Here is a 288,358-nt window from a genome sequence, read left to right on the forward strand (position 1 = left end):
AGATGGCTGAGAAAAACAAAGACTACATTAATAGTACATGAAAAAAATTTTAAATAGAGTACTTACTTGTATTTACAAATGGATACTCCTTGATGGTTACTTTTTAGTAGTCAATTTTATGTAATATATTTTCTAATGTTATTTGCTTTGGGTGCATTTATGTCAATGTGCATATGTTGCTTTTCATAATTTCTTATAATTTGCTTCTTGATTAACAAACAAGATTCACTTTAACTTCTTTTTCCAAAGAGAAACAAAAACATCATGGTAATTTAGAAGCCAGCAGTAAGTGTGAAAGTTGAAGAAATTAGAAATAATTTGAAGTTAATTACACTAAAGTTATCATAAGAACCATAGACTAGGCAAACGTTGATAATCCCATATCATCTTAGTTCAATTAATTCATAGTTGACTTGGACCATAACACTACATAGTATTGTGTGGTTTATTTAGTCAGCTGAAAGTGAGATCATATTGTGGGAAAATGATCACTTCAAAATATTTTAATTTCTTTATCTTAAAATGATTGGTTGGTGATATTGCAAAAAAAAAAAATTAGGCTCTTCAATTAAATATTGTGAGAAGTCAAAGTCCCTTGATACATATAACTAAAGAAATAGCTTCTCTCCAGAGGAAATACCTTGAATATACAAAAATGAAGTGTATTAAAGAATCTAAGTTTAGAAACCTATTACATATTCTGTATTTTAAATATTCCAAATATTCCCAGTGCCAATATGTTGTGAATTATTAATAAATGCAAACACTACTGCTTTTTCTCTTATGGCTTAAAAAGAATGTTGGTGCCAGAGAAATGTGTTGGTTGTTCACTTTAGAAATGGCCTATTTGATATCTTCATTATCATTATTAAAAATGCTCAGTTGGGTGGAAAGAATTTGACAACAGTGATGAGTTCTATTGAATGAAGGAAAAGTTTAGAATTGTTTGTAACACATCTGAATCACTGCTGAATATGCAAAGTTTGCAAGCATCTTCTTTTAACACCCAGAGAGGTATTATGATTTATTTTCACTTTAAAGCAATGTTTTAAAATTGTGATCTTTAGAGCAAATATCAGAATCATCTAATTTACTGGCAAAACATGCAACATACAAGCCCAGTTATAGCAAATATCAATGCATATATATGAGGGATATATGAGCCCAGTTACATTACTAAATATGAATTCTTGGAGGTAAGATATGAGTATTGTTTTTAACCAGCTCATCCAAATAATTTTAAAAAGTAAATTCTAACATTTTCTAAAGTATGTTTGTTTAGTTATGTTAGAAACCATGATAGTCAAATATGCATATTAATAGTCAAATATGACACCCACACTCACATCACATGTTTTCCTTGAGAATCTAAAAATTAATCTCTGCAGTGGAAACCTGGACCTTCTGAAGAAGCTGAAAGAGACGCCAGGTAGGTCAGATCCCATAATATGACACTCATCTGGTGCTGATACGATCCTTATTCTTCACATTCAATAACAACTGTAAGACTTTCTCTCTGGAAATATATCTTGTGCTTTCTACATGAAGGTCATAACAGAAGATGATTATGATGTTTGTTATGAAGACATAAAGAAATTCCTTAAAATATATAATCAGAGAGAAGATAAAGGGTGGTGATAAGAAAGAAATTAATATAATGAAATTCAAACAGAATTAGCAAAGTAAAATATTGATTCTCTTAAATTACTTAATTTTTTTCAAACCTGTGGTGAAAAACAGGGCAAAATGTAAGTATAACTATATGATTGCCTTGGCTGGTAAGCAATCAGTGAGAATTTATGGGCCAATCATCTGAACATATGGAAGAGGAAGTAGTGAGGGGTATCTGTTGTTTCAGCTGTTTTTCCCTTTTAAAGTGCTTACTGATTTCCCAAGTTTAATTGGCATTTGAGGTGATAAAGAAGACAGAACTTTTGGCAGGCTTATGGGGGTGGAGTTCAGGACCTGCCAAAGATGAGAGGCCCTGATGAACCTCTCAGGATTCCACTTGGGGACCCAAAGGACTATTCAAAGGACTAATCTGAGCAACCCACAGAGGAATCATATCAGTCCCTCACTGGATTATTAGGGTGATTCCCCCCCAACTACCTGCCCACTATTAACAAAAATAAGTCATTTCTGAAATAGGATAGCAAATAGAAAATTATATACCAGGACATCAAAAAATAAACTGGCTAGGAATTACTTCAGCAAAACACTTTATAGAGAAAATAATAAAACATTACTATTAGAAATATTTAAATGGCTAAAGAAATAGAATGATATAAGATGTTTATTAATTGTAAATATCCATATTTTAAATATTTGAATTGTTTTCTTATTGATCTAAAATTCACTGTAATTGCAATCAAAATGCCTAACAGGTTGTACTGTGGAAATTCACAAGCTGCTTTTAAAAGTTATATAGAATTACAAAGGGACAAGAACAACGAAGACAATCATGATAAAGGATGACTGGGAGGACTTTCATTAATATAAAATCAACACTCATTATGTAGCTACAGTAAATAAAACAGTGTGATATTTTCATTAAAATAGATATTAGACCAATCAAACACCGCAAAGGATCCAGAAACTTTTTAATTGGGTGGAGAGAGTTTTGACAGCAATGACTTCAGTTCAAGGAGTTTACAAGAAGATCAGAAGCATCTGTAATTTATACTCCACACCTGAAGCACCTGTAAAAATCCAAAGCACATGTCTCTTAGCTCCCAGGTGTGCATTGTGATTCACTTTCTTCAAAGGATACAAAAGGCATTAACTATAATGGGAAAGAGTGACAAATTGGCTCACATTCAAACATAGATCTTTTTTACTTAAGGGTTCATCATTAATAAAGTCTAAATTAAGCCACTGTGTGGGATTTTGGGATAAGGTAACATCCTTCAGAATTGTTCCTTCTCTCTTATTGTGATTTGACTTTTTCATGATCAAATCAGTTATGAGTCATTTCACCTAAGATACTGTGGGATCATCAACATTATTTAGCATTTCTAGGTACCTAATAATTTTTCTGGCTGCTGACTTCTAAGCTATGGCTTATTGTGTTTGATGTCAAAATGTTAAGATGAATCTTGACTATTAATTTAGGAGCAAATTGTAAACAATTATGAAAAACCACATATGCACATTGAAATAAATGCACAACAAAGCAAAGAACTTTAGAAGGTATGTCACTGAAAGTTGACTGGTAGAATGGTACCATAGGGAAATATCTATTTGTAAATACACATTAACATCCACCCTCCCTTTTAATTCACATACTATTAATATAGGCTCTGTGCAGTCATTCCTTTTCACAAAATCTATCCAAAGAAACAAACAAAAACCTTTGGTGAACAGACAGTTTTAACTAAGCAATATTGTTCACAACATTAATATAAAATAGTAAATTATTTTTATATAACACAAACTAGTTTTAAGAAAATTATATGAGAATTTTAATTAATTTTATAATTTGAGAAAATTGTGTTATTTGAGGTTCCTTTTTGTAATTTTCTAATGGAAAATTTTTCCATAGTACATGGAAACAATCTAAATTGCTTTTGGGAAAAAGAGACATCAAAATTTAATCATTTTCTAAAAATAGAATGAGCACCAGAGTTGAAACTAAAGGTTCACTCTGGCCACAAAATATTAGTTATTGTAGCTTTTAGTTTTCTCAGTTGTTATTGGTGAAATGTATGAGTTGTATCTGTTACTTTCAAATGTGAGAAGTAATAACAAAATTTGGAATGCAGATATGTCATGTGTGTTCTTCAAAAAATGGAAGTGCTGATAAAAATAAAGTACAAGAAATCCATCAGAATTTAACTGTGATTAACTGAATGATAAGACTATGGATTTTTTTCTTCTTTTTTGTTTATAATTTCCAAATTTTCCACAACAAGTAGAATAAAAAATATATAATAATACATGCTGTTAAATATTAAAATTAATTCTACTCATCACAAAGCTTCTTTTGTTAAATTTTTAATCCCATATTTAGTTCATGTTGTAATTTAGCATTATCAAGTATTCAAAAATTATTTATTAAGAGCTAATAATATAGATATGGTTATAGTCACTTGGAAATAATTATGAATGAAATATTACTCTTTTCTCAACTTGCTTACTATGTCGTGAAGAAAAGAATTGAATACAAATCTCAAGTTTGATTCTGGGCATGAAAAATGTTATAATGCAGTTAATATGAAGTGAAAGTCATGATTTCTAATGGTGGGATAAAAATAATGTGGGTTCCCAGAGAATGGGGCAATAACCCAGACCTTGAAAAATGAGCATGGGTAAAAATGTATCTAGACTGAGATGTGTATTTATTTTTATATTAATACATATATTTTAAAAGGATTCATTTAATACATACTAGGTCCAGCCCAATTACATGGTCTCTGTGGTGGAATAAAATTGATGGGAAAATTTTGGCCACGCTTCCCATTGTTAGGTAAAATCTGATGCCATCGTCCTTGAGTCTGGGTTGACCCTGGCCCTATTTTCACCAATGAGATGCAGCTGATGCTGATGCAGAGCCTCTAAGAGATCCCAGCTCCTTTTACCACTATTTGCAATGCAGTCTTTTGCAACTTAGCTGTCCAGTGAGAATCTAAGCCACATCAAAAGTCACGTGCAGAATACAACCAAATGTATACTGTATGAGTCCTTTCATACAAATTTCAAGTACCAATAAAACTAATCAGTAATTTTAGAAATCCAAGGGAATTGTTGTGTCTGGGAGGAAGAAAGGTGGTAGTAGTGGACAAAGGTACCTTGGGACTTCTGCTGTGCTGGTAACATTTTATTACTTAACCTGGGTATTGCTTACATGGGTGAGCTTCCTTTGGCTAAATCACTGAGCTGTACAATTACAGTTGTAAACTTTTCTGTACATGTTTTATATTCAATACATGTTTGCAAAGAATTAGATATGTTTTCAACCCCTGCATAAAATTTTTGAAGAGTGAATCTCTTCTAAATGAATACATTTGTTATATGGTTATCTTCAGATATGTAGTTATCAATACCAGGCTGAGTGAAAATTGGACTGGGGAAAAAAGTAATTGATCATTGAATTTATCTTGGGTAAAGAGAGAAAGGAATTAACATTGAAAGCCTGTGGTATATCAGGCATTTTACTTGAAACAGTAAATATGGCATTTTGTTTATTTTTCATAATGATTTTAGAAGTTCCTTTAAGCTGAAAAGTCAACTTATTGTGACATATTGTAAGATTGTGTACAAAGAACAGTATTTTGTACTTTAGTGATGGAATTGCTGTGGTTTATACCAATGTCAAGGGTGAGCCCCAAGAAGTGTGATGCTGAATTAAAGTGGGAGTGAATGTCACCGGGTGGAGGAGGTGAAGGAAATGTGAGGTCAGTGCAGACTGGGTTGTGCTTGTGTGTGGTGAGGTCACAGCACAGTTGTGTGGAGTTGACCTGTAGATAAAACTGAACCAATGCCAAAATTCACAGCGAGAGTAAAAGAATGATTTGATGGTTGAATAAGAAGATGCTACTTTATTTTTTAAATAACATGGTTTTCTGCCTTTTCTCACTTCTGGGGACCCTGTCTTCTCTTATCATGTCTCCCATTTATAACCACTCACTCTTGGTCTCCTTCATGGTTACCGGAAACCCTGCCTATCTGTGGCTCAGAGCTTTTTCCTAGCACACTGAGTTCCCTTTTCACCCTGCACCTTTGCGTGTAGGATGCACCTTGATCCACTCCCCACAAATCAAATGTTACCTCAATGTAGTAATCATGCTACTAACAAGTAGATAAAGCAACAGTGAATTACTTCTATAGAGAGAATAAAAGTTTAACATTTTCTAAACTTGTTTACCGTTCAAGATAGCAGATTGCTTACTTTCCACATAGAGTTTAGAAAGCAGGAAAAATAGTTTTCATGATCATTATACAAATATTGGAAGGTAAGAATGGATGCAACCACCAAACTAAGCATTTTGGGGTATTTTAATAAGAAAGGAAGATATTATCTAATTGATAGGAAAACCAGAAAAGAGCAAATCCAAACCTGAACACTGAATATGAGTGGGCTGCTGTACAGTGTTGATCTCCTCCATGAGACTCAGAGAAATTACAAATTCCCAGTCTACAGACACAGGGACTGGCCTTGGAAGATCATCATGAAATTAATGAAATGATTATCTTTAAAGCATCTGAGCCTATATGCCCCACATCTCCACTTGTTTATAAAGATTTATTGCCTATGGTTATTCGGCCTCAGGAAAAAGCTGAGCACACTGATTTCAAAATAAATTAAGCCATTATTTGCAGCAAGCTTCTAATATGAGTTTGGAGTCTTTAGAAAAAAATAGAGCCTGGGGCAAATCCAGAGGTTACAAAGATCAAGAACAAGACAAAAAAAAAAAAAGACATAGCTGAGCTATTTTTAGAATTATTGTCCATGAAAAAAGATATACTGATGAATGGGTGAAGCCTTTCTGCATCTTTCCAATAGCATATATGCAAAGATGCTTAGGGCATCTGTGGGGTCTACAGTTCCAGATGTCCCACCTGGGATGGAGGCTTGGCTCCATCACTATATTAAGTAGGTTCAGATTAATGAAAGTACTGGACACAAGAGTTCTCTCACTTAAAGGAGACCAAATAAAGTCACTGAAAATGATATATAAGAAGGATAAAAGGCAACCTATGCAGGTCAGATGGAGGTACAAACTTCCAACCTCAAAATTCTCTTTAGAGGATGATCATTTATGGATGATATTTTGAATGAGGTTCATGTTTGACCTTCAGGATATTCCACTGTCTCCTTCTAGACTGGACCCGTTTTGTAAATATGCTGGTCTTAAGATATGCTGAAGGTTATTACATATGGTTCAGGTCAGGTCTGAACCTGGACCATTGGAGACAGTAGCTGTAATGATTTCAGGTACATTAAATTACCCAGAGAAGTCAACAGAACATTTACTAACCCTATCCTCACTAGATAAATATAGTTCATTCTGTTATGCTTTCTGTTCTCAGTACTGAAAGGCAGAGTGTGACTAGTGACCTTGACAGATCTAGGGATCATGCTAAACAGGCCTTGGACTAGTGAGAGGACTGATCCTGTAGCCTGCAACAGCCAAGGAAAAGATGCAGAACTGACCACACTGTGGATTCAATCACTGATTTGGAAGGTAGGATTAGTAGATAGCAAGAAAATTTGGAGCATGAAAGAGTCAATACAAATGAATGAACAGAAAAACTAACCTCAGAAGAAATAGATACTTCAGGAAACAAACAATTGAAATAATTTTCTACTCAGTACTCTCAGATGGATTCTGAAATATTATGTCTCCTTAGCAAAAGAATATGATATAATGAAATTGGAATAGAAAACTTGAAAAACATTCTTGTAAATTAAAAATATTGATGCCAGTATATTTTTAAAGAAATTAAATGGGTCAAATAGGAGGACTGATTTAAACAATGCTACTGTCAGGAAGGAAGAAATTTTTCTCTACCCTTCCAGGTTCTTCTGGCTGGTCTAAGAATTAAATTGACATGAGATAGATTAACAGGAGATAATCAAACAAAAGTTTAATAACATATATACATGGGAGAGACCCAGAAAAACTTAGTAATTTGCCACAATGGCTGAAGCCTTCACCTTAAATATCACATTCAGGTAAAAATTAAAAAAAAGATGTTAGGGGGTAGTGGTAGTAGGACTTCAAGGGGGAGAAAGGCGATTCACGTGGTGATCTATGATGACAGCTCCCTTCTTGGACTAGGTCTTCTATCATCATTCTTTAGGCAGTTAAAGGGAAGGTCAAAGGTTCTTCCTGAGTCTTTTGGGGCTTGATTGTTTTCTGCTTGAAATAATCCACAGGCCAAAGAGATATTTTGGGGTGGCAAATTTTTCCCCCCCCCACAATAGGAAACACAGAAAAACAATCAGGAGATGGGCATATGGACACACATATTGAGCATAAAAGCTAGAAAATAAAGTATTTGTCCATAAGCAGTCTAGAGAAGGAGGAAAAAAAGAATGATGGAAATAATAATAATAATGATCTCATGACACCGTAGAGAGAGGCACACTGAGCTTTCAGTGTGAAAGGCCAAGGCAAGCAGAGAATAAAGAATGAAAAATGGTCCACAGCTACTGGCAAAATTTCAAATTTATAAGACTAAAGAAAAGGAAATTATAATTTTGCTCAGAGACAGGGGAAGAAGAGTTTAAATAAATGAGAATCAAGTAAAAAGCCCAGAAAGCCCCTCCTATTGTGTATGGTATTGATTCACATCAGAGGAGACACTGCAGAGAGAGGGAACGTATGGAATTTAAAATACATTATATCCGTGTAGAAACAGACGCACTGGAGCCTTGTGGAAAATTCTCTCCATCGTTAGGGTTCCCCAAAGCCTCCACGTGTTAAGTTTCAAACCTCTGGCTTTTCTGGAGGCATGTTTATTATTATATTTGATTATTTGATCTTGCACTTATAAAATCTGCCTTAATTGGAAGACAGAGCATAAAGAATGCATTGATTGAATATCTGAAAGAAAATGAAAAATTATTAGATAAAGTTGTTAAGAAATGAGATTTTTTAAAAAAAGAAGAGAAAGAGAAGTCCAAAAACAGAAAAAGTAAGAAAAAATTACAGAGATACGAAGAATGATTGTATTTTCGGTTACAAAGCAAGTACATTAAGCAAAACTGAGATGGAACAAGTCATCTAATGACAGAGTATGAAATGAATAGAAATGTCTGGAATAGCAAAAGATGACTATCTCTTTTCCCTAATGATTAATGTTCTTCTTGAGGTGCTTGGAATTCTTGGAACATTAAACTGTGAGCTAACAACCATTGCAAGTGAATGTTTCCCCAAAGATGGTGCTGATGCTGCTTTTTCCTAACAGTTTTACCTGTCCTCTTAGGTGTGCTGGGAAGTGAATGTGTCAGGTATAACAGTTGAAGTCACTGATACATGGGAGTGACTTGGTGCCCAATCTATTCTGCTCTTAACAGGCTCACATTTAAACATGTACTATTAGCTGCTAGCTGCACTGCATTCAACAACCGATGCTTGTCATTTCTGAATGTGTCTGAACTGGCATTCCTGGTAACAATTACCCTGGGGAAGCAAATTTTCCAATGTACTAATCAATTTGTTTTGTTGGATAAACAGTTATTCCAGCAGATTTAACTAAGGCAGAAATGCATCCTGTCCAGCGGGTAGTATGTATTTATTTTAGCAGTGTCTCCGATCACGAGTTCTTGTATCATGGTTACATGAAAACTGTTCTAACTCCACAGACTTTTCATTCACTGAATCAGTCCGTTTATTTCAGTGGAGAAGCATGACTGTGCTGTCTGGTGAGAATGATCAGCATCAGGTTACAAAGGCAAAGCCTCTGCATTGAGATTAGGGGGCCTTGATTTCTAGTTTGGGTTCTTCTCCTAATTAGCTTCTCATAATTCCTTTAAATTCTGTTCAAATTTCAGCATCTATTAATTCCCTATAACTATGGATTTTTAATAAATTTAAATACTGCTATTACACGTTGCTAAATATCTTATAACTGTAGATCTTACATAAATTTGAATAATAAGTATCGAAAGTTAAATTTTCTCTATGCTGAATTAAAAAAATCAAATTTTTAAAATATTTTATATATTAAGCTTTTATATACGTAGAAAGTCCTTTCTTCTTGATTGGACAATGTCTTCACAATCAGATTCACTCTAAGGAAAACTGAGAAATAAGCACTGAAAACAATCAACACCTGCCTCCCTTCCACACCCATCTATATACATTACTTTCATACTTTTCATACATAGTTTCATGATGGTGTCAAGTGATCTCATGATGTTCTATTATCTCTGAATCAGTTTGAAGGTAGGAAGAGGGAATTTATGTCAGTCACATGCACCTTAACATGAATTACTTTGCTAATGCCTTACTGCTCCAGGACTTATCCATTTAATTTTCATGACGGGATGAGAAGTTTTAACCTGTTAAAAGAATTTTTAGGCAGCTATAATAAAGCCAGAAGTTTTGATGGGGAGAAAGGTGATACTCTGGATCTCTATACTGAACTCATGAATTTATACCGTTAGGAAATGTCGACTCTTTTTCTTCATTCAGTCCTGAATATATGACATTTTATTCCATACAGGGAGTACAAAATTAATTCACATAAAGGGGTAGTTGCTAAACTGAGTAGAGTCTTGATCTTAAACCAGTAAAGCAAATGTTCTGTTGTTGTGGAAGCAACCAGATATTGAGGTAACTCTTTACCTTAGGGGTCACGCATTCCCAGTTGACTTGAGAAAATCACATCATGTCATGCAGAATCCCTTTCTCTGACTCAGCAAAACACTGAAGTGCCTGGTTGGAGAATAATGATTTTTTTAGTGCACAGAGGATATTCAGAATGCAATCAATTTCTATATACACTAATTTAAAAGAGCTTCCACAGTATAGGTTTAGAATTATGGAAATAAAAGCCTGGTTATAGATTATCTAGTCTGTTGAAGATTTTTAAATTTATTACTGGAGGTATTTTTCATATCTTTCTCTTCATAAACCCATGTTCTGAAATGTAATAAATCTGTGTAAGTGAAAATACTTATATTTATAGTTTATTAAGAAAAGATATTTTGAATTTGAACTGATCTTTGTAAGACAACTGATATTGCAACATGAGTTGAAAATACTTTCAGTGCAAAGTAAAATATTCATTTTCCACGAATGTATTTGCAGACTACTGGTGGCCTAGAGCCTGAATTTGATAAGCCTTGTGGGAGTGGAGGCATGGAGGACAGAGAGAACTTACAATAGGAGGTTCAATCCTTAAGTGTCAGAACGGAAACTGTCCCCATTTCAACATAAAACAACTACAGTGGAAATCAAACTCTCTTTTCCAAATTTACAGGCAATTTATATATAATTTCTTATATGTATGTTATATTCCTTAATGAAGAAAAATGGTAAAGAATCCTATTTATATTATACTATAATATTACTGATATTTACATTGTGTTATTTATAGTTATTATATTATTTTAACAACCAATTCCTATTAAACCACTTGAGAATTTTTATATTGCCTTGAATTATTTAAGTAGTATCTGAGAGTTTAGAGAACCAAAGCAGGAACACACGGATTGATCCAAAAAGATGCCAGAATAAAAGTTGCATTCATGGTCATGAGAAGTACAGTGTAGAACTAGAGCATGTGTCCTTATCTGCCAGATCAGATTTTTTCTTTATACATGATCTTCCATAAAGACCTGGTGGAGGTAGTGGAATCCTCTTGTCCATATAAATCTTATACATCCTTCAGTCTCCTATCTCCTGAGTTTTCTTTCCATTATAATACTCAGAAGTAGGTAATGGTTGGAAACTAGAAAGATGGAGAGTTGAACTGTTTGTGTTAACCTTTTCTTAATATACTTTTTAATAAGTTTCTTGATCTGTCCAGATTTTCTGATGGTGTAGATGTGATAGCCACCTTGAATAAGTAGAATGCTTGGCAACAGACAGTCTGAACAATGTGTCTCAATTTCTGGTAGGTCTACCTGCCAGCATGTGGAATCCTTGGAGCCCGTGGGAAGCTGCAGCTCCTTGGGCTCAGGGGAAGAAGTCTACAGGAGGCTCTGCTCAAGCATGTCCCCTTCCAGTGGGGACAAAGGTGGTCCCATTTCTAGCTGCCAGACAAACAAACTAGGACCAGTCTTTGATGGACTCATGGGATAATTCTGGTTGCTTCTTTTCACATGTGAAACTTTGTTCTTTTCTCTGATGCTCATCATACTTCTCTTCCTGAATCTTGGTGGGAAATAAGTCCTTTGTCTCCCAGCCTCCCCTGCAGCTGGTTACTCAGTCACCAGGGCCACATACAGGGTCTTCGCATTAGGACTAGTGACACTTGGGTGTGCACAGCTCAGAACCCTCTTCCTCATGGTGTTTGGGGTGGGATTTCAGGGAGAGTGAGCCTCCTGAAACAGCAGTGGAAGCTGAGCTGGAGACAGCAGCAGGGTGAGCCCCACAGTGTGGTGTCCTATCCTTGTCAGCCTTGTCAGTGGTGTTCACCACGTACCACCTTAGTGACCTAAGTTGAGGCACTGTTTCTGCTTGTGTAGCAGCCAACATGGTTGTCATGGTGACTCTTTACAACAGTTGATACAGTTGTGAAGTGACGAAAGTGACTCCACATGGAACCGATGATGAAAAAATGATGTTTCTGAGCTCATATATTTATGGCAAAGAAGGATGAAAACTCTGGTATACAGACTCCTAATCACTTAGATTTCATTTACACCTGCCAACTCTATTTTAATAATAGCAACATTTTTTCCCCGCTTCTTTTTTGTTGTTTTATTTTTTTTTTTATTTTATTTTTTTTTCTGTACGCGGGCCTCTCACTGTTGTGGCCTCTCCCGTTGCAGAGCACAGGCTCCAGACGCGCAGGCTCAGCGGCCATGGCTCACGGGCCCAGCCGCTCCGTGGCATGTGGGATCTTCCCGGACCAGGGCATGAACCCATGTCCCCTGCATCGGCAGGCGGACTGTCAACCACTGCGCCACCAGGGAAGCCCTTTCCCCGCTTCTTGTCATCATTTTATCCATCAGTGTTTGGTTTTCTTTCAGCATGAGTCAGAAGGAGCTCCTGAAGCACTTCAACCCCATGGGAATAATATAATTTTCATTAAAGAAATAGAACATTTTGTGCCAAATATATACTAAAATGGCTATGTGGCTATATTTTGTCCTTGATAAATAAAGTAATAAATGAAATGATGATAAATAACATGGGACATATATATATGTATGCATAAAATATATAATATATGAAACTATTAAAATGTCTCATAATTCATCACTAGCAAAACAGAATGCCAACTTTTGAAATTAACTTAAAAATAAGCATTTCTTTTACATATTTTTATTAAAGCAAAAATAGTACAGTCAAAAATAAACTTATTTTAGGAAAAAAATGTGTTGCACAAATCTTAGATTAAAACTAAAGTTGATGTGATGAAATCAGATCATTTTACCCAAGACTAGGGAAAAGCTTAAGTGTTTAAATTAACTCAAAGTCACAAAAAGAGCAAATGTCCTTTAAAAAAATTATCAGAGAAGTTCCACTAACAGAGAGAAGGGAGGATGACATAATTAGAGGTGGCCCGCAAAGCTGTCTATTGACGTGGGTGCTGTATTCTGGGTGTTTTGGAGTGCCCCTGACCCTGGGCTTTCTTCTTAGCCCTTAGGGAGCAGAGAGCACAGGTAGGGGAAGGGCATCACTGCAGACACAGAGGAGGTGACAAGGGAGGAGCATCCACAAGGAAGGACACTTGCCCAGTAGCTGGAACAGGATGGAACAGCCTGACTCCCTACTGTGTATTGTTATGGCTCAGTCGGCGTGAGGGAGACCACAGCTCTAGTTTAGGGGATGGAACCAGCTACAGCAACATCTGCTGAATCCACCAATGGACAAGAATCATGTGTATAAACCGGGTTCTCCTCTACAAGGAGCTCTACCCACAGCGTCAGCGGACAGTGAACAGAGCTGTGGGAAATGCACATATTCTGAGGAAATCCGGTGTCTGGATATCTATTCCTGGTAAGTATAACCAGATAAAAAATAATATTGAGATTCATGAAACAAAATACTGAAGAATAAACAAAGACAGTGATTTCTCATTATTGAAGAAAAGACTACCTGTGAAAATAATTTAATCCCAGGCATCATAAAATAATTTCAGCAAGCTATTTACTCCCTTAATGGACTAGAAGAAGGCATAGTCCCTTGGAATTAGACTAAAAATCCAAGGAAGAATAATTTCACGTATAAAAAAATGTATAGTCCCACAAATGCAAATCAGAGGGTAGGAAAGATTGAAAGCTTTCTAGTGAGTGAAGATGTCTACATGGAAGCAGAAACATCAGAACAAGATGAAAATCCTCACTGGGGACCTCATAGAGGTATTTGATGTGGAAAAGACTTAAACCCTGAAAATTCCTCTAAGAAGGCAGAGGAAAATTGAAACAACTTAAAATGATGTACAAAAAGGTGGCATACAACTATTGAGACTAGAGAACATGACTTAAATTAAGAATGTATTTACGAAGACAAAACCTGTACAATTGCAATGAAAACAATTAAAAATGAAATTAAATGTAGCTCATGGAATAGGAGAACAAAGACCTGAGTAAGGTTCTAAAATACTCGAAATTGTACTTTTGATTTTCTGTTTTTACTTACAGAAGCTTTGAAGGTGTTTTAGCATTTTATTTTATTTTATTTTTTCCCATTTTTTTTGGCATCAGTGAGAACTCAGCTAGGAAAATTCTTCTTACAAACCTAATATTTAAAAAATTTATAAAATTTTCCTTTTATCTAACAAGAAATAGATGGTGAAGTGGTGGTTTGTGTTGGTCTCTGCTAGCTAGTTCTCTGCTCAGTCCCAGGGGACCTGCTGATTCAGGGGGGCTTTCGCTGACCCTGACTAGTGAAATGGGAGACGGATCCTGCAAAAGCTCACATTGCGTCATCTCAGCGGTCCTGTCTCAGAAATCACGGAAATGAGCATCTGTGAGGGCCAGAGGCCTGCTGCCCACTTGTCCTGCCAGGGGAACGGAAGACAGAATAAGCTATCTTCGCGTTCAGCCACTTAGATTCATGGCTGTTTTTTGCCACAGCATAACGTAGGCTGACTAATATGCGTGCTTTGTGCAAAACACATGAAAAAGACCAGAAAGCCCCCAAGGAAAACCTCTAATTCCACCTCCCAACAGTGAGATTTATAAATATCATGGTGCATTCCTTTGCTTATCTTCATTTGCACACACACATATATTTAGCTGTGAATGAAATCTGGTAGCTGTCGTTTTATTTGTCAACACGTACTCTCCACCCCATGCTTTTAATATCTGTAGCATCCCATCCCATAGATATCAATGACTTTGGTTAAACAAAGAGTTTTTCTTGGTTGTTTCAGTTTTTTCAGCATTTTTCCAGGTGATGGATTCTATTGCCATGTGACATACTCCAAGGGTGGGCGGCGCTTTCCTTCCCAGAGGTGGACAGTGCCTCTCGTCTTGCTGCCTTGCCAGGGGGCTGGCAGCTGCCCAGATTCCAGTGATGACTTCCTTCTAGATTTGGCTCTGATGACTTGTGGTCCAGGTCACTTTGGCCCTACCACTAATCCCCACCCTGGCTATCTCCCAAGCCAAGTGTTCAGCCCCCTTTTGTGCAAAAATGAAGAACTTTTGGTTCTTTCCCTCTCACACAACAAATAGAAGCGCAGCTCAAGATTACTGCTCAGAGCCTCTGCTTGATGTTGTCCCTTCAACTTACTGCAGGGATATGTGACAAAGTGCCTCCCTTTCTCCTACAGCCTCAAGTGCAATGCCATCTAAATGCCCTCTGGTTTTACATTTCTCTTCAGGACAATCCAGCCCTGCGAAGGTCTTTGATACTGCCTTGCTTGCTTGCTCTTCCTTCACAAACCTTCCTCTCCTCGCCCCCTTATTCTGTACTCTCCAGTGTGCTGACCCAAACTGCCCTTTTTCCTTATGGCTGTTTTGGCAAATGGTTGAGGGGAGAGATCAAGTTTCTTACTAATGACACGAGTCAGGAGAATCAATGTCTTATTCATTGCACATGAAATAATTATTCAAATAAATGGTCAAAATTTTGTAAATATTTTTAAATTTTCCTATGCTTTTCTTTAATTCTCTCTGCATTGAGTTCCAGGTGTCCAGACTAGTTTCTTCATCTGTATGTCTGATTATTGTTATCCCAATTCTGATGAAGTGTCATTCAGATTCCTCTGTCTCCTCTTGATTGGTTCTAGGAAAAACAGACCCACCCCCTCCTCCCACACGAAATTAAGTATCTTATAGCCCATCCCTTTAGAGAGAGGATTTGAGTGGATAAACCAGTCAAAAACATGGTGAGAGACTTACTATGTGATCTTCCTTGTTTTGGGTTTGTTTCTATCTTTTCTGAATTCTCTGATAAGAGCTAGAAGGTACTGCTTATCTTAAGAGAGACGTTTCTCAACATCTTTCCCTTTTGACTTCAATTTTAGATCTCATCAAGGTCTGAAGATAGAATCAAATGTGAAAAAATGGGTGAATAGGGTCTTCTTCCGCCTAAAAGATGACTAGTGAAGACACACTAAGTGATCCTGGCTGGAAACCTTATACTGGATCACTCAGCTTTGGAAATTTTTCTTGCAATACTTCTCACTTAATTTAAAATAAAGTTAGGTCATTCTGTTTGCCTCCAACTCATAGGAATTGAGTGACAAAATTATTTAAGTGACAAAATTATTTAAGTTCATGGCACAATTTAAGCTTAAAAATACTAATGAGAATATACTAATACTAATGGCATATACCAATACTAATACTGATGGGCCATACACCTTCACATTACTGCTGTCGTTGAATTATAAACATCCCCTGCATCATCCCCAGAGGAATGAACACATTCATTCTTGCTCTAGGCTTGTTGGACTCTTGTCCTCTTCCCTGTGGTCTTGACCAAATGAAGTACTTCAAGTTTGATTTCTCACAAAAATTTTAAATATAAAGTTGCCTCAATTTTCAGCTTACTAGTTTCTGAATTTTTACCTAGGATATCTGTGAGGCGCACTTATTTATATAATTTTTTTCTCTGTAAACATTGGTTAATAAACCTCAGGGATTTGGCAGGGGGGTAGTCTGAATGATGATGTTTAGTTTTTATTTATTTATTTTTACTATGTATATTTGGACTATTTCCAAATGTGCTTTAAAAACCCTGAATTATAGCCAAAGACTTGAAAAAAATCCTATTCCTCAGCATTTTGTTCTTGCTGAGGTTGATGAAGTGAGGTAGATGGAGAGAGAACAACATTGTCAAGAGACCTAAGAATGCCTAAAAATGGATATATATATATATATATATATATATATATATATACACACACATATATATATACACTCTATAATTAAATGGGGTTTTGTTTCCAAACTCTGGGGCAGACCCTTGTAAACTGTACTTACCACAAGGAAATTCATTTTTGGAAGTGATCCTGGTTTTGGAGAAGGTAGACAAATGCCTGTTTTGACTCTTTCCTCCACAATCAAACTGAACTTCAGGGCTTACCACCCAAATGTGCCAGCATACCACCAAGGCAAACTGCAGAATTTCTCACCCAGATCTGGTGTAAAATGGTCCAAGTGACTCCCACAGACATTTCGGAAAAGAAGTCACCTTTTCAAGAGGACCAGGGGTTGCCAAGTACCCCCTGGAGAGCATGGCCCCATAAAAGGGAAAGAGCAGATGGGGGAGGATGCCCACCTTTCCCCTGGAAGCCCATAGTCCTGGGGAGAACGTCCTATGTCTATTTTGGAGTAAGGCATGTGGTACACTTCAGACATCTTCCCGCAATGCCATGTATTGGTGATGCAGGACGTGACTGTTAAAACTCCTGCTTCCTTTCATAAATGACTCCAAAAAAGTTGGGCACAGACACTCAATATGGATTTAGTTAAACTGACCTTGTCCTTTGAGTCTTGTCCCTACCTACTTATAATAAACCAAGATTGTGTCCTCCGAGGGTGTTTGGTGCTGGGTCTGGCTAATGGAGATTTGAAAAGTACCCATTGTTTCCAAATGTACCACTGACCTGCCATAGCGTGGATAGAGTGGGAACTCCACTTGTCAACCCTTTATTTGAAAGCTGGTTAAAATCTGTCATGTTGTTATTTCTGGTGGATAAAAACTTGATTTACTTATTAAAGTTTCTTTTTAAAAAATGAAAATGAAGTTGAAAAGTGACAAAAGAGGCAACATTTGATTAAAAGGAGCAGATCAAGAAAACCTTAGGTCAAGCGTGTAGGTGGGATGTCCAGCCTCTTTTCCCAGAGGGAGGCTGTCCAGAATGAAGGGACTGTATGCAAATGATTACAGAAAAATGATGGAATCATGAGGTTGAATATTATGTATTTCAGCACTTCTGCTGAAATACGGCTAGTGGAATCATGAAATTGATCCTTTCTGTGTTACCTTTGCTATCTCAATAGAGAGAAGCAATTAAACAACCTCATGACACTAGGTAATTCTCTGCATAACTTGGCAAAGCTCCCCCTTTTCCTAAAACTATCATCTCCATTTTTGAAATGTTAAAGAGCGTTCAGGTCATTCCTTCTGTTCTGTTTCCTGGGGTCCTAAGGTGCAGGACTCAGGTTGTGTGGCATTTGGGCGCAGGACTGGACCTCCAGCTGGACCCCACTTTGGCAACCCAGGGCTTTCCCTACTGCCTGGGTCTCAAAAACTCTGACCATGCTTGCTTTTTATCCTGTAAGACCTGTATGGTTTAATTGTAGATATTTTGGGGAAAAATAAAATCTTAATTTAGACATTATGAAAATCAGTCTAACAAATTATAGGATGACAAGACAAGATGATATATTCCACATTACATACCTACTGAATGATTTCCAAAAACTATTTATATAAATAATTAATTTTAAAATTTGATTAATTCCTAAATTTCAACATGAGTAACATTTCTACATCTTTAAAAGCAATAACTAGCATCAGGTACACTTATGAATTTTTTCACTCCATAAAAAGAAAGAAAGAAGGAAAAATAACATAATTAACAGGACAAATGAAGCAGAAGCCATGTAAGGACAGAGGGAGTTGAGTCAGTGTGCTGTGTTGTTCTAATCAGAATCTGGTGTTTCTAAAAACATCTTTTTCAGTGTGAGTCAATTCCATTAAGAAGAATGATTCCAAGTCTAAAACTGCAGCAAGCCATACTCCTTCCAAAACAGGGCTTTATTCATGGAATTCTGGCATCAGTGGTTGTAAATGTACTCTGTGTCGTCACAGATGACCTCTTTGCATCTCTTGAGAACAGTCCCAGGTGCTGGGAGGAAGATGAGAACAGTGTCCTGCTGTGTGCCTGTCCTAGTTCTCATGTCTGCAGACCCAGGTGAGAGCACCTGGGTTCTCACTGGTTCAAAGACTTGAGACGCCTGTAAACTAAAAGGCAGAGCATAGTGACATTCAAAGTGAGAGTCCCCTTGGGGTAGTCATAGTGCTTGCTGGTTTGTCACAGGCATGTTTAAGTCCCCATAATGTCAGGCCAAATGCCATGATGTGATGCAGGGGCTGCCTTACAGAGGTGCCTTTTCAGTTGTGAAAAAACTAAAGAACCTGAGTATTTTCAGTGAAATGTCCATATTCACCTTATTTTTCTATTCAGCACATGGAAGAAACAAGCATTTCCGTGGCAGTGGTGGCCTGAGAATAAAAGACCACAAAGGAAGGGGCTATGAACACGCTGAAAACATCTGGTGGTGTCATTACAGTGACAGCTCCAAAAGAAACCTCAGGGTCTGATGTGGAAATTTGACACTTTTTTCTGTACAAATGTTAAAGAAAAAGAGAATCAAGTTAAAACTAGGTAAAAACTCTTTAAGGCACAACTTCTCTTCAAAGCAAAGTTACTCAAACTGACTCAAAGGCAAAACGATTTTCTGAAATTTTGTTGTTTAAATATGCACATATGCAGAACTGTGTGGACGAACATATGGAAAAATAATTGAACATCTATGACAGACAGTTGATTACCGTATATATTGCATCTGGGTGTGTTACAGATCAAGTGAGGAAAAGATGAACACTACCGTAAAAACAATCAACGGACACAAATGCAAATTCACCCCCAAATTACCCATCCTACGAAAAATACCCAATTTTATTAGCAAATTTTACTAAATTCACTAAAACAATAAGATTTTAAGTTAATTATCAAATATAAAGTTAATAATATCTCAGCTTATTTAAAAATACTCATCATTAATTCATGTGAAGAATGGCACATAGTAGGATATTATTTTTAGTGTAAATTGCTATAGCGTTTGCAGAGGTTATTTGACAAATCAACTTAAAATTCTCTGACTTATTCATATATTTAATAGGGCAATTACACTTAAGGAATTAATTGCAACTATCAAAGATTATCTTCAAGTAGATTCATGGAAATATTTCTTATTTTTAATGGCAACAAAGTATTAAAAAGCAAAATGACCAGTAATTATTACTTACTTATGTATAAAATAGATAACTAATGAGAACATGCTGTACAGCACCAGGAACTCTACTTAATGCACTGTGGTGACCTAAATGGGAAATAAATCCAACAAAAAAGAGAGGATATATGTATATGTATAGCTGATTCATTCTGCTGTAAGTAGAAACTAACACGGCATTGTAAAGCAACTATAGTCCAATAAAAATTAATTAAAAAATTACTACTTACCTCAACTTACTTAAATCTTGCTATCCCAAAATATGTTGTCGCAAAATATCCTGTAATTCTTATCATGTGATGATTTAAGGTAATTTTAGTTGATTTCAAATAATGATATCCTACGTTGTGAACAAAATGGATTTAAATAATATATAAATCCCATTAACTGAGGGTTTTTTTTTTATACATCTTCAATTGCTGGTTTTATAAACTGTCAGAAATATGTCTATATAGTTTAGTTAAGGGAAGTAAAAAATAGTGCACTGTTTTTGGTTTATTTTTGGCTTTCTAAACCAGATCAGCTGAGGAGAAGAAGGACTGAACAGGAGCCACTGAAATGTAACATATAAAATTTGATCATCTTATACAACACCTCAGAGTAGAAGCTGGACGATATAGCCTTAAATATTCAGACTCAGAGGGTGTGGGTTAAGGCCCAACCATTACATAAACTTCTTAAGTGATTGATTCTGTAGTCATAACGAGGTTAAAGAAAAGAAACATGAGTGAAAACACACCGTGCTCCGTGATTTGAGGATAGAAGCTATCACAGTCTGTGTATCTTTTCAGGGTCTTTATGTACGCATTTCAGAAAGCTTCCTTAAGTAACTGCAACACTCCATAGAGGTGTGAAATGCTGCCGGTCAACATGAGACAAGCATCAGATAGGAGTCCATAAAACTGGGGAATGTGTACCCCATCTCTCAGGGCTCTGTGGTTTGGAAAGAGGGGACATCTAAGGAGATTACTTCTGTCACAAAAGTTTCCTGGTGAGGACTGCACTGCTACTCTACCCCTCCTGTGCCCTGAAGTGCTCCTAGCTCGATGCATCTGTTGGTCCAGTTTTCGAAAACATAAATGTAAGACTGTGATGTATCCACTGAATGGGAATTTGAAGCATCAACTATAAACCCTACATTCTTAGTCTTATTTGTGCTATTCTCAGCCCACAGCATGGTTTACGATGAAAACTTGACCGAATAGCATATTTCAGTGTTAGAGTGTTTCATGTTTTCATGATATAATTCTTCAGTTATTCTAAAATCAAGGAAGTAACTTTAACAAAGGAATTCTAAGTTTTTGCCCATTTTGGTGGAAAAACTTTGCTGGGGAGTAAATTCTTCCCATGAGCTTACCACCTTTATCGACTCTTTATAAAATCTTCTCTGATCCCTGGAGGTAAATACTATCTTTCCTCCTTTTAGTTCCCATCATGTATTTTTTATTTCTCACTTGTGAAATTCATTCCCATTCGATTCTGTGTAGTCTCGTGGGTATTCTTCCTTAGCTTCTTACCACCACCATGTATTACAACCACTAAAACCCCTTTGAAGGCAGGGACCCTGTCTAATGGGAATCTGTGTGCCCTGCTCTGGCAGTGGAAAGACTAATATAATAGTCAATGAATGTTTGTTAATGTTGGATGACAAATACTTTGGTTTTAAAGGTGTGTTTGCTCAACTTCAGATAAGTGTGAATAAGTTAGAAACTCATTCAGTCTACCACCTACACCTCAGACTGAAGTACTTTAAACTATACAATAAATCCCTAGAAAGGGTTATAAATACATTCGAAATTTTATGGAATTTCATTTTCAGAGACCAGAGAATAGTTTTTCTTTATTAGAGAGTCTGGATTTTATATTGCTGCTCCTGGTGTTATAGAAAAGAATCTAACTACTGGCATTATCGTCAAGAATCTTATCAAGAAAATTATATAGGTTTTTCTCCAACAAGTGAGATTCCAGATACATTAAGTGAAATAGTTCATGTTCATATAAGATAGAAATTTCATCCTAGTGTAAGCCTGAGATAGCATTTGCATACAGTCTGATCTCAATATTATATATATATATATATATATATATATATGTATATATATATATTTTTGTGATACATGGGCCTCTCACTGTTGTGGCCTCTCCCGTTGTGGAACACAGGCTCCGGATGTGCAGGCCCAGCGGCCATGGCTCATGGGCCCAGCCGCTCCACGGCATGCGGGATCCTCTCGGACCGGGGCATGAACCCGCGTCCCCTGCATCAGCAGGCGGACTCTCAACCACTGCGCCACCAGGAAAGCCCTATAATTAATATATTTTTAATTTAACATTTTACTAATAGGAAAATCTTAAAAACAAACAATTCCATATATTTAGAGTGTGTTTAAATTAATTTTAAAGTAAACACACAATATAATACTATGAAGACATTAATTATATTTTTAAATGGTTAACAAAGTAGTTAATGAAGTAATTATTAATTGGATAATAAATATGTTCTTAAACTGATAAGTAAAAATACATACTACAAAACCTCTCTAATTTTGTGAGTGACTGTATGTGTGTGTGTGTGTGTGTGTGTGTGTGTGTGTATGCATGTATAGAAACAGAATGCACTAAGATGTTTGCAATGATAATTTTGAGTGTAGGAATTATCAGAAGTATATTTCTTATTTATATTTTTCTTTATTTTTTAAAATTACCTTTTTTGATCAGAAAGTACTATTTAAAAACATTTTAAAGTAGTTGTACATATAAATATTTAATTTGCTATACCACTTACAGCAAGTAAAAGCTACCGAAAGTTCTCATCTGTGACAAATAACATGGTTTTCTGAAAAATGATTGAATTGCATACATAAAGGGGGACACCCTCAGCTAGTAACTCTTGATACAATAAATACACAAGGAGTCATGTGCTACTGTGAATAGATTCAGCTTCAGCCACCATAACAAATAAATCAACAACAAAAACCAAACAAAAAACACACCTTTCTGTTTTGACATATGAATACCTGTAGCTACTTAATTATGATGTGTTGTGAAAGTATACTTTCTACAAATTACATAAATTATATTTGCAATGCTTCCCCAAAACAGATGGTTTAGAGAAAACACTGTCAGAATTATGTGACTCTAACTCCAGTCACGCAATAACATTTTTAAGTATCAATCTGTCAATATATAATTGAATAAGCAGGGACTCATTTAAGTACCATTTTAAAATTTGGAAACAAAGTAGCTTGTAGAAAAATATCTTTCAGTATAGAATTCTTTTTCCAGATCATTCTGTAGCCTAATACATACATAATCTTAGAAATACTTCAAGTTGGATCTTAAGGATTGGTTTTGTTTTTAATTTGGTAGTATAATTTATTATTATTATTATATTTGAAGACAAAGGAATTCAGTTTTGTAGAAATAATAAAATTGGGTGAGACAATTATAATATATTCAAGAGCAGGCTCTCTGATTATACTTTCTAATTTCAAATCTTAACTCTGCCACTTGTTAGCCAGGTTTCCTCTTTTTAAAAATGAAATTAATAACAATAGCTATTTAATATCATTTTCTTGTTGATCGAATGATGTATATATGTAAAGCATTTATCAGAGTGTTTGGCCTATAATAAAATTTGATAACTGTTAGCTCCTAAAAATATTCACCAATAGAACAACTTTGAATGTGATCTAAGGAACAGGTCTTGTTTGAGAATCCAAAAAGTCTTTGTGTAGTTACTAAAACTTCTGATATCATCAAAAATGTTTGAGCACTATTACCCTTAAGAATCTCTGATGATGCCATTGACTATATGAAGGAAAGCCAGGTCCTTGAGGGCCGGGTGGTTCTTCATGCCATCCATTCCATTCTTAATTTAAAATACGTCTATTGAGCACATACAGCATGCTAGATATTCTGCCACATTACAACTATTAAAATATCTAAAGTAGGTCTCCACCTCCTGCCATTAAGGAGCTCTCAAGCAATTTCATGATTGGCATGCAAATTCTCAGCTGCAGAGAGAGCATGAGATCCATTGGATGTTCGGTATTCTTAATCTGGAGGCTCTGAGCTTCAATCCCCTAATTAGTGTACAAATCTTTGTATATAAGTGTTTAGGTGGAATTCAGAGTCTATAACCTTTATTAGATCCTTAGACATATGTATGGCTTCACAATAGTATAATAACTCATGCTAGATTTATGTAGAAGATGCAGTTATGGCATCAATGAGAAAAAGGGGATGAACTCTGTTTGAATCAAGCAGAGGAGTCTTTCCAATGGAGGCAACCACCGAACTGAGCATTGAAAAGGAACTAAGATTTTCCTTGAGAGACAATAGAAGATAATTTCTGACAAAAGGAGCAACATGTTCCCAGCTGTGTGGGTATAAATCAGCATGGCATCTTAGAGTAACTGCAAGAAAGCAAGAATGGCTGGAACGAGGAGTGGGTGCAGGAAAGCAGAGACACTGTGAAGGTGAATGAAGTACGTGTGACATCATAGAGGGCCTTTATGCCATAAATAAGTTGAAGTTATCCTAAGGTAAATGGCAACATGGAACAACTTCCGTAGGGACATAGCCTGGTTTGTTTTTCTCTTAGAAATACAATTCTGAAAAGAATATTGAAAATGGTTTAAAGCAAGATAGCATCCCCAATAAGATTTATTTACAGAAGTCCATTTGACACAGAAGGTGGGTCTGAACCAAGATGGTAGCATTAGCATGGGAAAGAGGTTTATGGACATTTTCACTTATAGAATAAGAGGAAAAGAAACTATGTATCTAGGATACCACCCAAGATTCAGGCACGGTGACCAAGAGGATGGTGAGGCCATTTACTAAGAAAGAGATCAATTCTGGCTGCAGTGGACTCCAGTTGGGGCATGTAGCTCGAGGGTAAGAGAATGTACTCTGAGACAGAGCCTGGATTGAGATCCATCTTGGATCTTTACTTCTGTATGACCTTAGCCTCTTGGAGTCTGATTTCATAATAGGCAATGAAATAAATGGATTCAGAAATCATGGGGGAAATATATTGTGTAAAGAGAGTTTTTCTCAACTTAGAATTTCTGAAGAAAATAGTAACCAATAAATAAGGTGTTTCTTTCTGGGTCATCCCATATTGCTGTGTTGGGGGACATTTCACCCCAGGTATCTCAATTTATACTGTCTTTACTTTGGACTCTTTTCATGATGTTTGTAGAGTTGATAGGTAGAGATAGTGTCATCTCTAGAAGAAAGGTCAGTCAGGTTTATCAAAAACTTGAGTTCCCTAAGTTCGTGGTTCCACTCATGCGATGCAGTGAATGTCCAGTACAGATGTCATCTGGCTCCTCTGCTGTCACCCTGTGGGAACTGGAGATCTGATCGCTACATGTGAAATGCTGATATCCTGTACTGTCATGAGTAACAATGTCCTGTGTCTAAAACCAAGGGGTCTCGTGTCTTCTGCCAGAATCCATGAAACTGAGGCTTGCTAACTTTATAGCTTGCAAATTGAATAAAATCTCAGGCTTACAATTCTTGACACACTTTGTTTTTAGTAATCAAGAGAGTTTACTAAAGAAACTAAGAAACGATCCACACTCAGATTTCTCCTTTCCATGATACCAATCTTAAAAAAATATTCTCAAAACTGGCACCCTTACAGGACTGTCTTTTCACATCAGATCCTTTATCTAACCCTGATTCTCCATTGGATTTCAATGATCACTGCATGAGATTTAGTCTGCCATAAATCAAAAAATAATTTTACTAGATTAGAAGCATTTCAATCTGAATAATTTAATAAAACATAGTGTTCTCATTTAAACCCTTTTCCCAGCAACACTGAAATTTCATCATGCAGAAAATGTTTTCATCTTTGAAATCAAAGGGCAATTTTATTTGAAATGATGGAAAACCACAAAGGAAACAAAACATGGAAGATATGTTAGGGTAATGCATCTTTGAAATATTAGCTTAGATACAGGTAGAAAAAATATTTAGCCCAGAATTTGAATAAACAATTTTCAAAAATATGCTCCTTGAAATAATTACCTATTTTCCATGACCATGACTTGAAATGGTCAATAACACCTTCAGGCTCTTGTAACAAACAACAGAATCGTTGTAGTTTAGCACCTTAGAGATTCCCAACATACTGGGCAAACAAAACTGCAATGGGTAGTTAAGACCATAGAGTTTCATAGAGTTGAGTTAGTGGAGACACAGAAATCAGAACATTAGTTATGATTAGTATTTTATGTCTGAAAAACTCTTAGGTCTCTCTCTCAGACCCTTTATTTATATTTTTATGTATTTTAGATATATCTTTAACTGGATGTTGAATATATTTTTACAGTGAACTCTTACTGTCATCTAAATTTTAAAACTGCCATCTTGCTTTCCAAAACCTTTCTACTTCTTAACCTTCTAATATTTGAGAAATAGCATATGTGTTATCCAGGCTCAAAGACTTTGTCAATTTTTCATCATATATTCCCCTCATCTGACAAATAGTTGTAGAAAAAGAGAACATGTTTTAGAATTTGATGAGTCCAATGTCCTTGGTTTATACCCAGTGTGACCCAGACCCAAATATGTCAGTTAGTTGCCCATAAATTGCTCCTAAGTATCTGTTAGTGTCTGAGCCTGAACTCTAGTCTTCTTACTGGCTGTCAAGCTCTTTTGTGGGGAACGGTTACTGAGAGCGCTTGGCTGGCTCTGTCTTTGGCTAAGTTTTCTGATCTCAAATCTTGCCTACCGTCTCTTTGAGGCCGTAATAAAAATATAAATTTCTGGAAACCTCTGTAGTACCAACTTCATGTTGAATAAATTAAAGGTTTAGTTCTTGAAAATATAAAACTGTTAAAAGACTATACTTATGTGGATTATATTGATTGTATCTTGAACAATTTATTGGTGATAATGGGAACACGGGGTGCCTCAATCAGAAAAAGGGTCATGAAAAAGAAACTTTTTTTTTTACTTTTGATTTTGATATAAATTCAGACTTACTGAACATTTGCAAGACTAGTACAAAGACTTCCCAAATACCCTTCACCTGAATTCTCCAAACTTCAACATCTTATTTGCTTGATCCCTTTGTCCATGTTATATACTGGTATTTTGTTTTTCAGGCATTGCAGACATGTGCTCATTTACTGCTAAATACTGCTAAAAAAAAATTTTCATAAATACCAATGGTTTAAGGATCAAAATCAAGAAGGTAATGCTTAGTCAGCACTATTTTGTAATCTGAATGTTTAATTTATATTTTACCAATTTCCTATTATGTTCTTTATGGCAGGGATTCCCAACCCCCTGGCTGCAGACCAGTACCGGCCTAACAGGCCCCCTTTGGGCCTGTTAGGAAATGGGTCCCAGAGCAGGCGGTGAGTGGCAGGTGGCTGAACGAAGCTTCATCTCCCTCTCCCCATTGCTCCCCATCGTGTTGGCATTACCACCTGAACCTTGCCCCCCCAAAAAAAACTGGTCCCTGATGTAAAAAATGTTGGGGAGAGTTGCTTTATGGCAAAAGAAATCCTGGGTTATGTGTTACTTTTAGTTGTTGCTTTATGGCAAAAGAAATCCTGGGTTATGTGTTACTTTTAGTTGTTGCCTCTCCTTTGATTAGGAACAGTTCCTCGGTCTAGTTTGTCTTTGGTGACATGGGCAGTTTTGAAGAGGACAGTTTATTCATAGAGTCTCTCTCCGTTTGAGTTTGTCCAGTGTTTTCTCCCATTTAAACCCTGGTTATGCATTTTTGACAGAACGTGTTTTTCTCTGCGCATCGTATCGGGAGTCAGGTAATATTGATTCATCCAATTCCTGGTAATGTTAACTTGGATTACTTGATTAAGGTGGTGCCTTCCCAGTGTCTCAACTGTAAAGATACCACTGCTTTTCCTTCTGTAATTACTAAGTATCTTTTGGGGAAAATACTTTGAGGCTATAAATTCCCTCTTACTCCTCAAATTTTCACTTACTGATTTTTGCATCCATTGATGATTCTTGATTGATTCAGTATTATTATTAAAATATTTTATTACTAGATCTTAAGACGATATAAAATTACAAAAGTACATTAAGGTTGTATTGATGTAGGCATAGGGAAATAGACCAAGGAGACAGAATAGAGGGTCTAGACATAGACCCACACATATGTGGTCACCTAATCTATGATTAGAATGACACTGTGTGTTCTTTCATTAAATAATCCTGGATCAACTGGATATCCACACGGGAGAAAATGAATATATCTTATCTCATACTATATTCAAATATCAATTCCATGGATGTAGATTTAAATGGGAAAGTAAAACAATAAAGCATTAATAAGAAAACACAGGAAGTTGTTTTCCTTATATTGAGTTATAAATGCATTTCTTTTAAAAAGACCTAAACAAACAAACAAACAAACAAACATAAGGGGGAAAATAGGCCAATCAGGCTCCATGAATTAAGACCTTCTGTTCACTATCATTACGACAAAGCATAGAGTTCCTAAATATTGAAGTATAAGTTCAAATAAGGACAGTTCACTTTTATATGATAACTTCTACAAGTCAGAGACTGACAGACAATCTGATAAACCAAAGGGCAAAACAATTTGAGCACTCCCTTGACAAAAGAGGGTGAGCAAATAACCCAAATCGTTTGAGAGGTGCTCAGCTCATTAGACATCAGGAAGATGCTAATTAAAACCACAAAGTGATATCACTACACACCCATTTGAATGGCTAAATGAGGCACACTGGCCTTACCATGGCTGGTGAAGCAATTGGAACTCTTGCATACTGCTGGTAGGAGTGTAAATACGCACAGATGTTTTGGAAAAATACTTGACAGTTTCTACTAAAGCTGAAAATATGTATCCTAGCTACATACCTAACAGAACAGCTACAAAAATGTGTCTGTACAAAAACGTTTGTAGTAGCTCTATTCATATTGGCTGAAAACTGGGAATAAAAATTCAAATGTGCCATGACAGCAGAATGGATAAACTGTAGAATATGCATACAGTTTAATATTCTGTATCAACAAGGAAATCCAATCTACTGCTCTATGAGACAATATGAATAAATCTCACAAACATCATGATAAGCAAAAGAATTCAGTCACACAGCCAGAGTCCCTATACTGTGTTTTTCCATTTATATATAGAACCAAAATAGGCAAATCTGATTCATGAAAACAAGGCAGGATCATGGACCTGAGGAAATGGAAGGAAGCAGGTACCAGGAGGCTTTCTGGGGTACTGCTAATTTCTATTCCTTTATCTGGTCTCATGGGTGCATTTACTTTGTGAAAATTCAGAGAAAAACATTTACTATCTGTGCACTTTTTGGTATTTGTTTTATACTTTGGTGGAATAATACTTTAACATTGTAAACAATTGCTCGAAATTTTGTCCTGACCTCCCAAAAAGAATAGTGACCCCTCCTAGGGAGAGCATACTCTTTAAAGGTTATTTACCAATCTTCAGGACTAGGCATTTTTTTTACCTCTCCTGACTTTTACTTTTCTTAGTCTCTCCTCTCAAATATTCCCTTGGATTCTACATAGTGTCTTAGTAAAGGATTATTATAGTTTTCTTTTATACCACTTACCTAAATCCCATCTCTTCCACCCACACTCAGAGTCAGGAACTAGGTCGAATTTTCCTCACCCTTTCCCAACTGAGAGATTATTCTAAACAATTCTGTTTTCCCTTCCCTCTCTTCCAAACCCAGAGTCATTGTACTCCATATTCTCTTTTCAATGATAATCTTTGTGTTTTGTTTTGCCTAGCTTTACAAAAGTCCCACTCCAAAGTAGGCTATGCTGACTCTTCATATCGGCCCTTTGATCCTGATGGACTTCGCTGCCATATTTGAAATATGAAGCTTTATGGTACACAGAGCACTATTGTGTGAAAAGATCCTCATTAAGGACGATGAATTACTTTACATTATTTTTAATTATTTTGGCATACTAAACTTTTTGGAATTTATTCTAAAATTACTAAAAGCCTTACTCAGGGACGTAACATGGTGGAGCCCTAGCCATGAGAACACTTATTGTATTGATTTTCTAGGGTCTTTGAGGTTATTAAGGTTTATGATATGTGGAATTTTAGAACATTTATCTCCTCTCATAATTATGATTTTATATTTCTTTATCCATATTCATACTTTTAGGACTTTTATCTATCTGGCCATCAGAAGGGAGAAAAAAGCTTTGGAAGGAATAAAGGAAATGAATGATATAAAGCTGTATGGTTCACACAGCAATTTTCTTTTTAGCCAATTTTTATACTAGCTCCTTGGCAAGCCATATATGATTTTTCTACACACTTTCATTCCCCTGCTGATTTGTATGGGAATGTTTGAATACACTGTTTCATTTTTCTGATCTTCTAAGGTTTATTCTGCACACCCCACTGAAGATCTGATTGTTACTGAGGACCTCAATGCCACAACTGGTGTTGAGCAAAGGGAGCACGGCATTCAATACTTTAGAACATGAGGGAAATAGGTTTGCTCTACAAAACGTAGAAACTACAGGTATGAACAAAAGATAAAATAAAGATATGTATTTCTGCCACTCCTGATAACTTTTTGATATACATTTTTCATATTTTTACAAGAGATGTGAATGTCCATGTTACAAATCAGATTTTATTTTATAAATTTTATTTTATAGATATTTCATTAAAAAAGATTTTATAAATGTTATAAAAATTAGATTACAAAACAGTATTTTCATTAACATTGAACTGAAAAGTTTTATGTCCATAAATATATTTTTATCATGTAATTTCAATGCTTGGGTCACTATTCCTCAGACCATTTCTGGATATTAAAGGAAAGGTAAATAATTATATATTGAGCCTTTGTTCAGAATTATTTATGGTCTTTAGCATGAGCCACTTTTATACCAGAACGTATCCCTGATCCTGGTGCTATCTTTCACTGGACACAGGGTTGAGTGAATAAAAACAGGTTTTTGGTGCCTTTTCTTGCTAACTGCATTCATTGACTTTTTGTTGGTAGTATTTTTATTTTAGTATTTTTTTATGCCTTATACAAAGAATGCTGAATTCATTGCAATAAGCATATGGCTGGAGAAGAGTTAACTAAAGTAATCCAGATCTATCCTTTTATTGCCAAAAATTCATTCGGGTTTTTCCGTAACATCTTATGGAAAAACCCGAACGAACTTTTTTGGCCAAGGCAATACCATTCCATGACCGTTGTCCTGTAAATTATACATAGTAAATTCAAATCCAAAGTATTGTTTAGGTTATAGTAGAAACTACCTTTGAACACCAGGCAAAATTAAAGTGCTAAATTGATAAAAGGAACTGGGAACTGTTCCGATCTTTAGCCCTAACTCTGAGAATAAAGGCCCTGATTTTAAATTAAAGAAAAAAGATACGGTATGACTTAAGGGGAATAAAACATATTATATATTACATTGATTGGCTTTTTGGGCATATAATATTGTAAGCTGGCCATTGTGGAAAATATTGTTTGGAAATTATTTTTTATTTTCCAGTCTCAAATTTGTGGTAAGTTGGTCTGCTCCCTCCAAATATAACCCTTCTATTATTTTATAGATACTCTCAAGCCTATAAATCATTATAATCTAATCACAATAATCCAAGACTCACAGGAATCTTCTTTGTTCTAACTCCAGTTTACATTTCCCTGCATTTCTCATTGTGCATGGAAGGTCAGAGCAATAGAGATACAAATCATTAACTCTTAAATCATTATGTCCTATTCAATTGGTAGTTGTCTTAGCCTAGGTCCCATAGAAAACAGAGACCAAGGTAAGGATTAAAAACTATGGCTTTGGGCCTCCCTGGTGGCGCAGTGGTTGAGAGTCTGCCTGCCGATGCAGCGGACACCGGTTCGTGCCCCGGTCCGCGAAGATCCCACAGGCCGCGGAGCGGCTGGGCCCATGAGCCATGGCCGCTGAGCCTGCGCGCCCGGAGCCTGTGCTCTGCAACAGGAGAGGCCACAACAGTGAGAGGCCCACATACCGCAAAAAAAAAACAAAAAAACAAAAAAAAACTATGGCTTTACTAACACACCATTATAAAGCAATTATACTCCAATAAAGACGTCAAAAAACAAAACAAATAAAAAACTATGGATTTATCTAGAGGTGATCCCAGTGCGTGAAACAGAGGGAAAGGCAATGCAAGGTTACATATTAGCAGGGTGGCCACTGCTCAACAATAGGACACAGAGCTCACCGTTCCTCTAGGACACGCCCTCAACCATGCAGGTTGACTGTGCACAGGAACCACGCCTGAGAAAAGTCCTTCAAGAGGAGGAAGGAGAAGAGATTAATCCACCTGACATGCTCTCTCCCATATTTGCACTGGTCAATATTGGCCCCACTGGAATTAACTTTTCTGCCTTTACAGAATGGAACGTTTGACCTTGACCTGCTTGGCAGTTTCTCAAGAAGCCATACCCTCCTCCTCGACTCCCCACCTGGTGATGGGGTGTTTCACCTAAATATAGAAGTGGTGGGACAGGCGGACCCTGAACGTGTGCAGCGGTTTCCTCCCACCCCGCAGGGTGACGTAGACTCTTTCAGGTGAGGGACAGAGCAGAGGAGAAGGGCTAAGGCGGGCAGGCAGCTGAGAGGTGGCGGCACTAAGAGAATCTAAGGATCACATTTGGCATTTCCACTAAAGTAGGTATAACTGAAGTGTGTGGTGTATGTAAATCTAGTATTTCATGAAATTTACGTACTTCTAATTATTCTTTGTGAAGTTAGTAGAGCTGAAAGTGGTGGTAAGCTGGACCTCTTTCTAACCTGGTGACCACTCTGTTGATCGAAAGACATATTTGACTTTTGCAAATGCAAGTTAATAAAATTCTCATCACGAACACTGTTTACATGCAAATTGTTCCCTTCTGCAGTAGACCTTCCAGGACACACACATTTCTCAAGACTGAAATGATACTGTCAATCTCTTCCTTTTTTTCATCATTTTATGAGATCAGGTCAAAGGCTGTCAAAGTGGCTAACTCACATGACTTTTCAATTCAATGTGTCTTTAACTTTCTCTTAGCCTATAATATCTGTCAAATGTAATCAACTAGGAAATTATCTTGTCAGAAAGCTTCAGGCCTAACATCTTCCCTGGGAGTTTATAGATTTCTGTATTTGTTGTTGTTATTTTGTGCCAATTAAGAAAGTTTTGTTGATAAGATAAACTTAATAAGCTTTAACAGCATCAAAATTCACAATAGTGCATTTTCTTTTGAATGCAGAAGAAACACATGCTCTCCTAGCTGCCTTTCCCTCCTGTCTCCAGCCCACCTTCCAGCACATCACTGCTGCTTTTCCTCCCCTCACCCCCTCTTCCCTCTGTTGACCTTTTACCCTTCCTGTTCCACTTCTTCTCCCTCATTCTCTTTTACATGGGAGGGCTATTCCTTTTCATAATTGCTATAAAAAGCAGTGTCCTTTCAAAGGCAATTTTATCTGGAAATGATATCCTTTTCCTTTAAAGAAGAAAAATGAAAACAATAGGGTTTACAAATAATACATCTCAAACACATTTACCAAAGTCAAAGTACAAAATATATCCACCCAAAAGTCAAATACAGCTACAGAAAAAAAGCTTTCTGAGAAAATGTCATTCTTACCAAGTTGACCTGGTTGGAAAATACATTAGGGGTTCATACTGAACTCATGTGCCCTTGGAATAATGAAAAAATAGACTAAAGATATGTGAAAAAATTCTCGAGCAAACCACTACACATCACATTATAGTAAAATTGGATATAAAAGGAAATCTAGGCAACATCCTACCGTCTAGGATGTTTTCCTGATCTTTCTCAAACATTGTTTGAGAAAAAGGAATCACAAAAATGTAAATTGCTCAGTACATAGACAATTATAAACCTCTTCCTCTTATACAGGGGTACTACATAATATTTATATTCTAATATATAAGGCACAGATAATTCAGTTCTCAGATGAAAAAGCCAAATTAATAAGCAAGAAAGAGCAAAATAAATAAATAAATTTAATAGTCCAATTCAGACAGAACAACAAGGGAAACAAAAGTAAGCAATAAAGAAAACAGAGAAATAAATAGGAAAATGGGAAAAAAGTATAGCTAATAGACTTATTTCAAGAGCAATTTATTTGAGGAAAATAACTAAATAGTTATTTTGTCAGCTAACTGAATAAAGAAAAAGGGAGAGGAGAATAGTGAACATACAAAATAAGAAATTAAATGTGGAAACAGCCAAATGTTCCAGGGGTGTTACAGACTACTTTGCTCTATTCTAGGCTAATAAACTTGAAATGGATACAATGAATGATTTGCCACATTGTATATTATAGTTTGACCTTACAGAGACTGAAAATCTAAGCAATCGAATTGTCATAGAACACATAAAATAATTTATTAAAAATCATTCCATAAATAACAATATGCTCAGATAATTTCAAAAAGTAATTTTCAAAGATTAGAAAGAACAGATTCTAACACTATAAAAATTCCTCAGAATGTAGAAAAAGGAGTTTCTAAAATGTTTCTGTGCTACTATAAACTTGATACCAAGTTCAAAGATATTACAAAAACAAAAACTACATAATAATCTCCTTTATGAATATTTATGTACAAAGTCTCAATAAAACAGTAAATAAAATTAAACAGCATATTAAAATAACAATACTCCATGACATTTATTCCCATTTTATTGTTTTATTTTTAATACATTATTATTTTTGATGTTTTAAAAACATGTTTTTCATCTATAGGTGTAATTACATAATGTCCTTTAGGTATATTAATATATCATCCTTAATATATTTATGTGGAAATTTAATTGGTAGAGGAAACTATACTTTTCACAATGATAAAAATATAAATAAAGGTGCCAGTTAAAGTTGGGTTTAAATCTCATTCCTGATACTACTTAGTTGGGTAACTGGATAAACTGACACTTTCTCACAGGGTAGAAGTGGGGTAAATGATAAAACATTTATTAGCCGATGGCATCAATAGGTCCTTTAACATGTTTAACTACAATTACAGCTATCATTGATGAAGGTATTTAATAATGGCAAATCACTTCATTATAATTTCATATTGCATATGTTTACTTTTATCATCTGAAAAAATTGAAGAACTTATAAAATTCAAAAGACAGCTAATCTCTAGGGAACAGCATAACAAACAGAAGGATGGACCACCATGAAAATGCCATGTGCATACTCCACGCTTGAGTTTGTTCAACCAGCTATTCGGAAACCTGTGTGTGGAACTGAGCTATTGGATGAGGGCTTTGACAATATGGCCTCAACATTCTCTTCTAGTCCTAGAACCCGAGTAAGGAGGGAGATACACAGGGGAGCAAAAACGGGAGAAAACCTGCAGGCTTCACTCTGCATTTAATTATTGATTTGAAAAGAATAACCACACATTTTATCGAGTGATTTCCCCCTAATTTGTAGCATAGACAAATTCAATTGAGCAAATATTTAGTGATTTATCTTGTATGAAACACTGTTTAAGCTTATTCTCCCTTGAAGAGACTAATGAGCAGTCTGTTTCATGGGTTAAAATTTCCCCTGCAGAATTGTTATTGTCATATTTTATTTGATGATTTACTTTTATTGAACTATTCCCCAAATGGCATACATTTTCCCTCTGCGAATCCTTACTTTAATGAGTAAATGACAAATATCCAACAGGTTTAAACTTATTCTACCATTCACCCATCTGGAGTTTTCACATGATGAAACCAGCTCTAAGTTACAGGGTATTGAAGAAACTTGATAAAAATGAAAATATAATTCCATTTTTTCTCCAGTTTTTGAAATGAATATTAAACAGCAGATTCAGACGTACAGAAAATTAAAAGATATTTTTATAAAGCACACTCTCCCAATGACACCTTTGCCCTCTGTAGTCAACACCACCTGGATTCCAGCAGTAACAACCTGTGTATTGTTCATCTGAACGAGGCTGACTTCACTCCACCGTTCTCGGTAGAGCCCATGACCTATGGGCTGTTGGCAGTGCAAACGACTCTGTGCTTCTCTCCATGCTCTGCCTGGGTTCACCTTTTGCCTGCATCAAGCACACTGTGATGTTTAGCAGAATTTGGGAGTTCAGTCTATAGGCAGTAGTGAAGTAAACCAGCACATCCAAAGTTCAAAATGTTAAACTAGCCCTACATTGCATAATTCTCCTAGTTCCCTGAGTGAAGCAACTATGTAAATGTATTTAAAAATATAGTAATATAGAAAAAATATAGAAATACAGAAAATGGAATATTGCAATATTGAGATACAAATTAAAATAAATGGAAAATATTTTTAAATGCTTTTAAAGTTTGAAAACGCTGAATTTATTCTGATTTAAGCATTTTAGAGATTGTAGGAACATAAAAACAAATTGTGTTGCTCAAATCAACAAAAAAGAAAGGCTTTTGTATGTGCCATTCCGAGGTTGCCTAGGAAGTCATTCAATAGTTAAACTATATACAACATAGATTATGTTGCTTTATTCTTAATCCTGGCACCCCTATCAGACAGAGTGCCCAACCCTCACGTGCTCCACTGAGGTTACTGAATGAAACTTCCACCTATATACTTAATTAAAAAGTCCATGTGTAGAAAATTAAGGGTCTACTTTGAAAAATCATCTTTCAGGTTTGCAAAAATCGCTTCCAGGTTAGTGATCTGGTGACTTATGAGTTAGAATTCTATTGGTTTCAAGTGACAGAAAGCCCCAAATAACAGTGGCCTAATTAAAATGACCTTTTACTTAACACAGGCATAACATAAATCCTCTCTTTGCCGGAATTCAGAGCAGGGAAGGATAAGCATTTTAAAGCAGGAAAGGGTCTTATTCAGGGGTTTGGCTTATTACTGTGTCGCTGGAAGGGCAGAAGGCACTGTTACCAGGCCAGGTGCAACTCGGAGGTGGCCCAGCAGGGGCGGCCCTGCCTCTGATGCCCCCAGAAGCCCCCCTGATGCACAACAGCCTCAGAGCACATGGGGCTGGAGACTGGCCACCCAAAGCTATGACCCAAGGTTTGGGAAGTCGAGCAAGAAATCAGCCATGCCCGCAATTGCTTCTGGTCTTCCAGAAACTGGAGAAAGAGTCCTAGGACCTGCTGCAGGAATGCAGGGCCCTGCTGTTTCCTTGTGGCCTGCAGACCTGTGTCTGTCTCCAAATAGCACACAAGTGCCATCAGGGTCGGGACTGAAGTGATGCCCAAACTCTGTCTATGAGGGATTCTGCAAAAGATAGTGTTTAGCTTTTCGAATTCTCTATGCAGAAGACAGGGTGTAATGGAGGTTGGGAGGGTCAATCCAGAAACGTTCTGGGAGTCTGCAGGCATGAAATCGCCCTGATGAGGTCCTTAAGTTCGCCAGGCTCTCAGGCTCCTTGCATTGCTCTGCCCTGTTACCCTAATGACCCTGGCCCTTCTTCTCCACATCTACATTCCTGGCAGCCTCAAAGGCCGGGGCAGGAGGAAAGGGGCACAGGGTGTGTGCCAGCTCCGTGGTCAGGTGGTTTGGGGGAAGCTGCTACTAATTCTCGTCTACATCTCATTGGCTACCACCGTAGCACACAGCCACACTCATCTGACAGGGAAGAACACAAAATATGGTCTGTGTTCTAGGCCACCATGTGCCCCATCGAGAGCTGGGCTTCTCTTCCAAACAAAGAAGGAATAAATCATCTTCTACACAGTAATGGATTTGAGAGGGGACCTATTTACCCTCCGTGGAAGAGCAGGTACTATGCTTGACACTGCATTTATTACTTGATTTAATTTTCATAATTACATCAAGTCGGTCTTTTAACACCTCTTGATGAATGGTGAAATTTGGGTAGGGCAGGTTAAAGTTTCAGATTGTTCAAAAAACCATGCTTCAGTACTAATGCATATATACATTTTAAAATTAATAAGCCATCAGACTTGGATACAGTACAGAAAATTGCAAGGATACAGTCTTTTATAAAAGACGAACAACAAAGATTTGCTGTTCTTAATCTCTATCCTTTACCTACCTGAGGTGTACCCACAGTTCCAGGTACATCTGGGCCTGTTAACATTAGGTGCAGTCAGTGAAGCCAGTGGGTGGAGGACAAGCTTTAGCTTGTGGTGGATTTCCTTAGATCAACTCTGCAGGCTTTGCCACCAACACCCTTTCTTTAAAATGGAAAATTGAGTATTTTTCAAGTTTATGTAAATTGCTTTAAAATTACAGCTTCAAGAAAAATACTTCAGTTCTATCTTCTAAGTTGATTGTTGAATCAATCTTATTTTAGGAATTGTGAAGCTATGGCTTATTTCAACATGTTTAAGCATAGTTTTATTGGATACAGAAGAGAGTACACATGGAATAATACAGAAGGTGCTTTTTGTCATCTAGTTTCTTTTTCCCAAGTTTATGTTTGTGAGTTTTAACATGTTGGTGGGCATATCAAATATTGCTGAATTAAAGGAGTCCCATTGTTAAATCTATCACAATTTACTTATTTATTTTAATATTGATATATATTGCATACTTTCAAATGTAAAGTTATAAATGTGTTATCATGTTTATCTCTATAGCTATTTTTGTTTTTAAACACATTTATGCATTTATTTGTGGTCATACAGTATATTTATATCCATGTCAGTAGATATTGCCAAACATACTTCCATTCTGGTTACTACATTTTATACTCCCATCAGCAGTGCTTTGAGGATTCCAATCTCTTCCCACCCTCACCAGTATTGGTATTATCTGTATTTCTCATTTGAGCCATGTTTCCTATTCATCATTATTTTCATTATGTAGTTCTTGCCGAGGTAAATGGTCTCCATTTCACATAAAAATGACTAGCCAGTCAGAACTGTAAAATGAGAGACACAAACAAGCTAGTTAACACTCTAATCAGAATGAGGGCCCTGACAGACTGATGAGGGCGTGTGTCCTTTAGGTGTAGTCTTAACAGAAGGGGCTCCCTTGCATGTTGCATCCATTGTTAAACAAGAGCATTTCAAGCATCAAAGAAGATTTCAAGCAGGGCTAGTTGGATCAAAGGAAATGTCAAGTGATCTGTGATAACGATAACGATATTATTCTTCAACTGACTCATTTTATTTTGATGAAATTAATTTCAGATATTGTGGTAAAGTTTTAAGAATGCTTTAACTAGTGCTGTTTAGAGTTAGCCCACTTCTTTGGGGCTAACCTCTGTTTATTCATATGTCAATGAACATTTAGATTGTTTCCACATTTTGCCTGTTATGAATAGTGCTTCCGTGAACATGAGAGTGCTAATAAATGGTACAGCCACTATGGAAAACAGCATTGAGGTTCCTCATAAAATTAAAAACACAACTACCACATGATCCAGCAATACCACTTCTAGATATTTATCTGGAAGAATTGGAAGCAAGCACATCACTTTCATATGTATGTCTCGGGCAAATACTTTATCTAAAGACTTTACAACTCTGGATTTAAGAAATGTCACATGAGTTTATTTTTCTAAATCAAATTATATCTGTCCCTGGTAAACACTTGGCAAGGTACTGAGGGGCACTTACCCCTGGGATGCACATTATTTATTGGAAAAAGGGAAGCTCAGCTAATTTTGAGCCAAGTTCATGTATAAGTGTCTTTGATGAATTTGAGAGAAGTGTCCTCATAAATGAGCCTCTCTGGGAGCACAGGGAAGCATTTCCCCTGAAAGTCCTGTCTACCCCTTGGGGGTCCTCCAGTAGTGCCTGCCTCTCCCTGGATGACCCCCATAACTGGTTATCAAGAGAGATCTGGTTACGTAAGTGATGATGTGCTCATACATTGACACACAGTGCGGCAGTAAAATGGAGAAAACAGTTCAGGGATTGAGTTGGCATGATTAATGGAGGGAATTAGATTGTTTGTATCATTGTATTTTTGTACTTTTGTTTATTTGTATCTATTTCTTTAAAAAATTTGAGTGTGTATTTATATCTATAAGTGCCTTTGTAAATGTCTTCCTAGAATATATCTAAAAGGATCCACAAGGAACCAAGAACCTTGTTTTTTTCTGAAGAAGGAAGTCAGTGGATCATCCAACAGACTTTGAAGGGACGTTTTCACTGTGTACACCATGAACTTTGCCAACTGACGTTGTATTTCATTTTGAAAACATTTTAGTCTTAGCTTTTTGGTTGCTAAAGTGTTCCTTTTTGTGTGAGTGGCTTTGTATCAACAAAGACACAATTGAAAACTTAACTTGTGGTTCTAAGTATATTATAAAATATTAAGGTCATTATGGATAGAAATAAATATGACTTCAAAAAATGAAAACACAAGTGTTGGTAATGGTAAAGAAGATTTGAATACCGTAAACATTTCAGTTATTTTCTAATCACCATAGAGGAAGATAAAGAGGATGTCCCCTAAAACTTAAAGAGAATATTAGTTTATTCTTGATAAAATGGCTTTCAGAAATGCATCTGAAAAAAATAAAATAAGAACCAACATTATTTTGAAAGTAAATCAGGAACTTAGTTTTCAGTGGGAAGCAGCCGCATAGCACAGGGAAATCAGCTCGGTGCTTTGTGACCACCCAGAGGGGTGGGATAGGGAGGGTGGGAGGGAGATGCAAGAGGGAGGAGATATGAGGATATATGTATATGTATAGCTGATTCTCTTTGTTATAAAGCAGAAACTAACACACCATTGTAAAGCAATTACACTCCAATAAAGATGTTAAAAAAAATACAGTTATCAGAAAAAAAAATTTAATGTTTAAACATTGATATTAAATTGTAAAAATTTGGAAAGAGGTAAAGAAGTGAAAGGTACTGCCTTTTATGCTATCTAATGTTAGAATTTTAAAATTATGGGTGAGGGAGTGGATATTGCAAATCACTCCATATTGTAAAAATGTCTTAGCACCATTACACAGATATTAAATCATAATCCTAGCTATATAACAAAGATCATACAAATAAACATAAAAGGCAAAATGAAATAAATTCTGAATAAATTAGAGTCATTTGTATAAATATTAAACATTAGAAATACCAAGAAAATTAAGCAAATTTTGAAAAAAATATAGAGAATTTTAAAGTTAGAATTGACTGAGAAAATGATGATGCAAAATATGATCTGTTTTATCAACTTAAACGTTTTAAAATTATATATATACATAAATTTATGTTGTTTATAAATGCCTACATATTCATATCTTCCTAATTAGATCACATAATACCAAGAATATGTTCTCATCTAGCCCTTAATTAAAAATATAAAATAAGCTAATATATTTTCCTATCATAATTCCAAAATGTCACTGAAGTTATGATAAAAATGTACAAACATTAATAAGTCCAAAGCATCACTGAAAAAAAGAGAGTGCCATATTCAAATCAGAGACATTGAGGATTTCCTAGAAATGAAAAGCTGAAGAAATCTGAGGGACAGGTTATGAAATGTATAGACCATATACGACATAGAACTCTGACCAACACATTGCAACTACCACCTGGAAAGTCAATCTACAATCTCTAGTGATTGACAAGGAACTGGTCAGAACTTGGTCAGTGACTGACAGCTGCCCCATATTTTCTCCCTGCTTCCACCTCAGGATCAACCAGATAAAGCCAAATGTATTCCCAGACTAATCACAAAGGTGTCCTGTTTCTTGTTAGCTCACTTCCAGCTTCCTCATATCAGCAATGAATTTTGCCAGATTCTGTTCTAAGATTGAAATTACACTAACAATTAATGAAAATGCTTTTCCCCACCACTCTTTCAAAACCGGACGTTTCCAATCTTTTAAATTTTATCAATCTGAGGAGTGAAAATTGTGTCCTTTTTAAGGCTGCAACTTCCTGACTCTTGGTGAAGTTAAATGATTTTTCTATGATCTTATTACTGAGTTTTAATTCATAGCTTTTTTACAATTTTTTCTCAGATATCTATTGGCATGTTTTCTCATTTCTCATTCATTTAGAGATGCTCTCTCTGTATTTGTCCTTCTCATAAATACACTTTTTCCATCTGCCAATTATTTTTACTTTAGTCATAGTATTTTTAGTAACACAGAGGTTATTGATTTTATGTGTTCATATAAGCCAGCTTCTTTTTTCCTGCTAAAGAATATATTTCTATTGTTGGCACACACACACACACACACACACACACATATATATAATTATTTATTTATTTATGGCTGTGTTGGGTCTTCGTTTCTGTGTGAGGGTTTTCTCTAGTTGCGGCAAGCGGGGGCCACTCTTCATTGCGGTGCACGGGCCTCTCACTATTGCGGCCTCTCTTGTTGCAGAGCGCAGGCTCCAGACGCGTAGGCTCAGTAATTGTGGCTCACAGGCCCGGTTGCTCCGCGGCATGTGGGATCTTCCCAGACCCGTGTCCCCTGCATTGGCAGGCATATTCTCAACCACTGCACCACCAGGGAAGCCCGGCACACTATATTTTTAATCAGGTATTATCAAAAGCTTTTATTAAACATCAAGTAAGATAATCATATGGTTTTCCTCCTTTAACGAGTTATAGTAAGGATATACAGAAGCAGATTTCCTCATTTTGGATACACTTGCATTCTTGGAATAAGTATTTTATTTGGTCAGTAAGATTTGATTGCTAATATTATATTTAGTAATCAACATTTTATTCATCATTATAATTGGTTAACAGCTAGTTTTCTTTTTTGATGTTATCCTTGTTTGATTGATTATATTTTCAGGTTATGTCAGTCTCCAAAAATAAATTGGAAAGCTTTCCATATTTCTATATGGAAGAGTTTATATACCACAGAGATTACTTGATCTTTGAAAGTATGGTGAAATATGTCTATTAAAAAGTATTTGTTCTTAATGTTTGTTCCTTATTTTTTTTCAGGTATGGATATTTTATTGCTTCTAAAAATTCTTCTATGATAATTTTTCTATCCTGGTTTTCTATTTCTTGCATTAACTTTATAGATTTAAATTTTCTGAAAAAATAACCTATTTCATTTAGGTTTTCTGAGTTATTTATCAAATTTCATGGAGATTTTCTTGTAAGTCATTTCTTATTTATAGTCATTTTTTTTTCAGTTTTACTGAGATATAACAACTTCTGATGAGTATAAAAAACATACCTGGAGGCTTCCCCCATCCCTTTTTTTAAACTATAAATCTTCCCACTCTCTACCTGACTTTAAGTACCTGTCAAATGCCGATGGTGGCTGACCCCCCTCACTATAAAAATCTCTAAATAAATATCCTCTGTTTGTTCATATTTGAGTAATATCCATTTTTCCACAGGTTGTATTTGTACATAATAAAGAGCACAGATATTTTCAGCCCATCAGTAATTTCTGGAAGTGGTAAGGAGGAATTTCTTTTTCATTTTGGAGGCCTTGGTCATTCCCAGGTGGCCAGTCTTTAGGTATGGAAACTAACGTGGATGGATAATAATCGTGTGATTAATTGGGAGGAAGCCTCTTTAACAACTGGTCTATTTGGCTCTCCCCCTCGCCCTTGCTGCCTCTTGGCAGAACTACTTCTCTCTTTCTCTCAAGGAAACAAATAAAAATAAGAAATAAAAAGAACACTTTGAGAGAAGGGCTAGCAATTGGTTGGCAATTGAGGGAGAAGCAGAACGATTGTGCATATTGTGCATACTGAGATCACTAAACATTTCCAAATTAAGTAAAATTTTAAAAATAATAAAAGAAAAGAAAAAAAATGCAGGCTGTGACACAGATCATTCTTTCTTGGATTCTCTTCATTCCAAGAAAAGAAAAGAACTCACCACGTTGGCTTTAGTGAGGTGTGGGGAAGCCTACATCTCTCCCCCTGCTTGTCTTTAAGGGAAGATGGATGGTTGTGGGAAGAGTACCCACTGGCATCCTTACTCTTCAGAGCTTAGTTTTATGGGAAAAAACATACCATATCCAGGGGAAACTCATGCCACCCACCTTTATTCAAAATAGTTTCTATTTTTCTATGTGAATGGACAATCAAAAATTAACAGATATTTGAGGAAAACTAAAATGAAAATGAAGAAAAAACTGATTCAGGAAAAATGAATATGTCAGAGAAGAAAACATTAAAAGTTCTTGTGTCCTCAGGACATGTCACAATGATATTGTCTGTGAAATATGGTAGTAGCTTGGTATGAAGAAGAAACAAAGAAAACAATAAATAAAAATTTAAAATATGGTTACCTTAAAAAGTCACTCAAGTAAAAAAGAGAAAGTCTAACTGTTTTGTTTTTTTCAAAATATAGAACACAAAGTTATAATTTAAAAGCTGGGGAAAAAGAAACAGAAATGGAGGATGCTGCTTTAGTAGAAGATGTATTTTTGCAATAAAACAACACACACATTACCAGGGGGCTCACATCAAGATACACAAAACACACACACACACACACACACACACACACACACACACATCTAAAGATAACGTGGTAAAACCTCACAAAACCAAGAACAAAATAGAAATCTGAAAAGCTTCCAGGGAATAGCATGTAAAAATATCAAGTAATTGCAAGGAAAATTGCTGTCAGATTAATCAGCATCAACACCACAGTAATGAAACAATGGAACAATATACTTTGCATCTTGAGAGAAATGATTCTGAACATAGATTTGTTTATTCAATCAAATTTGAAATCAAGTGAAGAAACCAATACATTTTCAAGCAATACATTTCATACAAAGACAGAAACTAAAATTCCTGTATATACTTTCTGAAAATATGAAGAATTTATTCCAGCAAAAGCAGAAATAAACCTATGAAAGGAGTAAACATAGAATTTAAGGAACAGTGAAAACATTCCAGGAGAAAAGAAAGAAAGAAAGCACAAGGTGATATCAATGCTTAGAGCCAGGAAACAATCTATTTAATTAGGAATGGGAATCTAGAAGATTCTCAGATTATTTTCCAGAAAATAGTGGTTCACACATATCAAACTTGTGGACCTTTAGAGACACATTTAAAACAAAATAATGCTAGGTTTTAAAGATAACAGATTTCAAAAAGTGATATCAGGCAGACAATAAACTTATTTTTGGGGAAAATTAGTCAAAATTAGCATGAAATAAAGAAGAATCCAAGATCCCAGTGAAAGGTACAAGCTATCAATTGAAATTCATTGAAAATCACATTTCAGGAGCAAGAACAAACTAGAGATGAATGGAGGTTTGCCAAAATTGCTCTAAGTATAAAGTCCGCACAGTTACCCATTAGATTAAGGTGATGTGGCCCTGTTCTATCTACTCTAGCAAAGGAAAAGGGTAAACATTCTGTGCTTGGAGAAAGCACATCCAGTGTTTCTGCAAGTTACTTTCAGAACTCAGTGAGGAATTAGTAAGTGTACCAAGAGGTATCATCAAGCCACAGAAAATTCAATAAGTAAAGCAAATAAGAGCAATAGATCTAAAGGTAACTTAGATGATGTGTTATCAGGTACAGACTTTTACATGACTGTGACTAATATGTTCAAAAAATAGAAGATAGAGAAAAATTAGAAATAGGGAATTTCAGTTATAATTTTGAATCTATAAAATCAAATTGAAATACAAGAATAATAAATGCATAATTAATACTGAAAACTTATCAGGTGGGTCTAAAAGTAAATCAGACATAGTATGCAATCAGGTTAGTAAATTAGAAGATAATTAATGAGACATACAAATGGTCAACAAGTACATGAAGAGGTACTCAACTTCACACATCATCAGGGAAATGCAAATTGACATTATAATGATATAATTCACACCTGTTAGGATGGTTACTATCAAACACACAAGAGATAAGTGTTGATGAGGGTGTGGAGAAAAGGGAGCCCTTGTACATTGTGGGTGGGAATATAAATTGATACAGCCATATGGAAAGCAGTGAGGAGGGTCTTCAAAAAATTAAAAATAGAACTACCTTATTATCCAGCAATTCATCGTTTGGTTATATATCCAGAAGAATATATAAGGATATCCTTTGAGGATATCAAAGCATGTTCATTTCAGTTTGAGGATATCAAAGCATGTTCATTTCATTATCAAAATAGCCAACAATCTAAATGTACATCAGTGGATGAATGGATAAATAATATGTATAAATCTTCTTTTTCAAATCTGCATTTTATATATGTATTTTTTATATTTTATATACATATATAAACTGCAAATTTGAAAAAGAAGATTTTACCGTTTGCAACAACATAGATGAGTCATGTTCAGAGGACCATTGTAATAAGTGAAATAAGCCAGATATAGGAAGACAAATACTGCATGACTTCACATATATGTGGGATCTAAAAAAATCAAACTCATAGAAGCAGAGACTACAACAGTGATTTCCAGGGCCTGAGGTGTAGAGGAAATGGGTAGATATTGGTCAAGGGGTACAAAATTTCAGTTGTGTAAGATAAATAAGTTCTGGAGATTTAATGTACAACAGTATGATTATAGTTAATATTATTCTGTGTAGCTAAAATTTGCTGAGAAGATAGATCTTAAGTGTTCTCACTACAAAAAAAGAAAGAAGAAAAAACAAAGAGAGAGCAAAAGAAAGAAGAAAGAAAAAAAGAAACCATGTGCCATGTTGGATACATTGAATACCTTGATCATAGTGAATATCTAACAATACACACATATATCAAATCATCAGCTTGTACACATTAAATATATACAATTAAAAATTTTCAACTATACCTCAATGAATCCAGAAAAATATATCTTAACTGAAACACAAAGTGGAAAAGTAATGGAAGAAAACAAATGCAAGAGACAAAGGGAACACAGTGAAAAATTCTGTCATAAGTGGAGCTGGAGTCTCAAGAGGAGAGGAAAGACAGAATATTTGTAGAAACAACAGCCTAGATTTTGACTTTAAGAAGTTCTGTAAGCCCCAAGCTAACCCTAAGACTGAAGGTGGGAATAATAGAGTTGAAATGTTTGATTAATACTAGATAGAGACACTGTCTCTTACAATGTGGAGACCACTCCAAATAAGTCTTTACTGGTGAGGGAAAATCACCTACAGTTGGAAATAGTAAATCCCTACTGTCCCAATCTAAACATATAAAAACATATATAAAATTAATTAAAACTATGTGGCAATGCAAAACCCAAGAATAGCCAAGGTAAAATTGAAAAAGAACAATATTTTCACAAATACTGAGAAACACAAAAATGGAAGAGTTAAATGGGTCTATAAGACTGAGTTCAAGCCAATGGAACAGGAGCAGAGATAACAGTTGCCATTTGCAGGCTTGGCCTCTAAATTCTCTTACAAGATTCTGCACATAATTTCTCATCTCTCATTGGCCATCTGGCTTCAAAATAACAAAGTAATTTAAGGCCAAGAGGGTGGTCGCGTCACTGGTACAAGGACTCAGGGTCCGTAGATCATTATGTGAAGAAGACTCTTGTAGGCATCAACATTCATCCCACTGTGACATAAAAAAGAATGGAATCTTTGTTGTTTTCTGGCACTGTAATTTAGGAATTATTTATTCTAGTAGCTAACGCACCCTGACCAATAAATTCTCTCAGATTTATTCAAAGGTAGGGCTGCTGCCTCATGTCCCTCTCTTTCATTCAGGGGGTCCCTTTCCACAGCTCCATGCATTAGATGCTGTAATTCCTTGTTCCTCAATAGAACTGCATCTTACTGACTTCTATCCCCTGACTCTAGTCCCATAATTGCTGTTATGTTGCTCTGTTGTCTATGAGGTATATACGTATGTGTTTATCTTGTTTTTGAGTCTGTTACATTTGTTGAAATATATATTTTATACAAATGTATGTAAAATTGATATATATGGTGACTTTTGGAGGATCTCACTATTATCTTGAACATTTACAGTTTTATAAGTAATCTCCAAAGTTCTTTTGTAACATGGTGCCCAATGTAAATTTATTCCTATTTAGAATATATTCTTAGTTGCTAGTAATAGGATGGGTTCAGGTTAAACAGATAAGGGATTTAAATAGAGTTAAACAGATAATGGATATGAGGTAAATTATAGGATTATAGAGAAGGTGAATTAAAAGGACTGAGTTTAAACTTTCAGACACAATGTCCCAACCCAAGTGATACACACATACATATGCGGCAGGGTATAAAATGCCAGAAAATATATCTGTTGCAATTGTTCTCATGCCACGTATAGTACCGGTTCTCCATTGGGAGCCTGGCCTTGGAAACAGGGAAAACCCCAGGGTATAAGTTGCCAGGACCAAAAGCCAGTTCCACACAGAGCATATTCATCATGTGGTTCACATTCCAATAAACATTGTGCCCGCAGGTAACAGTTTAGTGGAATGTAGGTCACATCTGTGTACTCACAGTGAGGGGGCCTGGGAAATGTAATTGAGCAACTGATTTTCCAAGGGAAAAAGGGCTGGGTGCTTAAATTATTGCCCTCTCCTTTAATTTACCTAAAATATATCTAAAAACGTTTTGTTTTTTTTTTTAGTTTGAACAAGTTAAGCCTCAGAAAGTCTTATTTTGCTTGTTGCATTTGCATCTTCTGTGCTGTCATCACCACCATCATCATTATTAATTCAGGTGTCCATGTGTCTCCAGAGTAGGAGACAAACTAGGTTTGTGTTCTGATTGTTGACATGAATTCTCTTCATTCTGGCTTCTGAAGAGCCTCAAATGATCATTTTTGTTATTATAATTTTTACTATTATCTGGCTTCCCTGAGATCACAACTGACGAGTTGGAATATCCTTAATGGTGTGAATCCCCAAGTCAGTGAAAGATAAAAATCACACCTATGGCCCCGTAAACTTGTCCTCTCCCAGCATAATAGGTAGGGAAAGTTTTCTGGCACATTTACTTTCTTTCTGAAGGGAGAATGGGCCAACTCAGGCAGGATCAACCTTGACCTTGGCTGCTCAGGATTATGCTTAGCATGACTGGAAAACTCCCTCTGGGAACAGTCAGGCTGTGGGCCCCATGACCTTATATTCTGCTGATTGCCCCCAAGGAGTCATGGGAAGCAGACCCACTCACCTTCACAGGCTCCTGAAGCTGGAACTCTGGGCACCTGATTTAGACAAAAGTGCCTGGGGATGGTGTACGGAGCTAGTGGTCCCCATTCCAAAAGTCTCTTCTAGCCCTGTTACTGGTGACTTACAAGGGCTGTATGTATTTTTATGAGATAAACTTTACAATGTATATCAAAAATACAAAAATTCACTTCTAAAATTGTATTTTGAGAAAAAATATTACAGTAGTATGTAGAATGTAAGTTTGAATGTAAGTTTATTTATTGAAGTTTTCTTAATTAAAGGTATTGGAAATAATCGGTAAGAAATAATCTATTATTTAAAGAAAGTCTGATATAACCCAGCTGATTCCATTTAAAATTATGTTCAAGGAAGATATTTTGCATTTTTGGAGAAATGTTATGCTATAGCTTTAACTGTAAAATCAAAGTGAAAACCAGTAGGTACACTGTCTTTGAAAAGAAGCAGCCATATGTTTTTCCTACTTGAAATGCTTCTTCCTTGTCTTCTGTGATACCGCGTCTCCTGATTTCCCTCCCAATCTTGGGTTTACTAGTCCTCTTTCCTTGCTGAGCCCTCCCTCCTGTCCCTGATCTTGAAGTGCTGTCTGTGGAGCTCAGCACTTACTACACTTCCTCCCCACAGAAGAAACATAATATTAAAACACCTTCTTTTAGAGAAGGAGAAACTTCGAATAAACACATGCATCTCCCTTTAAAAAGTTAAGTAATTAACAGGGAACTCCGAACTGTATCTGGTGGCCCCTGCAGCAGTCAGGGGACACTCAGGGAAGCTACCACCATGAGTGACATGTCACGAAAGTTTTGTTACAGGGTTTAGCCATTACAATTATGCAGTGGGGAGCAGGCAAAGAAGGCTGTGAAAAGCTGCTGTTTCTGTCTGTGGTGACAGGTCTAGAATCACAGGGGCCAGCAGTCAGGAAGAAAAGGTAGGTGCAGAGACAGAGTGTGAGCACAGCCTGGAAACTTGAGGACAAACCAGCTCATACCAGCCACCATCAATGCCAGTCTCAGCCACGTGCACGGCCTGCAGGAGTAGCTGTTCAGGGTCACAGAAAAGCCAAAACAGGGGACACAGGCCATGCTGTGGGTCTGCAAAGAGAACCAATGTTGTCAAATCCAAGTTCTTGTGCCTGACGCACAGTGAGGCCAAACAAACCAAAACGTCGGACTTTGGAGCAGAGAAAGGTTTATTGCAGGGCCAAGCAAGGAGAAAGGGCAGCTCATGCTCAAAAACCCTGAACTCCCCAACAGTTTTGGGGGAAAAGATTTTATAGCAAAATTTGGGGTGAGGGCTGCAGGGTGTGTGGCTTTCTTCTGCTTGGTTAGTGGTGAGGTAACAAGGTGGAGCGTCAGGAATCTTGTGTTCAGCCTGAAGTTACCATCCTCCTCCTGGGTGGGGGCGTTAGTTCCTATAGAAGAGCTCAAAGATATTGTTATGCATATCCCTTGAGGAGGGACCAGGATCCTGCCCCAAAGCTGCACTATTGTTTCTTGACTGCTCTTCTTTTGTTTCTGCATCCCCTCCCTTCCCTAATTAGTAACTGCTTAAGTGTGCTCTTTGGAACTCAGGGAAGGTCTAGGAGACTGAAGCCTTTATCCTACAAACAAGAAACAGGGGACATGGAAAGGATTTGTACCCAGGAGGGCTCTGCAGGATCCTTCTCAGTTTCACCAGCAGATCTGAAACAATCTGCCTGAGCACAGTGGGTCTGGTGCTCTGTAAACTTGAACCTTAGAAACAGGAGGGGAAGGAGTTTCGGGCAGTTCCAGTTCAGTCCACATAGGATAAACCACCACAGTGTTCTAACATTGTGTAAGACTGGGATATAAATCATATTCTGTATAAATAAGAAAGGGTAAAGAAATGGAGTGTTTTCAAACTAGGAAGCTAAACAATGAATTCATTTACTGACTGAGCAGAAGATAAAATAAAATTAAAAATGACTAGGCTGGCTCTTTGTTGTCAGGGACGGTTTTCTCTGTTGTGTTCCCTGATGCTGTGTACAAGGAGATAAGGAGTCTGGGCTTGTCAGACTGTGAGACTGTCTCTCTCTTTCTAAAATGAAACCCGGATTTCTTTGAAAGAATGTCTAAGTTGTGAATATGTTTTAGATAATTGTAGCAAGTCTTAAAACTTGACTGTGTAGGGTGACCGTTCATAAGTTGTACATAGGGCATCACTCTAGTCTACGTGGGCTCCCAGGGGACTCACCATTATTTCTCTTCCTCCTTTCCCATATTGCCTGGTGCTGAGGATCTTAGACTCCCCGGTCAGACTGCCTGGGTTTGAACCCTGTCTTCATCACATTCTTAGCCATGTGACCTTGACCAATTTCCTAATATGGAAAATCATAATAAGAATTGCATTTAATATAATAAGAATCACTTTTCTGTGAGGATGGAATGGAATAAAGATGTAAATCAGCAGAAGAATGAGATCCTGGTACACAGGAAGTTCTCACTGAGTAGTAGATTTTACTTTAACTCTCCAGCTTGAACCGAACCCTCTCTGCCCCACATATTAGAGCTCAGCAGAGTCTCTGGTGCCTGGCACAACTGTTAAACTCACAGTCTCTGTTTTCTGGTACACTTTTAGGAAGACTGTATTAAAAGTGCTTTGCTAGATCCAAAGGGGTTGTGCTATTTTAAATTCCTATTCCCATGTAATTTGGCCACTCTACTCCAGGGTATTCACCCAAGAGAAAAAAGAAAGTATATGTGCCTACAATGACTTGTACATGAATATTCATAGCAGTTTTATTTGTAATAGTCCCCAAACTAGTAAAACCCAAATGTCCATCAGCAGGTGAAGGGGTCATTTTGAAATATATACAAACATCAAACCATCATATCAGACATTTTAAACTTACTCAATGTTATATATCAATTATATCTCAGTGATGTCAGGAAAAAAAATAGAAAAAAAGACCACAGGTGAATGGATAAACAATTTAAAATATAGCCATACAATGGAATACTACTCAGCAATAAAAAGGGACTATTGATATATGCAACAACATGAATGAATCTCAAAATAATTGTGCTCATTGGAAGAAGATGAAAAGTTATCTACTATATGATTCCATTGATATAAGACTAAAAATGTCAACTAATCTATTGTGAGAAAAAGCAGGTCTGTAGTTGCTGGGTAGGTTCACATCTTGATTGTGATGACCATTTCATGGGCGTTATGTATGTTAAAACATATATGATTGAACACTTTAAATATGTACAGTCAATTATATCTCAGCAAAACTGTTAAAATAAATAAGTTTTTCGGGCAGCTCTGAACCAATTTGTAGTTGTGTGTATCTTTGATATTAGGCAGCCTCCTCCAATCTTATGATTTAATTACTATAAACATTCTGAAAATTTCCTAATGTGCATTTCCATTTTGAGCTCTGGACTTAAAATGTTCCCAAATGTCTTCCTCTGAAAGTCTCACCAGCAACTTGAATCCAGTATTTCCAGAATAAAAGTCACAATTAGCATCACCACATGCAATATTTCTTCCAGTTTCTACTTAGCTGCTTATGGGAGAAGCCTGGATAATGCTCTAACATGCTTTGATGCATCCCTTATGTTCTCTGCCTTCTTCCTAGAGCACTACTCTCCACTGCATTTTCAATAGCCCATCTCTATTGGATCCTTAATATTACCAATAAATATTCTCAGTTTTTCCCCATCCTAAACAAAATTTCCTCTAAATCTTCTTCCAATGATTCCACATCTGTCTACTCCTTGGCAATCTGAGTTTTGGTAATTCTATTCTACATACAAAGTTTCATGCTCCTCACATACTTTTATAATTAATCAAAATTAAGTTTTTATATTGTTTCCTCTGAACTACTAAAATAGTTCTTTCCAGGGTCAACAACTTACTTGTATTTAATTTCAAGGCATAATTTTCAGCCCTTTCTTCACTGATGTCTTACCAACAGGTGAGGCTCCTGACTGCACCCTCCTTCTTGGAAAGCACCCTTTTCATGTCTTTTGTGACTCTACTCTCTCATTTTCTTCCCTATCTCTCTGGATTCTTTTTTTTTATTTTTTTCAGCCTGCATTTCAGGCTCCTATTCATTCAACTTAAAGGTGAATATTTCTCAGGTTCTCTCCTTGGTCCTTTTCTCAATTTGTCAAAACCCACTTTGTCTCTCATTCATTTCTGTGTATGTGCATTCATTCATGAATATGTTGATGAATAATGAATTTATATCCAAGACAAAATCCCCTGAGTTTAGACCTATAGTCCAATTGCATCCTGGGCATCTCTCCTGAGATACCTCATTCTGAACCAAACTTAGGTCCTCTTACCTACACACAGTAAACCAATCTACTGACACCACGTTGTGGTGAAGGAAAAGTGCAGCATTTATTGCAGGTGCCCAGCAAGGAGTCCAGGGCAGCCAGTGCTCAAAAGATCTGAATTCCCTAGTAGGTTTCAGGGAAGCATTGTTAAAGGCCAGGTGAGGGAGGGGGATGAAGGTTGTGATAAGCTTGTGCACATGTCTCTGATTGGTTGATGGTGAGGCAACAGGGCAGTGTCACATTATCAACCCTCAGGCTCCAATAGGCCTGGGGCCTAAGTGCTCATGGTCATCAGTTAGTTAACTTCTTTCATTTGGTGGTGGTTTTTGCATCTGCAAAACAACTCAAGAATGTGCATCAGATACTATTATCTAGGTGCTTCAGAGAGGAGCTAAAGCAGAGGATATGGGGGAGGCCCCATAGGGTCATGCTCAGTTATAATTCATGCTTCAAATTCAGTAAGTCCATTAACCTACTCATCCCTCCTTGCCTTCAGGTACTTCCTTTACAATGGACGCCCCACTGTTTGCCTCCTTCTCTCCTCTTCCACAGCTCAACAATCACCAAGTTCTGCCATTTTACCAATTCAGTATTTCTCAAACCTGATTTTTTTTCTCTCTTTATATCTCTATCTACAACTCAAGTCTGGCCTACCAAAATCTTCCTCTTATTTATTGCAGAACCTTCATCACCAGAGTTTAAACTCTGGTCTTTCTCCTTACCATAGATAATCTATAAGGTAGTCAAAGTGATTCTTTTAAATGCAACCCCTCTTAACATTGTAACCCCTTTCCTCAAAACTTTCAGTTTCTCTCTGCTTATCTTCAGGTTAAAAAAAAAAAGTCATACTCACTGCAAGTTTCTTATGGAGGAATCCTCTACTCACTTAATATAACCTGGCAATGTACTATCCCCACCTAATGTTCTGTTCTACCCTGAGTTCTTCCAGTTGTGGGAGCTCAACATACCATTGCCTCTCTTGGGAAGACAATTCCTGTGTCCTGTCTGGCTTATGGCTGGTCTGGCTTTCCACCTGCTACCCTCAGTTGTCATGGAGGGTCTTCCTTATCTCTCTAGGAATAGATTCTGTCTCTGTATTAACTCTTACACTGAACCTTGAACTTTCCCTTACATGGTACAAAGGAAGCTTTAATATTAGTCCTGTTTAACTATTGACATTTGCCAAGAGATTCTAAGAGCAAGGAAGGGGTAAATCACATATCTGTTTTTCTTTACTGAATCTCCACTGCTGAGCCCAGAACTCACATTTAGTAGTGGCTTAACTATTGTTAAACAAATTAACAAATCACTGCTTTATTTTCTTCTGTATGATAGTCATTTTTTTTTGGCTTCTCATTTTATTGGCTAAAGAATAAATTAAGAATATTATATAATAGTCTTATCAAAACATTTCTGGTTTTTTATTTTAGTGGAACAACTGTGGAATCCCTCAATAAACTGTGATTTTAATTATTGTTAGGAGTTATATAATATTTATTATACTAATAAGCCATTGCTTACTTGTAGCATATGAAGAGGTTTTAATTTCTTGATCATGAATCAATTTTGAATTTTATCAAACAGCTTTTTTTTTTAAAGTAATAAAGCACAGTGGTTAAAACCACCTGCATATTTACTAGTTGTAAAACTTTGGATAAGTTTCTTAATTGCTTTGTGAATCAGTTTCCTTGCCTGTAAAACGGACATAATTATAGTAATTAAAGTAAGTGAATATTAGAAATATTTGAATATTAGAAAGTAATTAGATATTAGAAAATATTAGATATTTAATTGGCTATTAGAAAATAATTGGAGTCAGTCAGAACAGGGAATGTTGGCATTTAGAATGTCAAGCAGAGGTAGTCCCAGTGATAACAACATTCTGAAGCTTAGTAGGTCTAAGAAAATGACATGTCATTGGTAAAGGTGATGAGAATACAGGATGCTCTCTCTCACTGTTGGGGGTGAGAGTAAATTGTCACAGTGTTTTAATGGGTAGTTTGACATTATATGTGAATTTCTAAAATGGGCTTAGCCTTAAATTCACTTCTTAGAAGTAAATATTTTCATATATTTCAAAGATATAACTTAAAGGATATTGCTCTTAACAGTATTTGAAACTTTGAAAAAGGTAAAAATATGGATTTATTAAAAGCATGCTACATTGATACAATGAATAATGTGATGCCTTGAAGAGTGTAGAACAATATGCTCTCATAAGGAAAAGTATCTACAATATTTTATTAAGTACAAAAGCAATTTTCAGTACATGGTATTTTGCTATGATAGTGATTTGCAAATAGATGATACCTAATAATGAAACTTGTCACCATGTCTTTCATCCCCACTCTTACCAGGAGATGCTCAAAGTGTAAAAATATCTGATCTTGTCATGCACCCAATTACAATGCTGCAATGCCTTCTCCTTTTTCAGATAATGAAGATAATACTTGTCATAATCTGCCCTTCCCTGTGTGATCTGGCTCCCACCCAGCCTTCTAGATTCATCTCAAAATAGAGCTCCTCTTTCTGTCTGCACTTCCACAACCCGATCCCTCTGTTCTACCTGCCATGTCTCCCCCACTATGCTCCTAACGTTAGGTCCAGAATCTACCCATTCACCCTTCAGGGCACAGGCAAGTTTCCATCTTCAACATGTGAGTAAGTAAATAAAGAAATGCCTTATTCCTCAGATTACATCACAGCTCCAACCTATCATTTTCATAGAGGACTAGTTTCATGCTATAGCTCTTGTCACAATATTTTGTAATAACCTATAAGGGAAAAGAATCTGAAAAAGAACATACATATATATATATGAATCACTGTGCTGTACATGTGAAACTAACATGACATTGTAAATCAACTATACTTCAATTCAAAGAAAACTGAAACAAAACAAAACAAAACAAACAAAAAAACAGCCAACCAAACAAACAAAAAACGGTGTGTGATTACATGATAGCATCCAGCAGCTTCACTGGATTATAAACATTTTGAGGGGAAGATCTCATACCTGCCATTGTCCATCATTTTATCATTAAAACCGGAGCACAGGGTCTGGCACATGCATAGTAAGGACAAAATTAATATTTGGTTGATGAGCAAGAGTTGTATTTATCTGATGATTTATTTACCAATCATATGAATGTTTTTCTTCGGAGGATCAGTTTGTGGAGATTCTTACTTTTTTCCTCTATATTGTAGTGCACATTTTGACTTTTTACAATGAACATGCATTTACTCTTACTATTAGGAAAATAAAAATATGACAAAGATTTGTTTTTTTGTAGAAATTGCCTGCCAGACTTCAGGCTCCATGGTTATAAGGATTATTTATCCTTCTATTAGGAAGGGAGTGTCTCTCAGAGAGGTGCAGCTGGAATAAATGAACTAGACTCATTATGTCTTTCCTGTATGTCCTGCAATATATTATTTCAGCCAGAAGATAAGAGATGTTTTTTCTTTTTTTTTTAAATTTTAGAATTTTATTTACTTTTTATACAGCAGGTTCTTATTAGTTATCCATCTAATATATATTAGTGTATATATATCAATCCCAATCTCCCAATTCATCACACCCACCCCCCACCCCCACCATTTCCCCCTTTGGTATCCATATGTTTGTTCTCTACATCTGTGTCTCTATTTCTGCCCTGCAAACTGATTCATCTGTACCATTTTTCTAGGTTCCACATATATGCATTAATATACAATATTTGTTTTTCTCTTTCTGACTTACTTCATTCTGTATAACAGTCTCTAGGTCCATCCACATCTCTACAAATGACCTAATTTTGTTCCTTTTTATGGCTGAGTAATATTCCACTGTATATATGTACCACTCTTCTTTATCCATTCGTCTGTCAATGGGCATTTAGGTTGCTTCCATGACCTGGCTATTGTAAGTAGTGCTGCAATGAACATTGGGGTGCATGTGTCTTTGTGAATTATGGTTTTCTCTGGGTATATGCCCAGTAGTGGGATTGCTGGGTCATATGGTAATTCTATTTTTAGTTCTTTAAGGAATCTCCATATTGTACTTCATAGTGGCTGTATCAATTTACATTCCCACCAACAGTGCAAGAGGGTTCCCTTTTCTCTACACCCTCTCCAGCGTTTGTTGTTTGTAGATTTTCTGAAGATGCCCATTCTAAATGGTGTGAGGTAATACCTCATTATAGTTTTGATTTGCATTTCTCTAATAATTAGTGATGTTGAACAGCTTTTCATGTGCTTCTTGGCCGTCTGTGTGTCTTCTTTGGAGAAAGGTCTATTTAGGTCTTCTGCCCATTTTTGGATTGGGTTGTTTGTTTTTTTAATATTGAGCTGGATGGGCTGTTTATATGTTTTGGAGATTAATCCTTTGTCCAATGATTCATTTGCAAATATTTTCTCCCGTTCTGAGGGTTGTCTTTTCATCTTATTTATGGTTTCCTTTGCTGTGCAAAAACTTTTAAGTTTCATTAGGTCCTATATGTTTATTTTTGTTTTTATTTCCATTACTCTATGAGGTGTATCAAAAAATATCTTGCTGTGATTTATGTCAAAGAGTGTTCTTCCTATGTTTTCCTTTATGAGTTTTATAGCGCCCGGTCTTACATTTAGGTCTCTAATCAATTTTGAGTTTATTTTTGTGTATGGTGTTAGGGAGTGTTCTAATTTCATTCTTTTACATGTAGCTGCCCAGTTGTCCCAGCACCACTTATTGAGGAGACTGTCTTTTCTCCATTGTAAACCTTGCCTCCTTTGTCATAGATTAGTTGACCATAGGTACTTGGATTTATCTCTGGGCTTTCTATCCTGTTCCATTGATCTATATTTCTCATTTTGTTCCAGTACCGTATTGTCTTGATTAATGTAGCTTTGTAGTATAGTCTGAAGCCAGGGAGTCTGATTCCTCCAGATCCGTTTTGTTACCTCAAGACTGCTTTGGCTATTCGGGGTCTTTTGTGTCTCCCTACAAATTTTAAGATTTTTTGTTCTAGTTCTGTGAAAAACGCCGTTGGTAATTTGATAGGGATTTCATTGAATCTGTAGATTCCTTTGGGTAGTATAGTCGTTTTCACAATATTGATTCTTCCAATCCAAGAACATGGTATACCTCTCCATCTGTTTGTATCATCTTTAATTTCTTTCAACAGTGTGTTATGTTTTCTACACACAAGTGTTTTGTCTCCCTAGGTAGGTTTATTCCTAGGTATTTTATTATTTTTGTTGCAGTGGTAAATGGGAGTGTTTCCTTAATTTGTCTTTCAGATTTTTCATCATTAGTGTATAAGAGTGCGAGAGATGTCTGTGCATTAATTTTGTATCCTTCATCTTTACCAGATTCATTGATTAGCTCTTGTAGTTTTCTGGTGGCATCTCTAGGGTTCTCTATGCATAGTATCATGTCATCTGCAAACAGTGACAGTTTTACTTCTTCTGTTCCAATTTGTATTCCTTTTATTTCTTTTTCTTCTCTGATTGCTGTGGCTAGGACTTCCAAAACTATGTTGAATAATAGTGGTGAGAGTGGACATCCTTGTCTTGTTCCTCATCTTACAGGAAATGCTTTCAGTTTTTCATGATTAAGAATGATGTTTGCTGTGGGTTTGTCATATATGGCCTTTATTATGTTGAGGTAGTTTCCCTCTATGCCCACTTTCTGAAGAGCTTTTATCATAAATGGGTGTTGAATTTTGTCAAAAGCTTTTTCTGAATCTAATGAGATGATCATATGGTTTTTTTTCTTCAGTTTGTCAATATGGTGTATCACATTGATTGATTTGCATATATTGAAGAATCCTTGCATCCCTGAGATAAATCCCACATGATCATGGTGTATGATCCTTTTAATGTGTTGTTGGATTCTGTTTGCTAGCATTTTATTGAGGATTTTTACATCCATATTCATCAGTGATAATGGTCTGTAATTTTCTTTTTTTGCAGTGTCTTTTCCTGGTTTTGATATCAGGGTGATAGTGACTTCATAGAATGAGTTTGGGAGTACACCTTCCTCTGCAAATTTTGGAAAAATTTGAGAAGGATGGGTGTTTGCTGTTCTCTAAATGTTTGATAGGATTCACCTGTGAAGACATTTGGTCCTGATCTTTTGTTTGTTGGAAGATTTTTAATCCCAGTTTCAATTTCATTACTTGTGATTGGTCTGCTCATATTTTCTATTTCTTCCTGGTTAAGTCTTGGAAGGTTATACCTCTCTAAGAATTTGTCCATTTCTTCCAGGTTGTCCATTTTATTGGCATAGAGTTGCTTGTAGTAGTCTCTTCGGATGCTTTGTATTTCTGAGGTGTCTGTTGTAACTTCTCCTTTTTCATTTCAAATTTTATTGATTTGGGTCCTCTCCCTCTTTTTCTTGATAAGTCTGGCTAATGGTTTATCAGTTTTGTTTATCTTCTCAAAGAACCAGCCTTTAGTTTTTCTGTTCTTTGTTATTATTTTATTTGTTTCTGTTTCATCTATTTCTTCTCTGACCTTTATGATTTCTTTCCTTCTACTAACTTTAGGTTTTGTTTGTTCTTTTATCTCTAGTTCTCTTAGGTGTAAGATTAGGTTGTTTATTTGAGATTTTTTTCTTGTTTCTTGAGGTAGGCTTGTATAGCTATAAACTTCCCTCTTAGAACTGCTTTTGCTGCATCCCATAGGTTTTGGATCATTGTGTTTTCATTGTAATTTGTCTCTAGGTACTTTTTGACTTCTTTGATTTCTTCAGTGATCTCTTGGTTATTTAGTAACGTATTGTTTAAGCTCCATGTGTTTGTGGGGTTTTTTCCCCTGTAATTGATTTCTAATCTCACAGTGTTGTGGTCAGAAAAGATGCTTGATATGATTTCAATTTTCTTAAACTTACTGAGGTTTTATTTGTGACCCAAGATGTGATCTATCCTGTAGAATAGTCCATGTGCACTTGAGAAGAATGTGCAATCTGCTGTTTTTGGATGAAATGTCTTATAAATATCATTTAAATCTACCTGGTTTATTGACTCATTTAAAGCTTGTGCTTCCTTATTAACTTTCTATTTAGATGATCTGTCTGTTGGTGTAAATGAGGTGTTAAAGTCCCCCACTATTAATGTGTTACTGTTGATTTCCTCTTTTATAGCTGTTAGCAGTTGTCCTAGGTATTGACGTGCTCCTATGTTGGGTGCATACATATTTATAATTGTTATATCTTCTTCTTGGATTGATCCCTTGATCATTATGTAGTGTCCTTCCTTGTCTCTTGTAACATTCTTTATTTTAAAGTCCATTTTATCTAATATGACTATTGCTACTCCAGCTTTCTTTTGATTTCCATTTGCATGGAATATCATTTTCCAGCCCCTCACTTTCAGTCTGTATGTGTCCCTAGGTCTGAAGTGGGTCTCTTGTAGACAACATATATATGGGTCTTGTTTTTGTATCCATTCAGTGAGCCTGTGTCTTTTGGTTGGAGCATTTTATCCATTTACATTTAAGGTAATTATCAATATGATTGTTTCTATTACTATTTTCTTGTTATGGATTTTTTTTTAACATCTTTATTATCGTATAATTGCTTTACAATGGTGTGTCAGTTTCTGCTTTATAGCAAAGTGAATCAGTTATACATATACATATGTCCTCATAGGGGTTTGTTTTTGTTGGTTCTTTTCTTCTCTTGTGTTTCCCACTTAGAGAAGTTCCTTTAGCATTTGTTTTAGAGCTGGTTTGGTGGAGCTGAATTCTCTTAGCTTTTGCTTGCCTGTAAAGATTTTTATTTCTCTGCCAAATCTGAATGAGATCGTTGCCAGGTAGAGTAATTTTGGTTGTAGTTTCCAGAAGATAAGAGATGTTTGACTCACGTTTTTTCAGCAAATGTAGCACAAACTGTAGCAGCTTCACTGCCAATATGTATAATTACTGCATTGCTCATGGTAAAATGAAAATGATAAAATTAAAATATAAGCTCAGTTCATCTCTCTCTCTCTCTCTCTCTCTCTCTCCCTCTTTTTTTTTTTTTTTTTTTTTTTTGGCCGTGCTGCTCAACATGCAGGATCTTAGTTCCCTGACCAAGGATGGAACCTGCCCCCTGCATTGGAAGCATGAAATCTTAACCACTTTACCGTCAGGTAAGTCCTAAGCTCAGTTCATCTCTTGATATAATATTTCTCTATTTAATTCATTGATTTACTCTTGTCATTTTTATATGTGTATATAATATTAAGTTTTCTGTTTCTCATTGAAAATAACTAAAATGCATTTTCTATTTTTCTGAATATGGATTATAAAGTTGTATCTCAGAAGGATATAATAAAGCAATTGTTTGCAACTATGGCTTAGGGCAATTTAAAGTTATTGGCATGCAACTGACTTGAAGATCAGTCTTTGTAAGTGTTCATCCAGAATCTCAGTGGCTCAAAGCAGTTCTCCTTAAATTGCCTATTTGCAGCAGATAAACATTGGAAATTGAAATAGAGGCACACTTACATTTTGTAGATACACCCCTGGGATGTTTGCAGTCTTGTAGTAATGATTGAGCAAAAGACAGAAGGTGTCAGAACATAGAGTTTACAATTGCTGAACACTGAAGCTATTTTCAAAGCATTTATGTTTGCAAGACAGTCATTATTGCAGTCATTTTAAAGCATCTACCCTTGAATAAGTTTAAATTACTAAAATCTCATTTACCACTAAGGAAAAGCAAAAAGGTGGTTAAGCTCTGGTGAAATTATGTTTCAGTTGCTTAAACATTCCCAACTCTTATTGTTTCCAGACTTATACCAATACCATTAATCTGGGGTGTGTGTGTGTGTGAGTGTGTGTGTGTAAAATACTGATGTACAGTTTATAGAATGAACTGTTGTAAAAGGTCTGTAGCATCTAAAGAGCATTACTAAATATGAGAGAAAGAAATGCGGGCTGTCATTCAGGGGAAGATGCATGAGTTTAAGGTTGAAGGGAAGGAAACAGATTTTAGCTAATAAGGAAGACAGAACAAAGATGGAAAGTTCTGAGTGATCTGGACAGACTCCAGTGGAAGTGGGCAGGGTGCTGTGGTACCTCCAGGTGGACACCAGACAAACCATTTCAGGAGACTTGCAGCAGAAAAGTTCTAGGACCAAATTAAAGGGCTCTAAACACAGGTTTACTGAATCAGGATAAAACATAAACAAGAGAGTAACTATAATTTTAGAGATGCCTTCTGTAACCTGATAACATTTTGTGTGTGTATAATCATCGATGGTGTATATCCTGTTTTCATCTCTGCTGTATCAGCCTTCCCCATGGACAGTGGGGTCCAACAAACAGACCCAATATATCCTTGCTCTGTTAAAGGGGTACAGAAGCAAGAAAGTATTGCCATAGCTGTCACTCATCAAAACCTGGTGAGCAGCTGTGGCCTTCACATGCAAGTTTTTGTGTAGAGAGAGCACTGGGGACCATTCTGAGCATCACTGTGGGTGGCCAATTTATGGAGGCAATGATTACCATAAGTAGTTGGTGCCTCAGGAATATGTGTTTCTTAATTGGTCCCCTCATCCACCTTCCTGTGTATTTTTAGCACACACATGCACTCCTCAATTTGCCTTTAACATGTTTCACAAGCTAGTTGCTCACTTACTCTCAACAGGTTCCATATTTAGTGGGTCTTATCCATCCCATTTGATTTACTTGTTCTTTATAGTTGAAGTGAATAGTCTAAATGACATAGTAAACACATATCACGGGTAACTTTGTGAATTAAGAAGAAAGAATGGGAGTAGAGAATGAACTAGGGAGGCGGAGGATATTCTGGACACCCATGTCCATGTGCTCACAGCTGTTTCTGAACAAAGTGCCTGCAGTGCAACCCACAGTTACAGCCAGAATTAAACAGACCATGGGGCAACTCTTGAACTAGCACAAGCACAAGCATCCATGGGCTGGTCAGTATCCATGAAGTGAGACATGAGACTGACATGAGAACCCTGGTCAGCTGGTATGCTCAACCTCTGGGTCAAATAAGTTTTAAGTGAGTTTAAATGTGAGACTTATAGAGACCCAGAAAACAGCTGAGAGATGGTTTAGAGATCAACATGTCACTCCAAAAATGCATGAGATGGACATAACCATGAATATACCAAGAATAAAAATAAATTCCGTCTTCAGTGAGGACAGAAGGGAGTAAAAGAAGTAGAAAGAACAGATAAATAAAGTCCTTAAGAGTAAAGAGTGCAGTCACGAGGATAATGCACACTAGAAAGAAGAAAGAAATCGACAACAAAAGCAAGGTGTACCTCCTCAGCTGGATGGATGTTGAATTCTGAGCAGGGTTCTAGTCCTCTCTTAGTGGTTTCTTGCTGTTGTCTTTATTAGTTTTCTGTGGTCTGTTTATTTTTTATTATTTTGATATAAATAATTTTCTAGTTCAGACAAAGGGACAATATGGAGAAGATTCTCTTTCATAAAAGAATTCCTCGAAGAGCTGCCCTTTCTCCAGCAAAAATTAAGACAAAGATAGTTCTATTGTCCCAGTCTAAAGTGTAGTAAGACTCTATTTTATGTAGCAGGATTAGCAAAGCTGCTTCTGCCCTTGGAAAGCAGAGTGTGGAGAGCTGAGCACTAGGAACCCAGAGATTTGTGAACTTAGAACTACTTCAAACAAGTGTTTACCAAGACAGCAAGGCTAGCAGACTTGTGTTCAACATATGGCGGGGGGGGGGGGGGGGGGTCTGGATTTATATAGATGCTGAAGCTCCTCCAGATCCAACAGTGATGGAGAGATACTTATATTGGAGAAGAATTTAGGAGAACAGAGACTGTCAAAGAACATCTGTGTAGAGAGATGAGGGAATGGCAGAGGCCATAGGGTCCAATGTTGGGCAGCAGTGCTGGTTGGGCAGGTGCCAGGACAAGAAAGAGTACCCAGTGGTACTAAATTATAATTCACAAAGGAACGATCTTTAAGAAGCATCTACAAGCAGCAATAGTTTTAGAATCATCAAAACACAGTCCTACCTTTTGGGTTTTGATGACCTTCATCAGCCTTCAGAATGAATCAATTCTTAGGATCATTGGGTAATTCATAGGACCTGTGTCAAGACTAAAGTATTGGGCTTCCTGCTAATACATCCTATATGAAGGCTACAGCAATTAAGTGAAGACATAAAATAAATGCAATCAAATTTCCACGTTAAATTCATGAAGCAAGTCATAATGCTTTCACTACTAATAAGGCTAATTATATGTGATAATCCGAGCTTGTCTAAAAGTAATGCCTTGAGGCCTGAAGATGCCCACACAGAACATACAGACACAGAGACTATGGACAGCAGAAATCTCAAAGAATGAAAGTGGGGTGAGACAGGAAAGTAAGGTCAAGGGCTACCTCTGAGAGAAGGGGTAATGGGAAAATGATGGAGGGAACACCAACTAAAATGCCCATTTCCCTTTTCAATGTTTAGTGGTACCCAACACTAGGGTCCTTGTAAACTCTAAGGAAAACATACCTGTAGGCAATCCTTCCACTAAAGGAAACATTTCAGTGCCTTTCACCCACCCCCTAATGTCTGGGACTGGGGCCTCCTTTCCCTGACTCCCGGTTTTTCAGGAGGAACATTCATTAGAGTGACAGCCCTTTACTTTCTCCCCCTTCTCCACCCCGCCACACCAAATTTCACTCTGGGAGGAGGAATTTACCTCTTCCCCTTTGCCTCTTCTGCTTTGGAGGAAGAAAGGCAGTTTTGTTTTCAAGGTTTGTCAATTTCTATTTCTTAACAAGCCAGGGTGGTTTTAAGGTCTGGGGCATGGGGATGAACATTTAGAAGAAGAATCTGACTGTTATCAATTTAACATTTCAACATATACCCTGCCACCATGGACAGAACTCTTTAAGCATCTCTCCTTTACGATGAGCATAATGTTACTTGTGGGAGCAAAGGGCACCCTGCTGTTCAAGGTTGGGGGTTGGGGAGAGGCCAGCAGGCCCAGAATGTGCGGCCCGTCAGCAACCTTACAACCTCGACCTAGCCTGGCGATAACCTTCCTGCAGCCTCGCTACAAGGAAACTGGGGTCCTGAAGACCTCCGGCTGCATTGCTGCATCCTAGCTGCAGCTTCCTGTTCAGCCTGCATCTCTAGGCCCACATCAGCACTTGCTGGTGACCTGAGAGCAGGTGCTACACTCTGAGGGCTGCATTTCCACTGCTCAGTGACTTGCAGATGAGATCCAGCCTGGGTGAATCTGTACACTTCCTGCTCCCAGGGGCTCAACCCACCTTCCCCAATAAGGTTTGGTGGGTGTCATCTCTCCCAGATTTGTCCAACCTGTCTACTCTCCTTCAGCCCTAGAGGCACATGGTTCCCTTATATCCTATCATCACTTTTGTATTATTACTCAGCATTTAGCAATTCTTTCTATTAAACTTGTTTTACCCAGTTTGTATTGTTAGACCAATACAAAGCCTGAGTAGAATTTAAGGGAAGCAGTTGCTGATTGCTGCTTTTGGCTGGGTGAGACCCCAAGGACATTTGCTCTTGGCTGTGCACAGTGGTCTGTGTGGGGGCCCCTGACTCGCTTTTACCCTTTCACTGTGGATTTAAGTCACTGCAGCTCATCAGGACTTTGAAACTTTAGGGCTCATGTGCTTTTGGCTTCAGCAGGTCCTGCAGTTTATAGCTGCTTTGTCCAAATGTGAGTGGCAGGTGTGTGGGGATGAGGGTCCCTCAGCCACAAGGCAGTGGCCCTCAGGCACAAAAAGCTGCAGTCTGATCTTGAACAATGGACGTGCAGCCTGGCTTCACACGGTAGGCAGGACTGAGGCAGGATCTTGCCTACAGATTTTCAGACATCAATGGGTAAAACAACATTTTATGCCTTTAAAAATGCAACACCACTGGGCTCTACATCCACTGTACATCATCCTTAGGGTTTACCTTTAACCTATTACAGCATAGTCAGGTAAGTATCCCCAGACTAGCTTTGTTCAGGGTTAAGGGGGAGAGGAAGAGGGCTCACCTGCATCCCTTTAGATGCTATTTTATTAATTAATTAATTTTTTGAAAACTGAAGAAAACTTTTTATTTCGAATGCTTATTCTAGTATGAACAGGGTATCAAAAATGCTTGTATGTATCATATAAATTCCAAATAATTGTTTTAAATAAAATTTCACATGACGATTGGAGTCAAGCCTCAACTATGACTGTGGCCCTCCTGCTCTCACCAGCTCTCCTTCAGCTTCTCCCAGTTCAGAAGAAAGAGGGTGTATGTTATTGTGCTCAGTTGTTGAGAGAGAAAGAAAGCAACAATAATGGCAGACTGATGCTGCAGCCATGTGGCTGACAGGGTCTTGGTGCTCTGGCTGGGTGTCAGGCCTGGACCTCTGAGGTGGGAGAGCTGAGTTCAGGACATTGGACCACCAGAGACCTCCTGGCTCCACATAATATCAATCAGTAAGAGCTCTACCTGAGATCTCCATCTCAAAGCTAAGACCCATCTCCACTCAATGACCAGCAAGTTCCAGTGCTGGACACCCCATTCCAAACAACTAGCAAAACAGGAACACAGCCCCACCCATTAGCAGAGAGGCTGCCAAAAATCATAATAAGTTCACAGACACCCCGAAACATACCACCAGATGCAGTCCTGCCCACCAGAAAGAAAAGATCCAGCCTCATCCACCAGAACAAAGGCACTAGCACCCTCCATAGGAAGCCTACAAAACCCACAGAAGCAACCTTACCCACTGGGGGCAGACAACAAAAACAATGGGAACTACAAACCTGAAGCCTGTGAAAAGGAGACCCCAGATACAGTAAGTTAAGCAAAATGAGAGGACAGAGAAAAATGCAGCGGGTGAAGGAGCAGGTAAAAACCCACCAGACCAAACAAATGAAGAGGAAATAGGCAGTCTATCTGAAAAATAATTCAGAGTAATGATAGTAAAGATGATCCAAAATATTGGAAATAGAATGGAAAAAATACAAGAAACGTTTAACAAGGACCTATAAGAACTAAAGAGCAAACAAACAATGATGAACAACACAGTAAATGCAATTAAAAATTCTCTAAAAGGAAACAATAGCAGAATAACTGAGGCAGAAGAACGGATAAGTGACCTGGAAGATAAAATAGTGGAAATAACTACCACAGAGCAGAATAAAGAAAAAAGAATGAAAAGAATTGAGGACAGTCTCAGAGACCTCTGGGACAACATTAAACACACAAACATTTGAATTATAGGGGTCCCAGAAGAAGAAGAGAAAAAGAAAGGGACCAAGAAAATATTTGAAGAGCTTATAGTTGAAAACTTCCCTCATATGGGAAAGGAAATAGTCAATCAAGTCCAGGAAGAGCAGAGAGTTCCATACAGGATAAATCCAAGGAGAAACATGCCAAGACACATATTAATCAAGATAGCAAAAATTAAATCCAAAAAATATATTAAAAGCAGAAAGGTAAAAGAACAAATAAAATACAAGGGGATCCCCAAAGGTTAACAGTTGATCTTTCAGCAAAATATCTGCAAGCCAGAGGGAGTGACAGGGCACATTTAAAATGAAGAAAGGGAAAAAAACACAACCAAGATTACTCTACACAGAAAGGATCTCATTCAGATTTGAAGGAGAAATTAAAACCATTACAGACAAGCAAAAGCTAAGAGAATTCAGCATCACAAAATCAACTTTCCAACAAATGCTGATGGAACTTCTCTAGGCAGGAAACACAAGAGAAGGAAAAGACCTACAATAACAAACACAAACCATTAAGAAAATGGTAATAGGAACATACATATTGATAATTACCTTAAATGTAAATGGATTAAATGCTCCAACCAAAAGACACAGACTAGCTGAATGGATACAAAAACAAGACCCATATATATGCTATCTACAAGAGACCCACTTCAGACCTAGGGACACATAGAGTCTGAAAGTGAGGGGATGGAAAAAGATATTCCATGCAAATGGATATCAAAAGAAAACTGGATTAACAATTCTCATATCAGAAAAATAGACTTTAAAATAAAGAATGTTGCAAGAGGCAAGAAAGGACACTACATAATGATCAAGGGATCAATCCAAGAAGAATATATAACAATTGTAAATATTTATGCACCCAACATAGGAACACATCAATACATAAGTCAAATGCTAACAGCCATAAAAGGGGAAATCAACAGTAACATAATCATAGTAGGGGAGTTTAACACCTGACTTTCACCAATGGACAGATCATCCAAAATGAAAACAAATAAGGAAACACAAGCTTTAAATGACACATTAAACAAGATGATTTAATTGCTATTCATAGGACATTTCATCCAAAAACAACAGAATACACTTTCTTCTCAAGTACTCATGGAACAATCTCCAGCATAGATCATAAGTTGGGTCACAAATGAAGCCTTGGTAAATTTAAGAAAATTGAAATTGTATCAAGTATCTTTTCTGACCACAAAACTATGAGACTAGATATCAATTACAGGAAAAAAAAATCTCTAAAAAATACAAACACATGGAAGCTAAACAATACACTACTAAATAATCAAGAGATCACTGAAGAAATAAAAGAGGAAATCAAAAAAATACCTAGAAACAAATGACAATGAAAACATGACGACCCAAAAACTATGGGAGGCAGCAAAAGTGGTTTTAAGAGGAAAGTTTATAGCAATACAATCCTACCTCAAGAAACAAGAAACATCTTAAATAAACAACCTAACCTTATACCTAAAACAATTAGAGAAAGAAAAACAAAAACACCCCACAGTTAGCAGAAGGAAATCAATCATAAAGATCAGATCAGAAATAGATGAAAAGAAATGAAGGAAATGATAGCAAAGATCAACAAAACTAAAAGCTGGTTCTTTGAGAAGATAAACAAAATTGATAAACCATTAGACAGACTCATCAAGAAAACAGGGAGAAGACTCAAGTCAACAGAATTAGAACTGAAAAAGGAGAAGTAACAACTGGCACTGAAGAAATACAAAGGATCATGAAAGATTACTACAAGCAACTATATGCTAATAAAATGGACAACCTGGAAGAAATGGACAAATTCTTAGAAAAGCACAACCTTCTGAGGCTGAGCCAGGAAGAAATAGAAAATATAAACAGACCAATCACAAGCACTGAAATTGAATCTGTGATTAAAAATCTTCCAACAAACAAAAGCCCAGGACCAGATGGATTCAACAGCGAATTCTATCAAACATTTAGAGAAGAGCTAAGACCTATCTTTCTCAAACTCTTCCAAAATAAATCAGAGGGAGGAACACTCCCAAACTCATTCTGTGAGGCAACCATCACCCTGATACCAAAATCAGACAAATATGTCACCAAAAAAGGAAACTATAGGCCAATATCACTGATGAACATAGATGCAAAAATCCTCGACAAAATACTAGCAAACAGAATCCAGCAGCACATTATAAGGATCATCCACCATGATCAAGTGGGGTTTATCCCAGGAATGCAAGGATTCTTCAATATATACAAATCAATCAATGTGATACATCATATTAACAAACTGAAGGAGAAAAACCATATGATCACCTCAATAGAGGCAGAAAAATCTTGTGATAAAATTCAACACCCATTTATGATAAAAACTCTCCAGAAAATAGGCATAGAGGGAACCTACCTCAACATAATAAAGGCCATATTTGACAAACCCACAGCCACCATCATTCTCTATGGTGAAAAACTGAAATCATTTTCACTAAGATCAGGAGCAAACAACGGTACCCACTCTACCACTATTATTCAACATAGTTTTGGAAGTTTTAGCTGCTGTAATCAGAGAAGGAAAAGAAATAAAAGGAATCCAAATCGGAAAAGAAGAAGTAAAACTGTCACTGTTTGCAGATGGCATGATACTATACATAGAGAATCCTAAAGATTCTACCAGAAAACTAGTAGAGTTAATCAATGAATTTGGTAAAGTTGCAGGATACAATATTAATGCACAGAAATCTCTTGCATTCTTATGCACTACTGATCAAAAATCTGAAAGAGAAATTAAGGAAACACTCCCATTTCCCATTGCAACAAAAAGAATAATAAACATAGGAATAAATTTACCTAAGGAAACAAAAGACCTGTATGCAGAAAACTACAAGATACTGATGAAAGAAATTAAAGATGATACAAACAGATGGGGAGTTACACCATGTTCTTGGATTGGAAGAATCAACATTGTGAAAATGACTATACTACCCAAAACAATCTACAAATTGAATACAATCCCTATCAAACTACCAGTGGCATTTTTCACAGAACTAGAACAAAAAATTTCAAAGTTTGTGTGGAAACACCAAAGACCCCGACTAGCCAAAGCAACACTGAGAAAGTAAAACTGCCTGAAGGAATCAGGCTCCCTGACTTCAGACTATACTAGAAAGCTACAGTAATCAAGACAGTATGGTACTGGCACAAAAACAGAAATATAGATCAATGGAACAGGATAGAAAGCCTAGAGATAAACCCACGCACATATGGTCACCTTATCTTTGATAAAGGAGACATGAGTATACAATGGAGAAAAGACAGCCTCTTCAATAAGTGTTGCTCAGAAAATTGGACAGCAATATGTAAAAGAATGAAATTAGAACACTCCCTAACATCATACACAAAAATAAACTCAAACTGGATTAGAGACCTAAATGTAAGGCCAGACACTATAAAACTCTTAGGGGAAAACAGAGGCAGAACACTCTATGACATTATTGACATCAAGATCCTTTTTGATGCACCTCCTAGAGAAATGGAAATAAAAACAAAAATGAATGAGACCTAATGAAACTTAAAAGCTTTTGCATAGCAAAGAAAACCTAAAATAGACAAAAAGACAACCCTCAGTATGTGAGAATATATTTGCAAATGAAGCAACTGACAAAGCATTAATCTCCAAAATATACAAGCAGTTCATGGAGCTCAATATCAATAAAACAATCCAATCCAAATATGGGCAGAAGAACTAAATAGACATTTCTCCAAAGAAGATTGCCAACAAACACATGAAAGGATGCTCAACATCACTAATCATTAGAGAAATGTAAATCAAAACTACAGTGAGGTATCATCTCACACCAGTCAGAATGGCCATCATCAAAAAATTTATAAAAAATAAATGCTGGAGAGGGTGTGGAGAAACGGGAACCCTTCTATATTTTTAGTGGGAATGTAAATTGATACAGCCACTATGGAAGACAGTATGGAGGTTCCTTAAAAAATAAAAATAGACCTATCTTATGATCCAGCAATCCCAATATACTGGGCATATACCCTAAGAAAACCGTAATTCAAAGAGAGTCATGTACCATAATGTTCATTGCAGTACTATTTACAATAGCTATGACATGGAAGAAACCTAAGTGTCCATTGACAGATGAATGGATAAAGAAGATGTGACACATATATACAATGGAATCTTACTCAGCCATAAAAAGAAACAGAACTGAGTTATTTGTAGTCAGGTAGATGGACCTAGAGTCTGTCATACAGAGTGAAGTAAGTCAGAAAGAGAAAAACAAATACTGTATGCTAACAAATATATATGGAATGTAAAAAATATGGTTCTGAAGAACCTAGGGGCAGAGTAGGAATAAAGACTCAGATGTAGAGAATGGACTTGAGGACATGGGGTGGGGGAAGGGTAAGCTGAGATGAAGTGATAGAGTGACATGGACATATATACACTACCAAATGTAAAATAGATAGCTAGTGGGAAGCAGCTGCATAGCACAGGGAGATCAGCTCCGTGCTTTGTGACCACCTAGAGGGATAGGATAGGGAAGGTGGGAGGGAGATGCAAGAGGGAGGGGATATGGGGATATATGTATACATATAGCTGATTCACTTTGTTATATAGCAGAAACTAACAAATCAATGTAAAGCAATTATACTCCAATAAAGACAGTAAAAAGAAATTTCACATGACATATGAAATTATTACCAAAATAAATTTTTAATGAAGCAATCACTTGAAATTCCCTAATATCATTTACTGAGGATCAAGAATGTCAGACCTTTAAGAATGCTGAAATTTTACCTAATCCAAAACATTCGTTTGACACATGAAGAAACTGAGACTCCGATGAGAAAAACATTGGAAACAAGATATTAAGACTCATTTTTCCCTCCAGGTGTCCAAGTTTCAATGAACCATAGTAAATATATATATATATTTAAAATTATGTTTAAGTATAGTTGATTTATAATGCTGTGTTTAATTTCCGCTGTACATCAAGTTGCTCAGATGCTATTTAGATATAATAGTGGTTTGTGGCAGCCCCGGGGATGGTGTTCAGGGGACAGAACCTGCCCTGGGCCTCCTGCTTTGGGGAACAGGCACTGATGCATTTCTCAGTGTCGCTGATGTGAGGCCAACGTTGTGATCACTTTTTGTTTTTAAATACCTTTATTGGAGTGTAATTGCTTTACAATGGTGTGTTAGTTTCTGCTGCATAACAAAGTGAATCAGCTATACATATACATACATTCCCATATCTCCTCCCTCTTGGATTTCCTCCCTCCCACCCTCCCTATCCCGCCCCTCTAGGTGGTCACAAAGCACTGAGATGATCTCCCTGTGCTATGCAGTTTTAACTCTAGAATCTAAGATGTGAATCTCATTAAGAGATGTGGTGTTAGATCTACTTTTTCCTTTCTTAGGAGGACTTATTTTTTATTTCTAAATTTGAACTCGAGGGTTTGTAACCCAAGGAATGAAGTTCAAGCTAGTTTTACACACAGGTCTGAAAGCAAGGATGTCAAAGATCTCCCTTTTTCTGAAAAAAGCTCTGATATTAAATTTAACTAGAGATTTTATTTGGATTTTGCCAGTTTCTCCACTAACTTTTTCCTGTTTAGAACCTCATCCATGCTGCTGCAGTGCATTTAATGACCCTGTCTCCTTTCTCTATGCCAATGGTGGCAGTCTGTGGGCTTTCCATGACTCTCACACATTTGAGAAGTCTGCTTAAGTATTTTGTAGAATGTCCCTCAATAGGAATCTGCATGATGTTTTCTCAAGATTAGACTAACCCTATGTTTTCTGGGGGAAGAATAATACTGAAGTGAGCCTCCTTCTCACTCCATCTTGTCTGGGGTACAGGATGTCAACTTTTATCCCTTGGTTAAGGTGGAGTTGGCTAGATTTCTCCACTGTAGACTCACTATTTATTCTCATCCTGCATTCTGTCCAACCCAAGTCACTAAGCCCTGTGCTCAAGGAATTTGTGGCAGTATAACAAAACCACCCTAGTAATTAATACATATTTTAGTGATATGCTTTTAGGCTATGCAAATATTCTGTTTCTCTTTAAAATGTTGCTCATTATTTTGGAATTCACTCATGGATTAGGCCTGCAGCAATTATTGCTATGCGATTATAATGATGATTTTCCTATTCCTCTTATCCTTATATATTTATTACTTGGAATTTTTCTGTAAGAATTTTGTCCTTACTTTCCATTTACTCATATATCTAATCATGTATTTACATTAACATGGGCTCAAGGATACTCACTTTATTCTTTGGTACATAACACAACACTATCGTTATTTCTTTTTGGGGACAGTTGTTCCGGCTTGGGTCACTTGGAGCTCTTTCAGATGGGCTCCTGTGTCCTTTTGACAAGCCCCTATCTTCTATTTATTTATTTTTAAAGCACTTCATTATTTTCTGACACTTCAAGATGATCTACCTCATCTTGTGTTGTCTCTGCCCTAGCAGGGAATCATTTGAAGCCCTGAAATCAATCTTTTATGAAGGGAGCTCTGGTTTCTTTTGTTGGAGAACGAGATTAAAAAATCAATATGAGCACTGGCTGTGCTTGTTGCTGCTGGAGTGGTACTGTTTCTAGGCCCTCTCAGTGGAAGACCTAGCAATACTCCTGTATGCTAAACCATGCACACACAGGATTTTAATTATCTTGTCTAGCTATCCACCTACCTACCTACCTTCCTATCCCTTGTCTATCTGTCCATCTACATATAACCTCTCCATCTCTCTATTAAAATGAACAAGAGTTTATACTGACACCTCCTATTATAATCCAGCATCACAGGGCTTACTCTACCCTCTCTCCCTTGCTTATTTACAACCTCCTTCTCTGACAGTGAGAAACCCTGTTTCCCGTTATCCACAGTTTGTTTACTTATTTGTTCAATCCTTGAATATGTATTGAGTAGGTTCAGAATGGCTAACCAGTGCCTCTGGGAGAAACATACTTGCCAGTTAGAGTATGGTGTTCCTGTCTTCCACCTTCAAGTGTTCAGCTGAAACACTGCTTTCCAGAGACACTTAGGTCAACTCTTTTTCTCCCACTACCTTCAGTGAAGTTATGTCCTACATTTGTGGTACACTTAGCTCATCTGTCACAGTCTGCATTCCGTCCTGGAACTCCCCATCCTTCTGGTGGTTGTTTAAAGTGTGCCTACAGTCAAGTTCACTCTTTGTCAAACACATAAATCCTATGGGTATGACAAATGCATGGAATCACCCATGCATGAATCAACCCAGGACCGCATGGAAGAGTTGCTTCAACCTAAATATCCTTAACAATGTACTTCGGAGACATTATACAACCAGCCTTGTGAGAAACAACCCAGGCCACAGCTTTGGAAGGAACCCTACCTCCAACCAAGCATCGATGACTTGTTTGGCTGAGGATGAGATTAAGGAATTGAGGATGACTTACTCTCTTTATAATCCATAAAGACAGATCATGTGGTATTGATTTTAATTCTCTTGTAATTTTATATTTTGGACTTCAACCTAACTTAAAAGATACTTAATTTTTAATCTTTATGTTTTCCTTAAAATTGATAAAAAAGCATGTATTTAAATTTGCGCTATCTCCGTGTTATTAGCATTTTTTGATTGGGGTATATTTATATTATCATGCAATCTCATTGCTGAATTGCTGATGTCAGACGATATAGCTGAACATAATTTGGGATGGGAAATAGAGCAGAGAACATTCATGCTTGGAGGTTAATTCAGGCACTGCACTGCTCATGTGAAATGATCCCCAACAGAACAGTATTTGGATTTCATGTTTTGATATTCTTGAGATTTCACTTTTTGAGATCCAGTAGAGTTACATTTTCTAATCTTTTTTCTCCCTTGTGATGGTTAAGTTTAGGTGTCAACTTAACCAGCCATGGAGTGTCCAGTTTAAACATTATTTCTGGGTGTGTCTATGAAGATGTTTTGGGATGAGATTAGCATTAGAGGGGGTAGATTGCCCTCCCTAGGGTGGGTGGGCACCATCCCATCCTCTAGGGCTTGAATAGAAGGAAAGGCAGAGGAAGCTGAATCTTCCCCTTTTTCTCCTGCCTCACTGCTCACGCTGGAGCATCTCATCTCACCTTTTCTGTCCTCAGATTGGGGTTTACACTATCAGCTCCCCTGCTTCTCAGGCCTTCAGACTCAGACTAAATTGTAACACCAGCATCCCTGGGTCTCCAATTTGCAAACCAACAGCACCTTGCACCATCTCAGCCTCCATAATCACATGAACTAACTCTCTCTCCCTCTCTCTCTTTCTGGTTCTGTTTCTCTGGACAACGCTGACTTACATCTCCCTTGTTCTTTCAGTCTTTTCCCCTTGGGAGGCATAAAGTTTTTGTGGAGGAAGAAGAACCGGGCAGACATACTTTTGTCCCTCTCTTTCCCCTGCATTAGTTTACACTTGGATTCACTAAACTGGGGCCCCTGAATTGAAATCCTTCCACTTTTCAATGCTGTCAATAGTAAGGTGGGTTAGTTCCTATTTTGGAAACGATTTGTGGCTACAGACCTAAACCGCGTTTACAGCACCTTTAACAGTAATAGAGCTCACATTTAACCTCCATCTTCTGGACTCATTTTTCCTTTTTATTTGGTTTTTATCTCTGGCAGGAAAACAAGTGTGTCTAACACATAGCACAAGGAAGGATGTGGGTAAGGATGAAGGGAAGTGGTATTTGTTAAAATCGTATTCTGTATCAAGCTCTGTGCTGCACAGTTTATATATGCTCTGTTTATTTGATCCTCATGAATAATATGTTTACTCTCTGGCACTTTATTAGTTTTTATTTCCCCTCTTCCCTGTTCAGGTCCTGAGAAACAATTTAAGTGTAATACTTGATTCAGCAGGGGACCCAGGTAGTACTCTGAAGACACGGGGAAGAAAGACTGGAAATTGGAGAACCAGCCATTCATGTAGGGCTGAGAATGTCACCGCCAGCGGCACCTGGGGCTGAGTGCCACTGGGGATGTCCCGCTGAGAGGCCCTGTGGAATGGTTCAGAGCTGTGAACGGCGAGCACTGAGCTACTTACCCACAAGTTATCATCTCAGGTTCGGAGATTTGCTCCTGGACCACTAACTCCTTAGTGCTCTTAGCTTGCCCTGCCCGAGATGGGGTGGCTCAGCAGCCCATGATAGCCTCTGATGGAGAAACCCAGGAAGCCAGAGGCATATATGTAGATGGAGATGACATTGGGCAGGATATTGACAGGGTCTATTATAAGTACTATTTGCATTTCACTCTTTACATTTCACTATTGAGGAATCTCAGCCCCAAATATTTAAGTAACTTGTCTGAAATCACATGGCTAATAAGAGGCTAAGTTTTTAAACCTAGGTCTTAGTGAGATTCACCCGTACTCCTTTCTGCTGTACGTGAAACCTTGCCTGACATCTGTCTTACCTCTCACTGCAGGGCACTGCAAGTAAAAGATGTGGCATGGTCTCTTGGTGAGGGCAAACAGTCAAGAAATACTATACAATGAGATGGAAATCTAGAGTCATGGGAAACTGGATGCAGCCTGGAGACTGTCATGCAAAACCCAGCTCTGCCTGCACCAGGTGAGCACCTAGGAAAGCTTAACTGAGCTCTCACGTGTCTCCTAACTCAGTTTAACACAGACGGGTATTAGCGGAGACAACTCTGAAATCAATGGCCTGGAAGCTTTAGATGTTTTTGTGGATTCTGAGCTCACTCCCGTGTAGTCTTCAACCTTTCAGTGACCAACTGCTAGATGCATAAGGTGAGGAGTAGACTCCAGCCACAGCTGCTTTAGAAAACCAGAGTAGTGAGGAAAACGTGCATTTCAGCTGGGCTGTCATGCTGGACTTGAAATGTGAGAAGGATGCATGAAGTGCCAGTGAGAAGAGCTTCTCTGTTAAGAAGCTGAGCCCTGAAAAACTCTGATCTCACTGTTTGACTTTCAAGGGTTGCTTCTAAATGATGGGTGGCATGAGGTCAGCTTGAAAAATTGCCATCATGCGTATATTTGCTGTATTGTATCTTGTAAACAATATTCCTTCTCACGATCAATACCCAGAGATCCATGTGTGTCCAGTGATCGGCTTTCCTTTGGCAAAGCCACCTGAAGACCGTGGGATGGAAACGGCGCTGTCTAGATGAATGGGCAGCTGAACCCCCTCAGGCTGAAGAGGACTTGAGTTAAACTCATTAACAAAGGTCATAAGGAGATATTACTTTGAAGAAGTCAGTGAATCTCATTGGGGATTGAAAGATTATTTTTTGTTTAACCAAATAGTAAATTGTTTATATTGAGAAATACAAAGAAAAAGAAAGAAAAGAAAAATCAAGTTAATGTGGTCACCTAGTATTAAAATCTGTGTGTGTGTATGTGTATACACACACACATATATATTATATTAATATAATATAGAAATATATAATTAATACTGCATTTCTAAAATCACACATATGGCCTATGTTCTTATATATTTTTATATATATATGTATATAGCTATACATATACATATTATATATATATATATCTTCTACATTAGGAAATATATATGTAATTTTTTATAATCCTGAGATCAGAATGTATATGTTTTATAATACTTTTTATCATCGAATTATGTATGTTTCCTTCCTTAATTTTGTATTAGATACACTTAGATACTCTTATATTATTTGTAGACAAGAATTGAGACTATGCCCTTTACTAGGTGAGGTTCTGTTTCCTGATATTAGCAAAGTTTATATATTCTGATACCAATATATTTCTTTTAATTTTTCTGAGTTTCACCTGTTTTCTTCTTGTATCTCTTTTTGATGGTTGGATACAGAACAAGCCTTAACCGATTATATCCTGAAGGTCGGACTCACTAACTTGAAGCTTCATGACGAGGCGTCTTCCTTTCAGAGGGCCGGTCAGCTAGGGACCTCTTGGGAAGGTTCAGAACCGGCCTTAACTTGCAGGGGTGCACATCCCATCCTTGACTTTCTCAGCCATCTGATTTATGCCATCTTGAATGCAAATATTACAGGTCTATTATCTATTTTTGTTTATTATTTATTATTGTAAATTTTGTATGGTCCAAGCTTATACAATAACTTCTGAAGTAGCAGGCTAATCTCCGCACATCATATACTTACAGTGGTGTCAGCCCCCAGACAGGTCCTGAAGGGTGCATAGTTCAGGCCCCCTCTTCCTGTGAATGTCCAAAAATATAAAATCTATGTTTTAATTGTTATTAATAAAATATTACTTTGATTAATATTTGGTTCTTTTGACTTTTACCTCTTTGTGAAAGTATGTTAAATATTTGCTTAGATTTAACCTCCTTCTGTATCTGATGTATTTCATGACTGAGCACATCTTAATGTGAGTTCCTATCTGATCCATCTGTCAGCTAGAGTTCAAGTGCAGTTATGTAAACATATGGGTTTGTGAGAAGGATTTTTCTAAAAGCATTAGATATATGGTTTTCTCTCTTATTTTTCTACTGATGTTAGCAACTTACTTTGATGTAGAAATGTTTGGTAACAACCTAATCTCCACAAGGCTCTGTGTATACTTCATTATATTTATAATTTGGTGCTTTAAAGTATATACAAACCTGAAACTCTTCTGATTTTAAAATGTATTTGTTGATTTATGCCTGAGTACGTACTGAACGTTTTTTTCCAGTAAGGTTGCAACTTAATAGTTTTGGGTTTTATTCACTAATTGTGGAGTTATTAGGTGAGTTAATTTTCATGTCTAGAGTGCTGGACCTTCAGAGAGAGAAGCCTTATTTATATCACTAGTTGTATTCTTTCTATCAATCTGTTCTTTACTCAGATAATTCCCATGAAGAAGAGCTTCACTCTTTATCTTCTAAGATTTGTATTTATTCTCCATAGCTTTAATTTTATTTATTACAGAGATAACATCTTTTATTTCACTGATTTGATTTTGACAGAAATTTATCTGCTTTTCTTTGCCTTATTTCTACATTTTACATTGGGCATGGTGCTTTTGATCCCATGGGGGGTATTTTACTCTTAGAATATTACCTTCTTACGAATTCACAGGGACCTTTATCTTTGTTTTGTTTATATTTTTTGCTTGCTTATTTCTAGGCAGAACTTAGACTATTACCCTGATTTTGTGCTTGGTAGGTTTACCTTTATTCTTGACAAGCTCAAATTTTGCTCTTTTTTTTTTTTTTCTTAAGGCATGACATCTATGCCATCATCTCTCAGCTCTCTGAGGAAAGGGGACAGATCTCTCTCTGTGACTTTTGTATCCCCAGTCTCTATAACAATGCATGACAAAGAATATTATTCTCAGTAAATGTTGGTTTATGAAAAGCACCGTGAAATCATTGCCCAGTGTGATATATAGCACACGCTTGTGGGGATAGACTAAAAGTTCACATCAAGTGAACACATGGATGCACATAAGGCAATAGCTCAGGTTTAGAAAACATATATAGGATGTCTCCAATAGCAAGCAAAGTGTCCTGACCAGTGAAAAAAATCAAGTTGAGACCATTTCTTCTGAAAAATAACAACAAAATCATTCACTCTGCTAGTCACCATTTTTCTCTTTTGGTTTTGGTGCTGTGCTACAGACAAAACTGTAGCTTTAAGTTTCAATGTATAAAAGGCACAAGCAAATTCCAGAAAATACCAAATCTTAATAGTTGAAATGGATTTTCAGAGGTATATTAGATATTAATGAAGTCAGGTAGAAAAATGAAATTTTACAACTCAGAACTGTTGATTAAAAAAAAAAAAATTAGGATGAATGAGACAATACAAGTTTATTCAAAATAAGTTATCTATTAATGATATGGTAAAAACTAAGGGGTTATTTCCAGGTTTTTATGAGACTTATAAATCAGATTTATGAAAATGTTATTACTTCCAGTACATCTTTAATCTTAATATATTTTTCTCTCTGAATAGTCTGATAAGAACTGCAAAAGTAATATAAGTTCTTGAAAGAGCAAATATTTGAGGGAATTATTAATATTAAATAAAACACATTTCCCAAGTATGTCATCAAGATGTAATCTACATAATAACATTAGATTTAATATCCCTTCCCTGGCTCTGCAGGTGTTATTGATCAAATCCATATCTCTATGTGGGATTTCGGATTAGTGAACTTGAATGGAAGATGGGCTACATTTTTCATGTTTCATCTGATATTGCAGTGATTTTATTAGAAGCTGATGAAATATATGCTATATTTAATTCTATTGATTAGTGCATTTTACTCATGAAGTTACATTTGGGTTCAATTCCTTTGGGACATTTTTTTACTCCATTGTCTGTGATGGCCTGATAATGGCAATTGCTGAAATTTAGAGACAGAGTGATTTAGGTGAGTTACCATCCAACTTGTCTTGTCATTCCAGTGAATTCATGATTTATAATGTTGAAATTCCATTAAATAAAACAATATAAACTTTGATGGTAATTTATTAGTTTTTCAATTAAGTTGAAAAGATAAGCAGATAACCATCTCTATAGAGACCTGGCCGATACAATCCCTCCTTGTAGCTGTAATACACAGAAAGACAATCAGTGATGAGTTTGACTGATGACTATGGACTCTAAGCAAAAAAAGTTATGATTTAAAGATTCATAACATCACATTATGAAAATCTGATGTAACTCTGTCCTCAGTGTGGTTACTGAAGCAAAGGGAATATTGTGTCTAATTTTCAAGAGCAACATCTTCCCAAGAGGATGCTTTTTTGGGTTTTCTCTAGGACAGTTGTTTTGTTTTTTCCAAGCTGACAATATTCTTTCTTCTAACTGGCATATTTCTCTTCTGCATTTGTCAGTTAGATTATGTGCTAGTCTTGCTCTGACTTCTAAACTACTCTGTCTTCATAAACTAAGTGTATATATTTATGATCCAATTATTTGCATATTCTGTTGTCCAATTATCAGAAGGACATCTTATTTTTTGATTCCAAGTTGTTGGGGGTATATGTGTGTATGAATCCATGTAAACTGGCGTGAAGAAGTAGAATGTCATCTCTTTAGTATACATCCTTTGATACAATGGCAGAAGCTAATATTTTACAACACTCAGATTGTTCAGCAAATTTATCATCATATAATGCTAAGTCCTATGTGAGTTTTCGCATACTTATAGTAGGAATAGATTTTTTTTTTTTTAGTAATTGTCATACTGAGTGAAGTAAGTCAGACGAAAGACAAATATCATATGATATCACTTACATGTGGAATCTAAAAAAGAGGGTACAAATGAACTTACTTACAAAATGGGTGTAGAAAACAAACTTATGGTTACCAGGGGATTTGGGGGGTTAAATTGGGAGATTGGGATTGACATATACACACTACTATATATAAAATAGATAAGTAATAAGAGCCTGCTGTATAGCACAGGGAACTCTACTCAATACTCTGTAATGACCTATATAGGAAAAGACTCTAAAAAAAAAAGAGCAGATATATGTATAACTGATTCACCTTGCTGTACACCTGAAACTAACACAACAGTATAAATCAACTACACTCCAATAAGAATTTTAAAAAAATAGTGTTTTCATTTACTCAGTTGTTACATATTTTTTGTACCTCAAAAATTGTATGGGATAAATATTGAAAAGTAAGAATGAATCAAATCACTTTAAACGTCTTTTTTGTCTTATGGCTATTATTTGAAATCAACATTAATAAATAGTTTTATTCTCTGAAAATTTCAGTAAAGGTTAAATGTGAACACAAACAAAAACAAGGAGGAACGCCCAACCCCTGACCATTTGACAATTCCCTCATCCCTAAATTCAAACATAATTTTCCACAATAAATTCTGTTTGAACATTTTCCATTGTCCTCTGATTTATGGACTTGACATGAAGGATAATTGACAATATTCAGCTGTCATAGCAGTAACCTTCTGAAGGTTTACACTTTATGAACAACCTCTTTCTGAATTAAAACTTCACTTGTTTGCTGGATTTACATCAAAGTTCTTATATCTGGGTAGTCTGCCACTGTTAAAACCTGTTTCTTTATTTTACTGTATTAGGGATCATTCTGATTTCTCTTTCCCCAGGGAAACCTCGCCTCTCAGAGGGTGCCATGTCCACTCTGGACAAATGGACCAGGGCTCCTCTGACCTCTAAATATTTATGATGTGGCGTCACAGGCCCTGAGGGCTCCTGAACCGTCCTTTACCCATTGTATGTCCTATAAGCCTCTCCAATATTGTGGTTCAGCACAAACCCCTCAGTGTCACTTTAGTTTTCCCTGTGGTGTCCTCGCCGTCCCAGCTCACCTGCCACACACACACTGCATGGCCCCGGGGCCTGTTCCCGGGAGTAGAAGGGATGGTCCTCTGCTCTATTGCTTGCATCTTAGATTATTCTTTTGTATTACTTGGAGCTACCTGGCACTCACCACATGTAAAATATTTTCAAATAGAAAAATCATATACAATAGCAGCAACATAGCAACACTGTTTTTACAATCTCTCATCTATCTACCTATCATGTATCTATCCTTCTATTTGTGTGTGTGTGGGTGAGGGAGAGTGGGCGATTCTATTTTTACTTCTCAAATATTAATTCAATTGAATTGATCTGAACAATTTATACATTGTTATATTGATACATTTTCAGGATAGTTATACATTTGTAGGATACTTTGGAAATCCAGAAAGCTATGTCAAGCATAGAAACAAGCATATTAGATCCAGCTCTACATAGAGGTTGGAACGTAAATAGCTTATGCTGTCAAGTAGGAGAGCCCTCTAACAAATGTGTGTTCCTTGAGAAGTGGTTCTAGCCACTCGGGAAACTGGTGAGAAGTATGGAGGGCCTTAGAGTTGAAAGAATTGATATAGGGGGCTTGTTATTAAGCAGGGATCCGTTCTTCAGAAATATGAATGTGGGTCACTGAAATACAATGTGATGCTTTGCCCTAAAAACAAGAGAGCAATGGGAAATGAGAACAACTGAGGATAAGCTGCAGGTGGGCATGAGGGATGTGCAGTCTGTAGGCTGAGTCCTGAGCTCTAAGCTTTCAGCCATTAGCTAACGGAGCAGGTAGGAGCACAGCCTGTGGATTTCCCCCAACTTGGCCTTCAGAAAGTCAACTAACTAGTCATGTCATGGTTTGAGTTCTTAATTTTTAAAATTAATAGAATTGCATTTATGACCATTATGGAGAACAGTATGGAGCTTCCTTAAAAATCTACAAATAGAACTACCATATGACCCAGCAATCCCACTACTGGACATATACCCTGAGAAAACCATAATTCAAAAAGAGTCATGTACCACAATGTTCATTGCAGCACTATTTACAATAGCCGGGACATGGAAGCAACCTAAGTGTCCATAAACAGATGAATGGATAAAGAAGTTGTGGCACATATATACAATGGAATATTACTCAGTCATGAGAAGGAAAGAAATTGAGTTATTTGCAGTGAGGTAGATAGACCTAGAGTCTGTCATACAGAGTGAAGTAAGTCAGAAAGAGAAAAACAAATACTGTATGCTAACACATATATACGGAATCTTAAAAAAAAAAAAGGTACTAATGAACCTAGTGAATGGACTTGAGGACATGGGAGGGGAGGGGGAAGCTGAGGCGAAGTGAGAGTAACATCGACATATACACACTACCAAATGTAAAATAGCTAGTGGGAAGCAGCCGCATAGCACAGGGAGATCAGCTCCGTGCTTTGTGACTGCCTAGAGGGGTGGGATAGGGAAGGTGGGAGGGAGGCTCAAGAGGGAGGGGATATGGGGACATGTGTTTGAATATGGCTGATTCACTTTGTTGTACAACAGAAACTAACACAGTATTGTGAAGAAATTATACTCCAATAAAGATTTATTAAAATTTAATGAATGAATGAATTAATTAATAATTTTAGAGCAGGTTTAGTTTTACAGTAAAATTGAGCAGAAATTTCCTGTATAACCACACTTTACCCAACAAAGTTTCCCTTACTGTTAATAGTTTATATTAGTGTGGTGCATTTGTTACAATTGATGAACTGATATTTGCACATTACTTTTTAACTGCAGACCATAGTTTACATTAGGATTCACTCTTTGTGTTGTATAGCTCTGTAGGTTTTGACAAATGCATAATGCCATGTATCCACCATTCCGGTACCATACAGATTCATTTCACTGCCCTGAAAATCCCCCATTTCATCTATTCATGCCCAATTCCTTGATATCTGCTGTTCTTTTTACCATCTTCATAGTTTTGCTTTTTCCAAAATGTCATATAATTAGAATCATATAATATGCAACCTTTTCAGAATAGCTTTTTATACACAGCGATATGCATTTAAGGTTCCCTCATGTCTTTGCATGGCTTGACACCTCATTTCTCTTTATCACTGGGTAATACTCCATTGCATGAATGTATCCCAGTTTGTTGATCCATTCACCTACTGAAGGGCATCTTGGCTGCTTCCAGTTTTTGGCAATAATGAATAAAACAGCTATTAATAGTCAGATGCCTGTTTTTGTGTTGACATACATGTTTCACTTATTTGGGTAAATACCTAGGAACAACGGGCAGGGTTATGTGGTTAAGGCGAGGTTTAGATTTGTAATAAATTGCCGAACTGTCTTCTAAAATGGCTGTACCATTAGTAGTCCACCAGCAATGAGTCAGAGTGCCTTGTTGCTCCATGTCCTTGCTCGAATTTGGTGTTGTCAGTATTTTGGCTTCTAGCTAACCTAATAGGCATGTAGTGATAGCTCATTGTTATTTTAGTTTGCAATTCCCTAATGACATATGATGTTGAGCATCCTTTCATATGCTTATTTTCCATCCATTTATCTTCCTTGGTGAGTAGTATATTAAGATATTTTGCCCACTTTTTCATAGGCTTGTTTTCCTACTGCTGTGTCCTTTGATTATTTTGGTTACAGTTCTTTAGATGTGCGATTTGCAAATATTTTCTCCCAGGCTGTGGTTTGTCTCTTAAATTCTCTTAACAATGTCTTTTACAGAGCAGAAGTTTTTAACTGTAATGAAGTTCACTGTATAAATGTTTTTCATGAATCATGCTTTTGTTTTTGTATTAAAAACTCATTTTCCTGCCCAAGCTCACCTGGATTTTCTTCAATGTTATCTTCTAGAAGTGTTATAGTTTTACATTTTACATTTAGGTCTGCCAACTAAAAATTGGCACTTGACGTCTGCCTCTGCAAGGATTAGATCACTAACTGTGGCAGTCGCCGAACTTCAACACATCTTGAAAGGAGTCCAGGGTGGAGATCAGGAATGAGGTCCTCTTTGCGCTAGGAAAAACTGGAAGAATAGTCATTCAGATAATTAGATATTTTCAGAAGAAGATTTTATGAGCCCAAATTCTTGTATCTTATCATATCTAGAAAAGCACTAAAATCATTAATGGAATATATGCTCCTATTTCTAGCAGTAAACTTCATGAGACCAGCAGCAAACCCCTGCCAAAATGTGTGCTTGATTGCATGTATCGCCCTTCACCAAAATTACTTATATACTGACCACCCCTCCACCTCTTCAGAGCAGTTCCTCAGAGTTATCTGAGATGCTGTCTCCAAGGCTATAGTCCTCATTTTGCCCCAATAAAACTTAACTCACAATTCTCATAGTGCGGGGTTTTTTCCAGTCAACAGGCTGTGATTCATTTTGAGTTAATTTTTCTGAAAGGTGTAAGGTTAATGTCTATATATATATATATATATATATAATTTTGCATATAGATATTTAATTGTTCCAGCACCGCTTCTTGAAAGCACTGTCCTTTCTCCATTCAACTGCCTTTGCTCCTTTATTAAATTTCAGTTTACATTTAAATTACAGGGCTACATTTTTATGGTTCTATTTTTGGCTTCCTATTCTGTTCTATTGATTTATTTCTATATTCTTTCACCAATACCACACTACTGTTATAGCTGTTGCTTTAGAATATATCTTGAAGTTGGGTATTTTTTTTCATTTTCTGACTTTGTTCTTCTTCAATATTGTGTTGGCAATCTGTATCTTTTGTTTTTTCATGTAAACTATAGAATGAATTTGTTGACATCCACAAAATAGCTCGCTCGTATTTTGATTTAGATTGCATTACATCTGTAGATCAAACTGGTAAGGACTGACAACCTAACATTATTGAGTGTCTTTCTTATGAACATGGAATATCTGTGCCTTTAGTTAGACTTCCTTTGATTTCTTCCATCGGAGTTTTGTAGTTTTTCTTGTATAGATCTTATATATATATTTTGTTAGATATATACTTCAACATTTATTTTTCCTTTCTTTTGGTGTTAATGTAAATGGTGTTGTGTTTTTAACTACAAATTCTGACTACTAATTGCAGATATGTAAAAAAGCAATTGACTTCTGTATATTAATCTTTTATATCACAACCTTGATATAATCACTTATTAGTTCCAAAAGTTTTTTCTTTATTCTTTGGTATTTTATATATATATATATATATATATATATATATATACATACACACAAATATGTCATATATGAACAAATTTTCATTTCTTCCTGATATATACCTTTTATTTGCTTTTCTTTTCTTATTGCATTATCTAGGACTTCCAGTATAATGCTGAAAAGGTATGAGAGAGGGCATTCTTGCTGAGTTCCTGATCCTATGGGAAAAGCATGTAGTTTCTCAGCAGTAAGTATGATGTTAGATGTAGGTTGTGTGTAGTTGTTCTTTATCAAGTTGAAGAAGTTCCTCTCTGTTTCTAGGTTGCTGAGAGTTTTTATTATGAATTATTACTAGATTTTGTCAAATGTTTATTCTCCATCTATTGATGTGCTCATATGATTTTTAACTTTTTTATTGCTATGACAGATTACATTAATTGATTTTAAAATATTGAAACAGGCTTGAATATCTGGGATAAATCCCTCTTGGTTGTAGTCTATAATTCTTTTTATATATTGTTGGATTCAATTGCTAATATCTTGCTGAGGAATTTTGAATCTATGTTCATAAGAAATACTGGTGTACAGTTTTCTTATCTTGTAGTATCTTTGTATTGTTTTGATATTAGGGTACTGTTTTTGTCTAGTAAAATGAGTTAAGAAATGTTCCCTCTGCTTCTATTTTCTAGAACAGATTGTAGAGAATTGGTTTTGCTGAGTTTCTCATTTTTTAATTGAGAATATTTATACATAACCAATAGAATAATTCTGAAGATTATAAAAGCTGATGTGTTTAGAATGTTTATTACATTTTTGGGCACTCAATAACAGTCAAGAAACTGCAGGCTTTGTAATGAAAACATTATTATAACACTGGCTGCTGATATGGCTTGCACTGGTACTACATTTTGTTTTTTTAAATTAAATATAATTTTTTAAAGAGTTTATTTATTTATTTTTGGCTGCATTGGGTCTTTGTTGCTGCATGCAGGGCTTTCTCTAGTTGAGGTGAGTGAGCGTACTCTTCATTGTAGTACACAGGGTTCTCATCTCAGTGGCTTCTTTTGTTGTGGAGCATGGGCTCTAGGTGCACGGACTTCAGTAGTTGTGGCATGCAGGCTCAGTAGTTGTGGCACACAGGCCTAGTTGCTCTGCAGCATATGGGATCTTCCTGGACCAGGGCTTGAACCCATGTCCCCTGCATTGGCAGGCAGATTCTTAAGCACTGCGCCATCAGGGAAGCCCTGGTACTACATTTTTAAAATTGTCATTTTCTTCAGCTTGGCATAAGAATTCAGAGTGTTTACTTTGGAGGCAGACAGACAAATGTCCTCTTGAATTCAACATTTATTAGTTACTAGTTGTATAACCTGATCAATGTACTTAGTCTCTCTAAACTTGTTTCTCATTAAAAGTGGAAATGACAATAGTCTCTAAGGGCTACCATGGAGTTAGAGTTATGTGTGATAACCCCTGTGATAGACTCAGCACACCAGAGGCTCATAGGAGGTGCTCATGACACAGAAAATATAATCATTTTCTGGGCTCTAGGATGAGCAATACTGAAGAGAACTTTTCTGAGCTTATCTCTCACCTTTGAGAAATTTGTCACTTCTCCTTTGACTAAGAACAGATCTCAGAACTTAGAACTTCTGGGTTTATGTTTTATGGAGTACAGGGGCTCCTGGGAGTAGGTAGAGGAGGAAGATAGTGTGAAGACTTCCTTACAGATTATTCAACGGGCAGGTGTGAAATACTGATGGTTTTGTTTCTATTTTATCTAATTCAGAAAAGAAAGGCCTAAGGGTGTTGGTCATATGTTTTTAATGCTCTCTAATTTCACACTTCTAACCAATCATACTTTCTTTAAATAGAGTGCACCCTGTAGACTCCACACAGATGTAAAAAGATTATGATGATGATAATGATGATGATGGATATCATCATACTCTTGTTTCAAGGGGAGAAGAAAACGAATTTGTGCTTATTAAGAATACAAAGTAGGATTGTTTTCCTTTGAGAAAAATGGTAAAATTACTGCTATATATTTGCATATTGTTAAAAGAGACAGCTGAAATACTGAACAGCCCTAAATGTTAATGTCCCTGTTTTTCTGCCCATCACTCTGTATACAGTGTCTCTAATCACTCTGTCATATTTTAGTCCTTCTTAGTTATATTGACTCATTGTTATATTTTATAGAACATCTTTATTGCAAACAATGCTAAATAATATGAATTTGAAAATAAAACATTTTTGGACTTGTATCTAACACGCATAAAATGTGAGGTCTAGCAAATATAACTTTTCATAATTTTTGATTGCCAAAATCTAAATATGTAGACAAGTAAAAGGCTCTTTTCTTTTTTGAGGGGGTGAGAGAGGGAAATCAGGAACATAGAGCTGAGGTGATTTTACTCCTTAACTCATGGTATCATTTTATCATCACTTTATACAGTGTCCCTTCTTTTATTAGACTATCAATTATTAGATTATCGGTTATTCTCCTTTGTTACCCAACACGATTGCATTGCCCTTTCTTCACTGTCATCATTTTTTGTGTTTTCAATGTGTGTAATTCCAATTCATCTCCCACACATTTGCTTTTATAATATGTTTATTCATTTAGAATGTCTATCACTGTTTTGTGTTTTAAATTTACATTAGTTGTCCTACTTTTGAGTTATCATATTTTCACTCTATGTTTTCAAGATTATTTCTCATTAGTTCACTCCACTGAATGATATTTATATTTATATTCTGCATTTTACTGGTTCATACAGTTAAATAAAACCACCAAGTTTATAAAATTTTTTCCCCTGAAAATAACACTATGGCAAACATCCTTCTACATCTGTGAACAAAAGTTTACCTAGAGTTTACACCCAGGAGTATTGTGTGTATGTGTTTATATAAAGGCAATAAATATATGAAATTTTTCCATATGGAAGAATACACTAAATTCAGGATACTTTTGCCTCTGATGAGAGATGGAGGGACATTTAACTGAGAGAGTAAACAAAGGAGATAACAATTTGTCTAAAAATGTTAACTTTAATAAAAATATCTGAAACAAAGTGATAAGTAGGAAAATTAGTAAATTCTTAAAAGTGTGTACATAAACTTTTAGTGTGTGATTCTGGGCATCTTTATGTATTTTTTAAAGTTAAAAAATTTATTCATGCTTTTGAGAAATTCACAATTCATTAGGACACACAGCAAAACATTACAATAACACAAAACAAAATGATAAGTCCTTTAGTAGGAATACACTCAACCTATATTGTTTATGTGTACGTGAAATATAGAGGAAGGTGTCCAAAAAATACACAAGTGAAAATATGTTTCCAAATATATTATACTTATGTGAATTCTGGACAATTGAGTACTAGTGTGCTAAGCATATAGAGAAAAAAGTCAAGGTAGAGGTAACGAGTCATGAAAAGTGAAGAGTTTTGGAAGTTTTAGTAAATATTGATGGAAAATATTTTATGTGTTTGGAACAAGGTTACACGACATGACAGAGGCAAGGAAAACTAAAATTTCAGCAGGGAAATTCTGTCAGGATATGTCAGCCAATAGCAAATCTTGAAGACATATTCTTACTCTGTGGGCCAATTAAAGGAGAAGTGAACTTTAGAAAGATTCTCGTGTCAGGAGACTTGGAAATTCCTGCCATTCTGATCAAGATACTTGGCAATAACCTTTTAACAAAGTTTATGTCAACTGGAAAAGTTTGTACTTGTTCAATTCTCATTAATCTGGTATAGTATACCTACAAGTGCTGGGCCATTCCAGTGCCAAAAGGAGCAGTAACAGACAGGGAGGGAAGCAAGAGTTCTGCTAAGTGAGATATTTTGGGCTTTGCCCTGAGAAATTATGTTTTTTTGGTACTTTCATGTCTGAAAATAAAGGAACTTGACACAGTGCTCCAAAGGAGGAAGAAAATGTTGTAAGTGGTGTTATCTTATTCATCCACCATGGCTGTAAGTGAAGAATAACCAGGCCATACACTTGGACTTAAACACGACTGAAAACCTCTCTTATCATCTTTCTTCAGGCATCTGCCTTGTTGAGAAATTTGAGTTCAAATAAAAAGAAAGCCCATCCTCAAAGATGAGAGGACACTCTCTGTAATACCTCCTTATTGTTTTTATCTTTAGTAAAATACGCAGAGCTTTCTTGAAATAAAATAAATATTGATAATGTTTATGTTTTATAATCTGACTCCTTTGCTCAAAGTCATGTTAATTAAATAATTAAGTTAGTATTTGATAAGGAAAAAGGGTCTCATTTTTGTTTTAGTTTCCATATACATGTATTAGCATATGATATTTGTTTTTCTCTTTCTGACTTACTTCACTCTGTATGTCAGACTCTAGGTCCATCCACCTCACTACCAATAACTGAATTTCATTTCTTTTTATGGCTGAGTAATATTCCATTGTATATATGTGCCATATCTTCTTTATCCATTCATCTGTCAATTGACATTTAAGTTGCTTCCATGTCCTGGTTATTGTAAGTAGTGCTGCAATGAACATTGTGGTATATGTCTCTTTTTGAATTATGGTTTTCTTATGGTTCTGATGAACATATTGGCAGGGCAGGAATAAAGATGCAGACATAAAAAATGGACTTGAGGACACAGGGCAGGGGAAGGGGAAGCTGGGGTAAAGTGAGAGTAGCATTGACATATATACAGTACCAAATGTAAAATAGGTAGCTAGTGGGAGGCAGCTGCATAGCACAGGGAGATCAGCTCAGTGCTTTGTGACCACCTAGAGGGGTGGGATAGGGAGGGTGGCAGGGAGACGCAAGAGGGAAGGGATATGGGGATACATGTATGCATATGGCTGATTCACTTTGTTGTACAACAGAAACTAGCACAGCATTGTGAAACAATTATACTCCAATAAAGATGTATTGAAAAAAAGAAAAGAAAAGAAGTCTCCCCCATATTTGGCAAAGCATCCCCCAAGATAGCAGTATCAATATGGTAAACTATAGGACACATTCTCTTTTTCTTTCAGGGTCACATAGAGTTCTTTGGAAAGCAAAGTATCAGCCATTTACAATTAGAGATACTTGAGAAGAGTAGTACACCTCAAAACTGAGTTTAATACTAGTGATATTTCACATTCTGATATGACAGAATCCTAAAGTGGGAGATTAAATGAAGGATCAGCTGAGGTTCTCCATTAGGAGAATACAGAACATTCAAAACTTGGGTAACTGTCCCCTGACCTTGTTTCTTTCTCTCTCTCTCTCTCTCTCTCTCTTTTTTTTTTTAGTATTTATTTAATCATTTTTTAATTTATTTGACTGCTCCGGGTCTTAGTTGCAGCACACGGGATCCTCGTTGCCTCGTGTGGGATCTTCATTGCGGTATGTGGGATCCTTCGTTGCGAGATCTTTAGCTGCGGCATGCAGGCCTACGTAGCAAACTACTCCAGAACTTAAACAACAATTTTTTAATAATTTGTGGATTAAGATTCCAAGCAAACCTTACCTGGGCAATCCCAGTTCACATGGTGTTGACTGGACTCACTTGATGTGAGTACTTGGGCTTGACCATAGAGCTAAGATTGTTGGGACAGCTGGAGAGCTGGGCTCAGCTGGGTTCTACTCTTTTGCCATGTGGCTTTGCTAGAATACTTGGGTTCATTTCAAGGCAGCTCAGGCACCCAAGAAACCAAGACAAAACCCGCCAGTCTACATAAAGCCCTAGTTTCAACTCATATAGTATTCACTCTACACCCCTAACCCAAGCAGTCCAGCCCTGATTCAAGAAGAGGAGAATCAGAGCCTACCTCACAATGGAAAAAGTGTCACAATGTTTGGCCATCTTGAAGAGGCCCCAGTCCTGTAGGTCAGAAGCAGAGATGCCTTTTCCTTTGTCTGTCAACCAACTTTGCACTTGAGATGCAGAACAGTTCCCAGGTGGTTAGCAATGCTTGGAAAGGAAAATAAGTACATAAGGCTGGAAGATTCCAAGCTCTATGGATCTGAATCAAAATCAGGCTTATCCTATCCCCAACTCCTACTGAGCAGAGTAGAGAGCAAAGTCCCAGGAGCCACTTCTATTTCCCTCTCCAAGGTATGGAGGGCTGCAGGCTTAAGGAGGGTGAGGAGCTTCAGGAGAATTTGAACTGCAGATACACTCACATTTAGGATTATCTACACCAGAAAGCATATGCAGCAATTCAACAAATACAGTACAATGTCTTATCCTTTATAAACAACTTTAATGTAACAACCACAGAAAGTTTCCAGAAATGTGAATCCACCCTAAGACATAGGGAGGTCATTTCATCTATATGCCTATAGTAGGATACTAAGGTCAAGAATAGGGAGGAAGGGACTTCCCTGGTGGTGCAGTAGTTAAGAATCTGCCTACCAATGCAGGGGACTCGAGTTCGAGCCCTCGTCCGGGAAGATCCCACATACCATGGAGCAACTAAGCCCATGCGCCACAACTACTAAGCCTGTGCTCTAGAGCCCACGAGCCATAACTAGTGAGCTTGTGTGCCACAACTACTGAAACCTGCGTGCCTAGAACCTGTGCTCCACAATGAGAGAAGCCACCACAATGAGAAGCCTGAGCACTGCAACGAAGAGTAACCCCTGCTCACTGCAACTAGAGAAAGCCCACACACAGCAACGAAGACCCAACACAGTCAAAAATAACAAAAAGAATAATAATAATAAAAAAAAAGAATAGGGAGTAGGGAAAGGAAATACAGATGAATGTAATTTAAAAAATTAAAATATTTATTGAAAAACTGAACAGATTTTCTGAATAGGAGTCTGGACACTGCACAACAGCAAATTATTAAGCTCAAAAATGAAACTGAATAATTGCCTCAGAATGCAGCACAAAAGTTGAAAGTTGGAAAATATGGAAGAAAAATTCATAAAAGTAGAAGGGAATTCCTGAAGGGAAGAACAGAGTGAATAATGGGGAAGGATAAGAAATAATATCTAATAATTTATCAGAATGACTTGAAAGGAGATTAACAGTTGCTGTGCAGAATAAATTAAAAGAAACTCATACATACACAAACTGTAAATAAACTTCAAACTGACAATTATAAAGAAATATTCTAAGCTCCAACAGTGATGGAATAAATATGTGCCTAAGGACCAGGAATCACATTGACATGGTGAAGCTGCAGAGCCCAGTGATGCAGAGTGTGGGTGCTGAGCTGGCTTGGCTCACCACCTGTGCACCACTGAGTGATTTACTCAACTTTCTGGGCTCCAGATTTCTTATGTGTAAAATGAAGACAATAATTACTTGCCTTATTAGACAGAATATTAATTTAGGTGATATTTATAAAGTGATTAGAACAGTGTCTGGTACACAGTGCTAGTTTGTTGTGATTGTTATTTTCATCAATTTCTAGTGACACTACCTGTAATAGGACTATGAAGCAATATTCGAGTATTTAAGAAAATCAATATTTGACCCAGAAGAGTGGAACAATCGTTTGACTCTGAAGGTGAAATAAAGATGTTTCAGATATTTAAGGACTCAAGGAGTTTGTCACCTACAGATTCTCTTTGAAAGAACTACTAAAGATGTACTTCAACAGAGAAATATAATAAATCTACATAGAATAAGGGAAATGCACATGTCACCGATGATCTAAGAAATGAGTAAAATATGGTGTTGCCTAAATAAGGTAGTGTTGTCAAGATAAATGACTTACAACAATGAAAAACGGAAATACCTTGTGTTAGCATTAACAAAGGTAAAGGAGGGCAGTGAGGATAGGATATAAAATATCTTATGTGAGGATATAAAATAATACCAAGTTTAAAAAATCTTATTCTTGAATAAAATAACTGGGTTTTGACTTAAAAGAGATATTTTTTAGTACCTTAAAAATGACCAAAATTTCCTGGTTAGGGTAAAAATCCCAAATAGCCCAAGTACCATTAAAGAATGTCTACCATCAAAAACGAGTACCAGGCAAATTTTATGAGACGTTGACCATCTGCACTTTAAAAGAACAGATAAATTCCCATTGAAATTGCTTCCAAGACACAGAAAATGACGTCCCAATGTTATATTAAGAGTCTAGAGTAACTCAGCTATCAAATTCAGAACAGGACAACTTTTGAAAAGAAAACTACAGGATAATATCTCCCAAATATATATATATGTCAAACATTATAATACTGAATATTAAAATATTATGTTTCTCTGTATATTAAAAATAATAGACTAATAAATTTTACATCAGTAAATAGTTATGCTTCATCATTATAAAATGGGTCAATATAATTCATTACATTAACAAATGAAATAAGAAGGAAAAATAACATTGCATAAAAATATTTAAATTTAAATGTATTAAAACAAACAAAGAACTCTTGGAACTGAAAGAATAAAAGTGAATATTCTTGAATTATTAGGAGCATTGACCAGGAAATGCAGAAAATATCACAGTTAATTATGAAATATTATGTAATCCCATTGTTGTTAGAAAAGAAAACAGTCACAGATTGACATTATAAAGATGACTTTAGTGGTGTTTGGTGGTCTTTATTAATGTAATTGGCAAAGACGAAGAGGCTAATATGTAACAGAGATAATACTTGTGGCATGTCTCCTCTTGGAAGTTAAGTGTGGCCAAGTTGTTTGCTTGTTGACCACTAGAATGTTAGAAACGATTTGCCTCACTTCCATGACAAAAAATTAACAGCCAGTGTGCAATCTGTTATGTTTTCTTGTCTTGCCACACAAAATGTGAACTCAAGTGGTATGATAACCCAAGATGAAGAAACCTGGATTTAGGAATCACACATGGAAGACACCCACCCTGGATGGCCATCCAGAGTCTTGGAGAAAATTGGATTAATGAAAAATCAACTTTCCTTGTTAACTGCAGAGAGCTAGAGGTCAGTTTTACTACAGGAAAATCTCATTTAACCCAACATAAAATGCATAAAATTTGAAAGGAACTAGCCAAGTTGAACAATTTGGAGGAATTATGGTTATTTACCTAAGGAAAAAAAAAATGAACATACTTGTTTTTTAATTTATGAGAGTTTAGCAAGATAGAGAGAGCTATGATCAGAGTCTAACACTATACATGCAAACCTGAGTGATTTTCTATGTAGGAGTAAAAAGAATTCACAAAATATATTAGAATAAAAGATCCCATTCATAGCAGAAAAAACAACTACAACAGAAACAAAACTATGATAGACGCATGCATGTGGGCATGGAGTAAACCCTGCAAAAAAATAAGCACACCTTCATGTAGATAATATGCTTTACTAAAGAACTCAAAAGAAATCTGACTAAATAAAGAGAATATTCAACATTATAAAGAAGTTGATTTCTCTAAATTAATCTCTAAATTCAGTGCATTTTTAAACAAAATCTCCTATAGACCTTTGCAATAAAATCACACAGTAATTTATGAAAATCACCATGGATGCAGAAAATTTCTAATGAAACATAAGCATGCCAATTCTGCCAAAGCAAATTTGAAAAAATAATCACAAAGACATGCTCTAGCATGTATTAATATATAGTTTTAATATCTTGTTTTGTAAATATTTTCTTAAGTTAGAAATGAAAAACAAAACTGTAAAGAAAAATAAATACATTTTATTATAACACACTTCGAACTACCATAAAATGAAACAGACCCTATACAAAGTTGAAAGACAATAGAGTAAGAACAAATGTTTGCAATATACAAAGGCAAATCTAAAAAATATCCTTAATAAGAAAATGACCAAAAGTGTAATAAAAAAATATTATCATATCAGTAAAAAGTACAGATTGAAAATAGACTCATTACATTAGGAAAGTATTAAAAGGTTCATAATACTGTATTATTGAATTCGTGAGAAAATGTGTTCATTTATATCCACACAGTGGCAATATGAATTGCAAAATCCTTTTGGAATATGTTTTTATAGCAACACATAATATATTTATTTGCTATGATACAATGTGGTATTTTAAAAAGAGTGAAAAAATACAAAGTTATATGTATAAAATTCATTTTTAGTCTGAAGAAATAGATGCCAAACTTGTTACCTTTGGGATAACAAATTTGGGAAAGGAATAGACTCCTTTTCAAATAGGAGGTTTGCTCAATCTATAAAGTGGTAATTATTTAATAGAAAATAGATGAATAGTTTATGTATTCAATTAAAATTTAACTTAACAAAATATATACATATGGTGAAAGATCATTATTGCACCACTGTACAGATGTTTGGTTGTCACAGATGCAAAGTAACAAGCTACTGTGGAAGTTTAAGTAAGGTACCGTGTGATTTGATAATAAAACTGTGATGTTGAGAACAGAGAAAACTGGTTCTATGTTAGAGAAAGTTAGAAGAGAGAATGAGCAGTGCAAAGATAGATATGGGGTGAAGGACAAAGATAATGGCAGAGTGCCTCTAACTTCCATGGTAATGTTACATATTTTGATGTGCCATTTTCCAGTAATATTTTTAAGAGACATTTTTGTGGTGTAAGCTGATTAGGTTAGCTTTGAGTTAAATATGTCTATGGGGGAAAAGATATCTTCAAAAGTATTTCATCAGATTTATTTCTGGCTGTCAAGAGAGTGATATTAATGAGTGATATGACCTGAATAAATTATGGACTGCAGTTAATATGTCAATATTGGGTCATTGTGACAACGGTACCATAGGAATATAACAGGGGAAACTGTGTATGTGGCTATGTGGTTGGGGGGAGGTTTATTAAAACTCTTTCTACTATCTTCTTCTTTTCTTCGTAAAACTAATGCAATACTAACAAATTAAATCTATCATTGTTTTCAAAAATAGCTAGTGGTCAAATGCCCAATAAGGCTTACAGTGTGAAAATTATAAATAACTAGGATTTATTCTAAATTGTGTCATTAGGAGATCACCAGGAGTGTTCGTGAGCACATTTTAGTGAGATGCTGGGGTGGAGGTTGAAACAGGAAATTATCAGTGAGGTGGAAGCAGGCTTGTGGACCAAGCAGGCTTGAAGACACTTTCAAGGATGACATGCTCTCACTTACAGTTTCCTGCTTTCAAGTTTATTTACTCCAGTAGACTGTAAACCTACTGGAAGCAAATATTAATTGTAATTCTTTGTTGAAGGACCTAGCAGAGTGATTTGCCCATATCAAACATCCAATATAGATTGGTCAACATCTGAAAATAATGAAATAGATAATCATTACTTGCCATGGAGTGTGAAGGAACAAAGATGGTTGACTGCTAGGGGAGATGTTTTGGGCTGTCCTTAAAGTTATTTTTCTTAAAGTAATCTCATACATCTATCTGTTTTATATTTCAAATTTTGGTAAGTCTGTCAGTGAAATTGTTTCACTATTGCTGAAACAGCCACTTTGCATATTTCTTTTTTAGGTAGAATCCTTTAGAGATACTGTGTAGATTCATCTCTTTAGCTATAAATGTTCAATTATATTTTGCTTAAAAAATAAGTTGTCTCAATTTTTTCTTCTGTGTTAAACTGTAAAAAGCAAAATGATACAAATAAACAAAAATCTCTTGAAGGAAATCCTTTGTGGGGCACATATGCACATTCAGTAGAGGATTGAAGTATCTCAGAAGAGTGCTTTACTGACAGTGTATAACATATGTCTATAATATATTCTGTAATATACTGTACATAACATTGCATGCATGTGTATATATATGTATACGTGTATGTGTACAAATATGTACTAATATATCACACAAAATGATAATCAATGTCATCATTACTAGCACTATCAGCAGTAAATAAGTTCATTCAAAGTGGTTATGATTAGAGAAAGCCTAGGTGAGTGTACAAATCAATGGTTCCTGGGTCATATAAATGAGTATTTAAGACCTGGTGTGACATTGACTTGTTGTGTGGATTTCTGGTCAAAAATAATTTATGTAGACTCAGCAACCATGTCTTTCAAATGGGAACAATTATTTTACCTACTTCTATGCCATTCAAGTATGAAATTGACTGAGTAGGAAGGGCTGAACACATGGCCTTACATGACATCAGCAACAAAGGATCTTCTTGTTGCCACATTGTGTATCTTCTTTGTTTCCTCTATATGCTCAGAATAGAGGGATGCAGTTGATTAGATAAAATTCTAAGGGGCACAGACTAGAAGACTAAAACTTCTAAAAATCAGTATAAAGGTAACTCCTCAGAGATAATCTTGATATAATAAATTTCCTCTCTTTCCCCAAGTATGAAGAATAGAAAAAAGCAAACCCCCAATACCATGAAAACACGATGTTTAATGTCAGTTCTTGCCAAACTAGTTATATTAGGGGAGAAACAGCCACAAAGGAGCATAAGAAAAATCTATAACAGGATATTCTGCTCTAACGCAGGGCAACATTTATCACTGTTGAATCAATGATCTTGCTTAGTTCTTCATCAAAGAATAATTAAAAGCATTCAAATTTAGAAGCATACATGTTCCATAACTTCAGTTATTTGATTTTTTTCCCTCGCCTTTATGTAGCACCTTAAGGCTAAATTTAATAATGGTGAAAGTCCGCTGACAAAAACTATGCTTTTTAAATCGTAAAGTTACTTCAGTGTCAATCAGGAAACCAGCTTACGGATTAGTTTATACTACATATTCATAATAATGGTGCAACCCCAGAGAGAGACATTTTACTTTGGCAGACACATCTATGTCATATAACGTTACTATAATGAAAAAGTGGGGCAGATATTTTTAGATGAATTTGATCCTGCTAAGTCAACACAGGATAGTTGTTTGATAAGGGCATACTATCCATGCTGATTACCCAGCTGTTTTAGAGCACTTTAATATTCTGGTAAATTCAATGATAGGAAAAGAGAGAATGACATCCCTTACCTTGGATTTCTGAATTTATATGAAACTTTAAAAAAATTGTTTGATATTATAATCGGGTTCAAATGGAAATATCCGACACATTATTGAAATTTCTTCATTCATAATCTTTTAAAATAATCTATCTAAAGCTGACAGTGTTTAATATTTTATGTAAGAAGTTATCTGATTTTATCATCCATTAAAAACATATTTAGATAAATAACTCCATGCTAAGGAGAGCTATCAATAGAGAAGGGGCATCGATATCTATCAATAGAATTTTGGATGTGAAAAAACAGATAGACAAGGGGTAACTTCAGTACAGGAACAGTTGAGACCGGAGTTTCTGTGGGGAACCAAAACAAATGTGGTTCAGTATCCACAGAGGCTGAGAGCTGGGAGGCACCAGGTGCTTCACAGGAAGGACTGTGGGATGAGGAAAAGAAGCTTTCAAGGATCCACTGAAAACACCAAAATTCCACACCTCACCACATCCCCACCCTGCAGTCCTTGCAGCCAGGGACTGCCATTAGCTTTCTGGCATAAAACTGGAGGTTTACATTCTGAACAGGTTTTACCTTTCACTTTTAATTTTTTAATCGTGTTGAAGTAAAAACGAACAGGAAGCAAGAGATAGGAATTCAATTTTAATTTTCCAGATTTTCTCAATACTGTTCACTAATATACCTGTCCCCTCTTGAAATACAGTATTATCCTCAAAGTATATTATTTTCATGTACACCTGGACTTGCAACTCTGCTATCTCTTATCACTAATATACCTGTCCCCTCTTGAAATACAGTATTATCCTCAAAGTATATTATTTTCATGTACACCTGGACTTGCAACTCTGCTATCTCTTATTTTGATTTTCTTTGAAATACCTGTTTTCTTCCATGTATCTTTTTGTTCCAATGATAAATGCATTTTTAATACTATAAATTGAAATGTATTTTAGATCTGATAAGTTATGTACTCTCCTTTTCACTAATCTCTTCCAGGTCACGTAGGTATTTGGGGACCTACTGTATATGTATATGCTGTTAATACTACATATACACTGTATACACACAAACATATATATAAAGCTTATTGAGATACTCAAAATATTCAGCCTATATTTAATTGGATTGTATTTATAAATTACTTTCCTGAGAATTTACATTTCAAAAAGATTAGTGGAATAGTTCATCTATTCATGTCAACTGTCATTTCCATTATTGCAGTTGTGAAGTCTTCGCTGTGGTTTTCATGCATATTCTTGGTCAATAATTTCCTAGATACCTTATAATTCTATTGTTTCACTAAATAGTGCATTATGTTTTCTGAATCAAGATTACTGGTATGCAAAATTTTTTATAGTTAAAGCATTGGAAACATTTCTGACCTCATTAATTAGTTCAAACAGTGTATCTGTTGTTTCTGTTGATTTTTCCAATTAGAGAGACAATCATACTATCTTGATCTAAGGGTAGTTCAATCACTTTTCCTTCAAGCTGTACAGACCTTATTTGGTTTTCCTCATAACATTTGCCAGGAATTATAGCACTCTGCTGAGCAGTAGAGGAGAATGGAAGCATTCTTATATTGTTCCTGATTTTGAAGAGAATGCCTCTAATGGTTCCCTGATAAGCATATAATTATGGTTTATCTCTCTCTCTCTCTCTCTCTCTCTCTCTCTCTCGCTAATGTCAAAAAAAAATCTATGCAAGGATAAAGTAGTTTTTCCACTCTTAGTTTGTTGATGTAGTTTTTAACAAATGTAATTAACGTAATAATTACATTTATGATGTTAAACCGTCTTGGAATTCCTGGGATAAACCTCAATTGATTATAATGTATTACATTTCATTTGCTGTTGTATTTACTTAGCTAATATTTTATTTATGATTTTTGTATCTATATTCATAGTTGGAATGATAATTATATTCTGCAATAAAATTGGCAGCTATAGTTCTTTTTTATTTTCTATCATGAATAAGATAGGATTTTTTTAAAAATTTAGTAACATTTCCCTATTAAATCATCAGGGTCTGGGAATTTTAGGGACATGGAGAGATTTTCAGTACCATTTCACATGTCTTTAACTGGTTTATTCAAGTTCCAGAGGTAGTTTTTGCCAATGTTGAAATTATATGCATTTTTAAAATCGTCCCCTTTTGCCTAGGTTTTCAAATTTATTAGCATTCAATTCTTGATAACATTGCCCTATTGTTGATGTTCTTCTGTATCAGTAATTACGTTTCATTTTTCATTCAGCATTTCACTTGTGTGCATCTCTTTCCTTCTTACCTCCATCCTTTTTTTTTTCTTTCCATGATTAATTTTGCTAACACCAAAAATAACCTATTAATACAAACAACAGCATGGATAAATCTCAAAATCTATATTAAGTAATAGAAGCAAAAAAAAGTATATATTTTGTGATCCCATTTGCAAAGAATTCTAGAAAATTCCAACAAAGCTACACTAACAAAAAGCAGACTGGTGGTTGTTTGCTGCCAGTTCAGCAGGAGTGATGGACAGCAAAGGGGCAAGAAACATCTTTTGGGGTGATGGAAATGTTCTGTATCTTCCTTTTGATGAGAGGTTAATGTGTCCCTACATTTGTTAAGACTTGTTAAGTGGTACGGTCTAAATGGATTTATACTATATTGGTTTGTAGTGTATAAATCATAACCCATTAAAATTGATTTAAAAAAATAACTTCATTATCTTCTAATCCCTATGCTGGTACTGAGAAGCTCAATATTAATATGATTCTCTTTCCTTTGTCGATAATCCATTTTTTATCTACAGTGATTTCATATTTTTCTCTTTTCCTTTGCAATCATTACATTTTATCATAGTGTATCAACTTTTGGTTTCTTTACTTACCTCTCACATTTTAGGACTCCATACAGCTTTTCAATTTGAATGTTTTATTTTTTTTTTTAATTTCAGAAACATTTAACTTCATGATCTATCCAAATATTTTGCATTCCCTGATTTTTTCTTTTATTTCCTTTTATTGTGAGGGTCTTATTATCTGGAGTTTGACAACACTTCTTCTAACAATTGTATTTTCTATTTCTTTATTCCTTTCTGCTGCCTTATAGGAGAATTCTGCAGTGTGAGTCTCCAATAGTAATCCATTTTTAATTGTATTCACCTTGCTGTTGTACAAATTCCTATGTTCTTTCCTCAATATATTTCACTGTATTTAGGAGAGATAAGTAAGACTATATATCTATGTATTGGGAGATATAAGAATATATATGTGTATATATATTGATTATATATTAATGATATATATGTGTATATAAATATAATATACATTATTATAATACAGTATACATTTTATTATATATAATATGTTATATGCTATATTATATACTAAATATTATGTATTAATTATATAATATTATATACTAGGTATATTTAATGTATATTATATATAATATTTAATATGAAATATAGCATATATAATATAATACATAATATATCATATATTATAATAAATTATATTGATATATATGTGTATATAAAATATAACTACATGATATAATATATAATTTCATATATATAAATTCATATATTCATAATTATATAATCTATTATAATAATACTATATATATTTAAAGTATACATTATATAATATAAATATTCATATATATATTTATAATATAGCATATATTATGTAATACTTTTTATATATTATATAATAATTTACATGTATTATTTATATAAAATTATAAATAATTTTATATATACTATTAAATATATAATAATATATAATATATATAAGATTATATATAGTATACAAAATTAAATATATAATTTATATATAATACATAGAAATTATAATATATAATTATATTATAATTAAATATATGTATATAATAGTATATATTATACATAATTGTAATATGTAATTATATCACATACATGTATATATACACGTATGTGTATATATAATATATATGTAAACATAATAATATATATTATATATTAGTATTGTAAATATATATATTATATAATATATTAATATAATATAAATATATAATATGTATATATTATATGTATATACACATGTATGTATGTGTATATCTAATATATAAAATATAATAATATATTATATTAATATATGTGTATATATTATATATATACCATATAATATTTAATATACAGTATAATATATAGTATATATTATATTATGATGTATATATAATATATAACATGATATATAAAGTATAATTATATGTAATTTTATATTTATATAATATATTATAATAATATATTAATATATGCATATATTAATATATTATATATGTTCTACACATGAGTGTGTATATATATTCTTTTCTTATTTCATTAAATATATTTAGTACTCTTTTATACAATTCAGTACCTGTTCTAATCATCTTGTCTCAGATGGTTTGCTGTATTTCTTTCATGGTAGTTTATTATTTACATACCTGGTGATTTTGGCCTGTTAATGCATACTACCCTGTGAGTACTGAGGTGGGGCCTTAGGAACGGCTGTTCTGTCTTTTTGTTATGTTTGAAGGAGCAGGGAGAGACTGGCCTCTAGGCAAGTTTTCCAGGGAGCACAAATCACCGTATATCACTATCATTTGCTTTCAGTACCATGATAAAGATTCTGCTTAGTGTTTTACTTTACCATGATAAAGATTCTGCTTAGTGTTTTACTTTTAATCTCCCACGGAAAAAAAGTATTTGCTGAGGAATTCAGACCCTTAGTTTCTATTTCACGCACTGTGGCTTTGGAATGGGTGGGTGATGGCTTAAGTGATGAGGTGGCTTGTCCTTGTCTCTCAGTGTGATTCCTGCACACCAGCCGGTGGGTGCGGGGACGGGGGGGCTGATGATGTGGTCCAAAGGCAGCCCCGTACATATTCCAGTGCAGAGTTTAAAAGACTACATACACGCTATCAACCACTGCTGCCAGCATCATTAATTGTTTAATTTCCATGCCTCATGAATCCCAGAACGAGTGCCCTGTGGGTAGAGATGTGCCTGTTTTTCTGGCATTGGAATTCCAATCCTGACACTAGTTGGCAACAAATCACTGTGTTTAATGAATTACTAAAAATGATGTAAACCTGCTCTCTTCTTTACACAATGACACATCGCTTATTCTCACAGAAAATTGCTCACTCATATCTGAGTTTTTGGTGAAACAAAGTCATGAGGAAGGTTGGAGCAGTCACACAGCACGATTACAAAAGTAATCTCAGGGGCTTCCCTGGTGGCGCAGTGGTTGAGAGTCCGCCTGCAGATGCAGGGGACGCGGGTTCGTGCCCCGGTCCGGGAGGATCCCACATGCCGCGGAGTGGCTGGGCCCGTGAGCCATGGTCACTGCGCCTGCGCGTCCAGAGACTGTGCTCCGCAACGGGAGAGGCCACAACAGTGAGAGGCCCGCGTACCGCAAAAAAAAAAAAAAAAAAAAAAAAAAAAGTAATCTCAGTTAAAGTTGTCAGAAAACATGGAACGTGGAGGAAAATTGCTCACCATTCATGGAATATGTTGATGTATGACATTCTGGTCATTTTTCTCTGCAGACAAAGCAGAAATAAATTTAGTACATTCTATTATAGACTAGAATGTCCTAAAATATTCTATGTGATTGTGGGAGACATCTATCATTAATATGCTTAGATCAGCTCATTGGTGAATTCCTTGGACATTCAAGGTTATGTATCAGGTGTGGACTTGTTACAAGTAAATGAACAGATTTATGAACATTTTACAGGTTACAGAAATTTGGAGTTTTGAACTCAGCCTGAGACTAATTTTGCCACAGTGGGAAGACATAATCCACGGAATATGCAGGAAATAGGACCTAAAGAGAAAAGCACTGGAGCCAGAGTCCTGACAGGAGCCAGACACCAGGGACCAAGATGATGCCTCCATTTGAAAATGTTCTGAAATATCTGTGAGGACACTGGCTTTCTAAGAATATGGAGTTTAAGATAGTTTGTGGAAGTTATTAAAAGAAACAGAAATAGACTCACAGACATAGAAAACAAATTTATGGCCACCAAAGGGAGGAGGAGAAGGATAAATTAGGAGTTTGGGATGAACATATACCACCCTACTATATATAAAATAGATAACCAACAAGGACCTACTGTATAACACAGGGAACTCTACTCAATATCTTATAATAACCTAATAAAAAACAGAATATATATACATATGTATGTATAACTGAATCATTTTGCTGTACACCTGAAATTAACAAAACATTGTAAATCAACTATATTTCAAAAACAATTTTTTTAAAAGAGTAAAAATATAAAGCAAGAAAAAATTGAGGTGAAATGTTTATTATTTGTACAATAATATAACTTTTTAGAATTAAAAATAGGTCATAAACATACACACACTCAGATATACAAACATTTATATAACAACCTGATCTTATCTTTTTAAAATGCACTTTGATAAATTAACAAAATTATTTAAATAATGTGTCATTTTTTTTCCTGTAAGAAACAAACTGTAATGCTTTTCCTTGGATATATGTCCTTCATTTAAAAAATAAATTTCTATTTAGAATCATAGAGTAAGTCATTTTAAAATATTTAAATCTTACTGCACATTTCCACATTTCTCTCCAGATTATGTGTCCATTTATATCGTGTGTTATATCAACAGTCTTGTTAGTATTGTGTTAGTGGAAAGTTGTGATAAAAATAGTACTTCCTGATTAACTGAAAACAGATATCACTCTTTAGAATTCAACTTCCCCTTTAACGTTTTATGTCTTAACAGTATTCATTTTGAAAATTATTATTTGCCAATCATTAAAATATTGACGATTTCCATCAAAGCCTAGCTATCGAAAGCTATTAATTTAAGATGACAATAAATGTGCATATTTCTTATTCAATGTATTACCAAAGACCAAAATTTGCTTGGAAATGAAGAGAGAAATAAAGCAAAGGTGTCAATGTTAATATCTGACAGAGAAAGTTTCAAGGCAAAGGAAAATCAAAGTGGATGAAAAGGTTATTTTATATTGATAAGATAGAGTCTGCAATGAAAATTTGATTATCTGCAAATAGGATACTGAAACATACAACACAACATCATTTTCCATTGCATAGAAATATTGACTCAAATGCCAATAATATTGTCAGATGTTATTCCTGTATGACACCAATGGATGCTAAAACAAAATACCAGCTAATTAATTCTATTGGTTTACCAGCTATTTAACAAAAAATACACACTCGAAATTGAGATATTAAATTTCATTTGAATGCTCAAAAGGGTTACAAAGTTAATCATTTCCCAAGAATAACATTAAACTTCAAACATTCCAAACACAGAAATTATGCTGTTCAGTATACCTAACAGCATGAATGAAAGTTGATGTTATTCCTATAAACATAAGAGCATCTATCTGAAAATTTTAAAACAATAAAGTAAAATGATATACTCTCCTAAATAACCCTCCAGTTAATTTTGAGAGGGAATATTTGGACTAATATGAAAAATATTAAGCATATGAGGGAAAGAGTACTAATATATAAATAAGTGGACTATGTTCAAATAACTTACATTAAATTTGAGCAGAGATTTTATTAAGTCAAACTTTTTTCCAATGTATCTGTTCGAATTGATGTGTCCCTGCATGTGACTCATAATGTTGGAACCTGGACACGTTATTAAGAGTTTGGCACAAACGTGAATGCTGCTGGAGACTCCTCTGTATACAGGGTTTTATCCTCCTCAGGCTGCTACAAATGATGTTCTGGTGGCATCTGTGTTTCCCAACCATCACTCTACAACTCTGCTGTCATATAATTAAGGTTAAGTGGAACCACGTGATTATACCAAAACATTGTGATGTCAATCTTCCGCATGGAAAGCAAAGATTTAGACTGCTATAAATCAGTTATGCTGAATAAGAGGCAGAATTCTAATAGACATGGTGACAGACCTCCACACTTTCCATCTTCCTGCCTTCGTACAATCTTCCCTCCCTCCCGCGCACAGCCCTCCCTTCCTGCCTTCTTTCTTTCCTTCCCTATTTCTTTGTTTCTCACTGTCAGAATCCAATGTGGTTTCTCCAAACACTTGAAATCATTTGTATCCTGCACCTAAAGGGAATAACTTACAGTCCTATGAGTTTCATAAATACAGCTTATTCCAACCCACAGCAGCAAGAGTATAAATCTGTACCTGTCAGCTTTCAAAGCTTAAATGAAAAGAATAAAAGTTTCATTCCAAGTAAGTTCAGTTTTGTAAGGTTCTAGAGAAAACATTCTCTTATCTGATGATTGTTCCTCATTTTAAATTCCATAACTTAGTAAAATATCTATTTAACAAAATTTTCTCGAAAACATTTATAGTAGCTTTTATAAACAAGGTTTAAAACATTCTTACTGACATTTTCCTACATATGAATGAAACACAAGCTACATAAGTGACCTATCACCCTGTATGGTCTCTAGTAGACTCTGGTCCTTAACATCATGATCTCATCCTTTAGAAGTTTAAAGAAAAATACAAACAAAAAATTACCTCCTCATTCTAAGACAGCTTATGTCCGTAAATAATGACTTTGGAAGGAAATCAGGTTACTAGTGAATGATAAAGTGAATATTGGATGGTCACATAGAGTAAAAGTAATAAAGTATCTAAATTCATACACATAAATAAATAAATATAAATGAATAAATAAATGTTTTATATATATGCATAAAAACAATTAGGCATTTGTAAACCAAGTTGATAATCAAGATGAGGGGTTGGGTTCATAGGTATTTTCTTCCTTTTGCTTATCTGACTTTTTATCACCAAATGGTGTTTGCTGATAATGCACTGCTGCACAATAAGTGATACTTTAAAATACAAACCTGGTCATACACTAAGCTCTTTGTATTTCAGAGAAAATCAATGTGGTAAATAAAACCATTTAGATTTGTAACATGTGTGCACATTTTGAATCCAAATAACCAAATTTATTTTTTGTTCAGTTATCCTTGATAAGCACATTGTAGAATATAGAAATGTGCATTTTCCCCCATTTTCTCCTTTAGCTTTAGCCATTGTCAGGAAGAGGAGCTGACAGGGAAAGTGTGGACTTGGGTAGATTTATTTTTACATGCACATCAGTGAGCACACAGGGAACTGAAGACAGTGTTCATGGACTATATTCTATGGTAGTGGGCCATCAACAAATATGACTAAATAAAATAATCAGAATTAATAACATAAGAAAAATACAACAGAATTAAAGACTCAGCTGTAAATTTGTAATATAAACATATTGAAAGATACAATTCTATTTTTATCTTAGAGTATAACTGCTATTCATTTTATGAATAAAGAACTATATTACAAATATTTCAGAAATATTTATCTAAATCCCAAAGCCTTTGAAAATATTTTCAGTGCAACCTTAAAAAATCTGAATTAGGAAACAAGAAACCAAATTAAGGACCAGTAAAGTTTTTAAATAAGATTGTTTTGTTAAATAAGAAAGTCATGTAAAATTTAAGGAAAGCTCATCTGCGGTACAGTGGGGCCGTTCTTTTCAGAATGAAAAACCTCTTAGCGGTACATTTGAAGAAGAATTTATAGAAACTGTGCAAAGACACAGAATAGCAAAAAACTCAATGAGGGAAAGCTGAGAATTTGCAAATGGTCAAGTGCTCCTAAGACTCGGCATCATGAGATTCCTGTGGAGTCTCTTCCTGTCCCCACGATAGAGTCCCACCTGAGTATCAGATGCCACTAAACCAGAGGAACAATTCTCAAGGAAATCTAGCCAGCACTATGGGCTTTATTCTTGATTTATCTTAATGCATGTCCCTTTTGAACTTCGGTAACAATTCCTGCCTTATTTGGAAAAGATGATCCATAAATTGAATCCGTTTCTGGAGATTGGTTCCTTTTTTCAGTCTCTGAGCCTGAGCAGTTGCTTTGACTTCTTGCCATACACACTGCTCCTTATCCCCTATTGTTATTGGCAGGAGATTCTCTCCACACTTCTGTCTAGTGCCTGAGGGCCAGGGACTGGACAATGTTGCTCCTTGGTAAACACTACTTGCCCCACTGGTTCGATTTTTGAATGTTTCTGATTCTTGGATTCAGAAACACAAATATTAGAAGCTTATTTCTACTTTACTTTGAGTTTCTGAAGACAATCTTCCCTACCTCTCATTATTTTTTTTTTCCATTTTGAACTGAAGACAGTGTTCATGGGTCCTATTCCTCTGTGCTTACCTGCATTTTCCTATTACAGAAATATTTTAAAAAGCCAGCCCCTGAGCACCTGGTGTTCTACTCTACCTGAATTGTTGTCAGTTCTCTCCCATTTTCTAGCATATATCATAGTAAGGTGACATGGCTAAAAGAAACAATGAAGAGAAAAATCTGGCTTTGCTTGTATTTGGCTAATGTGCTTATTAGCGGTGTATAATGTAGTCAAACAGCAAGGAAACCAATATGAATGAAGTGTTGGTTCAAGAAAGAAGAATAATTGTAAAATATTATTACTAAAGATACAACTTGTTGGTTCTAAATAGAAGTCATTTGTTGCTTTCTATGTTCTGTTGAGTCTTTTTCTGCACTTTCTTTTAACAGGTAAGAACCAGCAGTGTATTCTTCATTTTTAGTCTCGACATTCATTATGTGACATACAGAATTAAATTGTTAAACCATCAATTTGGTTTATTATAAGTATATTATGAAACTTTAAGATGCTACTGTACTGAACAAAACTCAGATATATACAAAACTACAGAAAGAAGTAAGAGATGAGATTGGATCCAAAGGACATCAAGGACCATATATTTCTCTGAAATAATGAAGCATAAAGCAATGACATCCTGTGCAAATCACTAATTTAGCAATGATAACCAAAACATAAGCAAATACCTGGACTCCAAATTGAAAAGAGTGAAGCTTAGCTCTGCAGATTGTATAGCTCTGGTTGACATTCTTTGGTGTAGTTATTAGAAAAGGATTCAATTTTCAAACTGATGTTAAAAGACATTTTAAAAATGTGCCTATTATTGAAAAAGAATATATATGTGTATATATATATATGTAATATATATATATAAACTGAATCACTTTACTCTACACCTGAAATGTGGTAAATCAACTATACTTCAGTTAAAAAAAGAAGAAAACAAAATAAAAAAAATAAGAATCTAAAAAATTATGCCAATTAGTAACTTAAAGTATAAAAGTGTCTTTATTTTCCTTAAGTACACATAAGGTCTGAAGGTTTTGGTGGCAAGTATAAAAAATAAAATGTTCCTATTCATAAAAACAGCTCTTAATAGTTTGAATTAGTACATCTGGTGACAAATATACAGGTCAGCTTGTTGGGGGAAGTTAGCCATGTATGCCACCAACACAATTGTTCTGATACCCTCACATTTACTTGTTGCTTGTATTAAAATTGAATCCAACCAAATAAACACTCTTAATCAATAATAGCCCAAATAAATAGCCCTGGGCCAACAGGTGAGTGCAGAGACTCCTAGCGATAAGTATCAGGCAGGGATGATGATAATTGTGTTGGTAACCCAACACAATTTTTTTTAACATCTTTATTGGAGTATAATTGCTTTACATTGTTTTGTTAGTTTCTGCTGTATAACAAAGTGAATCAGCTATATGTATACATATATCCCCATATCCCCTCCCTCTTGCATCTCCCTCCAACTTTCCCTATCCCACCCCTCTAGGTGGACACAAAGCACAGAGCTGATCTCCCTGTGCTAAGTGGCTGCTTCCCACTAGCTATCTATTTTATATTTGGTAGTGTATATATGTCCATGCCACTCTCTCACTTCTTCCCAGCTTACCCTTCTCCCTCCCCATGTCCTCAAGTCCATTCTCTACATCTGAGTCTTTATTCCTGTCCTGCCCCTAGGTTCTTCAGAACCATTTTTTTTTAGATTCCTTATATATGTGTTAGCATACGGTATTTGTTTTTCTCTTTCTGACTTACTTCACTCTGTATGACAGACTCTAGGTCCATCCACCTCACTACAAATAACTCAGTTTTGTTTCCTTTTATGGCTGAGTAATATTCCATTGTATATATGTGCCACACTTCTTTATCCATTCACCTGTCGATGGACACTAGGTTGCTTCCATGTCCTGGCTATTATAAGTAGTGCTGCAATGAACATTGTGGTACATGACTTTGTTTTTTTTTTTTGCAGTACACGGGCCTCTTACTGTTGTGGCCTCTCCCGTTGTGGAGCACAGGCTCCGGATGTGCAGGCTCAGTGGTCATGGCTCACAGGCCTAGCCACTCCGCAGGATGTGGGATATTCCCGGTCCGGGGCACGAGCCCATGTCTCCTGCATCGGCAGGTGGACTCTCAACCACTGCACCACCAGGGAAGCCCTACATGATTCTTTTTGAATTATGGTTTTCTCAGGGTATATGCCCAGTAGTGGCATTGCTGGGTCATATGGTAGTTCTATTTGTAGTTTTTTAAGGAACCTGCATACTATTCTCCATAGTGGCTGTATCAATTTACATTCCCACAATCAGTGCAAGAGGGTTCCCTTTTCTCCACACCCTCTCCAGCATTTTTTGTTTGTAGATTTTTTGATGATGGTCATTCTGACCAGTGTGAGGTGATACCTCATTGTAGTTTTGATTTGCATTTCTCTAATGATTAGTGACGTTGAGCATCCTTTCATGTGTTTGTTGGCAATCTGTATATCTTCTCTGGAAAAATGTCTATTTAGGTCTTCTGCTCAGTTTTGGATTATAACCCAACACTTCTGAATGCTGGTCAGCTACTGTTCTATACAGGGACTAAACAGTTTAAACCTGGCAATAACCTCATGAGATAGGAGTAAATTTTCCCTTTACTAGAGGCAAAATGGAAGTGGTTTACACAGTGGTTAGTTAGGTCACTTGCCCAAGGGTAGACAGCTGGATGGCACACCCAACAATTTCAGGAATGAAGGATCTAAAGAGGTACACTTATGATTTCACAAGGTCAAACAGAGAATGTGAGGAGAACAGAGAAGGAGTAAAATTATATTGTGTCCAACATAAAGATAAAAGGAAGCAGGGTAGCTTCTGTTCCTGGGGAAGAGGTCCACAAGGCGGGAATAATGGGTAACAGACAGCGGTACAAACTTTGCCATTATTGAAAGTAAAAATCCTATTTTCAATGTCTTTGGAAGCCTTTTTAAAATATTCTGATTTCCTCTGAAGCTAAGATTAGCCTGAATACTATTTATGAAATGGTCTAATGTGTCTTTGCTGTACTTACAAAAGTTAGCACTTTATTTCTAATTATAACATTAAAGCATTCTTAGATCAATCCAATTATAAAAACTTTTACAAATTCCTTTAAAATATACACACTTCAAAAACCTAATAAATTAATAAGATACTTATTAAATGAACAAGCCAAATACAATATTTCACAATGACTTGACTATTAGATTTGAAAAACAAACTAGTTGCGTGTAGTTTTGTTTTGAGGTAGGGAAGCCTGTAATAAAACTGCTGGAATGAAAACCAAATCAATATCTTGTTGATCTCAAAGAATAATCTGTTGCTTTAATTAAATTCATGAGTTATAAATTAAAAGTGAGTACAAACAAAACCAAAAGAGTTGATAATGCAAAAGAGACAAGGGAAATTAGAAATATGGGGGAAATTATTAATCTTGTTGGAGAAAACAGAATTGCAATGAGGAAGGCCATCACTTTGTTACTTATTACCACAGATGTTAATTTAGTTCAAGGAAGGAAGATATCAATGAATTGGATATACAGACACACACATTCAGATGACTTGAAGCATTTGAGGAATTATCTTAAATATTATTAAAAAAACAAACTGTAAATTTGCATAAAGATTTATCCTGAAGAAACTAGAATTTATTTCTGTAATGAAGAATATATTGAAATGTAACTAAAACCTTTGAAAAACAGTGAACTTATCTATTCTGAAAAGGATATTTTTGTCAATTAAAGCTCAAATTAAAACAGTAGTACAAGTTTTTTGTTTTTTGTTTTTTTTAATCAACCAAACACTAGGACCTAGATCACAGTTTTCCAACATTCAGATTTACTTAAAGTAATCTGAGAAATTTTCCGAAGAAATGCCATGTTAAGAAGCTTCAATAGATTGAATGTTTAAGTCACCCCTCGGCAAATTCATATGTTAAATCTTAACCCTCAATGTGATGGTGTTTGAAAGTGGGACCTATGAGTGATGAATAGGTCAATGGGGGTATGGATTCCCCATGAATGGCATTAGTGACCTTACAGAAGAGACCCCAGAGAGCTCCCCAGCCCCTTCCACCATGTAAAGACACAGCAAGAAGACAGTTCTCTCTGAATGAGAAAGAGGGCTCTCACCAGACATGGAATCTGCTGGAGCCTTGAACTCGGATTTCCCAGCCTCCAAAACTGTGAGAAATAAATGTCTGTTGTTTAAGGCATACAGCCTACTGTATTTTGTAGTGAAAGCCCAAATGGACTAAGAAAGTAGCCATATAAATTAGCATTAGATATGCTTGGTGTTACCAAAAATCAAAAGAGCCATGAAGGTTAATTTCCATCTTATGTAAAATTTGATTAGGAGGCAATTCAGGACTGGTTTGGTACTTTTGCTCTATGAATTATGCAGGGAGTCAGGATCCTGCATTTCTTTCCCCTTTCTTCTTCACTCTGTCTTGAATTTGGGCCACATTCTACCAGTTCCCTGTGGAGCTTCACCTCCATCCCCACATCTCAAGCAGCGTTGCGAACACTTCGTGGGAATTGCACAGAGAACTTCCCCATCCATTGGCTGTAACCTAGCCACAGCTAGATGTAAGTAATTTTAGAAAATGCAACATGGCAGAGGGTACCAATATGCCACCACAATTTTTGGTTTGATAAGCAATCAGAAATACCTAGGGAACTAAGAGATCAATGAAATAAATATTTGGATATTTAAACCTGTTTCTCCTCTTTTCTGTGTATAAGAATATTCAGTTTGAAGGATGAGCTCTAAGTTTTAAACATAGCAAGAGAAAGATAATTCTCCAAAATTCTCATTTAACTGATAATTCTATTATATGTATAGTATTCACAAATAAAATTTTTAAAAATGTAAAAAGAAAAATTTTTAGCTTCCATTTCTCTATGAAGCTATTTCTCTTATTCTAGGAATGAATATATTTTGAGTAAATAAAATTTTCTTCATAATACTGTTTTTGAAATTAAATTACAAGCTTCAATTTTTGAATAGAATACTGGAGGATTTAACTGATCACATTTGACTAGGTTATCTATGCCAAATTAAATGTGATGATTTGGCAAATGAAAGGTTATCCATGAGAAAGAGAAAGTAAGCAAGAATTACTTTTCCCAGAATTCCCATCCCTCCATGAATTGAGCTCAGGTTTGGCCTCAAGGGAAATTTTCAGAGATTGGGAGACAGGCGCATCAGTGATTATGTTCTAAAGGTTGTTATTGGAGAGACGCCATGAGAGACAGATGCAGATGGGGTCCCGTTTTGTTCCCATTTCTCTTCTCTAGCATCTCCTCCAGCTCTTCTTGAGCTTGACCTGATCATAAGGTCCAGACCAACCACCAGAGTCTCTGAACCCAGAGATGGAGGGGCCACACCAGCCCCTGGAACAGCAGCAGGGAGCACCTACTGTCCAGCAGGTTTCAATTAGTTCTTACTTGTCAGGGCTGCTGGGTGTCATCTCGGATCCTTCATAGTTCTCTATTTCCTCAAATCCTTCCACAATGATGTAAGCTCTAATTTCTATAACAGGTTTTTATTTCATAATATTCCATGATATTCTCAACTTTCTCATTCTACCAATGTTTTATGCCAGACTATTTTCATGTAAAATATATTTTAAAAATATTCATTTTATGCAATATAGAGATTACCATGTCATACGGGTGAAGGTAGTCTTTTAATTGAAACAATTTTACAATCATTGATTCTTATTACTTTACTTTGTATGTTAAGTGAATTCAGCACAGATATCTATTTCTTATAATAGGCAATGGAGCATAATCTTAGAACATTGTTTCTATTTGTCATAAATCAGCAAATAGGTTATTTTATTTTTCTTTACTTTTCCAAATATCCAGCTGCTTTATTTACTCAGAGTCATGCATTTTATAATATAGCATCTGGATATACACATATTATACAGCTTGATGATCTGCTTCATAGTTTCTGTTCACTCAGGAAGTTAAGTGGCCTTAATAGAAGATGCTCCTTTCTCAGGGACTGTAATGGTCAGGGTAGCCAGTGTTATACTGTGGTAACAATAGACTCAAAAATCTCAGTGGCTTTCAACAAAACATTGTTCCTCACTCCCACTAGGTGTCCATAACTGATCGGCTGCAGCTTTGCTCCATGTTCTGCCCCCAGGTTGATGAAGCAGCCTCAGTCTGTAGCAGAGGGAAAATAGTGCTCATCAAGTTTCTGCCAGGGAGAAAATAATGCCTGCACTTCTTTTCATTAGCCAGAGCAAGTCAGAAGGCTAAGATTGATGTCGGTGAGATGGGGAAGGGAGGGGAAAGGATATTTTTGGTATAATAATACACTGGAGTCTAACTTTCTAGATATTAATTTTGCATACCCCCTCAGCCACCCATGGAATGCAGGGCATTCACGTTCTGCATCAAGAGTATCAAGCCAAAATCCTAACAACATCCTCCATCACATGCCAATCTCTACTTCCAGCCTGGAGCTGTGTCCTCTTGCTAAGGAGACCCATGAACTAAAGCCAAGTTAAATGCCTCACTCACTCTTCGTATTCAGTGGAGCAACAGAAATACTATAACTGCAATAAAAGCTCCCGTTTGGAAACAACCAGCCATCACTTGTCTGTAGTAATCCCCCAAACCTGTTTGGCAGTATTTTGAGAAGTTTCTACTCTAAGGGTGTGTGATGTTGTTCAGACCTTGACTGTACACATTGGGAATGGTCACTCCCTCTCCCAGCCTGCCCCCTGCCCCACACACCGTGGCTCTTTTCTCTACTTTTGGAGATGTTCTTCCTTTTTCACCATCTTATTCTGTAACATGTGAGAAGGGCATTGGCGATATGCCCTCCGTGGGGACTAAGATAGACTTCTCATTCTGCTCCTTCTGCTTTGAAGTTTGGAAAGCTAATACTTGTTTTACATTCTGAAGGGTCATGTGCTCTTTGGGACCATACTGATGACTATTAGAAATACAACTCCCTCAAAAACATAGTTATGTTTTCAATTTTTCCTGGAAGAGGAAGCAATTTTTTAACCATAATACAGTGTACACTGAGATGGAGCTTATATTGTATGTGTGTGTATATATATTTTACAGAGAGCCCCTGATGAACTCAAATTAAGAGCTGTTTCTATCTGTCTTTTATATTTCACTTTATATGAGATAACATTTAAAAAGCACTTCAAAATCAAATTGTGCAGCCAAGGTTTCCTGTAGACACCATTCCTTACCAAATGGTCACTTGACCTATAAATTAACACAAACAATGGATGATGTCTCACGGCCTACTAAATCTGTTCACTAACTTTTTTACTCATCAGCGACTAGAAGATGAATCAACCTTCCACTGGATTTCACACATCTTTCTTCCTTCTGTCTACACAGCAGTGCACAACAAATATAAGCCATCTTATAAGCCATCACCAACCAGTCAACATACCTCCTTACTGTGAGCCAATAGGATTGCCTGTAAAACAAAAAAAAAAACTTTAGTTACTAAAAGTATATTTTCATATAACATAATTTCCCGCATTGTTCTTTCAGTGTGTTCTATGTAATTTGACATTTTAAAGTGTGTATTAACAATTAAATGCAAATTTCTAGGCACCCTTGGATTCCTATAGATGTCCTCATTTTAAATAATTGTTCTGGGCTTCCCTGGTGGCGCAGTGGTTGAGAATCTGCCTGCCGATGCAGGGGACACGGGTTCGAGCCCTGATCTGGGAAGATCCCACATGCCGCGGAGCGACTAGGGCCGTGAGCCACAACTACTGAGCCTGCGTGTCTGGAGCCTGTGCTCCGCAACAAGAGAGGCCGAAATAGTGAGAGGCCCGCGCACCGCGATGAAGAGTGGCCCCCGCTTGCCACAACTAGAGAAAGCCCTCGCACAGAAACGAAGACTCAACACAGCCATAAATACATAAATAAATAAAATTTTAAATAATTGTTCTGTCATATTTTGAAGATTATGCATTCACTTTTTTCCAACTGTATTCCTGAATTAATTTTGAAAGGAATTATCTAAGTCTCCTACTTTTTAACTATTCATTTAACATAATTGCTATATATCCTTGTTTCTAGATATGCCTTTTATATTTTTATCCACATGATTGATAAAATTTTGAAAAGGACATGCCAAGGATAAAGCCAGTGGCACCCTACTGGAAACCATCTTTACACATTGACATTTATCCATTAATCATCTCTTTGGGTTGAGTTTTTCAATCAGCTACTAATCCATCATTTTGATCTGGCACTTTTCTAAATCTTGTCACAAACGCCTAGTCTGACATGATTTGTTCTTTGTGGGTCTGTATTCACCTCTTTCTCTAAGGAACCATCTTTCAATGTTAATGATGTGTTCCTTAGAAAGGAAGGCAGTGTTATGCTACAGGGCAGCAGTAAGCAGAACCTTTGTCCAACTTTTTGAAGTGCAATCATAATATGTCAAACTTCAAACTTGTAGTACTTCTAAGTTTCACCAAGTTTCCTCAAATGTTTTCAAGAATATGCTCATGAACTCATTTGCAAATTTTCTGAGTAACTTGAGTATTAATCCATGTGCTTTAGCAGACATTCAAAATAGCTATGTGTATTACTAAAATTCTCTTCACCTACCCCAGCTCTCAAAGTCTTTTTTAACTAGTGCTCATTTCTATTTGTCTCTGAGAATAACTCTAAAAACTGATCCTTACTTTTTCAGGCTGTTATCAATGGAACAAACCTCAAGCCATGTGTTTTCCAGTCTTTGCTGCAATTATATGTAAAACAGCCATTATTTCACATTGTCATTCTTATAGTCACTTTATTTGCTGAATTTAGGTTAAACTAGAAAAGCATGCACTTTAAGATTTAGATGTCACAATGCTTTCATTAAATTTAAGAAGGGAAGACAGGTCTTATCCCAGAAAGAACAGAAAATGTGGGTTCACATACATTCAACCCCAAACTTTCTAGTTTGGTGTCATAAGATTTTTTGACCTATAGCTTATTCTGTTAGAATTATAATTATTTTCTAATATAGTGTACAGCACCAATGGTAAAACAGTGTAAACTATGTTAAAGTACTGTGTAAGTGGAGAATATAAACATCTTGTTATTGTTATTACTTGGTAATATATAGTTGATATAAGAAACAAGAATAGGAAAAGGGAAATGAAAGCAGCATATTGAAAATTGAACGAATAAATAAATTTTATGTACTAAGACTGTACGCCATTAATTTAGCCCATTATGTAATTAACATTTAGCAATAGTCTATTCATCCTTCTTTAGTAATTAAAATATATTAATGATAAAAAAGCCAAAGAGAGCCAACAGTGGCATAAATTGAGTGTGAAAGTTAGAAAATTTTGTAGTGTTAATATGTCACCAGTTGGCACTGTGACAAAAATTTCAGTAAGGTTCTTTTAACATCATAAGTCACATTTTAAATATTTTTGTAGTTTCTCCAACTTAAAAAGTTTAATTTGATTCCACATTGAAAATATTTGTGACCTGAAACTGAGACTATGTTTCCTTTAATCACTGTTTTTTGAATAATTGACATCAAAATTGACTTCACAATGAATTACAGATTATTGAACAGGCAGAGGGCATAGTTTTATTAATTTTCTTTATGTTGATTACTTATAGGTATGATCATTCTTAAATTAAAATCTTAAAGTGAGAAGTCACAGAAATTTTAACCACAAAGGTTTTTATTAAGACAGTAATTTGGGTACCCAAATAATTGCAAATTCATGTTATGCAGTGGGAAAATGTCTACATAAATTGTTACCTACTTTGTTCAGTTTTGTGTGAGCACTGAGTACTCAGTGCCATCGTGAAATAGCTTTTTTCTTTTAACAGCTCAATTGAGAAATAATTCATATAATGTGCCTATGTAATCTACTTTTTTCTTACATGTTTATAAATTTTTCATAGTTCTTTTATATTTTATGCATTTTGAAAGATAAGGGAAATCACTGTTAACAGTATTTAAACACATTTGAGACATCAGTGACACAAAATAATAATAACAATGAATACAATATTATCTTTAACTTACTGTTCATTTTAAATTAATGGCTATTTTATAATTAATAATATTTAAAGACAGTTATTTCTTAAGAGAAAATGTATTTTAATTTCTAAGGCACTTAAACTATTTAAAGAGAAGAGATCTTTAATTGGGAAATTATTACAAGTTAATCACTTTTTAAAAATATTGCAATGTAGTTGAGTTTTAGTTCTGAAGCCTCTATAATTCCATTTAAATCAGCATTACAATGATACTTGGTCACCCCATCATGATTATTTGACTTATCCAAGTTAAAGTCTGTGCCATGGATTTAATACATAGTAGTATATAGCAAAACATCATCAATGTAATTCATGACATTCTTTACTCAATATTAGCTATTTGTGTCAGTTTCAAACATTTCTTCCAGAATAACCACTCAAATGGATAGGCAACAGCTAATGCCCACCATTTTTCTATGTGAGTACAGAGAGAATGAAACACCTAATGACAGTTGTGTGTGTGTGCATGTGTGTGTGTGCATCCATGCCTGCCTGTCCCTTAGTTTAGGACAGCTTTTACAAAAATGTACTTATTTCTTTCTGTTCTGGATACTATGGGGGAAACTTACCAAACCTCCACACCTTTCCTCCCTCCACAGAAGATAAAGGTAGAAGGACAATTATTTTGAATTTTCTTTGTTCCCTCTCTCACTCCTCCCCTAAGATGGATAAGGGTACGCAAGGATGAGGGTTGGAGAGAAGGAGGAGGGACTCTGAGAGCTCTCTTTCAGAGAATTTGACATCCTCTCCCACGTGGAAATGCCTTGTCCATTCAGCTGACACTTGTCCTAGACATAGTAATATAAAGGTCACTTGGCTGCAGACCTAAGCCTCACTCTCCAGTTAGCTGTGATTTTAGCAATAATTAAGCTGATATTTTGTTCTATTTTTATCATCCCTATATCTTACTTTTCAATTGATTCCAAGCTATTAGAAGAGAGAGGAGTGTAATTAATTGGCATTTCTAATGTCATTTGACAAAACTGTATCTTCTCCCTTCTTAGTATCCCTCACATTAAAAATTTCTGATTGAGAACTGGGTATGTAACCATATAAAGCCCTACTAGAAAATTATTTACCAGAGCATTTGGGTAGAAAACAATCTTTCCACTACTACTGCCATGCCAGGAGATTAGGAGATGTGGTTTTCAGTGGAGCAGAGCTTACACGAGAGAAAATGAAAGAAGCAGAATCTCCATGAACACAGGTCAGGGCCGTGTACACTTCTGTTGTTCCTGTTGTTTCCATTTACCTGAGCAGATGAGTTTCTATGCTTTTGTAGACTACCTTGAATTGGACTTGTGTTATTTGCAACAAAGAGAGGCTTCTAACTGAAATAACTGTGAACAAGGAATGCCAATGCCAGAACATGCAATTGGCTGTGTTGAAGGGAATCCTTGGAAATGAGGATGTCTTTATTTCCAGCTAAATAACTGCATATTTATGTTTTTCAGTGACAAACAGCTACATGAATTGTAACCTACTTTGTTCAGTTTTGTGCATTTATTCAGTACTCAGTGCCATTGTGAAATAACTATTTTTTAAAACAGCTCTATTGAGAAATGATTCATATAATGTGCAATTCGCTCATTAAAGTATACCATTCCCTGTATAACAAGTGTATGTCAATATATTTAAGGTTATGTTAAGGTTTTGACTTGCATTTCCCTAACAGCTAATGATGTTGAACATCTTTGCATGTGTTTTTTGGCCATTTGTGTATCATCTTTGGAGAAATATCCATTCATATCTTTTGACCAATTTCTATCTTTCTTTATCTTTTAATTATTTAGTTGTAAGAGTTTATATGTATACTCAAAATGCAAGCCCTTTATCAAACATGTAATTTGCGAATAAGATAAATTTATTTTTTCATCATTTTAAAAAATGAGTTTTAGTTTTTTAAGGCACCTCCATGCTGTTCTCCCTAGTGGCTGTATCAGTTTATATTCGCACCAACCGTGCAAGAAGGTTCCCTTTTCTCCACACCCTCTCCAGCATTTATTGTTTGTTGATTTTGTGATGATGGCCATTCTGACTGGTGATGGCCATTCTGAGGTGATATCTCATTGTAGTTTTGATTTGCATTTCTCCAATAATTAGTGATGTTGAGTGTCTTTTCATGTGTTTGTTGGCCATCTGTATGTCCTAGCATGTGACCCAGCAATCCCACTCATGGGCATATACCCCAAGAAAACCATAATTCAAAAAGACACATGCACCCCAATATTCATTGCAGCACTATTTACAGTAGCCAGGACATGGAAACAACCTAAATGTCCATTAACAGAGGAATGGATAAAGAAGATGTGGTACATATATACAATAGAATATTACTCAGCCATAAAAGGGAATGAAAATGGGTCATTTGTAGAGACATGGATGGACCTAGAGACTGTTGTACAGAGTGAAGTAAGTCAGGAAGAGAAAAACAAATATCATATATTAACATATATATGTGGAATATGAAAAAATTGATATAAATGATCTTATTTACAAAGCAGAAATAGAGACACAGACGTAGAGAACAAACATATGGCTACCAAGGGGGAAAAGAGGGTGGTGGGATGAATTGGGAAATTGGGATTGACATACGTACACCGTTGATACTATGTATAAAGTAGATAACTAATGAGAACCTACTGCACAGCAGAGGGAACTCTACTCAGTGCCCTGTGGTGACCTAAATGGGAAGAAAATCCAAGAAAGAGGGGATATATGTATACGTATAGCTGATTCACTTTGCTGTACAGCAGAAACTAACACAACATTGTAAAGCAACTATACTCCAATAAAAATATTTTTAAAAGTCAGCCAATAAAAAAAAAAAAAATGATTGACTGTTTAAAGAAAAAATTGACATATGTAGAGGTATAAATGTATGAAATGCATAACATATGTAGAAATAAAATAGTACAAAAATAGAATAAAAGTATAATATTTGTTTCCCATACTATAGATGAAATTGTGTATATTCTGAAGAAACACTGTCATAAGTTAAGATTTATAAAAATACTAGAAAATCCTCTTAAAGTGTCCTATAAATAGTAACTCAATAAAGTTAACTCAATAAATAACTCAATAAATAGCAATAAATTAAATAAATAACACGATGGAGTTATTAAAATATATCAATTTAATGCAAAGAAAGGCAAGAAAAGAAAAAAATGAGTAAAATTATGTGGTGTATTTGATTTGCTTTAAAATGCTTAGCCAAAATTAAAAAGAGAGAAAGAGAAAGAGAAAAAAGGAAAAGCAAAAAGAAGCAAGACGAAGCAAGTATGGTAGTTGTACTGAGTTCTGGGGTCTGACTGATGATTATGTGGTGAAAAGTTTAATGTCTCTATTTTTGTGTGTGTTCAATTTTTTAAATAAAATGCTTAAAACACGTAATTAGGGCTTCCCTGGTGGTGCAGTGGTTGAGAGTCCGCCTGCCGATGCAGGGAACACGGGTTCGTGTCCCGGTCCAGGAAGATGCCACATGCTGCGGAGCGGCTGAGCCCGTGAGCCATGGCCACTGAGCCTGCGCATCGGGAGCCTGTGCTCCGCAACGGAAGAGGCCACAACAGTGAGAGGTCCGCGTACCGCAAAAAAAAAAAAAAAAAAAAAAGGAAAAAAAAAAGAAACAAACAAACAAAAAACAAAAAAAACCCCACATAATTACATGGTTTACTTTTTGGTTTGCCTTTTTTTTTTCCTTTGCGATACCACAAATTATAGATTATTTCACAAGAGCTGAAATAAATTCCAGCAGACCAGCAGAGGCAGGGGAGATGAAGAAACACAGCTGGGACTCACGGGGTACTGGTGATTATGCAGTACTGGGAACCCTATGACCCCAGGCCATCTCTCCATGACAATGCCAACAATTACCTCCAATTTGGAGTGCTGTTCATGGAGGCCAAGGGGAAGAACTGAGTATGTGCCATTTTCTGTGATGACTGAGGAAGAAGAACCTGTAACCCTCTGGCCACATGGTCTCAGAGTGCAAGCCTCCTCAAATCAGGAGGGGGCATCCTGAGCTAAAGCTGGCTCTCAAGAAGACCAGGCATAGCCAGTGATCAAATGACTCTCGTGAGTATCTTACATTTGATTTTACTCACTAAGTCTGAGCAGAATTTTCTGTCACTTGCAAACAAAATCTCCCAAATGATACATTTTCAGGGACCAGTTCTAGAGGAAGCCAAGTTGATTGACTAAGGGAGCCTTGAAATCTTTGTTCTTTAAGTCGTCAATGTTTGTGGAAGAGTGAATGCAGTGTGTTGATTCCTCTTTCTGCAATTTACAAGCAACAGTTTTGTTTTTTTTTATTGTTTTGTTTTATTTTTAACTGCAGCTCTCCCGTATCTCTTCTATCCTGCATTCTGAATGCCTTGCCGTGGTAGTTAAATGTATTGTTTGTTTTAATTGCTGGACCACAAGAGGTGGCATGTTGAATTAAAGAATGCCTAGCAGACAGAGGGAAAATACACACACACTCGCACATGATAGTTTCTTTTTTATGAGCAGGAGACATGTTTGAGATTTTGTTTGGGGAAGAGGGATGCAGGTGGCGACTTGGTAGCACTCTCTCTCTCTGTGTCTCTCTATTCCTTATGACAGAGATGAGCAAGGCAATGAGTCTTGATGTACCAGAAAACTCCATCCCCTTAAGCAAAGTGACAAGGATTGACACATCCCCTGAAAAAGACCATTCTGAAATATTTTACTGGGAGCTTCAAGAGATCTGGAGAAAGGATCCTTCTTCTGTGAGGATTTCTGATCTGATAGATCACATCAGATTTGATGCCTGGTGGTCATGATACCATGTCTGCTCTGGAGAAAACATATGTGACAGCAGGAGAGAAAACATATGTGACAGCAGGAGAGAAACATATGTGACAGCTCTGGAGAAAACATATGTGACAGCAGGAGAGCAGGATGCCTCTGACATGTAGAAACACCTGTTGCCACCATTCAAACTATATCTGGGTGTTTTGGTCATTTTATGGCTTATTGCCATTTATGCTGAGATTGTTACTTACCAGAAATTAACATCTGAATTATACATTTTCTGGAAAAGTTTGGGGAAGAGATTGTGGAATGTGAACATCAGACAGACCTGTGTGTAGCAGTGAGATTGTAAGGCTGCAATGTTTGGAGGCTGAAAGTGGAATCCTTCCCTCTCTGTGTTCCTTTCAGTTCCTGGAATGTCTACCACCTGGATTAGGATCCCAGGTAGAAGACTAGGGAAACTGACCGGGTCAAAGTAAATACTCATAGACACTCATATGTAGGCTTCCCATAATGACTAGACTTAACCCAGCATACTTTCATTTGTCAGCCTTATGAAAACAGAGCTTCCAATCAGCTTTACAAATACGTCACTCTTTAGATATTAATACAGAGATAAGGACTCACAGATATTGAAAGAAATATACTAATGTCAAGTGTGTCCTCTAAAAGAAAGGGGGAAGATGAAGAGAGATTGAGTGGCTGCTCAGAAAAAATAGAATGCAAGGAGAATTTTAAAATATTCCGCTTAAAAAAACATTAGTAGAATTGTGATTTACCTATGAAAGATTCAAACAGGAAGAATACAAAATGAATGCAAAAAGATGTACACCAAAGACACACACACACACACACACACACACACACACACACACACCAGGAATTTTAAGAGAATATTCTGTCATATCTACAAAGATAAAATAAATCACTTAGGATGAACTAAGAATCAGATTGACACCAAAAGGTAGGATAGCAGCACTGGAAACCAGGATACAATGAATTCATCCTTTTAAAATTCGAATAGAAAATTATTTTCAAATTATCAGTCAAGAGCAAGGTTAGAATTCTCAGGCATGTTAAGGCTCAGAAAATTGACATCCCACTTACCCTTCCTCACCAAGCTTTTGGAAGACTGGAGTACAGTAACATGAAGACAGACTTAGAGCTGGGAGGCAAAATTGGCCCAGGAGAGCAGAGGAGAGGTAATGCTGGAGAGGAGTGGGCAGCAGGACAGAGCACAGGCTGCCCTAGAACAGGTGTCCTCAACCCCCAGGGGTCCCCTAACCCCCTGTTAGGAACCAGGCCGCACAGCAGGAGGTGAGTGGCAGGTGAGCAAGAGAAGTTTCATCTGCCGCTCCCCATTGTTCCCCATTGCTCCCCATTGCTCCCCATTGCTCCCCATCACTCCCCCATCACTCCCCCATCACTCCCATCACTCGCCGTCACTCTCCCATCGCTCCCCATTGCTCCCCATCGCTCCCCTCACTCCCCCATCGCTCCATCTCTCCCCATCACTCCCCATTGCTCCCCATCGCTCCCCATCACTCCCCATCACTCCCCCATCGCTCCTCATCCCTCCCCATCCCTCCCATCACTTCCCATCACTCCCCATCGCTCCCCATCACTCACATTACTGCCTGAACACTCACCCCCAACCCGTCTGTGGAAAAATTGTCTTCCAAGAAACTGGTCCCTGGTACCAAAAAGATTGGGGACCACTGCCCTAGAGGAGCACAAGAGGGACCAAAGAGGAGCATTCCTGAGAAACACAGAATGTGCACTACCACCTTAAGAGGAGGTTTACTGTACATTTGAAGGTGAATGAGCTATAACTATGGGATCTACAAGGCAAATTTTAAAACGTGTGACTATTACATCTATAAAAAATCAATGTATGGAAAAGGAGATATAACATTGTTACCAAGGCTCTTCCCTCAGAATCATACCCCTGACCCTCCCTTGAACGGAAACCAATTACTCTTATCTGAGTTTCAGGAGCAAGCTGCAAAGAGAAAACAAGAACAGGTAAGAACCAACTAGGCCTAAGATGGCAGATTTGATGTCCAGGGGACCTTGAGCCTCATTACATCCTCATTGTGATGCATTAACTAATGAAACTCCCACCAGCCCCGTGACAGTTGACAGTTGCCATTGACAACAATTGGAGATGCTCATACAAGGACTGAAAAGTAGTGTTGCACCAGTTCTAGGTGCAAGCCACACCCCTGTTCTTGGATACAGCATGAATATTCCTCCCACTCTTTCCAAATCCCTCCCTTTTACCTTGACCTTCCTATATATTTGGTATCTCCACATGAATGGGGTTGAGAAGCTGATATGCAAACTAGGTTCTTGTGTCTCTGTTCTTTGGTCATTGAATAAAGCTTGTGCTCTTCCAGTCTCAGAATCGATCTAGTTATTGACTGTGCAAATCCAATCGGAAAAAGAACCTCCCTGGCCAAGACAAGGGGTCTCAACCCAGGCTAGGACCCCAGCATAGCTCCAGTCAATCAATTATCAGCACACAAAATAATAAAGGGACCACTGAAAAGCTAAAGATGTGACAACAGGAGAGAACTGTGTATACACAATGGGTATAATAGAACCATACCTTCATTTTCCAGGGAAAATCATTAATTGATAATATTTACAGTCTACTAACCTGTTAATAGCAGTAGATGTATTTCATTTAGATGTATTATTATTTATTGTCATATTATTAAAGACAAGTTGAAAGTAGTTGCCACTTACAATTCCAGTCATAACAGAAGAGCTGGAATCAAGACTCTTTCTCCTGCCATAATTAACTATAAAAACTGGAAGAAAATATAAAACAACTATTTAAGGCATTAGATAACAACCAGTACAAGGCCATGATACCCTTAGGTGAGGCCTCTGGCTACCCCAGCTTTCTCCCTGATGGCCAGGACATAGAGTCTGAGCATGGAGTAAAGGGCACAGCAATCCAATTTCAGGGGTACAGAGGCAGCTGGAATTTAGGGAAAGTGTCTATAAGAAAAAAAACACAGAGAAAAGTGTCCCCACATATGGATAATAGCCTTCCACATGTCCTTGGGGGACTCCTGAGCTGAGATAGAGGAGTGTAGCAGAGGACAGCTGCTAGGGAGCTGGGGTTTGGGCTTCAGTGCAGGGGTGAGGCTTCCAGGAAACCACAGGCAGGCAGAGAACCCTGAATGAGGGGTGGGATTGGGGGCCAATGACTCATCTGGGTCAGTCCAGAGGGAGGAATTTCCCTCTGCCCTTCTAAGTTCCTTTGGACGGCCTAAGACTTTAATTGACATGAGACATGAGACAGATTAACAGAAGAAGATCAAGCAAAATTTGAATAACATGTACATGGGAGAAACCAAGGAAGATGTGGTAACTCGCCAAAATGGCTAAGGCCCTCACCTTAAATACCATCTTCGGCTAAAGACAAAAGAGGATGTTGGGGCTTCCCTGGTGGCATAGTGGTTGAGAGTCTGCCTGCCGATGCGGGGGACACGGGTTCGTGCCCCGGTCCGGGAAGATCCCACATGCTGCGAAGCAGCTGGGCCTGTGAGCCATGGCCACTGAGCCTGTGCGTCCGGAGCCTGTGCTCCACAATGGGAGAGGCCTGTGTACCGCAAAAAAAAAAAAAAAAAATAGGATGTTGGGGGAAGTGGTTTGGGTCTTCAAAAGGAAGGAAAGCAATTCACACAGAGATGGAAAACAAATGTTTGGTAAATAAATGTTTGCTGGGCCCTCAGAGGCAAAGGGAACCAGAGGGGACTCTGAACTCTTGGTCCTGCCAAGTCTCACCCACCACATCCAGCTCACACTTTTTTGCAGATAGCTGTATTCTAGGAACAAGACCTTTATCTAAATTCTTTTAGGCAGCTAAGGGTGCAGTAACAATAAAAACTTCCCAAGTCTTCTGTTTCCTAAAAATAATCAGCTCAAATGAATCCTCATGCCTAAGAGACACATTTTGGGGCAGCAAATTTTGCTTCCCTACATGATGATGAGAGAAAATGTGTCAGCGAATGTTGCTATGTTTCCAATTAAAGAAACTAGAATTTGGCACAATGATTAATAAAGATAGAAAGTCAAGGAGAAGAAGCTAAGAAGGAGTTGATTTGGGAAAATTTTTAAATAGGTTAGAAAGATTGTAGAACTCTGAAGTTAGTGAGTAGGAAGTTTGAAAATCTATGTCAGTAGATCAGTAGAACAATTTCCCCCAGTGACATGAATGAAGAAGTCATTTGTGATTAGATTACAATTGAAATGAATAAGTGAATATCATTGGATGAATAAAGTCTTTGGAGAGACTATATAGATTAAAGCCGTGTTACCAAACTTAGGTTTGGCTGCTCGCTGTTCAAAAGCCAATAATCGCGACGCAGATGCCATTGGAGAAGAAAGATGCTTTAATCAGAAAAGACAGCAATTTGGGGAGAAGGTGGACTGATGTCCTGAGACCAACTCTGAAGATTCCGCTCTGTCATGACGGTTTTTAAAGAGGAAAAGGGGGAAGAATCTCAGTGAATCATTGAGGCAGGAGTTTGGGTTCTGCATCCTTCTCCATTGTGTTCAGACTGGCTGATTCTCTCTTCAGATGTTATCTTTCCTGCCTGATCTGCCTGCAGGATTGTTAAGGGGGCTCTTGAGGGTAGAGAGCTAGTCATTCTTTACTTAATTCTTCATTCTTACTTCTTTTAATCTAGGAAAAGAATCAACAGGTTAGGCAAGGCTTGATGTGCATTCAGGAGAGCATAAGTCAGGAGTTTGGTTAAATTGCCTAGTGATTTTATTCCTATGATTAGATTCTTTTAAGGTTAGAACAGAAAAGGGAAAACAGGAAGGGGGAAAAGGAGCTGCTTTCAGGCAGGGTTGGAAGATGTAGGTAAGATAACAGCCACATTTAATGGGTGGGTGCCAGCTAAGGAATCTGAGAAAGAGTGGTTATAATAAAGAAAGAAGAGGGTGGTGTCACAGAAGTCAAGAGGAACGTAAGGATTCTCATCTCTATAGTCTGGGAAGGTGACAAGCACCTCAAGATGCTGAGTAAACATTTGTGGAGGGAGTGGATTAGTGGGTGAATCAGTCATTACCAAACAACAGGGAGAGACCGCGTGGACAGCAGGCATGGAATCATTTAATAGTTGTGCTGTCAGCGGCGGGGTTTATGCACCAGGAAAACTGCAGAGAAGATAAACTAAGAAAGTGAAGGGCAGTGGATTCTCATGAAAAGCAGGTCTGATTAGTCTGATTGAGCAAAACCATAAAACAGTACAGTTAAAATAGGAGGGAATTGTTCAGTTCTCACTCCACTGAAAATATCCCAGTTAAATCTGATCATCTCCTTTTAAATTATGAAAAGTTTACATATGAAAAGTGTATGTAAAAATCCAGTTTCAAAAATCAGTAAAGCTTACATGTTTTCTAACAAAAAGGGAACATGGAACTCTATATCGAAGAGCAGTTTCTTATATGACACCACTGGGATGAACAAGTATCTAACTTCTGTCTTTTTCTTCTGCAGGAATCACAACTACTTACAACTCCTAGGCAGAGTGTACAAAGGCAGTGGATTCATGACAAATAAAGAAAATTAGCACAGCACCTCTGCACATTGTCGACCAACAAATGCAGAAGGCTGCAAATAAGAAAAAGAGTTTTTCTGGGGTCTTAAGAACTGCAATTTTGGAGGCACTGAGGAATTGAGTAGCAATGCAAATATGCTGAGAGGAAAACAGAAGAGGACGAGGGTCTGTAAAGTCAGCAGTGGAAGATGTTCCAGAGAAGTGACATAGGTTACTTTTTACAGAACTGTGAGGGTGCCTACAGGCATTCTGCTATCTATGGCAGCAGATTTGTTGCTAAGCTGTGGTCTCTAGGGCATAAAGAAAACAGGTTCCAGGTGGTCCCAGGAGGGCTGGGTCAAAAGTTTCTGCTGCATCCTGGGGTGGGTATGAGAAAGTTTCTTCATCCCAGCCCTCACTCCCTTTTAGCTTCCTTTGACTTTTGACCTGAGCGATTCCGTTTTGTGGTTCATGGTCCACAGCATCAGAAAGTGTGGTCTTATCATAACCATTAAACATAACTGGCACTTGAAATGCTTAAAAATTAATAGAAATTAATACAATGAATGAATCAAGCAGAACTCTAAACCTCATCGTTATATAGTTGATGTGCTAATTGTATAATTTAAAATGTTTTGGCAGGTATTCAAAATATAACCATACAGTACAAGCAGATTTTTCAAGACAAGAGAATTGTTGGCACACCAACTCAAAATAGTGCAGTGGATAACATTTTAAGCCCATGGGTTGAAAACAAAATAGGTCACTTAAGCACAACATTTCTGGTTGATCCCTAGCTCCCCACCTAAGTTGTGAAAGCTGAAATCAGTAATCAGGTTCTCAGTTCTGACAATAATAAAGACATGATGCTCCTCAATGAAATCAGTCCTTCAAAGGAAAGACCAGTATAATAGTGTAATCAAATGAAGAAATTAATCAAAAATTTTAAAGAGAAGAAGTGTTTTGAACAAGACTTTAACTGTATTCTCCGCTAGGAAAGATACAGTTAAAACAATGTCATCCTTGCAGAAACGTAATAGGAATAATACTTTCACTAATGATTATGAGGGGAGATGATGTTGCTGTGAGATTTGATTTAATAATTACCTATGAGCTCTTTATAGGGATTTAATACTGAAGTTTAATTTTATATTTAGTTATTAGAGGGATTTAGCAGTGAAGTTTAATTTTTCATTAAGTTATCTAACTTTTTTTAGGCTGTATCGGGTTTGTCTGCTAACAGTACCCTTCATATTGCTTCATACCAATTTTCACAAACTGCAAGTGTGTATTTGTATAGGAATTTGATTAATACCTAGTATTGACAGAGAATTTTCCATGGGGCTGTACATTTCTGCACAACTTTTCAGCAGAGGCTGTTACTGCCTTTGTTCCCACCTCTGTTCACAAGGATGTGTGCAGAGACTGAAGAACCTTCTTCCCATGAGGCAGGAGGCAGGCAGGCCTAAAGTCACCAGTTTTACTAAATTAAAAAACAGAAGCCCAGTTATTTGAATTTCAGATTAACTATATATATATATATATATATATATATATATATATATTTGCTTAAGTATGTCCCATGCAATGCAATGTTTGGAACATATTTATACTAAATTATATCCATTGTTTATCAATAATTCAAATTTAGCTGGGCACTTGTATTTTACCTGGCAACCCTACTAGCTGCCTATTGTTGCTGAAATAGAAACATACAATATAAAACTTGTGAGTTAAGTTTTATCTGGGGAACTTACTGAGGACCATAACCCGGGAAACAGCCTCTCAGGTAGCTCTGAGGAACTGCTCTGAAGAGATAAGGGAGAGACCAGGACATAACTGAATACTTTTGCTAAAAAAATATAACATGTAGTTGCATCTTAACTGTCTAGGGGCCAGCATAGCCAAAGTGCAGAGTGTTTCCTGTTTTTCTCCCTCCTGAATTACCCTCATGGTGCACTGTCGATGGGTGACTGCAATGGCTAATGGCTTGATCCTTGAAGAACTGGAATGGTGGGCAACAGTTTGTTCTTTGCATCATTATAGACAATTCATTCTCCCTAAGTTCAGGTTCCTCTCCAGGAGCACAGGCCACTGCTTTGCAGCCAGCACCTGGCCCTCTCACAATTGCCTTGTGGCAACTGCCCCTCAGGAAAGCCATGCAGATGCTGTTATTGCCGTGACAGAAAGTCTTCCATCTCTGACCACAGGTCTCAGCATCCACAACACTGATATAGGCTGTCTTAGCTTAGAAATAGTTTAAAATCTCAGACCCAGCATGGTTCTTGAGAGTCATCTCCCTCAGTAAAATATAGGAGCCTTTGACAGGAGAGACTAGTTTTGTTTTGTTTCACATTTATGTCTGGCATATTGCCCAGTACCTCTCACTGGATAAATAATTGTTGAAAAGTTGAATGAAAGAATAATTGAATGAGCTATCAATTGAGTTTCAGCTGCTAAACCTTGTGAAGCTTTGTAATGCAAATTAGACTATATTTCTTTGTGTCCCTTTCTCTGTCTCCATCTTTCCTCCATCTTTCTCTCCCTGTTTAAGCTCCATTTTATCTTCATCATCATCTCAGGCTCATAGTTCCCTCCAGCCCAGCTCTAGTTCTACCTTATAGCCATTCTTGCATTTAAAAACCAACAGTGTCTGAATGGGCCCAACAGAACAAGTATTTGGTGGGAAATACTAAGAAATCTCAGAGTTTAGACATGTTCTGAAGTTATGCTTCAATTCCGACATCCCTATCCTAGCTCTCTTGTATAATACTTCACTAGCATATTTTAGGAACATCTAGAACTAATAAATGATACCTACTAATTAATAGATTAGTATGGCAATGACTGACTGACTGTATAATCACTCAGTCCATAATTGAGAGCTAATTTCCTTTGTAATAATCTGGTCCTAATCCTTTATTGCACTGAAAAGATACAAATGAGCCTTGAATTGAGAATGTACTTACATTCACAAATCTAGAGATCCAGAATCCTAACTTAATGCAGACAATCATCCAAGGTTTTTTGAGATACACTGAGATGTGGTATTAAAAAACAAACAAACACAGTATGAACATGGCCTATCCACTTGGGTTACTTGAGAATACATCTCTATTTCTATATCCTTCCATCTCAAGGTCTATCCATGTGTTGTTAAGGTCACTAAAATGCACGATTATTTTTCAGATGAACATGCAACCCCAAAGAAATTGTCTACTAGTTGTATTCCACTTCAGAATAAACTCCTCCACCTGATGGGGTCTTCATCACTCTACTTTACCTTAAAGTTTACTCCAGGAACAAACAAACAAAAAGGAAGCTTGGTAAAGACTGACTAATTCCTGTGCTTTCTTCTGCTCTGCTGAAGGTTTTCTGTATTTCACTTTTCTTCCTATCTTCTACTGTCCTTACACAGAGTCGGCCTATTGCATGAGAATGTGAGTTCTGAGGCCAGGATGTCCAATGTATTTTCATGGCAAACCATGGTCTAACAGTCAGAGCTTTAGAGTCAGAGTAACCAAGACTTGAATTTTTTATTAGGTCCCATTTGTTTAGTTTTGTTTTTATTTCCATTACTCTAGGAGGTGGATCAAAAAAGATCTTGCTGTGATTTATATCAGAGTGTTCTTCTTATATTTTCCTCTAAGAGTTTTATAGCGTCCATTCTTACATTTAGGTCTTTAATCCCTTTTGAGTTTATTTTTGTGTATGGTGTTAGGGAGTGTTCTAATTTCATTCTTTTACATGTAGCTGTCCAGTTTTCCCAGCACCACTTATTGAAGAGACTGTCTTTTCTCCATTGTGTATCCTTGCCTCCTTTGTCATAGATTAGTTGACATAGATGTGTGGATTTATCTCTGAACTTTCTATCCTGTTGCATTGATCTACAGTCCTGTTTTTGTGCCAGTACCATACTGTTTTGATGACTGTAGCTTCATAGTATAGTCTGAAGCCAGCAAGCCTGATTCCTCCAGCTCTGCTTTTGTTTCTCAAGATTGCTTTGGCTATTCATGGTCTGTTGTATTTCCATACAAATTGTAAATTTTTTTGGTCTAATTCTGTGAAAAATGCCATTGGTAATTTGATAGGGATTGCATTGAATTTGTAGATTGCTTTGGGTAGTATAGTCATTTTCACAATATTGATTCTTCCAAACAAAGAACATGGCATATCTCTCCATCTGTTTGTGTCATCCTTGCTTTCTTTCATCTGTGTCTTACAGTTTTCTGAGTACAGGTCTTTTGCCTCCTTAGATAGGTTTGTTCCTAGGTATTTTATTCTTTTGATGCAATAGTAAATGGGATTGTTTCCTTAATTTCTCTTTCTGATCTTTAATTGTTAGTGTATAGGAATGCAAGAGATTTCTGTGTCTTAATTTTGTCTTCTGGAACTTTACCAAATTCATTGATGAGCTCTAGTAGTTTTCTGGTAACATCTTTAGGATTTTCTGTGTATAGTATCATGTCATCTGCAAACAGTGACAGTCTTACTTCTTCTTTTCCAATTTGGATTCCTTTTATTTCTTTTTTTTCTCTGATTGCTGTGGCTAGCACTTCCAAGACTATGCTGAATAACAGTGGCAAGAGTGGATATCCTTGTCTTGTTCCTGATCTTAGAGGAAATGCTTTCAGTTTTTCACCATTGAGAATGATATTTGCTGTGGGTTTATCATATATGTCTTTAGTACATTAAGGTAGCTTCCCTCTATGCCCACTTTCTGGAGAATTTTTATCATAATGGGTGTTGAATTTTGTCAAAAGCTTTTTCTGCATCTATTGAGATTACCATATGGACTTTATTATTCAATTTTTTAATATGGTGTATCACAATCCTTGCATGTTTGAGTTAACTCCCACTTGATCATAGTGTATGACCCTTTTAATGTGTTGTTGGATTCTGTTTGCTAGTATTTTGTTGAGGATTTTGTGTCTATGTTCATCAGTGATATTGACCTGTGATTTTCTTTTTTTTGTGATATTTTTGTCTGGTTTTGGCATCAGGGTTATGGTAACCTCTTAAAAAGTGCTTGGGAGTGTTCACTCTTCTGCAATTTTTTGGAATAGTTTGAGAAAGATAGGTGTTAACTCTTCTCTAAATGTTTGCTAGAATTTGCCTGTGAAGCCATCTGGTCCTGGACTTTTGTTTGTTGAAAGTTTTTAAATCACAGTTTCAGTTTCAGTGTTTGTGATTGGTCTGTTCATATTTTCTATTTCTTTTGTGTTCAGTCTTGGAAGTTTCTACCTTTCTAAGAATTTGTCCATTTCTCCTATGTTGTTCATTTTATTGATGTATAGTTTCTTGTAGTAGTCTCTTATGATCCTTTGTATTTCTGTGGTGTCCATTGTAGCTTCTCCTTTTTCATTTCTAATTTTATTGATTTGAGTCCTCTCCCATTTTTTCTTGATGAGTCTGGCTAAAAGGTTATCAATTTTATCTTTTCAAAGAACCAGCTTTTAGTTTCATTGATATTTGCTATTGCTTTCTTCATCTCTATTTATTTCTTCTCTGATCTTTATGATTTCTTTCCTTCTACTCACTTTTGGTTTTGTTTTTTCCTCTTTCTCTAGTTGCTTTAAGTATAAGGTTAGGTTGTTTATTTGAGATTTTTCTTGTTTCCGAGGTAAGATTGTATTGCTATAAACTTCCCTCTTAGAACTGCTTTTGCTGTGTCCCATGGATTTTGGGTTGTCATGTTTTTGTTGTCATTTGTCTCTAGGTATTTTTTCATTTCTTCCGTGACCCATTGATTGTTTAGTAACATATTGTTTAGTCTCCATGTGTTTGTGCTTCTTACAGTTTTTTTTTTCCCTGTAATTGTTTTCTATTCTCATAGCATTGTGGTTGGAGAAGATGCTTGATATGATTTCAATATTCTTAAACTTACTGAGGCTTGATTTGTGACCCAAGATGTGATCTATCCTGGAGAATGTTCAGTGTGCATTTGAGAAGAAAGTGTATTTTGCCGCTTTCAGATGGAATGTCCTATAAATATCAATTAAGTCTCTTTTGTCTAATGTGCCATTTAAGGGTGGTGTTTCCTTATTTATTTTCATTTTGGATGATCTGTCCATTGGTGTAAGTGGGGTGTTAAAAGTCCCCCACTATTATCGTGTTAATGTCAATTTCCCCTTTTATGCCTGTTATCATTTGCCTTATATAATGAGGTGCTCGTATTTTGGGTGCATATATATTTACTTGCTATATCTTCTTCTTGGATTTATTTCTTATAAATCTTTGCTATGCCACACATTGGTCTGTGACCCCATGGGAGTTACTTAAGTCATCCAGTCTGAGTTTTCTTGACTTTAAATAAGAATAATGTAAGGATAACAATTATGAAGATTAAATAAGATTATACGTATGAATGGTTTGTCCAGCAAGCGGCACAAAGAATAAGTAAAATAAGTCAGAGAACATATTATTATGTGAATTCAGATCAAACTGGTGTGAGTTACACCAAGGGCCTAGACGTCATCTTGTTCTTCCATGGAACTGGCAAGTTATTTCCAAGAACATTTCACAGAAGAAGTTAGGAAAATCAAGTCAGCACTGGACTAGTAGTATCAGGAATCAGATGCCTGAGATAAGTACAAAGCTGGAAACATGATACAAGAAAACAAGGAAGTCAAGGAAGAATACAAGATACAAGGAAGCCAAGACATAGCAGGATGTGGAAGTGTCATGAAACGAAGTTCAATGTGAGATAGTTCCTAAAGCCAGCAAAGGCTGTGAATAAGCCAAGGATGCTGAGGGCTGGCTCTCACAGGATGTGGTTGTGTGCCATGATTGAGAGTGGGTAGGCAGGTATCAGACCAAACTAGCCTGATATATAACAACATTGACTCTTTTGTACTATAGGAAACAAATGGTAAGAAAATAATTTTAATAGACTCTCAGCAAAGCGCAGTAGCATTGAAGCATTTTAGCCTTTAAAACCCAAGGCAATTTTCAACATAATTTGTTGTTATCTAAACTGTGTTCTTTAGAGTGCCAGGATTCAACACAGACACATCAAGGACAAATGTGAGAGCAAGACATGACACTTACATATTTCAGAATAACATTGAGATTGCACATCTGGAGAAACACATGACATAAAAATCAAAGCCTTCCCACCATTGGCTTTTGACTGCATCAGTCTCCCTGACAGGGCTATCTAAGTTATTATATTTCTGACTGGTTTGTTTGCACAAAAGAGCATGATACAGTCACTCTACCAACAATTTGCTGGTCCTAGGACCATCATTCTACAACTTGTCTCTTCCTGATTCCTGAGGGCTGAGCCATATTTACATTACAGTTCAACATCTATTGTGAGCATATTTTTGTAATATAACCTTTGAGAACCAAAATATACAATTATTTTAAAAATATTAGTCCAAAACAAGCTTTAAAATATGAAATATTATGCTATGCTTTATTCTAGGATTTTTTTTTTCTAAGCTTATACCAAAATTTCCATTTTGCCTTTTAAAAACGTAACTAGTTGTGGCATTTGGGCTCTTAGTTGCAGCATGTGGGATCTAGTTCCTTGACCAGGGATTGAACCTGGGCCATGCTGCAACTAAAGATACCGTATGCCACAACAAAGGTCCTGCAGTTGGCAATGAAGATCCTGCATGTGGCAATGAAGACCACGTGCAGCCAAATAAATAAATAAATAAATATTTAAAAATATATATATATACATCTAATTGGGTTTTTGAATCTAATAATTATAGTTTTTGTTGTGGTCATTATTTTGAAAACAAGGAGACATCTTGCTCTTTATCACTATGATTTTAATATTTGCTTAATGTACTTAATGCACTTAAATTCTTTGTGAAAAGGTAACAATTATTCAGAAAAATATATTAAGACTTAAGTAATTTCTTAGAATTATCTTAGAACCATGTTAAAACCATTTTTTCAAAAAATGTATAATTTAGGAAGAATTAGATTCCTTTTCAAATTTCAAAAGTGGTAGAGAAGAAAAGAAAACATACTGGAAAAAATATTTCAGTTCTAAATTAAGGCAGTCACATTTTTCATAAGAATATACAGAAGACATGACAGCAGGCATCCCTCTCAACCTACTTTCCCATCTTTCAAAATTTCACTAGAAACCAATGTGAATTTTTGGATAATTACATATGTTATATATTTTTTAAAAATATATTTTCCATTCTTTTGAATAATTTATAGAAAAATAATTTAAAGATAAAACAATAAAGAAAAAACAATGCCACTTCCTAAGTTTACCTACAAATATGCCTTTAAACTGTGTTTCTTAAAATTCCCCAGAAAATGACTTTGCTTGATTCACAGCAGAATCTAGATAGAATAAACTTATTTATCAATAAGATTAATGATGTTCATAATCTGTCACCTCTCAGCTTTTCCCCTAATCTCACCTACAAATCACAGGCAAGCACAGAATTCCATAAGCCATAACACGTCTTTAGGGACGAAATGTGCTAGTCACACAGCACCATTTACATAATATTTTCCCTGGGGATTTTGTGGTAGGTTTATCATGAGCACTTAAAAATAAATGTTTAAATCTATTATTTGTTATGTATTATCTGTGATGTGGAGTCACTTTAAATCTTTTTCTTAACTGATCTTGAATGACTTTGTCTTAGAATTTAAAATTTTTAAAAGGACTGTGGTCCACAGATGGATTTTGGGCTTCAGCTGATCACGAGCATTTTTATTTGCATTTCAAGGACTTTGAATAGATTGTAAACACAGAATTCTTCCTATTATTGTTACCAAACCAAACTTGGGTCCACTCACCTGTGCACAGTAAAGTCAATTTACTGACATTGAGTTGTGAAAGAAAGTGCAGCTTTTACCACAGGGTGCCAAGCAAGGAGTCCATTGCAGCTAGTGGTCAAAACACCAGAACCCCCTGACAGGTTTCAGCAGGCATTTTTAAAGGCAAAGTGAGGGAGGGGCATCCCAAGGTATGTGATCAGCTCGTGAACAGTTCTCTTGTTGGTTGATGGTGAGGTAACAGGGCAGTGTCACAGGGGTTAAAATTATCAATCCTCAGGTACCAGTAGGTCTGGGAGCTATCGCTCATGGTCATCTAGTAGTTAATTTCTTCCATCTGGTGGGGTTTTGGTATCTGTAAAACAACTCAGGAAATGTTCATCAGCTACTATTATCTAAGAACTTCAGAGAGGAGATAAAGCAGAGGATATGGAGGATAGGTCTATCCTGGGAAGGCCCCATAGGGCCCTGTTTGGTTACATTATTATTATTTTAGCTTATGCTTTAATAAAGTGATGTTAGTAACTGTGTTAATTCCACACACAAAAAACTTTAAATATCTTAATATTCTTTAAAAAGAAACATAAGCATAATTACCTTTTATTGTTTTAATTCTCAGTGTAAGTTTTGAGTTAATTGTTTTAAATAGTGAAAAATGTATCATGTAATATTTAATAAAACTAATTTTTGAAGATGAAAATTAAAATAACTCATACTGAAATAGTTTTCAAAAAATGGCCATAGTCAGGCATAATAATCTTTGCAAGATTTATATATATATTTTTGTTTGTTTGTTTGTTTGTTTTGCGGTACGTGGGCCTCTCACTATTGTGGCCTCTCCCATTACGTAGCACAGGCTCCTAACGTGCAGGCTCAGCGGCCATGGCTCACGGGCCCAGTCGCTCCACGGTATGTGGGATCTTCCCGGACCAGGGCACAAACTCGTGTGCCCTGCATCGGCAGGTGGACTCTCAACCACTGCACCACCAGGGAAGCCCTATAATTATGTTTTTAATGCTGAGTTATTTTATTATAAAAGTAACACTTATTTGCCAAATGGTCCATTGATCTTATCCATTTCTGACCAAGTGGTAACATTTCATTTTGAAATGTTTAGGAGGAGTTATTTTTATGTATAACATTTAAACTATTTTATCTGTATTATTATCCTCTTGTAAAATTTGGTAATATCCACACTCTAAAAGAAAAAAAAAATGTGAAATCGAAGTATAAAACAAATTGGCTCATCTTAGTCTTAATTATTAGAAGAAAAGACTATTTACTCTTTGAAAAGTAGTTTGTTAAATCATTGAGACCCTGTTACCGAACTCAGGTTCAACTTCTTGCTGCTCAAAATCCAATAACTGAAGAGGCAAGTGTCAGTAGAAAGGAAAGATACTTTAATCAGAATAGTCAGCAATCTGGGGAGAAGGAGGACTCCTGTCCAGAGACCAGCTTTGAAGATTCTGCTCAGCCATGAAGGTTTTTAAAGGGAGAAAGAGGGGAGAATCTCAGTGAATCATTGAAGCAGGAGGTTGGGTTCTGCATCATTCTTCATTGAGTGAAGACTGGCTCACTCTTTCTTCAAATGTTATCTTTCCTGTGTGACATACCTGTTGGTTTGCTAAGGGGGCTGTTGAGGGTAGAGAGCTAGTCATTTTTTAATTGATTAGTTCTTTATTCTTACTTCTTTTTGTCTAAGAAAATAACAGGCTAGACAAGGTATGGTATATATTTAGAACAACATAGGTTAGGAGTTAGGATAAACTGCCTAGTAATCTCATTGCTATAATTAGGTTCTGTAAAGGTTAGAGGGGAACAAAAATGTGCAAACAGGAAAGGGTCGAAAGAGCTGCTTTGAATTCCCCACTGTCAAACATCATTTCATTTCTATGGGACTAGATGTGAAAGTCCATCTTCTGTAACTTCTTCATGCTGACAAAGGGTGCCATATTCTCCGAGTGGAAGATGTCAACATGGGTCTGTAGCATCTCTTTGCTGACAATTTTAGAGCAAGTTACACTTATTTTGAAGTCCACAAAGATATATTTAGATTATTATGAGCAATAATGTTAATTCCCTTCTCTTGAGACCAGTTTTTGGAAGTGTGCTAGCTATACATTCAGTGCTTCTCAAGATGGAGCACCTTATGTCATGGTTACAGTCTGGTCATCATGCAATTACCTTTTTTCTCCTCTGGTAGCAGTTATAGTATCTGTAAAACAACTCATGTGTGTGCATCAGATACTGAGTCTGTGACTTTATTGTCCTAATCTTTAACTGCTCAAGCCTTCTCTTTTGTGACTCAGGGAGGCCTTGGAAACTTCAGTTTTTCTACAAACAAGAGGCAGGGGACATAGAAGGGCTTTTGTACTTGTGGAACCCCTGCAGGGTTCTGCTCAGTTCCAACCCTACTGGCCAGGTAATTGTTATTAAGGATATCAATAATTTCATGAGGTTTTTTGAGGTGTCCTGGGATCCTAGAGTGGAGAAGACTCACAAGGAGTAGAGAACTATGTTTCTTCAATCTGCTCTGGGCTGCAGAGCACCACCTGCAGTCCTGCTTCAAAGAGGAGCACAGCTGCTACATGGACATGGTGGTCCCACTCATTGAAATTACTAGTTGTAAAATAATGAAAACCTACTTTTCATTATAATCTTATATCTTCCAATATATTAGTACACCAATAAGGACAGCTTTGGTTGTTTACTATTTACTAATACTTCTTCTTAGAAGACTGGATTTCTGATGTCTTAAAATTAGGCACCAAATACAGAATGCTAGTTAAATTTGAATTTCACATCAACAACACTTTCTAAACTTTTAGTATATTTCAAATATTGTGTGGGTCTTACTTACCCTCAAAAAATGTTTGTCTGCTTATGTTTATTTGTTAAGGCTGGCAACCCTATCTTCAAATACATACACTGGGAAGAAAAACTCTTTCTCTACTGATGTAGATCTGACAATAGACAGATTAACAGAGAGAAGCTTATTAAGTGCGTGGCAGCACTTGGACGAAAAGGCTCCCTGAACAGTCAGGGATGAGGGCTTATATGCCAATTTAATAGAGGAAAGGGACAGGGTAGGGCTTCTATGGGATAAAAATAAGATTTTTAGGGGGCACAATTGGGCTTTTAGGGGAACAAATAGAGGGTAGGACAGTTTGTGGTAATGTTTGTTTATGCACTTTCTCATCCCTGTGCTAATGGTCAGACTCCTTCTTGTCTGGAAGGAGGCTATATATATATAGAGGCTACATATATAGAGAGATATACCAAATTCTTACTGTGTGTATAATGCTTATGTGCATTAATGCATCTATTCCTCACAATGGATTTATAAGGTTTGTACAATTTTTATCTTTATTTATTTATTTATTTAGTGAAACAGTGAAACATAAGGAGAATGTCACTTGATTAAGTTCACACAGCTAGGAACCAGAACTTAAAGATTCAGAAACTTCTCAACCTGTCCCTAATCAACTACCACAGCAGAAACCAGTGTTAGCAGGGCAGACAGCAGCCACCTAGAGCCTTGGAGGTGCAGTTCTTATCCTGCAGAGCCTTGGGGTTGTGACCCATGCCTGAAGGAGCTACAGAGACAGGACTGCCACACTAATGGACCCTGAAGGTGGGGCCATCATCCCAGAAGGCAGGGCATCAAACCAAAGGGGAATAGTCTTATGTTTAAGATCTAAGATATTTGCCTTACCTGGCACCCATTTTCTTCCTTTTGATTTCTTCCTTTTGAGGTAGGAATGCTGTCCCTTTCATTCTGGACATACACAAGTTATCTGACTTCACAAGGTCACAGATGAAAGCGGAATTTTTCTTCAGGATAAGTGAAATGTCGTGTCACCCATATCTGATTTAGATGATATTTAAATGATGCTTTGAACTGTAGACTTTAGAGTTGATACTAGACTGGGTAAGATTTTGGAGGCTGTTGGAATGGATGGAATGTATTTTTCAAGCGAGAAAGACATAAATTTTGGAAGGTCAAGGGCAGAAACTTATAGACTAAATATTTGCCCCCGTGAATTCATATGTTGAACTTTAACCTTCAATATACAGGTATTTGGAGGTGGTGCCTATGGGACATAATTATTGTTAGATGAGATCATAAGGGTGGTTTCCCCACGATGAGATTAGTGTCCTTATAAGAAGAACAAGAAGGACCAGAGTTCTCTCTCTCCTGCATGTGAAGATACTTCCATAAGAAGGCAAGCCAGGAGGAGGGCTCTCATCAAGAAACAAATCCATCAGCACATTGGTCTTGGACTTCCCAGGCTTGAGAATTATGAGAAATAAATGTGTGTGCTTTTAAGCTACTCCATCTATGTTATTTTGTTATAGCAGCTTGAGCTATATATGCTTTAGTGTATTGACACCATTTGAGATATTTGTCTGAGACATGATAGCAGGAAATGATTTTAAAAAGAGTCTGTTCAGATACTATTTGGCTTTTGAGAGGGGAAACAAAACAAAACAAAACAAAAAAACAAACAACAGCAACAACAAAAAATACACTGAACATCATTAGCCTCTAGCCAGGCTAACTAAGGAATAAAGAAAGATGATAAAAATAAATGATATCAGAAATCATAAAGGAGACATCACTACCGTTCCTATGGACATTAAGAGGAAAATAAAGGAGTACTATGAACAACTCTAAGCCCACAAATTTGATAACCAAGATAAAATAGACCAACTCCTTGAAAGACACAATCTGCTGAAATTCACACAATAAGAAACAGACAATCTGAATAGGTCTATATCTATTAAAGAAATTGAATCAACAATTAATAACCTTTAAAACCAGAAGATACCAGACCAATATGGGTTCTCTGGTGAATTCTACTGAACATTTAATATCTTATCATGAAATATAAGATATTTAAGTTATGGGATATCAAACAGAAGGGTAAACACAAAGTACTATACCTTTTCTTCTTTGGAAGGGGTTAGTGTGATTCAGTTGTACAAAGGATAGCTATATCATATTGGACAGAATAATGACCTCGTTATTGTCTTTACTTAAACATTAAGTATGTTTTAAGGAGATGCATATGAGTATCGAGTTGACAACAGGTGGTCATGTGATGGTTAATTTTATATGTCAACTTGACTGGGCTAAACAAAGTAGAGAGCCCAAAAGTTGACTTGTACAAAAAGGGTTAATCGATTTTTAACAAAGGAACAAAGATAACTCAAGGGAGAAAGGATAGTCTTTAAACAAATGGTGGTGAAGCAACCATATATCCATATTCATGGCAGTAGATTTAAATCCATATCTTACAATTTATATAAAATTAACTCAAAATGGATTATGACCTAAATATATGTAAATGATAAAACTGTTATTAGAAAACAGGAGAAAATATTTGTATCCTTAGGTTAGGTTAGGCAATGGTTGTAAGCTGCTACACTGTGACACAATTCATGAAGGAAAAACAATGAATAATTAGATTTCAAAAAATTAAATAAAACTTTGATCTGTGAAAGACACTGTTAAGAGAATGAAACAAAAGGCCACAATCTGAGAGGAAATATTGAAAGTCACATTAGATAAAGAATTTGTAACCAAAGTATTTAAAGAACTTCTAAAATTTAACAAGGAGATAAAAACTTTTGAAAAAATGGGCAAATAATTTGAACAGAACAAAGAAGATACACAGATAACAAATAAGCATGTGCAATGATGCCTGACATCATTAGTTACTAGGAATGTGCAAATTACAACCACAATGAGATACCTCTACACACTTTTTAGAGCTGCTAAAATTAAAATTATTGACAGTATCAAATGTAGACAAGGATGCTGAGACCTGGAAATCTCATACATTGCTGGTTGCAAAGAAGAATGCCATATCCACTTTGGAAACTACTTCAGTAATATTTAAATAAAGTTAAATGCATACTTATCATATGACCCATCATTGCCACTTCTACATATTTCCCCAGGAGAAATGAAAACTTATATTTACGCAAAAGATTGTAATGAAAATTCATAATAGCTTACATATAATTGCCAGAAACAACATAAATGTTCTTTAATGGGTAAATGGACAAACTGTGGTACATTCGTACCATGGAATACTATTCAGCAGTAACAAAGAACAAACTGCTGATATATGCAACAACATGGGTTAATCTTAAATACATTATACTAAGTGAAAGAACCCTAGACTCAAAAGGCTGTATACTCTGTGATTCCATTGGATGACATTCTGAAAAATGGCAAAAGTAGAGAGACAGAAGTTGCCAGAGGTGATGAAGTGGGGTGTACAATACAAAGGCTTAGTGGGAGGGAGTGAGGGAACTGTTCTATGTCTTGACATGGTAGTGATTCCATGATTCCATGTATTTGAGAGGACCAAAAAGTATTAATTTTACATTATGTTCATGAAAATAAAATAATAATTTTATAAATGGGTGCATGGGAGTCAAAAGTTTATATCATTTAAAAATCCTTGTCAGTGTCAATACCTTGGAAAAAAGTGGGAGCATTATAAGGAAGCACAGTCCACTAAGCTGTACACTCGATCAGCACTGCAAGGTTTTCAAATGTTTTCAGATTTTCTTTCTCTTTGACATCAAGAATATTGTTTGAGTGCTCCCCAATATATAGGATAAATGATCAGATATACTTCACATGGTTTAAGCACTTTACTTCATAAGAGGGAGACTAAAGACAAGTTTTTTATTTAATGAGGAGAGGAGGGAGAAAATGTCTTCTAATGGTGAATCCTTTTCTAAAATAAAGTAATGAAGTAAATAGAATAAAGGAAACCACACTTCCTAATGATATTTTTCAAAGTATTGCATATTCTAAATTTTCTGTAATGCACATCAGTTACTCTTACAAACATAAAAAATTCACATTTATTTTGATAAAATAACACTTCTATGTAAAATAGGACACTTACTGCTTTGTTTCAAGTCTTACTATTAATAAGGCATGTGAAAATGAGATTTCTGATCCTTTAGGCACATCTTGCCTTATTGCTTAACACTGAATCCCACATATATCTATCCTTTAAAGTATTCTGTTTTATAATCTATCACCTACAAATTTGAATGTAAATTATTTTACTTTAGAACAATGTATAATGATATATCTCTCAGAGGATAGCTTTTGTGCTTCTACTATGTAAAAATATTAGCTTGCTTTTGACTTTTAAAAAGTTTTAGCATTTCCTCCTCTATCTACATGGCAAAAATTCTTCAAAATCAAAAATTATAAAGCTGAATTTAGCGAATATTCAGTAAGAATGAAGAGTGATCTGGAAACCTAATTTCATTTAGGAAAGTAAAATGTAAAGTTTTGCTATAAGTTGTAACATTGTCAAACTTATATTGAAAAGGATGTCTGGTCTGTTCTGTGTCCACGGACAAAGGACTGTGCAGTGTTGTCCTCAGAGCACAGTGGATATCCTCTTTTTAAAATTATAGTATGATCCATCACTGCTGTTTTTTTTATCTCATTGCGATCCAGCATTTTAGAGAATATATATTAAATAAGAATTCATGATCTTCAACTTCAATAAGTACTTTCTGCTAATCAATGTGTAAGATTCAATTTCACAAGCTATATGGGTTTTTATGATAAACTGGACTGTATCACAGGAAATGACCATTTTTTCAATAAGAAAATAAGATATCCTAATGGATTCTAATTTGTTACTCTATATAAAATAACTACTGATTTTCAGACATATACAGTCAATGTAATTTAACCATTTTGCTGATGAAGAAGGCATTTGAAACTTCACCTGACCATTGAACAATGTAAGAGTCAGGGACACTGACCCTAACAGTGTAGTTGAAAATCCATGTATAACTTTTCACTCCCCCAAAATTTAACTACTAATAGCCTGTTGTTGACCAAAAGCCTTACTTGAAAACATAAATAGCCAATTAACACATATTTTCCATGTTATATGTATTATATATTATATTCTTACAATAAATTCAGAGAAAAGAAAACGATTTAAGAAAATCCTAAGGAAGAGAAAATATGTTAACAGTACTTACTGTATTTATCAATACCATATGTTTACATCATCTACTTCCAAAACAAATAATCTGTCAGTTCATATGTCAATATTGTCTTATATGATACAGAACATCATAGATGTTCTACATATTACTGATACAGAACATCATAGATGTTATACATATTACTAACACTGGACATCAAAAGTGAAAAGATAATGTGAGGAAGAAATTCATATTTATTTAGAGGTATAACAATTTATGTATTGATAATGTAGAAGTACCAGTCATTGCTTTATGTTATCTGAGTGTAACCCATACAATCACTTTATGATAGACTAGCCTATATACTAATGAATGAGTCATTATAAATTTTTTGTGGCATACAGTGTTATATACATAATGTAGTATTAGTATCGGAAACATTGTTACTTTTCCATTGAAGTATAGTCGATTTACAATATTATATTAGTTTCAGATGTACAGTGGAATGATTTGATATTTTTATAGGTTATGCTCCAGATAAAGTTATTATAAAATATTGGCTATATTCCTTGTGCTACACATCACATCCTTTTAACATGCATTTTAAACCTAGTAGTTATACCTCTTAATCTTATCCACTTGTTTTGTCCCTGTACCCACTCCACTCTCTGCTGGTAACCACTAGTTTGTTCTCTGTATCTGTGAGTCTGTGTCTGTTTCGTTATATTCATTCATTTCATTTTTTAGATTACACATTTAAATGAAAAATACAGTATTTATCTTTTTCTGTCTTACTCATTTCGCTAAGCATAATACCCCTCAAGTTCATGTATGTTGTTACAAATGGCAAAATTTCATTATTTTTTTATGGCTGAGTAATATTATATATATATATATATATATATATATATATATATATATATATCTCACATCTTTATTCATCTGTTGATTTAAGTTGCTTCCATATCTAGTCTATTGTAAATAATGCTGCTGTGAACATTGGTATATGGAACATATATCTTTTCAAATTAGTGTTTTCATTTTCTTCAGATAAATACCCAGGAGCTGGATCGTATGATAGTTCTATTTTTAATTTTTTTAAGGAAACTTCATACTGTTTTGCATTTCCATAGTGGCTGAACCAATTTATATTCCCACCAACAGTGCACAAGGGTTCACTTTTCTCCACATCTTCACCAACATTGTTATTTGTTGACTTTTTTATAAGGCCATTCTGACAGGTGTGAGGTGATACCTCTTTGTGGTTTTGATTTACATTTTCCCGATGATTAGTGATATTGAAGATCTTTTCATGTGCATGTTGGCCATCTGTATGTCTTCTTTGGATAAATGTCTATTCATTTCTTCTGTTTAGATTTTAACTGAGCTGTTTTTTTTTTCTTTATATTGGAGTATAGTTAATTTACAATGTTGTGTTAGTTTCAGGTGTGCAATAGAGTGATTTAGTTATACATATTCATATAACTATTCTTTTTCAGATTCTTTTCCCATATAGGTTATCTAAAAATGAGTTGTTTGTTTTTTTGATATTGAGCTGTATGAGTTCTTCATGTATTTTGGATATTAACACATTTATCAGACATGTCATTTGCAAATATCTTTACCCATTCAATAGGTTCCCTTTTTCTCTTTTTGATGGTTTCCTTCATCTTGCAAAAGATTTAAGTTTAATTAGGTCACACTTGTTTTTTTTTGTCTTTTGTTCTCCTTTACCTTCCTTGAGAAGACAGATCCAAAAAATATTGCTAAAATCAATGTCAAAGAGCATATTGCCTACTTTTTTAAAGAAGTTTTATGGTTTAGGTCTCACGGTTAGGTCTTTAATTCATTTTGAGCTTATTTTTGTATATGGTGTGAGGATAGTTCTAATTTCATTGCTTTGCATATGGCTTTCCAGTTTTCCTAGCATCATTTATTGAAGAGACTCTCTTTTCTCCATTGTATATTCTTGCCTCCTTTGATGTGGATTAATTGACTATATGTGCATGGGTTTATTGCTGGGATGTCTATTCTTTGGGAGTGGGGTATGGGCTCTTTATTCTTCTGCATTGATCTATGTGTCTATTTTTGTGTCAGTATCATTTGTACACTAGATTTGTAGTGTACTCTGAAGTTAGGAAGTGTGAAACCTGCAGCTTTGCTCCTTTTCTCTCATGATTTCTTCATTTTTCAGGGTCTCTTGTGGTTCCATACAAACTTTAGGATTATTTGTTTTAGTTCTGTGAAAAACTTTACAGGTATTTTGATAAGGATTGCATAATATCTGTAGATTGCTTTGGGTGATATCGGCATTTTATCAATATTAATTTTCCCAATCAAAGGACATATCTTTCCACTTATTTGTATTGTCTTTAATTTTCTTTGTCAATGTCTTATATAGTTTTCAGAGTATAGGTCTTTCACCTTCTTGGTTAAATTTATCCCTAGATATTTTATTCTTTTTGATGTGATTGCAAATGGGATTGCTTTCTTGATTTCTATTTCTGATAGGTATTAGTATATAGAAATGCAACAGCTTTCTGGATATTAATCTTGAATCCTGCAACTTTACTAAATTCATTTATTAGTTCTAATAGATTTTGGTAGACACTTTAGGGTTTTGTATATATAATATCATGTCATTTCCAAATGACAGTTATTTTACCATCCAATTTAGATGTCTTTACTTCTTTTTCTTGTGTGATTGCTGTAACTAGGACTTCCAATACTGTGTTAATTAGTAGTGGTGAGAGTGGGCATCCCTTTCTTGCTCCTGGTCTTAGAGGAAATAGCTGAAGCTTTTCACTTTGTAGTATAACTTTAGCTGTGGGTTTGTCATAAATGGGTTTATTATGTTGAGGTATGTTTCTCTATAAAACTTTGTTGAGAGTTTTATCATGAATAGATGTTGAATTTTGCCCAATACTTCTTTCCATCTAGTGAGATGACCACGTGTTTTTTGTCCTTCATTTTGTTAATGTGATGTATCATGTTGATTGATTTGTTGGTACTGAAGCATCCTTAAATGCCTGGAATAAATCCTACTTGATTTTAGTGTATCATCCTTTTGATATATTGTTGAAATTCCATTTGCTAATATTTTTGTTGAGAATTTTTTAATCTTTGTTCATCAGGGATATAGGCTTGTCACTGTCTTTTATATAGTGTCTTTGCCTTGCTTTGGTATCAGGGTAATGCTGTCCTTGAGTTTGAGAGTGGTCCCTTTTTTTCAAATATTTTAAATAGTTTGAGAAGAATAGGTATTAACACTTAAATGTTTGGTAGAATTTCACTGTGAAGCTATGTGGTCCTGGACTTTTGTTGGGTGTTTTTTGATTACTGATTCAATTTCAGTACTTGTGATTGCTCTGCTCAGATTATCTATTTCTTCCTGACTCAGTTTTGAAAGATGGTATGTTTCTAGGAATATAACCTAGAGGTTGTCCAATTTGTTGGCATATAAGTCTTCATAGCATTCTTTTATGATTTTTGGATCTCTTTTATATCGGATGTCATTTCACCTCTTTTATTTCTTATTTTGTTTGGGTCTGCTCACTTTTTTTTCTTAAAGAGCCTGGCTAAGGGCTTATCAATTTTGTTTATCAAAAAAGAAAAAAAAAACTCTTGATTTCATTGATCTTTTCTATTATTTTTTGACCTCTATTTTATTTATTTCTACTGTGATCTTTATTTCCTTCCTTCAGCAGACTATGGGTTTTGCTCTTTTTCTATTTATTAAAATTCCATTATATGGTAGGTTAGGTTGCTTATTTGAGATTTTTCTCATTTCTTGAGGTAGGCCTGTATCACTATAAACTTGCTTCTTAAAACTGCTTTTGTTACTTCTCATAGATTTTGAAAGGTTGTTTTTTTTTTTCTTGGCTCAAGATATTTTCTGATTTATTCTTTGATTTCTATATTGATCCATTGTTTCTTTTAGTAGCATGTTGTTCACTCTCCACATGTTTAGATTTTTCCCGTTTTTTTCCCTAGTTTTGTACCTTTGTGGTAGGAAAAGATGCTTGACACAATTTTTACCTTCTTAAATTTACTTAGACTTGTTTTGTGGACAAGCATGTGATATATTCTGGAGAACACCTCCCATGTGGACTTGAAAAGAATATGTATTTTGCTGTTTTGGGATGGAATGTCCTGCAGATATCTATTAAGTCCAACTAGTCAAATGCATCACTTAAGGCCACTGTTTCCTTACTGATTTTCTTTCTGAATGATCTGTCCACTGATATAATTGGAGAATGGAAGTTCCCTAGTAATATTGTACGATTGTCAATTTCTCCCTTTGTGTCTGTTAATGTTTCCTTTATATATGTAGGCACTGCTATATTAGGTGCATTTATCTTTACAAATGTTATATCCTCTTTTTGTAGTAATTGTTTATTATTATATAATGCCATTCTTTGTTTTTTGCTATACACTTTGTTTTAAAGTCTTTTCTGACATGAGTATTGCTACTTGAACTGTATTTTCATTTCCATTTGTTTGAAATATCTTTTTTCCATCTTCTCACTTTCAGCCTGTGTGTCTTTAACTCTGAAGTGAGTCTCTTGTAGGCAGCATAGAGATGGGTCTTGTTTTTTTTATCCAATCAGCCACCCTATGTCTTTTAATTGGAGCATGTATATACTTACTACCATTTTATTACTTGTTTTCCACATGTTTTTGCAGTTTTTTTCTTCTTCTTTTTGTTTCTTCTCTTGTGGTTTGATTTAGTGTTATGCTAGTTTTCCTTTCTCTCTTTTTTGTTTATCTGTTATAAGATTTGATTTGTGGTTACCATGGAATTCATATATGTTAACCTACAGCTATATCTACTTGTTTTAAACTGGTGGTCATTTAAATTCAAACCCGTTTTAAAAGATCTATAATTTTTACTCCCTTTCCCAACATTTTGTGTTTTTGAGGTCATATTTTACATCTTCACATCTATCCCTTAATTGTTTATTGTAGTTATAATTGATTTTACACTTTTTGTCTTCTAACATTTGTACTGCTTACTTGATTGCTGATCCACAGCCTTTACTATATATTTGTCTTGTGGGATTTTTCATTTCCTATAAATATTTACTTCTTATTGTAGTCTTTTCTTTTTCATTAAAATAAGGTCCTTTAACATTTCTTGTAAAGTTGGTTTAGTTTTGATGAATTCTTTTGGTCTTTGCTTGTCTGAGAATCTCTTTATCACCCCTTCAATTCTGAATGATAGTCTTGCTGGGCAAAGTATACTAGGTTGTAGGTTTTTCCCTTTCAGTACTTTAAATATATCATGCCACTCCCTTCTGACCTGCAAAATTTCTGTTAAAAAAACAGTGGATAGCATTATGGGGTTTCTTTTGTATGTGACTCTGTTTTTCTCTTGCTGACTTTGAAATTCTCTCTTCAACTTTCACCATTCTAATTATGATTTGTCTTGGTGTGGGTCTCTTTAGGTTCATCTTTGTTGGAAGTCTCTGTGTATCCTGTGTTTGGATATGTTTCTATCTTCAGCTTCAGGAAGTTTCCAGTCTTAATTTTATGAAATATATTTTTGTCCTCTTTCTCTCTTTCTTCTCCTTCTGGAACCCCCTACAATGTGAATATTAGTAGGCTTAATGTTGTCCCAGAGGTCCCTTAACTATCATCACTTTTTTAAAATTTATTTTTCTTTTTGCGTTCTGATTGAGTTCCACTATTCTGTCTTCCAAGTCACTTATGCATTCTTCTGTATCATCTAATCTGCTCTTAATTTTAACTAGTATATTTTTCATTTCAGTTATTGCATTCTTCATCTCAGACTGGCTGTTCTTTTATATATATTCTAGTTCTTTGTTGGAATTCTCATTGTGCTCCTTTATTCTTTTTCCAAGCTCAGTTAGCATTCTTATTGTTATTGCTCTGAACTCTCGATCTGGTGAATTACTATTTCTGGTTCACTAAGATTTTTGGTTTTGTTTTTACTTTTTCTTTAAATTGAAACATGTTTCTCTGTCTTTTGTTTAACTTTTTCTATGAAGTTTCTATGAAGTTTCTATGAAGTTTCTATGAAGTTAAGTAAAACAGTTACCTATCCCAGTCTTAAACAGTTGTCCTTGTGTGGGAACATCTGGGTTGGGGCCAGAGGAGTTGGGGCCTCACTACTGAGTCAGTTTTGCTTTTGCTGGTAATATGGGTATCTGCCCTGAAGTTTCACTCCTCCTAAATGCAGGCAGGGACTTGTGTGTTGACAAAGACTGTCTACACCCTTGCCAGAGGCAGGGTTGGATCCCAGCTGGTTCCATTCTGAGCCTCTATGTGTGCACACTTGTCAACAGTGCCCCAGACCTTAAGGGAACAATGCCAGAGCAAAAGGTGCTGGAGTAGGCATCCAATGCAGGCTGGGATGTGTGCTGGGGTGGTCCCAGCTAGTTGACCAGAGCTCTAGGCAGTTTCCAATCTGCTGCCTCCACATTGTGACCGTGAGTAAGCAAGTATGTGCATGCAAGTATGTGCATGCATCCAAGGACTCATGCACTGGTAATGGTTGCCTCCACCCTGTTCATTGGCAGAGTCAAGTCCATTCCCTCTATGTGTGCATACCTCCCTTGGCCACAGCAGCCTCTGCTCTAGTGGAGAGCTGTGCTGGGGCAAGAGGGGCCAGAGTAAGTGCCCATTGTGCACTGGGGTGTGCACTGAGTCAGTCTCAGAAAGCCAGCTAGAGACCCAGGAAGTTTTCGATGTGCTGCTTCCATGTTGTGACCCAGAGTAAGCAAGCTTGCATGTGTGCTCTTCAAGAGCAGCGTGTCAGTTTCTTACAGTCTTACAGTAAGTCCCACCAGTTTTCAAACCAGTTAAGGGGGCTCATCTTTCTGGTGTCAGACCCCAGAGCTGGGTTGCCCAATAGGTGGCTTGAACCCCTTGTTCCCCAGGGAGTGTCCCCAAGCCCATTACATCCCCCTCCTCTCCTGTGTCCCCTTCTGGGGTGTGGGTCCCTACGAGATTGCTTCTCCTCCTTTCCTATCATACCACGTGTGTATCTTTCTTTACAGCCTTGGTTGTAGAAGAGCCTCTCTGCCAGTCTCCAGATTGCTTTCAATGAGAATTGCTCCACATATAATTGTACTTTTGATGTGTTCATTCGGAAGGTGAGATCAGTATTATCTCCATCTCCACCAGCTTTTTAAAATGTGTTATTTTCTTAAAGGGGCACAATAATTGGATTTAGGGCCCACCTGACTAATCCAGGATGATCTCATCTTGATAGTCTTAAATTACTTATATCTGCAAAGACCCATTTTCCAAATAAGCTCACATTCACAGCCTGTGCATAGACATATCTTTTGGGAGCCATCATTCAACCCACTACAATTGCTAATAAAAAAAGAAAAACATTCAAAAAAATATATTTTTGCAAAGTTTTAAATACTTATAACAATTACATGCTGTGGTAGAGTTACAGAGGGAGGTACAGAAAACAGAGCATGCTAGTGAAACAGAAGTCAATGTTATTTTTCTTATTTTACAAAAAATCAAGACTGTTGCGATATGAAACTGAATATATTTCAGACAAAATTTTTAAACATTATCTGTTGAAGCTTCTGACTCTTGATGCTTTTATAGAGAACTATGAACTGTATAGTTGAATCATGGTTTATAAAAAGGAACAAAATGGGGCTTCCCTGGTGGCGCAGTGGTTGAGAGTCTGCCTGCCGATGCAGGGGACACGGGTTCGTGCTCCAGTCCAGGAGGATCCCACATGCCGCGGAGCAGCTGGGCCCGTGAGCCATGGCCGCTGAGCCTGCGCGCCCGGAGCCTGTGCTCTGCAATGGGAGAGGCCACAAAAGTGAGAGGCCCGCGTACCGCAAAAAAAATATACAAAAATAAGAAAAAAAAAAGGAACAAAATGAACTAAGATTGGCGATTTTTGGTGATATGAAACAATATATTTCAGACAAAATTGCACTAAATTTTTTTTTTTTAATTTTTGGCTGTGTTGGGTCATCGTTGCTGCACGTGGGCTTTCTCTAGTTGTGGTGAGCGAGGGCTACTCTCCATTGTGATGCATGGGCTTCTAATTGCGGTGGCCTCTCTTGCTGTGGAGCATGGGCTCTAGGCACACGGGCTTCAGTAGTTGTGGCTCACGGGCTTAGTTGCTCCGCAGCATGTGGGATCTTCCCAGACCAGGGATCGAACAAGTGTCCCCCGCATTGACAGGCAGATTATTAACCACTGCGCCACCAGGGAAGTCCCTGCACTTAATTTTGAATATAAAGTTTTCAAGCATACAAGCTTTGTGAAAAAAGAAAAGAAAAAAAATGCATTTTTAATTTCTGGAAAATTGAAATCAACTTTTCTCCTTCTACCATATCTTATCATGCAGGTGTTTAATAGCTAAAACTATTGAAAAGGTAAAAAACAAAACAAAACAATGAGAAAACCATTATACATCATTCTTGGATTTTTCAATGACTTCTATGGAATATAAAAATATTATTTGTGTATCTTTGTATATAGATATCCCTCAAATTCACAATATAACTTAAATTTCATAATGAATCCTGTAATCAAAGGTATTAATATTTAAAGAAATATTGGAATACCTTAATTATAAGAATCATGGCCAGAGAATATAAGAAAATATATATATATATATATATGTATATATGAATATAAGAGTATAAGGATGGCCAGAAGACCTTCATTCTGAGTAATATGTATTTGTGTCTCATGTAGATGTATCAAGAAAAAGTCCTATTTTGGAGAGACAAGGAATTCTTATGTCTCCGAAATCCAATCCATACAAAGAGCAAAATTAAATATGTATTTCCGATTATGTCAGGGTTGAAAAGACCTTAACAGTGATGGGTGATATTTGTAATCTTCTTTTATAATAATCAAATTTAAGTACCTCGCCTCTCTAGCCCTGAACCTGATTTCTTTTGTACAATCCCAATTACAAGCAAATCATTGTTTCTGGAATTTCGTCAATTTTGGATTAGATCTTGCTTGATTAATTCTTGAGGTCTATTTTCTTCAGAGACTGCTTATCGATCTGGTGGTATCTTTTGGGGCCAGATAGAACCTTTTCTACATGCCAGCCTTTCTAATAATCTACATTTCTAATTTTCTGCCCATATTCTCCTCTTTTCCAAGCCATATACACTCAGGTCATTTTTCTGGCTATTTGTTTTTAAATATATTCTAGGGTTAACATTCTCTTTAAAGAGTAATATTCAAAACAGAAAACCAAACTCCAGTTATGGAGAATTGTAATTACCCATATAAAACTGAATTTAAATTTTATACTTTTGACAATGGCAGTAGCTATTTTTAGTAGTCATATGCTTCTATTAGGTAATAATTTTCTTACTGCCAATTGTCTCTTCCATGACTTCTTTCTATAATTTCTATTGCTAACCTCCATGGCCTCCTCATCCTATTCTTGTGTACTTATTTGATGCTCATCTGTAATACAATCCACATTTTTCCCTAGATTTATTCTAATGTTGTAATTCCTTGAGATATTACGAATTTATTCTTTTGTCATCCCAAACTTGGACCCTTATACATAACTTCAAATAATGAACATATTTGTTAAACATACCTTGTAAGTCTTCAGCCAGTTTTACTGAAAAAAAGATGCTTAAGAAGGCAGGTTGAAAACAAAGTTCTCTTCTATGACAAAATTGATGAGCAACTTTTAATGTAAGCATTTCAAACCATTACTAACTCCCCTAATTGAGCAGAAGCAAGGCCATATTTCTTCACCATTTCCACAAAAATATCATTTACCTTCATACTGTATTTCAAACATCTTATTACACATTTCCATTGTTTAGCAGGCAAGAAGCATTGCCAGAAATAAGATTAGTGTGATATAATTTATTCTTAGTGAACAAAAACCTGTTTTAGGATAGACATAGCACTCCTTTAATCGTGCATTAGACTATTTTTCCAGTCTCAATTTCAAGTGTAATTTTTACAAAGTGAAATTAATAATCATTCTACTTTGATAACAGGAAAACACCACTGCTGTTTTTTTGTCTTCAAGCTCTCTTTTCCATTCTACATTAATCTCCAAAAATCACTTATAGCACTTAAATTCTATTATTAGGATTTTTCAAAATGTATATGGACAAGAGTCTTTGACTGCATTCATATGTGATCTCTTAGATTATTTTTTTTAACTTGGCCTTCAGTCCACAATTGGTTCTACTCTTTAAAAGAACATGATCTCTTGAAAGAGCAATGGTTTCTTGGGTTAGCAGAGAAAACTAAAACAAGAGAAGGTGGTTCTGCCCTTTTTATTACTATGCACAATTGACCCTTGAACAATATGGGTTTAAACTGCATGGGTCCACTTATATGTGAACTTTTTCCAATAAATATTGGAAACATTTTAGGATGTTTGTAACAACTTGAAAAAACTCAGACAAACCCCATAGCCTAGAAATAAAAAAAATAAATAAAAAATTAAGAAAAAGTTAGGTATGCCATGAATGAATAAAATATATGTAGATACTAGTCTATTTTATTGTTTACTACTATAAAATATACACAAAAATTTATAAAAAGTTAAAATTTAACAGAACTTATGCACACAGACTCTATGTGATCCCACTCGCAGTTGAGAGAAATGTAAACAAACAAAGATTCAGTGTCAAGTCAAAACTGCACAAAGTTAACTGTAGTACGTACTGAACTACTGTAATAATTTTGCAGCCATCTCCTGTTGCTATTGTGGTGACCTCAAGAGTCACGTGTACGTGCTTAAAATGCCATTTACATGAATCACCTCCACGTGAACAGTTAGTCACTCCAGTAGATTGTGTATTACAAAAAAGTGATTTCTCACAGTTCTCATGTACTTTTCATTGTGTTTAGCAATACCATAAACCTTAACAACATCATGGGACCCATGAGAAGTGCCACTAGTGATGTTGGAAGTGCTCCCAAGCAATGTCATGACATTACAAGAAAGAGTTGAATTGCCATAGATTGAGGTCTGCAACTGCAGTTGGCCACCATTTTAAGATAAATGAATCCAGTTTAAGGACAATTGTAAAAAAAAAGAAAAGGAAATTTGTGAAGTCATCGCTGATACTACAACAGCAGGCATGAAAAACTTGCACATTTTGTGAATACCTTTTTATCTTGTATTGAAAATGCAGCTTTTACATGGATGCAGGATTGCTATAAGAAAGGCATACCTATAGACTGTACTATGATTTGAGAAAAAGCAAAGTCAGTATACAACAACTTAAAGCAAAAGGAGGGTGAAGGATCTAAGGTTGGAGAACGTAATGCCAGCAAAGGATGATTTGATAATTTTAGAAAGAGGTTTGGTTTAAAAAATGTCAAGGTAACAGGAGAAGCAGCTTCTGATGACTAAGATGCAGCAGATGAGTTCTCAGACACCATTAAGAAAATCCTCAAGGAGAAAGGATATCCTCTTGAACAGGTTTTTGGTGCAAATGAAAGTACCCTATTCTGAAAAAAACAAAAATACCACAAAGAACATTCATTAGTAAGAAACAGAAGTCAGCACCGGGATTTAAGGCAGGAAGGGATAGGCTAAGTCTACCGGTTTTTGTAAATGTGGCTGGGTGTAAGATCAGGATGGCCCTTTCCCTATATCTGCTAACTTCTGAGCCTTGAAGGGAAAAGATTAAAACAGTTGCCAGTTTTTTGTTTTGTTTTTTTTCATTGTACAACAAAAAAGCCTTGGACAACAAGAACACGTTTTCTGGATTGTTTCCATCAAAGCTATGTCTCTGAAGACACAAAGTACCTTGCCAGTAAGGGTCTGCTTTTTAAAGTTATTTTGTTATGGGACAAAGTCCCTGGACACCCAGAACCCTTTGAGTTCAACACTGAAGGCATCAAAGTGGTCTGCTTGCCCCCAAATACAACACTTCTAATTCAGCCTCCAGATCAGCGGGTCATAAATTCTTTTAATTCTAATTACACACACTACTCTGCGGAAAGGATTGTCAACACTATGGAAGAGAACCCTAATAGAGAGAATACCATGAAAGTCTGGAATATGCCATAGTTGTTATAGAAAAAGCCATCAAGCCTAAAATAACAAATTCCTGCTGGAAAAAAAAACACATCCAGATGTTGTGCATGACGTCACAGGATTTATGACAGAGCCAATCAAGGAAATCATGAAAGAGACTGTGGATATGGCAAAAAGGGTGGGAGGTAGCAGTTTTCAAGATACAGATCCTAGAGATATTCAAGAGCTAATAGACACCACATGAGAGGAATTGACAGAAGACAATTAGATGGAGAAGAGCACTTCCCAACCTGGGCCAGACGATGAGGAAGAAGATGAGGAAGAAGCAGCGCCCGGAAACAAATTGATGCTGGACAACCTGGCAGAAGGGCTCTGATTACTCATGACTGATTTCAACTCCTTTATAGCCTGGACCCTCTATGATATGGACACTGAAACTAAAGCAAACAGTGGAAGAAAGATTGGTATTGTATAGAACCGTTTTTAGAGAAATGAAAAAGCAAAAATGTCAGACAGAAATTACGATGTATTTCCAATGCAGCTACATGCAGTAGGTCTGCCTCTTAGCCTGCCCTTCCACCTCTGCCACCCCTGAGACAGCAGGACCAACCCTCCTCCTCTTCCCCCTCCTCAGCCTACTCAATGTGAAGACAGTGAGGATGAAGACCTTTATAATGACTCACTTCCACTTAATGAATAGTAAATCATCATCATATCATACAGTTAATAACCTTACCTGTTGTGTATGTGTGTGAATGTCTTTGCATGATAATCTGTATGGCAAGAACTGTAAGAGACATTTTTTGTGTGCATCGTCATCATCATTATTGCCCGAGTATTCACCCTGTAGAACATCAGGTGCAAGACTTGGACTGAAGTGGATAGCCTTCAGATATTTAATACAAAATTAATAATGTGTTATTAATAATGTTTCTTACTATGCTATAACTTTGTGTAGAGGTTAATAATGATCCTCAGAGAATTCAAAAGGGGGTGTGGCTTGCAAAATTTTGTTTTCAGACTTGTGGTCTACAGAACTGTGAGAAAATAAATTTCTGTTGTTTTAAACCACCAACCGGTGATTTATTTTTTTTTTTAAACATCTTTATTGGAGTATAATTGCTTTACAATGGTGTGTTAGTTTCTGCTTTATAACAAAGTGAATCAATTATACATATACATATGTTCCCATATTTCTTCCCTCTTGTGTCTCTCTCCCTCCCACCCTCCCTATCCCACCCCAGTAGCCTTAGAAAACTAATATAGCCATCATTTGTATTTAACTAAAACCTTACTTTTAAAGTATGAAGATTCCATGTTCATGGCTCAAAGAGAAATAAATACAAGAGAAAAATCAGCCAATGATCTAGGTTGCTTGACACAGTAATTACTGTACTAGAAAGTTAAGAAAGTAGAAATTAGTAAGACATTATGAAAAAAACTCTTTTGTTTCTTTACAGAGACTAGAAGCTGTCCAGTGACCTTTTAAAACTTTTGACCCGAGTGATTTCCTATGATGGATGATTTTAACTGCTTATGTCTAAGCCAAATTGTGAACTGTAAGATCAATGTATGTAAAATATGTTTAAAAATAACCTCAACTTCTGGTCCTGGAACAACAAAAAGCAGTCTTGACTGGTAGTTTACTTAATGTGCCAGACATGTGTCAGCTAATCCAATTTTTAATAAAGTAAGTGAAATTCAGAGTGGTTTAAAGAAGCTACTTCAGGTGTGTTGCTATTTTAAAAAATATACATTAGGCAGGTCTGAGGGTTCCAACCCTGTGGCCAGTAAACTATCACACAGCTGCCACAACCCTTTAAATATTAAAATGATGCAACATGAAGTAGACATGCCATGAAAATAAAATTGGCAATAACAGTGGGAGAGGAATAGGAATTGCTCTAGCAACATATACAAATTTTGTCAGGCATGTTGATTGTCCAAATGAGATTGAAGGCCATTAATTTATAAGAACACCCAGCCACTGGTTTGAAATTTGAAGAGAAACATATGGTAAATTTGAAGTTAAATTATTACTAATGCTCATGGAGAATTTCAAAAATAATTATATGGGAATTTTATATTCAAGACTTATAACTAGGTCAAGGCTGCTAGATCAAAAATTTTATATCTATGGTTTCTTATTAAAAACACATGATCTGGGCTTCCCTGGTGGTGCAGTGGTTGAGAGTCCGCCTGCCGATGCAGGGGACACGGCTTCATGCCCTGGTCCGGGAAGATCCCACATGCCGTGGAGTGGCTGGACCTGTAAGCCATGGCTGCTAGGCCTGCACGTCCAGAGCCTGTGCTCCGCAACGGGAGAGGCCACAACAGTAAGAGGCCCGTGTACTGCAAACAAACAAACAACAAAACAAAAAACAAAACATAAAAACAAACAAAAAACACATGATCTTAGATGATAATTTAGATAAACACATAATGAGGGTATGGATATTCTTAGGCATTTTTTTCTTACAAATACATTTTAGAATCAGTATCTCAAGTCACTGTGTGTCATCACAAATAAGATTGATAGTTTGATTGGCATGTCATTGCATTTACAGATCAACACTTCTTTCTTCACTTCCTAAGAATATTTGCTTAAAATCATAAGTAGATTTTGAGTTTTATCAAGTAGCTTTTTACAACTATCAACATGTCATTTTAATCTTTTCCCCATTAGTCTAATAGTTTGATAAACTGAATGACAACATTTGCCTTGGTAATATATTATATATATATATATTATAATTTTCATTATTAGAGAAAAATTGCACTTATGGTCCCATATGAAATAAAATTCTACTCATATTTGTTCTATATTTGTTTTAATATCAGAGCTTTTCTGGATTTATAAAATGACATTTTCTATATTCAACAACATTTATTGTTTCTGAGGAACTTAGTTACAGGTGTGTTAGAAAGAACTTATAAATAAAACTATTTAGGATTAGATCTATGGACTTTGGGGCAATTGTAATTTATTGCACCGTCATATTCAATTTTTATTTTAACAATTCTTTGCAGGAAATTTTGATCATTAAAAATATTTTAGAACAATTCGCCTTTGTTGATAGTTTCAAAATAATTAAAATGTACATGTATTATGTAAGTGCTCATTACAAATCCAAACAAAACATTTCCTCTCCTACAGCAGCATCCTTGGTTTTCCTAAATAAATATTTCTGTTTACCTTTATTTTAGAGATATTTATACATAAGGTTGTCTATATTTAAAAATAAGGTGTCAATTCTGTTTTTTTCAAATATTCATGGTGGTTATTGTATTAAAATTTAACAAACATTATTTATTTCTAATTTTTCTTTTTCTTTTCACAATAAAGGAATTATTTTGTTGAGTGTTTTTTCATGTGATCACACCTTTGTTCATGTTTTATAAGTCCTAACGAGTAATATTCTTATTGCTGTTATATTTTAAATATTTTGTAAATGAAAGTTAAAGCTATGCAGCAGCTTCCCACTAGCCATCCATTTTACATTTGGTGGTGTATATATGTCAATGCTATGCTCTCACTTCATCCCAGCCTCCCCTCCCCTCCCCGGGTCCTCAAGTCTGTTCTCTAAGTCTGTGCCTTTAAAGTTATTTAGATGCACATTTTATTAAATTCCAATTTGTTGAAACAATTTGGTTTGAAATTTTTTTTAATGCATTATTATTCCAATGACAAATATGGACTTTGATGACTGATCTGCATTCGGGTTCTGGTGGCTGGCTAATGAAATCTATTGACATCTCTCACTTTGCACAATGCTTGATACATATTTAGTACTCAGTAAATGATGATACCATTAGTAGTTCTTATCTATGTTATTATTACTTTTATTATTCCCAAAGACTATCATCTACATGATACGCTTTCTCAAAATTATTGACATTTGTTTTGTGTCTTAGGATGTAAACACATTTATAAATATTCCAAGGGTACTTGTGGAAAAGGCATATTATATTATTGTAGTACAGGCTGAGTTAAAAAATACTCATACTAACACTACAGCTATAACTATTCCTAGAACACTATTCCTATAACTACTTTCCTTTTTTAAAAAATCTCATTATGAGAGCTTGAGAGATGTAAGTGTTTCTCCCACTATTTTTCTTTAAGTTGTCCAGTTATATGATCTTCACATGACTTAAGTGTCTTTCATTCCAATGATTTTGCTACTCTTGTTTATTTCATTATTTGTTAAATGGCTCAAAAGTTCCATAATAATGGTACATAGGGCTTCCCTGGCGGCGCAGTGGTTGAGAGTCTGCCTGCCGATGCAGGGGACACGGGTTTGTGCCCCGGTCTGGGAGGATCCCACATGCCGCGGAGCAGCTGGGCCCGTGAGCCATGGCCGCTGAGCCTGCGCGTCCGGAGCCTGTGCTCCGCAGCAGGAGAGGCCACAACAGTGAGAGGCCCGCGTACCGGAAAAAAAAAAAAAAGGTACATAATATGAAAAGGATACCTAACATTTAACGTGAAAGATACTATTACAGAATACCTTGTTTCATGTAATTTTCTCCTGTCACTAACATATTCACAACTGATGTGAAGCATTGTTCTAACAAATTTAATGAATTTTTAAAGGAAGACATTCTTAAGCGAGGAAGTTTAAATATATACGTATTTTAAAAGCACTTGCCTTAAAGAAACATGATTGACATCTTGTTTCATTACTGATGCTGTGAGAAGAAGATACAATAGCATCCGATTTCACTATGAAATACATGCTATGAAACAGGAAACCCACTTTAATTGCATTAATTGAAAATTTGTAGCTTGGAATATGCACTAACATAATGCTAGTGCTTGTAGTGCTACATATTTCAAGCAATATTCCCGTAATTCGACATTATTTCAAGTGGGCTGAAAAGTGTTTTTATTTTTCAAATAACAGAAAGACCCACATTTGCTATGTTATTATAGAAAGTACATACCATTTGACAGTTTCTACTGTAGGATAGAATGACATTTTTGTCTAATGAACATTACTGATTGTAAGAAAGTCTTTAAATAATGTGCTATCAATAACACGAGAAGATTATGATACGAATGGGACAATCTTAAAATTGTTTATCGTTAGAAAAAAAGTTTCGATACCCATTTTATTAGAAAGAGATTTAATCTGATTTAAGGAAAAGATAAAATGAAATAATGTTCCTTGATCTTGGTGCAGAGCAGTGTGGGTGATGGCCCATAGGATTACACAGCAAGAGGTGATCAGTGTAAAAATTGGAGGAAATTTTCTTTAAGTACTGTTCAAAAGTTGTTTCCAATTACTTGCTGAAGTAAATTTGGAAACTCGCCGCACAATAACATTGTAATTACATCTAGTTGAATTCAAATGCATATTGCTGATAATTTGCAAAATGATATTTATTTCTGAAGAGTATAGCAAAGTGCCTGTTCATGGTGGGATCCCCTCAGGAATCACACATTATAATTACTTGTCCAAATATTTAGTCTCATTTTTAAGCTTAAACATCTATACCATTTTAATTATGAGCAGGCAAAAATGGAAACTTTTCCCATCCAAGGCAGTTAACTATGCATTGGTTTGAACTCACTTCTGCCATCTAGAGTGAGTTTATTTATCCTCAACTATGCACTTTTGTATTTTATTTATGAAATTCCCGAGGAAGAAAAAATTACCTCTAGTTATTGAGAGGCCTGAAAAAGGTGGCCTCAACTAATACTTCCTGCCAGGATTTAAGTGTTCACACCTGACAGAGCAGGTGAGCAAAACCCCTCTCCAAGAACAATGCTCATTTGGCGACATAACGTCAGGGGATGTATGACAGCATCAAGGTTGCATTGGGACCCTGATTTCCTTAACTGCATAAAGAACCAGCACAGAACAGAAACTCTCTCCAATTTTGAATCTCTTACCCTTGCACTGTACGTAGCACACTCGATAAGTGTGCTCCAAGCTGGTATGGAAAATGTAAGAGGGAAAATGCCACCTGTACGCCCTGTAGGACTGAGCAGTCTCCTCCTAGGGCTGTCTGAGGACTCCACAGCCCTGGAGCTGCTGGGAACAATTGCATCATCAAATAGGCAGAAAGGGAAGGATATTTTCTACATAGCTCCGCCACCTCTTTGAGAGCTGACAGGACTTCTGTATAAAAAAAAAAAAAAAGCAAAAAATCCTGGAAGAGTTTAGCCAAGGAGTCTTGGAATCCCATCTTCTGCTATGCTTGATTTGGGGCTCCTTAGAAATAATAAAAGATTACTTACAGTGTAAAAAGACTAAAATATAAATATTCCTCCGAAATAGTTAAAATACTTTCACACACATTTGCTGAAAACAAGAAACAGTTAACGTTGTACAGATTGCCTTTCTTGAAAGATAATTACCAGATATGCATTTTGATATTGTCAAATATATATTGTGCAAGAGGTGGAGGAATGGGATGAAAAGTGTGAAATCACTGCAGTTACTGAATTCATTTATTTTACCTCATGCACATGGGTATATGGGGATAACATTTGTGAAAATAAAGATAGTCTTATAATTAGAAAGATGTTTTGTAATCATGAAAGTGTCCTGGCAAGCACTTTGTTTTAAAGAAAAATTATTCTTAGGGGGTAACACATCATTAAACCTGTGCAGTGTGTTGGGGTTAACTGTTTGCTTCATTTGGCTGGTCATTCAGTCAACCGAAGAACATACTTATGGACTCAATGAGGAGTTTTTCTCTCTTGGGGCTGCCTTCCATTTCCTAGGAAACAATCAGTAAGCATCAATCAACTGAGATTGAAATGCAGCAATAAAGAAAGATATGCATCCCGGAGAATGCATAAGCAGTGCTAAACTGAGGAAACTCATGGGACTAAAATTTAAGTAGAAAAGGCGATGTAAGCATAATTTCAGAGATATTCAGTACTAAATCTATAAAAAGGTGCATTAACCAATGCTGTCATTTTTAAGTTTATGGCTTGTCCTTCATTTTTATGGAAAAGATAAGAAAGGACAATAGTTTGTCTTAAAAATTCAGCCCATAAATTGTTTATGAACGTGGCATTTCTACATTTTGATGTAGCACACTTTATCAGGCACACAAAAATCATATCTGAGTTTTTGTTACTTTGTTGCTTGGTTGATTTATTTGTTTTCAGGCTAAATGGAATTCAAGGCAATAGTATCAAAGGGAACACAGGGCTGTTCTTATTGTAAACCACAGCCCACTGTGGTGTTTATGGGAAAGTATAACATAAAATATTTGAAATAAAATATTCATGGACTTGAGATTTGCTTTGATAAGTCCATGAAAACCATGGAGCCCTTCCTGAAAAATGTATATAAACATATAGAGTTCACACAAGCACATACAAATACAATGTTTCACATAATTTTTAGGAGGGCATACAAAGAAACAATTACAAAAGAAAAAATTAAAAAATCTTTTGGAAAAGCCTAACAAAGTATATGTGGAAAGTACATGATAAAAAAATAGTAAATGTTGTAACAAGAGATTTTTTAAAAAGAAGAACTATAACCTGTGTCTGAATGTTTATGTCTTTGCCTGAATACTGTTAACAGTGAAAAATTCTACAACCTAATTGCTCACTGCAAAAAATTTAAGAAAACATTTGAAATTTTATAAGAAGATAGAAGTGTTAACCAGAAGAAGAAATGTGAAAAATGCTAAAACCCAATTAAAAAAATTAATTGATGAGGTCAAAATATGCTAGAACAAGAAAATTAACTTCTAGTTTTCTGAGACTGTGTTATGTGCCAGGAGTTATTTAAATACTTAAATACTTAACACACAGAAACTTTTGAGGCAGAAGAAGAAATTGAGGCATGGAGATGTATCACACTAGAAATGGGATTATCTGGAGGTGATATAAACACATAAACTGTACCAGAACCAGAACTCAGTATATTATTCAGTGTATTATATTACCTTTCTGTATAAAATTATAGTAATTAAAATGGAAACTGCACAATTAATAACAGGTTGATGGGCAGAAAAAGTACTTCTGAAATAGAACTGCTTATATAAAATAACACTTTGTATATGAAGAGGGAGTCTCATAAGTAAATCAACGTTATTTGAGCACCATAAGGATAAAATAATCAATCAGATTATTTAAATAATAATATCTTAAGTAAAAGTCAGATGTTATTACTTCTTTGTTCAAATCTTATGGTTTCTGATCTCACTCAGTGTTTAAGACAAAATTCTGCAAAGGTCTTTGTAAGATCTAAATCAACTGGCCCTCTGTCAGACTCTAGGAGTTTTCTTCCCAGGATCCAATTCCATTGCTCCCTTTCAGCAATAGAACCCCTGAGGGTTTCCTGGACAATGAGCATCCCATATGGGATTATATTTCCCAGCCTCCTGTGCAGCTAGGATCGCAATGTGGTTAAGGTTTAGCCATGCTGTGCAAGAGAACATAGTGTGTTTTCATATCTTGGCTATTGTGAATAATGCTGTGATGAACATGGGATTTCAGATATCTCTGAGATTTGTTTTCATTTCCTTTGCATATATACCCAGAAGTGGAATAGTTGTACCTTAGGGTAGTTCTATTTTTAATTTTTGTGGAACCTCCATATTGTTTTTTTTTACAGTGGCTGCACCAATTTACATTCCCACCAGCAGTGCAAATGGTTCCCTTTTCTCCACAGCCTTGTCAATACTTGTTATTTTTTTGTCTTTTTGATATAGCCATTCTGGCAGGTGCGAGCTGATATCTCACTGTGGTTTTGACTTGTGTTCCCCTGATTAGTTATGCTGAGCATCTTTACCTGTGCATGTTGGCCATCTGTATATCTTCTTTGGAAAAATATCTATTTAGGTACTTTGCCCAATTTTAATCAGGTTACTTGATTTTTTGCCATTGGGTTATAGGAACTTCTTATATGTTGTGGATATTAACCCCTTATCAGATATACAATTTGCAAATTTTTTTTTACCATTCTTATGGTTGTTTTTCATTTTGTTGACGATTTCCTTTGCCTTGCAGAAACTTTTTAGTTGATATAGTCTCACTTGTTGGTTTTTGCTTTTGTTTCCTGTGCTTTTGATGTCATATCCAAAAATTATCACAGGGCCAATGTCAAGAAACTTTTCCCTATGTTTTCTTCTAGGAGTTTTCTGATTTCTGATCTTACAGATCAGTTTTTAATACACTTTGAACTGTATTTGTGAGTGGTGTAAGATAGGGGTCCAGTTTCATTCTTTTGCATGTGGCTGTCCAGTTTTCTCAATACCATTTATTGAAGAGACTGTCCCTTCTCTATTGTTTGTTTTTGGCATTCTTGTCAAATATTAGTTGACTGTATATGCATAGGTGTATTTGGGGCTCTCTATTCTGTTCCACTGATCTAGGTGTCTGTTTTTATGCCAATTCCATAGTATTTAGGTTGCTATAAATTTGTAGTATATTTCAAAATCAGGACATGTGATGCCTCCAGCTTTGTTCTTCTTTCTCAAGATTGCTTTGGCTATTCAGTCTTTTGTGGTTCCAAATTAATTTTAGGAGTGTTTTTCCTATTTCTTTGAAAAATACCTTTGGGATTTTGATAAGGATTGCACTGAATCTGTAGAATCCTGGGTCATATGGATATTTTAACAATATTATTTCTTTTAATCCATAAACACTGGCTATCCTTCTATTGATGTCTTCATCCAAATTTATCAGTGTCTTACAGTTTTCAGTGTACATGTCATTCACCTCAGTAGTTACATTTATTCCTAAGTTTTTAAATTCTTTTTGATGCTACTTTAAATGGAATTGTTTCTTAATTTATTTTCCAGATAGTTTCTTCTTATAGTTTGCATAGAAATAAAACATATTTTCATGTTAATTTTGTATCCTGCCATTTTACTAAATTCTTGTATTAGTTTTAACAGTTTTTTGGTAGAGTTTTAAAGGTTTTCAATGTATAATAAGTTCATGTCATCTGTAAACAGAAATTTAAAATTTTTCCTATCTGATTTAGATGACTTTTATTTATCTTTCTTGTTATTATTAGAATTTCCAATACTATGTTGAATAGAAGTGATGAGAGTTGGCATCCTGTCTTGTTCCTGATCTTGGAGAAAAAGCTTTTTGCTTTTTGTGTTGAGAATGCTAGTTGTGAGCTTTTCAAAGATGGCCTTTATTACTTTGAGGTACATTCCTTCTATTCCTCATTTGCCAAGAGTTGTTATCATGAAAGGATGTTGAATTTTGTCAAATGCTTTCTTGCATCTATTGAGATGATCATACGATTTTTACTCTTCATTATGTTAATGTGATGTATCCTGCTTATTTATGCATATGTTGAATCATGCTTGCACCCCAAAGATAAATCCCACTTGATCATGGTGTTTTATCCTTTTTATGTGAGATTGAGTTCAATTTGCTGGTATTTTGTTGAGAATTTTTGCATCTATGTTAATTAGGGATACTGGTCTATAATTTTTTTTTTTTTCTTGTGTGGTCCTTATCTGGCTTTGGTATAAGGTTGATGCTGGTCTCACTGAATAATTTTGGAAGTGTTTCTTCCTCTTCAAATTTTTGGAAGAGTTTGAGAAATATTTTTCTTTAAAAGTTTTGTAGAGTTCATCTGTGAATCCATCTGGCACTGAGCTTTTGTTGAGAAATTCTCGATTGCTCTGTCAGTCAAACTTGTTAGTGTATCATTGTTAATAGTAGTCTCTTATGTTCCTTTGTATTTCTGTTCTACCAATTGTTAAGTATCCTCTTTCACTTATAATTTTATCTATTTGTGAAAATGACTCTACTACCCAAAGCAATCTACAGATTAAATGCAATCCCTATCAAACTACCACTGACATTTTTCACAGAACTAGAACAAAAAATTCCACAATTTGTATGGAAACACAAAAGACCCCGAATAGCCAAAGCAATCTTGAGAATGAAAAAAGGAGCTGGAGGAATCAGGCTCCCTGACTTCAGACTATACTACAAAGCTACAGTAATCAAGACAGTATGGTACTTGCACAAAAACAGAAAGATAGATCAATGGAACAGGATAGAAAGCCCAGAGATAAACCCACACACATATGGTCATCTTATCTTTGATAAAGGAGGGAAGAATATACAGTGGCAAAAAGACAGCGTCTTCAATAAGTGGTGCTGGGAAAACAGGACAGCTACATGTAAAATAATGAAATTAGAACACTCCCTAACACCATACACAAAAATAAGCTCAAAATGGATTAAAGACCTAAATATAAGGCCAGAAACTATCAAACTCTTAGAGGAAAACATAGGCAGAGCACTCTATGACATAAATCACAGCAAGATCCTTTTTGACACACATCTTACAGAAATGGAAATAAAAACAAAAATAAACAAATGGGACCTAATGAAACTTCAAAGCTTTTTCACAGCAAAGGAAACCATAAAGAAGATCAAAAGACTACCCTCAGAATGGGAGAAAATATTTGCAAATGAAGCAACTGACCTAGGATCAATCTCCAAAATTTATAAGCAGCTTATGCAGCTCAATAACAAAAAAACAAGCAACCCAATCCAAAAATAGGCAGAAGACCTAAATAGACATTTCTCCAAAGAATATATACAGACTGCCAACAAACACGTGAAAGAATGCTCAACATCATTAATCATTAGAGAAATGCAAATCAAAACTACAATGAGATATCATCTCACACCAGTCAGAATGGCCATCATCAAAAAATCTAGAAACAATAAATGTTGGAGAAGGTGTGGAGAAAAGGGAACACTCTTGCACTGCTGGTGGGAACGTTAATTTGTATAGCCACTATGGAGAACAGTATGGAGGTTCCTTAAAAAGCTACAAATAGAACTACCATATGACCCAGCAATCCCACTACTGGGCATATACCCTGAGGAATCCATAATTCAAAAAGAGTCATGTACCACAATGTTCACTGCAGCTCTCTTTACAATAGCCCGGAGATGGAAGCAACCTAATTGTCCATCATCAGATGAATGGATAAAGAAGATGTGGCACATAAATACAATGGAATATGCCTCAGCCATAAAAAGAAATGAAATTGAGCTATTTGTAATGAGGTGGATGGAGCTAGAGTCTGTCATACAGAGTGAAGTAAGTCAGAAGGAGAAAGACAAATACCATATGCTAACACATATATATGGAATTTAAGGGAAAAAAATGTCATGAAGAACCTAGGGGTAAGACAGGAATAAAGACACAGACCTACTATAGAATGGACTTGAGGATATGGGGAGGGGGAATGCTAAGCTGTGACAAAGCGAGAGAGTGGCATGGACATATATACACTACCAAACATAAAATAGTGGGAAGCAGCCACATAGCACAGGGAGATCAGCTCGGTGCTTTGTGACCACCTAGAGTGGTGGGATAGGGAGCATGGGAGGAAGGGAGATGCAAGAGGGAAGAGATATGGGAACTTATGTATACGTATAACTGATTCACTTTGTTATAAAGCAGAAACTAACACACCATTGTAAAGCAATTATACTCCAATAAAGATGTAAAAAAAAAAAAAAAAAGATAGTATGGAGACAATTTCCAGAAGCTGAAATATAGACTATAGATTAAATGAAAAAGTGTTCTATGATTCACAGACTTAGAGAACAAACAAACCAGGGAGAAGGATGGGGGGGAGGGAGACATTGGGAGTTTGGGCTTGACATGTATACACTTCTTTACTTAATTAGATAACCAACAAGAACCTACTGTACAGCACAGGGAATACTCTGCTCAATACTCTGTAATACCCTAAATGGGAAAGGAATTTGAAGAAGAATAGATACATGTATATGTATAACTGAATCACTCTGATGTACACTTGAAATTAACACAACATTGTTAATCAACTATAGTCCAATATATAAAAAAAATAAATAAATAAAATAAAACATCTTTGGAAAACAAAACAAAAAAGTTATGTCAATGTTAACTTGTCTGAGTTTGGTAACTGTACTTTGATTACACAAGATAATTTATTAGGTAAAACACACTGAAGTATCAATATTACGGAGAAAACAGCATGATGAATGCAACCTAATTAAAATAGGTATATTTTATTATTTAATAATTACTATATCTACGTCTACCTGTGTATTTACCTATTTATATACCTATCTATCTAGAGAGGAGGTTACAGCAAATTTTGCAAAATATTAAAATTTGGTGAAACTGAGTAAATAGTTTTCTGTATGCTTGCAGCTTTTCTATAGATTTAAAAATATTTCAAAATAATATAGTGAATATAAAGCATAAAAATAAGCAACAGAACCAATTTACCAAGTTAATTTGACCTAAATTTGTAAATATTACTAATATATATTGAGCTTTCACTGTTCTAGGAGTTTGGATACACTTATAGCAAAGGAAATAAATGACATGAATGGAGAATATACAAAAGAAAAGAAGTCAAATACACATAAAATCATGTTTTTTCCCTGTAGAAATTAAATCATATTAAAATCAAATACATTTTCATCAATAAACTAGTTAATTTGTTCTTCGTTTTTTTGTTGTTGTTGTTAATGCTGAGATAGCAGGAAAGGCTCATGTATATAACACTCGTTGGAGCCTAATTGCTACAAGTTCTGAGAAAAGCAATTTGACAATATTTATCTGGGTCATTAAAAATGTTTATATACTCTAGTCCATTAATCCTGCTTCTGTAATTACTTCTTAAATGAAATGATCTAGAAGACAATCAAAAGTTGGTATATAAAGATGTTCATTGCACCACCTTAGTAAGATGGAGTAAATGAAAATATACTACATATCTTGATGTTGATAGGTCATCTTATTAAGCTGTTCTAAAATAATGAAATATTATGAATATTCAAAAATGACAACTTTTGGACATAACTCAGTTATTAATCCCATTATCAATTTATCTTTCTTTGTCAAATAAACAGCTTAGTGTAAGTAAACTATATTTGTACCTCTATTCATAGAGGAGCTGATTGGAAAGAAATTTTGTTTCACTTAAGACAGAAGTATCAAGAAAAAAATTAAATAAATAATATCTATGTGAGATTGGGAATAGTCTGTATATTTTGTAGGTAGAAATATAAGTCAAATGGTTCCAAAGGACATATATTGTTATCCGCAAATAACCAGGTAAGGGGAAGTGGATACTGTATTATATTAGCATTCTTGCAATTGCAAGTGTGAGTATAGCCAAGAGAACAGGTGATATTCAACCAAATGGAGTAAAATGTCCCACTAAGATGAATCTATAAAGATAATACTTCTGGTTGCCATGATGCATGCTCTACTCCTCATATCATTAATCACGTAGTGTGCAACAACTTGTAAAACAAAGTGAATGGTTTAGGAGTAGATAACCCCGGGCAGAGTCAGTCTCTTTTGGAGAAATTGTCAGATAAAGAGTGTGGGAAGAGTTAGTGCAGTAGACAAAAAACAGGACATGAGACAATGAATGTGCATTTTAAGTTAGTGATTGCATTAAGTAAGGCAGTAATCTTTGTCAGGGACTTGGCTGGCCAGATAGCATCAGTGTTATTTAGGGCGGGGAAGGCCACACCTAAAAGATCAATAATGTGTTATAGGGTAGAGGATCTAGGTAATACTGTATCAGACAATCTGGAGACTGAGATCAACGATGTGGGCAACGAATCAATTATACCTACAAAATGGAGCCCCAGTAAAAACCCTGAACAGCAAGTCTTAGGCGAACCTCTCTCTGAGCAGCACTCCATGTGCAGTAGCCCACAGACAGCAGGAATGCAGTGCATCCTGACTCGACGGGGACACATTCAGTGCATCCTCCCTGACTGATTTAATCCGCAACTTTTCCCCATAATAAACTATAACCATGAGTATCATCACTCTCAGTGAGTTCTGTGAGTCTTTCTAGTGAATGATCAAAATTGAGGAGGGTTTTGGAAACCCCTTGTGATGATTTATTTTTAATTGCATGTGTCATCCTGGCTAGGCTGAGTACCAGTTATTTAAGCAAACACTAATGCAGGTTTTACTGTGAAGGTATCAATATTTTGTATTTGTGGTTAGCATCCATGATAGATTGATTTTAAGTAAGACTGTTACTTCAGATAATGTGGGTGGGTTTCCTAAGTAAGTTGAAAGCCTTAAAAAGTTTCCTGGAGAAGAAGAAATTTTGTCTCAAATGCAGATCAAAGTATGCTTGAGTTTCCACCCAAATTAGCCTTCCTACAGATTTTAAACTTGACAGCCCCTGCAATCATGGGAGCCAACTATTTAACATAAATCTCAGTCATAAAGAAAGTACTAAAATTCTATGTCATAATGTGGCAATAGAGGTAAACAAATTATCACCATTATGTTATCCTAGCCAAATACTTATTAAAAGGCAAGGTTCTGGGTGAACATATATTTCATACCTTAGAATGTGTTTGTCAAAATAATGAGTATCATGAAATTGGCTAGTTGCTTCTAACTACACTAGAAGAAGTGGAGAAAAAAAGGTGCTATCAGGGTTTCAAATTCTCAACTTAAACTTATGCCATGCCTGTTACACCTTAATTTAGTCTGCTGGGACCTGATCCCCTTTTCCTTCCATAGGACATCACACTGATGCATTACATCAGGGGTCCCCAACCACCGGGCTGCGGACCACTATCTGTCCGAGGAGGCCTGTTAGGAGCCAGGCTGCACAGCAGGATGTGAGAGGCGGGGAAGAGAGCAAAACTTCATCTGCCACTCCCCATCGCTGGCATTACTGCTCGAACCACTCCCACCACTGCCCCCTGCCTGCCGTCTGTGGAAAAATTGCCTTCCACGAAACCAGTCCCTGGTGCCAAAACGGTTGGAGACTGCTGCATTACGCTGATGACATTATGCTGATTGAACCTAATGGGCAAGAAGTAGTAACTGCTCTAGACTTAGTGGCAATACATTTGCATATCAGAGGATGGAAGATGATCTGACAACAATTCAGAGGCTTTCCACCACAGTGACATTTCTAGGGGTCCAGTGGTGTGGAGCATGTTGACATATTCCTTCTAAGATGGAGGATAAGTTGTTGCATCTGGGCCGCCTCCTACTACCAGTTAAGAGACACAATTTCTAGTGTTGTGTGCTACTCCAGCCCATTTACTAAGTGATCTAAAACTTGCTGGTTTTGAATGGGGTCCCCTCAGAACAAGAGAAGGCTCTGTAACAGGTCCAGGCTGCCTAATGATCCAGCAGATCCAATGGTGCTTGAAGGGTTCCTGGTAGAGATTCTGTCTGCGGGCTTTGGCAGCTCCTACAAGTTAATCACAGTGTAGGGCCTTAGGATTTTGAAGCAAATACTTGCCTTCCTCTCAGAAAACTACCTTCCTTTTGAGAAGAAGCTCTTGGTTACTGAGCCTTAATGGAGACTAAATGCTCAGCCATGGGCCACCAAGTTATCATAAGACCTGAGCTGTCCAAAATGAACTAGGTATTGTCTGGCCCATGAAGCTATGAAGTTGGGCATACACAGCTTCCATCATAAAAGTGGCAGCATTTTGTTATGACTGAAATAGACACTTTCTACGGATACAAACTGACCTTCCCTGCATGCAATTCTTCCTCAAAAACTGTGATCTGTGGACTTATAGGTTGCCTTCTCTATGTCATAGTATTCCGCACAGCATTGCTTCTGATCAAGGAGCTTACATCACAGCAAATGAAGTGTGACCAAGGGCCCATGCTTATAGAATTCAATGTCCTTACCATGTTCCCCATCATCCTGGAGCAGCTGCCTTGACAGGATGGTGGAATTGCTTTATGAAGTTTCAGTTACACTGACAGCAAGGTGGCCATACCTTGCAAGGCTGTGTCCAGGCTCTCCAGAAGGCTGTATATGCCCTGAATCAGGGTCGAACAGATGGTGATTTTGCCAGATCTCGAGGATTCAAAGATCCAGGAATCAAGAAGTGGAAATGAGAGTGGCAACACTTACTATTTCCCTTAGTGACCCACTATCAAAAATTTTTACTCCCTTTCTCCATGACCTTATTCTCTGCTAGTCTAGAGGTCATACTTCCAAAAAGAGGAATACTTTCACAGGGAAACAATATTCCATTGAACTGGAAGTACAAATCCAAATTACTTTGAGAATTAGTGTTATTATTTCCAAAGTAATATTTATTAATAATATATATCACTTGTAAACCATATCTCAGACAGAATACTTCATCTACATTACAAAGCACTAAAGAAAACTTCTGACCTAACACTGTTATTGAGTTCTGTGCATCCTTCTAGTGAATTATACAACCTGAGCAGGGGTTTGGGAACCCCTCCATGAATGTTAATTTGTGTCAGCTTGGGTAGGCTATAGTACCCTGTATTTGATCAAACACTAATCTAGGTTTTGCTGTGAAGGTATTTGTAGATGTGGTAAATACTGGTAATCAACTGACTTTTGGTAAAGGAGATAACCCTCCATAATGAATGTGGGCCTCATGCAACAACACTGAAAAGATATATCAGTAAATATCTTCAAAATAACGTAAAGAGTTATGTTCCAGTACTCTCCAATATTTTCTTTAAGCATCCTCCAGCCTGAGCACTGTAACCCCAATGACCCCACATCATCTCTCTGCCCCTTTGAAATCCTTAGCAGTTGCAGTGATCCTGGCTCCTACCCTTCAGCTAACCGTGTCCTTCCATGGCCTGTCCTACTAGCTTCTCTCCCAGCCTGGGTTTTGCATCTGGAGGATGCCCTTCTTTGACACGCCACCTTGATTTTGTGCAGTCACATCCACAGGGGATCCTCTCTTCCTGTATCTATGAAGACAGAGCCCCAGAGTAGGTAAGAATGTGTGTGTTTCTTCACTGGAAGCGGTGCTCAAACCAGAGCGGGAGTGGAGCCCCCCCCCCCTGCTTCTGCGATCCTGGTGCACCTGCTTCATATTCACCGGTAGCCTGAGCACTGCATTGCTGAAGCCCTGAAAGTTGTCCCTGCAGTTCTCTTCCTATCTTTGGTCATAGTTAAGTTCCTTATTCTGCTTCCCTTCGCTGCAGTGACCTTCCTGCCCGCCGTGGCTCCTCCAAATCTGGGCGATGATTGGCTTTGTAGTCGTAGCTGACTTGGGCATGTGAAGGTGCGGCCCACTCACTGCTGAGCTTTCCTTATGAGCCATGGTCTTCTATCGCTGTGTCTTTGCCTTGTCCTGGGTGGATAATGGTCAAGGAAACCTCTACCAGGAGCCAGGAAATGTGTGAAACTAGAGATTTACATTCTATTTTTCATTTTTTTCTCTACAACATCTTCTAGAGTCTTCTTCTTTCTCTTTCTTTCTTTCTTTCTCTTTCCTTTTCTTCTTTCTTACCATTTTTGCATCAAAAAATCTAGCATTGTCATTTATCGTATATCGTTCAGAGAAACAGAAATCTTGGGGAGGCAAACTTCATCTGTGGTCTGTTATCTTAGAGGGGTCCCTTGAATATGTTTCACGGGACTTGAGTGCCAAGCACTATTACTTAAAATGTTGTGAATTCTGGTGATGCAGCCCTTGGACACAATCCCTTATTCAAAAAAATTGCATGTCTCCCAAAGTTAAGCTCATTTAGTATAGAGAATTATGATGCTTAGAAGACGTCAGTAAGAAGTTTTAGAACTCATTATTTTAGTGGGTTTGTTGAATAAAAGAACTTACTGTGTTCTTTTTTTGCAAAAATATAGGTTTTATAAGGTAGTCTCAACATAATCCTTCTCCATTCAAATTAGACATATTTAAATTTAATTTGTAAGAGGTTTGATTGTTAATTTTTAAATTTGAATTATCCATCATTTAACTAACCACTACTATTTAGCATTTATAAGTGGTTTTTAAATGAATATATTTTTTTAATTACAATTTTTTCATTCAGTGAAATTGAAATTTTATGTAAAATTCTAATATATTGACCATATTACCATTTTATAAATTCACTATGCATAGTTATGAAGACAGGAGGAGAGAGTCCTTACTCCTGGCCCCAGAGAACCAAACAGGAGATGAGGAGGAAGTTTCCCATAAAGGAAATATTTAGCTCCACAAAATTGCAGAATCGTAATGTTTAACCTGGTCTTCCTTTTATTATTTCCTTTACTTATTCCTGTTGGTTCAGAAGTGGAGGGGCCATCTGTTTATATATAAAAAAGCAGTTAGCAAAAATGTATGTATGTACATGATTAAAACCTTATGAAGTATTTGCTTTGATCATTTAATTCTCACTCTGTGAGTAAGTGATGTCTATATAAAATTAGATTCTAGAAGGCCTTTTTGGGTCAGATTAATTAGAAGAAAGAGGTTTTATACATGATTCCCTAAACATAGCCCTGCACATACAGAGCTTGTCTCTCTCTTTGCAGGACCCCACTAAGAACCAGATTTGGCAACCACTATGAACCGGCAAACTCTCATCACTATATTCACATTGCTCCCAGTTCCCTTGCATATTTAGAATTCAAGGGATTTTTGTTTCTTGGAATTCAATCCTGGTGATTGTACAGCAGCTCATAAGCTAGTTCCTATATGTGGTGGATTGATTTGTCACTTGCAGAGATCGTACATGTCTCTAGGGAGACAGTCCATGCACGTATCTGTCCTGCTGTGGTCTCCTATTTCAGGATTCTTTTCACAATTCGGGCTTTAAGGATTTTTGCCACCAAATGCTTATGTTCACACCTTTTTGATAGCAGTTTTAGATCCTCCGGCAACTGGTCAAATGCTTGTTCTGGGTTTTATCTTCAAAAGTGGATTCTTTTTTCATTTATAAGGAACCCAGTGTTACATGTACACTAGGAACAGAATTTCTTTACCATTAATAGCCTTACAAAATGACAAGACACACACACACTCACAAACACAAACACACACATGAAATTTGCAGTAGCTCTGAATTACCAGAATGTGTTTGACTTTTATTATCATTGTGATATTTTTAGTGATCTCTATAGAAATTGAACAGATGGATTCATGTTATAACGGAATACCAATTATCATTAAATGGGTAATGATCTACAACATGGGAGAAAGAGAAAAAATATTTTTATAGTTTTCCAGAAGGTTTCTTCCACATATAGGTAACAATTCTGTGTACTGCTCTACACTTCTTTTGGGAAAAAAAAGGACAAAACACCAATTAGAAATACTTGTATAGCTTTACTCAAACTGGTGTGTTTGTCCCTAGACACATGTGCCTCAAGCACCAAACTCCACACCCTGTGTGACATTTTCCCTCCAGCTTACTTCTCAGAGTCATGTGAACTAACAAGCACTGGAAAGTGTGGTAGACCCTGAAAATTCTTGTACAAGGTGTAGCAGCAGCACAGAAGAAGAAATAATCTCTCTTAGAGGTTCCAGACTGGGAACAAATCAAAGAGTGAAGTTTTGCAAAAAAATTGGAGTCAGCACGTTTGAAGAAATCAGTGTGTGAACATTTAACCAAATCAAGCTCAGCCATAGCAAATAGCCAGGTGTTGTTCTTGGAGCATAAAATATAGTGTTACCAGCAGATCTGGGGAGAAAGGACGAGATGATTCCAGAGAAGCAATTCCCTCCCCCACATTATCCTGGGCTTAGAGACGCCCTTTCCTCCCCCACCTCAACACACATGCCATCTCTTGGCAGGTCTCTCTGCCTAATTCTTGCTATGGGACCCCTTGAGGTCCTAGAGCTCTCAGCCACTGCTACTGGCCAGGAAAAGTATTTGTGTGATGCTGAAAAGATTAGCATTCAGGAAGAAGGGAAGACAATTCATGGAGCCTAGGAAAAAATATTAGATTTACTCAAGTGATATATTTAAGGTCATGCCTCTTACATCTGTAATTTTTGGTCACTACTGCAAGAATTACATACTTTCCAGGGACTACTCATTTTAGCTTCAAATTAATCTGAATGCATAACCCTCTTTCTCATTTCTCATCTCTAGACATATCTCCATATTTCCATTGTGTCCTCTGGAAGATCCATTCCACTCTAACTTCCCTCACCTTTCACCTCTAATAAACAATGGACATATCTCTTCACCTTACCTGAAATGCTATTTTGACTAAGATACTTTACTTGAAAGGAGTCTGCCTTATCTCACAGTCCATTTACCACTTGGTTAGGAAGTGGTACTGGCATCGACCAAGTAGTCCTTGACCCAGTTGGGAATTATTCAGACAAGCTCCTGCAGAAAGATCACCTTCCTGCACTGGCCATTATTTTCCCTTGTTCCTACAGTGTTTGCTTATTTGTTTGTTTGTTTGTTTCTTGATGATTGTTTTCCATCTACAGTTTTCTTCTCCACTTCTATTCTTTAATAACCTTTTTGACCTAAATATTTAACATATCCAGCTTGCACAATTCCTTAAGTTGCACTTTAGAAACTCATTTCCGTAGCCACACTCTGGATCTTGTTATTCCATTCTGTTCCACATCTTTGATCTTAAATTCCTAAACATTTCAGTCCTCTAATTCTACCTTCAACCTTCAAACTGTAATCATATTTCAACACATTCCAGGAATTCATCAAGACACCCATTCCATTGCATCTGTGATTTTTTTTCACTTTCTTCCTCCACAAATTGGTCTTGCATAATCTGATATCCTTACCACTTTTGTTGCTTTTACAACATATGTCTTAAAACCTAAAAATTTCCAGGAGCTGAATGTTTGTGGAGAAACTGGAATAGCAATTCAGTCTTGGCTAGTGCAAATTCTTGACCCCCAATCTGAGTTGGGCATACTTGTCTATTTATAATTTCTCTGCACTAATATCCATTCTTCTCAGCTGATAATCCCCAACATATTTGACTCAAATTCCCTACAAAGTGTCACCTTTTTCACAATGACCCAGACTGGGAAAAGGAGACCATTTGTTAGGAATTATTTTACCTGTACCTATTCCTAGTCATCAATTTAAAAAATGGTTGGTCCAATCATTATTGTTCTTTCTTGTATCAGAAGGATAATAGCTTATTCTACTGTTCTAACATGAGAGCTGGATCACAAGAGGTGCTGAGCTAGACTTATGGAGAGTCATCAGAACATTCTCAGCAGCAGAGCAGCTTAAAGGAATTATGCCATGGTTTGATTTATACTTCAAAGACATTAGTGAGCCAGCAGTAGTGTTGAAGGGAACTTGGTAACAATAAGGAGGAGTCCCTTATTCTGAGAAATTCATCATAATTAAGAGAATAGCTAAATACTACCAGAGAGGGAGTGCTAGCAGTGAGAAGCAGGACTCTCTCTCTCTCTCTCTCTCTCTCTCTCTCTCTTTCTCTCTCTATATATATATATATATATATATATTTTAACATCTTTATTGGAGTGTAATTGCTCCACCATGGTGTGCTAGTCTCTACCTCACAACAAAGTGAATCAACTATACATATACATATATCCCAATATCTCCTCCCTCTTTCATCTCCCTCCCTCCCACCCTCCCTATCCCATCCTTCTAGGTGGGAACAAAGCACCGAGCTGATCTCCCTGTGCTATTCGGCTTCTTCCCACTAGCTATCTGTTTTACATTTGGTAGTGTATATATTTCCATGCCACTCCCTTATTTTGTCCCGGCTTACCCTTCCCCCTCCGCATATCTTCAAGTCCATTCTCTAGTAGGTCTGCATCTTTATTCCCCTCCTGCCCCTAGGTAATTCTGACTTTTTTTTTTTGATTCCATATATATGTGTTAGCATACGGTATTTGTTTTTCTCTTTCTGACTTACTTCACTCTGTATGACAGACTCTAGATCCATCCACCGCACTACAAAAAACTCAATTTTGTTTCTTTTTATGGCTGAGTAATATTCCATTGTATATATGTGCCACATCTTCTTTATCCATTCATCTGTTTATGGACATTTAGGTTGCTTCCATCTCCTGGCTATTGGAAATAGAGCTGCAATGAACATTGTAGTACATGACTCTTTTTGAATTATGGTTTCCTCAGGGTATATGCCCAGTAGTGGGATTGCTTCAGACTATACTACAAAGCTACAGTAATCAAGACAGTATGGTACTGGCACAAAAACAGAAACATAGATCAATGGAACAGGATATAAAGCCCAGAGATAAACCCATGCACATATGGTCACCTTATTTTTGATAAAGGAAGCAAGAATATACAATGGAGAAAAGATGGCCTCTTCAATAAGTGGTTCTGGGAAAACTGGACAGCTACATGTAAAAGAATGAAATTAGAACACTCCCTAACACCATATACAAAAATAAACCCTAAATGGATTAAAGACCTAAAGGTAAGGCCAGACACTATCAAACTCTTAGAGGAAAACATAGGCAGAACACTCTATAACATAAATCACAGAAAGATCCTTTTTGACACACCTCCTAGAGAAATGGAAGCAGAAACAAAAATAAAATGGGACCTAATGAAACTTAAAAGCTTTTGCACAGCAAAGGAAACCATAAACAAGATGAAAAGACAACCCTCAGAAAGGGAGAAAATATTTGCAAATGAAGCAACTGACAAAGGATTAATCTCCAAAATTTACAAGCAGCTCATGAAGCTCAGTATCAAATAAACAAACAACCCAATCCAAAAATGGGCAGAAGACCTAAATAAACATTTCTCTAAAGAAGATATACAGAATACCAACAAACACATGAAAGAATGCTCAACATCATTAATCATCAGAGAAATGCAAATCAAAACTACAATGAGATATCATCTTACACTGGTCAGAATGGCCATCATCAAAAAATCTAGAAACAATAAATGCTGGAGAGGGTGTGGAGAAAAGGGAACCCTCTTGCACTGTTGGTGGGAATCTAAATTGATACAGCCACTATGGAGAACAGTATGAAGTTTCCTTAAAAAACTAAAAATAGAACTACCATATGACCCGGTGGGACTATATTGAAATAATTTTAAGAGTTAGTGTTAGAATCATTAAAATGTGGTGAGTTATAGTTAGATTAAATGAGGGAATACTGTACAATCATATTTTGATTTATCTGTTGAGGTTCTAGGATGTCAGTCATGGGAACAGGAATCACAGGCTCAGTAGCCTTTCCAAGGAAAGATTCTGAGTTCTCCTGGATGCCGTAAATTGAAGTGTTCCTTGTAGGCACACAGTAATCAATCATAGGTGCTTAACAGATAATTCTGGTTTCTGTATAGAGGACTGAGATTTATCATAGTGACATGTGGCTTCATCTCATGGATGAAAGCAAGTTCACCCAAGATGTACATGGAGTATGATTAAACAGAGCAGCGTAAAAGAGATCCCCATAGATAACTACCATTTAATAGTTGAAATAAGGAAAAAGACCCCATGAATGAGACAGAAACACAATATGATTAAAACCAAGAAAAAGCAGTTTACAAAACTGTGAGATGAATGAGCTCAAGAAACAGGTTTACCTGTACAGAGTTTAATTCTGGAGGAAAGAAAAGACTTTCGTTCAGGGCCATGCTTAATTTTAGGTACCTGTAAGATATGTCAAATGGAAATATGAAAATTCAGTTCTAGAATATCAGGTTTAAATGAACTTTTAAAAAACTTTTTATTTTGAAATAATTTGAGGTTTATGCAAGTGTTGCAAAAATAATTGGGTTCCTGTAATACTTCAGCCAGCTTTCCTGAATGTTAACATCTTACACAATCAAGTTATTATATTTATTAAAACTAAGAACTTAACACTGGTGCAATACTATTGAAATACTATAACTTTTATTCACATTTCAGTTTTCCCAATAACATTCTTTCCAGTAATGCCCCATTTATGTTCCAAGATGCAATCAGGATAAAGCATCGTATTTACTTGCCATTTTTCCTTAGTCTTCTCTGGTCTGTTAGAGTTTCTTATCCTTCCTTTTTATTACTGTGATATTTTTGAAGAATACTGATCAGATATTTTGTAGTGTGTCCCTCAATTTTGATTTGTCTAACATTTTACCATCATTAGACTGAGGCTATCAATGTTGGGGAAGAACACCACAGAAGTTAAGTGTTCGTCTCAATACATCTTATCGGGGGTAAACAACAGCAACATGTATTTTCACTGGTGATGCTAGCCTTGGCCACTTGATTAAAGTGGCCTTTTCTAGCTTCTCTCATTGTAAAGTTACTCTTTTTTATTTTGCATGCTCTAGGTTTTGGTATCAATTTACTAAGGAAAAGAATGTTATTCAATAGTCTCGCTTTGACATTATGGAATATGAGAGCAGGAACAAGGAATCTTTCTAAATGTGAAGATCCAGGCAGATCTCTGGATTAATAAAAAAGAATACAGAAAAATCTGGAATTAAGTGTTCAACTCTGATGATGGAGATTAACATCTTGAATAACAAGGAAATCTTGAGTAACACAGTTTCTTTCAGACACATGAAGGCTTGCTCTAGTTGAGGAAGGAGAACGTCAGTCTCCTCATGAGACACTATAAAATGCAACTCAGTGGAATCAATTAAATGAATGCTGTCCAAGCCTTTGGAAAACTGTAACCAAGTTTCTCCAGGGAGAACCACAGAGAAATAAAGAATGAGGCCATAATACCAAATAGATGTGCCAACTCTGGTAGCACCCAACTCGTTTTCTTTCTCCAGCTGTCTTATTCCCACATTTCACCTCTCAGTTAACATAGAGAGCTTGTTCAATGCTGTTCCCTTAGGTGAAGAATGACAAAGAGAAAAAAAAAAGGTAATAATTTTTCTGAGTCTCAGGTAGTTTTCATTATTCTTTGATGAAGAGAATGTTCTTGAAAGCCATGACTTTCAAATGAGAGATCCTGAGAGAAAAAGTGTTGAATTCTATCAATTACAAAGGCTTGATTTTGCATATTAAGAGGTTAATAATGAAGAAGTCAAGCATACTGGGTACAGCAAGATCAATTTGCTAACCAAATGTCAGTAAGTTTAACTATAAAGTTGAAAGAAGGAAATCAGAGATGATGTGACTAAGGTTTAGATACTGGTAGTTTCCTGCAAAGGAAGTTGATACCAGTTCCTATTATGAGAAGAACTGCAGACAGAGAAAAAATGACCAGGATTTGCACAAAATTGTAATTGTAAACACAAAATGTGAGTTTACATTGTGTCTGGGCAGTAAAGAGGCAGTGGCTGAAAGAAGATGAAAAAGCATGTGGTTCTGAGGACAACTTCCTGGGGTCCTGTAAATCCCAGTATGCTATGACAAGAGCAGGGGACTGTCTCTAAGTTCCAGAGAATGATGATAAAGTGGCATCAAGCAGGCTTGCATGGATGGGAAGAGGAGGAGAGAGTGGAGCAGGGACCCAGGACCTGTTTCCTTGACAAATGGAGGTGACCATGAAGCCATAGACACCAGGCCAAAGCAGCCAGCACCTGTGTTTATTCCAATACCTGACCATAACCCAACAGAGGATGCAAAAAGAGGATGACTGAAGACAAGACAAGTGTCTCCACCCCTGATGTTAAGCAGTCCTCTCCTGAAATAAGAAGCAGCCAGGAAAAAAAAGAGAGAAAGAGAGAGGAAGAGAGAGTCCTGAATTGACTAATGAGTAATTTAAAATAATTTTAATGGAAAGAGGATCAAAGACAGTACCAGGTACTCATTAAAAGTGGCAAAGCAGATTTTCTTCACACAACTGCCGCAGGGAAGAGATTCTGGTGTAAGCTGACCTCAACTTCAGCCAGCAAAGGTGACTGAGGTTTTTAAAGAAAGAACAGAGAAGGAACAAAAAGAGATTAGAAAGACTCTGGGTAAACGGATCGTTAGAGGAGGATGATGAGAAAGTTACTGAAATGGTTTAACTACATGGGTTGGGACAAAGTATATGGAGTATGGTTCAGCAGATTTGCATTTTTTTGAGCAAAGACTTAGCCCAGGGGATGGCAAAAGTTGACCAATTCCTATTTCAGTGTTTGGACAAGTCTTTTGTGCTTTGTGGGCATTCAAAATTTCCAAGGAGTAGTAGTCCCATAATTTTCCAGATTCAGTTTTCAGTTATCAAGCAAGAATGGGATTTCTGGGGTTTGTACAATTATAAAGAAACAAATGATATGTTTTTATTTTAATACCTGAGATTATTTTCATACCTGAGTAGTCATATAATATTTAACACCACTACAAACTAGTGACATTAAAATCTCTCTACCACATCAGTGAGGGCTGAGGAGAGAGCTTGGATGCACCTGGGGAAGAGCAAGTTCCATTCCAATTCCTTTGCCACCACGAGACCTCTGTAAAACAAAGAGCAGGGAAAGCTGTAGACACCAAGCCACACACTATGGAAAGTTAGAAGCACAAACTCTATTAGTAAGAAAGATTCAATTTGGGAGCCACTTTGAACTTCTCCAGATACATGAAGTAAATGCAGTCCTTACTCTGTAAAATTCCATCTGGTTCTCTAATAATAGACACACTGGGAATTGCTGATTATGCTTCATTCACAAAGTAGATGGGAGTCACCCTGGAAGATGCTAACTCTGAATTCAAGAAGAATAACTGGACCTGAGCTTGAGTTCTGGAAGGTTTAGGAATATCCTGTCTTTTCTGTCCCCCTCCCATGTTTGCACAACCAAAGCTGATTTAGCTGGCTCTAGGCAGCCATCTCTTTACCAACAATCCCCTAAACCTTGGTGCTGTTGTCTGATCTTATACCACTCTCTCCTAGCAGAGACATCTCACAATTTGGTATGTTTGCAAATATCTGTCTTGTGCTCACAACTGCTACTTCTGTCATCTTTGGTTCTCAGATTATTAATTCTTTACATATTAGGACAAATAGAAATGGGGAGATGAAGAAAAACATATATGGTTATGAGTTATATGATATAAACATTAATTAATACATTCAACATTTTGTCATTTTGGTAAATAAAACAATCTAGTAAAAATTATTTTCTTGTAAATTTTGTTCAGAGAAAGTACAGAGATAAAGTTTCTAAATTTGAATGATATTCCCAGTTTCTGAATAAGCAAGGACACGATTAATAAGATATTAGGACAGTTACAGAAAGTATCCTAATTATTTGGGAATTTTCACTTGACTAACAATAATAATCACTATTTACTTGTAAAATACACAAGGGTGGATAATTATTAATCTTTGGAATTATTTTCAGGAGAGTTTAAAACTTACGTCTATCAGAAAGGATTTGAAATTTAAAATGTGACAGTATTTCTCAAAAAAATCAAATAAAAAGCAAAACATTTTGAAAGAAATAAATTAAAAGATATATTTAAAACAATAGGAAAAAAATATTAATATTAATAATGAGCAGTTATTAAGGATTTTGTCTAGGGATTGCTGCTATATAAATATTTGATATATAACTAATGAAATTAATTAACTAATTCTAAATTTCTTTGTATCACTTGGTTAAATGACATTTCTAATTGAGGACTAAGTCACTGCTCCTGTATCCCCAGTTGCACACTTCATAAAAGCCGGGATGAGAAATCTAGAGAGTGATTTATTAAGACGTCAGACATTATAAGAAAAGAAAATTATAGGTCAATATACCTGATGAGCAGAGATACGAAAATCTTGAAGAAAATACTGGCAAACCAAGTTCCACAGCACATTAAGAGGATTGTACACCATGATCAAGTGGGATTTTTCCCTGGGATGCAAGTACAGTACAATACATGGAGATCAATAAATGTGATACACTGCATTAGCAGGATGAGGGTAAAAATCATATAACCATTACAGTAGATAAAGACAAAGCATTTAATAAAATTCAACATTCTTTATGATAAAAACTCTTAACAAATTAAGAATAGGAGTGTACCACTACATAATAAAGACCATATATTGCAAGCACAGAGCTAACATCATACTCAGTGGTAAAAAGCAAAACATTTTTTCTCTAAGATCAGGAATAAGACAAGGGTGTCCACTCTGATAACTTCTATTCAACAAAGTACTAGAAATCCTAGCCAGAGAAATTAGGCAAGGATAATAAATAGAAGGTAACCAAATAGAAAAAGAAGTAAAACTGTCTGCATTTGCAGATGACATGGTCTTATATAGAGAAAATCTTAAAAATTGCACAAGAAAACTAATACAACCAATAAATGAATTCAGTATAATTTCAGGATATAAAATCAACATAAAAAATTAGTTTTGTTTCTATACATTAACAATAAGCTACCTCAAAAAGAAATTATGAAAACAATTCCATTTACAATATCAACAAAAGAATAAAGTATGTAGGAATAAATTTAACCAAGATGGCAAAAGACCTGTACATTGAAAACTATAAGATATTAATTTTAAAAAAATGAAGACATAAATAACTGGAAAGATATCCCATGTTCATGGATTAGAAGAATTAATATTGTTAAAATGTCCATATCACCCAACATGACCTGCAGATTTAATTCAATCTCTGTCAACATTCTAATGGCATTTTTCACAGAAATAGAGAAAAAAAATTCTAAAATGTATTTTAAATCACAAACCTCAGGTAGCCAAAGCAATCTTGAGCAAGAACAAAGTGGAAGGCACCATACTTCCTGATTTTAAAGTGCGTTACAAAACTATAGTAATTAAAACAGTATGGTCCTGCATAAAACAGATGTATAAACCAATGGAACAGAATAGAAAACACAGAAACAAGTGCATGCATATACAACCAACTAATCTTATAATAATATGAATAATAATATTATTATAATATATGGTATCAGTTATATGTGGAATCTCATTAAAAAAAGAAAAGTTGAACTCATAGAACCAGAGAGTAGGATAATTGTTTTCAGGGACTGCAGGGATGAGGGAAATGGGGAGATGTCATTCAAAGGATACATATTTTCAGTTATAAGATGAATAAGTTTGTAAGATGTAATGTACAGCATGGTGACTATAGTTAATAATACTGTATTGTATGTTTGAGAGAGAGTAAATTTTATGTGTTCTCATTAGAAAAAAAAGGTAACTGTGAAGTGGTGAAGGTATTAACTTGATTTTGGTAATCATTTTACAGTGTATACATTTCACATTTACACTTAAAGTATACACAGTTTTACTTTTCAATTATACCTCAATAAAGCTGGAAAAAAATAAAATAAAAATTTGAAATATGTATGAATGATGGAGTTAAAATTAATACAGCACATTTTAGTGCAAGGATGAGAACCATCTGATCTGCAGGTATTATTCAACCTCCTTGATGTGGTTTACTCCATCTACTTTTCAGTGAAATTACCAATTCAGCTAAGAGTCAATTGTGACTTGAGGGACTGTATAAATGGCAAGGGTAACACACAATTTAAACTATTTGCTCTTGATCAGTACATACTAACTGATAATGTTGTCTTTTGGATACATGTAGTATTTTTTTTTAATTTCTGAAAAAAAGTCTATCAATATGAATTATTTTCATTATTTCTCCATAATTAGACATAAGAAAACATAGGAACCTACTACTGAGCACTGGGCAATGTTTCTCAAGTCCCTAGTACAAACCATCCAGTCAAACTGTCTTTACATTCTGGACTATCTGCAAATTTCTAGATGAAAGTAAGATCAGTATTTTGTCAAAAACAATAATTCAAATATTGATGCTATTTAGAATTATTGTTTAATAAAACTTTGCTTAAAATAAAATATTACATTTATATTTGTAGAGACATAGATGGACCTAGAGACTGTCATACAGAGTGAAGTAAGTCAGAAAGAGAAAAACAAATACCATATATTAACACATATATGTGGAATCTAGAAAAATGATATAGATGATCCTATTTGCAAAACAGAAATAGAGACACAGACATAAAGAACAAATGTAAGGATACCAAGGGGGAAAGGGGGAGGTTGAGAGGAATTGGGAGATTGGGATTGACAATATACACTATTAATACTATGTATAAAATAGATAACTAATGAGAACCTACTGTATAGCACAAGGAACTCTATTCAGTACTCTGTGGTGACCTGAATGGGAGCGAAATCCAAAAGGGAGAGGATATATGTATATGTATGGCTGATTTGCTTTGCTGTATAGTAGAAACTGACACAACATTGTAAAACAACTATACTTTAATAAAAATTAATTTAAAAAACAAACAACAAAAAAATAAAATATTACATTTATAAATTTTAGAAAGAAATTTCCATACTTCCCTATGACTACTCTGTGGATTCATTAGTCTTTGCTTTATATTATGATTTTAGCTTCATTTTCCTATTCCAGTTTTATTTCACCTATTAATATTTATTTCTTCTACCTGCATTTATGTTTGCAAATCATCATGAATCTGTTTTTGATACAAGATGCATTATAAAAATAAATGAATAATAAGGTATAGTTACATAGATACTGACATTACTGAATTCATTTAAATCAATATATTCTGATAAGATTGTGCTAATTTATTTTCTTCTGAGGAACTCGCAAGTCAAATTTCTTATCAAGGAGAAGTTAATTTAGTTTCCTGTGGCTACGTTTAATGATCCAATGACTTTGGCTTTAACGTTATGGGTACATACACTCAAGGTTTTCAAAAAGCAGTTTTATTTTTTATCATTCTGCTTACATATTGAGTAGTAAGAACTAAGTAAAAATTTTGTACTCTAAATGAACAGATTGAAGATAATTTGGAATGTTCAATGCAAATAGAATTTCAAGAAAAGTAACAAAATAAAAATATAATCTCAAAATTATTCATATAACTAAAACTTTTTGGTTTTGTTTGTGGTTTTGTTAAACATACTCCTTTATTTTAATTGAAGTATAATTGACACAGTATTTTGTTAGTTTTAGGTGTACAGCACAGTGATTCAGTGTTTTTGCAGATTATATTCCATTTTAGGTTATTACAAGATAAGGGGTATAATTCCCTGTGCTATGTAGTATATCCTTGTTGCTTATATATTTTATGTACAGTAGTTTGTAGGTGTTATCCCATACTTCTAATTTGTCTCTGCCCCTCTCTCTTCCCTTTGGTAACCATAAGTTTGTTTTCCATGTCTGCAAATCTGTTTCTGTTTTGTATATAGATTAATTTGTGTTATTGTTCTAGAATCCTCATATAAGTGATATCACAAAGTATTTGTCTTTTACTTATTCTCTAGGTCTGTCCATGTTGCTGCAAATGGCAGTTTTTCGTTCTTTTTTATGGATGAGTAATATTTCATTGTATATATGTACACCACATCTTCTTAAGTCAATCATCTGTTGATGGGTACTTGGGTTGCTTCCATGTCTTGGCTATTGTAAAGAGTGTTGCTATGAACACTGGTGTGTATGAATGTTTTCAAATTTCTTTTTTTTCTGGGTATATACCCAGGAGTAGGATTGCTGGATTATATGGTAGCTCTAATTTTAGTTTTTTAAGGACCCTCCATACTGTTTTCCATAGTGGCCGCACCAATTTACATTCCTACCAACAGTGTAAGAGGGTTACCTTTTCTCCACACCCTCTCCAGAGTTTGTTATTTGTAGACCTTTTGATAATAGCCATTCTGACCAGTATGAGGTTATAGTTCATTGTGGTTTCATTTGCATTTCTCTAATAATTAGTGATGTTGAGCATCTTTTCATGTGCCTGTTGGCCATCTGCATTTCCTCTTTGGAGAAATGTCTATTTAGGTCTTCTACCCACTTTTGATTCAGTTGTTGTTTCTTCAATATTGAGTTGTATGAGGCATTTGTATCTTTTGGAAATTAAGCCCTCGTTAGTCGCATCTTTTGCAAATATTTTCTCCCATTCTGAGGGTTGTCTTTTTGTTTTATTGATGGATAAAAATAGTTTAGTAAAATTAAAATGCACAAAAAAGAGAGACAGAAAATGAAAAGATTAAGATTTATTATAAGAAGCCTTAAAAGCAAGATGTAAGAGATGAATGCATTTACCTAAACACTCATAATTATGATTAGGACATTTAAAAAGGAAATACAAATACTATAAATCAGAACATATGTATTAGCATTATATACAGTCACTGCTCTTATAGCAAGTTGATAATGACTAAGAGAAGTGATTAAACAAAGTGAGCAGATGTAAGAAAATGGGTTATTTCATCTTCTACCTGTGGAATTTATAAATAAGTATATTCTTTTAGGAAGGCATAACAATGCATTAAAATAAATGTGTTTTTTTGAAAACCAATTTATGTCCTAGGAATTTATCCAAATAAAATAAAAGCAGTTGTGCTGCTTTTATGGAAAAATAATTTTCCAATATTTGCTTTGAACTGCAATTGCACACTGGAATCTCCTGGGAAACTTTAAAAATTGTTGACACACCCAGAGTTTCTGATTGATTTGGGCTGTTCTCTTCCTTAGGGGCTTGTAACAGTTCTCATGTGATTCTAATTTTCAGTCAAGGTAGAGGACAGTTAATCTAAAATTGTGTTCAATAAAGTCTGGCTTATACTAATGGGCTATTTTGAAGTAAACTAAACCATAGGAGAATGGCTAAATGAGGTGAAGTATTAGTATGATGACAACTTTGAATCATTAAAACATAAAATAGCTGAGAATTAGTATAAATTGTTTTAAATCCATATTCTAATCTACAAATTATGCCATATTTACATTATCCAATACTTTAACCCAATAATATGGTTTGTCACTCCATTTACTAACCTCCTTTTATATACGCAATAAAGCGATATTCATTCCTTCTTAAATAGTCCATTTATCTTATTTATTATTATTATTTATTACTTTGTTATTCAACATGGACCCTTTCACTCCCAACAGCTCTCAGCTGATTATTGCTAATATAAAGAAAAGGTATTACATTTGACAAATAATTTGTACATTATTACTTTCAATAATTCAGTTTATACTTTTCAGTGAATATGTGCTTTATTTCTTTTTGTGTTCCTTATTTCTTGATCAGAAATTTTAAAATGACTTTTGTTTGAATGGTTAAGTGTGGTTTGTTGTCATGATTTTGAGACAAATGTATTTTAAGGAAATATCTATATATTTCATATTTTGAATTTGAATTTTTGAATCACATTTTGAATGTACCATTATTAAAAAAATATACAAATTACTTCAGACCTCTTTTTAGATGGTGATTTCTATATTGATCATTTTATACAGTACCAATTATGCTAAATATTTAAAATTTTCAACCTTGCATTTCTATGACTAAAAAGTAGTTTTTTTGGTGGATAGTTATTTTAATTAATTTAATTTTTCCATTTAACTTACTGGTAAGTGTTTTTTTTGTGTTTTTTTGTTTGTTTGTTTTGTTTTTTTGTGGTACACAGGCCTCTCACTGTTGTGGCCTCTCCATGGCCTAGCCGCTCCATGGCATGTGGGATCTTCCCGGACCAGGACACGAACCCGCGTCCGCCTGCATTGGCAGGTGGACTCTCAACCACTGCGCCACCAGGGAAGCCCCCACTGCGCCACCAGGGAAGCCCTACTGGTAGGTTTTTAAAAATTTTAACACATGTTTATCAGTGCAATTTTCTATAGAGTTAATTTATCATGCTTACTATGTCAGTATTTTTTTTAAATTAAGCATTATAGTTTTATTATTGATATATTTGTAATAATTAAATTGAGAAAATTTGAAGATGTTCACTTTTTAATCGTTTTTGCAAAGATTCTATAATGACCCCTTAGCATAAGTACCCTTATTTCAGGAGCAAGTGGTTCCCATATGACTTATAGTAGTACCTCATGGTGTTTCTGGAGCTGGGAAGTGTCACTAAATGCAATATGAATCTGGTCCCTTCTGAATGTTTGGTCATATATTCAGTCTTCTTATACCTACTGATTTTCTGACTCAGCAGGTCAGACCTCTTCAACTGTCTGGTCCACGTCTGACAGAAAGATGGATGCCTCCAATATCTTCTCTGCTCTGCATGCCTCTATCATGTCCAGCCTATCCTGGAAAGTTTTTTTAAATGTCCTCTTCAAAACCTGAAGAAAAGATGGTGACTTTGTCCATCTACAAACCATACACTGTAGTAAAAACTGTTGCCTAAGGAGCCATAATTGTTTTTACACAATTAAAATATTCAAAATATGAATTAGTTGTATGACAAAACTGAAAAGATATCTTTTTTAATGATGAAATCAAAGTAGGAATCTGCATGGCTGTGATCAAACCATAAACATTTTCCTCTACAATAAGAGTGCAGTTGATTCATATTTGAGAAAAAGGAGAAATTATTTTTTATCTGAATTTTAGAGAATGCAGAGTTTTTTTTTAAGTTTGATATTTCATCTTTATTAGATTCATAAGCAACATTAATGATGGACCAGGTTGCTTTACTACTCCAGCTAGAAATCCCTCAGGCATCTCAAGTGTAATATCTAAAGCCAGGTTGTTTCAAATGATTGGGGTTTTATTCTGTTTGTTAATTTGTTTCAGTATCTTCATTGCATGGCTCAGGTTTAGGTTGAAAGACTGAGGTGTCCGTGGGTAAAATCTCTCTCATTAGCCCTACCTCATCCTTTTTCTTTTCCAGCTGTATTGTCAATTTTTATTTTTTATATTTATCATCCTGCATGTCTTTTAATGTGAACTTCAGACAGTATTTATCTAGCAAGATGTTTTAAACTGGAATTAATTTGAGGCCTGATTCAGATTCTGACTTCTTCCTGAGATTGTTGTATGTCTACACTGTTGGGTCCATGAAACAGTCAAAAAGCCTCAAGGATGAAAGATTGATTTCTACAACCAGTGGAGTGCACCTGGTACTTACCTGACAGACACTTGGTACCTGAATCTATTTAGCTGATATCAAATGTTTTGCATAGTTTAAAATAGTTCAAGAGGGATTTTTATTTACTGTGTATACTGAAATAAACCATTGACCCTCTCATATTCTTTAGATTCTGAATATCAAAGTGAAAGTTGAAGACTATTAAGAAACTTGAGGTAGTACACACTTCATTCAATATCAAATTTATTCTTTCAATAAAGTAAATTGCTACTGGATATTATAGTAAATGATCCCTTACAATGTAGGCAAAGTGAAATGGAAACAGCAACATTTAGAGAGTGACTTTAGGGTTTCAGGGGTCTTTTCATCATAATAAAAAAAATCAATTTTATTGGGTGGAAAGATGAGGTCAAGCATATTTATTTAAGCTAAGTTTGGAGTACAAAAAGATCATCTCAAATGTTTTAATCCATTTCAATATAATTTCTTATCCTTGTCATGTCCTCTTGGGCCTTGTGTTATTTGACACAAAGAGTCGCTTACTGGTCTTAGGAGACTTGATTTTGCTTTATGAGTTGGTAAGTTCGGATGTTTCTCCAACTTCCTATTTTCTTCCATTCTATTAAATATTCTTTCCAAAACTTATTTATGTTTTATGCTAAGATGATTAAATTATTCACAGCAAATAATGTTAAAAAATAAGTGGAGTGAATGCTTCTTTAACAGCAAAACATAATTTAAATAAGCAAAGGTAGAGGAGAACATAATGGCAATTTACAATTCTTTGAAAGCTGAATACCACAGCTTTAATAAATAACAAATCGTAGTAATGACAATTACAATGCAGAGTGATTATAAAAATGAAGAGTGGAATATAAATTTTAGTTAGTAGTATGTTAGTTTCCTATTACTGCTGTAACAAATTACCACAGACTTAACAATAATAACTTATTTATTCTCTTACACTTCTGAAAGTCAGAAGTCTGAAATGAGCCTGGTGGGATAAAATCATGGTGGTGGCAGAGTTGTGTTCCTCCTGAAGACTCCAGGGGAGCCTCTTGCCTTTTCCAGCTTCTGCCCCCATTGCCTCATTCTTATAAGAACCCTTGTAATTACATTGAACTCCCTCCTATAATCCAGGGAAATGTTCCCATTTCAAGATCTTTTGATTAACCACATTTGCAAAGACACTTTTGCCATGCAAGGTAGCATATTCACAGATTCCATGGATCCACAGGAGACTTTTGGGGGTCAGCCTATCGCACATAGACATTATATACTTTTGCATTGATTATAAAATGATATTCTAAGAAAAAAGAACTCATTTATATGGTCATATCATAGGTAATAATTGCATAAAAGTCAGGGGTAAAAACCAACATGTCTACATACCTTCATTTCAAAATCTCTACCATCACTGTTATTTCACATACTTGTTTTACTCTTGGTATGGTTTTAGACTTTTAATTTATAATATACTTGGTGTGTATGTCCTAAGGAAAATAATTGTTTTAACTTGGTCTGATAACAAATGAAAATAGGATGAAAATGAGCATAAGTTAAACATTTATAAAATACTTAATATCAGTAATCCCATTATTCTTGTTTTTATCTTTAATTTATAATTAATCAGACTTGCATGTGTTAGTTCCTTTTTTACCTTAAAAGTGGATAGAATATAAATTATATTGAGTAAACAGTGATGTAACCAAAAGTGCAAGGAGAGATTTTGTCTTTTTTGATAATTACAAATTTGTTGATTTGCTAATATTTTAACTTATATTTCTTTAATTTTGTTATTTTAAAAACAATTATAGTATTTCAAATGATTGATATTATTACAGATTTACCTCCTATTCATTCAAACTTTAGGATCTAGTAAAGAACCATGTACATCTCAAATAGCCAAATAACTGTTGGGACAGTGAGCATGAGCTGTCCAAGGCAGAGTTTTTGACTTCACTCCTACCCCTTCATTATTCCATCCTGACACCTAAAACAATGCGTGGAACTTAGTGCTCAAAGACATGAATTGAATAAAAAATACTAAATATGATGATAATTCTGCTAGAACATTTTTTCCTCAGTTGTTGTTTATTATTCATTTGGCATAATTTTTTTTAAGTCTGCATTGATGAATGCATAACTATCTCCTTGAGAGAAGGTACTTTTACTAGACAAAACAATGACATATCTAAAGGGTTTCAATATAAATGTCATGTGTTGGGTTAAAATAACGCATCTATTATTGATCATATTGCTGATCAAAGACTTGGTATATCAGTACATTCACAGCAACACCACATTTTTCTAAAAATTGCTGTTGAGGTTTCAAGATATAGCTAAAATGTTACTGTAGTTTACTCAATGCCATTTTAATCCTTCAATGGCAAAAAACAAATAAAAATTGGGAACTGATATTAGTGTTTGCAGTGCACTCTGTTTTTTGATAAAGATGCTATCAAATTTAAGCAGGACCCCTCCACCTATGATCAATTATCTGCTATTCAGCAAAACATTTTACTACTGTCAAGACACTTGACATATAAAATAAAATGTGTCAATGTCTGTCGTTACCATGCATAGACTCTTCTAACAACCAACGACAAATGATAATTTCAGAAGGTTTAGATGAATATATTTGTTTACTCTCATAAGCTATGATACAGCTATTCTGAAACATTTATTTCATGGAAACTTTGTCATTTATGTGTCTTGTCTCTCAAAATTTGGTACATTCTAACACACTGTCAAAGTCTATCCTTGAAGAGAGAAATGTAGAATATATAAATGCACTTGGTATTAACTAAATAAGCAGAAAATTATTGTGGCATACTTTTCTAGGCTTAGTAGGAACATCGCACATCATATTAGTAGCTGAATAATGTAAAGAGAAGCATCTTTTAGTGAATTTGGTAATTATTGCTATATGAATTTAGGATCCACACTATTCAACTGTGCAGCAGAAAACTGCGTATGACAATTTCCCTTAAAATAATTTATTGCAGAAGATCAGACAGTAGTTTCTTGATTCCTATTTTTAAGTAACTATTATATCTCCTAGAAAATGTAAGTAAATAAGGATGAAATAAATTTATGACAAGTATATTGAGAAGTAGAGAAGTATGGGCTTCATCTGTTCATGGACATTTTTAGTAAATTTATTACTTTCTGATGTTTTTCTACAGGACAAACTGAATTTATCTGCAGTTGCAGTTCACCAATTATCCAATACACTTAGAAATTAGCTAAAAATTCTAAGAGGAATTTTGATAGCAAAATAATTCTATAGAACACTTTGGCATTAATTCATGAGTATTTATTATATATATTCAGTATGTGGAAAATATACTTGAAATAAACAATTACTAAGAATAAATTTGTGGTATTTTCACCTGAAAAGTGGCTTTCTATTTCATTCTATTTATAAAGCAATAATAACATGTTGGGAGATGGACAATTCTGTCCTCAAACATTTAATTTTTCAACAAAATAAACATGTTTTTTAGCTCTGTTAATAAAGTTGAATCTGTTAAATATTACAATACCTTGTACACATAAATTTTGAGAAACAGTATAGCAAACAAGGATCTAGGGTTAGTAATGAGAGATCCAGAAATTTGCAGTGCCCTTGGACAAATCATTTTAATAACAGTCCACAGGCACACAGTGTGGTGCTGGTGGTGGTAGTTTTATGGGTATAAACTGAGTGTTTCTATGGTAAATACTTTCAAAACGCTTTATACATAATGTCTCATTATTTAATCTTTTAAAAAAAGTGTGTATTAGACTCCCATTTAAGAAATGAGGAAACAAATACTCTGAGAGGCAAAGCAACTTGGACAAGACTCTAAACCAGATTTTTAGAGCACATCCAGAGCCTTTATTATAATTTTGAAGGTATTTACCATTCTTCAGTTGCAAAGGCTTTACATTCAAATTAACTATGCTTACATACAATAGATTAATTTATTGGATTAAATAAGTAACACCTGGAGATGTATGTTAGAGATAAAAATCAGACTGCCAGGACTCCTTTTCTCATGACTGTCCCTTTTCACTGCTTTTCTCAGCATGTGTAGTTCATACTCTCCAGCCCTCTGTATCCAGGACACCAGAAGTGGGATATGTGAGGACCGGCACCTCACATGACCCAGCTAGACCACATGACCATCTCAAGGTTAACCACTGATGCCTGTCAGAATGGTTGTCTCCCTCTGTGTGTCAGTGCCATTTTTCCGCCATGGGACCAGAGAATGTGCTGTCATAGTTTTGACTGAATAAAGAGGGGTTTTCTAAGAAAAAGGATGTTCTGTCTGGACATGAGAAGAAATAAGCACTAAATGCAGTCAATTCTTGGCTATTTGATATCTGCACACATACACACAGGTTTATCAACACCTTTCTATATACAATATCTAAATTCATTCCTTGTTATTATACAAAAATGTTACATACAATCAAGGACACACCTACTCAAAAACAATAACCAGTCACCTGACTAGACTTTAAGTTTGAAACTTCGGGATCTTTTCTATTTCTCTCCATTTAAACCTCATGTGGCTTCTCATACATGATTGAAATCTATGAACCAACAGAAAGATACAGTTATTCCTAACATTCCCAATTTAAAATGGTAAATGAGACATAGGATGTCTTCAAAGAAAATTCCCATTTAGAATAGTGGAAATTATAAGGAACTTGTGTGAATCCAGTCCAGATCTTATACCAAATCACTCATTCATCCATTCAGTCATACATGTAAACAAATAACTATTGAGCCTCCTATGTGCCAAGTACTATTCTAGGCACTGGGTAAAGAGTAGGGAGGAAAATAGCTAAGGTTTCTGTTGTCATGGAAACTCTAGTAGGGGAAGAAAGCAATTAAAGACTGACTAACTGAATACAGAAGACCATAAAACATTATGAGGACAATAAAGCAAGGGAGTGATGGAGAAAGTGACGGGGGTGGGATGCTACTTTGTATATCATTGGTGATCAAGAAAGCTCTCTGAGAAAGGGACTTGACTGATGAGGAAAAGCCATCTCCATAGAGATCCTTGAGAAGAGCATCCCAGAAAGAGGAAGTAAACCCCTCAAATCCTCAAGTTTTGTGGATTCAAGAAACAGAGAAAAGGCCAGTGAGTATCAGTGCATCATAAGCTGAAGCAGGCTAGCAGTGATGGTCTGAGAAGTAGGCAGAGTGCTCGCAGTTTTAGGTTTTGTACACCGTATGTTAGCACTTGGACTTTAAGTGTAATTTGCAAAGCCAATGGAAGAACATAAGCTGAAAACAAATGTTTGTTTCATATTTCTAAAAGGTTAATAGATTATTGTGGTCAAGTGTGAAGGTAGGCATCTGTTGAGGAGATAAGCTAGGCTAAAATATGTAGCTTCTAAGGCAGTAGCAGTGACAGATGGAACAGAAGCAAATATTTGCTGTATAACAATAAGACCTGCTTAAAGATTGAGCTTGTTGGCTGAGTGATTCAGAGACAAACCATAGGTTTGAGACCTAAAGTCTTTAGTGAATGGTGTCATTTAAAGGGACATATATTTAGGGGCACAATAATTTCTCCATGTCAAAGTAGAGCAAACCAGAAATCAATTGCATATACAAGCACAGGTTTCTTAAAGGAGCTACAAATGTTAGAGTTATGAAGTTGGGAACTATTAGCAAATACATTTGAATTTACCTAGAGGGAGGATATAGTCAAAGACACAAAGGCACCCATGACCTAGATGGAGAATATAGTCAAAAACACAAAGGCACCCATGACCACATATGAGAACGTATTATGAAATTCCTCGTTTAGGTGTCTGGTAATGTAGCAGCTGAATCCTAGTGGTTTCTAGACACCAATCATGCTCGCAAAGCAAGGCCAGTATAAGAAGCTGAGCAATGGGGACAGTAAGCCATGAAGTTGAGGATGTCAAAAGTTGAAATTATTCATGCCTGTTTGAAGGTTTATGTTCTAAATACAAAATCTGTTTCTGCTTCCTATTATACTGCTTACAGTATATAGATAGATAGATATAGATATATAGACATATATATGTTGCTTTATTGTCTCAGAAGAATGGTATCTAACTCAAGATACCTAGTAAACACAAGTTAATTTGATTTTTCAGTAGGAAAACATTAGTGTTGTCCCATTATCACTATAAATTTAGATGATCCAGGGTTTAAAATGGAATAATATAAATCAAGGATATTATGACATATTATCCATAGTCAAGCCACTAGGGAAACGGCGTTGGCTTAGTAGAATCTTAAGAGTTGTTCTTGACCTTGGGTTGCCCATCTCCAGAAAGCATGTCCAAACTGAACCTGGCTCTCCTAGTGACTTTCTCAAAGGAACTATAAGTTTCAGAATAATTATTACCCCATAATCCTTTATACCTTCTTCCCAATTCAAGGTTGTAAGCATCCAAGTCTGTATGATTAGGGAGTGTGTGAGGAATGGGGAGTTTTCCTTACCAGAAAAGCTATTTTGTGACTTCTACAATTTCCATTTTTTTCCTTAGAGGACATTGATCATTTTCTGTTCAGCTGAGATTTCTTGTTTTATGATCTACACCATCCATTTATAAATATTGAAAACTGTAGCCTTTACTTGACATTTTGAAGCTACAAGCTAAACCATGAAAATTATAAATTTACAGAGAGTAAACATTCTTTTTTTTTACATGTCCAACCTTCTTTACAAAGTATTGCAATTGGGCCAAAGTCAATTAAAAAAAACATAAGCTGTTTTGTAGATGAATTATTATTCAAACCTATCCCATTTTGAGATTTCCTGGCATTGACTTGGTGTAAGGTGCAAATTCTGAACATTTAGTACTCTCTCTAAGAGTCCATATCTGACCTCTTTATGGCTATAAAATGATGACTCATCAAAAAGCCAATTACATTTTTTAGAAAATTGTTAATAGATTAGTTACTTAGCAATAATTCTGCAGGTCTGCTAAAGGTCTTTGGCTGGAGAAAATGTGGTAGCCGACACGGTATCAATCTCCAACCTCCAAATGCCTAAATCAGATAGAAGCAATAAAAATAACTGAAATATATTACTCAGAATTTATCATGTAATTCTAAATGTGCTAATGGAATTGAACATGCCTGCTCAACAAGAGGAAAGGGTTCTAGAATATCATGGCAAAACGCTCCAGGAAAATGGCCAATGAAAGAAGCTGTTGGAAAAGCAGATAGATCACTGGAGGAACATTACTTTTATGGATCCAGGCAGAAGTCATCTACCTAGGGTAACTGTTTAAAGAAATGTGTCACCTGAGAAATACTGGGATGGGCTAGCTAGTATCCTACTCCCTAGACTTAAAGACCAGAATCAAATATTTAATTAGTCAACTAAATAAAAATGTTTTAAATTGTGTACATAATGAAAGGAAGTATATGCATATAAAATGAGATCACCCCTGCAGTACCAGGAGAGACAAAATATCCTGGGTTATTATTAGACTCAACTCAGAGACTATGCTTATACTCAAGAAAATTCAAACATCTCACACTGGTTCTGTTTTGTAGTGCTCACTCTTAAGAAGATTTGCTGTTTTAAATTCTAATCTCCCCCAAATAAAATCCCAATTAAATATCAGCTTATTTGTGTGTAATTAGACAAAACGTGTGTTTTTTTTTAAACATTGAAGTATATACAAATAATGATAGCCTGAAAATATATTTGAGAAGAGGTTAAAATATGGGAAACTAACATAATTTATTAAAACATACTCTAAAGTTCTGGTAATCAAAAAAGCATAGCCTTTTCAAAGAAACAACATCAAATAAAATAATTAAAAAATAAATTCATAGGTGCAAAATAATTTAAGATATGATAAAGTCAAATTTAAAATAATTCTAGACATACATATTATTTTATGAATTGTGTTGAGAAAAATATTGAGAAATTATTTTAAACACATGTAACATACACAGGATCAATTTCCTTAAAGTTTAAAAGTTCTATAATGAAAACTACTCTGTAGAATAATGAACAAAAAATATAAGTAGTGCACAGATTAAAAAAGAAATATAATTAGCTAATAGGTATGTTAAAAATAATGCACAGCATAAAAACAAATATAAGAATTAAAATATCAACAACATTGAATATTTTATGTGTCAGTTTGGGAAAGATTAAAAATTATGACAATACTGATTTGTAAGGAAACCCACTGTTTACTAGTTTAAACAGTTCCAAAATTTGCTATAAGTATATATGTCCATTTTGGTTTCACTATCTTTTCTTTACTTCCTTTATTGTTTTATTCAGTATTTTATGGACAGTGGGCTGCCAGGCATGAGAAGATGTGTCAGGAATAGTGAAGCACCTGGTATTGACTAATCCATGACCTGTGGTAGGTTTACCTTTGCAGGTTGCTCAAAATTCCTAAAGAATTTTAGGGACTTCACTACATATGAACATCTATTATTTAATTTTCACCATTGCTGTTATTGATGGGCAAAGGAGACCACTTAGGCTTTTCAAGGATGTCTAGAATGCCCATCTTGGGAAATGAGATGATTCATAAATGCTAAATGTGAATGGTTCCCTGAAAGTCTTGTTCCCCTTGACTAAGAAGTGTTGTATTCCTCAATCACCATAGAGGTAAATTCTAGCAATGAAAGGAAATAATTTTAAAGGAATTCAGAATCAGTTACTCTGATTTGTTTCCTCAATTGTTCAAGGTTACTGACATTAGAGACATGGCTTATAAAGAACAATGTACTCATTTCACATCTCTTTTTTGGAAAGGGTACATAAACGCTATTTCTGATACTTTTTCCTTAATTATTGTTTCAATAAGCAGATATAGGGAAATTATTCTCTACGGGTCTCTAGGGGTCTCTTCCCATCTTGTGAGCAGAGGTACTGGCTGCAGTTTATCCCTTCAAGGATGTTTGCATAGTGAGCAGTCTTGGGATGGCGAGAGAGGAGCAAAGGGCACATTTGTTTGCTCTCTGATATGATAAGTATAAACATAATGTCCCCTCCAGGACAAAGGCCAGGAAGACACCCCTCTCCATTATGAAGGATTCTAGTCCTAAGCTTGGGTTCCCTTTCCTGTGTGACTCAATGCATCTACAGGTTTTTCCTGACCTTCTTTATGTCAACAAGAAGGACTTGGGGTTTGAGGAAACAGTGCAAATGCTGATATTCAACTACTGCTCTGTCTGTATTAATCTGTCCTTTGTCTCTGACTCAGAAGTTTTGCATCTTCTACCAGAATCCATAAAGCTGTGACAAGTTAAATTATTAGTTTGCAGATAAGGTAAATTCTCAGACCTTCACAGTTTTTGATAGTGGATATTGTCAATAAATCATAAAGTAATTCATTAAATTTTAACCTGATGAATCCTTGATATTTCTTATCAAAAGACTAGTCCTCAGCATGAAGAAATTCATTTTAATTTAATATTGGTTAATACAAAGATAATTTGGGTGATATTAATTGAAATCTATATGAAAATGCATGACCACTATCAGTTCTTTTTGTTTTAGATCAAAATCTGGAACATGAAGGAATTGATTATATAAAATAAAAGATTCTTCTCTCTTGTTAACCCCTTTTCTCTTCCTTGCTCTGCCCAGGTGAACCCAACTCACTTCACCAAGTACTTGAAACTATGAATCTGGACACCATAGTCTGCTCTTAGAAGTAATAATAAATTCATACAGGTGGAAATGACCCCCAAGAGAAGGGTACAAAGGAAAACTGCTCATACAACGAATTTGGGGAATTCCTCATTTGGGGACAAGGTAAAGGAAATACAGTCACGAAAAGAGACTGAACATGAACCTTTTGAGAAAAGGACTGGAGTAGGACAGCATACTATCAAGGAAACAGAGAGAAAAGGGCATGAAAAAATGTGGTGTATAGTGGGGTCAAACACTGCAAGAAGGACACTTAGCATGAGGACTCCAAGGAGGCCAACGGGTTTGGCAATTAGAAGGTCACTGATGACATTTAATCTTCAAGTCACTACATAAGTCAGCTAATGAAGACAAAGCTGTCTCATGCCCTCAGTGTATCATCATGTCAACCCTACAGTGAATGATATTATCCACAGGGTAACACTTAATGATGAGTACTATTGTGATTAAATTGCTATAGAGTACCAATGGGAGTGTTCATTGCAACCCTTTAAATACCAGCAGCATGATTAATACTGTAGAACAGACATGCCAGAAATAGATAGTGGTTTGCCACTTACATCACTGTCAAATTTTATGTCACCCTTAGGAGTTTATTGATGTGAAATGAAGCACATTTATTCAAATAGAGTTAGTTCTGCTTTATAAGGAATAAGAAACTATTAAAGTGGGCTTATACATAGAGAAAATAGTGGAAGTGTTTTCTAATATGCATATGTTGCTGCTGTTCTATAATTGCTAAGGCTATTGTTTCTATAATTTGGAGTATATTTAAAGAAGAACTAAAATGACTGTTGTCATGTCAAACGTGTCTTTAAGAAAGGTTACCTTTTAGATGCATTAAAGATGTATGTCCTATTATAGGCATTTTCTGTATTAAGAAATTCAATTTTCTGTAACTCTGTTGTTCTTCTATTGTGAAAGCATATTTTTCTGTCAAAAATGTATGCATTTGTAGATTTCCTAGACTATCTTATATTTTTTCTTACACTTTTAAAGAATAACCTTTAAGTGCTAGACCCATAGTATACAATAATATAGTAAATTGTTAAAACTTTATCTTCTTGGTTAAAATTTGCTTTACATGTCAAAGAAGAATGTGTGTATATGTACTTATGTGATTGTGTGTGTGTGTGTGTGTGTGTGTGTGTGTGTGTTTGACCAGGGGTTGACAAATATTTTATGTGATAGAAAATGCTGTCAACTCTGCCAGCCAAAAAGTCTCTGTCACAATTATTCTTATTTTCCACTATAGTGAGAACACAGTCACAGATAACTTACACACGAATGGGCATAATGTTTTTCTAATAACACTTCATTTACAAAAACAGGTGTGGAGGGATGGGGGTGGATGTGGCCTGAGAGGCTGCAGTTTGCCAAACTCTGTTATAGATAGATGCAACTGGTTCATTCATGCCGATCATTGTTATTTAGAGTAAGATGGAATCAAGTGTGTGTAAAGGACACCAAAACCTTTAAACTAGGTATAGTAAAAGATGTATAATTTTCAAATTACAAAATGACTCAAAAATAGCAAATTAAATAATCCATATGCATATTACAACAAAATGAATGTACAACGCAGAAAGCATCAGAAAGATGACAGAAGTGAGACCAGCATCTTCAGTTAAGTTTTCTTCCTAGGGAAGAAAAATACACTGTGGTTATTTATGCTTTGAAGTCAAAGTTATTTCTAAGAATATAATATATGGAAAACAGAGACACATCAATTGTAAAAGTATAAGTATATATCAATTAAATATAGCTAGATAAAAAATTAAATGACAAATTAAATTAAATAATGATATTAGATTGTAGAGCAAAGAAAAAAAAGATAGAATGAAGGAATACATTTACTCCAGAGAAAAATGTCAGCAATAATATTTGTGCACCAGGTGTTGTAAGAGCTAATTATTCTTAAATGTGAAAAATAAATTTACACGTGTAAAATGGATATGTGAGCAATGAAATAAACTTTAAAGAAGAAAGATAATTTATATATTTTACCTTTTAGAGAATACTCTTTACAATTTACATTGGATACTTGCAAGAATGGATTTTATGCTAGACCGCCCGAAATTCTTCAATAGTTTCATAAAATTCAAATTTTTTTTGCTTTCCCTTCTAGATGATGTGTCTCTGTCCTCATCTGGTCTTCCTCTCTGCCTTAAGTTCAATCAGGAGGCTGGAGGTGGAGCCCCACCTGGGAAGCCTGTTGTGATCAAGGTGGGGTAAAGAGGAACAGGACGGTGGCAATCTGGACCTTCTATGAGGCTGCTTCCCTAGCCTTTCTGTCATTTCAGTCCTTCGGTTCTGCAAATCAGCTGAATGAATAGACAAGCAAACAGCAACAATTATTTTTGGTTGACCTATACCAGTGTGCCGTGTGCTTCAACCCAAAAGTTGTGATGCATGACTAAAACACTGTTGGAGAGTTTTGTTTAAGTTCCATTTGTGGTGGAGATGGAATATTCTATCAACACCACACATTTACATTTTGACACGCTAAATGGTTTCAGCTCAAGGAAAAACCAAGCCTACGGGTCTTCCTGTCACCAGCTCTGCTTTCACAGGTCGACTTGAATGGATGTGTTCTCCCTGCCAGGACACAGACCAACAAGGCCAGACACCATCTCCTCTTTTTCCATGAGAGTTTTCTGTTACTTTACAGCCTCAGGATGGGGGTATCATGAGAGCTGTGGTGCAGCAGCTAGATCTCCAACCACCTAAAAAACTACATGTTTACAGGCATTGTGTGACTGGATTCAATCTCACTTGCTTTGGTTACAAAGGTCTTGCATATTTAAATCAGGGAGCAAATAATAGGGGAGGTGCAAAGGATTGCACTGTTTAATTGCAAGCAATAGGATTTTCTTTTTTTCTAGACATGTGTTTCCTGTAGATGAAAACTGCATTATGCATTCCAAATCTGTCATAGGTAGTTGGTGAAAAATTTCCCAGATGTGGGCAACAAGTTGATAAATTGCTCTGTTTTTTGAATTTTTGTATGATTCTTTAAATTTCCATTCAAACTTTAAGGGCACTAATAGAAATCGTCAGGTTTTCCTGGTCAGACACCATTTCTAAATTTACCATTTGACCCAGCAATCCCACTCTTAGGTATTGTGCTCATTAGTGCTGAGGGTGAGAACAGGATTGACTACAAACAGGCACAAGGAACGTTTTTGGGTGATAGAAATCTAAATCTAAAACAATGGCCATTGAACTGTACACTTAAAACTTGTGTATTTCACAGTATATGAATTATACTTCAATAAAGTTGTTAAAATAAACATTACTACAGTAACGTTTCTTTCTCTACACAAATATTTTGCATGCTATCTTGCATGACAAGTAAATATTTCCCCATGAATTATTTTTATTGTAAAGTTGGCTATGACCTCTTTGAGGACAGAGACTCATAAGGGCACTTCACTTCCTGGTCTTCCATGTGTTAGGTTCTTACATGCAATAGTTTCAATTATTGGCCCCTTACTATTTGTGGAGCCATGGGGTAAATCATGGCAGACTGGTAACATTCCAAAACAGGCTCAGCAAATTATCAAATTGGGCCACTTTGATAAAAATCTAAATTGAGATTTAAACTAAAATTGTAGGGATAAATAAAGATGTGCCATCTGATTTCGATATAAAGCTAAAGATTCATTATGCTAAGGGTATACCCCTAGGGTGAGAGCAAATCTTCAGTTCTTAAACTGTAAGATAAACCCAGGGATGGCACGATGTAGGAGAAACAAATAGACGGGATTCAAGAGCAACGGTGGACATGATCCTCACATTCTCAAGTTTTTCCAGGCCTGAGAGGTTCCAGGTAGCAAGCCCTGAGAATTTGATTAAAGGGCAGCGAGTACTCAAGGACAGCAATTCTGATCCTTGAGAGTAAACTGGAGTCCTCTTACAAAGGATATGGTTCAAATAACAGGTGATTTTGGTCAGAAAGTCTCAAATTCCAACTCCATTCTTACTGGTTATGTGATCTTAGACAAGATACTTTGTTTCAAAATCCTCAGTTTCCTCATGTGTTAAGTGGTTTTGACAATACCTCACAGCCAAAACAATTTGTACAATATAAAGAACTTACAGAGTATCTGATATGTAATCAGTAACCATTTATTATTTTTATTTTTTACATCTTTATTGGAGTACAATTGCTTTACAATGGTGTGTTAGTTTCTGCTTTATAACAAAGTGAATCAGTTATACACATACATATGTTCCCATATCTCTTCTCTCTTGCATCTCCCTCCCTCCCACCTTCCCTATTCCACCCCTCTAGGTGGTCACAAAGCACCGAGCTGATCTCCCTGTGCCTACCTAAGGAGACAAAAGACCTGTATGCAGAAAATTATAAGATACTGATGAAAGAAATTAAAGATGATACAAATAGATGGAGAAATATACCATGTTCTTGGATTAGAAGAATCAACATTTTGAAAATGACTATACTACCCAAAGCAATCTACAGATTCAGTGCAATCCCTATCAAACTACCACTGGCATTTTTCACAGAACTAGAACAAAAAATTTCACAATTTGTATGGAAGCACAAAAAACCCCGAATAGCCAAAGCAATCTTGAGAATGAAAAACGGAGCTGGAGGAATCAGGCTCCCTGACTTCAGACTATACTACAAAGCTACAGTAATCAAGACAGTATGGTACTGGCACAAAAACAGAAAGATAGATCAATAGAACAGTATAGAAAGCCCAGAGATAAACCCATGCACATATGGTCACCTTATCTTTGATAAAGGAGGCAGGAATGTACAGTGGAGAAAGGACAGCATCTTCAATAAGTGGTGCTGGGAAAACTGGAAAGGTACATGTAAAAGTATGAGATTAGAACACTCCCTAACACCATACACAAAAATAAGCTCAAAATGGATTAAAGACCTAAATATAAGGCCAGAAACTATCAAACTCTTAGAGGAAAACATAGGCAGAACACTCTATGACATAAATCACAGCAAGATCCTTTTTGACACACCTCCTAGAGAAATGGAAACAAAACCAAAAATAAACAAATGGGACCTAATGAAACTTCAAAGCTTTTGCACGGCAAAGGAAACCATAAATGAGACCAAAAGACAACCCTCAGAATGGGAGAAAATATTTGCAAATGAAGCAACTGACAAAGGATTAATCTCCAAAATTTATAAGCAGCTTATACAGCTCAATAACAAAAAAACAAACAACCCAATACAAAAATGGACAGAAGACCTAAATAGACATTTCTCCAAAGATATACAGATTGCCAACAAACACATGAAAGAATGCTCAACATCATTAATCATTAGAGAATGCAAAGCAAACTACAATGAGATATCATCTCACACCAGTCAAAATGGCCATCATCAAAATATCTATAAAGAATAAATGCTGGAGAGGATGTGGAGAAAAGGGAACCCTCTTGCACTGCTGGTGGGAATGTGAATTGGTACAGCCACTATGGAGAACAGTATGGAGGTTCCTTAAAAAACTACAAATAGAACTACTATATGACCCAGCAATCCCACTACTGGGCATATACCTTGAGAAAACCATAATTCAAAAAGAGTCACGTACCAGAGTGATCATTGCAGCTCTCTTTACAATAGCCAGGAGATGGAAGCAACCTAAGTGTCCATCATCAGATAAACAGATAAAGAAGATGTGGCACATATATACAATGGAATATTACTCAGCCATAAAAAGAAACGAAATTGAATTATTTGAGGTGGATGGACCTAGGGTCTGTCATACAGAGTGAAGTAAGTCAGAAAGAGAAAGGCAAATACCTTATGCTAACACATATATATGGAATCTAAGAAAAAAAAATGTCATGAAGAACCTAGTGGTAAGATCGGAATAAAGACACAGACCTACTAGAGAATGGACTTGAGGATATGGGGAGGGGGAAGGGTAAGCTGTGACAAAATGAGAGAGTGGCATGGACATATATACACTACCAAATGTAAAATAGATAGCTAGTGGGAAGCAGCTGCATAGTAACCATTTATTATTGCTAGAGGTTTGGTCTGATGGAAACAAGGTCAGAATCTAGTTACTGGGAAAATTCAATAAAGAAATTAGTTACTCTCAGAAGAGGAAGAAGAAATTTGATTATTTGGAAGATGGATAAAATGTTAACATATTCCCCAGCATCAGGATTGAGCAGCAAGTCTCACAAACATGCATGCCTTCAGTCTTGGGTCCTACAATATGAATAATCAGTGATACTAAATGGATGCATATTTCATAGCAGCATTAAAGGGTATTATTTGCCTTTACAGGGCAATGACGTGTATTGAACCTCAATCTTGCAAAACTTGCACATGAATGTTTATAGCAGCTTTATTCATAATTGTTAAAACTTGGAAGCAACAAAGATGTCCTTCAACAGAGGAACTGATAAACAAATTGTGATACATAATGGAATATTATGCTGCACTAAAAAGAAATGAACTATATCAAGCAATGAAAAGGCATGGAGGAAACTGAAATGCACTTAGTGAAAGTAGCCATTTGGAAAAGCTACATACCATGTGATTCCAACTATGCAACATTCTGAAAAAAGGCAAAACTAGGAAGATAATCAAAAGATCAGTGGTTGCAAAGGGTTGGGAGAGGGAAGGAATGAAAAAGCAGAGCACAGAGGATTTTTAGGGCAGTGAAAATACTTTGCATGATACCATAATGATGGATGCATGTCATTATACATTTGTCAAAACACATAGAATGTATAAAACCAAGAATGAACTCTATTGTAAACAATGGGATGCAGAAAAGAATTGACTTGTCAGTGTAGGTTCATCAATTGTGGCATGTACCACTCTGGTGTGGGATGTTTGCAATGAGGAGGCTGTGTGTGTAGAGACAGGTGTATATGGGAATTCTCTGTACCTGAAGCCAGCAAGGTTAGTTTGTTAAAGCAGCCACAGGAAACTGATAAAGCTTACAAAATTGTTTTGAAATGAAATTCTATAATGCTATTGAACCTAAAATGAAGGTGCTGAGCTGACCCCTCCATTCTACCCCCAATTTTTTCTTTTGAAGGAACATGTATAGAGACAGTATTCTTCTAGGAAAAGGATTTCATAATATTATGAATCTATCATAAGTAAATTCACCTCAGTTCTCTACCAGGTTGGTCTTAAATCATGCCTCAATCTTTGAATCTTGAGGTTAGTGGTGTGTGTGTGTGTGTGTGTGTGTGTGTGTGTGTGTTTTCTGCTTCTCTGATTTACACTGCTGGGTCAACATAGGACTCTAGTGCATGTAGAAAATGAAATGTATGTGTAGTGTAAAGACGCTCTTGCCAAAGGAGTCTTTTCTATGTACACATGCTCTTTAATGAGCATTTACTCTCATTTATTTGAGAAGAGTAATAGAGACATTTTTTCAACCCTTGGGCATTTTTTTTCAGTCAACTAAATCAAATCCTATTCGTATCTCCCGGTCTTTCAATTATTTTTATTGCTTGTTCTACTCCTCTTTCCAATTTATTTTTTGCCCATTTAAAATTGGGAAATTAACCAGTGAATTTAGCCTGAATTAGTTTTTGACTGCAGCATACAGATGAGGCATATAGCTTGCCAATATCATTGGAGATGTCTTTAGTTTGCTTTGTTTGATCAGTAATAAGACTTGATTTTTAATTAATCCTAATAGCACATACACTACCGGATAGTTGTTATCCTTTGAAATAGTTACAGCAGGTAGGTAAAATACTTTTTCTGATATTTGCACTGCTCCAAACAATTTCACATTGCCTTTACAACAATTGCCTATAGAGTTAGTTTTCAGGTTTAACAATAAAATGAGCATCTCACTATTTGCAAGTCTGGATTCATTTCACTTCAGACAAGAGCAATATCTAAATTTATCAACCATGAATTTTTATCCATTTATAAAATTTTAATCTGTATTTTGGGGGGTTTTATTTACCACATTTGAGGATATTTTAAACCAAGATTTTATGTTAAAATGATCTAGTATTTCTTCTGGTAGTAGTTAAATAGAAACAGCTTTCTCTTGCAGGAAAAGTCCTTAGACTCAGGCAGGGAACCCTGGTCCTGGGGTCTCAGGGGAGCTCTGGGCTTTGGAAAGGCTGCCTGGAATTTTCCAAGTCCCACCTCATGTGCCTGGGGCTAGTGGTCCCAGTGCGGTCTGGACAGGGAGCTCTGAGCACCTACCCAGGCACATGTGCCAGGCCCTGGTTTTCCCAGAGGAGTACTCTCTGTCTCTCCATTCCCACCTGATATCCAGATGCTCAGGAGATGGCAAGTTGGCACCTGTGGTCTGGCACCCCACCAGCGTGGTGCTGACACTCTGGTTTGGGGTGACACTGTTTACCTCGGGGGCAGGTCCACCTCTGGGCACTGGGCCAGAGTTTTGTGCGCAGGTGGGCACATGGATACTCACCCACAGTGCCGAGGTCAGCCACTCTCTCCATGAGCTCTGCCCACTGTCAGGCCAACCTGAGTCTTTTGATTTGCAATGCCAGCAGGATCCACAGTGGTGCTGACATGGGGCTCTCCTAGGGTGGTCTGAAGCCACCTGAAGATGAAAGAAAGTCTTGGTTCTAATTGTTCTGTCCGTGGTTCTGCCAGCCTTCCCCACTCTGGGGTGTATGGATGCTGGTGGCCTCAAGGTTGAAAGAAGGCCTGCGGTAGCCTACAGAGTTCAAGAGGAGACATGGTTGGAAAGTGTGTTTTTCTATGTTTACACTCTGAAAGCTGGATAGAAAAAATTAACATGACAAGGAAACAAATTACTATTCACATTTTAATGCATATTTTGGACAGGACTTGCACTTGGGGTCATCATTAACCAAGAACAGTGACAACTTTTGAGAGAGTCATTGCTGCACAATTGACAGGATAGATGAGGTGTCAGTGTAACAGTGCGACCAGCACTTAAATAAAAGTCCTTGTGAAAATAAAGGGCAAGAAGAGCTACACTGTTTCAATAGAAACAGGGCCAAATAAGCCAGGAAATGAGTAATAGGAGCACTACCATTTTTTCTTAGGGGGAACATGTGAAATTATGAAGAAATGGTGCATTTGGCAAGAAAAAAACATGAAGAGATGGTCCCTGCACCCGACAAGGAGGAGATGTGCTTGGACACTATGAATTCCTCATCTACACTGATTGGATATTAAGCAAATATGTAAGAAAGCACGCTTTCTTTACACATCTTTTTAAATCTTCATTAATAAATCACTATAATTTTCATGAGGCCACAAATTTTGTAAAATCTTTTATCTTTTAATAAAAGTGTTTATTTAGACAAGGACCCACACACACAGAAATATTCGGTCATATTCCTACACACCCCTTGGGCATAGGTACTTGTCTAGAGTACCCCTGTACTCTAGACAAGTACCTATACTGACTTCTGATTCACATAATAGTATGTGTGATTTGTACTGTAATTCATTCATCTAGTAAATAGTTGTTGAGCTCCAAGTAAGAGGCAGAAAATGCTTGCGGGGGACAGTGAAGATGGGTATATTTTACAGGAACAGCCTCTCTGAAGAAATGGCATTCAATTTGAGGTTTTGGTGAAGTAAGAGTAAGTGATGCAAAGATCTGGAGAGAAATTATTTTGGGTAGAGGAGCAGAAAGAGCAAAGCCCCCCAAACTTGCAGCAGCATATGGTCAGTGTGGCTAGATCTGAATTACCCTGCGGTCTCAGCATCAGCCTATCACATTGGGCTGGTACCTCCTTGTAAAGAATATATATATATATATATTTCCTGAGTAAGATGGAAAATCACTTGGATATTTTGAACAGTACATTTCTATCATCTGATTTATATTTTCAAATGATAACTTTAGTTATTGAGTAGAAATATTGTGTAGAGGGGCAAGAGTGGGAACAAAGAGACCTGCTGGGGATTCAAGGTGGGATTCAACTGTGACTTTGAAAAGGGTGGTAAACTCTAAATCATTGATCAAAGGCAGATCTGAAAAAAACTTGGTAAGTTGGATGTCAGATGTGAGAGAATAAAGAGGAAAGGTAGCGTCTTCTAAGATTTTTCTCTGGAGCAATTGAATAAATTGAGTGCCATATTCTGAGAAATGTGAAACTGGGGGAAGAAAGGAAGCAGGTTTTGTGTTTGTTTATTTTGAAGGGGAGGAGACTTGACAGTACTGTCTCGGAAATACTAAATTTAGCTAGCCTATTAAACACTCAAGTAGTGATAAGTAAACAGTTAAAATTTTCAAGTCTAGAGTTCAACTTAAAGACCAATGCTGAGGATCCTTTGCAAACCAATGGGATAGAAGCCATAGGGTGGCATGAGCCCACCTAGAGAATGAACACTAAGGCAGGAAAGGAGAACAGTGAGCAAGTCCCAGGTAACCAAGCATTTAGCGGTAAGACATGAAGATTCAACAGTGAGGACAAAGAAGGATTGGTAGGTCTTGTACAAGGATTGCAAGGAAGAGCCTTGGATGTCAAGTACAGAAAGAATTTCAGAAAAAGAGAGCAATGAACTCTGTCAAAAGGTGTCAGAAAATCAAGTAAGATAAGTGACAATGGTCATTGAAACTGGAAACAAATTTTTAGTGTCCCTGAGCAACAAGTGTTCACCTTGGTGGAGATAGGAGTGTGATTTAAATAGCTTGACATTGAATAGACTTGAGGAAGTGGTGACAAAGCATAGATGCATAGAATCATATGAGACATAATATGGTTTTTATATAGAAAAAGTGACTAGAGATGAAGACAAGAATATGAGTAAACTAGAAAGAACCTAGATTCTTCGTAGGTATATTATGCATGGAATGAATATACATGCACCATACATACCAAAACATTAATACTTTGCCAAATATTTAATATATATGATAGGAAAGGTTATTGTAGGTGAACTCTATTTTGGAAACATTTTTGGGGGGGATTTGATGTATTATAGTGAAAAGAAAAGAGGGTATCTTTATATTTTGAGGTGAAAATTTCTGATTAAATTTTAAAAACTCCCACACTACATTCTAAAATGTCGATGACGGTTATTACACTTCAAGTTTCTAGATTTCAAGTTGGAGAGAGATTGCCAATTGAAAGCAAAATACCTATCATATACTCTTAGATCTGTAGGTTCACACTCTCAGGAGTTTCCCAGGTGAAATTCGGAATGGCCTCCATACGCAGAGGACAAGGAGACACCCAAGAAAGAGCCAGACTCTCCAGATTGGGAGGTGGCAGGTTTAATAAGCAAGGGAACTTACTTACGAGGCTTTTCTTGTTAGATCTCTGTGCCACTAGTCAGAGTCTTAAGAGTCTATATATAGGGCTTAACTGGGTTCAGTCATGTACTGTCCAGGTGGTCTCGCAGCTCCCACTGTGGAAACAGTGGGCAGATGTACATTCCAAGGATGGGGAAGGGGTTGAGGGGCCTCAAATTTCTTGGGTCCAGTTCCCAGGTCAACCAGCGGTCACTCATGTCCTCTCCATGACCTCTTCCAACAAGATCAATACTTTCTATACTGATAATAGCACACACGTGTTATGCTAATAGTAAATTAATGAGAGTGTTTACAACTGAAATAAATTGTATCGACTAAAGGATGAAGATCCTATTCCAGAGAACAAATCTTCATTAAGATAAAGTTAAACTAACAAGGGTGGCAGTTCCCTCTCTAATCTAGTAACCTCAATTATAAATAGTCCCATCAGGAGGGACACCCATTGTGAAGGATTTACCAGTGCAGAATAGAGCTGGAATGACTAAACTCCCAATTATTTTGTCTAAAGTTGGGGGTATAAGTAGAGACAGGTTGGGACTCCAGCAACTCACTTTCTGAATCCTGATTTTCCACATCATGCCTTAAGTCCCAGTGTTGTTTCTGTTTTCCAGAAAAATAGCCAAGCTATGAGAAACTAGACTAGAAATCTTTAGCGCATACATTCTCTGCCACTATCCTAATAAGGATCATGGTTAGATGAGAAAGACATCGTATCTTTCTGCCAAGGGATGAGGTCGGGGGCAGGTGGGGCTGAGCTTGCTGCCCTGCCTCATATCACTCCATCCCTAGTATAGGTGTCTCTCCCCTCTCAGGACAGAGGTGTTTTGTATCTTGAAGGCAGGTTAACCAAATAGGTTAGCTAGAAGAGGAGGGCAGAGTGGTTTGTTGCTGGATCATTTAGGTCTTTCTAAATCAGTTCCAGGATTTAGGTGTGGTGAGGAGTAAGGTACAGTTTGGCGAAGTTGTCATGCATTTGATGGAAGTAAATGTATACCATGGGATCACGTGATCCATGAGATACTTGACTTAGTACAGGACTTTTACACAGGTTGGGCAACCTAGTAAACTATGACACACAATGTATTGAGTTTCTCATATGACCCCTATCTTGCTAAGAATTTAATTGCATCTTTCTCTCTTTGAGCCAGAATCCTATTTCTACACTTGTCAGTGTGGTACGTTTTAGAAGGCAGTGAGGAACTAACAACATACACCATCACAGCACAGGTACCACACTGAAAACATACCAGGAGTTAAGTCTCTTCAGTATGGAAATAACGGAATTAATGTTTGGGACAAGAGCAAAGCAAGTGAAGACAAGAATATTAAAATGGTCTCTAGGCCCTTTTGTCTGGTCAGCTAATTACACGGTACCAAGGAATAACCTGCACTTAGCTGTCTGGGGCTTAGAGAGGAGGTCTTGGATGGGGATATAAATTGATGAATTGTTGGCATAGAGGTGTTATTTGAACAGAAGTTCCTACAATTAGAAAGGAAGTGCCTACACAATGATTTTAAAATGAGCATCCAAAGTGTGGGAAAGAAATCAGGAAAGTGCGCTATCCAGGAAGCCAAAATGAGTGTGTAACAATTAGTGACCTCTCTACTCCTAGGAAGGAGGAAAGGTGAGAGCTCTTCCGGCGTAAGAGGCATGATGTTCCTGTCATGAGGAAGAAACCAAGGGCCAGATTCTTGCTTCAAAATCAGAGGCTGGGGCTTCCCTGGTGGCGCAGTGGTTGAGAGTCCGCCTGCCAATGCAGGGGACGTGGGTTCGTGCCCCGATCCGGGAAGATCCCACATGCCGCAGAGCGGCTGGGCACGTGAGCCATGGCCGCTGAGCCTGCGCGTCCGGAGCCTGTGCTCCGCAACGGGAGAGGCCGCAACAGTGAGAGGCCTGCGTACCGCGGAAAAAAAAAAAAAAAAAAGAAAAAATCATAGGCTGCTTTAGGGCTTCCTCACTTGTACAAGTTGAAGAGAAAGATACAGATTTTATGCAATTATCCTCCAGGGAGACTGAATGGCACAGATATACTCTCACAAGCAGGATGTGGATCCCTAGCTTGCTATCAGCTCTGTACTACCCTCAATATAACCATTTAGCAAAAGTTCTAAACAATTATACAAATATTTGTTCTCAGGATTGAGTGGAGATACCTATAAAGCAACCAAACTAGAAAGGAAACATAAAAAAGAGCTTAAAAATTAAAAGAAACAACAAAATAAAGCAAATAATAATGCTTACTAGCTATATTTTCAAACAAAATTTTGAAAACATTTAAAGAATATTAACACTAAAAAAGAAAGCTACTAGCATCCACATTGAAAAGGTAAATTCACCCCAGATCAAATGAAATATTTTTTTAAAAAACTAACACAACATTAAAATAAGTATGTTCAGAATTATCAAAGAGAAAAAGGAAGGAAAATCATCCCAAAATGGTAATATGAGGTTATGAAAAAGGCAGAAAATGATGAGATGAATGGATAAAAAAATACTTTATAGAATCTAAGTAAATTGTAACCACTGAATTTTTTTTTTTACATCTTTATTGGAGTATAATTGCTTTACAATGGTGTGTTAGTTTCTGCTTTATAACAAAGTGAATCAGTGATACATATGCATATGTTCCCATATCTCTTCCCTCTTATGCCACTGAATATTTTTAAAAAGTTAATTGTCACAGTAAACTCCATGCAGGATTGGAAATAGTCTGGCATGTTAAGCAATTGCAAGATGATACAGAAGTAATCACTTGGCATCACAAAATGACAAAGGGATTCAGTTATTAAGAAAATTAAAAGAAATACTAGCAGGCTCTACTTCAGGCTGGAAAAATTTTCCCAAGGATGAGACCTCAATTATTAAAGACTAATGCAAGCAAATATTAAGTGCAACATACAACTAAATTAACTGTTGACTATAAAAACCAGGCTAGTGTTTTGTGTTTAAAAGGCAGAACTACATCTCTAGACAACAATAACACAGAAAATTACTTCAAAGACCATGTCTATAAGAAGTTAAATTTTGCTAAGGGCCTTGGTTTATTCAAGAAGAGGAAAGAGTTGAATTTTAGTCTTTGCTAGAAAACATTTAAAATTTAATTAAGCATATTAAAATTTTAAAGGTAAGAGATAAATAATTGAAATTTTCTCTATACTTTCGAAGTGAGCAGAGAAAATAAAAATAAAAATTTGATCAATCCAACCTTAAGCAAGAGAAACATAAAGGAAGCTAAGAAATATGAAGGCAAATAAGAACTACAGACTATTATGTAAAAAATAATCACAAATATATGGGTAAATGTAAATATGATATCTCACCAATTAAAAGAGGCAGATTGTATTAAAAATTAAAATGTAGCTAAAATGCTTACAAGAGGCATAACTAATACACAGATTGAACGGTAGAAAGTTAAAGATTGAAAAATATATATCATATCAATAGTAACTGTGATGGTTTATTTTAGGCATCACCTTTGTTGCGCTCTGCTGCCCAGATATTTAGTCAAACATTTTTCTGGATGTTTCTGTGAAAGTATTTTTAGATGAGGTTCACATTTAAATCTGTAGACTTTGAGTGAAGCAGAATGCCCTCCGTATTGTGGGTGGGTTGCATCCAAGTAGTTGAAACCCTAAACAGAGCAAAGATGGATCTCCCCTGAGCAAGAAGGAATTCTGCCAGCAAACAACCTTTGGACTCAAACTCTAGCCTGCCTCTCCCATCAAATTTTGAACTTGAACCTCCACAATTACATGAGCCAATTCATTAAACTAAATCTCTCAATTCTCTGTCTGTGGAGAAGCTTGACTAACTAATACACTAACTAAAATAAAACATAAAAATAAAATAAAACACATATATCCATAGTAAATTATGGGAAAATATTATTTGAAAGTAAAAGTACCAGACAGTCACTAAAGATGAGTTAACAAAAACCAATTTACAACTCCAAATTGTGGATCATTCAGGGTTCAACCAGAGAAGCAGAATTACTGCTACCAATGTATTCATATATACAGAGAGAGAAAGAGGGACAGAGCTCACTTACAGGCTTCCCCTTGTGCAATTCTGGGCACAGGCTAAGCAGTGTGTCTAAGGCTGTTGTCTTCACGTCTGATGCTGGAGCTTGAAGCCCTCAGGGCAGGCAGGTGGGATAGGAAGTTGGATGTAACGTCAGGGAGATCAAGAGCGGGTGGAACTTGGAAGTATGAGCTGGAACTTCATAAAGATAGACTCAGGAGCTCACCTCAGTTCCCGTTTCCTCTGACCTAGGCGGTGTGGGCCTCCCACAGAAACTGGACTTGCACATCTGGTGCTAAACACACACGCTGGAAGGAGAAAGCTGTTAAAGGGGCACCCAGGGCCAGGTAGAGCACCTGAGGCCCAGCTGCTGCTTCAGACCATCAGGCTGAGTCAGCAGGTGAGCAGCAGGTGGGGGATACAGGTGGGAAGATGGGTACAGACTCCTCAGACTCCACAGTGGGAGGAGCTGGGGGATGGTCACGTACCAGCCTTACGAGAAGGGGGAATAGTTAATGTTCTCGAGAAGGTAATTTTCCTTTTCCAGACAAAAAGGGAAAATTTCTGAAGATAAAAGCACTTTCCCTTGGTCCATTTGGACTCCTGTTTGTTGCACATGCCTCCTGCCTGGACTACTGATGCAAATCAGGATGCTCAGCAATCATTTTGAGATTGGAAGACAAACGTCTGTGCTCAAAGTGAGTCCTTAATAATATCTTTGAGAAAATACACTGCTGGTGGCCTATTTACTTCTGGATATTTTTTTTTTCCAGAGAAAAATATTCCTGACTCTTTTAGCCAGAGTAATTTGGACTCACTGCTACCTGAAACCAAACTCATTCTCCTCTTATTAACTCTATTATCTCAGTGAATTACAGAGCTAGGTATCACCTCAGACGGAGGAATGAGGGAAGATGTATCCTATTTTTAAATGAAAGAGAGAAGACGGACACAGTCTAGAGGATCAGGATAAAATGGACTAAGGGATTACAATACAGTTGCTGGATGATATTAAAGGTCCTTTTAATGTGGCTGGCCCTGATTTCAAGGGCAACCAGGCCAAGATGTTTGTATTTTTCAAATCCAGAGACCTAGAAGCAAATGATCAGGGAATATACTGCAGTTTCTAACTGGATAACAACTAGAGTAGTTGTGTTAAGTTTATGACATAGGAGACATGGCCACGCCTCTGGCATTGGCAATTTGGGTTTACCAATTTCTCTTTCAAATTATGTTAGTTATTAAGACTTGGGATCTTTTTTATTTATCCCCTTTTACACAGCACTCACAAAGAAATACAACAGGAAAAAACAATGGCAATATCTCTCAATAAAAGATAAAAGATACACCCTTAAAGGCAAAGAGTTAAGACAACAACTCTTTGGTATTGGTCTCACTACACAAAGCACTGTTGCTGCCCATGGCTCATCACTCCTGTGATCGATATTAGGTCACAAAGTAATTGTGCATCACTTTCAGGAACCATTTAAAATACAGGACTATATACTTTGAGATCTAAAATCAGTTATACTAAAATTAACAACAAAATGTTATTAAGAAAACATAAACTAAGGGTGACACAAAAATGGAGATGGGTGTAGGAATTGGCTACAAAGGAATATGAGGGATTGTTCTGGATGATGAAACTGTTCTATGTCTTGTTTTTAGTGAAGGCTTCATGACTGTATGTTTGGCAACACTCAGTGAATTTGTAAACTAAAAAGGGTGAATTTTACTCTATGTACATTGTGCATTAATAAAACTGATGAAAGAAACTCTTCTGTTTGAAAGCTAAAAGACAACCTTAAATAATGAATTGGGTACAAGGATGAAAGTGTGAAATGTTTATAATCACACATCAAATAAAGCATATCAAACTTGTGGAAGAGTACTAAAGTACTACTTAGAAATATATTTATCTCTTTACGCATAATTGATCAGAAATTTCCAAGGGAAGACTAAACATAAAACTAGAAGTCAGAAATTTTGTTGGACGTAAACATGCTGAATTCAAGATGGACATACACCAGCAAAAGTAATCTGCAAATAAAAAACGAAGATAATAAGGGGACAAGAATAGTTAATATGAGTAAAAACTGAATAAGTTGGAAGAATCTGCCTTTTCAAATTTGAAAATTATTCATATTCAATATCAAAAATTATTACAATGAAAACAGTTTGCATTGGGGCAGAACGGTATAATAAATCAGTGGAACCTTCTACAGAGTCAAGAAACACGCCACACCTAGAGGACGCTTGGTACGTCAGGAGATACAGTCACAGATCAACTGGGAATTAGACCAAGGAAATTTAACAATGGTTGTCAGTTGAGTGTCAGCATGACCCCAAAGATCTATTTCTATCCTTAACTTATTTCCTATAAAATAAAGATAAATGAGTCATTTAAATCTGAAAAACAAAACTAACACAAAAGCTTTTAGAGAATTATAAAGAAAATATTAATGAGCATGATTATATAAAAATATAAAATATTTATATAAAACAGACACATAGATTAATATTTCAAGTCATAAACTCATCAAAAAATCAGATCCCAGAATATGTAAGTCAATCCTAGATTTAGACAAAGACATACAACCTAACAAGTGGAAAAGTAGGCAAAAAAGTAATTCACACAAAAGGAAACTTAAATCCCCAGTATATGAAAACATATCAATCATAATATTAATCAGGTAAATGCAAATGCACTTTACACATATTGGGCTGGCAAACATTTCAAAAGTCTGACTGTAACATATGTTGTTTGTCTGAGGGAGGAAAGTAAACCCTGTTACTGGTGGTAATGTAAATTGATAAAACCAATTTAGAGAACAATTTGACAACATCTACTTAAGCTGAGGATAAGCGTAATCAATGAGCAAGTAATTCATATCCTGGATATTTACTAGAACTGGTCACACATGTACTTAAAGAGACAAGAAGGTAGATTTTCATTACAGCATGGTTTGGGATAAGGAAAAATAGAAACAGCTTTACTTTCCATCTAACACAATAGCCACAACATGATAGCTTCATTCAATGGAAGAGCATCTTAAATAAATGTTATAATTCTATATAGAATGGTGAGGATAAATCCAAAAAGCTTAGAAATTACAATGTGCAGCACACATACTATATACTGCACATGGAACTAAACACATGGAGTAAAAGTATACAAATGTAGGACTAGACTAAAGTAGAGAAAATAGTAGTTAATTTTAGAGAAAGTTGTGAATCAGGGAAGGATGCACTGACATTTCACATGATAAAGATTTAATTCATTAAAAAAATGAAAGTCTTAACTATTTTCAGAATAACAATTATGAAATCTCAGTAGGGCAAAACAGTTGGCATTTACGTGCTCATCTGGATTTTTCTCTGTGAGTGAAATGCTTCAAAATGAAGAAAAAGAGTAAGAACCTGCAGACTGTTGACTTAGAAAATATTTGAGGATTTGGGTGAAGAAGTATATTTTTATGATTAAGGGGAATGTGGAATAAGGGGTCAATTTGTCATTTTTGTATTTCCTTTGATTAAAATATAGTGAATTATCTAACATGTTTGGATGCTGAGGAGAACCAGCCAGGAGAGAGAAAGATGTTGAAAGTGTGAGGTAGGATGGGGCATCCCCTGGAGCAAGGCTGTGAGAAAGTGGATAAAGGAAGGATGCTGTATACTGGGTAGGGGTGGGGGAGCATGCTGGTCCTTGACAGAAGGAGAGATGAGGGCCAGTTTTGCAGACACAGTTGCCAGAAGAGGAGGGAGATGCTGAATTATATATTTTTTGATTTTGTAAATATTAAGCATAGGCAAGACTGTCTTCTGAAGAAAGGTTGCAGAGTAGTTATGTTAAATTATAAAATAGTCATGGAAGATAGTGGGAGAACATATTCATTAGAAAAATTTTATAGGTTTGCCAGCCAACACTGAGTGCAGACCTGAGGTTGTAATCATAAGTGCTACCATCATCACATTATTCATTTATTTATTTGTTCTAACAGTAATAGATATATAGGCAGGAATGAGGCCAATGAGTGAATATATAAATCACTTCTTATAGCGTTTTTATACTTTATAGTGAAGTATTTGTGCGAATGATTTTTTGCTGTGAATGCTTTCCTGTATTTATTTTTAAAATTAGCTCTTTATTTAAAGTAATATACGCTTTATAATTAAATTTTAAATCCTGAATTTTCTGAATATCCTCCTCTGCTCAAATTCATTGTTTATTCACACACATAATTTATTTAGCACAATATGCTTATTTATCCTTTTGAAATTGTGTGTCTTAATCTTGTGTGGATTTAGTTATTAGACTAATTGATTTGTTTTTGCATTGTTACTACTTAAGCGAATGATTATCGACAATTATAGTGGATTAAGCAAGTGGAGAGTTTGACTAACATGCTTCCCTATGTTCATGTTACATTTTTTAGTAAAATGTGCATGTAGATTTCTTATGTCTGGCAGAAGAGATGTAGTCTCAGTAAGGCTTTGTGTCAGCTGAGTAAATAAAACTCTTCATGTATAACCAAACTGCAATATCTAATAGTACTTTATAATTATAAATAAATGCATTAAAAGGTACCATAAAAGTGCACTTTCTACAAATAATCCTGGAACTATTGCCCAGGATTTATGGGTCCTGATGTCATTTTCTGTGATTGTGCAGGATAAAGTCAGTTTTCCCCTTCTAAGTTTCAATTTCCTTGCCTGTAAAGTGGGCTAACTCAGGATGAGACCACAAGGTTGATGGCTTAGAGGTTAAGAGTAAACGAATTGTATATGAAATATTTTTAAAAGAAGTTATACAAGTAAAATATTTTGATTATTGTTGTCAAATATGTGAAGTACTATACGATACATTAATTGTGTTTGAAAGTAAATATTCTTGTATAGTCCTTAGAAGTCCCCACATTTTGTGAAATGCACAGTCATAGTAAAAGTATAAGAAACTAATTGTGGTAAACTTTACATGGTACACTTATTGGTTTTATTTTCATCATACTTTTTCTAAATTTTCTAAAGTTAACATGTGATACTTTTATAGACAGGAAAATTTACACACAAAAAAAGTTGATGGCAGCATCAGGGGCCTAAATTACTTTTGTATTAAAGAAACACATAAGATTGGATTATCATTGCAGACATGATTTGAAATATATTTGGATAATTCAGTTAATGTTAATACGAGAAGTATGTGATCATCTCTCCAAAGCACAGGGGAAGTACAGAAAGGAATGAGGCTCACTTCTGTCCTCCAGAAGGTGCACACTCTCAGAGCACTTTCTGTTTTAAGTCTTTCCACTTACGCAGACATCAGATTCATGGTAAAAACAAATCATCAGTATCGTAACAGCCACAAACATGCCTGAAATGTAGCAGATGCCTACCAGCACCTATCATATGGAGCTTGCAAACTAACCCATATTTTTTCTTTTAAAGAGAAATTTCAAAGTTATGAACCCAAACTGATCAATAAAGACCCTTATTCCATTTTTAAGGAGAGTGTTTGAACCATACAAAAGATAACAACTGCTAAAATAATGAAGATTTTAACAACCCACAGGAGTACTCAGATATTTCTTGAGAATAACCCATGCTCAGCTTCTGGAGCTAGGGAATGTTTTTAAATTTTTACTTAGAAATAATTTAGACACTAAAAAATGTTTCAAGCACAAGTTCAGAGAGTCGATGTGTACCCTTCACCCACCATCCCCTAATGTTATCAAACTACAGGGTTACAGTGCAAGCATCAGAGCAAGGAGATTAGCGTCCTCATGCCCCCTTTATTTTCTTGTTGAATTGCTTTCTCAAAGGGATTCCTTTGTTTTTTTGTTTGTTTTTGGTTTTTTTTTTTAATCCATAGTGGGCAGTCTCTGACAACTTGCTTCTTAGGTAGAGAATGACTCAAAGAGAAAAACAATAAATTTCAGACCAGAGTCAAAACCTAAAGCTTCCTTCAGAGCATAGACAATGATCTTCATGTCTGTGAGCCGTGCTCTGTCTATTGATCTCTCTGAACCCTGATCCCCAAACTTAAATGTAATTCCTTTTTCCACAGTGTGAACTCTGGTTTCCTTTATTTATCTTCAATCTATTTACTCATTTTCTCAAGGTTAGGTACAGAGAAAACAGTTTCAGAATTGCTGATTCAAACCACTGTAGAAAGCAAGTTTACAATCTAAAGGTCAATATATTTGTAGTACTATTTTTTTAGAGATACACTTAATGTTTAAAATTTTCACACATTGTAAATGTATAATTTGATGTCTTGACAAATTTTGAAACTTAAGTGATACAATAACTGTCTCAAGATAAAGAACATTTTCTTCAACCCAGGAATTGCAACTTTGCAGTGAATCTTCTCACCCTACCAGGATCAACCACTTCTCTGAACAAATGGTGTTCAGCTAAGATTGTGGGTTTCTGTATTTCTCCCTTTAACTTCTGTCACTTTTGCAGCATCTACTCTGAAGCTGCTATTACACACATACAAATTTGACTGTTGTCCTAAATTATCTTCCTAATCAATCAATTCTTTTGTCATTATTAAATGTCCTTTTGTATCAATACCTGTGCTTATGCTCTTTGTCTTGAAGTCTATTTTTTTTTCTGATGTTAATGCAGTTACTCCACTTTTATATTTATTGGCATATAATGTACCTGCATTGTTTCACTTTTAACTTAAACATTTATATTTGAAGGGTGCCACTTGAAGACAGAATATTTTGGATCTTACTTATATATCCAATTTGACAGTCTCTAATTCTTTTCCATCTATCTATCTATCTTCTCTCTCTCTATCTATCTATCTACCATCTATCATCTATCTATCTATCATCTATCTAAAATTTTATTTTGATAAGAACACAACATGAGATCTACCCTCTTAACAGATATATATGTGTCCAATTCCGTATTGTTATCTCTAGGCACGATGTTCTGTATCAAATCTCTAGAATAAATTCATCTTGCATAACTGAAATTTTATATACGTTGGTTTGTGACTCCTCATCAGCCTCTGACAACCACCATTCTATTCTTCACTTCTATGAATTTGACTATTATAGACAATTGACATAAGTGGAATCATGCAATATTTGTCCTTCTTTGACTGGCATATTTCAATTAGCATAATGTTCTCCAGGTTCATCCATGTTGTCACATATTGAAGGATTTCCTTCTTTTATAATGATGAATAATATTCCATTGTAGGTATACACCACATTTTCTTTATCCATTCATCTGTTTATGGGAATTTAATTTGTTTCCATATCTTGGCCATTATGAATAATGCTGCAATAAACATTGGCTTGGTTGAGACCCTGATTTCAATTATTTTGGATAGGTACCCAGAAGTGGGATTGCTAGATCATATAATAGTTCTATTTTTAATTATTTTGAGGACACTTTGTACTGTTTTCCAGGTTGGCTGTATTGGTTTAGAATTCCACCAAAAGAGTACAAGGTCTCCAATTTTGCCACATCCTCATCAACACTTCTTATCTTTTGCTTGTCATTTTTGATAGCTATGCTAACAGGTGTAAGGTGATATCATTATGGTTATGGTTTGCATTTTGCTGATGATTAGTGATGCTGAGCATCTTTTCAAATAAGAGTTGGCTCATTTGCATATTTTCTTTGGGAAAATGTCTATTTAAGTCTTTAGTCCTTTTCTTTTTTTTTTGGTTTATTTGTTTTTGGGTTATGGCAATTTCTTATATATTTTGAAAATTAACCTCTTATCAAATATAATAACTGCAATATTTTCTCCTATTTTGTTGGTTTGATTGCCTTTTAACTCTGTCGATTGTATCCTTTTCTTGGGAGAAGCTTTTAAGTTTGATGTAGTACCATTTGTCTAATTTGCTTTTGTTGCTTGTGCTTTTGATGTCTATCCATGAAATCATTTCCAAGACCAATGTCAAGAAGCTTTTCCCCTAAGTTTTCTTCTAGGAGTTTTACAGTTTCATGTCTTACATTTAAATGTTTAATCCATTTTGGGTTGGTTTTTGTCTATGGTGTGAGATAAGGGTCCAATTTCATTCTTTTGTATTTGACTATCTAGTTTTCTACCTGAAAAGGCAAGTAGGATTACAACCCCATTTACAATAGAATCAAAAGAATAAAATATTAGGCATAAACTTAACTAAAGAAGTGAAAGACATGTACAGAAAACACTGATGAAAGAAATTAAGGACTTAAATAAGTGGAACACCTCCAATGTTCATGGATTGGAAGACTCTGTATGGTTAAAATGTATCTACTACCCAAAGCAATGTGTAAATTCAATACACTTCCTATCAAAATTCCAATAGCATTTTTCAGAAATAGAAAAATGATTCCAAAATTTATATGGAACCACAAAAATGTTGAACCGCCAAAACTATCTTGACAAGAAGAACAACGCTTGAGGCATCATACTTCTAGATTTCACAAAGCTACAAAAATAAATCATTATGGTACTGGTGAAGAGAGACATATTGATGAATGAAGCAAAATAGAGAGCTGAAAAATAAATCCACACCTGTATGATCAACTGATCTTTGACAAAGATGTTAAGAATGCACAACAGGGAAGGATAATCTCTTCAACAAGTGGTGCTATCTTTAAATATAATTGAACTGTCTAGTCTATTGATATTTAATTTATTGATATGTTGGATTTATGTTTATCATTTTGCTAATTGTTTCTATAATTCTCCCTCTTTTTTTTCCCTCTGTTCCTGCATTTCCCGCCTTCTTCTGGGTTAATTATGTAGTTTCCTAGCATTCCAATTTTAATTTCTCTAGCTATATTTTTCTGTTTAAAATTTATTTTGTAATTTACATACAGGTAAATCTACTTTATTTCTTGTATGAGTTTTGAAAAATGCATAATGTTATAAAGCAACCACCACTATCAAAATACTGTTTCATCATTCTGCCCCAAATTTTTTATGTTACGTCTTTGTACCTACCCTACATTCTTATAACCTCTGACCTATTCTATATTTTATTTTTTTAATTGGGTTATTTGCTTTTTTGATGTTGAGCTGTATGAGCTGTGTATGAGCCATTTTGTATATGGTGGGGAGAATATTCTAATTTTATTCTTTTACATGTATCTGTCCAGTTTTCCCAGCACCACTAATTGAAGAGACTGTCTTTTCTTCATTTTACATTCTTTCCTCCTTTGTCATAGGTTAATCGACCATAAGTGCCTGGGTTTATTTCTGGCCTCTCTATCCTGCTCCATTCATCTATGTGCCTCTTTCTGTGCCGATACCGTACTGTTTTGATTACTATAGCTTTACATTATAGTCTGAAGTCAGGGAGCATGATAATATGCAAATGATATGATTGGTAAGGGATTAATAGCCAACATATATAAACAGCTCATATGATTCAACATCAAAAAAAAACCCCACATGATTAGAAAACTGGCAAAAGAACTGAATAGACATTGTTTCCAAAAGAGGAAATGCCAGGGAAATCCAAATAAAAACCACACTGAAATATCAACTCACATCTGTCAGAATTGATCTCATCAAAAAGAACACAAATAACAAGAATAGAGGAGGATGTGGAGAAAAGGGAACTCTTGTGCACTGTTGGTAGGGATGCAGATTGGTGCAGCTACTGTGGAAAGCAGTATGGAGGTTTCTCAAAAAACTAAAAATAGAACTACCATATGACCCAGGAATTCCACTCCTTGGTATATGTCCAAAAGAAACAAATACACTAATATGAAAAGATACATGCACCTTAATGTTCATAGCAGCATTAGTTATAATTACCAATATATGGAAGCAACCTAAGTGTCCATCAACAGATTAATGGATAAAGAATATGTGATACACACAATGGAATACTACTCAGCCATAAAAAAGACTGTTTTTTGTTTGTTTGTTTGTGTTTTGTTTTTTTATATGACTCCTTGCCAATCCAACTGAGAGAACTGGGATGTGTCATCTGGTGAAACCCATACAAACACTATTCCTAGTGTCATTCTCTTAAGTGTCTAAACCCTTTGGTTCCTACATGTGTTTTAGCTTTCTAGCATTTTCATGTAGTTATTTTTCAAGAATGTACAACTGCTGTTTATTAGAGACAGGGCAAATTCAATGTAGCCTCTACTGCCAACACTAAGAGTAGAATCCCCTCCTGCCAAAATTTACAAATCCAGCTTCAATTTTCAACTAGGTTGTTCTGTATTATTTTCTGCTACCTTGCTTATGTGATCACCTCTATAGACTAAATCCCATAGACAGTTATAGACTTTGTAGTTCAATTGTACCTTGGACCACATCTCATATTTCTGTGTCATTGTTTATTAATTGACCTATTTTTTTTCCTGAACCTAGACAGCCAACTGAACAATATGTGCTCTGTAATTTCCAAGCCATATTCACAAATGGAATAACCACTCAGAACTCTAAGCAGTATACATAAGGGTATGACAATGCTTCTTCATCCCACCTGAATTTAACCTGTCCTATGCTCTAAAAACTGCTTTATACTACACAACAGCCACTTCAACTGTGCAGACTTTCTCATACTCACCCTTATAGCCAACTGGCATAGTTAATGGATGAAGGAATAACCTCAAATATGTAATAAATATATTAAAACATTATATCATTAATTTATTTTCTAATTATTTCTGACATTCATTACATGATGTTACATAATGGAGAAATTAATTTCAGAGATTAATTTCAGACACTTCCCTTGAGATATAATTTACTAGAGATAGAATGTGTATAAAACAATCTGTGATTATGGCCAAAGTAATGAAATTCATGGTTACACTTCACTTTTATTATAGATATAGAATAGTGGCCCAATTATAATCCTGAGACATTAACAGGGCTGTTGCCCCTGAAAACATGCACAGAAAGTTGTCAAGGCATGATGCATTTGAAGTTATTTTTTCTTTGAAGCTACCTCAATATCATATGGGCTTGAAACCCAAGGAGCAGGAGGTGCCATACCAGTTACAGTCTTTCTAGTGTATTGTATAATAAAGAATTTCAGGAATAGAAAGAGTCTCTTCTGAATGCTGATAAAACCTGAAAAGTGGTTTAACATCAGAGCTGTTTTCTGTTCTCTAAGATTCACTTAACTATTAACCAAAGTTTCTAGGTGTTTTGTCTTTTCTGTTTTGTGATATAATGAGCTAGTTGCAGGTGAAAAGCACACAAGAGACTTCTTCAAGCAAATACACGGTATGCAGTTCCAGAGAGGATGTGCAGCTCAATAGATCACGTAAGCCGCCCTCATAGCCACCTGCACTTGATTTCACTGTCTACAGTTAGTACAAAGTCTGAGCCTATACTTTCTTCTCCATTTAGTAAAATTGGAGAGTGATCAGACTGTGAAATTTTGTAAACCAGCTCTTCATTTATGTTTATGAATCTTATTTCAGCATTTATGAGAATGGTTAATCTGTCCTGCTTATGAAATGAGGCTTAAAAATCCAATCTACTCAAAAGCTGAAGCTGGACCTCCACCCACTCCTACTCACAGAACTACAAAGAAACAGTTAGTATCTATAATGGCCTTATTTTCTCCAGTCTAGCATAACCAATAACCCTGATGACTGTTTTTATTCTGGGAAAAATAGTTAATAGTACACAGACACAGTAGGGAACAAGAATTAGTCAGGCAAACTCATCTTCTCAGAGACTCTTAAGGGAATGAGTTTTCAAGTATCTCTCTGGATATTTCAAAGGTCAAAGTTTTATGTGTGCCAACTCTTCTGCTACATTTTTCTTACTAAAATATTTTTGTACAATTCTTATCCACTTTTGACTATAGTAAAATTGATTGTTTTGTACATATACCATTCAATATACTGCTTTGAAATGCAGGTAAAAATGCTGTTATAACACTTAATTGTAAAATTAGTAAATAGTACTGCAATTGTACAAGACAATGTAACTATTTTGTAGGATAATTCTAAATTCTTGTTTATATGGGAAAGGTTTCAGCTCTTTGGTCATCTGTGACGTTGAAGCTTTAAGCAAATAAACACACAAGACATACTCTTTTTCATTATGATTATCTTTGACTTTTTTACATTTCTGTGAAAATGTAGTGTGACACATAATATTAGGCTTACTCTTCATGGTCAGTATAGCATTTAGTATTTCTTTGCCTTCTATCTTTTTGCATGTGTCGAGTGTACCTTAAATGTACACTTATGTGTTCCTTATGTGTCCTTCATTTTTTTCCCTAGGAAGCCATATGTAATTCTTTAATTTATCTGTTGAGGACACTTAAAAATCAACCCTCCTCTGTGTCTTAGTTCTTATTCCCTTCCTTTCATCCTTCCTTCCCTCTGTACTTTTGATACCAGAAAAGCTTTATCAAAAGTCCAGGCTCTTGTTCAACCCATCCAAAATAATTTGGGTGAGGACCACAAAGGAAAACACACAAACACACACACTGGGGCTGAGGAGCAAAGAGAACATGAAGCATCTTATTTAGGGCAGAAGCAAAAGTTACACACTCAAAGAAGAAGAGTTTGGGCGTCCTTGTGAGGCTGGGTCATGTGCAGGGCTTTTTGATCCCCCTTTTATCTTATTTTTAACCTTTTGAATGGATGGGGTCTTTTTCATTAGGGGTGGACTATTCATTGAGGGGAAGGTTGAGGTGTGGCCTCGATTGCACCAGGTTTCGTCAGCTCCAGGTCCTGCACATTTGTCTCCTAAAGCCACTGTACATATTCTCTTAGAGCTGTTTTCCCTTAAATTTTCCCTTACTACTGGAGCACCACACATGGAAGGTCATACAGGGTCATCAGCAACCTGGGCATTTTTATTGTTCATGCTCCATGGTTTTCATGGTCAGAGTTTCTTGCTCGGATGCTGCAAAGTTTCTGTTTTAGAGCTCATTCCTCCATGGGTCATGGTCTTATTAAATGCAAAACAAGGAGGTGGCTTTTTCTTCTGCCTAATGCCTATGCATGAGGAAGCTGCCCTTGGGTCCAGCCCTGTCTTTTCCTTCCTCACTTTCTCCATTCTTCAGACTTTATTTCCTTTTAGAAGAAACATAAATTCAAGGAAAGTGTAGAAACCACCCAAACCACCATCATAGGCAATCAAAATTTTGAAACTTGTAGGTGTCCTTGTCTTTCACATCTGTATGATGTTACCTCATGTATAATATGACAGCAGATTGAAATCATAAAGGAGTAATCATAGTTCAGGCATAAAGATGGGGGTCAGGTGGCTACTGAGGATCTGGTTTCAAACACGTCTCTGTACCACTAAGAACTTGATTCTTCTGTGGATTGTGCTGAATCCAAGTGAGGTAGGAGGTAGATAGGCTTCAGGCTGAGCAGCTGCGACTGGTCTTCTGCTGACACTTCGAGATAAGGTACCAGCAGGAGCATTGGGCCTTGATTAGCTGAAAGACAGAATGACCACAACTTACTCATTCTCGTGGTCAAGGGAATTTCCCAGCCTGACACATGTGCAGAACAGGTCCTCAGTCTAGGGGTGGGGGCCAAAGGAGGAAGGAGATGCCAGCCCATAATACGTCCTGCCAACTGCCTAGAAACCTTTGCACTGGAATCCATCTTGGCTGAGAGATGCATGCACACACTCAGGAAGGACCCTGAGTCAGACCAAATGTGGGCACAAGAGAGGTGACTGGCCTGAGACAACCTGGAAAGCTACCCCCATGTGAGCAGCATCAGCCACCTCTATTGCATGCATCTCACTCTGAGTTTGCTCATGTGCTCTTCCACACGTAGTTTGCTTCTAATAAGCACTGTCTTTATTCCACAGTCTTGGTCTCTTTGCTGAATTCTTTCTTCAAATAAGACAAGGACCGAGGTCCTTCTTCCAGCTGTTTCACCCCCAGAATCACAAGGACACCAGCCATTTTTAAAACAACATCTGCTAGCTGCCACCTAGCTTCTTGCATCTGTGTCTCTGAGACTACAGTCCTAACAAATCCCAAATAAATAACTTTTTATTTCAATCTGGTCTTCATTTCTGAAATTTTTGTTAACTACACACCATACATACACACATACATACATATACACACATATGATATAAAATTGTATTTGTGTTCTGCCAGACAACAAAACAGGGGGAACTTATCAAGGCAGAAGCCACAAAGTTATTGTTATATGAGGTGTTTATCAAGAATTATAATTGGAGTTGGCCAGAAGTAAGGGGCACTTGTTAAGTAAAGATTGTTTGGGTCTGAAAGAGTTGCATAGTTACAAGGGAGAACAACCTTGGGAAACAAGGTTGCAGTTAGCAGAAGTTGTTTTAAAGATGACTGGTGTCCTTGGGTTAGAGATAGTTCACAGAAAGTTCAGGTTCTCAGTGGTACAGAGACATGTTTTAGATCAGATCCTCAGTGGCTGCCCAACTCCATTTTTGTATGCCTGAACTATGATTACTCCATACAATTTGTCATCAGTGGCTATGTGTAATACTGTATCGTGTTTTGAAAATTTATATAAATGGTGTGACACAGTACATTGGATTAGTATCTTGAAAGATAAAAAAAAGAAAAAAAACTTTAAAAAAGGTATCCATCTTGAGTTTCTTAGCCCAGTTCTATCATTTTAGATGCTGTCTATAAGCAGTGTTCAAACTGTGGTTCTTAGGTAGTATAAAAGAACTGTGTTTCCAGATCCTCAGCATCATTGTATGCGCTTCCTAGAAGTAATCCTCTTGCAAATAAGTCTTCGGTTAAGGTCAAGGTGTTCTTTTGTCAATTATTTTGCTCCTATTTTATAAAAAAATTACAAATGGTTATGTAGAAAAAAAAGTATTTGTTTGAATCATTAGTTTTGTTTTTTGCTTTCAACAACATTGAAAAAGGAACTAATTAAGCTGCCAGGTATTCACTTGCTAAAAGTAATGAATGATAATAGACCACAGTGTCACTTTTGTCATATAACTCAGAAGGAATTAAAAGAATTGAATGACAAAACTCCTCACCTGCTCATTTATTGCTCATTTATTGCTCATTTATTAATTTGCATGAACATAGATACACTGCCTATCTCTAAGAATGATGATGAAGTCTTAGTCGAGCACAAGTAGTACTCACTCAGAGGCACAGGAACACAATGTGAAATAAATCATATTGCTGCCCATTGAGATAAGCATATAGAGTTAAATTATATTTCTATTTTTATGTTTAAGATTTATTAAAGTTTATAACACATTTCTCTAGTTTGATCAACTTTTAGTAGTAGTATGGTAATTAATCAATCCAGATTATTTATTAACTTGGAAATATACAATTACAGAGACTTTATAAAAATCAATTTTCATATATAACTTTATAGTACAGATATGATGGTGAGATTAATAAAATAATTTCAAGTATAAAGTATATTATACTGGGATAAAATTCTGTGAGAGAAATGAAATTGAATCACATTAGAGGAGAAAAGATAAAATGTAAAATTGTAAAGAATGTATATTTTAAAGAAATACTTGCACATTATGCAGTAATCTACTGTTTAGATTTTTTTGCAAATATTTTGAAGAGTAGTCTAACAGTTCTATTAATAAATGTTAATAAATGTTAATCAGGTTGGAAATTTCATCCACGGTGACTCTCTAACCTTTGGATGAGATAATTTTACCTGTCAGCTGAAAAAAATCCAAGGTAGTACATTGAATATAAAAATCCTTTAATATTAATAAAAAAAACTGAGGAAAACTGTTCTATAATATTTATTTTTATATTGTTAATGTATGTCAAGGATTCAAGATTTTTTAATACAGTTTATCATTTTCTTGCTCATTATAAAATTATTTTCTATCATATTTCAAGTTCCCATATTGAAGTGATTTCGTTCTGGGCTCAATAGTTTTAATTGGCCTACTTTGTATTTCTGTATCAAAATATGCTCTTTTATTTTTAAGTTTCACTACCTGATGGGTTAAATTCTCTTTATTCTTCTTTAATAGTTTCAACTATGCTTTCATGGTGCCTGAAAATATACAAATTTGTTTGTATAGTTATGCGGCAAAAATGGCTCTCAAAATTTTGATTGAATTTTAAATACATTTTAGAAAGAATTTAACTCTGCTATTTTACAGTTTTTCCCTCAGTGGGTATAATCTACCCCTCCTTTTATTTAATTTTTTATATCCTTAAATAATATTTCATACATTTTTCTTTAGTGTTCTTTAACCTCATTTATTGGATTCATTTCTAAAAATCTTACAGTTTGTTTGCAATTGTAATTAAGGCTTCCAAAATGTTAAAGTTACCTCATTTATTTTTCTTGGTTACTACAAAGTTGATTTTTTGTTTACTACTGTACATCCAGCAATCTTACTTAACTCTGGTTATTTTAAATTGTTTTATTTCCATAGTTTCTCTTGCATTTTCTCTTTAAAAAATCGTATTATTAGGAAGGAAAATTTAATTACTTTTTCTGTCCTTAGGCATATCTTTCTTTTGTTTGTGTTTGTTTTCCAATTTTACTGATAAATAATTGATATACATCATTGTATAAGATTAAGATGTACAACATGGTGGTTTAATTTACACCTATTGTGAAATGATCACCACAGTAGGTTCAGCTATCATCCATCTTCTTGTATGGGTACAATAAAAAGAAAAGAAAGAAAATAATAAAGGAAGAAAATTTCTTCTGATGAAAACTCTTAAGGTTTACTCTCTCAACTACCTTTCTGTACAGCAGTTTTAGCTATAGTCATCACATTGTACATACATCTTTGGTACTTTTTAAATATCTTATAACTGGAAGTTTTACCTTTTGACCACCTTCTTCAAATTCTCCCTCTCCCCACACTCCACCTCTGGTGACCACAGGTCTAATCTTTTTTCTATGAGATTTTTGCTTTTTTAAATTTCACATATAAGTGAGATTATATAGTTTTGTCTTTCTCTGTCTGACTACTTATTTCACTTAGCACAATGCCTTCAATGTCCATCAATGTTGTCACAAATAATAGGATTTCCTTGTTTTTTGTGACTAAATTATATATCATAACTTTTTAATCCATTTATTCATCAACGGACTCTTCAGTTGTTTCCATGTCTTGGCTATTGTAAATAATGTTACTATAAACGGGGGGGGGGGGGTAGAGATACCTTCTCGAGTTAGTGTCTTTGCTTCCTTTGGGTATATTCCTGGAAGTAGAACTGCTGGATCATATAGTAGCTCTATTTTTAAAATTTTGAGGATCGTCCATACTATTTTCCACAGTGGTTGTACCAATTTACAATCCAAACAACAGTGCACAAGGGTTTCCTCTTTTCCACATCCATAACAACATTTGTTATCTCTTGTCTTTTTGATGATGAACATTCTAACAAGCGTGAGGTGATATCTTACTGTGGTTTTGATTTGCATTTCCCTAATGAAAAGTGATGTTGAGCATCTTTTCATGTGCCTGTCGGCCCTTCACATATCTTCTTTGGAGAAATGTCTATTCAGGTTCTTTTCCCATTTTGAATTGGGTTATTTGATTTTTGCTGAGTTGTGTGAGTTTTTGTTGTTGTTTTGGATATTAACCCCTTATTAGATATATGGTTTGCAAATATTTTTCCCATTCCATAGGTTGTGTTTTCATTTTGTTGATGGTTTCTTTTGCTGTGCAGAAGCTTTTAATAGCTTGATGTAGTCCCACTTTTTTATTTTTTAATCTGTTGCTTGTGCTTTAGTTGTCATATCTAAAAAAAAAACCTTATCAAGACCCACATCAAGAAGTTTTATTCCTGTTTTTTTCCTAAGAGTGTCATAGTTTCAGGTCTTACTTGAGTCTTTACTCCATTTTGAGCTAATTTCTGTGAGTGGTATAAAAATGGGTGCAGTTTCATTCTTTTACATGTGAGTATCAAATTATCCTAGCACCATTTATTGAAAAGACACTCTTTTGTTCATTAAGTATTCTTGGTTTAGCAAATATTAGTTGACCAAATATACTTAGGTTTATTTCTGTTCCATTGGTCTATTTGTCTGTTTTCATGACAGTCCCATACTATTTTGATGACTATAGCTTTTTAGTATCGCTTGAAATCAGAAAGTGTGATACCTCCTGCTTTTCTCTCCTTTCTCAGGATTTCTTTGGCTTTTAATGGTCATTTGTGTTTTCTTATAAATTTTAGGAGTTTTTTTGTACTTCTTTAAAAACTTCCCTTGGAATCTTGATAGGGATTGTGTTGACTCTCTAGAGTGCTTCTGGTAATATTGAAATTTTTACATTATTAATTCTTCCAATCATAAACACATAATATCTTCCCATTTATTTGTGTCTATTTCTTTCATCAGTATCTTGTAGTTTTCAGTATAGGAATCATTCACCTCCTTGGTTAAATATATTCTTAATTATTTTATTGTTTTGATGCTATTGTAAAAGGGATTAATTTCTTTATCTTTTTCAGAAATATTGTTGCTGAATATAGAATATATTGTTGTATGGAAACACTACTTATTTTTTTGTGTTAATTTTGTATCCTGCAACTTTACTGTGATCATTTATTAGATCTAAGAGTTTTTGGATTTTCTATATATAAAGTCATTTTGTTTTCAAATGGGGACAATTTTAATATTTCATTTCCAAGTTTGATACATTTAATTTATTTTCTTAGCTACTTGTCTAACTAGGACTTTCAGTTCTATGCTGATTAGGAGTGGTGAGAATGGGCATTGATGTCACATTCATGACCTTAGAAGAAAAGCATTCAAACTTTCACCATTGAATTGGATGTTAGCTGTGGGTTTGTCATATATGGTCACTAAAATGTTGACTTAGGTATCTTCTATGCCTTATTTGTTAAGAATTTTTATCAAAAATGGATGCTAATTTTTCTTGAATGATTTTCCTTCATCTATTGAGATGAATGTATAATTTCTTTCTTTTATTCTATTAATGTGATGTATCACACTGATTGATTTATCTATGTTGCACTAGTCTTGAATCCCAGGGATAAATTCCATTTAATGATGGTGAATGATCCTTTACTGTGCTGCTAAATTTGGTTTGCAGTTATTATATTGAGAATTTTTGCATCTATATTCAACAGAGATATTGACCTGTAGTTTTCTTATTTGGAGTGTCCGTTTCTGATTTTAATGCTGGCCTCATTAAACAAGTTTGGGAGTCTTCCTTCCCATTTAATTTCTTGGAAGAGATTGAGAAGGATCAGCATTAATTCTTCTTTAAAAGTTGGGTAAAATTCATCAGTGAAGTCATTTGGTCCTGGTATTTTTTTCCTTGGGAGATTTTTGATTACTGATTCAATCTCCTTACCAGTAATTAGTCTGTTAAGATTTTCTATTTCTTTTTTATTCAGTCTTGGTTAATAGTGTTTCTAAGAATTTTTCTATTTCTTTTAGGTGGTCCAGCTTTTTGGCATACAGTTTATAATGGCCTCTTATTATCCTTTGAATTTCTGTGATATCCGTTGTAATGTCTGCTTTTTCATCTATAATTTTATTGATTTGGCTCCTCTTCCTTTCTTCCTTGGTTAGTCTAGCTAAGGGTTGTCAATTTTTTTCTTTCTTTTTTTTTTTTTATCTTTTCAAAGAACCATTTCTTACTTTGGTGAGTTTTTTTTTTATATTTTATGATTTCTATTTTATTTATTTCTGCTCTAATCTTTATTATTTGTTTTCTTCTGCTAACTTTGGCTCAGTTTGTTCTTTTTTCAGTTTCCTAAGGTGTAGAGTTATTTGACATCTTTCTTGCTTCTTGATGTAGACATTTATTGCTATGTACTTCCCACCTTAGAACTGATTTTGCTGAATCCCGTAATTCTGATATGTTTTATTTCTACTTTTGTTTGTCTCAAGAAACATTTTTTATTCCCACTTTAATTTATTCTTTTTTTTTTTTTTTTTCAATATGCGGGCCTCTCACCACTGCGGCCTCTCCTGCTGCGGAGCACAGGCTCCGGACGCGCAGGCCCAGCGGCCATGGCCCACGGGCCCAGCCACTCCATGGCATGTGGGATCCTCCCGGACCGGGGCACGAACCTGGGTCCCCTGCATCGGGAGGCGGACTCTCAACCACTGTGCCACCAGGGAAGCCCTACTTTATTCTTTGATCCACTGGTTGTGTTCTTGATTTCTAGTTTCATGCCATTGTGCTCAGAAACATACTTGGCAGGATTTAAATCTTCTTGAATTTTCTAAGACTTCTTTCAAGGCCTAACACATGGTCTATCTTAGAAAATATTCCATGTGCACTTGAGAAGAGTGTGTATTATGCTGTCGTTGGATAGAATGTTCTATTTATGTCTGTTAGGCCTATTTGATCTTTAATAATTTTCACATCCAAAGTTTTCTTATTGATTCTCTCTGCATGATCTATCCATTTTTGAGAGTGGGATATTAAAGTCCCCAACTTTTATTGTAATAGTGTTTATTTCTCCTTTTAGCTCTCTTATGGTTTTAGATGCTTTGATTTTGGAGACATAAATATTTACAATTATCATATCTTCCTGATAGATTGACCTCTGTCATCTTTTTACCATTTTTAGTTTAAAGTCTATTTTGTCTTTATAAGTATAGCTATACCTGCCTTTTTATTTCTTTCTGTTACCATTTGCTTGAAAGTGATGAGGTTACCATTGCATTACTCTCAGACAATGCCTGTCTTTAAAGCTTAGTGAATCTCTTGTAGGCAGCATCTTTTTGAATCTTGCTTTCTTATCCATTCAGGCATTCTATGTCTTTTTTAAAAAATTTTCTTGGAGTTAGTTGATTTACAATTTTGTGTTAGTTTCAGGTGTACAGCAAAGTAAATCAGTTTTACATAAACCTATAACCACTCTTTTTTTTTTTTTTTTTTTTTTTGCGGTACGTGGGCCTCTCACTGTTGTGGCCTCTCCCATTTCAGAGCACAGGTTCTGGACGCGCAGGCTCAGTAGCCATGGCTCACGGGCCTAGCCGCTCTGCAGCATGCGGGATCTTCCCGGACCATGGCACGAACCCGTGTCCCATGCATCAGCAGGCGGACTCTCAACCACTGTGCCACCAGGGAAGCCCATATATCCACTCTCTTTAGATTCTTTTCCCATATAGGTCATTACAGAGTAATGAGTAGAGTTCCCTGTGCTATACAGTAGGTCCTTATTAGTTCTCTATTTTATATAGCAGTGAGTATATGTCAATCCCAATCTCCCAATTCATTCCTCCCTCCTTTACCTCCTGGTAACCATAAGTTTGTTTTCTACATCTGTTAACTATATTTCTGTTTTGTATATAGGTTCATTTGTACCTTTTTTTTTTTTTTTAGATTCCACATATAACTGATATTGTATGATATTTGTCTTTCTCTGTCTGATTTACTTCACTCAGTATGACAATCTTTAGGTCCATCCATGTTGCTACAAATGGCATTATTTCATTCTTTTTTATAGATGAGTAATATCCCATTGTATATATGTACCACAGATACCATAGGGAAACATGGTACCAGCTGAGCCTGAGGATCCTGGCAGCCTCTAACAATGTTAAGGGATATAAGACCGAATAAATTGACCAAAAGCTGATACAATATATGATGGAACCAACCACAGAGATGAAAGAAGACCTCACGGGAAAATAATCACCTGACATGTGATGACTCTCTAGAGCCCCAGGTAAAAAAAAAAAAAAAAAAAAGTCAGAATAAATGTTCATTTTGAAATTGTTAATGTAGAAAAAATAGATAAAAAGTGATATAAGGCTAACTTTTATTATCTTCTCAGATTGAAAGAGTAAAAACAGAAGCACTGAGAGAAAATATAAAAAACATAAAGACTAAATCCAAATGATCCAATATTGAGTAAATAAGGTTTTAGTAAGAAAGAAGAAAATACGGGAAAATGATGATCAGTTGAAAGTAATTTCATTGAGTTGAATAAAGACTTGATTTCTTGATTCAAAAAGGTAAACTAACTTATGGACACAGTGTTTGAAACAAAACAGCCATAATAATATATACCCATGACATTTCTAAATGTCACTGATAAAAAGTCATAAAACATAAATACGTTTAAGGAGAATAACATTCACAATCTTTTCATGTATAAAATAACAAATAATGCTATAATAAATTAGAGCAACATATACAAAAATGAGAAATAGATTATGAGCCTGGAATTATAATTCCAAGATACTTCTACGTTTGAGAAAGAAGGAAGTATATTTTTAGGTATACAAAAACTAAGACTTATTATCACTGTTATAACACTTTAAGTAAATAAAAAAAATACTATATATGTTAAACAAAAAGTAGTCTTAAAAACTAAAGAGGAAATATTAAATGTCTTCCCTTTGAACTGGAAGAAAATTCAAAGTGGTTGATACGACCACTTCTAGTCAGTATTGTTTTAGAAGTTTGAATAATAAAATAAAGCAATAAAAAATGAAAAAAGGATAACGCAAAACTTTTGTTATTGGTCAATGATGTAATTGTGTATCAAGAATATCCAAAAAATAAATTATTGGAATAAATTATTACAATGAATAAAAACTTATAGCAAATTTGTTAGATAGAATGTCAGTAAAAGAGGTCAATTGTAATTCTATAAACCCATAGCAAAGAATTAATGCTCTTTAAATATGTCATTTATAATAGCAACAAATTAAATATTTAGAAATAAATACAATAAAATATATAAAAGAGCTTTATGCAGTAAGCTACATTATAGTGTTGCATAAGCTAAAATAAGAATAAATAAATAGAAAATATTATGTTTACATGGATTAGGAGACTCAGTAAAGCTGTTAATTCTCTCCACATTCATCTCATATTAGTGACTTATCAATGAAATTCCAAATAAATATTTTTAAAAAAATCTGACTAGCTAATTTTGAAGCTTACCTAGAAAAATCAAATGGACAGGAATAAATAGACTTTCTTGAAAGGCAGAAAAATGTAGAAGTAGCTCCAATATATCAAATTTATTTCAAACACCACATTTAAGACTTCAAGTTCTGCCAAGGAGCAGTAGTTCAATTCTTCCTAGGCTCTCCCCTTACAGCTAAGGACCCTGGAGGCAACACAATAAACACAGAAGTTTCTGAACTATGGAAAGAAGGAGGAGAGCTGCCTCCTTCTCTGGAACTTGAAGAATGCCTTTTTCCTCCCATATATCCTGAGCAGGTGCTCCAGAGGCTTCTGTCCTGGGACCTGCCACAGCAACAGACTAGAAGAGTTTTACAAAAGCCTGATCTTTGAACCAAAGGATGAGGAAAAGAATGTCCTGACAACAATTTTTTTTTGACAATGCCAGCCTTTCTTCAGTCATACACCAATGGGAAAATCACCACTTTCCAAGGTTTCAGAGGAGGCCTTTTGGGAAATTAATCTAGCACCATCCCAAAACCTACCACTCCACCCCACCCTTAAGGAAGCAGGCAGTGGTGCTCAGGGTTCTGCAAGTGGTGTCAGCAAGTGCGTAGGGAGCTGATCTTCTATCCCCTACACAATGGAAACAGGAGGTGCACCAACTGTCCTCCTGGATAGTGGTGGTGGGGCTAGCAAGGAGCTGATTTTCCACCCACTCCTGGAGGAAGCAGATGGCGCTCAGGAAATTCCAGAAGGATAGTGTTAGCAGAGTCCAGTGTCAAGCTGAACCTCCAGCTCCAATTAGCTACAATGAGACTCAACTGAGGAGGAGTAAGGTCACGCTCATAGCCACTAAGCTTCCCTACACCCCTCTCTGTCCACTGCATGTCATCCAGCTCCTACGGGTGACAGCCTCAGTATACACCTGGCATCAACAAGACTGAACAAGGTGGTGCAAACACCATTAGAGAAAGCACTCTAATTCCCCTCCACCCTACTTCATGTCACCGAGATTCAGGGGGAAGCTGAATGTCCACTTCCAGCTGACAGCAAAGACTGAAGAAGGCAGTATGAAACAACAAGAGCTATTGCTCTGCTCTTTCCTTCAATCCTTGAGGTTAGCAAGTCCAAGAAGGAAGGTCATAACCTAAGACAACCTAACACCAATCAGGCATAATGAGGTAGAAAATGGTAGAGTGGTCAATATTCAGCTTCCAAACATCCTTGATGGCAGCAGGGCCCAATGGGGAGATGTGCCCAAACTCCAACCAGCATTAATGAAGCTGAGGTGGTGGGAAGGGGCACTTGGCACTCTGGGCTTCCCTACCTCTCCTTTTTGGGAGTTAGGAGGATGCACCAGGTAGCTACGCTTCTGGCACCACATTACAGCAACAAATCATTGTGAGTATTCCCTATGTTTTTACCCACCCTGGTGAGATTGGGACTCAGAAAAGAGCTGGTGTTTCCATCTCACTTGGAGGAAAAGAGATGTGACTAAGCCAATACTCCACATTTGAGATGGTGCTTGTGGGGCCCAGAGAGAAGCTCATATACACACACAGGTGGCCCTCATGCTACACTTCAACAGAGGCTCCAGATTCTTATAAAACAACCTAAATGTCCAGGATACAATTAAAAATTACTTGTCTTTTCAAGAACCAGAAAAATCACAAAAAGAATGAGAAAAAAGACAATCAACAGATACCTACACAGAGATAAATTAAATGTTGGGATGATCTGAAGTGGACTTTAAAGCAATCGTCGTAACAGTGTTTCAGGAAGCAATTATGAGTTCCCTTGAAACACATGAATAACTGGAAAATTTCAAGAAAATAAGTTACAGAAAAGAGATAAATGGAAAGTATAGAACTAAAAAATACAATGACTAAAATAAAGCACTTGCTAGATAATCTCAATAGTAGAAGAGAGATAGCCAAGGATATATTCAATAAATTTAGACAGATACATAGAATTTATTCAGTATGCATGGTTAAAAAAAGACTAAAAGGGCCTTTCAGACTGAAGGATGTGGACGGCCACTGAGTGTGCAAGGAAGACATTGCTTTTCCAAGTTCCTCACTTCCAGGCTCGGTCTGCTGGTCAGTATGGCCCACTGAAATCAATGAGAACTTGCCTGCCAGAAAAACAAGAAGAAATCCCAGGAAATTAGTAAAAGTGCACACACATTTTCTTGCTCCTGAAGCAGGGCAAAGAGGGAGGATTGAGACTGCATTAGTGGCTGGCCAGTTTCCTGTGACTGCTCTCATAAGTGCCCCAGCTTAAGCTAAGTAAACACTCCAGCCCTGCTTGCTTTATGACACATCCCCACATTGGGATGAGGTCTTCCATGACTGAGGAAAGAGCTTGGCTTTGAGATACAGAGGCAGCTAAGACCCTAAGAGGCCTGAGTGGGGGCAGTCATTACTGGAGTCACACAGGCTGTGCATCAGAAGCATTCTGGGTTTCTGACCTGAGGCTGATGGCCACAGCCCACACCCTGACCCAGGCAAAGTGCACAAACTAGCCCCTCTTGCGTCAGCACCTCTGGGGCAAGGATGCCATTGCTGGTATGGGGGAGAGCATATAAAAGGAATGGAGCCAGCTCAGACCTGATCCTTAGGGCTTTGGCACCAGCTACTTGGGATCTGTCCCCATCCTCAAGACACACACAGAATGAAAGTGAGGGGATGCAAAAAGATGTTTCATGCAAATGGAAATGACGAGAAAGTGGTGGTAGCATACTCATAATGGACAAAATAGGTTTTGAAACAAAGTCTATAACAAAAGAAAAAGAAAGACATATAATGATAAAGGAATCAATACAAGAAGAGGATATTACACTTGTTAAAATAAATGCACCCAATACAGGAGCACCTAAATATATAAAGCAAATATTAACAGACATAAAGGGAAAAATTAACAATAATATAATAATAGTAGGAACTTTAACACCCCACTTACATCAATGGGTAGACCATCCAGACCGAAAATCAATAAGGAAACAGTGGTCTTAAATGACATAATAGACCAGTGAGCCTTAATAGGTAACTACAGAACATTCCATCCCCAAACAGAAGAATATCCATTATTTTTGAGTGCACATGGAATGTTCTTCTGGATATATCACTTTCTAGGCCATAAAACAAGTCTCACTAAATTTAAGAGGATAGAAATTATATCAAGCATTTTTCTGACCACATCAGTATGAAAGCTGAAATCAATTACAGGAAGAAAAATGGGAAAAGCACAAAAATGCAAATAATCAACTTTCTACTCAAAAAAACAATGGGTCAATGAAGAAATCAAAATACCTCAAGACAAATTAAAATGGAAACACAAATTTCCAAATTCTATGGGATGCAGCAAAAGGAATTATAAGAGGGAAGTTTATAGCAATACATGCCTACTTCAAGAAACAAAGAAAATCTCAAATAAATAATCAAACTTATAATCTAAAGGAATTAGAAAAAGAAAAACAAACAAAACCCAAAGACAGCCAAAGGAAGGAAAACTAAAGATCAAAGAGAAAATTTTAAAAAGAATCAATAAAAAAGATCACTGAAACTAAGATGTGGGTTTTTGAAAAGATAAACAAAACTGATAAACCTTTAGCCAGACGCACCAAGAGGAAGAGTGAGGAGACAAATAAATAAAAGAGGAAATGAAAGAGGAGAAATAACAACTGGTACCACAGAAATATAAAAAATCATAAGAACATACAATGAAGAGTTATATGCCAACAAATGGACAACCTAGAAGAAATGGATAAATTTCTAGAAACATACAATCTTCCAAAACTTAGGAAGAAATCAACAATCTGAACTGACTGAATATTTGTAGTGAAATTGCATTGATAATAAAAAAAAATTCAGCAAGCAAAAATCCAGGGCCAGACGGGTGCACAGAGGAATTCTACTAAACATATAAAGAAGAGTTCATACCTATCCTTCTCAAACTACTGAAAAATATTGAAGGGGAGGGAATACTCCCAGATTCATTCTACAAGGTCACCATTACCCTGATATCAAATCCAGGCAAAAACACTACAAAAAAGAAAATTACAGGCCAATATCTTTGATGAATACAAATGCAAACATCCTCAACAAAATATTAGGAAACCAAACTCAACAATATATAAAAAGAATCATATGTCATGATCAAGTGGGTTTTATACCAGGGATATAAGTGTGGTTCAATATTCTCAAATTAATCAATGTGATACACTCATTAACAAAATGAAGGATAGAAACACATGACCATCTCCATAGATGCAGAAAAAGCATTTGAAAAATTCAGTATTCATTTATGATAAAAAAAAGTTGGTATAGAGGGAACATATCTCTAAATAATAAATTTTATTTATGACATATCTACAGCTCACATCATACTCAAATGTGAAAAGCTGAAAGCCTTTCCTCAAAAATAAGGAACAACACAAGTATGCCCACTCTCACCACTTCTATTTAACATAGTATTGTAAGTCTAGACACAGCATTGAGACAAGAAAAATAAATAAAATCATGCAAATTGGAAGGGAAGAAATAAAACTGTTAATATTTTCAGATGATATAATACTATATATAGAAAATCCTAAAGTCCCCACTGAAAAACTATTAGAACTAATAAATGAATTCAGGAAATTTCAAGATGCAACATTAATATACAGAAATCTTTTGCTTTTCTATGCACTAATAATGAACTATTAGAAAGAGAGAGTAAGAAAACAATGTTGTTTAAAAGTATTAGTTGACTATTCAATTGTATCACTGCTCTAGGAAAAAAAAAGGCTGGTATATTCCAGTAGAGAAAGGTAAGCAGATTCATTTATTCTATGGTATAGCTTCTTTTAGCCAGTTCATAATGACACTGCTTTTCTCATGCTGAATAATAACAAAAACACACTAGAGGAAATTACAGTAAAGCCAGGAATCTACCATACTACTCTCTATCAGATCTAAGAAGTTCTCAGTCAAGTATTACCTTCTCTGGGGTGAGGTGGTTGTCTTTAATATGTGCTGTAAATAATTATTTAAATAAATTATATTTGCATTAACTGTTACCTGTACAGAGAGGGAAAAGTGAAGGAGATTATAGTTCTTACTATGAGAACCTTGTGAATTTCTTACTATGGTGTTGAGAAACCAATCACTCTCATGGCATGCTAGAACCTCTGTTCAGCTATTTTAGAGGGAAGGGTGGGCAACAAAAAGTAAAAGACATCTTCAAAATCCAACAAAATGAAAGTTAGTATCAGAACTCTCAGTTATAGAAAACTTCATAGAAGATCAACATGCTGCATAGAAAATATTTCTAAAGAAATAAAAAACAATAAAAGACTAAATGCTTTCCTTGTTAGATTGGGAACAAGGTAAGGATGTCCATTCACAACCCTGTTCTTCAAGGTAATGCTGGAACTTTTAGCCACTTCAAAAAGGCAAGATAAAGAAATAAGTGACAGGGATTGGAAAGGAAGGTAGAAAAAACATCTCTGTTTTTTCCATTTGCAAATACATGATTGTGTATGTAGAAAATTCCAAAGCATCAGAATTAGCTCACTAATCTTCTAAAACAAGTACCACAGACTAGGTGGCTCAAACAGCAGAAATTTATTTTCTCATGATTCTGGAGGCTAAAATCATCCCAAGCAGGATGTGTTTTTTCTGCGGCCCCTTTTCTTGTCTTGTCAATGGCTGTTTGCTCAAATGCCTTACTCTGTGTGTGCCTGTGTTCTCATCTCTTCTTACAAGGACACCAGTCACATAGGATTAGGGCACATTCTAATGACCATGTTTTTACCTTTATCCCCTATTTAAAGGCCCTATCTTTAAATACAGCCACATTCTGAGGCACTCGGGGTTAGGACTTCAACATATGAATTGAGGGGGAGTCACATTTCAGCTCATAACAGCATCTAAAGTAAAAACCCTTAAAACTAATGCATGTGTGCAAAAAGTTCACAATATAAAAAATTAACACTCAACAATCAACCACATTTCTATATACTAATAATGAACATATAAAAACAAAAATTAGACTCACAATGTAATTTAAAACCATTCCATAGAATGTGAAATACTTAAGTACACACTTGAAACATGTAAGGAATCGGCATGCAGAAAGTTACAAAAAGTAGATGAAAGAAATAAAAGGCCTTAATAAATGGAGATTCCATACTGTGATCATGGATTTGAAGAATCAACATAGGAAAGATAGAAATTCTCCCCAAATTGATCAAATTGATGTTGAAATTTATTGCAAATTTTATTAAAGTGTTTTCTTTTTTTTTTATACATAAGCAGAGGATTATTCTAAGGTTTATATAGAAAGCAAAGTAGCTGGAATAGATTAAAATTTTTTTGAAAAATACAAATAAAGTAGAGAATCACTCTACTTGATTTCAACACTTATTATATAGCTTCAGTGATTAAGATTTTGTGTAATTGGCAGAGGTATAGACTCAGATCAATAGAACAGAACAAAGAACCCAGAAGACACACGTAAAATGCCCAGTTGATTTTGGGCAAAGGTAAAAAAAAAAAAACAGCTCAAAGGCTGAAGGATACCCTTTCCAGCAGACAGTGCTGGACTAATTGGATAACCACAGGAGAGAGAAAAAAAAAAAAAGAAACTTGACCTATAACTCATACTCTATACAACAATTATCTCAAAATGCAGCAGTTCTGTGATGCTTAATTTTACATATCCACTTAGCTGGGCCATGGTGCCCAGATATTTCACCAAATATTCTGGGTATGAGGGCTTTGGGGATGAGATTTTCATTTAATTTGGTAAAAGCTGAGTAAAGCAGACTGCTTTCAATAATGTAAGCCGGCCACATTCAATCAGTTGAAGGTCTAACTAGAATAAAAACTGACCCCCCCTGAGCAAGGGGGAATTCTGCACCAGAAGCCATCAGACTTGAATTGCAATGTCAGCTCTTTCCTGGGTCTCCAGGGTGATGGCCCATCATACAGATTTTGGACTTTCTAGCCATTGTAACCAAGGGAATCAATTCTTTAAAATAAGTCTCTTTCTTTATATATCCATATTCTACTGATGACATTTCTCTGGAGAATCATGGGCCTACATGCAATACTGAATTACTAATCTTTCAGGTCAAAAAATAATCAGAGGGCTTCCCTGGTGGTGCAGTGGTTGAGAGTCTGCCTGCCAATGCAGGGGACACGGGTTCGGGCCCTGGTCTGGGAGGATTCCACATGCCGCGGAGCAACTAGGTCTGTGAGCCACAACTACTAAGCCTGCACGTCCAGAGCCTGTGCTCCACAACAAGAGAGGCCGCAATAGTGAGAGGTCCACGCACCGCGATGAAGAGTGGCCCCTGCTTGCCACAACTAGAGAAAGCCCTCACACAGAAACAAAGACCCAACACAGCAAAAATAAATTAATTAATTAATAAACTCCAACCCCCAACATCTTCTAAAAAAATAAATTAAAATAATCAGAGACTATCTTCAGGATCTAGGGCTATAGGAAAAAGAGTTCACAGACCTGGCACTAAAATTATGATTCATAAAAGGAAAAAAATGATAAATCAGACCTCACCAAATTAAAATGCCATTAATAGGATACAAGTCACAGCCTGGGAGGAAATATTTGTGAACCACCTATCTGACAAAGGAATAGTATCTAGGATATATTAAGAACTCTTAAAATGCAACAATTAAAAAAAAACAAAATCTAAAATAAAAAAAAATATTAACACTACCAAATACTGGTGACAATGTGAAAAAAAACAGATTGCTCATACATTGCTGGTAAAACTGTAAAATTGCACACACATTCTGGAAAACTGTTTGGAAGTTTCTTATAAAATTAAACATTCAACTACCACATGACCAAGGAATATTTATCTCAGGGAAATGAATTTTTTTTTTTTTTTAGAAAGCTTAGGTAGTATCACGTCCTTAAACTTTTTTTTTTTTAAGAAGATGTTGGGGGTAGGAGTTTATTAATTAATTAATTAATTTCTGCTGTGTTGGGTCTTCGTTTCTGTGCGAGGGCTTTCTCTAGTTGTGGTAAGCGGCGGCCACTCTTCATCGTGGTGTGAGGGCCTCTCACTATCGCGGCCTCTCTTGTGGAACACAGGCTCCAGACACGCAGGCTCAGTGGCCATGGCTCACGGGCCCAGCCGCTCCGTGGCACGTGGGATCTTCCTGGACCGGGGCACGAATCCGTGTCCCCTGCATCGGCAGGAGGACTCCCAAACACTGTACCACCAGGGAAGCCCAAGAAATGAAATTTTCTGTTTACATAAAAGTCTATACAAGGATGTTCACTGTAGATTTAAAAAAATAATACTTTAAACCTGGAGGCCCCAAAGGTTCCTTAGCAGGTGAATGGGTAAAGAAACTGCTTTGTATCATACCATGGAATACTACTTAGCAATAAAAATAAATACATTGTTGATACATGTAACAACCTCAGTGAAGCTCTGTAAAAATATGCTGCTGAGGGAAAAATCCAATCCCCAAAGGTCACATACTGAGTTATTCTATTTATATAATACTCTTGAAATGTCAAAACTATAGAAATGGAGAACATTAGTGGTCCCTGGATGATAGAGATGAAATGGGGGAAGGAAGATGTTTGTGACTGGAGACAGGCAAGAGCAGAAATCCTTGTGGCAATGGAAATGTTATCTTCACTGTATCAATGTAAATTTCCTGGTTGTGATACTGTAATATAGTTTTGCCAGTTGTTCCTTCAGAGGCAACTGGATAAATGAAGGTATATGGCATCTTTATTATTTTTTTACAAACTGCATGTTAATCTTCAACTATATAAAATTTTTAAAAATGTAATTAAAAAGTTACATTAATTAAGACAAAAACTGGCATTTTTCCAGATTATATTTACTAACACATTTAAAAATTGATTTATGATAAAGATGCTACAGAGGAACATTAAGGAAAAGACAATCGTTTTATATATTGGTACTACTTAATTGCAAAAACATAGGGTAAAATGAAACTTGGCCCATTCTTCACCCCATAAATAAAGTGAATTTTAGATGAGTTATGGTCATAACTATGAAAAGCCACACAATAACAATTTTGGAAGATAATGTAGGATTATGTCTTCATGGACATAGATAAGAATGAAGAGTAGAAAATAATTTCTCTTTTTTAAAATTTTATTGAAGTATAGTTAATTAACAATGTGTTAATTTCTGCTGTACAGCAGAGTAATTCAGTTATATATATATATATATATATATATATATTCTTTTTCATATTCTTTTCCATTATGGCTTATCACAAGATATTGAATATAGTTCCCTGTGATGTACAGTAGGACCTTGTTGTTTATCCATCCTACATATAATAGTTTGCATCTGCTAATCCCAAACTCTCAATCCTTCCTTTTCTACCCCCACCAAGAATTTCTTAAACAAGATACAAAAAGTTATAAATTCAAGGAGAAAAATGATGTATTTAATTACATTAAAATTGTGAACTTCTGTTTATCGAAATACAATTTGAAGATAGTCAAGGCAAGTGACAAAAGTGGTGAAGATATTTTGTATGTGTATTCTGATACTGAGATCATATCTACAGTCTATGAAGAACCACCTACAAATCAGTAAGATAAAAAGATACATAAGGATGTAGAAAAATAAGAGGGATTAAAACAGATATTTCACAAAAGAGATATACAAATAGAAAACAAAGTTATAAAATAGATGCTCAGAATCATTATAATCAGAGGAAAGAAAACTAAAATGAAATAGCTGCCTCTGCACAGCATACAGAATATCCACAATTAAAAAGACTGAAGTACTACGTGCTGCATCTCTATGGATGCCATCATTTTGGAAATGAACTTAGTACCTATTAAAGTAGGAGCCATAAATTTCACATGTCAATGTTTCTTCTCTTTGGCATATATATTTAACAGAAATGTGTACATGGGTGCCCCAAAATATGTGGATTTAAATTTTATTTGAGAATTATCTTTAAAGTACAAAACCAGGAAATGACCAAAATATCCATTAATGTGTAATGCATGAAGAAATTATGGTATATTCATACAAAAATTATATTAGGCAATGGAAGTGAATAAAGTATGACTGTCCGCAAAACACTCTGAAACTTAAGATGTTATGTTGAGTGAAAGATGCCAGATACACCAGAATATCCTGAATATACCCAGTTCTATTGTTTAGAAACAGAACTTTAAACTGCAGTGTATAGGTGTGAATACAAAAATGATTAAGTTTCAAAAAGAAATTAATTGTTTCAAAGAAAAAAACAACTTCTAAAATTGTAAAGATAACAGTTACCTTAAGGAAATGAGAGGAGAGTTATTATTGTCAGAGTATACACACATCATGGGCTTCTGATGTGCTGGTAAATTCTAGTTCTTGACCCGAAGAATGATTATATGGGTCATTTATAGTAATTCTTTATGCTAGGTGTTTTTGTTCTAGATATATTTAAAACTTATGAAGTTAAAGGAATTGGTAAATAAAAATACAGTAAGCCACGAAAAGTAATCAGTGAGAATAAATTAAATAATTATATAACATGAACTTTAAAAAATAAACTATTCAAAAAGATTACTCCATCTTTGCAAATAGCTGTATATTACTGTATTGTGTGTGTGTCTGTGTAATTATTTATGTGTCTTCTATTGGGAGGGGGTATTCAAGTGGTCTTTAATTCTGCCTGTAGTATGAGAATTCAAATAAATTGGTCTCTCCCTCTCTGTCTTCCTCCATGATACAGCTTCTCCCATTTGTCAGGGTCACCCTCCTAAGTCATAGTAGGAAACAATGTTGCTTTGTGACCCTGTAGAATATTTCCTGAGACTTTATGTCCTTGAATCAAATACTCATATTAAGGTGACAAAAGAATAATGCAGGTCTTCCCTGGTGGCGCAGTGGTTGAGAGTCCGCCTGCCGATTCAGGGGACACGGGTTTGTGCCCCAGTCCGGGAAGATCCCACATGCCGCGGAGCGGCTGGGCCCGTGAGCCATGGCCGCTGAGCCTGTGCACCCGGAGCCTGTGCTCCGCAACGCAAAAAAAAAAAGGAATAATGTGGTAGAAGGAAACATGTATTTATCACAAAAGCATTTATACCTTAAATAATTAACAATAATCAAAATATATGAATTGCCATTACTTCTTGAGGTAATCATGATTTATGACTTCATGAAATTATTTATAACCTGTTTAATAAATCTAAAGTTACACCAAACTTTCAGATCATGTTTTATTGGACTAGGATTTTTTCTTTCATAATAAAAATCCATATCATGTTTCACTAAATGTCATGAAACACCAAATATACCATAATGTGATATATTCAAAATATGGACTAATTTTTACTTCAGAATTTTTCCTTGCACTTTTTCTTGGGTAAATTTTAGAGTCATTTTGAAGATTTTGAAAACTATATTGAGATTTTGACTGGAATTTCCCTTTATTGTTTGTGTACCATTGGTATTTTAAAACTATATTCTGGTTTGCAGCTGTTCTGAATCAGATTTTTTTTCATTATACTTCTTAAAGTTAAGGCTGAAGTCTTCCTTGGAAACCTTTTCAGTGTCCTCACTTTGCCTTTCACTCCAACTCAATTTTCATTCCCAAGATTTTTATTTTCTTTGCCCCCCTTTTTCTGTACGTAGCCAGTATAGATAATCTCTGCAAATGCCTGTCACATTATTTTTCCTGTGCAAACCTTAGACTGGTCAATATTGTCACCCTTTTCTCAATTGCATCCTGTTGTCCAAATATTCCTCAAATGACCTGGCTTCTATATGACACTAGTCCCTTTTTTCCTAGCAATACTGATGAAATCTATTATATGATTTTGTGTTTGTTTACTATTTTTTCAGTTTATGTGGATAATTTCATAGTTGTTTTTAAGTCCTTTTATCATCTTCAGAGAGTCTGCAAATAGAGGGGAAGGAACCTCTGCTTTGGTATTAAGAGTGTTTATCCTTCTGATATAAAGAGATTAGGGGTAGGAGTGGTTATAATCACTTAGCCCAATTTCCAGAGGCTGATACCTCTGCTAAATATCTGATGGAGTTGATGTGTTGAGGCATCATGTCCACCCTTAGCAGCCTTGAAAAATTGGAAAGCTATTCCAGAAAGCTTTTTTCAACAAACCCAGTTACCAACCTTTTCCTCCATGATTCTTCTAAGTGTTCCTTTTTGGAAACCTGCTTCTCATGCCCTTGTTTTCAGAGGATTTGTAATTTTGCATGTGAAGGGAGAAGGAAACTATTTTATGAGTGAGTGGATACTCAAAAACAGTGTTCATACTATTTTCTGGTTTACTAGATGGAACACACCCTGATTTCTGAACTTAGAAGTAGGATGATGGTGAAGGCAGCAGTGAATACATAAGTGCTCACTATGTTTACTTCTGAGTGGTGAAGATTTTGTCAGCATCAGTTGTTGCTGTGATTTTATTTTCAATTAAATATGCCATGTGTTTAAGGGAAATTTTCTCAGATTATCAATTGGCTGATACTTTGTTTTGATGTTAGGGTCTTTCATCTCCTCCCACCCACGCCCAATTTTAAAGCATATTTTAGTAAGAATTTGGTAAATGATAAGCCAAGGACTTAGATATCATCTTAACCAGGTAGTTCAAACCCAGCGAACAACAACATAGGGAAATCCTTTAAATCTAGATTATTTTTAATACTTAATTTTACTACAATAAAAACTTGAAAATATTTTATATATTACTCTACAAATTTGAAAAGACAGTACAAGCATTTATACAACCTCTAAGATAATTAAGAGACAGCTATTGTTTTTACTTCCCCAATGAATATAACTCTTTATCTCTCTTTGGTGCTAACAATTCAAAGTTAATTACATAGTTGTACACCCTTAATCACTATTGTTATCTTTTTATTAATGTATGGCAAATGGCTCAGCTTAGCTTGTGATAAGGAGATGAATTACTGGAGCCATAGAGAATTGAAGAGCTGGAAGTCATACTCTAAATGACTGTGGGGAAAAACAACCTCAAGTTGTTTAGCTCATGTTACAAAGTAGTTTATTTAGCTCCATGCTATACAGAGATAAATTCCACACAAATTTATTTAATTTTATACAAGTTGTATTTCTAAAAGGAAATGTTTCAAAATTATTTTGTAGTATAGCTAATGAGGCACGAAATGGATTCTAGAAGACAAATATATTTCATCAACTGGGAAATTTACCCATGGCTCAGTGTTGGCTGATGTCAGTAAGGCAGGATAGGATTCTGAGAGTGTGTGGGTGTAAGGAAATAAAGAAGATCATAATGCCATTTAAAAAGTAACAGCTATCTAGTTGAATATATACAATTGTTTAAACTTTTTATTTTGAGAAAATTGTTGATTTGCATGCAGTTGTAAGAAATAATATAGATACGCCATGCATCGTTCACTCAATTTCCTATAAAGGTGACAACTTGCAAAATTATACAATAACATCACAAGCAGGATACTGACATTGATACACTGAAGATACAGAACATTTCCATCACCACAAGTATTCCTTATAATGTTGCCCATTTAGATTCATACCCATCTCACTTTCCCATCCTACATCTGACACTTGGTAACCATTAATATTCTCTATAGTTTTGACATTTCTGGAATGCCATACAAATATAATCATTCAGTTTACGACATTTTGATTGGCTTTTTTTCATGCAGCATGATTTCTTGGAGATTCATTGAGGTTGTTGTATATATCAATAATTTATTACTTTTATTAAATTTCATTTCATGTATTTCATTACACGAATGTAACATAGTCTGTTTAACCATTCACCAGTTGATGGACACTTGGATTGTTTCCAGCTTTTACTATTATAAGAAAAGCTGCTATGCACATTTGTGTACAGATTTTATTTGAATATAACTTTCATTTCTCTGGGATAATTACCCAGGAGTGCAATTGCTGGGACATGTTTGCTACACGTTTAGTTTTGTGAGAAACTGCCAAAGTGTTTTCTAGGGTAACTGTACCATTTGACATTCCGATCAGCAATGTGTGAGTCATCCAGCTTCTCTGCATCATTGCCAGCATTTGGTGTTGCCACTATTTTTTATTTCAGCCATCCTGATAAGTTTATAGCAATATCTCTTTGGGGTTTTAATTTGTATTCCTTAATGATGAATTCTTTTGAATATCTTTTCATGTGTTTATTTGTCATCCTTGATGATCTTCAACAAAATATCCCATCATGAATTTTTTCCCTTTTGGTTATTTTATTTTATTTTCACTCTTGAATTTTAGGAGTTCTTCATATATTCTAAGCACTAGCCTCTTGTCAAATAGGTGGTTTGCAAACATTTCCTCCCAGTGTAGAGCTATTCACCTTCTCAACGGGGTATTGGCAGAACAAAAGTTTTAAAAGTTGAGGACGTCCAATTTGTCAACTTTTCCCTTTTTGCTACACACACTGATGTCAGGTCTATGAATTCTTTACCCAGCCCTACATACTAAAGGTTTTCTCCAAAGCTTTTTGTTGCAAATGTTTTAGGAATTAAGTTTTTGATTTAAGTATGTGATGCATTTTGAGTTAGTTTTCATATAAGGTGTGAGGTTCTGGACAGGGTTCATTATTTGCCCATGGATATCTCATTGGTCCAGTACCATTGTTGAAGGGCTATCCTCCCTCCATTGAAATGCTTTTGTACTTTAGTCAAAAATCATGTGGGAGTATTTGCGTGTTTCTATTTTTGAGTTCTCTAGTCTCTTCCATCAATCTAGTGTCTATCCCTTTGTGACTACTACAGAAGCCTGATTGTACAGTTACATAGTAAATCTTGAAATTCAGTAGATTTAATCTTCTACATTTATTATTTTTCAAAAATTATTTTAGCTACTGTTCCATTGTCTTTTTATATAAGTTTTAGAAAAATCTTGTCTGTATGTACGTAACATCTTTCTGAGATTTTGAAAGGACTTTCTTTAAACCTAAATATCCACTTAGGGTGAATAGACATCCTTATTATGTTGAATTTCAATAAATAAATATTGTAGTTTTCAATTCTAACATCTGTACATGTTTTCTTAGATTTACACTGAGGTATTTTACTTATAATTTTAGATGGTATCACATTTTACATTTTTGTGTCATTGTGTTCATTGACAGTTTATCAAAAAGGGATTGATTTTTATATGTTCACTATGTATCTTATGGACTTTTACACATTTTTTAGTTCTAGGAGATTTTTTTTGGTAGATCTTTGGGTTTCCTCTGTAGACAATCATGCCATATGTAAATAGGGACAATTTTATTTCTTCCTTCTTTGCTGTGTGACTTTTATTTCCTTTTCTTTCTTTATTGCACTGGCTGACATGTTTACCACTGTACAGAATATGAGTGGCAAAGGAGACATTCTTGCTTCCTTCCCAATCTTAAGGGAAATGAATTTAACTTTTCATGATGAATTTAACTTTTCATAAAGAGTAGATACTCTTTATCAAGTTGAATAGGTTTCATTCTATTCCTATTCTTTGAGGGGGTTGTGTTTTTGTTTTTGCTTTGTTGTTGTTATTGTTTAATGGATGGATGTTGAATTTTGTAAAATGTATTTACCTCAATCAATATGATTATTTGATTTTTCTCCTGTAGTTTGTTAATATGGTGCATTTGCTTTACTTGATTTTCAAATGTGAACCAATTTTGCATCTTTGGAGTAAACTCCACTGTATCATTTTGAATACAGAAAGATTTTTATATGTTCCTGATATTTATTCACTAATATTTTGTTAAGGATTTTTCCATCTATTTTCATGAAATATATTGGTCTGTAACTTTTTGTTTGTTTCCTTGTTTTGAACTGTCTTGGTTTTATTTTGGTATTGGGTAATACTAGCTTCATAAAATTAGTCTGCATGTGTTCTCTCCTCTTTTACTTTGTAGAAGACATTGTGTAGAATTGTGTAGAATTAAGTGTTTATGAAAATATTCCAGTTACATGAACTGATCTTAGAGATTTCTTTTTTTAAAATTATAAATTCAACTTTCTTAATATTTGTAAGTTTATCCAAATTATCTTTTTTGTATTGGGTGGGTTGTGATAGTTTGTAGCTTTTGAGGAATTAATTGAAGTTATAAAAGTTATGTGTGTAAAGCTGTCTATAGTATTCCCTTATTATCCTCTTTATATTTGCAGGGCTAATAGTAATACTCTCGTTTCAGATATTGTAATTCTGTAGTTTGTGTCTTCTTGATTTCTTCTTTGTCAGTCTATCAAGAGATTTGTCAATTTCATCGATCTTTTCAAGGAAACAGCTCTGTTTGTTGAATTTTCTTCATCGTTTTTCTGTATTCATATTCACTGATTTCTCCTTTTAACTTTATTCTTTCCATTTTTCTCCTTGTTTTTGGTTTATTTTGTTCCTCTTTTTCTTGGATTTTTAGACAGGATCTTAAATTATCTATGAGACTTTCCTTCTTTTCTAATGCATTTAGTGCTAGAAATTTTCCTCTCAACCTACTTTAACTATGTCATAAAGTTTTATATGTTGTATTTTCATTTTCATTCAGTATGGTGTATATTTTAATATACCTTGAGACTTGACCCATGGATTATTTGGAAGTTTGTTGTTTAGTTTACAAGTATTTGGAGGTTTTCCTTTTATCTTTCTGTTATTGATTTCTAATTTTCATTAACTGTGATTAGAGAATATGCTCTCTATTACTTCAGTTCCTTTACATTTGTTGAGGCTTGTTTTATGACCCAGGATATGTCATATCTTTGTACATATCTAGGATTCCAATGACATGAATGTTAATTTTTGTAATAATCCTACCCTTCTATTTCTTCTCTGTTGTTTAGATTGGTTAATTTAAATTGCTGTGACACTGATTCTTTCTTCTGTCCTTTTCACTCTGCTCTTTAGTCCATCCATTGAAGTTCAATTACAGTTATTGTATTTTCACTAATATTTCTATTTTATTCTTTATGTCTTTTATTTCTTTGCTGAAACTTTCTATATAGTTAGTGTGACTTTCTATTTTTTTTCCTTTGGTTTAAAGTATATTTGTAATTTTTATTTTAGAGTTTATGATAGTTGCTTCGAAGTCTTCATGAGATAATTATAATAGCTCTGTCATTTTTGGTATTGACTTCTATTGACTGTCATTTTCATTCCATTTAAGGTCATCCTGTTCTTGGTATGATAAGTAATTTTCTGTTGAGACCTGCATATTTTAGTGTTACATTGTAAACCTGTAAATGTTATTGAAGCCTTTTGTTTTAGCTGGCTTGCTCTGACCCTGCTCTAGTAGGGGATGGCAAGATGGAGACAGAAAACCACCTCGATACTGGAAGGTGTGGGTAGAAGTCTGGGTTTCCCAGTTGGCCTCCTTTGACACCTAATGGGGAGGGCCTTGTCACCCACTGAGAGGTGGGCGTGCTTCCTTCCTGTTTCCTGCATGCCTTCTTCTGGTACCACTGGGGAGTGGGGTTGCTCTTTGCTGTCTAGTGACAGTGAAAGTCATGATTCTCCACCAGCCCCCTCAGGCAGGAAGTGGAAGAAGCCTAATCACTGCCCAGTGTAGATGAAGCTCCTTGGTCCCCATTCAGCTTTCTCTGACACCACCCAGCACGAGCTAGGGGTTCCTTGTTAGAGCCAATAAGGGTGGAATTCTAAGTTCCCCATGTGGTTTTTGTTGACATTTGAGGGGTTCTGGCCCCAGGTTTTCTGTGGTGTTGGCTGGAGTAGAGTGGTTATTTTTTCTAAATAGCTTAGGTCATTCCAGAAATAACTGCAACCATTAAACTTCCTCTCATCCCCATGACTCTCCATTCCTGCCTCCCCTATTTCTCTGACTCTGGATGTACAACCTATCACCATATTTCCTGGAAAAAAAATCTTATGTTTCAGAGGAAAATTTCTCACCATGGTAGAATTCTTTAACACCTTTTAAGGAAGGACTTGTAACATTCTAACCTCATGTCTTAGGCCTATTTAATTCAGATGACCTAAAAATACCATCTACTTTACCTCTGACCTTTATGACTGAAAGTTTGACCTTTTCCTCATTAGGAATTGCCTTGACCCTGAAAACTAATTCTGGAATATCTAGTTCTCTTAAAAATCATTTGTCTTTTCTACTCTCACACACCTAGATATTCTATATTATAAATTCAGATGTTTCTTTTGTTCACCTAGTACAATATCCCAATTGTGACTTTATTTTCACTCCAATGAAGCTTTGAGCCAATGATTCAGCTGCTTTCTTGCTAACATTCAAAACCTTCACATCGGGTACATATGACTATCTTCCTTTTAAGCTTATACACTTACAATTCTTAGGGCTAAGAGAGAACACTGCATGACTTAAGACAATGTATTTTTAGATTTATGGCATTTGGTCTTAGCTGGAGTCTCAGTCCTCACCGGCAATCATGTTATATAAGCTTATCTAAAAAGTCCTTTCATGCTCTGCAAAAGTTATCCCCTATCTTCCCATTCTCTTCAAATCCAAACCTCTTTCACACCTTTTCACTCAACAAATTAATTATAAAGCCACAGGAATTTATATGCATACAATAGTGTAAGAATAGACAGATAACTTAATTGAGTTTAACACAAAGCCCAAAATATAGAAACAAATAGATACAAATTAAGATGCAAAATAAAGGTGGCATTTCCTAGCAGTGGGAACATAGATGGATTATTAAGTGCTTGCTATGAGAACAACTGACCAGCTAAGTGTTTCCATGACACACTCAAATCTATATATAAATAAACTCCCTTAATTTAGGTCTCCAGGAATACTACACCACTTGTGGTTCTCAGGAAATTACTGCCTATGTTATACCTCCAGGTCACTGAATATTATAAATCCTCTGCCTAGAATTCCCTCCTATGATTTTATTGCAAACTCTACCTTACTTCATCTTAAAGTCATTTTCAGCCCACTCAGATTGAAGTTTTCCCTCCTGAAGCTCCACGGGGACTTGTATATATTCCTGTTATTTTGTTGTTTATAAACATGCTCTCTTCATATCTGAAATGCCCTGAGTTGCAAGAAATCATGTTTATCTTTAATACCTTGCTCAGTAAATGATAGGGGCTAAGCAATGTACTAATTTTGATTTGGAAATCGTTCATACAAACATTTATTGCTTACTATTAGTGGAGAGGATGCTGCGAGTTATGAGAGACAGAGTCATGGTAAATAAGACCAAGGACCTTCCCTGGGTGGTTCCAAAGCCCAGTGGTTGAGGCAGTTTGACCTACAGGAAACATTAAAGGATTTTAGCCTAAAAAACAGAGCCATTAAGATGATTTAATAACAGAGTGTGATCATATTAAGTTTAGGAAAGGATCTGCATTAAATGATTCTGTATCATTAGAAGACCTAAAAAGAATATTAAGTACTCTTTGAAGAATGTGTTTCTATAAATAGTTGTTATAAAAAATAGGGTTAGTTCAGGGTGCACAATTATTATTTCTGGTGTGATTTCAAAATAAGAATGAATCAACTTGCATTTAATTTTTTCCTGAACAGGGATGGTGTGGAAGTAGCTTTCTGCTTTGCATGTTATTTCATGCATATTTTATAATTTTAATTTTATTAGTGCTTGACAACAAGTTCAAAGGAATATTTATTTGGATTAATCTTGATATTTAATGATATCAACTTGAAAATGAATGATAATACATAGTAAACATCTCTTGTATAAAACATTTATGGAGTTATAAAATAGGTCTTATATATTTATGAGTATTCAAATGTTCCTGTTCAGTTATTATACTAAAGATAACTAGAGAATGTCATTCCTATTCCAGGGGATTATATGCATACTATCTTCAATACAAAGTCACACTTCAACAAACTAGATGAATTCAGACCTTTAGAAGTTGTGACATTTGCTCATAAATTTAAACTCTGCCCCATAGCTATAAGAATAAATTAATAATCTAATTTAAATATTTGACAGATATTTCTTATAAGAAATATGATATTAAAAGATATATTAAAGTAGGAATACAGTAGGAAATACATTCTTCCTAATAACATTTAATTTGCTATCATGACAATAAGGTTCATGGAGTCCATGCAATTTGTGTTATAGATCTAAAATACACATCTTTAATCAAGGAAAAGGCCCTAAGGCAGAAGTAATACTCTCATTGACAATTAAGGTTAATTGATAAATTTAGTGATGGAGAAGGAGAATGATTCTGTTTTAAAGAGACAATTAGGAAACAAGTCCAATTAATAGGAAAAAAACCCACTAGCAACAATGTCTCTTTAGATAGGAACATTTTTAAATGTACATGCCTCAGTACAATTTTAATTTGGTAGAGACCTTTCTGGGTCAGTTAGTTAAAACTAATTGTTCAGGTTTACTCACCATCTAGGATGAGTGGCACCAAACCTCCGAAGATTTCTTACCCTCCTGAATTTAGTTTTCTCAAAATGAAACTGGTTGCCTAGGAAAGACGATGCTGTTGCGTTGGTTATATTCAAATATATGTCAAGGAATATGTTGACAGCACACATACATTATAAGAAGTACTTAACTCGTGTATCAGTATGATGACAAATCAATCCCCACATCGAAAAACTTGCTCACATTGAAATTTAGGTCACTCAGTTAATGAACCATAGGAGGAATCTCATCTGTATGATTCTTCTGAAGTAAAATTGCAATCATGCTAGTTTATTGAGATTTGATTTGCATTTAATTGACAAATCATTGTTCAGTTTTGCATAATCATAACATCACACCTAACCAAAACCAGCAAAGAGGTGAAAAGAAAGACTTACATAATACTGGAATGTTATTTGAAAGTCTCCATAATCCCCATACATACTCCTGGCCGACAGGGATGATACCTATATATCTTCCCTTTGTCAACTCTCACTTGTTTATTCAGCATTGTGTACCAATGCTTTTCATGCTTGTTATTTTGTGTTCGCTGGGAGGAGACTTGCCTGTGTGATGATAGTGTTGGTTATTTGTTTCTCAATAATGCTTATACTTTATTTTCTCTGTATATAGGCAAAATGGCTGTTTGCTTTTTCTTAATTAAAGGAGAATTTATCAGCATACATTTATCCTAGACAAGTTATGCGCCGGTTTTAAACACAGTCTTATCGAAAATTAAATTTAAAAACATAAATTATTTTAAAACAAAGTAATGCATATTCAAACTATTTTCTTCCTAGTTATGTTATGTTTTACTATTATCTGGGCTGTTGGGGTTATGTATGTCTATTGAACCTGTATGGTGGAAATAATGTACTACAGTGTGTTACTGTATATCATGTTGGTAGCTTGAAATTACTCACAGTAAGAATAGATGCACCATGGAAATCAAAAAACTCTCCAAATCGGGGTTTGATATGTTGTTTCGTTGACTAGTTTAATTCTCTGATATAAGGTTGGAAGATGGGCATGGGTAGACAGTACAAGCTGTTTCCGCATCCAGTAAAATTTCTTTAACTCAAACGTTTCGAAGTGAGTTGGTTTTGTTGACTAGTCTCAAAAAAAGTGAGAGGAGAATGTAATTAGGAAGATTAAGCTTAAAAGTGTGATATGTCGGTAGCCATTACATCATAGTGTAAAAACATTGAGGAATATTTTTAGTATTAGAAAACTTATATCCGGCTTAGTAAATAACCCACTTTTATCAAAGATGAATGTCTCAACATATGTATCCTTATTCTCTCCACCCCTTCTTTCACATTAGTGTACAAAAAGGCATCAACCAACATTTATGTCAGAACTACACTCATGTCAATTTCAACCCCAATTTGGCTACAGACAGAGGAGCTTAGAAAAAGTTCTAAACATCTGAAATAAAGAAACTTTACTGGATGCAGAAACAGCTTGTACCTTCTACCCATGCTCATCTTCCAACCTTCAATCAGAGAATTAGACCTCGTAATGGAGCAGAAAGCATTACATTTATCTCCCACAGAGTAGCTTTCAAAGAAAGTCTACCTCATTTTCTACATCCACTCAGAAGACTGTAGCTTCAGGTAACACAATAGTTTCAAGGAGGAAAAGAACAGAATGCTCTCTATATAAATTGTGGTATATAGGGGAACTTTAGAAACACAGAAACACTGGAGTCTTCAAGACACAATTTTTGGCATAACAGTAATGCAGTTTTTTTAATACAATCATAAACAAATGTAACTCTTCATATTCAGTGGACAAATTAGAGTGAATTGTGAGAAATGAAATTCAGCCTAAGATATATAAAAGGGAAACTTATAACACAAGTGGCTTTCACAGTTAAAAAAATAAAACAAATGAGTCTACAGGGTTAGTTAAGAAGGTTTGAAAATCTAAACTACGATAAACTTTGAGAGAAATAACAGTAATTTAAAAAAAATTAGAAAAATGAAAATCTGGTGTCAATTAATGATCAAAGACTGGTTATTAAAATAAATAAATAAAATGGATAAACTTCAAACAATTGAATGAAGGAAAACATAGAATACCTGGGAGGGACTTCCTTGGTGGTCCAGCGGTTAGGACTCCATGCTTACTGCCAAGGGTCTGGGTACAATCCCTGGTCAGGGAACTAAGATCCCACAAGCTGCACAGCATTGCCAAAAGGAAAAAAAAAAAGAATATATGGGAATAATCAGTAGTTGAGACTTACAAAATTTTAGCTTGTATATTGCTATGTTTTTATTTTCTGTAGTAAGTTTCCATAAAAACTAATGGCTTCTAATGGCTCCTAAATTTATCTCAAGATGTTGAAACAATTGAACAGAGCAAAAAAAAAATAAAAATAAAAAATAAAAGGTTATAAAAGTACTGGTCAGATGGTGATGTGAGCTAAATCTTTTCATGACCAGATAATTTCCACCATAATAAATTTTAGTTGATTTTTTGGATTTTGTGGACACAAAAAATAAAAATTTTTCTCAATTCATTTTATGAGATTAGCATAGTCCTGATGGCCACAGATGAAAGAAAAAATCACAAAAAGAACATGATGGTCCTTAATCATGAAATACATACAGTATAATGAAGGATTCCCTATATCTAAGCCAATAATAAATGGTGATAACATTTATTAAAAGACTGTGAGAGTAATCATACAGTATTAATCAATTAATACATTTAAAACTGGATAATTCTTAAAACTCTTAGGTTATGAATAAAAAGTCATGGAAAATTTAACTTCTCATTATAAAAAAATCAATGTAAGAAATAATAGAGTTTTACTTCCTTAGTATGGTATATTGTCAATAGCAAGCATAAAAAATGCTGAAGCACTACAGGCTTCACCATTAAACTCTTTAAAAAGCCAAGGTTATTCATTGTATCACTACTACAGAACATTTTTTCTTGGATTTCAGCCACTGCAATAGAGTATGAAAAATGTAATTAAATGTACTCATCAAAACTGAGTAAGCACCATTATCATTATTTGCTACAGGAATGATTTTGTAACTAAAGATTTAAACAAATCTTCTGAAACACATTGGAGTTAGAAAAAAAAAAAGAAAATTAAGTTGGAAAATGACAAAATGAAGGTTAAAAATTATACCCTTCATAGCTTATGTGGAAAAGCAGATTAAAAAATTAAGAATATAATTCATAATCATATTAAAATATTTCAAAAAATTAGGAACAACTGTTTACTGTGCAAGACCTATGTGAAAATGTTACTAAATGCCATTGGGAGACATAAATAAATAGGGAATAAAATGAGAGGTTGTCTTATTCTTTTATGGAAAGAATTAATATTGAGAATGAATAAATTCTCTCCCAATTAATCTTTAGAGAGACTACATTTTCAACCAAAACTCTACTGTATTCTTAATGTGCTTAAATCATTTAAGAATTCACCTTGTAACATAGCCACTGTAATATAAACATCATGAAGAGAGTGAAATGCTGTTGTTTTTGTAGTCTCTTGCTAGAAATAATGTCAAAGTTTACCCTCACCTGAGTTTCCCATTTTTTTTTAGCTGTTTGAGCGACATCCTGCTGGACTGCTGAGTAACTCAGCTCCTTTCAGTGTGTCTCAGGAGATTTCAAAAAAACACTTAAGTACCTGTATTATCATATCTGACCTTTGTCCAGACTGTGGCTTCAGGCTTCTGCACGCTCCCAGGTAATCATCACAGCCTCTTCAGCTTCATTACCTTACATGTGTATATTCTTTTGTTATCCAACGTAGAATTAATAAAAGGCTGGTATTAATGACATTGTATAATAGGCCTGTCAGAAGAATTCAGGGCATTAGAAGGGATTTACAACATCGAAAAGTAAACTTTAAATTGCATATTACCTGCCACCACCACTCTCCAGCAAATGGAACCCCTATGGTCAATTCGCTCACCTGAGACACAGCCTGCTCTGCTGTCATATTGCTGGCACCCATCTTTTACTCAGATTAGCGTCTCCATCAACTTTCTCCCTTATCATTTTTGGGCATAAATCCCTATCTATTGGATCACCAGAAGTAACCTTAAACTTCAAAATAATTTACTTCTCTCTGCAGAAATGATCATCCCTCTCCTTTCATTTAAAAATAACTATTTAGATCACTTATGTCTCTTACTTCTTGAAACCGTTCCTTCAGACTAGATTCCAAGCCTTTTCATATTCCAAAGTTTAGGGAAAGTATATTCCTAAAGGAAAGTGCAGTGTTTCCCAGATCACTAATAACACTCTCATCCCGGGCTTCCCTGGTGGTGCAGTGGATGAGAGTCCGCCTGCTGATGCAGGGGACACGGGCTCGTGCCCCAGTCCAGGAAGATCCCACACACTGTGGAGCATTTTATTTACTCTATTTTATTTACTTTGTTTAATATATTTGTATGTGTTTCAAGTAACAACCCAATAAAATGGGTTTATTTGTTTTCAATTAATTATTTTGTTGATGTCTTAAATCTTGCTCAGCCATGGCCACTGAGCCTGCGCGTCCGGATCCTGTGCTCTGCAATGGGAGAGGCCGCAACAGTGAGAGGCCCACGTACCACAACAAAATAAAACAAAAAAAACACTGCCATCCCTTAAACTACAGCAAGTGCTACAGCATGATGTGTTCAAACAGAAGTGAATGTGTAAAAATGTGAAAACTTGAATAAAATACAGATGGAAATTTATATAATTTAACATGACTGAGGACTTCCTAAGCCTGACTCCAAGAGTAATTGTTTAATTAAAATATTGATAAGTTTGATGATTTAAAATATTACACCTCTAATAGAAGGAAGCAAAAAAAAATTAAAGAACAACAACAACAAAAAAAAAAGATGAGAGGAAGGGAGCTAAAGAAACATTTATAGTAAAAAAGAAAAGAAAATCAGAATTATGAAACAAGTACTTTTAAATGGGAACTCAAAAAATACTTCCAAAGTGTATAAAGACTAAGTACTAATATCTTATACATAAAACAGAATTTAATAAAAGTATCATAATTCACAATGAGATAAAAAAGCAATTCACAGAAGAAGAAAAATATGTGGCCAATAAATATATAAATTATTTATATACATGACACAAATAATTTTAATTTCTTTTATCAAATTGGCCATAATGAAAAAAGAATGATAAATTCCAGTATGGGTCTATGTCTGGCGAACAATGGATACTTAAATATTCTAGAACAAATGTAAACTTGATATTTTACTTGGGCACAATTTAGCAAAAGACAGAAATATGTGTAAACTTTGATACAAATATCATGTGGAAATAATTGAAACTGCTTTGCTTTATCACAAGCTATTTTTTCAAAAATCATTATTTAGAAGAGCCAAATACAGCTTGACCTAAGTAACTTACAATAATAGAGCAATAACTAAAGCCAATGTAGTATTCTGCATTATGAAATGCAGAATGCAGTATGGTAGTCTTCATACAGCACAAGGATAGAACAATTTCCTATAGCCTGATCAGGCAAATGAGATGTGATAGAAACTTAATTTCATCCATACAGTGCCATAAAAATATAAAACTTCTATTTTATTTACTTTGTTTAATATATTTGTATGTGTTTCAAGTAACAACCCAATAAAGTGAGTTTATTTGTTTTCAATTAAGTATTTTGTTGATGTCTTAAATCTTGCACTAGATGGCATTCAATTATTGTCACAGGTAGATAGAAAATGAAATAGATGTGTGGGCAGGGCTAGATAGGTAGGTAGGTAGGCAGACAGGAGATATACACATGCATGCATATATGCATACATAATAAATAGAGAACCTTGACTACATTAGCCCTCTGTGACACTTATGAGAGTTCTACACAAAAGACACAAACCATACAATTAATGTCCTTCACAGAGATACTAAGAATTATTTATCTGATTAATATTCATATATAATATATCTCTTTAAAACAAAAGTTTTAAACTTTGTTCAATATCAGTAAAATTAAACAAAATTTAAACTTTCTCTTAAAATCACCTCTCTGCAGTAACAAGAATTCTCATTCTGCTCCCCTCTGAAAGCATAACTCAATAAACTGCCTAGGAAACCACCAGTGCCCCATGATCACACCCAATGGTGCATATCAGATTAGCATCAAGGGGAAAAACCATGTACTTAGGACTTCTATCAAGGCAATCAACTTGCTAATGGAATTTTCTCACAGCTTACTGGAAGCAAAGCAACGTCATATTAAGATAATGTGAAATAGATGAAAAGAATTAAAGCTTCAAGGGATTTGGTTCCTTTTCTTAATAGAATTTTATTTTTTGGAAGAGTTTACACTGCACCCAGTTTCCTCTATTGTAAATGTCTTACATAAGATAGGTTCATTATGATTAATGGACCAATATTGATACCTCATTATTAACTGAGGTCCATAGTTTATTTAGATGATCTTACTTTCACCTAATGTCCTTTGAGTGTTCGCGGATACATCCAGAATGTCACGCTTATTTGTCATGTCTTGAGGCTCCTCTTGGCTGTGGTAGTTTCTCAGACTTTCCTTGTACTTTACAACCTTGAGAATTTTGAGGAGGACTGGTGAGGTTTTTTTTTTTTTTTTTGCGGGGGTGCCCACTATTAGAAATTGTCTGTTTTTCTCACAATAATACTGGAGTTATGGGTTGGTGGTTGGAAGATCAGAGAAGTAAAGCTCCTTTTTCATCACACTGTTGCAAGTGTAGCTCTATCAACATGATTGAGGAGTACTGACCTTGGCCTTGATCACTGGGCTGAGGAGTTGTGTGTCTGGTTCCTTTACAGTAAAGTGACTTCCCCACTGTACACTATGGAAGGAAGTCACCCCCTTCCTGAGGACATGTATTATTTGGAATTATTATTCTTCATGGGGGTGTTGTCTCTTTTTCCCCATCAGTGTGGAGTCATAGGTATTTATTATACTAATATGCCCCTGGCTCATCTTGTGTATTTATTGGCCCCATCCTAAAATCATCCCTTTTTCTAAAGAGCCATGGTTCCTTTTGTTGGAGAATGGTATTAGAAACCAATATCTGAGTGCAAGACATTTTTCTAGATGCCTCTAGAATGTCATTTATTTTAGACCCTCCTAACTGATAGAGCAAAAAATATATATGTGTATACTAACCCATGCATATCACATATATATGTAAAATATTTCTATATGTAACCATTTGTGTCTTTATGAACCTAAATATGAGTTTATCCTGATGTCTCCACTCTAATTCATTATCACATGGATCACTGTAGCTTCCTCCTCTTACTACAAATTCTCACTCCAATAGTGAGAAACCTGCCATGCATCTACTTGATTGTTGCATTCCTGCAGACATCTACAACAATGTCAAAGTTGTTAACACGTATCTCTGTGGGAAACAACTTCATCAACTAGAGTATGGTGTGTATGTGCAATTCCTTTTGCCTTTCATCTTACACTAATTTCCAAAGATATATAGATCAGTACCTTTCCACCGTCTTTGTCAGTGTGGTTGTTTCATACATTTTGCATACAGTTAGATTCTCTTGTTACAGTCTGTATCCTCCCCAGGGATCCCCCAGCTTTTAAAATTTGCCTACATTAGGGTTAGCACTTTTTGCTGTACAGTCCTATGGATTCTGATAAAGGAATAATGTCTTGTATCCACCAGTACAGTATCATACAGAGTAGTTTCATTGCCCTAAAAATCCCCTGGGCTTCACATATTCATCCCCCTGCAAACTCCTGGCAATCACTCTATTTTTAACAGTCTCTATAGTTTTCATTTACCTGAGTGTCGTATATCTGGAATCACACAAAAGTAGTCTTTTCTCACCAGCTTCTTTCATTTATCAACATGTATCTAATGTTCCCACAGCTTGATTGTTCAATCCTTTCCACCACTGAATAATATTCTACAGTGGGATGTATCATAGTTTATCTATTCAGGCACTGAAAGACATTTTGACTGCTGCAGATTTAGACAAATTATGAATAAAGCTCAGATAACCATTTGCATGCAGGTTTTTACGTGAAAATAGGTCTTCAAGATTGCATTGACTCTTTTCACCCTTTGTGTTTTCATGTATATTAGAATAACTATAATGCCACACACACACATACACACACACACACACACACGCACACACATTTCTATAAGAATCCTGACTCAGATTACTTAAACACTATGATCATTTGGGAAGAACTGGCATCTATGATACTGTCTTGCAAACTGTGATTATAGTATTTCCCTGTCACAGTATCTGTAGTATATCTCATTGTTTGTTTGGGTATTTTTTTTTTGTATTTGTTTATTCTGGAATATTGAAATACTGTCCATTCTTGTACATTGACATTGTTTACAGGGATTTCAATACATTGACATTGTTTACAGGGATTTCAATAAATTCATTATTATAATTTTAATATTTTATAGATTCTTTTGGAATTTCTACATATACACATATTATTGGAAAATAAGGACAGTTTGATTTTTTCCATTCCTATCTTTATGCTTTTCATTTCTTTTCCTTACCTAATTGTACTGAATAAGGCCATCAGTAAAATGATGTATTGATATGGTGACAATAATTTCCCTTGTATCATTTCTGATCTTGGTGATAAACTTTCAATACTTCATCAATAATATTTCACCAAGATACTTACCTTAGAGTTTTTAATATACTCATTAGCAGTTTACTTTTCTTTTAATTCATGTTTCACTAAGATGTATTTTTTAAAAAATGAATATATACCATTTTATAAAACGGCTTTACATTCACTTTTTTCCAAATATGATTTCTAAAATTTTTTCTAGAAATGTTTTCTGTCAATTCAGTGAGTTACATGAATTGGTTTTGACTGTTAACATACCTTTTTTTTTCTTCCTGGAAAAACTTACTCATTATTTTTATCTTTTTTTTATGTACTACTAAATTCTGTTTGCTAAATTTTTATGAAAGAGATTTTGGCTGTAATGTATCTTTCCTAAAAATGTTCTCTCAGGTTTTGGCATCAAGATTATAGTGATCTCATGTAGGATTTAGGAAATGTTCTCTCTCTAGTTTCTGTAAATGGTAGGGTCAGATTGAAGATATTTGTTCTACATATTATTGGAAACATTAACAAGACAGGTAAACTGGGCTACAGTTTTACTTGTATAACAACTTTCAATAATAAAATTGATTCCTTTAATTGATATTTGACTGTACGGTATCTTTACTTATTTTTATTTCATGTTTGATAAGTTGCATTTATTTTCTAAAAACTGCCTCTATCATACATTTTGTCAAATTAATTATTATAAAAATATCCATCATATGCTCTTATTTCCTTTTTAATATAGTATGATTGATACCGACCAGTGTTCTTGGCCTTCCCCAGCATGTAGAAATTGACCAGAGGCCAGACAAGAGATTCAGGCAAGGCTTTATTAAGGCCCCTGCTGCAGCAGGGGTGAGCAAGAACAAACAACAGGTTCCCTTGCTTGCTTGCTCCCTGACGGGGCGGGGGGAGTGGGGGGAAGCTTGTTCCTTATATGGGGTAAGGGTAGGGGTGTGTCCAGGGGTCAGGCCGGAGGCGTGGCTTAGGTGTTTTTCCCACCACTTAGGTGGTGTTGTGTGCAGGGGGCATGCGCAGTACCATATTTTTGCTCCAGGGTCTTCAGAAATGGCTGTTGGTTTTTTTTGTCGTTTTGCATCTTTTGGGTCCAGAATTTGCCCCAGCTGCACACGCACACAGTTATTGTTAGTCCCATATAGTTTTTTTGTATTTTGGTGCTTGAGGAGATGTATGTCCGGCTGCAAGCACCGCAACACTGCAGCAAAGGGTCCCAGGTCCCAGGCCTGTCTCATGATTACATCTTCTGCATTCATGATGTTGGTAATTATATTTTTTCTACATTTTTTCTTAAGCATTTTGCTATGAGTTTATCAATTTTATTAATCTTTTCAAAGAGCCAACTTTTCACTTATTGATTTTTCTCTGTTTTACTCTTATCTTAATGTAATTAATTTCTGTTCTTATATTTATTATTTCATTTTGACTAATTAATTTTTAGGTTTGATTTCTTCTTTCCATTTCTTAAACTAGAAATTTAGATCATTGATTTACAGTGTTGTAATACTTTTCAAATATATGCTTACATAAATTCACACACTGATAACTACTTTTGCTGGTTCTCAAAAGTATTGATATGTTTTAATCTCATTATCATTCAATTCAAAATATATTTTATACTGGCACCACAGTTTCTTATTTGAACTATGGTTTATTTAGTAATCTCCAATTTGTATCTAGACATTTTGGCATTTTTCTGCTTGTATTTTTTGTTTACTACAATTATTAGTATAATTAAATTAATATCTACCAAACTTATTTTCTCATCTCTTATATCTTCAGGTGGCATCCCTGGTCCTGAGAAAAGGCTGACTTCTTGGAGTCTAGCCCTTCACTCAGTTGGTAAGTGCCTCTGAGGATGGTTGCAAATACACAGCTAACAGATAATAGATTCTTTCCTTTGGTAGAATTTTATTCCTGTTGGTCTGTGTTCCTCCTGAGGTCCTCTGATGCTTTTACACATATGATTTCCATAATTCATTCAGCTTTTCCTGCCTATCTGAGTGAGATCATTGACCTGCCATAGACTATTCCAGTCTACTCACATTTGGAAGCTTAATAAACTTTTTATGCTACTCCTCCTGCTTTGAAAATTGTGTCTGTCTTCTATTTTCATGACATACCAAAATGTTATTCATGCATCTTTTTCTGTGATACATCCCTCGAACTAATCTAAGCATGTTCATTACTTTCATGACCATAGATTAAGTTTATCAATTTATAAATAGCTTACAGTAAGAATATTAAATGAATTTATAGAGCATGCTTACTTTTTTTTCCTAGAAATCATTTTAAAGTTGCTGAGTTACAATCTCCAAAATAAATTGTTCTTCATAAGCATTTCTATTGATTGCATGTTTTAACTCCTTTTTTCACTTGTACTTGGTGCAGTATTGAAGGTCAAGGAATGCTCATCATTCTGTTCATCACTTCACTCAAGGGATTTGCATTAGCCAAAGGCGATAACAAGCCATGGGATCATCACATGAGGACTGTGATCTTTCAGTGCATGTATCTGGAGACTGCATCTTTGTACACGCAGTGTGACAGTTTGCCCCACTTGAACCATGCAGCAGCCTAGCTACCCATACATTTAGATTTTCCTACATGAAGACCCCTTCTTTCCAAATGTTAACCATATTTTTTCTCTCTCTTGTATAAACACATAATTTCATCCCAAATTTTCTCTTTTTGTCCCGCCATATTTTTTCAGGTCCCTCTTGTAAATTGTTCATCCTCTTTCAGTTCACAGGTGTTCTCTCTTCAATTAAGACAATAATAATCATTATTATTTTACCACCACAAGAAGGTGTGGCTGTCAATAATTGTGAAGGGTGAGAAATTGAAATTTTACCCTACCTGTAGGCTAACAAAATAACCTGCCATATGTAGTTTCGCACTGACACAGTTTCCTGAATCAGAAACAAAGACTTTACCACTTAAGGTAAAAACAGTAGCTGGAGAGTCAACACGATGCTCATACTTGCCCCACCCCTCCCCAGATGTAACAGGAAGGTCCATCTCAAATCCTGCACACATGGTGGGCAGCACTCCTTCAGAAGACCACTGAGCTGGGGCTTCACTATTTTACAGTGAGTAAAAACAAGTCTGCTTTTTGTTACTTAATGCCCAAAACTTAGAGAGGTGTGTCTACCTCGAGGTACAGTTTGCTTTTCTCCTTATCCTTGAGGGTGAAAGTTTGGGGCATTAAGGGAGCATGTTCAGTATTTTCACCACAAGCATCTTTGCTGCACACTTTTCAACAACTATTTTTGCCACGTAACTAATTGGCCATAATGCAATTTTGCCATAACAGATAAAATAACTAGTTTACTGTTTGGTTTGAAAGTTTGGTTCCAATTTGTTGACAGTCTGGTTTCCTTTCTTCATTGACCCCATATTCCCATTTTTATATTACATAAATCTTAGCCCTCATAATGGTTATACAGTGACCAGTAGATATGGCAGTCTTAAAATAGTGGATGATAACTATGTATGTCAACTTGATAGAACATACTATAAGTAATAAAACTTACTGAAAGTGTGAAATAAAAAAGTGTGAAGCCAGACTGCAACTATAGTGGAAAATAATAATATAACTGTTTGTAAATTCCTTGGTGATCTGAAGGCACAGAATTGAAGCCACATTTCCCATAGAAATTTGGTATGTCAATGAACAGACAACTAACAATATTCCAAGAACAGTGTAGAGGCTTCACAACCCAATACAATGCTTAGTTTACAGATATGCATCCTGGTATTTGGAAACTGATACCTCTGTTAATGAAGAAGTTTTAGTAAAAAAAAAAGTGTTATGCTGAAAGAGGAGATGAAGTTATGAGAAACAAATTATGAACAAAAAACTTGGACAGACTTGGAAGACAAGTGCTTGGGTACAACCCACAAAATAAAACCAGTTGCTTGCACAGTATTGCCATGAATCCACACACATTTTAAATATATTAAAATATTTTGTATTTTTTCAATAAAGTCTTTTTAATTTGTTATTCATTTCTCATGTTTTACGTTTATGTCCTTTTGAATGTCCCTCTTTTATTTTTTGTTATTTTACATTTTACAGAAAAATTGCGTTAAGGCCACTGTTGTGCAGTAAAAATGTTTGTGATGAAAGTGCTTGCAACAATGATGTCTACAGCAAAGATGCTGACTATGGAAATTCCCAGATCCTTGAAGGAGATCCTCATGAAGTAAAGACAGATTAAGTATTTTGCCTCTGATCACAAAGGTACAAGTAGTCGGGTTATGACTAAATCCAAGCACTTCTTAATCCTTATTTCCATTGTCTCCAGAAAAAAAAAAAAAAAAAAAGCAATAAGGTGGCTAAGCAGCCACCTTAAATCATGTATTTTAGTCCTGATTTTTATTCCAATGTTACTTCCTCTTTCCATATCTTCTCAAATTCCTGAAAACATTTAACCTTGACTGATTCCTCTCCCAGCAGAGAATCTGTTTTCTGACCATAGAAAATGTATTACTACCCAAAGTCATTCCCATAAGCTTAGTAATTAACATGAACTATTGATGATCTACTATGTGTATCAGCTGGGGATTTGTCAGCTAATCAAACTAATCTAACAGTGGAAATGCTAAACATACTTGTTCCATTGTTGAATAATTCATAAACATAGCAAAAATCATTTTATTCTGACATCTTACCCATTTTTAACTCCTAAAAGCAATGTTTCTAGTCTCTTCTGGAAGAAATTTGCAGTCAAGGAACCAATTATTCAATTCAATTACCATCAATGTCAGCATATGCTCCTACAATATGTGCTAATTATCAAGTTCATTATAATTTCCTAAGTAAGCAACATATTTAGGAATGTTTTGTTATTTAAAATTTAACATAATTGATGTTGTTATGTTTTTGGTGAGAATTTGATGACAGCCTTGGGGATGAGAACACCTGTTTTGTATCTGACTGTCAGCTCCATGTCTTATGGAGATTCATACTTCCCTTCACTTTGTAAGTTATCTGTCTTGCAGTTTCATCCTCGTAATTTTGATGTTAGCTGATTGTACCTTTGAGCCTCTGGTTCCTGCTTTTGAGGATCCTGGAAGTTATACTAAATCTTAAAATTACTGTCTTTATTCCCTTATCTGGCCCATCCTATTTGGAAACTTCAGGTAGTTCAATTTGGATTTCTAACACCTGCACCTGAAAGCATTCTGAGTTATACAGAATGTTGAGCCAGGTATGAGATGTTGTGGGTACAGACGCTAAAATATAGAACAAAGTGATTTGGGGTCTGCTCTGGAGTGTTTCCTTGGACCTTAACTGAGGGTCTTTTCACAAATACACATTATGGTATAGCCTGTCTAAATCCCTTGATCAGATAACATTTTTACCACTACAATATTTAGAGCTCCCTGGAATTATAATGCTGTTATTCTTGACCCTGTAAAGAAAATCTTTAATCCATACCTTTCATGCTTCTATAAAATGAGAAAGAAATTCACTCCATCCCTGGATCCAGTGTTATTTGGCCCCTGGCCTCTTCCTCAGGGCCAGGGAAAGATGGCTCTGGGGCTACCTCTCCTGCTCACATACTTCTCACTGTTGTCAAAGTTTAATGTTCTTTCTATTAGGATTTTTTATAGTATGGATTAAAATTTTGTTTAGCCTAGATATACAATGTGAAATTCATAAGCTCCATATATACTTTTGAAGAAGGAAAAAACTGTTAAATCTTTTTTCTGGGAAAATAGAAATTTTTCTATTTTTTTGAGGAAAATGAATCTACTGAATTAACTAAAATGAATCATTTAGCGGAAAGAAAAACAATAAATGTCAGTGTAATAACATTTTCTCCAATAAAACATTTTAATCAACTGAAAATCATTAACACAATGAAGGTCACAGAAGTGGTTAGGAGATGTATTCTGGAGAGATATTCAGCTCTTGAAAATTCCCTTCAGTTACCCTCTTTTATAAACTAAGAGAATTAGGCCAACCAGGTGTCAATGCACAATCATTCTTATTGTAGCCACAAGGCAATTCTGTCCTGGAATCTATATTTATTAATAGACAATAGCTAAGCCAAGAGACTCCCACTGGGATTTGTTTTACTCAATTTTTCTTGAGTAAGTAAGGTGCTTTAAAATATTTAACTGAATATATTTCTGAATAGTTTCCTTGTGACTTACTTGACATGCTGCCATTACCACAAACATGGCTCAATTAGGGCATTTTTAACCTGTCAGAAATCCATGGACATGCCTCCGATCAGTGAGTGTCTGCTGTTATGAAAGTGAAAAGCCTGTCCATCAAAAAGTTTACACAGTGCTAAGAACACTTTTATGTCTTCTATTTAAAACTGATACAATAAAGGAGTTTCTTTCCTCTCTTTTGAGTGTCACCCAAAATAGCAAAAGTTGTAAAGATAAATAATTAACTTAAGTGAAATCAGGAAACAAAGCTCCATATCAAGAATGGTGAAGAAAACCCCATTAAATACTGACTAATTTGGACTTGAGTCCAGGAGAAACTTGAGCTGATACACACTATCTTGAACCTCAGGAAAAATACCCACTGTCCTAAGATGAGTGTCATTGCTTTAAAAGGTCTATCCAACAATTTGTTAAATGAATAAATAAATATAGGGGCCTACCAAAGGCAAAGCAGAGAATGCTCTGAAACAGAAAGAGAAAAAAGTCCAATGCCCATTTCTTATTATTTATGACCACCAAGTGGCAGAGGTGAAGTAGCATGAAGGGGGCAGAAATCAGGATAACAATCACCATACATGCACACAGAAAGCAGCAGGCTTCATGGGCCTTAGTGAAGAAAGAGAATGCTAAGATCTGAAAATAAAAAGAAGGAAAAGAAAAAGAGAACAACAAAAAAACTGTCACTAGAGAAGAGGACAGAGAAAATGCAACTGGAAGCTTAGCAATTCACCTTGCCCCAAGTCTCAATCTGTCTGGCCTACAATATTCTTCATCAATTGGTTGGTTCTCCGCAAAGGTGAATCACAATAAAAAAATTATGAAACAAAGAATTGTCTGCTATTTCTTATCCAAGGATGGCATTTGCTATGAGCTAGTGACTTAAGAGAGCTTTTCACTCTTCCATTTTCCAAATGAAGCTATTATAGTGTTTATATTGTTTATTCTCAACCACTTTATACTAGATGTGTTTGGAGGAGATAAAAAAAAAAAGTCAGGATCAACAACTATGCACAGTGAAGAAGTGTTTATATCACCCAGAAATTCTGGACTGCTTCTCAAAGATAAAAGTAAAACCTCGATGAGGCTTTGAGGTTTTCATCTCTGGAGATGGGGAAATTTTCCTTTATATATATATATGAAAAGGCTGTGCATGAAAATTTGAAAATCTCAGTGCAGGGTGTGAGGGCTCCAGCAAAGACTAGTATTTGACTCATTTACCTCTTCTTACTTAATAGGATTGTTATGTTGCTGGGAGTGACATTGTGCTCAGATTTTTTAAAGTCATATTTGCTTGCCTTTCTTGAAGAAGAGAGCAGCCAATTACATGTAAGTGATAGTTTTTTGATGAGATATCCAGGAAAGTCTTAAAGCTGTATTTATATAATGGAATTCACCGTTTTCACCCTCCCCTTTACTCTATGTTCCTAACTGCAAAAGAACTGTGAGGATTGACATTCCAGGAGCTGTCAAGTGACTACTAGATGATGTTGACAGTGGAAGTCCACGTTAAGGATGCTAAGGAGAGAACTGGTTCTGGGATCCCTATCCCTGGGATTGCTATATCCACTATGGACTGCTTAACATCAAACTTCATGATATGTGTATATATATATACACACACACACACACACACACACACACACACACATATATATATATATATATATATATACTGGAAATTATATATGGAGAAATCTATGCATTCATAAATCTTAAGTGCACAATTTGATGAGTTTTCATAAATGTATACACTCATCTAACCACCATACTACAGTCAAGATATAGAATATTTCCACCACCCAGAAAGTTCACTCATGTCCTCTTCCAGTTAATCTTGCTCATTGTTCTTATTCCTAATACCATAGATTATTTTTGCCACTTGTTGGAATTCATATAACCAAAATAGTAAAGTATACAATTTTTGTGTTAAGCTTTTTAAAAACAACATAATGTTCTTTGGAAGATTGGCCTATGTTATTGTGTATATCAATAATTTATGTTTATTGCTGAGCTGTATTCCATTGTAGGAACACATCACAATTTGTTTATCCATTGTCTTCTTGGTTAATATTTAGGGTGTTTCCAATGTTTGGATACTTTGGCTTCTATGAATAAAACTTTTATGAACATTTGTTTATAAATCTTTGTGTGAACATATAATTTTATTTCTCTTAGGTATTTAGGTGTAGGATATACAGAACAATAATTACTGAGCCATGTATTTATCAATATGAGGAACTTACAAAAACTTCTACAAATTGGTTAGTGCATTTTATAGGCCTTTCAACAATACGTGACAGTTTGATTGGTCCCACATCCCCATCAATATTTGGAAGTCCCATAAATCTTAATTTTACCCATCTTAGTGGGTTTGTAGTAGTATATTTATGTAATATTAGTTTGCATTTTTCTAATGAGTCACAATGTTGAGAATCTTTTCATGTGTTTACTGGCCATTCATGTCCTCCTTTGTGATGTGGCTGTCAAGTTGTTTGCCCATTTTTAATATATTCTTTGACTTCTTATTACTGAGTTGTAAAAATTCTTTGTATATTGTGGACACAAGTTCTTTGATCAGATGTCTATATGTGTGATTTAAATATATCTGTGTGTGTGTGTAGTATATATTCTGAGTATGTAGCTTGCATTTTTAGTTTTTCAATGGTTAGTTTAGATGATCAGAAGTTTTCAATATTGATGGAGTCAAATTTATCATTTAAAAAAATTTTGATGTTAATGCTTTTTGTGTTTTCTCTAAGAAATCTTTGCATTCACCAACATTGTGAAGATATTCTGTAATTTGTCTTGTAGAAGCTTTATAGTTTTAATTTTTATATTCAAAACTATGATACATTTTTAATTAAGTTTTCAGTGTTGCAGGAAGTCGTCAATTATGCATTTTTTATAATCATATCTGGTAGTTTCAGGACTATGTGTTGTAGTAGAAGTAAGATTCTTGTAGATAGCACATAATGGGTTAATTATTAAAATCACTTCTGCTACTCTTTGTCTTTATTTGATTTTTTAGATCTTTTATATTTAATGTTATTATTGATAGACTAAGATTTAAGCTTATCATTTTATTTGTTTTCTATTTGTTCTATCTTTTTTCATTTTATGTTTCTTCTTTTATCGTATACAATGGGAAGCCACTGTTGAATTTTATCAGATGAGTGGTAGGATCCTGTTTTCAATTTAGGAAGACATTTCTGGTTCATCTTAGGAGACATATTATGACTTATGGAAGAGTGAATCACAAAAACCAATTAAGAAGATATGGTACTACTTCAGTGGTAAAGGATGGAGAATTGCCGATGAATAGTGACAATGAGGATGGAAAAAAGTACATGAAATCAGATATATATTAAATGCAGAAAAAGCCAGTTTTGCAAAGGATTAAGGTGGAGTGAAAGAATGAAGGAGAGAGGAATATAAATGTTTTTGTTCAGGACCCTAACAAGAGTAGCTGTGTAAATACATTTGGTATTTACTAAAATGAAAGATGGAAAATAATAGTTTTAGAACAGGAAAATAAGTGTTTGGATTTGGAAATATTTGGTTTTAAATTCCCTAAAGCATTTAGTGTCAATGTCATATGGACATTTGTACTAGTGAAAAAAGAAGAAAAATAAGAATAATGTGCATATATATGGTGACTGAAGTTATAGGATTGCTTAAGAATACCTGAGAATATACTGCAGGATGAGAAATGAAGAGACTCCAACAATAAACTGTAGAAACTGTTAATAACCAAAGATTATTAAAGGAGAAGCTGGAAAAAGTACCGAATAGGACAATCAGAAGTAAAAGGAAAATAGGAGATACTGGCAAAGAAGGCAAATGAAAATGCATTTAAGAAGAAGAAAATTATTCATTCTACCAATTGCTGGTAAGTAATAAGTGAAATGAAAGTATAAAAGACATTGAATTTGACAATTTGAAGGTCAGAAATGACAGTGATAACTCCAGTGAAGTGATATGGATGGAAGCAGATTCAAGTGGGCTGGGGAGTCAATGAGAAAATTTCAGGTTCAGGAAAAATGGGGCAAGGTTATGCAGAATTTTTGCTGTACAAATCTTTGAAATGCTGTGCAACTGCAAGATTTTTTAAAAGTGCACTTTGGAGCTGCAAAAAAAAAAAAAAGAGACATTCCTAGTATCAGAAACAAAGAGGCAGTTTAGAGCTACAAAGGAAGGATAGGACTGTGTCATACAGAGTAATGGCTTTAAATACCCATGAAGGAAAATATGTGGCTTGAAGTTAGAACTGAGACGCCTATATAACAGATAGAACCATTAAGGGAATCCAGAAAAAAGTCTGCTTAACGGCTCAAAAAGACAATGAAGATTCATGACACTCTCAAGTCTATAAGTTAAAAAGTAATAAAGTTTAACATGGAAAATCTAAACTCTAGTCTTAATTGTTAAATTGGTGTGAAGTCTGAATTTATATTGCTTATCTGAAGGTAAAATTTGTAAGCTAAGGGATTTACATAAAATTTAAAGTCTGGCAGTGGCAAAGCTGGAGAAACTCCCTAAGTCCAACCATATAGGATCCTCTAAGCACACATATAAAACCACTTCACTGAATAAGATCTCACAGTAAATAAATACAAAACAAGAAGAAAAAAAACACCATGAGGAAATGTTCATAAAAAATAAAAGAAGAACTAATATACCAAGCACTAGGACATATTAAAAGAATAGCTTAAAAATATTAAAAACACAAAATGGCATCCATTATATACCAGAAATGAACAACTAAAAAAGTAACAAAAAAGTAAAAATAGGAGAAAATTGCAGATGAAACATTCATATAATTGGCCCCTTTACAAAAGAAGCAGAAGCTGGTAAACAGTTATAGAATCAACATTCTTAGAACTGTGAAATCGAATCCAAAATGTATAGCAACCATAGAACTCCTTTGCAGAGAAGAGGGTGGCTGAATTTTGGTAAGAGAGTGTTGTGGCAATTTCCTTCACCTGCATACCATCTACTATATTCCAGTGCAGGGCAGCAATCCCCAGACAGCACTCTGAGATCCTGCAGCAGCTTGCTGATGCCAGGTCATTAGTACCGATGGGATTTTCTTTTCTTAAATTACCCTAGTTGTGCATTTTGACTTGTTTGGTGTTACCCTGAGGAACTGGCATAGAGGTTGAGGTTTGTTGTACTGCCTCTTCCTCCCTACCTTGGGCTGGTACAGCTATCTGAGCAGCAGTGGTATCTGCAAATTATTCAAAGACCCACTTCTTGTCCCCACCTGGGCCAAGAGATGGCAGATGGAGCAAGGGGTGTGCAGTCCCAGTTTATGCAGGAGAAGGCAGAGGAGGAAATCTCTTATGGAATAAGGACTTGGAAGAGAAAATGTAATGCATTTACCCAGGACTGGACCCCTGCTCAAAAATTATCTGAGATGAACTTAGACTTGCACCTCTGGCAGATCTGTGGACTCTGTGCAAGCACGAGGTGAAGACAAAAGAAAATCTGTGGGCAGCACACTTAATATTGAAGCAGTGCTCCAGCTAAGCAGTTAGCAGGACAAGCTGCAAAGAACAGGCAAGTAATATTTTCTTTTTTTCTATTTGGCCCCAGGTACTTAAGGAAATTTCTCTTAGGTGACTGGCTGATCACTGATATAATGAAACAGATACTTCAGTGAACACACATGAAAGCCTAGAAGGAATTTTTTTTTTTTTTTTTTGCAAAAAGAGTTTAGGAATGTCTCAAAACAAATAAGACAACAAAAGACTTCAACAACCACTAATAACAAATCCTGGGGAAGAGGAACTATGTCTTCAAGAATTATGACATTATAATATTCAAATATCCACTTTCAGCAGCAACAAAAAATTATATCACACAAAGAAACAATACAGTATTTTCCACTCAAAGAACAAAAGATGAATTGACAGAAACTGTCCCTGAGGAAGACTGGATATTGGACTTGCTAGACAAAAATCTTTAAATCAACTATCTTAATATGCTAAAGAGCTAAAGGAAACTATGGGCAAATAATTAAAAGAAACAAGTAAAATTATGTCTGAATAAAATGAGAATATCAATAAAGAGATATAAATGATTAAAAGCAACCAACTGCAGAATCACAGAGCTGAAAGCACAATAACTGAAATGTAAAAAAAATCTCTGGAGGAATTCAATGCCACATTTGAATGGAAAAAGAAAAAATCCGTGAACTTGAAAACTAGACAATTGAGGTTATTCAATCTGAGGAACAGAAAAAATGAAAAAAAGTAAAGCATCTAAAGGATCTATGGGATATCAACAAGCATACCAATACACATGTTATTGGAATCCCAGAAGGGAAAGAGAGAGAAAAGGTAAAACAAAACAAAACAAAAAGTTGAAGAATTATGGCTGAATAATTTCCAGATTTGATGAAATATGTGAATCTACATATGAAAAAAAATCAATAAACTTCAAGTAGGATAAATTCAAAGATATCCACACTAAGACTCATTATAATCAAAAGATTGAAAGGCAAAGAGAGCGAGAGAGAGAATCTAGAGAGCAGCAGGAGAGAAATTACTTGTCACATAAAAGGGAATCTCAATATGGTTAACAGTCTATATTTCTTTAAATACAATGAAGATCAGATGGCACTAGAGTAACATATTTAAAAGCCTGTAGAAAAAGAAAGGTTGTCAACCAAGAATTCTATATCCAGAAAAATTATCCTTCAAAAATAGAGGAGAAATTAAAATATTCCAAGTAAACAAAAATCAATGGAGTTCGTTGGCAGTACATAAAGACTAAAGAGAGTGCTTTTGCTGAAATAAAATGACATTAGAAGTAAGTCAAAGCCATATAAAGAAATAAAATATCTGGAATGGTAACTACATAGATAAATTAAAAGCCAGTATCATTTTAATTTTTTATTTGTAATTCCTTTTGTTATTTCCTTCATTATTTAAAAGACAAATTATTAAAATAATTGTAAATCTATGTTGATGGGCACAAAGTATATAAAGATGTAATTTTAACAATAACAACAACAACATAAAAGAGATTTTGTTTGCTATTGAAGCTAAGTTGGTATCAATTTAAATTAGATTGTTATAAATGTAAGATGGTAATTTTAATCCCCATGGTAACCATTAAGACAGTATCTAAAAATACAAATATGCAAAATAACACAGGGAAAAAATCAAATGGTATACTACAAAAATCAGTTAACATAAATGAATGTAGTAATAGAAGAAATGAGGAATAAAAATAGACATGCACAAACAAATAGTAATATGAGAAAATTAAGTTCTTCCTTAACAGTGATTACTTTCAATATAACTAGGTTAAATTACCTAATTAAAAGACAAAATTTGGAAGAATGGGTAAAAAAATGATCCAATGATATTCTGTCTGCAAGAGACTCACTTTATATCCAAAGACACACACAGGTTTAAAATGAAAGGATGGAAAAAGATATTCCATTCAAATACTAAGCAAAAGAGAGCAAGGGTGGCTATATCAGGAAAATAAAATTTGAGTCAAAAAGTTTCACAAGGCACAGAGAAGGACACTATATATTTTTAAAAGGGTCAACTGATACAACAATTATGAATATGTACACACCAAACAATATAGCCCCAAAATGTGTGAGGAAGAATTGACAGAATTGAAAGGAGAAAACGTTCTACAATAATAGTTTGAGACTTCAACATCCAATTTCAATAATGGAAAGATCATTTATACAGAAGATTAATAAGGAAATAGAGGATTTGAACAGCACTGTAGACCAACTCCACCTAACAGACATACATGGAACATTCTATCCAACACAGAATAAACATACTTCACAAGTGAACATGGAACATTCTCCAGGAAAACCTTATGTTAGGCCACACAACAATCTCAAATATAAAATTTACAAAGATTATAATCATGCAAAATAACTGATAAGGGTTTAACATATAGAATATACAAAGAACATCTACAGCCAAACATGAATGAATAATGCAGAGGCAAGTGGTTATCATTATAAAAATTTTTATAACGTGTTCCCATCACATGGCAGAAAACAGAATTTCCAGCTGGACTGAAGATGTAAATGTGAAAAGTATATTAAAATAGTTATAAAATTGATATGTACTCAGCTAGGGAATAATTTGCAGTAAACAAAAATCAATATCTTACAAAAGTCTTTGAACATTTTGCCTTAAAAATATAAATTAATATACCAATGACAAGAAAATTTTAAGAAGTACAGGAGAAATTACAAAAAATAAAATTAAAAAATTTATGGATAAAAATGAAATACCTATGATGACTATAAATTTTGAGGACATAATTAAAAATGAAAGTAATTTTTAAAAAAACTTGTGTAACTCAACTAATATTATTTAGAAGGTAATTTTGTGTTTAAACTCATATTAGAAGTGAGGAATTACTAAAACAATAGAAATATACAATAAAGTACATGCAACAAATGTATAAGCATGGAAATATTAGATCTAAGAATATAAATTAATTAATTAACAGAAAGAATAAAGAGATTCAACAAAACCAAAACCTTGCTCTTTGAAAATACTACACTGTCCACAGACAGGACAACATATTTAGGCAATTCTTCCACATGGAAAACTGAGTCTAGAAGGATATTAATCAGGAGAGTGATATCTCTATATAAGGTTATCTCTCTACATAATGTTTGTAAACTGAGGTGGCGAGAGGAAGGCCAGTAAGGAGATAAAATAATGGCCACTTTGATTTCAAGTGAGGACAAAAAAAAATCAACAGGAATTGGTGATAGATTTTATGTAAGTTATGTTAAAGATTAAGGAATACCAGGTTTCATGATTGAACAACGGGTACAATTTTCGTAAATAGGGAACGATAGGGGAAGAGTGGGGTAAAGTCTTTAATAAAATGTCACTGATGGACCTCTTAAGTTTGTGATGCTAATAGTGATGACAAGCACATTGGGAAGAAAGGCTGTCAGTTTTGCAGTACAAGACCATTATGTCACTGACGTCATGAGATGGTGCAGTAGTCTTGTGAATAGGCTCTTTTTCTGGGTATCAAGAACTATGGGTATCCTGAGGTTGTTACTGATGCATTTTTGGGGTTTATATATAAGGACCACACCCTATAGATAGGAGCAGATGGCAAGAGAAAACCTTAGACCCTGACAATTCCCAGAGCTATAATCTCCACCCTATATTGCCCTGCACCAGATGTCTATCTTGTTTCTGCCACTATTTTTTAGGTCTCTGTTACCTATAGTTGAATCTAATCATAACTGATAGAGAATCTCCGTGCTATTATTGAAATTTTATTTGAAACTTTTAACTTACTAAGAAATGAATCAAATTTAAGGATTCAAAAATAGAAGAGTGAAATTCACAAGACTTAAACACAGGTTTCTATCCAATTTGGACACTAATTCAGGAATTTTGTAGCATATTACACAGTTATGCAAAGTCTATAAATTGTAGTAAAACACGATCTTAAAAAATTTTGCTCTGTAGTTCCACTTTTAATTCAACTCTTATCAGTGCAAGAAAATATATTTCTTGAGGCATATACTTCTCCCAACAGTTCAGACTAAAAATCTTGTCATGGATATTTTTATTTTCTGTTATAGCCCTGTTATATGGTCTAAAGTATCTGTTTCCCTGTAGAAGACATACACATGCAATACAAAAAGTCCTCATCCCTAGTGTGTTAGCCAGAGTTCTCCAGAGAAATAGAACGAATATGATATATATATAGAGAGAGACCTAGATAGATATGAAACTTTTTGTGAGAATTTGCTCACATGATCATGGCATCCTAGAAGTCCCACGATCTGCTATCTGCAAACTGGAGAACCAGAAAGCCAGTGGTGTAATTCAGTCCATTCTGAAGAATCAGGACACCAATAGTGCAAGTCCCAAAGCCTGAGAACCAGGAACACCAAAGTTGGAGGGAAGGAAAAGACAGACATTTTTAATTCAAGCAGAGTCAGTTTACCTTTGCTCCACATGTTTGTTTTATTCAGGCCCTCCTGGATTGGATGCTACTCACCCACATTGGTGAGGGCGATCTTTTTTACTCAGTTCACCAATGCAAATGCTAATATCTTCCAGAAACACCCTCATAGACACACCCAGAAATAAAGTTTAATCAGCTATCCTGGTATTCCTTAGCCCAGTCAAGCTGACACATAAGATTAACTAACTAAAAACTTTCCCTCTGCTCTCTGAGACTGGCAGTTGGAGGCCTACAAATTAAACTGATTACTAGAAGAGAAAAAAAAATATTCCTAGGTATATGGCAACCAACAAAAGAAGTAGGTAGCTTACTAAATGGTTTAAGCTGGAGTTTTCCGTACCTGACTTTCTTGGGAAAAGAGGGTACAGAAAAGTCTTCTGTGGGAAGAACAAATAGGTTTCCTTAGGGAAGATGAATAGGTTTTCAGGACAAACGAGAGTTAAGAAAGTTTGCGATGTTTGTTTATATAGGTAGGGGTGGAATTTCTAGCTGTTTCCTGGTCCTAATGCACCCCCAGAGAGGGGATTTATGTTAGGTTTAATCTCAGTCTTCTTCTTAAGAGTAGATCTGCCCTGAAACCTTATTTCCCAGAAGTTGCTATTTTTAGTCAAATAAGGGGATCTCCAAGAAGACTTCTTTCTG

This window comes from Aethalodelphis obliquidens, unplaced genomic scaffold (assembly GCF_003676395.1).
Source record: "Aethalodelphis obliquidens isolate GAN/ISIS:26980383/991018 unplaced genomic scaffold, ASM367639v1 scaffold27, whole genome shotgun sequence".
In the NCBI taxonomy this organism is placed as follows: Eukaryota; Metazoa; Chordata; class Mammalia; order Artiodactyla; family Delphinidae; genus Aethalodelphis; species Aethalodelphis obliquidens.